Below are 261687 nucleotides of genomic sequence, written 5' to 3' on the forward strand. Positions count from 1 at the left end.
TGAGGTCTAAGAAGGCAGACAAAGTCATTAATGATCAGGAAGATCAGGAAAACTTCTTGAAGGAGTTTGCACTTAAACTTGAAATGTAAAAAGGCTTTAAAATATGAATAAAAATTCAATAGGCAGAGATGCATGGGGATAATAATATCCAGGTATGTACAGAAGCAAAGGTATAGCATAAAGCTAACTTGTTTGGTTGAAATATAAGATATGTATGAGTTAGTAGAAGGAGGAAAAGCTCAGAAGAGATGTGAGGTGTCAGATTGTGGAATGCCTTGAAAGTTTGGTTGTTACTTTGGGTGTTAGTAGAGAATCACTTATGAATTTTGACCAGAAGAGTAAAATGACTCTATGAACTCACAAGGCAATTATGAACATAGGTTCATAGATGGAAGATCAAGGTCAGTTTCCCATTTTACAGACATGGAAGCTGAAGCCCAGAGAAAGTGACTAGTAGCATAGAATGGTAGACCTTGAATCAGGAAGACCAGAATTCAAATACAGTCTTTGACACTAAGCTGTGTCATTTTAAGCAAGTCATTTAACCTCTGTCTGCCTTATTTTCCCAATTTACAAAATAAGGATAATAATAACATCTACATCCTAGTATGTTGTGAAGATAAAGTGAAAGAATGGTAAAACTCTTTGCAAATCTAAAAGCACCATGTAAATTCTCATTTTTATAATTACTGCCTAAAGATGACACAAGTGATAAGTGTATAAGGCAGAATTTGAACCCAGGTCCCTCTGATTCAAATTCCACTAAACCACACTGCTCTTAATGAATAAATATTTACTAAGAGCTTACTAACTTCAAATGACTTAATTTCTTCAAACCTCAGTTTTCACATCTATAAAATGAGGAAATGGGACCATATATTTTTAAAGTCTTTCATATCTCTCATTCTATATATAAGGAAGATAATTCTGGCAAGGTTATTAAGAATGAGTTGAAGATGTACAAGAGAGAGGAGATGAAAAACCTCTTGAGAGAGTTGGCAATAATGTACTAACTTAGGGTCATGGAACAGTGACATTAATAAACATTGTAATAAGTATTTTGCAGGTTAGGAAACTGAATTTCAGAGATTAAATGACTTAACCAGGTTTAAATAGCTAGTAAGTATCAGAGACAGAGTTTGACAGGTTTTCCCGACTCTGTTCTAGCATACTATTCATTATTCCACAAGCTTCTTGCATTGAACTTACCAGAATACAAATCAACTTACTACTTACTACCTCCCTAAATGACATCAGATAAGTTACTGGCTCTGTCTGGGCTTCAATTTCATTATCAATATAGTGAGGGAAAGCATCAACTAAATTATATTTAAAATCCCAGCTCTAACTGCTATGATATTATGACTAAATGATCTCTGAGGTATCTTTCAGCCCTAGAATTATGAGTCTTAGCAGTCTAATCTCCCCTTTCAGAAATTAATATTTGGGCTTGGATTTGGCACTTCATTGTGACAGATGCCTCAGTGGCAAGCTAGAGTTCCTTAGCAACATGAAGACATTGCCCAGAGATAACATAGCAGTCCTCTGACATTTCCTCTTAATTAGCTTGGCTTTCTGTACACATATACGAGGCCACAGTTTGCATTCTGTGTCAGCCTCTTATACCTATACACACCTCCTTATTTTTCATTTGTCCCTTCCCATTCTTTCTGAATGATCCTCCTACTTAGAATTAGAGTGTCTTTGATAGGCAAGACAGAATTTGAAGAAAACTGATTTCCAGTTAATTCCCTTTATGATGCTGCTGCTGCTGCCCAATTACTAATATTTTATAGTATTTTAAGATTTACATAGCACATAATGTATTATCTCATTTGATTATCACAATAACTGTGAAGGTAGAAGTTATCCTCATTTTATAGATGAGGAAACTGAGGATGAAAGAGCTTGTCTATTGGTGCATAACTAGTGAATATCTGAAAAGGATTTCAACATAGGTCTTTTAACTCCAAGTCAACCACTTTATCCATTACACCGTACTTCTCTATATTTAAGTTTTGTTTTGTTGAGTTTTATTAGGATTTGAGCAAAAAAAATTATTTTTCCTCCCTCCCAACTCTTCCATGTCACCTTTGAAAACAAAAGAAAATATAGAGAATTTACTCAATTTTTAAAGAATATAAGCTGTTTTCCAACTGATAGATGGTCAAAGGATTTGAACAGATAATTTCCAAATGAAGAAAATAAAACCATTTCTAGTCATATGAAAAAATGCTCTAAATAACTATTGATCAGAGAAATGCAAATTAAGATAACTTTGAGGTATAACTATACACCTCTCAGATTGGCTAAGATGACAGGAAAAGATAATGACGAATGTTAGAAGGGATGTGGGAAAACTGGGACATTAATACATTGTTGGTGGAGTTGTGAACTAATTCATCATTCCAGAGAACAATTTGGAACTATGCCCATAGGGTTATTAAACTATGCATATTCTTTGATCCAGTAGTATCTCTACTGGGCCTGTATCCCAAAGAGATCATAAAAAAAGGGGAAAGGACCAAAACGTACAAAAATGTTTGTAGCAGTCCTTTTTGAAGTGGCAACTGGATATTGAGTGGATTCACCATCAGTTGGCAAATAGCTGAATAAATTACGGTATCTGAATGTTATGGAATATTTTTGTTCTATAAGAAACAATAATCAGGCTGATTTCAGAAAGACCTGAAAAAGACTTACATGAACTGATGCTAAGTGAAGTGAGTAGAATCAATAGAACATCATAAACAACAATAACAAGATTATGCAATAACCAATTCTGATGGACATGACTCTTCAACAGTGAAGTGATTTAAACCAATTCCAATAGATTTGTGATGGAGAGAACCATGTGCATCCAGAAAGAGGACTGTGGGAACTGAATGTGGATCACAACATAGTATTTTCACCCTTTTTGTGGTTGTTTGCTTGCTTTTTGTTTTCTTTCTCATTTTTTTACTTTTTTGATCTGATTTTTCTTGTGCAGCATGATAATTGTGGAAATATGTGTAGAAGAACTGCACATGTTTTAACATATATTGAATTACTTGTTGTCTAAGGGATTGGGTAGAAAGGGAGGGAGAAAAAGTTTGGGACACAAGGTTTTGCAAGGGTGAATGTTGGAAACTTATCTTTGCATGCATTTTGAAAATTAAAAAGCTATTATTTCAAAAAAAAGAAAAGAAAAGAAAAGAAAGGCTTTTGTAACAAATATACAGTCAAGCAAAAATAATTTGACCACACCCCTCCCTTCTCAAACTCATTTATCTCAATCTGTCCCTTAGAACATCTCTTTCTGTCTAGAAGTGGATAGATAGCATCTTTCATCACACATCATGAGGAACTGACCAGTGCTCAATAGGCATTTATTAAGTGCTTACAGTGCTAAACAGTGGAGATAGAGAGAAAGGCAGAAGCAAAGAAGCTTGTATTTGAATGGAGAAGATATATGAACAGAGTGGATAGAAGATGATGTGAGAAAGTCCTTGTTCAAAGTCACTCAACTGGCAAATAGTAAAGTTGGATTTGAACCTGGATCATCAGACTTCAGACCCAGTTTTCCTTATACTATATCCACTCTCTCTTGTACTTGAAATCTTTTTAGAATCAGGGTATGTTATATTTGAAAGGGAGATTAGTGAGTATTTAGTTCACTTTCACAAAGTAGGAAGAGGAAGCAAGAATTAGCATTCAAGTCTCCTGTGCCTTAGGGTACCCTTTTCACTTAGCAATAGCAAAGGAAAATATTTCCACTTAGAGTCTTGGCTCAAAGTTACATCTCCTAGTATTAAGTATCTCAGATGACCTCTTCTATAGGGATAAGACTAATCTTGTGATTTCATTAGTTTGAGGTTATGTTTATAAAGAAATTAGCACAGTGGCCAGAACATAGTTGGTAATTAATAAATGATTATTCTCTTCCCCCTTCCCTATGAGAAACTGCTGGATAAGGAAACTCCCTTTTATCAATGAGGGTCAGCACTTACCACCAAATCATAATTTCTGTAGAGGATTATCTAAAATAGGATGGATAAAGTGATTTGCCAGGGTCATGTCACAGACAACAATGAATTCATCAGTCTTTGATGTGGTTGAAGTATTTCTTTTTTTAAAAATATTTTTATTTACTTAAATTATTATTAATTATTTGCCAATTAAATTATTTTCAATTAAATACTTCCCAATTATGTATAAATTTTAACAATTTTTTTTTAAATTTGAGTTCTAAATTCTCTCCCTCCTTCTCACTTCTACCTTCTTGAGAAGGCAAGCAATTTAATATCAATTATACATGTGATGTCATGTAAAATATATTTCCATCTTATACTGATAAAGAAAACAAGAAAAATAAAGGGGTTTTTTTGGTTTCTTTTTTTTAAAATTGGAACTTAAAGAGTTCATCAATTTTCTCCCTGGAAGGAGATAGTATTTTTCATCATGGGTTCCTTGGAATTGTCTTGTATCTTTGATGTCTTGATCAGACTAGCTAAATCTTTCACAGATAGTCATCTTTATACTATTGCTGTTACAATGTAAAATGTTCTTGTGGTCCTACTCATTTCACTTTGCTTCACTTCCTGTAAGTCTTCTCAGGTTTTTTTGAAAGCATCCTGCTTATCATTTCTTATAGCACAGTAGTATTTCATCACACTCATATCCCACAAATTATTTAACCTTTCCCCACTTGCTAACTATCCCCTTGATTTCCAATTTTTTGCCACCATAAAAAGGGCTTTTATAAGTATTTTTGTACAAATAGATCTTTCCCCTTTTCTTTGATCTCTTTGGGATACAGACTTAGTAATGGCATTGCGATGGCATTGTTGAATCAAAGGATATTCAGTAGAGCTTTGGGCATTCTTCCAAATTGTTCTCCAGAATGATTAGAATAGTTTACAATTGCACCAACAGTAAATTTGTGGACCAATTATTCCACTCCACCTTTAGCATTTTTCATTTTCCTCTTCTGTAATTAGCTAATCAGATAGTAAGATGGCATCTCAGAATTATTTTAATTTGCATTTCTCTAATCAATAGTGTTTCAGAGCATTTTTTCATGTGACTATTGAAAAATTTGATTTTTTTCTTCTGAAAACTGTGTTTTCTTTGACCATTTATCAACTGTGGAATGGCTCTTATTTTTTAAAAATTTGGTTTAATTTCTATATATTTGAGAAATGAGGCCCTTGACAGAGAAACTTATTGTAAACCACTTCCAGTTTATTGTTTTCTTTCTAATTTTGGCTGCATTAGTTTTGTTTATGTTTCTTCATTTCTTGCCATGAAAATTAGCTATTTTACTTTCTGTGATCCTTTCTATCTCTTATTTTATCATAAATTCTTTCCTTATCCATAGATCTTATAGGTACATTTTCCCATGCTCTCCTGTTTTACTTATGATATCTGTATCTATATCTATATCTATATCTATATCTATATCTATATCTATATCTATATCTATATCTATATCTATATCTATATCTATATCTATATGTAAAAAGCACTTATCTATTTGACCTTATCTTTGTATACAGAATGAGATATTGGTGTATGCCTAGTTTCTGCCAAATTTCTTTTCCCAGCAATTTTTATCAAATGTTGAGTTTTTTACCAATCTTTGGTTTATCAAACACTAAGTAACTATTGCCATATACTGCTATGTATTGTGTATCTAATCTATTCCACTGACGCACTACTCTATTTCTTAATATCAGATTGTTTTCATGATTACCATGAATTATGATATGATATGATATTATATTATATATGGTAATAGATTATATTATATATATGGAATATAATTTGAAATCTATATTTGCTAGGCCACCTTCTTTCACATTTTTCATTGATTCCTTTGATATTCTTCATCTTTTTTGTACTTTAAAACGAAATGTTATTTTTTTCCAACTTCATGAAATAATTATTTGGTAATTTGATTGGTTTATCACTGAATAAGCAAAATAATTTACACAAAATTGTCATTTTACATTGATTCTCCCATGAACAATTAATAATTTCCCAATAGCTTTGATGTCTTTGTGTTAAAACTATTTTGTAATTTTGTCTATAGGTTGAATCATTTCTTAATTAAATTCCATTTCCATTAAACAAGAATTTATTGTCTGTTGTATATTGGGCATTGAGTAGGAACCAGAAATACAATGACAAAATTCAAAATGTTCCCTCTTCTCAAAGAGCTTACATTGTATCAGAGTTATATCTCTTGCTCTAGCTCTATCTGTATACACACACACACACACACACACACACACACATACTATATATATATATATATATATGTTTGATATAAGCATACATATACAAAATAGTTATAAAACTATTACAAAGTAATTTGAGAAGAGAGAAGGAAACATTAAAACCCTCATGTAGGTGAAATATAAGCTGAGTTTCTAAAAGGCAGAGCTGAGGAGGAAGTACATCAGAAGTGGAAGACAGCCTATTGTTTGACATGTACTAGGCTGTATTTGAAGAAGAGCAAGAAGGGCAACCTGTCTAGGGCACAGAGTACAGAATGATAATAACATTTATACTTCTAACCATCTAAATATATTATAAAGCTCAAATGAGATCAAGCCTGTAAATACTTTGTAAAAATATAAAGTACTAGGTAGATATAAGTTTAAAAGAATGATTATTTTCAGAGGGCCAGGAGTTTAACCATTTAATTTGTTTCATTTTTGAGACATTGGAATCATAACTTACATAATTTTTCATTGCTGTCTAATGAGTGGGATGCCAAAGCAAAGAAAAACAAAATAAAACAAAACAAAAACAAAAACAAAACAAAACAAAACAAAAAACCAGGAATCCTTTCCTTCTTGGTCACAAGATAACAAAGATTAATCCCCATATTGTGATGAAAGACATTATTTTGATACTTCTGTAATCCCATCCATGTAGGTGCTCCCTCCAGTGGCCGAATGACAATTCATTTTTTCTTCTCATGTCCCTGTTAGATCCTTCCAGGAGTCTTGTCTAATTTCAACGATGGCATCCATAGCACTGCCATCTCACATGTGATACACCTAGGGAAAACTACCTCAGTTTCCAGGTATTTTATGGGTTCATACCAACTCAAAATCATAGTTAATCATTAGTTTTCATTAATGTGTTAATTTTTCCTTATTAGGCCCAAGACACAATTAGTTCAAAGCTATTTATTGGTTTTACTAATCAGTGAGTGGGAAGAAACAAGAACATAATTTTTCCATTGTTCATATGTGACTATCTTGTCTCAAGTCAAGAAAGGCCACACAACTGGTAAATGGTAGAGTTACAAATAGAGATCAGCTGTCCCAATTCCCAGTCCAATACTCTAATTTTCATTTTGATTTGGTTACCAACTGGAAATTCATTGCAAAATAAGTTTCTTGAGGGCAGGGTTTATTCTTGGAATCCTCAGAACTTTGTTTAGTTTCAGGCACATAGCAGATGCTTAATAAATGCCTGTTGATTGATTGGAAAACTAAATATACAGTTGCCAATTCATTACTAAAATGGAAATTTAATTTAGAATCCTCATTATCTAAATGCTTCCTTAAAGTATTATAATTGATCCAATAAAAGAGAAATTCAGTTGCTTTTGCTTCTTTCTGTTCAATTAATTACGTGGGTCTGACAACTAAAAATTTCAAATAATTCACAAATATTTGTTGAAATAATTGTTTAAAAATCATAGAAATAGAAAATAGAAACAAAGGAAGTTGTGAATGTAGCAAAAGACTAACCAACTTAACACTAAAAGAGGATCAGGCCTTTTCTTCTTGTCTTCCAAAGAGTCAATGTCAAATCACCCAAAGGAGACATATTAGTATTGCAGATTGTATAGTTATGAGATTTCCATTTATATCCTAGGAGGAACTTGCTGGAGAAGCAAAGAGGTTCTTTTGAGAAGTTAGCACATGAAGATAATGTGATAGAAAGGACTGTGTTGTGAGGTTGGACAAGGGTAATCTCATTTTGTGGCAATGAAGAAAAGGCATTTGATTTCTTCCCACAGCCTTAGATAGCTTGTTGAGAGCTGAGAGGCCTCCTTCTTATGCTGGGTCCTGTGCAAGTCAGCTCCTGCTCCAATTTTTTGTTTTTGTTTTTGGTGCTGCTGCTAACACTGCTGGCCCTTTTACTGCCTCTCTTCACTCCCAACAACTGGCAGTCAAGACCTCAAGAGAACAGGAGGAGAGCCTTCTGTCTAGTGCTCCTATTCCACAGCAGAATGTTTCTCAAGTTCAGAAAGTATATTTTATATATAGTTTTGTAACTCCACAGAGCTAGTGGAGGACTACACATGTAACAGGTTTAATAAATATTTGTTGATTGAATGAGCAAATAAAAGGAAATCTGTATGCAGAGCTAGAGTTCTTAACTTTATTTCTACTGTTAATGGATCCCTGGGGCAGTCTGGAATCTGTGAATTTCTCAGAAAAAATGTCTTTAAATGCACTAAGCACACAAGATTACAAAGGAAATCAATTGTATTGAAATAGATCTTATCAAAATATTTTCCCCATTGAAAGTCACAGACTTCCTGAGTCCCTTTTTATCTAGTTTTAAAATTTACAAAACATTTTACATTCAGCATCTCACTTGATGCAACAACTTCGTAATGTAGGCATAGAAGCATTATTATCTCTATTTTACTAGTAAGGGAATTGAGACTCAGAAAGGATAGTTTATTTGTTCATGATCACACTGATATTATCAATGTATGATATACAATTATTTCTCCTGATTCTAAATATAAGTTATATCATATCTTCTGCAACCATTCTAGAGAATAATTTGGAATTCTGCAGGAAAGGGTAAACAAACTCTAAACTCTTTGATCCAGCAATACCACTCCTAGAGCAGTATCCCAAAGCGATCACTAAAAATAGAAAAAGGACTTACAAGTGCAAAAAATATCTATAACTGCCCTTTTTTGTGATGGCAAAATATTGAAAATTGAGGAGATGTCCATCAATTGGAGAACGGTTTAATAAGCTTGGTATATGAATATAATGAAATACTATTGTGCAATAAGAACTGATTAACAGGCAGCTTTCAGAAAAACCTGGAAACACTTGCCTGAACTGAAACAGAGTAAAATGAGCAGAATCTGGAAAACAACATATAAACTATCAGCAACATTATGTGATGATCTGCTATGATTGACCCAGCTCCTTTCAGGAACACAGTGACTTAAGACAAATACAAAGTACTCACAAAGGAAAAATCTATCTTTAATCAAATAAAGAACTGATGGACCCAGAATGCAGATGGAAGCATATTTAGCTCACTTCAATCTTGTGTTTTTCCCCCTTTTTATCTGCTGCTTCTTTCACAACTGTGACTAATTTGGAAATATGTTTAACATTATATATAATCATTGATATATAATAATCGATATGTATATGCATATATATATATATATATATATATATATATATATATATATATATATATATATATATATATTTGCTTTCACCTAAATAAATGTTCCTTCCCTTCTTTGCCGCCAGATATTACTAAACTTTACAAAAGAAAAGTTTAAATGCCATTTGCTCCAAAGTTCTTTCACTGACTATATCCTCAATAAACCATAAGTTCCATCTGACATGGAAAGAACATTGCACCAGAAGGTAGAAAACCTGGATTCCACTTTGCACTCTACCACTTAAATGACAAATCAAATCACCTAATTTCTCTAGATCTCCTTTTGCCTTTTTGGAAGCAACTGAGACCCCAGATAGGTCTTGAAAACTAGTGTTATCATATATTGTACCTAGGATATACTATAACATATTTAACATGTATGGGACAGCCTGCCATCTAGGGGAGGGGGTGGAGGGAAGGAGGGGGAAATTCGGAACAGAAGGGAGTACAAGGGATAATGTTGTAAAAAATTAACCATGCATATGTACTGTCAAAAAAAAGTTATAAAAAATGAATAAATTAAATTAAAAAAGAAAACTAGTGTTATAATTGGAGTTGAAAGGAATCTCCACACCTAACTTGAAAGAAGACTGAATTTAAAGAGTAGCAGCTGAAGCATAAGAAAATGTGTTCTAAGAGCAGTTTTAGTCCCTAATTGCTTTACTAGAAGACTAGTCTGAATCATAAAAGAGATGAAATAGTTCCTAGAGCTAAAAGTGAAAAAAGCTGAGAGATCTCTCTGGGCAAAAGACTGACAGGAGCTACAATTCTGTGGAGAAATAGCAGGTGGCAAACATAGAAACCCAAAAAAAGAGAAACTGCAGATACCCCAATAGATGGCAGCACAGTAGAAAGAGGATCAGAATATCCACTTCCCCTACTCCATAATTGTACAGCCTGGATAAAAGCTCAATGATATGAGAACAGAAGAAAGACCTCAGCATCCAAGGGAGAGCGGTTACCCAAGTCATTGAATGAATATACATGTTGCTGGATCATAAACATCCTCTCTGCCTATGTTGTTTCTTAGGTATCACTCTGACTCTGTCTTTTCTCTACAAGTGTGCCTTTTGTATACATGCTCATATACTCCACATCTGTGCCATCTAAATACAAGTTCCTTGGCCAGATATTTTTCTTACCTGTGTTCCCTCTCCCATGAATGACATGAGTATATGGGATTGTGCATTCTTGTGGGTACAATATAGAATTTTCCTTATCCTATATTCTGTTACATTATTTAATTAAATGTTTTAAATTTGAAGTAGTGTGTCTTTTTTCTATCTGATGAAGAAATAAATTGTCAGGAAAACTTGTGAATTGTGGTTTTTGAATAGATGTTGATCCAAAGCATTCTTTGAACTGTGGATAATTTTCCAGGAGTTCACAGCTGAGAAGGGGAAAGATACAAGTAAAATGAGAAAGCTGGTGAAGACAATCTCCAAGAGTGTTTAAAATTCTATGAGTTAAACAGAAAGAAAAAATTAAGCCAATATGTGGCTAAGACCCCCAGGGAGAAGTTTGCAAAGTAAGAAATGCCATTTTGGTCAGTGTTTAGAAATAAAAACAAATGAAAATACATGGGAATGGGACTGAGTGATTATACTAAAATGAATGCTGATATTTAATCCCATAGGGGAAGCCAAAAATCTTGGAGATGGCTCAAGAGGAGAGCAGGGTAGAATATTAAAATAACCCAATGTTGGGCTGTTCTAATGAAACATAAAAGCTAACCTACATACCAGAGCAGAAAGTCTGGCAATACAGGAAAAGAGGTATTTTAGCCTAACCAATTCACAGAATCATACAATATCAAAGTTACAAGGTGCCTTAGAGGTCATCTAGGTAGCACAATGGAAAGAGTGCTGGCCATGGTGTCAGGAAGATTTGAATTCAAATTTGACCTCAGATACTTCCTAGCTGGTGGTCTGTTTTGAAGATTGTTTTGGTGGGGCTAGAACTCATTCATATAGCACTTAACATATGTAAAATAATTCTATGTATTTATATTTAATTCCATTTTATGGATATTTAGTAAGCATCCACTTTGTTCAAGGCTTTGGGTTACATAGAACTTTGTTTCCAACATAATTTCATTTGGTCCTCAAAATAACCTTGTGGAACAGATAGAACCGAAATTATTTTGTACATGTTATTTTTCCTTTAAAAAATTCTTTTGTTGATTTTTGCTTTTCCTGGTTTGTTTTTGTTTTTTGAAGTTTCCCTTTTCACACCCCCCCCCATCTATCACTGAACTCTTCTTTGTAAAAAAGACTTTTAAATAAAAGCCAACTGACAAAACCTCCAAGTTTAACAATTTCTACTGATTCTCAAATCTGTAGCTTCCATCTTTCTATCAGAAAAGGAGGTATGTTTTTTTTTCAGTTCTCTATGACAAATATTTTCATTGTAATTAATCAATTTCCTTTTAAATGCTATCATTTATATCACTGTAATCATTGTGATAGTGTTCTCTCAGTTCTCTTTTGTTCACTTACTCTGTATCACTTTGTCCAATCCTTCCCATACTTTTCTTAATTTCTATTACTTGTCTTTTCTCATAATGAAATGTTCCATTACAAATGAATGATATAACTTATTAAAATAAATATGTATTTTTCCTCAATTTTTGCTATCAGAAAGAATACTGATAATATTTGAGTATTTTATTACATTAGAATATTTTTATTATTTATGTATTATATTATTAGTATATGCTGTTACATATGTCTTTTACCCCCTTTTTAATTTGAAGATGAGGTTGATATAGTGGAAGATGAGTTCCAGTCCTTTCTCTGACATTACTGGCAAATCAATTAACTTCTCAGGGCTAGGTCAGTGGGGTCAAGTTGAAATAGAAACAGGCCACATATTAAATTAGAAAACCATAAATTAATATTATTTATGCTGTTTTGTACTTTTGTACTTTTATTTATTTTTTAAAACATTTCCCAATTATGTTTTAATCTCGTTTGAGAGTTTTATGGGATACTGAGACAAGCTGGAGTCAGGATATCAAACTCAAACAAAAAAAAGTACCCATAATCCACATGTAGGGATCCACATATTGACAATTTTAAAATGTAATGTTATCTATGATTTATTGTATTTTTGTTTTGTTTATTTTGACAAATATTCTCCAAGTACATCTTAATTTGGTTCTGACTTTGCTGTTAGACACCTCTGTTCTAGGTGTCAGATTTTTAAGAATTTTAATTTCAGAGATAGTTCTGACCTGCTCTAGTAAAGGGAGGTTCCTCAAAAGGCAGTCATCATAGGTTCAGCGTCTATCCTTTATCTCTTGTTTTAAAATTACTTTCCTGGACAATATGTCCCCCAAATGGGGTTTCTGGGCCAACAAATCAACAAAAAGATATGAATGGTTTGGTAAAATTTTCTTGTATAATTCTCAAATAATAAAAATTATTTTTCAGAATGATTGAACTAAATCATACTATCATAGGGAGATCTTTCCCTCAAACCCTCTGATATTTGCTCTTTGTTTAGCAGGTGGGTAAGTTCTAGGCAAGTGGAGTGCAATCTCATAGTTGATTTAATTTATTTTTCTTTTATTTGTGATTCTTTATAATTTTTCTTCATTCACTTGCAATTCTTCAAAAAACTGTTCATATGCTTTGGTTATTTAGTGAGGAATGACTCTTTGTATCATATAATGATATTGTCAATTTACTATCATTTTGCAAAGCAGACTTTTTCAGAGATTTTTATGAAATATTCTCTCCCCTTTTTATTCTAGCTATATTGATTCTGTTCATGAAAAATATTTTAAATTTATGCAATTGAAATTATTTATCTTTTATGAGAACCTCTTACTTTTCTCCCACTAGCCAGAATTATGCAAGATAACTATTATTTCATTATATGACTTTCTATACTTAGATATACTTAGATGGTATGTGAAACAAATGCTGATCTAAATTTTATTTCTGCTCTATTGTCTTCTGATTTAATTTTAGCAATTCCCACCTAGCACCTCCCCATATCCTATTCCCTTACCCCAACCCCTAGTTGGTTTCTGCCTTGGTTTTGTGGAATACTGAATTTGTATTTGTTTGGTTTATCTTGCATATTCAAAATCAGTCAATGAATATATATATTAAACATCTATTGTGTATCTTTCTATAACATCTGCTTTGTAACACTAGTGTGTTAAATGTTGGGATACATAGAAAAACATAATAGTTTCTGCCCTCAAGGAGCCCACCATCTAATGGGGGAAGACAACACATAGAAAGAAGCTATGGGAGGTGAGAGGAGGAGGCTAGCTATAGGGAAGGGAGGTGAAATCCTATAGTCAGGTTGAGAAAATATCTGAGGTGGTATGAAATTCAGATTTTATTTAATCTTACAGAATGATGAGTTTCTAAGATCATAAAACCCAGGAGGTCAGCCAGGTAGAAAATGATAAAGTGAATTGGTTGCTCCCCTTAAATAGTTGAGAATTAGGTGGAGTTGTCCAATATCAAATCATAACCTTTTCTAATAAAAAAGAGGAAAGGACCCCAAGATAGGGGAGTACTGAGGAGGTAGTTTTCAGCTTTTCATCAGAATTGTTTGATGTCCTTTTATTTTTATGTAAAGTTCATTTTAACCCCTGTAAGATTATACCCAGTCTTGCTGGATAATTTATTCTTAGTTATAAACCTATACCTATTCTTTGCTTCTGTAATATATTAAAGCTCTAGGAAATAGTGAAAACAGAAAAAATTCACCCATCACCTAAGGGCCATCTCCAGTCATCTTGATCTATATCTGGCCACTGGACCCATATGGTTCTTAAGGGGAAAGTGAAGCAGTGACCTTGCACAGCCCTTGCTCACTTAAATCCAATTCACTTCCATGTCATGCATCATCTTTCTTATGTCATAACCCTCTGCAAGAATGAAGGACAAACAACAACAACAACAATTGAGGAAGTATGAGTTGCTTAGTGGAGTCTTTTTTTAGAATGAGTAACTAGAGATCCAGAACTAAAGTCCTTTTTCATTTCTTCATTAGTTCATTTATCAAATATTTATTGAGTACCTAATAAATGCACAAAACTATGCTGGTTATTAAGGAAGTTATGAAGATAATTAAAATAAAGCCTCATCCTCATTCTACTGATGTTCTCTTCAATTTACCAACCAGTATCATATAGATTTATGGTTTACTGCTTTATAAAAAATATATTTTGATGTTTTATAATGTTATGTCACTTTTGTTAAACTGATTTTTAAAAATTATTTCCTTTAGATTTTAGACATATTGCTTCTCCAAATGAATTTTTTGGTCAAATTCTACAAAGTAACATCTTGTTAATTTGGTTGGTATAGCTCTAACTATATAAATAACTTTAGATAATGTAATATTTTTATTATATTGGTATGGTCCTACAATGAAAAAGAAGCCTTTCCCCACTTGTCTTCCTTTATTTCTGTCAAGAGTATTTCATAGTTGTGTTGATATGTGTCCTGACTGTGTCTTGCTAGGTAAATTAAGAGATACTTTATGCTTTATAAAATATGTGTGTGTGTATATATATATATATATATATATATATATATATATATATATACATATATACATATATATGTATATATACATATGTATGTATGTATATATAATGGAATTTCTCTATCACTTTCACTTTGCTTAAGTTAATACTATAAACAAAAGATAATGATTTTGTATTAATATTCATTAATGAGTTTCATTTTCTCTGCTTTATCCCTCTCTGATTTGAGGATCAGGGTAATATGAGCTCCATGAAAAACAAAACTCTTTTCTCAATTATTTTCTCAATTATTTCAATCAAATATATAGATTTTTTTATTATAGGCATCATTTGTTCTTTTTTAAAAATACAATTGAATTCCACTGACTACTTCCTCCTCATAAAAAGAAGTTATGTCTACTCGTCATTGGATACCTCATTAGGAAGAAGGAATACATTTAGGATTATAGCTTTAGAAATGTAAGAAGCCTTTGTAAAGTCATTTAGTTCAACCTCAGCATTTTGTAGCTAAGTAATTGAGACTCAAAGATGTTAAGTAATTTGCCCAAAATTACAAAGACAATTTTTCAAAGTTGTTTTTTGGACTTAGGACCTTTATTCCCACATCCCGGATGAATTCTGCCACATTAAACTACCTTATATTAATGTAGTTGTCAGAGAAATGGCACACAAGGTACTCACTTAGGTCCATAGTTACAGTATTAATAACTTATTTCTCCATACCAACTATTAGCTCAAGAATTGGAGCAAAGAGATCAGTCAGTACAAAAGAATCAGTACTATCAAGCTTGTCATTAGACTAATTCATGATAGTACAAATATAAACTTGAAAACATAGTGATATGTATAACTAGCTGATAATACTAATCCTGTTATGGTCATTTTACTGTTTTGTGTTATATTGATATCACAATAACATTTATTGTTTTGTGTTTTTCTAATGCTTGTTATTATACTGTATTTTATGTATAGGTGTATTAATAGTGTTGTTACAGCTAGCTAGCTTTGCTTTGTTAGTTAGCCATACTTGCTGCTTTTGATTAATTACTGTGTACTATGGATAATTTGATATTTTTGAAATGTGCTTCTTTTATGTATGAGGTAGTTAGGCAAATTATCATTTTAGTAATCTCTCAAATGAAGCTCTGTATAGTACCATTCCTATTACATATACTGTTACTGTCCATTTTTTTTTTTTTTGAGTTTCAGCAACTTGGTTGCTTACCTAGGACACCATGAAAATCATGTATATTTTTTAAGCACTGATGTTTGTGTTTCTAATGTATAGTTAAAAGTTTAGAATGTGTCCTAGTTGGTCTTTATAAAGGATTGTAGAGTTTTTGTTCAGCAAAGAATTGTGACCTTTAATTCAAAGCACTATTTGTATAGGATTATCTCATTGATAGAGATCAGTTATTGGGTGCCCTACCCAGTGGGTGAGTGGTGGAGTTGGTAAGAACTTGAAAGAAAGATTCTGGTCTTTTGGCTTCCTCCTCTGAGAGACAAAGAGTACATGTAGTTCCAGACTCTCTTCAGGTACCTAAAGAGAGTGAAAACCTCTGGGAAAAGCTCAGATGTAGAGGAGCTGGTACTTTGATCATGTCACTATTTTGAGCTTCCTATAGTTGAGTGTTTGCAAAATTTCTCATAGGTTAGGTATGAGACTCTCTTATAGTGAGTTATTTTATTTCCAATGAGAGATTTCATTTATTGTGTGTATTGTTTTATATATATATATATATGCATATATATATATATATAAATTTCCCTTTCATTTGATTTTAACTTTTCAAAATACTTTTCCCTTCCATTAGATAATATCAGTTATATTTTACACTCTTTGTTAGACTCTGGTATTATTCAGGATTCTTTTCTGGTCTCAAAGAATGAATAGGCAGGAATATGCTGAGAAATTGGTGTCAACTCCTTGAGGATAGTGATTGTATTTTATATTCTCTGTTGCTGATGGTATAGATGCTCAATTAACACTTGCTGAATGAAGCTAGAGAGTTGGATCTGATTGCTGTGTCAACATCTGCCTTTTCTTCAAGTTGGGGATTAAAAAGAGACAATGGGATTATTCATGGGATCATAGTTTGGAGCTGGAATCAATGTAATTTTAAAGACGGTCTAAGCTTTTGCTTCATTCTGTAAATGAAGAAGCTGTCCACGTGAAGTGACAGAGTCAGGATTTGAATCCATTTCATCTGACCATAAATCCAATGTTCTACTTGGGCTCACCTAAAGGGTACACAAGAAACCACTGAATCTCACTCTTTTGTTCCAGTTACCGCTGCTTCCATGTCGGTATACTATCATGTAGCTCATCTTTTCCCATCTTTCCAACAAATGTCATTACAGAAGAATTTCTGTTTTGCTAAAATCTAGATAAACTAAATTGATAGCATCATCCCCCAATCTCCTGGTCTAGTAAACTCATCAAACAAAAGGAAATGAAATTAGTCTGGCATAAACTGTTCCTAATGAAATCATACTGGCTCATGGAAAGCCTGCTTCTTTTTCTAAATGTTTCATATCCATCCCTTTGATAAGATATTGAATAACTTTGTTAGGAATAGAATTTTACCACTCATTGGTTTCAAATTCCCTTTTCTTTCTGATTTTAAACATGATGACATTTGCCCATTCCTAGTCACACCAGTTTTCTGATGACCTTTCAAAGATCATTAATGTTGGCTTGGCTATCACACACATCTAGCTATTTCTTTCATTGCCCTGGGCTGCATATAGCTCATCCAGACTTGGTGACTGGAATTCTTCATGAACAACTGAGAGATCTCTTACTATTTTCTTACTTATATGTGGTAAACAATGAACTAGAGCAGTGGTATCAAAATTTAATAGAAACCATAGAGACTTCTGTGGGGCCCATATTTACTTAGAAAACCACATATTCACATTATCTAAATTTATTGTATTTTTATTTATTTTATTAAAATTACATTTTACAGATTATAATTAATTGCAATTAATATTACACAATATAATTACATTTTAATTTGGTTCAGCTGCATTTTGCAAGATGTGTGTTAGAGACTTCTAAACTAGAACCCAATATTTGCATAAAGGCATCTTTCCACAAATGGAAGTTGTGAAATCATATAAATACAAGCTGCTAATAGTGTAAAATATTTATTTATTCATTTCTCCAAAACAATACTAATCCTAGAATAAACAGAATTCCAAACCTATAATTATACCAAACATAAAAATTCATAGTTGTACTTATTTGTCATTAACTCTTAATTAAGGAAAGACCAAGTACTTTATTAATTTTAACAAAGTAGCAGCAATAATGTCCACTAAGGATTTATTGCATGCTTACATGGCACTGTGCTAAATCCTGGGGCTACAAAGATATTAAAAAAAATAGTGCCTTGTCCTCAAGGAGTTTACATTATGTTGGAGGATAAAACATTTTCACAAAGAAGTATATCCACAATATGTATGTGAAATAAACAAATCCAAATGGTAACTAAGGAGAAGAAAAGGCAGTAAAGAAGTTATTGGGAGCATGTCTCACTGTCTTATCTTTATCCCTCAATCAAGCTGGACAAAAGTTTGCCCTGTGAAAAATTTTGGTCCTAGAGGTCTGAGTGTGATCTTGATATCTGGGCAAAGATAATGTTCAAGTTCAGAACAAAGGACATTTTATAGTGAGCAGGGAGAATCTGCATAATGTATCTATGCATTCAGAAACCAATTGGCTGTAAAATGCTTATTTCTTTCTAGATGAAGAATTGGTTGCTTGGGGTGCCAAGTTCCTGATCCCTGTTTTTCTAGGTGCTGGAGAAAATCAGTGGTGTTTCACAGGTCATCAGAAAGGCACCTTCTTCCCCTGGAACAACTCCCTGAGGTAATCTACCCATATGAGATTCTTATGCATTGGTAAGTTCATCTTGTAAATTTTATAAAACAGGCCTTGGAGAATCATCTTAGTATGAATTATCTTCATTAGACAGCTTTCTTAATAGTTGATGAAGCCACAGAGAAAGAAGGGGAATTTTAACTGGTAATGGAAAGAAGAAAATGTGACTTTGAGAGGTGGATAATTTCCGGGGAAGACTGATATGGATGGGATGATGCAGTGGAGAGGCTTTGGATCTCTCCAAAATAGCATGTTGGCATTGAGGGCAGGGGTGGGAAGAGACTACCAAAAAATAGAAAGGTACCATTCTGTGTTGGGCTCCGGTGGTGGCAAATGCTCAGCAGGCCTCTGAGGGCCAATTACATTCCTGCCATTCATGGGTAGTGAAGCATGATTCTTTGACAAACATACTGAAGGTACACCTATAAATACAAAGTGAAAGAGATGGATGTATGTACAATTATAGACTAATCTAAATGTGTGTGTTCTTCTATATGTACTTTAAAATCTATCTTGACTCAAGTATTTGACAATAATGGAACACAGGAATCCACCTTTAGAGTTGGGAGGGGCCTTATTATTGTTCAGTCATTTCAGTCGAGTCCATATCTTTGTGACCCCATTTGGGCTTGCTGTTTTCTTGGTAAAGATACTAGACTGGTTTGTGATTTCTTTCTCCAGCTCATTTTTATAGATGAGAAAACTGAGGCAGAGAGCAGTTAAGTGACTTGCCCACGATCACTCAGTTCTTCCTGACTCCAGACTATGGTGTTCTATTCTGTACACTATCCAGATGCTCCTTGTTATTGATTTATCTCAGTTGTGTCCAACTCCTCAGAAAGGGATCTGAAGAGATTGTCCTGTCCATTCCATTTCTTTTACAGAGAAGGACACATCCAGACAAGTAAAGCTGGTCTGGTTGGTCTGTTCTTACCTTAGATTATCAAGATAGAACTGAATAACCACTTTATTTCTCAAGCACAAACAAAATCTAAAAGTCAGTCTGACTTTAGGTAGTTAAGAAGTAGTGAATAACTTGGCTTTGAATTCTGGCTCTGTAACTTGGTAGCTGTGTGACACTGGGCAAGTCAATTTTCTTGTTACTTTTTATACCCCATCAGTGGGAGCCTCGCTTAATTTCTCAGTAAAAACAAGAGAGGTTGATGAGAGATCATCCTTTAACGTTGTTTTCAGCTCTAAATTTGTAGGATGTTTATGCTTATTTGCTTCAAAATTGGTTGCCAACTGTGAAATCATATACTGTATCATCCCAATAAAGATTAATTGCCATCATTAAAAGGGGAATGATAAAATGTGGTAAACATAATATGTGAGTAATTTCAAATATCTTATAGCCCCTATGTTCAGGACTGACAAATTAATAACATCAATATCATTAAATACTTTTAAATCACTTTTCAATTTCCACAGGAATCTTTGCTCTTTTGCCACTTTTTACAAGGGGAATACAGATTTGGGAGTGTGAAGAAGAGATGCAGATCATGGTGATGTTTGTTCATATCCAAGATTGGTAACAGCTGTCAGGTGATTGAATTGCTGTATTTGGGAAATATGTGTCAATCAAAGCATATGTTAGCGTTACTATCTATTTGGTGTGAATGGCTATAAAAGCAGTTATTATGAGAGGAGGAAATGAGATTTTATGACAAAATCAGGCAAACATAAAGGTATGTAGCATCTGCCCTTAAGCTATGGCGCCAATAGCAATAATGGTCACCAGCTGGTGTTCACATTCCACAAGTCATGGAGCCATTTGAAAAAACTGTTTATATATGTAGCGGTAACTGGTTATAATAATATCAATTGATGTTTAAAATCTGCAAGGTACTTTACCCAAATTATTTCACCTGATTTTCTCTAGTCTATTACACAGACCTTATATTACTTATTATCCTTATGCTTAGAGAGAGATAGGTGGGACACAGTGGATAAAATCTTGGGTATGGAGTCAGGAAAGCATGATTTTAAATCCAGGCTCTGACACTTGGTAGCTATGGATCCTGGGAAAAATCACTTATCTTTTGTTTACCTCAGTTTCCTCATCTCTAAAATGGGGATAATAACAGCAACTCTTGCAGATTGTTGTGAGGATAAAATGAGATATTTATAAAGCACAAAGCACAATGCCTGGCACATAGTTAAGTGCTTAATAAATACTTGCTTTCTATTCCACATATGAAGAAACAAGCATAAAGACATCAAATTACTTCCCCAAAATGACAGAGACAAGATATTTAGGAGGTTAGATTTCAAGCCTGGTTTCTCCTGATTCCACGTTTAGCATTCTTCCTGCTTTACTCAATTATCCTCAGAGAAATCTACAATTCAGGCATTGTGATTATATTGGTTTCTGTATAAAATCTGCAGGGAATTCTGTGACTTCTAGATGACTAGCTCTCTCAAGAAAGAGAGCACTGAAAAGAACTTTTTAAAAAAATTATTTCTTTTTCTCTTTTTTATTAATTTTTATAATTATAACATTTTCTTTGACAGTACATATACATAGGTAATTTTTTTTAACAACATTATCCCTTGTACTCCCTTCTGTTCCGAGTTTTTCCCCTCCTTCCCTCCACCCCCTCCCCTAGATGGCAGGCATTCCCATACATATTAAATATCTTATAGTATATCCTAGGTACAATATATATGTGCAGAACCGAATTTTGTTGTTGTTGTTGTTGCAAAGGAAGAATTGGATTCAGAGAAAAGAACTTTTGATGTTATGGTCAGTGCTCAGAATCTGGGAAAATCTAACAGTCAAATAATGTCAACATTACTTAGAAGTGGGGGTAGGAAGAGTTTTTGTGGATATTTAGTTAAATACATACATACACACACACACACAGTGCAACTATTAACACATTCATGAAGGCAAGACCAGTGACATTGAGCAGATAGTCAATCCAAAAAAAAAGCACCAGCAATGTGATTCTAGACAGTCTGGTTATTTGGGGGAGGATTCTCTTCTGTGTTTCTCAAGCAGCAGACTGAATTATAAGATTGATAAGGACGAGGCAGTGAGGATGTCTTGTGAAGTCAGTGATAATTTCATTCTTTTTTTCCCCTCAATTCCAATTACATGTAAAGATAGTTTTCAACATTCATTTTTGTAAGGCTTTGAGTTCTATTTTATTCTCCTTCCCAAGATAGATAGCAAGCAATCTGATATAGGTTATATGTGTATAATAATTTTGAACATATTTCCATAGTAGTTATGTTGTGAAAGAAAAATCAAAACAAAAGGGAAAAATGAGAAAGAAAATGCAAAAAAAAATATTGGAAAATAATATGCTTCAATCCACATTCAGTCTCCATAGTGCCCTCTGTGGATGTGGATGGCATTTTCCATCCCAAGCCTATTGGGATTATCTTGGATCACTACATTAATAGCTTCTTCTTTTTCTTCTTCAGGCAACTGGAGTTAAGTGACTTGCCCAGGGTGACAAAACTAGTAAGTATCTGAGACTGTATTTTTCAGGGCCGGCACTCTATCCATTGCACCAGCAGCTTCATTCTTGATAATACTTTCAAACTCTTCCCTATTCTTTTGGGTGTATCTTACCTGGATTTTGAGAGACATTAATAGCAACAGTGCTATAAATATTAAAGCTCACAATTCTGTGAAAAACCACTTATCCTTTGTTTACCTCAGTTTCCTCAACTCTAAAATGAGGATAATAAAGTTCACAATCACCTTTTATGAAGAACAGAAATTTAACACCAGTGCCATAGTAAACATCTTTGGATACCTAGTCTCCTTACCTCTATTCCAATCCTAGTTCCACCAACTGGCTGGCTGATCCCGGATTTTTCTTAAGAGTAACATGAGAAAGTTGAATTAGTATCTAAGGTCCAAATCTAAAATTTAGCAATCACAGAATTTATTTTGTCTTTTCATGGCAGGAAACTGTTTGCCTATGGTATTTGTAGTACCAGTGGGATACAAATTGTTTCTTTTTCAAGACACTATCAATGGCCCTAAGAGTCTCTCTCAGTAGAACTGGGCAAACTCAACAATTAAAGCACAGTTGGGGGCAAAACAGAACTGGTTTGTTTCCCTATAGATGGTGGATGGTTTCATTTTGAAAACTGTTTGGTAGGAAAGAAAAATACCAAAAAATTTGATTTAGTTAAAATTTCTTGTCAAGATTCCATTTTTAAATATACAAGTGATTACAACCACCAGGTCAAGATAGGATTTGTAACACGAAACACCTTAGAACTCATCCGATCTTATTTTATAGCTGCGATAACTGAGTACCAAAGAAGAGATAAGTCTGAGGTTCATATAAAATAAAGAGCTTGGGGCTCACACCTATGTCTTTAGATTCCAAATCCAAACCTCTTGTCACTGCTATGTCTTTATAGGTTTAGTAATCACATAAGACTTTGTTTTCTTTCCCATTTTCTCCAGTTATTATCATTTTTTGCTAGTCTTCATAATTTTTCTGTAATATACCATATCATTGGAAAACACAAGCAAAAAATAGTTACATAAATGGCTGTCACAACCTACCAAGAGGCCAATGACTAGACGACTGAATTCAGTTTGAAGGCTGGGGTTTAATTTTGATTCAGTTACTAATACCCTATGTGACTATAGACAAGATATTTAACTGCCCAGTACCTCACTTGTACTACCTGAAAAATGGAGACAAAGATTGACGTCCATACTCTGATGGATGCTTTGAGGACTAAGATGCCATATGGTATGTCGGTTATGGCATTTGTGAATATGAATCTCTAGAACATGGAGTGAGTTTCTTCAAGAATCACCATTCAATTGAGTTGCATTTAAAAAGGTACCAGAGGAAATTGCTTCAAGCTTATGTCTGCCTCCTCTAATCTCTCCCTAGGCTAGCAAAGGTTACTGCCATATCCTCTCTACTGCTTCTTTTCAGTAGAGCTCCAGGTATTCTGACAGCAATTTATTCTCTCCATTCTGCTGACAAACACCATAAATTGCAAAGCTGGTGGATTTGGATTGTTTAATGCACATCAGCAGATCCTCCTGAATGGTCACACATTTTTCATTTGACTTTAGGGATATCTTAAGGACACTTGAAGGCCAAATTTACAAAACTCCAATGAAATGGAGAAAATAGACAGTCTCTGGTGAATTGCATTATATGAACAGCAAAAATAGGAAACTTCTGAATGGAAAAAAAAATCCACTCTGTGTTCTAACCTTTATCATTTACTAACATAGTTCTCATTAGGAAAGGTCTGGCCACATTCCAACTTAATTAGTATTTATTTAGCAGTGGTGAGCTAACAAGGTGCTGTGCCAGTTATAGGACTACACAGCCAAGATTGAAAAAGTGCCTGCCTTCAAGGAGCTGACCCTTTCTAGGAGTACAATATAAATTTATACAGATAAATAAAAAGAAGGTAATTTATGGAGGGAGAGAGCAGCAACATTGGGGAGAGAAGGCCAGAAAAGCCTTCCTAGAGTGGATGGCATCTAAACTGAGCCATGATGGAAATTAAAGATTTTAAAAGATCAAGTTAAGAAGGATGTACATTCTGGACAGGAAAATGTGCAAAGTCCCTCCTAGACCCAACACCTGCTTCCAGAAGATACCTTTAGGGAAGACCAAGATTAGTCAAAAGAAAAACAGAAAGAAAGGGGAAAAGAGAATGTGGAAGAGGTAAATAGATGGGATAGCAATAATAATAGTGGAGCAAGTAAGAACATCTTCATAAGGTACAATTATCACTTTTCATAGTGGAAAAAAATGGATCTTAAGAGTATCACTGCAGAGCCCAGATTGCTGAAATCAATGACCTACCTGTCCAAGGTCATAGAGACAGAAGTAGAGCAGGGACTAGATAGATCTCAGGTCTCTTGATTTCAAGTTCTGTGTTTCTTTTATTTACCATTCTATGCTCCCTATATGGCAGAGTAGCTGCATTCTCATTCAAGATACTAAAAATTGTAGCTCTTCCATATATGAGCAAGATGCCCATAATAATCATACTTCTTTACCACATCATAAATTAAGTTCTTTTTTAGCTCATGGTTTCTTGCTACTTTCCTTTGGAGAAAGAAAGGAAGAGGGAGAGAAAGGGGGAAAGGAGAGAAGGGGAGGAAAAAGGAGAAGAAAAAGGAAGAGGGAGAAGAGGTGAAGAAAAGTAGGGGAAGAAAATAGACTTTAATGTGAAGGACCAGACTTACAAACAATATTTTTCTTTTTAACAGTTAACAGGAGGAATCTAATACTTAACGTGCAACAAGAAAATGGTATTTACACACATATATTATATCTAGGTTATATTGTAACATATGTAAAATGTATGGGATTGCCTGTCATCAAGAGGAGGGAGTAGAGGGAGGGAGGGGATAATTTGGAAAAATGAATACAAGGGATAATATTATAAAAAAATTACTCATGCATATATACTGTTAAAAAAATTATAAGTAAATAAAATAAAAAAAAACAGGTAACAGGATAAAAATTTTCCACTTTAAATGTCTTCCCTAGAAATGTCCTCTCACACATACCTGAGTCTAGGAACCCCACAGTGATAGTGAATGACAACTGAAGGTGAATCAGTTAAGGCCAGTATCTCTGTCAACATTCACATTAATACTTTAATGTTTGCTAGGTGCTTTACAGACACCATCTGTGGATGACTAAAATCCATGTTTACTAAACACATTTCTTGTTATAGGAATAGGCTTTAAAAAGCAGCATAGCTAGGAAGTCACACAATTTCCTACCAGCTTCTCTTTATTATTTTGAAAGTCTTTACTGGCCTATGTGCTAGACCATTAATTCTGTACTAGATAGTGGGAGTATAATACATTTATAGACACATTAATTTATTTCTCATTTGAGTACATCATTATAAGAAGTACCATTATCTCCATTTTGCAGAGAAAGAAACTGAGGCTGAGAGAAATTAAATGATTTACCCATGGTCATCTACTAGTAAGTGACAGAGATGAGATTCAATCCTAGTTTTCTCTTGAATACTCTTAAATCCAATGCTCTTTCTGCCTTAACTAGTGCAAGGCTCTCTACTATGGTGCTGAGAGGACAGACTCTCCAAATAGAGTATATTGCTTCCCCTATGGAACTCATAATATAGCAAGGTGAAATAAGACATATATACAATATACACACACACAAATTGAAATTTGATAATTGTTTTAAAGAAAGTGAAAAAGACCAATACTCATCTTGCTAAACATGGCTCAGGATTATGTGAGACTAGAATAAAGGAAAAGGAAAATAATTTTTGACTGAGATATACCTTCAGAAATGGGGAGGAATTAATAGTGAAGCTCTTGCTTCAAATTGGTATAGTCTCCAACAGGCAGAGAAGGGATAGAGAGAAAGAGAAGGAGAGAAGGGAGAGTGAGAGGGGAGGAAGGGAGAGAAGAAGGGTTTTGAGGAATGGAGTAAGGTGGAATTTTAAGAATAAAAAAGGGGATGAGTATGAGTAATGAGTTAGAAGAGAAAAATGACTATTACAGTTTAGATCAACAAATATTTAGGTAATTATTTGTGAGCACAAGGATAAAAAACAAACTAATTCTGCCTTCAAGAAGGTTATAGAATACTATTTAAACACTTGATGTGGAAATCATCTGTATATGTTTAAAATCTATATTTTAAATGTTTATTAAACATGCTCTTGCTATAGGAATGGCCTTTAAAAGGTAGGATAGCTAGCAAGTCATACAATTTTTTACCAGCTTCCCTTTATTATTTTTTTACGTCTTCATTGTCTTATGTGCTAGACCATTAATTTTCATACTAAATAGTAGGACTGGAATATATTGCATGTCTCCATGATCTTTTTTGGCCAGTATTTCTTTTGCATTCTTTTTTAATCAACTATTATTAAAATAGGCATCCATAAAGGAAGATTCCTCTTTCAATTATTTCTTTAGCACTCTCCAAATTGACTTCAGTATCATTTCCTTCATTCGAATTTTTACACCCTCATTTGAATAAAGAAGAGGTTATGAGTCTGTCCTTCCAAACCAGCCTTCTCTGTGGAGATAATGATAAAATGATAGCCACTATAAAACTAAGAATCAGGATGATTTCTGCTTCCAAGGGGGAGCACTCATACCCCACAGTTTAATAAATGGTAAAGAGATAGTTTTCCCTTAATTATACATTGAACTTACAAAGGTTTCCTGCTGGATGTAAAATCTGGAGTCTTAAATTATTCAGGCAGGCTGAAACAGGGTGTAGAAGTCTATAAAGCATGAGATTGTCTAATAAAAATGAATGCTTCCTAGATGTAAATGTTGCTGCAATTTCAGTGTGTTCGCTAAATATAAATACCTAATCTTACACAAACTATTAACCTATGTAATACTGACTTGCTAGTGTACTCCTAAAGGGAATTGGTACAACATATAATAAGTTATCCTTTCAACACATGAGCTGATTCTCTTAGAGGAAGAAGAAACAGTATGAAAGTAAAGTGATTGATACAAATTGGAATATAGTTTCCTCTTGGAAATGACATAATAAAAACTGAAATACTTGTATTTTTTTTGGGGGGGGCAATATTTTTGCCAAAGTTGCAATTGTACTATGCAAGAGATGCATCTTTGAACCAGAGTTTCATATGAATTTGTAATAGATATACACATGCATTTTATATATACACATGAACACGGAACACATATATGCTCACGTTTATGTAAAAATGTATGCTGTCTACAGGTATATATAATTCATTTGCATATGTGTGTATGTGTGCAATACACAGAAGTGATAGTGTGGTGGGAGTATGGAGGGAGAAGAAAGAATAAGCATTTAGTAAATGTATACTGTGTGTGCTAGCCACTGTGCTAAGCACTTGACAAATATAATCTCATTTGATAAAGGCCTAGTTCAGGACTTTGGAAGACTCCAAATCACTGAACCTCTCAGTGCCTCATGCAATACTCTGAGACTAGAAATTATAGACCAATTGCTGATCTACTCCAATGGAGGGAGCTTCCACACTGGAAAGTTTCCATACCAATGAAATGATAGGTTGAGGACAAAAATCTCTATTTGGGCCTTGTACATATAATTGCAAACATTATATATACAAATATATGTCTAAACATGAATATATATTATGTTTTTGATGCTTATCTTATGTGTATATAATTATAATAATAATAACTACCATTTAAATAACATCTATAATCTCATTTGGTCCTTCTAACAAACCTAGGTATATTATTATATACCTCCATTTTATAGCTGAAGAATCTGAAACAAACAGAAGTTGTAACTTCTCCAGGATTACGTGGCCAGTAGGTGTTTGAGACTGGAGTTGAATTCAAGTATTCCTGATTCGTGGTCTAGCATGCTAACCACTATACTAACTAGCTGCCTATACCTAGCTAAGTCAGGGATTCTTTGTAAAGCCTAGTGGCTATTCAGAATAATGTTTTTAAATGCACAAAATGAAATATATGGAGTTACAAATTATATTATAATTTTAAAGTATTTTTTTTAAATCTCAGAGATCCGAGGCAGCTAGATAGATGATGCAGTAGATAGAGCAAGCACCAGCCCTGAAGTCAAAAAGACCTGAGCTCAAATCTAGCCTCAGATACTTAACATTTCCTAGCTGTGAGACCCTGGGCAAGTCACTTAACCCCAATTGCCTCAGCAAAAAAAAAAAAAAAAAAAAAATCTCAGAGATCCCTAGAATTCCTGATCTAATGAATGTATATGCATGCATGTATGCACACATATATTACATATATATACACACATATACAATGTCTATACATATATAAATGAACATAGACATTTATATACACATTTGCATGGTTATATTTATAAATTTAATGAATATGTGCACATATATACATATATGCAACACACACATATATACACATGCACACATATACATAGTTGCATACACATATATAATAGCTATTTTTATGCTAAATACAACGTATATAATGAATTACAATTGAATATAATTAAATGGACCAAAAAGTTCTACCAGCCATTTTAACTATGTGTGCATTTGTATAGGAGAAAGACTACATGAATTGAAGTGTTTATAAATAATCAGTTAATAAATCAGTTAAGTTTCATTGTGTTAGGCACTGTGCTGTGTGCTGAGGTTTCAAAAGAAAGAAAAGACAGTTTCTGGCCTTAAGGAGCTCACAGTCTAATGGAAGAGAAAACAAGCTAACAAATATATACATGGCTATATATAAGATAGATATATAACTATATATAAGATAAATAATTACTAATTAGCAAAGGGAAAGCACTAAAATTAAAAGGAGCTGGGAAAGGTTTCTTGTAAAAGATAGGATTTTAGGTAGAACTTAAATGGAACCAGGGAAGGCAGAGGTGAGGAGGGAGAACACTCCAGGCATGGGCCTGGAAAAGGGAAAAATGCCTGGAGCATCTTGGTTGCAAGATAGCCAGGAGGCTAGTGTCACTAGATTGAAGAATATGTGGCTGGGAGTAAGGTATAAAAAGACAAGAAAAGTAGGGGGGGACCAGGTTATAAAAGGTCTTGAATGACAAAAAAGATTTTGTATTTGATCCTGGAAGCAATAGGGAGCCACTGGGGTTTACTGAATGGAACTCAGATCTGTGCTTTTGATTACTTTAGACGCTACAGGAAGGATGGTCTGCAGTAGGGAGAGACTTGAGGCAGGAAGAGCCACCAACAGTTACTGCAATAATGTAGGCAAGACATAATAAGGACCTGCACTAAAGTGATGGCAGTAATAAAGAAGGGATGGATTCCTAGTTTCACACCACTTTCACATACATATTTTCAGATCTTGCCTTTCTCTTAAGGTTATTGTAATTTCCTGATTTATAACTAAAGGAGCAGAGTACTAGGACAGGAATTAAAATCCCAATCCCAACTTCCAGTCCAGGATCTTCTAGCACACTAAAATAAAAAAACTTTTTGCTTTAGCTGCCTCCTATTTGGATATTTAGAGGGAAGAACAAAGCTAGCTCAGCTGTGAAAGGGCATTCCATATCAGGAGTTCTAATGCTGAGTGAGTTCTCTCTTTTAGAAAGACATCAGCATGAAGAAGAAAAAAAATGTTAACTTGAATTTCAGGTCAGAAAACATTTCCTTGATGAGTGTTTGTTTGAATGACTGATAAGGTAAATTCTATGACTACTAAACTGTGTTAGCTTAGAGCATACTTAAAAGGGGCAGGGGAAAGGTTTCACCCTTAAGACATGGCACAAAATTTCCCTTTTCAATATTAGCTACCCAGTGTATTATTTTCCCCCTTATAGTTAACAATTTTGAACCATTTGTCGTGCCTGTTCTTTCAAGAATTCCATAGTGGAGGTCTTATATATTCTCATTCATTAGAGGACAGTATGATATAGGCTCCCCCTGCCAAAAAAAGAAGTCAGTAACTTGCGACCAAAAAAATCATAAATTTAAATCCTGGTTCTCAGAAATACTTGTCATGTGACCCTGAACTAAAAGTCAGAACAGTACAGCAGAATCAATGGAGTTGGTTCATATTTCAATCTGACAATACTACCTAATAGTAGTGAATACTGGAAACTACAAAGGTAACTGATTTTCTATGGTTACACAGATAATATACGTCAAAGGTAGGACTTGACCCAGTGAAAATCATTTAATCCTTCTGGTCTTTTGTTTCCTCATCTGTTAAATGAGAAAAAATGTACTAGATGTCTTTCTAGATCCCTTCCAAATCCAAATCCAGGATCCAATGAAAGATTACTTCTATGTGTTTCAGTTTTCTCCTTTGTAACAATAGCTATGATATCTATCAAAAATGGTTGATGTGTGAGAAACAAGTGAGATAAAGGGTGTAACAATCTTAAAATGCCACAAAAATCTATTTCTAAGTCTTCTAAAGATGAGAATATTGAGGCCTAGATACTGGAAGTATTTTGCTTTGCTTCTTAGAGGTTCACAATTATCTCTTATTTATTATTATTATTATTATAGCTTTTTATTGATAAAACATATGCATGGGTAATTTTTCAACACTGATCCTTGCAAACGTTTCTATTCCAACTTTTCCTCTCCTTTCCTCCACCCTCTCTCCTAGATGGCAGGCAGTCCCATACATGTTGAACATTTTAAAGTACATGTCAAATACAATATATGTATACATATTTATATAGTTCTTTTGTTGCACAAGAAAAATAGGATTTAGAAAGAAGGTAAAAATAACCTGGGAAGAAAAACAAAAATGCAAACAAAGAACAACAGAAAGTGTGCAAATGCTATGTTGTAGTCCACACTTATTTCCCAGTGTTCTTTAGTTGGGTGTAGCTAGTTCTGTTCATCACTGATTAATTGGAGCTGAATTGGATCCTCTCATTGCCAAAAATAGCCACTTCCATCAGCATTTATCCTCTTATAGTATTGTTGTTGAAGTGTATAATGATCTCCTGGTTCTGCTCTCTTTACTTAGCATAAGTTCATGTAATTCTCTTCAAACTTCTCTGTATTCATCCTGCTGATCATTTAAATAATTATAATTATTTTTAATTTTTTATTACAGCTTTTTATTTAAAAGATATGTGCATAGATATGGATCCACACTTAACACCATATACCAAGATAAGATCAAAATGGGTCCATGATTTAGGCATAAAGAGTGAGATAATAAATAGATTAGAGGAACAGAAAATAGTCTACCTCTCAGACTTGTGGAGGAGGAAGGAATTTATGACCAGAGGAGAACTAGAGATCATTATTGATCACAAAAGAGAAGATTTTAATTAAATCAAACTAAAAAGTTTCTGTACATAATACTAATGCAAACAAGATTAGAAGGGAAGTAACAAATTGGGAAAATATTTTTAAAAGCAAAGGTTCTGACAAAGGTCTCATTTCCAAAATATATAGAGAACTGACCCTAATTTATAAGAAACCGAACCATTCTCCAATTGATAAATGGTCAAAGGATATGAACAGACAATTCTCAGATGAAGAAATTGAAACTATATCCACTCATATGAAAGAGTGTTCCAAATCACTGTTGATCAGAGAAATGCAAATTAAGACCACTCTGAGATACCACTACACACCTGTCAGATTGGCTAAGATGACAGGAACAAATAATGATGAATGTTGGAGGGGATGTGGGAAAAATGGGACACTGATGCATTGTTGGTGGAGTTGTGAAAGAATCCAGCCATTCTGGAGAGCAATCTGGAATTATGCCCAAAAAGTTATCAAACTGTGCATATTCTTTGACCCAGCAGCGCTACTACTGGGCTTATATCCCAAAGAAATACTAAAGAGCGGAAAGAGACATATATGTGCCAAAATGTTTGTGGCAGCTCTTTTTGTTGTAGCTAGAAACTGGAAGATGAATGGATGTCCATCAATTGGAGAATGGTTGGGTAAATTGTGGTATATGAAGGTTATGGAATATTATTGCTCTGTAAGAAATGACCAGCAGGAGGAATACAGAGAGGCCTGGAGAGACTTAAATCAACTGTTGCTGAGTGAAATGAGCAGAACCAGAAGATCGCTATACACTTCAACAACAATACTGTATGAGGATATATTCTGATGGAAGTGGAAATCTTCAACATAAAGAAGAGCCAACTCACTTCCAGTTGATCAATGATGGACAGAAACAACTACACCCAGAGAAGGTACACTGGGAAGTGAATGTAAATTGTTAGCACTACTGTCTATCTGCCCAGGTTACATGTACCTTCGGAATCTAATGCTTATTGTGCAACAAGAAAATGGTATTTACACACATGTATTGTATCTAGGTTATATTGTAACACATGTAAAATGTATGGGATTACCTGTCATCGGGGGGAGGGAGTAGAGGGAGGGGGACATAATTTAGAAAAATGAATACAAGGGATAATATTATAAAAATATATATAATAAATAAAAAATGTTATTTATAAAAAAATAAAATAAAAGATATGTGCATAATTTTTTAGCATTGACAATTGCAAACTGTCTGTTCCAACTTTTTCCCTCTTTACCCCCACTCCCTCCCCTGGATGGCAGGTAGACCAATATATGTTATGTCAAAATATATGTTAAACACTATACACACACACACACACACACACCTATCCATAGTTATTTTGCTGCACAAGAAAAATCGGACTTAGAAATAAGGTAAAAATAACCTGAGAAGGAAATCAAAAATCCAAGCGGATAAAAACAGGAATGGAAATGCTATATTGTGGTTCACACTCATTTCCCAGAGTTCTTTCACTGGGTGTAGCTGGTTCTTTTCATTATTGAACAAATAGAACTGATTTGATTCATCTCAGCATCAGTTCATGTAAGTCTCTCCAGGTCTTTCTGAAATCATCCTATCGGTCATTTCTTACAGAACAATAATATTCCATAACATTCATTCAGCCATTCTCCAATTGAGGGGCATATATTAATTTTCCAGTTTCTTGCCACTACGAAAACAGCTGCCACAAACATTTTTTCCACATGTGGGTCTCTTTCCCTTCTTTAATATCTCTTTGGGATATAGGCCCTGTAGTTCAGGGGTCAAACTATTGGATCAAAGGGTATGCACAGTTTGATAACTTTTTGGGCATAGTTCCAAATTGCTCTCCAGAAGGGTTGGATCCATTCACAACTCCACTAACAATGTATCAGTGTCCCAGTTTTCCCACATCCCCTCTAACATTCGTCATTATTTTTTCCTGTCATCTTAGCCAATCTGACAGGTGGGTTCACAATTATCTCTTAGAATGTCTATCTAGAATGAGAAGATTGTCTACGGCTATCTATATCAAGTCCTGAAGTTTTGTAAAATTATTTTAACTTATCTTGAGTTATTCCTTTCTACAAATTACAAGAGCACTGGAACCTACTATTCATTGCAGATTTAGAGCTAGAAGGAATCAGAGATCATCTACTTTATTATGCTCATTTAATAGATGAGTAAACGGAGGCATTTTTATAATTAACATTTCATTCTCATCTTTTTTAAACAGAGTTCAAATATAAACCATCCTAGAACAAAATGTTATTGTGTTATGCATCTTTTAAATATAATGTTCTGGGGACTATTAAACAGGTAGATAAAATTTTTGTAATTCAATAAAAGTATTAGAATACAAGCTCATTTTATGTAGCTTATTAAAAATGTCTTTATATCATCTCCAGTAATAGATAAGATGAGAAATATAATTGATATTTTTTTCTGCTTAGTGTTTGTATTTTGAAAGTTTTTCATTCCACTTTGCTTAGAGATTATGAGTACTAAGTTCAGAAATATCAATGAAAAATGTTTTTCTTATAAGACATATTAATATTTCTAGGACAAATACACTGACAGAAAAGATGATCGATTGGATATGCAACTTAAATTAGGAAATCAATAACTGAACTCAGTGACTATAATAGAGGAAAATTTAAGAACTAGAGAAAATATATATTAGGAAACAAAAATACTACTTAACTAATGATCAAAACTAAAAGCTGGTTCTTTGAAAAGATCAAAAAACTTTTAACTAACCTGATTTTTAAAAGGAAGAAAATAAAAATTAATTATACAAAATCACAACACTAATCACAACAATAAATAATTGTCAGAACCTACCATACAGTTAAATGCCAACAAAATAGATACATTAAAATAAACAGATTACCTTCAGAAATCCAAAATAACCAGATTCTCAGAAAAAGAAGAGAGATCTTTAACAATCCAATTTTTGAAAAGGAAACTGAACTATCTGTGAAGGAACTACCAAAGAGTGTAAGAAAAAAATTATAATCCAAATGGATTTACAGAATTCTGTTAACTTTTAAAGAAAGTTAATATTTACACTATAGTTATTTTCAAAATTTTCAAAAATTGAGAACAGAAACACTGTACCAAGCTCCTGTTATGACATATCCTGATGCCAAACCAAAAAGTGAATGATAAAGAGAAAAATTGACCTATATCATTAATGAATAGTAATTCAAATTTTTAAGTAAATCCTATCAGCAGACTGCAGAAATGTTTCCAAAAATTATTGTGATCAAAATGGGCTTATTCCAGGGATTCAAGAATGGTTTAATATTGGGAAAACAATTCAGATAATAAATAGTAAAGCAGAAACATCTAAAATCATGTGACTATTATCAATAGATGAGAAAAATTCTTTGACAAAGTACATTTATTAATGCTAAAACCAAACCAAACCAAAACAAAGCAACAACAACAATTCAAATGCTGTAGGTATAGAAGGTCATTGTTTTTAATATGGTTTTTAAAAAGTATATATCTAAGGGGCAGCTAGGTGATGTAGTAGATAGAGCATCAGCCTTGAACTCAGGAGAACCTGAGTTCAAAATCTGACCTCAGACACACTTCCTAGCTGTGTGACTTTGGGCAATTCACTTAACCCCAATTGCCTCAGGGGAAAAAAGTATATATCTAAAATACAAAATTAAGATTATAAACAATAAGGATATAGTGAAAGCTGTCCCAATAAATATGAGTCAAGCAAGGATGCTTTTTTTCCAATTGTTATTTAGCAATTCTAGAAAAGCTACCAATAGCAATAGGGAATGAGAAATAAATTAAAAATAGAAAGGTAAAGTCCAGACAAAATGATAACTATTTTTGATGAAATGATGGCTTATGTAGGGAAATCTTAGAGAATTAGAAGAGAAAATAATTCTGATATTAATGTCTCTAAAGGAGTAGGACACAAAAATCCTCAAAAATCAATAGCAATTACAAAATCTAGAAGACAATGAAAAAGAAAAGTGACACTGAAAACAGCTTAAAAATAAAATAAAAAAATCTGGGAATCAATCTGCAAATTCATACTCAAGATCTTTATAAATAAAAATATAAAATGCTAGTTATAAAGCACTTAAATAATTGGAACTCATTTAATGCTCACAGCTGGATTTCACTAATATAAATAAAATGCTACCAAAATTCAATTACAGATTTAGTATTAATGAGGGAAAGGAAAGGGGAAACCCCATTTCTCAGCACATAGATAGTAAAATAATCCCATGAGGCACAGTGTCCCCTGTAAATGAATTTACAGGTCCAAAAACCTAGATTGATAAATAAAAGGTTTATTGTAGAAATTTGGAAGTAAAGTTCAGTTAGAAAGACGCCAGGGCCAAAGGTGGCTGCTGGGTGGGCAGGAACCCTTACATGGCTGGAAGGATACCATGTGTTGGCTGGGAGGGCTCCTGCAAAGAGAGCTCTCTGGCTCATTTCTTTTATACCTAGAAAATGATGGGCAGTACCCCCCAAGTTCTTGGCGGGCTTTTCAGTTAGCTCAGATCAGGTGAGGGCTGGGGGAAGCTGAGCTGATAGTGGGGCTGGGCCCAGATATTCAAAGGGTGCCTTTGACCAGGATTTGTGAATCAAGGTTAGCCATGGGGGTTGGGCAGTCAGAGAGGAATCTTAAAGGGACCTCAACCCCCATCAGTTCCCCCCTTAAACAGTTGAGACTTAAATTCATTTAAGAAAAAAGAAAATTTGGGGCAGTGCCCTTTATTTAAGGCAAGGTTGAAGATTTTCTCCAAAGATCTTCAGAGTAGCGGGGTCCCCTCTCTTGTTCCCCCCTCAAACCATCACCTCCAGATGCATGTGGGAAAAGGCGCATTTATCTCCTCTTAACTGCTTCAAGATGACAAGGGTCATAGAGATTTGGGGTTTTAGGCCAGGAGGTGAAGCGTGAGGTATGGGGGATGGCAGCAGGGCATCAAGGGGGTGTCCTGGTCAGTTGTCCCCAGTCAATGTTCTCCAAGCTGAAGGGCAGCTGAGAATCCAAAGTGTGAAGCCTAGAGAAAACAGATCTCGGGAACAGATTAAAGGTGGGGTGTCATCCAGGGTGGAGATGGTGACATTCAGGAGAATGGGGCCTTTAGCAAGAAATGCATCAGGTCCCTTCTGTGGGCTGCTTGTCTGATGGCCCATCTAATTATCAAAGAGAAATAGGAGAAAATGCTGAGAAAAGATTATTTGTAGCCTAGCTCTTTCACCCTTAATTTCCAGGAAAGCTAATTTCTCCTGGGATTGGGATTAAAGGGTGTGGATTTAGAAGTCCACAAGGCAAGAGGCCTTGATATCTAGTAGATTTAATGAACCACTGCTCTTTTGTAAGGCAGGGTCTAGAGAGGGGTATGTATCCCCAGTTGTCAGAGCTGCAGATCAAGATAAGAATGCGATTTAAGCTCTTGGAAATGTTGGAAAAACTGTGCTGTTTTTCTTGAAGAGAGTTGGTTATTCAATAAGCAAAGATCCTGAATTTTTTTCCTTCCTAGTTTCCCCACTCTTTATGGGAGAGGGGTGAAAGGAGTCAAGGTGCACAGTATCAGCATAGCCTACCCAGCTTACCTGGCCCCTGAGGTGTTCAGGCTGTCCTGAGATAAAAGGGAAACAGGGCCAGACCTCAAATTCCTACCAGGGAGCAGGACACTGGGGGCCAGGTGAACACTTGTAGTGTTTGCTGTGGTGGTGAGAAGGCAGTTCCTCCTGCTTGAATTCAGGGCAGAGACTGGGGTCTTCTAAGACTTAAGTCTAGAAGAGATTTTCATTAAAAGAGCATCTCTGCTTCTGAATGTCTGGAGACAGGAGTTGCCCTGAGAAGAGAACTGAGAGTCTTAGATTAGCGAGATAAAGGGAAACCAACAGGTGTTAGAAATCAGTTTTGGTCTTACAGATCTCTATTAGTTGTCCAGTAGCAGACAGATGACCAGGCTAAATACTTATTTGCCCAAGCATTTAGGACAATGATTACATATAATCAGGCTAGAAACAACAAGGTATGACATAATTGAATTGCATTAACAATTTCTATTGACTATTGCTCTGATCTTAAAATCAGTTACATGAGGAAAAAAATTCAAGAACATTAACAAATATTTATCATAACCTTATATTGATAACAGTAAGGAATTTGTCCCCATAGGTTCATATCCAAGTAGATGATATTCATACAAATTATTCATATAAATCAGTTTGTTTTTAAAATACCCAATGCAAATACAATCATATACAGAATGTCTAATTCCACATAAGAGAATTCAAGAAGTTAGCAGTTAAACTTTTAGAAATAAATCCTACTGAAGTATGGATGGCATTCACAGAAGCCCAGACTAAGTTTGAATATTGCTCTTTCCCAACCTTTTGGCTTCAAAGGACTCAGAAGCTTTGCTGGGTGTGTCCTAACAGCAGGGAGGCCCCTGTCAAGGTGGGTGGAGATAGTTAATCTGTTAAGTGGAATTTATTGAGAGGCAGTAACGGGACCCCAACTCTACAGCCTTCATTCCCTTTAGGCGTCCCTAAGAGAGAGAGAGAGACAACAAAAACTTTTAATTTTGCCAGAGCTGTGCTATGATGTCTCAATGAGCAATGCTTGGCTTGAGCATAGAGCTCCAGACAGCGTCAATCAAGTCCTGGGAAATTGAGCTGTCCCACCTCGATGATAGAGTGGGGGTGGTGGGGTGTTACCTCACGAACTGGAAGACTGAAATAGAGGCAAGAGCAATATTGGAGTAGGTCTCTAGAGAGATGACATAGTCAGTGGAGACAGCATCTTGATAAGGCATTCCCATAGCTTGGGATGGGAGAGGCATTCTGCTATTCTGAAACATAAGATCATATCAAGTATTCTGATAAAGAGGCAGGGGGAGGTTTTGCAAAACTAAGAGGCAGGGAAACTGAGGCAGGACTGAGTCAGGATAATTAGGGAAATTGAGTCAGGACAATAAAACAAATAAACCAGACCAAAACTAGAAAATGCAAGGACTTGTGGCAAGGACCAGTTTCTCCCCGATAATCCCAGAATTATTAGCATAGAACAGCACTCCTTATTCAGAGACACATGCCTCCCTGTTTGAATCTCTGCAGTTGGGGGCATTTCAGCCAGAGATGGACAGTCTTTAGGTCTGTGGTCATTCGTGCATTTAACTCAACCTCTGCTGTGTAGCAGTGCTCAAGGTGGTCCTGCTGCCCTGATAAGGCACCCCAAGTCAGGGGCTCCAAGAGAGAGACAAAAATTGGAGTTTGAGAACTTCTCTCTCTCTCTCTCTCTCTCTCTCTCTCTCTCTCTCTCTCGTCTCTCTTCTCTTCTTTCTATTGGGAGAGGACAGATTTTTGAGTAAATTATGCAATTAGACCAAGACAGGCCACCCCCAAACCATTATAGTTCTGATATAGAAATGCTGAAATAATTAAAGAACTGGGGTAACAGGGGTGGAGAAACAGATCAGAGACACTGCCAGTCCTTGGACAGATGTCTGATTTTTGGTTGTTTCTAAAGAATAATCCCAAAAGACTGAAAAGGGATTAAAAAGTTAAAACATAACTCGAGCAAATCATAGTCTAGTAAATTTTAGGCAAAGAGTAAAATAGTTTCCAATTCGGGCCCGAACTGAAATAAAGACATCAGTTTTTCCCAATTTCCTGACCCAGTTGAAATGTTTCCTTCTGCCCCGGTTTACAGAAATTATCAGATCTATACATAACAGACTAGTAAATTTCCTGAAATAGCAATAGTCAAACAGTTTTATACAGCAATAAAAGTTTTTCTCATACAGAACAATAGTCAAACAGTTTAGCAAGTCCCCCAGTTTTAAAGAGCGGGGCCCATCTCAAAACCTTCTCTGTGGAAGAAAAATCCCACATGACCCCCTTCCTACTCTCTTAGAAGAGGCAGAGGGAGGGGAAGGCAGCTAGCATTTACCTCAGGCTACAAGTACTTAATGCAGAGAATAGTGATTCAAGTCCTACCCCCACCCATCTTCTAGTGATTAGGGTGTGGGGGCGTTTGGAGCATTTAGAAAAGTCAGACCCTAATTGGAGATATGCTACTCCTGAAAAGAAAGTTGGAGGTTGGGCGAGTAGAGAGAGATTGGAACTCTACATAGAATTCAGGTGTTAATTTAGCCATTCTCTAAAAGGCAGCTTGAGGGAGAGTCTATTCTTATTCTATATCCCTGGCTTCCTGGACTGAAGCCAGAGAGGTTGAGTCAAGAAAGACAGTTTAAGGAAACTGAGGCAGTAAAAGAGAACTGTCAGAACAGAGAAAGATTCTAGAGGTGCCAAATTAAAAGTAGTTAAGGAGTGCTTTTTTAAATAGTTTCAATTTCTTAATTCTCCTCCTGTTGCAGTCAGGATGAGGGAAAGATAAAAGAAATTATTTTCACTCAACTTAACAATTAATTTGCCTGGATTCGTAATTTGTTCCCCGGCCAAAATTACAAAGATCTCCTTTCTGAAATGACAGTGTGGTCAAAGATGCACTTCAGAAAAGAAGTCCTTAATTATTGGCATATGGGGCAAAGGATGCTGATAGAAATAGAGAGTGTGCTAGGAGCTCCTGAGACAGAGAAAGCTTGAGCATTTTAAATTCTCTGTCTAGGCTTTAGAAAGCAGGTAAGTATGACCTGAGTCTTAGAAAAGCCTATATCCCGCCTAGAGACATGTTCTAATGCAGGATGACTAAATCAGGAAACCGAGTCCCGTTTTAAAAGGTATGGGACAAGCTAGTTCTCTAAGAGCGCTGGAAGCCTTTAAGAGCCAGGTAAAAGCTATGGGAAGGGCGTTCAGAGTTGCAGCAAAGTACCTTTTAAAAGTGAATAGGAGACTTTTCTTGAGATCTTGAAAAGAGTCCCCAAATCTCCCCACTGTACCCCAAGAAGGGGACAGGATGGGAGCATTTAAATAGCAGGTTAAGCCACATGGGAGAGGTTGGAAAAGAGAGGATGGGGGAAGGGAGAGATGTTATCTTATCCAGTGCTTCTCCAGTGTCGAAGGTGAAGGCTCACGCAGTTGGGTAGAGACACATCTCCAAGTTTGCCCTGATCCATTGACCGTCTCCTCGTGGCTACAGCTTGACCACTACGGTGGAGTGCGAGAGGGGCTCAAACACAGATATCTCCCCCAGAAGAGATCAAGGAGACTGATGGCCTGGGACCAGAAAGAGTTGGTCACATGGTGGGGAGAAGGGGTGAAGAGACACTCTCCCTTCGGAGTTGTGGCCTGAGAGCAGGCTTTTCTGTTGAGATAAAGGGATTAGAAATGCCTTGGAAAAGAAGGTTTTTTGTCTCTAGAGACAGAGTTAGACAAAAGGAGGGCTTTTTTCCTGAAAAGCAAGTAATCTCCACAGGAGACTTTGCTCACACCCCAAACCTGGTCTGGGTGCCCTATGTTTTAGAGATAGAGTGAGACGAGAGTAGGAACACAGATATTCTTCCCAGAAGCTGCTCGAACTGCTAAGGACGAAAATTAGTTCTGAGAGACCTGAAAAGGTTAAGGTTAGTTTTTGGGGTAACAATTTTTGGGATCCCCATGAGGGCCACCAACTAATGAGGGAAAGTAAAGGGGGAACCCCATTTCTCAGCGCATAGATAGTAAGATAATGCCATGAGGCACAGTGTCCCCTGTAAATGAATTTACAGCCTGAAAACCTAGATTGATAAATAAAAGGTTTATTGTAGAAATTTGGAAGTAAAGCTCAGTTAGAAAGAGGCCAGGGCCAAAGGTGGCTGCTGGGCGGGCAGGGACTCTTACATGGCTGGAAGGACACCATGTGTTGGCTGGGAGGGCTCCTGCAAAGAGAGGGCTCCGGCTCATTTCTTTTATACCTAAAAGGAGATGGGCAGTACCCCCCAAGTTCTTGGCGGGCTTTTCAGTTAGCTCAGATCAGGTGAGGGCTGGGGGAAGCTGAGCAGATAGTGGGGCTGGGCCCAGATATTCAAAGGGTGCCTTTGACCAGGATTTGTGAATCAAGGTCAGCCATGGGGGTTGGGCAATCAGAGAGGAATCTTAAAGGGACCTCAACCCCCATCAGTATTATACCAATCAAACTATTTTGAGGGATTGTTGGTAGACCTAGACAAAATAATAACAAAATTCATTTAGAGCAATAATCTCAAGGGAAATAATGGGGGGAGAGGGAAGGTAGAAATGTAAGGGCAAAAGCACTTCTAGGCATCAAATTATATGATAAAAGAGTAATCATCAAATTATTTGGCACTAGTTAAAAATTAGAAAAGTAGATCAATGGAACAGATTAGATAAGGAAGAATTAGAAACAACTAAATGCAATAATCCAGTGTTCAATAAAGCCAGACATAAAAATAACTAGGGTAAAAATTCTCTAAATGTCAGGAATTATTGGGGAAATTGTAAAGTAGATTGGAAGAAATTAGATTCAGACCAACATTTTATGACATATACATCTTAAGTCAAAATAGCTATGGGGCCCTAAATATTAAAGGTCATGACTTTTAAAAAAAATTAGATGAGAACCAGTTTAAGTGCTTTTCACAGTTATAGCTAGGAAGAGAATTTTTAATCAAAGAAAGGTTAGAGGCATTCACAAACAAAAAAAATTGATAATTGTGACTACGTGAAGATGAAAAGACCAAAGATCATTTTTGTATGCATGTGGTCAAAAGATATGAACAGTTATTCAAAAAATTGTTAAGAACCATATTAAAGACTTCTAAATCATTAATAAGAGAAATGGAAATCAAAATAATTCTGAGGTTTTATTTCACTCTTAGAAATTTGGCAGAAATGAGAAAAGATAAGAATAGTTAAGAGTGGAGAGCTTTTGGAAAGCTAGGGACACTAGTGTTAGTGGAATTACTGGTCCAACTGTTGAGGGTGGGAAGAGGACTCCAAAAGTTTGAGGTCGTAGACTGGTGTCCTGAGGTGTCTCAAAAGAATTTGCAGGCTTGAATCCATCTCCTTAGCCTAGGGGAAAAGTTTATTGTAATTGTAATGCTACTATAAGTGGACTGATAGAAGCAAGGAGACACATTTTATCTAGTTTTCTATCATTGACATCCTAATTCTATGGCTCTGAAGTGGCTCAGGAATTAGGTTTTCACTGAAAAGATTATCACTATTGTCTCAGGAGTTTGGTTATAATGATAGCTAGCATTTATATAGAACTTAATATTTATATTTTACTTTAAGATTGTCAAAGTGCTTTACAAATGTTAACTCACTTTATCCTTATAACAACTGTGGGAGCTAGATGGTATTATTCTCATTTTACAGATAAGAAAACTGAGGCAGATAGAAGAAAACTAAAGCAGGTTCACACAGCTAATAAGAGTCTGAAGCCAAATTCCTTATTCTAGGTCCAGAAATTTATTCATTATACCATATACCAGATTTCCACAGTTAATTTATAAAAATTGGCAAGCTTTTAGCCACTGAATCACTCTTGCTAATTATTAAATAGGTGCTAAATCACTAAATTTTTGCAACTTTTAAATGATGTATACAATAGTTTCTACCATTTATTTACAGTGCAAATTTTGTTTGTAAAATTGGGATGTTTGAAGATTGTTGTTTAGTCACTTTCCAATCATCTTCAACTATTCATGACCCTCTCTGGCAGTTTTCTTGGCAAAAATACTAGAATGGTTATTCCTTTCCTTCTCTGGCTCATTTTACAGATGAAGAAACTGAGCCATAGAGGGTTAAAGTGACTTGCCCAGAGTCACACAGCTACTAAGTATCTGAGTCTGGATTTTAAACCCAGGTCTTCTTGAATCCAGATCTAGCATTCTATCCAATGCATCACCTAGCTACCTCTTGTTCAAGGGATAGCACATGTATATCAGTTGACAATTATTGGTCCTGAATTTCCATCATAAACTCTTTTTCCATAAATAAATTTGCATGGCTCAATTATTTGTTCTACTATTTTTGGTTGAGTTCATATAGAGGTTGCCCTCAGAATGCCTTCTGATTTCTGCTCGGTATTTTAGTCCTTTCATAAGTGCTGCACAAAATTAAATTTCTTTTGATTATAGCAAACAAATTTAGGGGTACCACTTTTGCTTGGTGAGTGATTTTTGCTAGTTTCAAAAGCATTTCTAGATTTTTTAATGTGTTTGCAGTGTGTGTCAGAAATATCAATCTTCATCCTGTTCAATGAGAATGTGTCCATCTTTCCCTAGGTGCTTTAGAATAATGGGCTCTGTATTTCATTAACGCTATGGCTTGGGATTTTTGTTTTTGTTAGGATACTGTCTTTTGTCTTTTTCTTTATTTTCACAATACTTCATAGTTTTCAAATCATGTTCACCTATATTATAACATTTGATTGTAACACTAGCCCTTCAAGATCAGTATGGCTATCAGTGTGAGAAGAATTTTTTTTGTCTTGAAATGCAATAACATAATTTTTTAAGAAAAACAACAAAATTACCTCATGTTATGAAGTTAGAAATTATTTAGCTCAGAAATGGTAATTTGATTTTTTAAAATTTGTATGTACTAGAAAACATGTATATTATATAAAAGGAAAGCCAAAGGAATGTCCTCTTTCTTTCTATTAGAATATTTCCCAAATGTACCATAATCCATTTTATAATATATGGTAAGACAGGTGCTGTTTAGGTACTAATCTCTTTAAATACATTCTTTCATTGAGTTTTGATTTCAAGATTCCAGGAAAGTCTCTTCATGCATTTGCATGTCATCCTTGTGCAGGGGCCCTGCTAATCATCTCTGTATTGTTTCCATTTTAGTATATGTGCTGCTGAAGCCAACCCTCAGGAAAGTCTCATGACACAAACAGCTACAGTTTTTCTCCTTGACAGCTTTATGTGTGAGGTGTTTTGCTTGAAAAGCTGTGTGTATCACCTTTATCCACTGGTTCAATTTGACCTCCAGATTCAATCTTGGAGCCTTCGTTCTCTATCTTTCCTTGGAGTACATTAAACATTTTACAAATATCATAGGATCATAGTTATAGTTCTGGAAGTGATCTCAGAGGACAATTAGCTCATTTTACAGATGAGGAAAACAGAGGCCCAATTGGAATTGGCCTCCTAGTAATGCAGGTAGTATCAAAGGCAGAATTTAACTACAAGTCTTCTGACTCCAGTTTCATTGTTCTTTTCACTGTACTTTATCAAGTCCAATTGACATGATCATATCAGTGCAGAAGGATTTTTTGAGATGGAAAAGCTTTGTAGTACAGCTTGAAATGGGGCCATGTTTTTGTTCAAATTTTTTCAGTCCTACCTGACTCTTCATGACCTTTGGGGTTTTCTTGGAAAAGATACTGGAGTGGTTTGCCATTTTCTTCTCTAGTTCATTTTACAGTTGAAGAAACTGAGGCAAAGTTAAGTGTCAAGTAACTTACCCAGGGTTACACAGGGTTATAAGTGTCTGAGACAGGATTTGAATTCGGGAAGGTGAGCCTCCCTGACTCCAGCCCAGGGTTTTGTGCACTATGGCGTCAATTAGCTGTTGATATAACTTCTTGATAGCTACATCAAGTGAACAAAAAGAGGTTACCTTTGAAATCATATTCAATTTTATTACTGAAAGAGGAAAAATAAGTTTTTAAGATTAAGGTTTAATTCAAAATTAGGAAATTTTGTGAGCATTTTAGTTTTAGTCTAGAATGGGCTAATTCTGAATGGGATTAATTTTTTTTTAATAGTTATTCTAGTTGTAAAAGATTGGGAATTGATAGTGGAGTTATTGTTTTTTATTTTGTTTTGACTCTGAGATTTTATTGGTACAATGAACTTTTAAGAGTGGAAATGCCTTTCACCAATGCAGATAAGTAATTTATCTATACGTGGTAATCTTGGCCTCCTGAGGAACTCAAAGGTTAAGTGAATTACCCATGATTGCACAGATATTAAAGGTCAGACTCATGATACCTCACTGCTGATTTTTTATTCTTTATATCAGTCTCCTCAGCCAAATCAACCAGATTAAGGAGGTGAATTAAGAAACAGTCAATTTCAGATTAAAACTGGGGCACATAGAGAATTCCATAAACTTGAATTCTAAGTCGAAAGCTTTTGTTAGAAGTCAATGTGATGGGGGTTGAGGTCCCTTTATTAAGATTCCTCTCTGACTGCCCAACCCCCATGGCTGACCTTGATTCACAAATCCTGGTCAAAAGCACCCTTTTGAATATCTGGGCCCAGCTCCCACCATCAGCTCAGCTTCCCCCAGCCCCCACTGGATCTGAGCTATCTGAAAAGCCCGCCAAGAACTTGGGGGTACCACCCATCTCCTTTTAGGTATAAAAGGGCCAAACCAGAGCCCTCTCTTTGCAGGAGCCCTCCCTGCCAACACATGGTATCCTTCCAGCCATGTAAAGGTTCCTGCCTGCCCAGTGGCCACCTTTGGCCCTGACGTCTTTCTAATTGAACTTTACTTCCAAATTCCTACAATAAACCTTTTATTTATCAATCTAGGTTTTCGGGCCTGTAAATTCATTTATAGGGGACACTGTGCTTCATGGGATTATTTTACTATCTATGCGCCGGCAAACAGTGTTCCCCCTTTCCTTTCCCTCATTAAATGCAGAGATTAAAAACAAAATAAGACCAACTCAAGTCTTCACCTGCATGATAAGTAAAAATGAAAACAAAGTAAATAAATTGTAATATTCAAGAGATTTTTTGAAGCCTATAGTCTACTTCTCGTAATGATTTTTAAAATTATTAATATTTTCTTTTATTTTTCCCAGTTGCATATATTTTTAAAAAAAACTTTTAACCTTCAATTTTAAAAATTTTGATTTCCAAATTTTCTTCTTTCCTTCACTTCCCCTAAAATGTTAAGCAATTTGATATAGGTTATGTGTCATATAAAACATACATCCACAATGCAAGTTTTAAATGCATAAAGCAAAAATACATAGGACTACAAAGGAAATCAATTATATTGAAATAGTTATCAAAGTGGTTTGTTTGTTTTTTTAAAGTTAAGAGATGCCAGGATAAGATTCCCACTTCTACAACTACATTTTAAAGATGAAGAGACTAAGGCTCCAAGAGGTTGTCACAAAGATAGTTAATAGCTGAGTCAGGATTCAAGCCCAGGTTATCTGAGAAAATCCAATTCTCCGACACCATTATCTTTAATCTACATATCAATCTTTTTTTCTTTCTTTCTTTTTTTTTTTTTTCCCTGAGACTGGGGTTAAGTGACTTGCCCAGGGTCACACAGCTAGGAAGTGTTAAGTGTCTGAGACCACATTTGAACTCGGGTCCTTCTGAATTCAGGGCTGGTGCTCTATCCACTGTGCTACCTAGCTGCCCCCTGTAAAATTTTTTCAATAAAAATGATTTATAAAATTTGAAGAAAAAATAATCAAACAGATTCACAAAATTTAAGAATATTATTTTAATGGGGTAGTTAGGTGGTACAGTGTATAGAACACAAGCCCTGAAGTCAGGAAGACCTGAGTTCAAATCTAGTTTCAGACACTTAACACTTCCTAGTTATATATATATATAATTTTAATACACGTTACCTTACCAAATTCATAATTTCCAAATTACACACACACATACACACAAAGTTTTCCTGATCAGCAGGTTGATTTCAGAAAGGCCTGGAAAGACTTACATGAACTGATTTTTAAGTTAAATGAGTAGAACCAAAAAAACACTGTACACAGCAACAAATTTATTTGATGATCAATTGTGATGGACTTGGCTCTTTTTGACAATGAGGTGATTCAGGCCAATTCCAATAGTTTTGTGGAGAGAGTCATCTGCATTCAGAGAGAGGACTATGGGGATTGAATGTGGATTACAACATAGTAATTTCACCTTCTTTTTGTTATTGTTGCTTACATGTTTTTTTTTTTTCTTTCTCATTCTCCCCCCCTCCCTTTTGATCTTATTTTTCTTGTGCAGCATGATAAATATGGAAATGTGTTTAGAAGAATTAACCTATATTGGATTAGTTGCTATCTAGGACAGGGGGAAAGTGGAAAGGGAGTGAGAAAATTTTGGAACACAAGGTTTTGCAAAGGTGAATGGCATGTTATTTTGAAAAATTAAAGGCTATTATGGTTCTTTAAATAAAAAAAAAAATTGGGAAAAAATAAAATTGACAACGTGCCCTGGAGGAGAAAAAAGTTTTCCAAACATAGAGACTTAGTGGAAGAAATCAAAACCATATGGGAAACAGAATAAGATCTTCTATCATTCCTGTTCTGCCTACTACTAGAATTGTACTAGTACAATGTAAATTTTTTTCTTATTTCCAGTTCCAAACTCTCTTTCTGTACTTTTCTTTCACCTGTTGGGAAGCTAATAAGTATGATACTTATGAGTCATGCAAAATAAATTTAGCATGTTATAAGTTAAAACATATTAGCCATGTTATAAAATAAAAAGCAAGGAAAATAAAGTAAAAATACTTCAGTCTTCATGCTGAGTCCATTGATTTTACTTCTGGAAGTAGAAAGCATTTTTTCATCATGAGTCCTTTGGAATTGTGGGTAATTGTATTGATCACAGTAACTAAATCTTTCACAGTTGATCATATTATAATATTTGGTTATACTGTGTACAATGTTTTCCTACTTTTGATCACTTCATTTTGCATCAATTCATATAAGTCTTTCCAAGACTTTCTAAAACTATTCCCTTGGTCATTTTTAGCACAATAGAATTCTATCAAAATCATATTCAGTCATTCTCTAATTGATGGTCATTGAGGAGGCTCTCAGTGAACCCACAGAAAATGCACTTATATTAAATTTTTAAAAAGGAGATGAGAATAAGAACAAATATGAGGAAGAGAGTGATGATGGTAATAAGAGCAACTGGCAGTTTTAATTTATATGCATTATTTAACTTGATCCTTTTAATCACCCTATAGTAGGTAATATAACCCACTTATTACAGATAAGGAAATTGAGGCATAGAGAACTTGAAGTTTTATTAATTTGTGTTCATAAGACCACTAAATGCCAGAGGCAAGATTTATCCTCAGGTAAGTTTACTCAGTGATCTTTCCATTGGATTTTTTTGATTCCTCCAGTTTGAATGTACTGGGCTATACTATTTGACCCCCCAAAAAACTCACTATAGCTATTTGTATGTATGTCTCATACTGCTACTAAACTATGAGCTCCTGACTGCAGAGATCATGAATTTTTTCACTGTCTTATTCCTAGAAGTTAGAGAGATTATCTAACACAAAGTAGGTATTTAATAATTATTTATTGACTTGCCTTGCATATAGTAAGCACAGAATAAATGTGTTGAATTAAACTGAATTTATTTCATTTAAGCAACTCTAGAAACTGCTCAGTAGAAAAAAAAAGCACTAGGTTTGAATCTTGGCTCTGCTGCTTACCACCCAAACCTTGATATCCAAATTAAGAGTGTGTTTGGACAGGCTTTCCAATTCTTCTTACCACCCCATCACTACTCTTTTAAGCAGGATGTTGAGGGACTGGGCAGTGACAAGCTACTTTTAACTCAAACTTATGACTAGGGCTTGAAATGAAAGGAAAGTGGCTAGCAGGACTGGGCTGATCCCCTTTCTCATTTTTTGCTTCTGCCCAGCCCTGCTGTCCTTACCCCCTAGCCCATAATCTCTTAGAAATGGGGAAGAAGAATGATAACAAGGTCATTAGAGACTGGGGAAAGTGTATATGAGTCTTTTTGTCCATGAAGTTAGCAATAGGATAAAATGAAAGCCTTTTAAATGAGAAATTCAGCATTGTTCCACCTCCATCTTCCACAGCCCAAGTCCTGGTTTCAAATATAATAATGATGCCAAAAATTCATCAATCATCCACCTAAATTTCTGCTTAGTAGCATTGATTTAGGTGCTTAGCTTCTCAGTAACTTTTAAACAGAAATTTTGAAGTCAGTATCATCTTATGCTCTGGGATCCCTAAAATGTTAAGGAAACTGTTGGGCTCAAGGTCCTACATACCACAACTGATCCTTCTCTTCTAATAATAGGATAAGTTGGAGACTACAACAGAGGAAATGTATTAGCATTAAGGGAAATAAGGAAAGTAGCAGGTGGAACTTCAGCTGTGATTTGTAGGAAACCAAAAAGGCCAGGAGTCAAGAGATGAGGAGAGAATTCCAGGCATAGTTAATAGCCAATGAAAAAGTAAAGAGGCCCTTGGTAAAAAGGTGGAGCTGGGGGTGGAATAAAGTGTAAAAAAGAATGGAAAGGTAGGAAAGGCGTAAATTATGAAGGGCTTTGAGTATCAAAAAGGGAACTTTTATAATTGATCCTGGAGGTAATAGGAAACCATTTGAATTTATTGAGTTAGTGAAATGACATGATCAGATCTGTGCATTAGGAACATCTATTTAATATCCTTCATTGAATATAGAATATGTAGAATGTAGAAGCTGGGGTTCAATTAGATCTGAAAATCATCAGGCAAGAGATAAATCTATGTGAGCTGATCACCAAGTCAAATAGTGTCAAGGAAAAAGAGAAGAAATCCAAGAAGAACACTAAGTAGAAAGGCATTCATGTTTAAGGAACATGATCTGGATTAAGATCTAGTAAAGGATACTAAAAAGGAGCAGTCTGACAAGTAAGAGGAGTACCAAGAGAGAGTAGAGTCACAAAAATCTAGAGAAAGCAAAGTATCAAGGAAAAGAGAAGATTTGACAGTGTGAAAAGCTACAGAGAGAAAAAAAAAAGATAAGAACTGGGAAAAAGCCATTATTTTGTAATTCAAAGATTATTGGCAAATTTGGAGAGAGAAGTGTCAGTTAAATGTATATGATGTACATGAGTCTTCTCCCCCTCCCATATAGTTAGCTATGGACTAAAATGAAAGCCTTTCAAATGAGAAATGCAGTCCTGTTCATCTCCCTCTTTTATATTCCCAAGTCCTGATTTCAACTATAACACTAATGTCAAAAATTCATCAATTATACATCTAGGGGAAAGTAGCATTGATTTAGATGCAAGCTTAGTTTATTGGAAAGCCAAACTCCAGAGAATTAAGAATAGAGTGAGAAGAAAAGAAATGAAAACCTCAAGATGATCTTCTCAAGGAATTGAGCCACAAAAGTGAGGATTGGAACAGGTAGTAGGGATGGGTAGATAAAGTGAGGGTTTGTGGAGGATTTTTTGAGGATGGAGAAGACTTGGATATCTTTGAGGGAAGTAGGGAAGTAACCAATAGACAGGAAGAGATGAATTCTTATTGAGAAAGTAGAGATGATACAGGGGTAATCTGCAAGAGAAAATAGAATGGCCAGATTCTCTTGTGCGTGTAGAAGGGTTGGCCTTGGTAAAGAGGAAGGCTACCTCTTCACCTGATAGTGTTGAAGGAGATTATAGTAATGGAAGATAGCTGAATGATGTGAAATAAGGTCCAGGGGATTTGGAAGAAATGTATATTCTAAAAAGGTGCTGAGCATTTCTGATAAAAACAAAACAGTGAAATAGAACAAGACAATCTGAGAGCCAGAAGGGCGCTTTGAGGTTACAGAGGATGTCATAGATGTGATTTTGGCAATACCTTCTTTTTCTTTTTCCCTTAATTTCCATTTCTACCACTCTTGTTCAGGCTCTTCTATTGGAACATTTTTTCACACAACCCAAATATTTTTCTTTATGTACAGATCTAACCATGTCATTCCACTAATCAAAAATTTTGAGAAACTCATTTCCTACAGGATAAAATATAAATTCTTTAGCCGAGCACTGAAGACCTGACATAATTTGGTTCCAATTTACCTTTCTAGCCTTCTTTCAATCTATTCCTCTTCATGGTGTCCCAGAAAAATGAGACTACTTTTGACTCCTTTATATCTCTGTTCATTTATATCCATGAATTTCTATGAGTCTCCCTACCCCCATACCTGAAACATTTTCTTTGTATCTCTGCCAGTAGAAATATTGTTTTCTTGTAGCTCAGCTCCTAGAGGTCAAGGACTTTGTTTTTTACCTTTGAACCACCAGTGCCTTGCATTGTAGATGCTTCTTGCTAAACATTATGGTTAAATTTAATTGAGTCTATTCTAATTTCTTTTACAAATAAAGATACAGAGGCCCAGGATAAGATGACCTGTCCATGGAGCCAAGTCTTTATAGCATCAGAATTTGAACTAGTTAGCTGACTGTATTTAGCAGTACAGTGAGGCTGATCATTCAGTCCGAAGATCTGACTTTAAACACTGGCACTGCCATTTATTCACTACATAACTTTGGGCAAGTTTTCTTCCATTGAGCCTGTTTCCACCTGTAAAATGGGTATAATTCTGTTTATATCACCTATATCATAGGATCATTAAAGGCTGAAGTGGGATAATGCATTTAAAGTGTCTTTAAAAAAATAACTTTAAGCACAATATATAAGCAATTATTTTACAAATAAGGAATCTGAAGCCAGAAGAAACTAACTTTACCTACATGTAGTGGAAGAACAAATTACTGGAACCCAGGTTATTTTGGCCTTAAAGCTCTTCTTCTTATTTCTTGACTAGGGGTTGAATATTCTTTTACCATTCTAACACCCTTTACAAACCCTTTTTGATCATTCATAATCCTAATCTCTAACTCTAGGAGCCTATGACCTATTTAATGTTCACTAAGCTATTACTATGTCCTCTAAGACTAGGAGTATTTGTTTTAATTGGGGGATTAAAGTCTTAGAGACCCAAATCAATGAATTGATGAAGCCCCAAATCAATGGCAACAGACAATAGAGAAGATGTTTCATATACAAAGGCCTTCATCCATTACTGGATAAATTACTCTCTATGGCAGTGGTCCTCAAACTTTTAAAATAGGGGGCCAGTTCACTGTCCCTCAGACTGTGGGAAGGCCGGACTACAGTAAAAACAAAAGCTCACACTGTCTCCGCCCCTCAGCCCATTTGCCATAAGGTGGGCCTCATAAAAGTCTTCAGTGGTAGCATCTGGCCCTCGGGCCATAGTTTGAGAACCCTTGCTCTATGGTGTACCTTGCCTGGTCTGCCTTGTAGATGGTTGGTAACATAACAGAGTAACACATTGACATATGATAAGGTGAAGTCTGCAATCAGGCTTTGGAGGGAAAGGTTGGAAAATTTTTGTGCCAAAAAATTGAATTTCGTTAGGAATTGTGGGTTTCCTCCCCCAACTCTAATAGTTGCAATCTCTCCAACTGATTGAGGGCTGTTGAACCGCGTTTTGTTCATTAGTTCTTCCCCTTCTATCCTGAGTAGGGATGTGGCTGGTTGGCTCTACTTCAGAAGAACTGGAAAGGTTTGTTAGAAGTGGGAGTCAGCAGTAAGTGCAGAAACTGATGTGCTGCTTTTGTAGCACTCCACAGAACTGACCCTGATAAAATACTTAGAAGGAAAAAATGTGAGTTATATGTGGGAATTAAAAGGTATTCAATAGCTCCTAACAGCCAGGCTAATTGGTTGATGAATCAAGTAGCACCTATCTGTGAGATTTGGAGGACAGATGTTCTCAGTTTATGGAATAATATACTACTAAAGAAAAGGTACAGAGGGTAAGTTCCATGTGCAAAGTTGCATGTCTCAACTTTGATGGAAAACAAAACAAAACAAAACAAAACAAAACAAAAAAAACTTGGAGGTAGTTTGTACTGGGGTTTCTAGGCGGGAGAGTCATTTTCAGGAGGAGACTGTCTAACAGGATGAAAGCCACACTTTGTTTCCATCCTACCCACACCACAAGGGGCCCTCTATGAATGCACGTGAAAACACTCTAGTACTCAGGAAAGAACTCTGCTATTTTTCACTTTCCAATATTCATCTCCAAGAGCCCAGACCGTGGGTGCTGCCCTGATGGAGAGGTGTCTGAGAAATCGCCAGCGAGAACCACAGGGCCGCCCTTAGTGAGCCGCTCAGTTCTCCACTTCATGAATGTTAAGAGCCCGTGTTATAGTAACAGAACGTGAGCCCACCGTCTTATCCACAGTCACCCAATTCCCCAAGGGCCTTGGAATCTCTCTCCCTACGAAGACGGCGCTTAGGTAAAGCATTTTCTTATTTAGCCTAAACTGGCTGGGCCACCCTTGCCACCGAAAAGCAATGGAAGGGCAGGGTGGGTCACCAGTTTATGGTCCCAGGTCCCAAGGGCAGCTGGAATTCCAGAAAGGTGCCAGGTCCAGAGCTGCTTATCCTAAAGCTTGGCCACTGGCTTTCCTCATCGGACACAATTAATTAACTACCGCCTATTTCTCTACCCCCCATTAATACTAGTGCCCCACAAAGAAGGGGGCACTTATGTTTTTCCATATGGGGACATCGCAGCCAGGATTTCAGTTCCTACCTGTCTATTATCTCCCCGGTTGTCCCAGTCTCCTCCCCCTTTCCCACCCAAGCACAGACTTTAAATTTTCTCAGCTCTCTCCCGGGCGAGGTGGGCCTGCAGCAGCTTCCCCGTCAGCTCCCGGGGGGGGGGGGTGTCCCCCGAGAGTCCCAGAGGTACAGCCGAAGCCCGCGCTCCCTCCCCCACGGAGTCCCTGAGCACCCTCCGGTATAGCTGCTCCAGCGCGTGGCTCAGCGCCCCATTAGGCTGTTCTAGCCCTAGCGTCCGCAGGTGGCGCCTGAGCCCGGGACGAGGAGGAAGGGGGGCGAACAGTCTGTGGCTCTGGATATTGTAGCGAACAACTCCCCCTCCTCCTGCAACTTTGTATCGCTTGGGACTTCCTCCCCGTTTCCCGCGATTTCCAGTTCGCACAAACAAGGCCGGCCGGGCCTGCGACTTGCGGTGGGCCGCCCGCGCAGCCTCGGTCGCTTAGCCGGGGTCGGCCAGCCCGGACCCGGCTCCGCCTGCCTACCGGGGAAAATCCCGCGCCCGGGCCCCCTCCCCGCCCACCCCACCCCGCCCCAGCCTAGCCCAACGGCTCAGGAAGTTGCATTCAGATCTGGAGGGATGTCCCACGCCCCTCCCCCTCCACGCCTTATCACCTGCTGCCGGGGCCGCGGCAGCGCGGTCCTCCTGCTAGCTAGACTGCCGGGCGCTTTGGGGCGGGGTAGGAGGGAGCCAGCCAGCCCGCGGGAGTCCGAGAGCGAGGTGGCGAGGGAGCAAGCCCGGCACCGGCTGGGGAGCACAGGAGGGAGGATGGCAACTCGGGCCCGGGGGCCGCTCGGGAGCTGGCAGCTATCGCCGCGGCGGCTGCTGCTGCTGCTGCCGCTGCTGGCGGCGCTGGCCGGGGACGGCGCGACCGCCTCCAAGCTCAACATACCCAAAGTGCTGCTACCCTTCACCCGGGGCACCCGCATCAACTTCACCCTGGAGGCCTCGGAGGGCTGCTACCGCTGGTGAGTGAGCCAGTAAGAGCCGCCCTCCCCCCGCGGCCACCTTCTACCCTCCCCTGGGCCCAGGCGGAGGAGGGAGGCGGGAGCGAGAGCGAGCGCGCGGGCTGAAGCCGGAGACCGGGGCCGTGGGGGGGGCCGCAGCCTGACCTGCAGCCGGGAGGGGCCGAGGGCTTGCGCGAGCCCACTGAGCCCGGTCGGGTCAGGGTCAGCCCGGGCCGGCCCGTAGCAGAGGCCGGCGCGTGCTATCCCCTGCAGCTCCGGGCAGGTGCGTTTCCGCCGGCCTGCATTAAGGCCACGATTCCCTCAGGGTCAGGCAGGGAAGGCCAGGCCGGAGGGGGAGGGAGGTGAACCCTCTTGGGACCGGCGCTACCCAGCCGGCTGCACATGGCGTCGCGAGGACCGGAGAGCGGCTGCCAGACTCTGCCTGGGTCCTGGTGGGCCCCGCCCACTGGGATGCTCCCGCTCGCTCCAGCCCCCCTCCCCCATACGGGCGAGGTGGGGGCCTGGCGCTGTGTCTGGGCTCCTGGCTGCGGCGGCGGCTGTTGACTACGGGCGCGGGAGAGGGAGAAGGGGCAGAGGCAGCCCGATCTTGCTCGCCTTTCACGGCGGCTGCGTAGGTGATCTGGCCTCCTCGTGGGGCTTCTTAGCAGCCATGCGCCAGAGCCTTTCACCTCGCCATGGCCGTGGTAAAGAGGCGTGGGCCGCGCGGGTCTCAGCTGGTCCACCGAGCTGCTTTAGAGGCCAGATCTTGGTCCTGGTCAGCGAGACCTGGCATACTGAGGGCGCCCGGGGCTCCGGCCGAGGGCACGGATCTGGCCTTGTGACCTAGGCCTGCGCTGAGACAATATTCCTTCTCCTAGGGACCAGACCCTGAGTCACTGACCACTGAGGTGAATCTGACCTATGACCTGAAAGGGTCAAACACTAAAAGGTCAGCTGCTTGACCCTTTTTCTCTTGAAAGTGTCTTGAGGCAACATATTAATACCTTGGAAAAGAATAAGCATTTATTAATCACCTAGCATGTTCATGGTACTGTGCTAAGCACTTCACAAATACTTTTTTTGAAAGAGGTCCCACTTTACAACTTGGGAAACGTATTCATCCTGGGCAGGTATTCTCTTGTCAAATTAGTAATAGAGCTGGAAAAATCCAGACCTGATTCTCAAGAAAACACTCTTCTCATCACTTACCCTCTCCTTTCCTCTCTTCTCTCTCTTCTCTTTTCTCTTCTCTTCCCTCCCTCCCCCCCAAGCCAGAATGCTTTCTGTCCAAATCCTTCCTATTGGACACCATTACTCAGGTCCCAGAGACTTTGCCATTAAACTACTATTTTGTTTTGACCAATAGTCCTAGTCACTCAGCTTCCAGGGAAGTTGGAAAACTTTTAGCCAGGAGTGATTACAATGTGGTAGAAATATTAAAAAGAAAAACTGGCTCAGCCTTCAGACTTCAAATATCATGCAGACTAATCTCTTTTACTTCACAAAAGAGGAAACTGATTGAGAGGTTTCATGATTTGTTCAAGGATGTAATGAGGGAGCTGTTATTTTTAACCTATATCTTCTGACTTCCAAATCTTTCCAAATGTTCTCTTCAATAACAAAGCTGTAGAAGTGGTTCTATGTATGATTAAGGCTAAATAATTTTCAAATTCTGTTTAATTTCAAATTTAAAAGGAGATGAGAATAAGCTATTCCATCTTGGTCTTTTCCTTGTATTTTGGATCATTGTTCAACATTCCACTATGCTTTGCCAGAGTTTGTGTTAGCTTTCATTATCGATGTTTTAAGAAAAGAAATGAGAACTTGATTTGACAAAAGTTAAGACAATGGATGGCCTTGAATTCAGGTCCCTTGGTTCAGAAAGAATGGCAGATTTGATATCTGAGACCCTCCTTTCAAATCTTAGTTCTGTTTCTTAGTTGTATGTGTGACTTCTCTGGATCTCAGTTTTTTCATTTCTAGAACGATGGGCTTATATTAGAGGACTTTAAAAAATCTTTTTAGCTCTAAATTTTAGTTTCTAGCTATTTTATTTTTTTTTTATTTGCTTAAGGTCTTTGTAGCAAAATTCCCCATGAAAAGGACTTGCCTATTCTGAACCATTACCACATTGTGTAAGCAAACAGAATTATTAGTGTTTCCATTCACTTGAATGACTTGAAATCCCAAACTGAGAGTTGGAAGGGACTTTATAAAAGCTCATTTGGTCAGATGAAATACTTAGTCCAAGTAAGGGGAAATGGTTTTTAATTCAAGACCAAGTAGCAGCATTTGGGTTTTCAGGATTAGTGCCCATGAGTTACTTTTTTGGGGGGTTACTGGTGGATGTGAGCATGTGTGATGAACAGCCATTCATTATTTGCAGTATTTTAAATTTATGCATTCACATCCTCTTATGTCTAAGTTGTCAGTATTTTTGTTGGACAGAAAAAAGGAAACAGTTATTAGAAACATCTGGCTCTAGATAAATGCCCTGTAATACATTAGAATGTTGTTTTCTTTGAAGTTATTTTTCCACACTTTTTCTAAAATGATAGCATCCACATTTTCTTACCATATTCTCTTTTCCAAAAGTAGATGAAATCTGGAAAATTCGTTTTTACTTAAATTTGTTGAAAAGTAAATGGGCTGGGGAAGAGGGAACCCTCCCTTGTGATATATCTGAAATGAGCTTTTGCCTGATGCCATAGAAGAATCTTACAGTTAATGTGTGACTGCCTGTTCTAAGTGTATTCTGAGAGGAGTTTAGTGATTGTGATTCCCCCAATTTGACTTTGCAGAGAGACGTTATTAGTCATGCATTCAAATGTTTTCTTTAATTTTAGTGATACTGTTCTTAGCATAGTTATTTATCTCTTCAGTTCTGTAAAATTGCTTCTCTTGAGATTTTTGAGCAGCACAGCATGAAGCTATTTATTTTCAGTTATTGAAGCTTGGAGGAGATTCCTTTCTACCTTAAGAGTTGGTAGAAATCTCTGAATTAAATCATATTTTGATATGTGCTTGTGTGTGTAACATACAGCAAACATACATTTAGAATCAGTAAACATTTATTTCATACCTACTTTGTGCATAGCACCATGCAGTGGGGAAGAAAAGCAAAAAAATAAAAACAAACAAAAACCAACCAACCAACCAACCAAAAAATAAATGCTCTAAAGGAAACAGCCCTTGCCCTCAAGGAAGGAATATTATACTGGGCAAATACCCAGAGGAAATATAAATAAATGCATGATCATCTGAGGAGGTAGAAAACACTAAAACCTTTGGAATAATCTGAAGAAGGAGAAAATGCTATCATTTGGAATAAGGAAAAGCTTCTGAATTTAGTTTTGAAGAAGGAGGATTCTGAACCACTGCTATGAGGAGAGGATTCATTCTAGTCCTAGGGAACAACTAATGCAAATACATGGAAGTAAGATTTGGCATATGGTAGTGGTGGAAGAATAAGCATTTAGTAAGCACCTCCTGTGTGTCAGTGATTATGTTAAACATATAATTAGTCAGTTTATAATTATTAGGATGATATGAATTAGGATGAATGACAAGAGTTAGAAGTCCTGGACGACAAGTGAATTCTCTGCTGTTTATGATTATGAACTAGTTATCTAATCTCTAAGTCCTGGTGCTTCATCTGCAAAATAAGGATGGGTATTTACACTATCTCCCTCACAAGTTGTTATAGGGAAAGTCCATAATGTATTACATAAACCATGAGCTATCATTTTTTTCTGTTGTTGTTGTTGTTCCCTACTTGTAATTATTCATAGGCTTAGGAGAAACCTTAAAGATCATCTAGTCTAATACCTTTATTTTACAGACAAGGATGCTAGACCCTATGAGGGAACATAAGTTATTCAAGACCACAAAGAAAGTTGCTTTCAGAGCCAAGACTATAATCCAGCTCTTTAGTGTCATTAGATCTGTCTTCTTTTAAAAAATCAGTTAAAAATATTTAGTAAGCACTTACTTATGAAAAATTTGCACTTAGGCATTGTGCTAAGTTTTGGGGATATAAATAGCATAGCTTCTAGAACTGATTCTCCCAACCTCACTTGTACTCGCAGGTTGAACCCTTGGGGTGTAGTTAGCTACTTCTTCTCTCAAGATTCTAGAGTTAATCCTGAGAAGTTTGGGGAGCTGGAATTTGGTACTTTTGTTTTTAAACCCTCATCCAGTGTGTTTTCCCCACAATCGACTAATTAACACAGAGTAGCCTTTACTAAGAAGAGAGAACTAGAATAGAAGGCCCAAGGACCTCCTTTCCCCCAACCAAGTGTGTGTACACTTGCACAGTACCTATTCAGTCCCTAATTGGAGTGGGCTAAAATCAAAAGTGATTGCAATAAAACACTCTCTCCCCACCCCCCAAGAATATTTCCTCCCCTTAGGAGCCTTTTCCTCTTTTTGAGGAGTTTTTCTACCAAATCTACTTTTGGATATGGCATAATCATTGTAAAAATTGCTCCTTTTCTTGCTCAATGGTATCTTGGCTTCTGGGCTATTATCAAGCAGTTCACTTCTCAGGGCTGGCTGCTTATTAGACTAGGCTAATGCTGCAACTGACTCCACTTGCTGATGGGATTGTTCTTCAGCTCTGTCAACGCCCACAAGGTTTAAACAGGTTCTATACATCTCTAATACTCATTCTCCTAAAATCAGGAAAGAATAAACACAAAGAGATTTGAGAGTAGGGAGGGGAGGAGGAGGAGAGAGAGAAAAAGAAAGAGAGGGGGAGGGAGAGCACCAACTTCAGAGTGTTGGTAGCCCTGAGAGAAGTTATCTCCTTATATAAGGAAGATAAGACAGCTGTCACTGCCTGGGCTATAGCTATTACCTCTCTCCACCATCCCTAATGGCCCACTGCATTCTGGGGGAAAGGGAAGGAATGAATGGACAAAGACAGAGATAGAGAAACAAAGACAGAGAGAAAGAAAGGAGAGGGAGAAGGAAGTGTGTGTTTGTAACATGTATACAGACATGTATATACCATATGTGCATGTTTATATATGTGTATGTTTTGTGTGTGTGTGTATATATATATGATCCTAGCTCTGCCATTCAGTCACTTCCCTCTGTATAAAGTTTCTTCATTTATGAGATGAAGAGATCAGACTAAATGACCTCTAAGATCTCTTTCAGGTCTAATACTTTATGCTTTTGAGGCTTTGAAGGGTTAACTATGTATATGTGTTTCACAAATTTCAACCCCAGTAACTCAGTCATATTAACTACAGTACAGGTACAGATTTTGGGTGTGTAGCATGAAACTAGAGTGTGCCCTCCCTTGTCTATATGGTTTGCAAGAGGCCTAGTGCAGGATGTAGGTGGAACAGATTATTTTATAGATGTGGTCAGGGGAAGGATGGTGGTGGGGTGAGACAGGATGATTTCCTTGGTACTTTCAATTTGTCCTGAACCACCTTGTCCCCCATCTTTGTTTTTTCTTTTTTTTTTCTTTTTTTTTTTTTTTTTTTTTGCTTCATGTAAGCAGGTTCTCTACCATGATTTTTCATTCAGGCTCTTCAAGATAAGTCTCTCATATCCTATATTTGAAATCTTTTGCTCTCCTCTTCAGAGTTTCAGAGGATAAACTGATGATCTCTTTTAAAGAGTTCTATCTCCTGCCTAGCAGGAGATGGTAATCTCAACCAGTCAATTAACAATCATGTATATGTAACTACTATGTGCTAGACTCTCAGTACACAAAGACGAAAATAACAATAACAAACAACAGCAACAGAAAACAGTATATCAAGACGTTTAAATTCTGTTGAGGAAGATAGCATGTGCAGCAATAAGATAATAAAGAATAAATAGAACATAAATAGTAACTAGTTTAAATATGAGGAAGTTAGAGAAGGAAGGCACCAGCAATTGAGGTGACCAGAAAAGATTTTGTATTAAATATGGTGCTTCAGTTGCATTTTAAAGGAAGAGCAGAATTGTATTCACATTCATGGAGCATTTTATGATTACACATCATTTCATCATCTCAGTGGTCCTCAAAATACATAATAACTCTGTCAAAGTGGCAGGTCCAGCATTATTATCCACATGTTAGAGCTAAGGACACTCTAGTTCGGATGTATTAAATTAGATTTACACACAACTCATACATGCCCAGAATTTGGACAACTCATCTAAGTCTTCAGTTTATTGGTTCAAAACTATTTCTGATGTATCATATCAATTCTTCCTCCTCTAATAAAAAATGAGCTGTTTGCCCTGGCAGACCTCTAATGTTCCCTGCAGTTCTGATAATTTATAAGTAGAAAACCTGTAACAGGTTGCTACTCCCAACTGAAGCTAACTTTTATTTATCACCCCCCCAAAACACACACACACACACACACACACACACACACACACACACACACACACACACAGAGTTCATGTGTAATTCTCACTTCTCCTTTCATTTCCTATGGCTTTTGACCTAATCCCTGCTCCACCCCCACAACGGAAGCTAAGGGCTTGAAATTCCATCCCCCCTCCCCAATTTCTGTAATAATTGTAGTGTAATGTAGTTTGAGGCTACTTGATTGCCATAGAGGTCCATGGTAAAACCTTGACAATGGTTCTACCTCCAAGCTACAGAACTGCAAGCCTTCAGGTAGATCAGAACTACTTACACAAAGGTGGATTTGTGAAAATTGAAATCCCCAAATGAACAATTAGCAGATAGTACCCATGTGGCCACTTCTGTTCTCAAAACTGCCCTCTTTGGGGACTGTTAGCCAATCAAAAAGCATTTAAAAGAAAAAAATAAATTAGCCTTGAGAATTGGAGAATAAATAATGCCATCACTATATAAGCTCCACAAACTTCATTTTGATGTGTAAAATGCTTCTGTTAAAGAGAGCAAGTGATATTTAAATCCTTTAAGAGCAAACCACTCTCTTTTTGAAAAGTTCATAGAAATTTAGACCAGAAACAACCTGACTGTACAAGAGAGTACACTGGAAGCACTGACTTGGGGAAATTTATTGGATGAATCTCAGTGTACTTATCCAGTGTTTGCTTAAATTTTCATTGAAATGGAGATCTTAACGTTTCAATTAAGTTTTGCTGATTACCTGTGACATTTCCAATGTTATGTGGGATGCTGTGGGACCATTGAAAAAGAATAGAACAGGGGCAGCTAGGTGGCGCAGTGGATAGAGCACCAGCCTTAAATTGAGGAGGTCCAGAGTTCAAATCTGGTCTCCGACACTTAACACTTCCTAGCTGTGTGACCCTGGGCAAGTCACTTAACCCCGGCCTGGGGGGGGAGGGGGGAAGAAAACAAAAAGAATAGAACATTATTCCTTTTCCTTGAGAAAATTTCTTATTTCTGACAATTAGAAAATAAAGACAGTATAGGTTATATGCTAGACGGGGAAGTAACTATAAGGGTGATTTAAGGATACTATTTTGGAGTAGGAAAGGATCTGAGACGGTATTATTCAGATATACATAAATGTGTGATTGGAACTATTATGTATATATTTGCTGTGTCCAAAAATGTATGTCGCGTTCTCTACCTTGGATTCATCCCCTCTCTGTCAGATGTTGGGCAGCATGCTTCATTTATTCCTCTGCAATTGTGAGTAAGTTAGTGCTTCATGTTTCTTGAGTGCAATCATGTTTCTTAAGTGGAATAGTTAATAGTTGTTTTTAGGTAAAATGCTGTTACTGTATGAACTATTCTCTTGATTCTGTTCGTTTCATTCTGAATTACATAAATCTCAGCTTTTCTGAAACTGTTCCTTTCATCACTTCTTACAGTGTTATGATATCCCATTTCACTCATATAGCATAATTGTTCAACTCATTTCAGATTGATTCTTTGCTAAAAAAAACAGCAAAAAAAATTCTATAGATATTTTTATAAAAGTGAGTTTTTTTCTTTTTCCTTTGATAGCTTTATAGAGTAAAGAACTAGTTGTCATATTGCTATTTGCCCTTAATTTTCAAGGGTAATATCTGAACTACAGCTTTACTTCTTGGCCATATGTGTTCCTCTAAGCTTGAGTTCACATTCCCCATGGACTCTATATATGATTATGAGAGTGTACCCCTTTGGGGGGATTTTTTTTTTTTACAATGGTTACTATATTTCTGAGTTAAAATTTTTTTCTGAAAGCTAACTGTCCAACTGATAATACAGAGCATACTGTTTGGGAGTTTATGAGTAAGGACAATTCTAGCCCTTAAAGATTTACCTGTAAAATTCTGGGTTTTTGTTTGTTTGTTTTTTGCTGAGGCAATTGGGCCAAGTGACTTGCCCAGGGTCACACAGCTTGATAGCTGTGTTAAGTGTCTGCGATCAGATTTGAACTCAGGCCTACCAGACTTCAGGGCTCTTGCTCTATCCACTGTGCCACCTAGCTGCCCCACCTTTAAAATTCTGAATGGAGAAAGCATCAGTGCTGTTCCAGGGATCTGACCGTCGGGGAGTAGCTTTAGTAGAGGATATTACACAATGAAATGAACCAGAAAAATATAATGCAGGGCCTCAGAAAGATTTGAGTTCAAATTCAGCCTCAAATATTTCTTAACTGTGGGAAGCTAGACAAGTTATTTAACTTTTTTCAGTTTTCTCATCATAAAATGGGGATTTCAATAATAATTGAACCTAATTCTCTAAGTTGTTATGAAGGTCAAATGAGGTAATATTTGTAAAGTGCTTTACTAGCCTTAAATGATAGCTATTACTATCTATGTATATTCCTATGTACATCTATCTATATATACATATGCATATAAATGTGCATGTATACAGTGTAAGTGCATTGTAATTTTAGGGGGCACTAACAGCTTGGGGTATCAGAAAAGGTTTCATACAGGAAGTACTTGAACAGAAGTGAATTGGAAGCTGGGGGTTTCATGCAGGAAGTACTTGAACAGAAGTGAATTGGAAGCTGGTGATTCTAAAGTTTAAGTGAGGGGGGACATATATATTGCAGGCACAAGAAAATACCTGTGCAAAGGTATGGAGCTGGAAGGTGGACCCTTGTATAAAAGGTACAGGAAGAACTCTTCCTCATGTCACTTCCAGTGTGACTTTGTGCAAATCTTCAAGTACTACTGTTCTATCACTTCTAGTGTGAAAGGGAGTAATAATATACTATAAGTCTAGAAGGGCAGGCTGGAGACACAGTGCCTTGAGTATAGTAGGTGTTTAGCAAATCTTTATTGATTGTGAAGGCTTCTATTTTTAAAAATAGAATTTTTCCTATTTTTTTCTATTAAAAAGAAGAATTTTAAAGTTATTTAAATGCCCAACATTTTCCCCTAGAGGTGATAGAGAGCCCCAGGAGGTTTTTGAGCAGGGGAATGACAGGAGTCATACTTCAGGAATGTCACTGAGGCTGCTCTGATTTTTCGATTTCTTTTCTTCTTACATTCTGGGCTCCAGCCAAACTGTTCTGATAGTTGTTCTGTGACTTTGATACATTACATCCTGACTCCTTACAATCCTAGAGGATCATAGGATCATGGATCTAACTGAAACTGGTTGGGATCTTGGAGTCATCTAGTTCAATCTTTTATTTTTCAGAAAAGGCTTCCAGAACTTTACTCAGAGTTTTTGATGCTAAGTAGGAAATAGGAGCCTATGAGTGAAGCAAACAGCACTCTTTTTAGAAACTTCTAAATGCAGTAGGACAGTGGCTACAGATGGGATTCTTGGGAAGAGTGGATGAGAGGACCGCTTCATTTAAATAAACACACACACACACAGAACCACTTGTTGTTCCAGCTGCTTCCTGACTGGGGGAATTAGAGGGAATTTTTTCAAAATAACTAAACTCCTTGACCTCTGCTGTTCCTGGATATACTCCAAGAAAAGGGCTGGGGAACCAGAGATTCCTGGTGCACACAAAGTCTGGAAGAAGGTACTGCAGGCAGTTTCAGCTTCTTGCCTTGGATTAATTGTTGCACATTTCTTCAGTAGAACCCAGAGTCTAAAAAGGTAGGTGGTGATCTGGAATGAAATTAGGTGAAAAGCCTAATTAGTATATGGAGTGTTCAGCAGTTGAGCCCTTTTCCAGGCTGCTCATCTACCTTTGCTATTTACCTGGCACCCAACTCTCACCTGTGGCTTTAAGGAGCTATAACATATATAGTGGCCACACCCTGAATGAGAGGAATCTTAGGTTATTCAATTGTCATACTGGAGAATGAATATACATACCCACAAAAGCCAAGTGTGTAAGTTCAGTGTGAGTCAACAAGGTGATGCAAGAGCTAAAACAAAAACCAACAACACTCCTGTGAATTTGGGAGAATCACACTTTCCAAGAAGAATAAAGAGGTGATGCTCCTTCTGTCCTTTGCTTTAGTCAGACCATCCCTCCTATACTTTGTTCGGTTCTGTGCACCACAGTTTAGGAAAGGAATGGTACACTGAGGAGTAACTGAGAACAAATGGTAAAGGGCACTGAGGCAATATCATGAGGGTATAGGAGAAAACCAGGGATGTTTAGCTTGAAGAGAAGAAAGCAGAGGAGGATGGAGGGGACAGAAATTAGGAGAGCTCTGCTAAGCTATTGGAAAGCCTGTCATGTGGGGCTGTTTGGCCCCAAAGCGCTGAACTGGGACCTGTGAGTAGAAGTTGTAAAGGAGACAGTTCAGGCTCAATGTTGGGGAAAGCTTCCTAACAAAGAAACCATCGCCAAATAGAATGGAGCTGCACTGGAGATAGTGGGTTCTCTGGCATTAAGTACCTCAAGGTAGATGCGGGTTGATCACTTGTCAGGTAAGTTATAAGAGGGAATTTTTTTGGGGGGAAACATAGGATGGACTTGGTGGCCCCTAAGGTCCTTTTCAACACTTGGATTCTATGAAATTCTTATTAGCCTATTGGAAAAGTTATAGGAACAACATTTATCTGGGAGTTTGTCTAAACTTGTTTCTCTGGGAGAGCTGGGTAGCCAGGTTAAGTCAAGCCTGGGAATGTTTTATGTCGGGCCAGCCATAAATAATCATTTTTCCTGAGGCTTGTATTTAGTACTATTCTCTCCTCTGAGGAGCTCAAAGCTCCTCAAAGCTGAATTCCCCTCCATATCCCTCTGAGGTGGAGGTAGACAAGCCTCTGGATGTGTATATAATTATGTATATGTGTGTGTGTATGTATGTATACACATATATATATATATATGTATATACAAGTACACACATATAGACACAGATGTATATACACATAAACACTTGTTTGACTATTGGGAGAAACAAACAGACTTAAGATGTCAGAAGTCATACACTGAGTCATCAGTGCAATCCAAGTCTCCTGATTCCCTCTTTACTCTTCTTGTCCTGCTTTTATATATTTATAATGATGATAATAGTGACAACAATTAAATGCTTTAATGGCTATGTTTTCTCCCAGTGGCCCTATGAGGATGATAGTATAAATATCATTACCTTCCTTTTATGGAGTAAGAGACAGAGGCTTTAAGAGCTGAAGGGGTTTACTCAAGGCCATATGGATAGCAAATATCTCTGTTGGGATTTCATCCCAAATCTTCTGTCTTCAAGGCCAATCAAGTTAAGCCAAGTCAACAAACATTTATTAAGTGCCTTCTATGTTCCAGGCACTGGGAATATAAAGAAAGGCAAAAACAGAGTTCTTGCTACTATATCATATTGCTTTTTTTTTTTAAATTTTATAATTATAACATTTTTTTTGACAGTACATATCATAGGTAATTTTTTTTTACATTATCCCTTGTACTCCCTTCTGTTCTAAATCTTTCCCCTCCTTCCCTCCACCTCCTCCCCTAGATGGCGGGCATTCCCATACATATTAAATATCTTATAGTATATTTTAGGTACAATATATATGTGCAGAACCGAATTTTGTTGTTGTTGTTGCAAAGGAAGAATTGTATTTGGAAGGTAAAAATAATCTGGGAAGAAAAACAAAAAAAGCTCACAGTTTACACTCATTTCCCAGTGTTCCTTTTCTGGATGTAGCTGATTCTGCTTATCATTGATCAATTGGAATTGGATTAGCTCTTCTCTATGTTGAAGATATCCACTTCTATCAGAATACATCCTCATAATATTATTGCTCGGTAAGAAATGACCAGCAGGATAAATACAGAGAGGCTTGGAGAGACTTACATCAACTGATGCTGAGTGAAACGAGCAGAACCAGAAGATCATTATACACTTCAACAACAATACTGTATGAGGATGTATTCTGATGGAAGTGGAAATCTTCAACATAAAGAAGATCCAACTCACTTCCAGTTGATCAATGATGGACAGAAATAACTATACCCAGAGAAGGAACACTGGGAAGTGAATGTAAATTGTTAGCACTACAGTCTATCTACCCAGGTTATTTATACCTTCGGAATCTAATACTTAATGTGCAACAAGAAAATGGTATTTACACACATATATTGTATCTAGGTTATATTGTAACACATGTAAAATGTATGGGATTGCCTGTCATCGGGGGGAGGGAGTGGAGGGAGGGGGACATAATTTGGAAAAATGAATACAAGGGATAATATTATAAAAAAAATTACTCATGCATATATATTGTGGGAAAAAAAATTCTAAAAAAAAAAAAAAAAAAAAGAATACATCCTCATACAGTATCATTGTTGAAGTGTATAATGATCCCCTAGTTCTGTTCATTTCACTCAGCATCAGTTGATGTCTCTCCAAGCCTCTCTGTATTCCTCCTGTTGGTCATTTCTTGCAGAACAATAATATTCCATAACCTTCATATACCATAATTTACTCAACCATTCTCCAGTTGATGGACATCCATTCATTTCCCACACATTCCTTTTTGTGCTAGGGAAAAGTGGGTGGAGGAGGTTTTTTTTTTTTTTTTTTTTTTTTCACTGTTAAAAGATGTCAGGAATCTTGGAGTTCATCTCTTCCAAACTCCCTCTCTTTATAGATGGGGAAATTTTGAGGTCTAGGGAAAGGAAATATCCATAGGTAAGCCACACACTGAGTTAGTTGGCAGAGCCATCCAAAGGGGAGGAAACCTGGAAGAGCTTCTGTGAATACAGGCAAGGAAAATGGACGAGCCTCAAGACACTAGGCAAACCCACATAAGGCTTTCCTGGATGCTCCAGTCTCCAGGGTAGATGGCCTCTAAGCAGCTGGCTACATATATGCACTGTTGTTAATAGTCAATGATACATTCTTTCTTCTGAAGAGTTTTCTCTGGTCCTTTTGTCACCTGCCCAAAGATGCAGTTAGAGAGAATGATTTCAATAGAATCTTGGCCACACAGCTAGTGAGTCCCAACAAAATTTAGCTACCATTTATATAGCACATAAAGCAGAAGATTAATTTCCATTATTAACATTTTCTCTTTCATTTTCTTAAGTCTAGACAACCAACAAAACAATATATCAAGCTCTTATTTGTAGTTTGCCAATTTCTTAAGTGTAAATGCTCACACTGAAAATTTAATACATACATATATAATAAAGATTCTGTGCATTTATATGTATAGAATTATATAAACCCGTATATATGTATAAGTAAAAACATACATACATCTACATTTACTTACATACACAGATTTGTAATCTGCACTGGCAGAGAGACTTCCCAAATGGAACTCATGTATCCTTGAAGCATTGATATTTTCTATATATCCTCTTCCTAAAACATATCTCTATATTCTGTATATAGAATCTTCCTTTATTACAATAACAACAAATCAAAACAAAAAATCCAAACAAAAATTATGACTTATTTGACACAAATATATGACTTCTCTACCAAAAAGTGACATATTCCCTGTCTTCAAAAGATTAAACCCACACTCAGAAACTTCCCTCCCCACCCACAGAGAGGGGAGAGAGAGAGAGAGAGAGAGAGAGAAGGGAAGTGATAGAAGTAGGAAGAGAGGGAGCAGGAGATAGGAAAGAAGAGGGAGAGAGAGAGAGAAAGAAACTAAATGTTTCTAGATTCTGAGTAGCAACCTTTCCTCTCCCATCATAATCTTCTTCTCTAGCAGGAATGCTTAATTTTTTTGTGTCATAGACATCTCTGGAAGTTTGGTAAAGCCTATCTACCTCAGAATAATATTAAATTTTTAAAGGAAATGTTAACATGCATTTAGAGATTAGTGAAAATAAATATGTAATTTTTCCCCATCCAAGTTTGTGGAGCCCATGAAATCTTTCTAGGAATTCCTAAGAACTTCTACTCTATACTCTATATTTAACATCTTCCTTCTCTGGAAAAGTGTCTCGGGTCTAATCATAAACTCTAGTCTCCCTAATAAAGATCTTTGAAACTTCATTGACAAAATTGAGACTCTCTACTTGGAAATTCTCCTCATCTCATCTCACTCAGCCATTTTCCCTTGCTTCATTCCTAATCTACATGAAGAGCTAGTATTTTTCCTCACAAAGGCAAACCCATGGGTATGACTCTCTTCTTTTTTTTTTTTTTTTTTTTTTTTTTTTAGCAGATTGTCTCTATTTCCTCTCTCTCTTCTTAATCCTCTGATCTTGTCATTCAACTGAAACAGTTGATTCTAAAGTTACTAATGATCTCAATTATCAAATCAAATTTGTCTTCTCTCAAGTCTCCTTCTTGAACTTTCTGCAGCATTTAACAACACTGATCACCATCATGTTATTGTTTAGTCATTATCAGTTATGTCCAACTTTTTGTGAACAATTTGTGGTTTTCTTGGCAAAGGTACTGGAGGGGTTTGCATTTCCTTCTCCAGCTCATTTTACAGATGAGGAAAATGAGGCAAACATAGGGTTAAATAATTTGCCCAGGATCACACAGATACTAAGTGTATGAGACCAGATTTGCACTCAGATGTTTCTGACTCCAGGTCTGGTGCTCTATTCACTGTGCCACCTAATTGTCCTCATCCTGAATAGTCTTTGCTTTTTGAGTTTTTGTGACAGTGCTATCTCCCGCTTCTCCTCCTATCTGCCTGATGAATTCTCCACATGGAACTTTTGGATTTTTTAAATATTTAGTCCTGTTTGCTTGTCTTCATCTTTCACTCAGTTGTCAAGCCATTTTTTTTCCCCCTGAAGCATATGTCTTACTCAGTGAGTTGCAGTGGTTCCCAATTGTTTTCTAGATTCAAATATTAATTTCTCAGTTGGCATGACTTCTCTACCAAAAACTGACATATTCTCTGTCTTCAAAAGATTAGACCCACATTCAGAAACTTCCCACCATACACACATTCTTTGTAACTGGTTCCTATTGACCTTGCTAGAATTCTTAAAATATTCTCTATATTCTAATAATACCAGTTTATTTGCAATTCCTTTGCACCACTCCATCTCTTACCAATATGCTTGTGTCCTTCTGCCCCCCCTTCTTGGAACACTCATTCTTCTCTGCTACCTCTTAGTTTTTCTATTTTTCTTGAAGTGTGAGATTGAATCCCACCTTCAGGAAGCTTTTTGTGGTCCCCCAACTACTAATGGTTTCTTCTCTTAAACTGAATTTCCTCTACCTATACAGATTTTGCATGTCTCTTGTTATTTACATATTGCCTCCCCCAGTAGAATATAAGGGCAAGGCCTATTTTCGCATTTTTTTTGTATTCCTGTGCTTGACACTGTCTATCACATAGGAAGCTCAAAGTTATATTTCTTATTGACTGACTTCCATACTTCTGGAAACACTGGTGTGACTGGAGCTTTCCTACCAGTAGCAATAGCTTACATTAGGGCAGGACACATCTCTTAGCTGTATTTCCTTTTATTATTTTCAATGAGTTAGGAAAAATTGGCAAACTTCTGCCCTATTAATCCTGTTAATCCACAATCTAAAAGAGTCTCTGAAAATCAACAGCTTTACCTTTCAGCAAGTACCTAATATCATGAAGAATATAGTGAGATCAGCTTCCTTAAATGTTTTGTGATAGGATAGGATATTCATATGTATTTCCAATAAGTAATTAAAATTAAACTCTCAGAGTCATCTAATTATGCTTAATAGTAGTAGTTCCTAAGCATTGCTTGTTAATTAGCAAAATTTAGTGATTTAAGACTGTTATTCAGGTCTTTTGCATTGCAGATTTAGAATGACCTTAGAGATTAATTTTAAGGCTTCCTTAATCTACAATCTGTTAAATTTGTATTAAAAAAATGAGAGTTGGCTTCCTGTGTAATCAATCCCATTTTATTTCGTGCATTTAAAAACATTGTTGTGGGAAGCGATCATTGAATTTCATAGGCTATGAAAGGTGTCTGTGACACATAGAAATGCTAAGAGGTCCTTCTTGTTCTGGCCCAATCCTCATTTTTTACAGATGGCAAATTTAGGGCATAGAGATTAAATGAATTACCAGAGGTCACACAGGCAGAAGATAGTAGGTTGGGGTTTGAACCAAGGTTCTACACTCCATCATTTTAGTGGAAGCTGTTTGGGAGATATGCAGTTTATAAAGTAGGGAAAGAAGAAATAAGGAAATAGTTTCCCACTTCTTTTGGAAATGTTGAAAATTAGGCCTTAAAAAATCTCGTTTCCAGTTGTAAAATATGTTGTATTTAATCTCTTTACCTTTAATCCTTAACTACTCCTGCCTCTCCATTGCTGTATTTTTTAAAAATCAAATTTGTCCAATGAAAGCATCAATACTTACTATAAATTAGGTTTTGGCTGATTATTTGTAACTTACTTTCTTATCTCTTTTGCTTTCTTTCTGACTGTGTACCCAGTTCAATAAGATTAACCACTGTATCTGGGAAGAATTAACAACCAGCCCCTTTACTGGGAAGTGATTCTCCTATTGGTCCCTGAGAATACCAATTTTCTAGACTAGAACTGATATGATTAACTATACAACTGATGGCTTTGGCACATAGAAGGCTGGTAAATCACTGAATAAGAATTGGGGGATTTTCTCTAAACCAACTATGAGTAATTGGAAAGTAAAACTTGATTTTATAGCAACAACACTTTGTAAAGGGGTCCTTTGCACTTGTCTTTTTAAGTTGTCATATCTTTTAGAAAACTGGGTCCAGAGCATATAGGAGACTCTACATGTGTCAAGGATGAAGCTCCCACCATCTGGCATAATTCGTTGAATGCACCCCAAGCTAGGTTCCCTGTGTGTCCTTGGTAAGGCAAGACAGGCATGCCAATTTGTGCCAACTTGAAAAAATGCTTGTGGAGCTGGGGTCCTTTGCAAATAAGTGGACCCTCCTATCTTCACAATCAGTTGGTTCCTAAGGGGAAAGAAAATGGCTTTGGCCATTGCCTTGCTCCCCCTTTCTCCTCTTATGCCATGCCTCTTCCTGTTTTCCCCTGTTCTTTTTGTCTTACTGTCATAAATATGCAATCTTCAATAAGGGCTGTGAACTCTTTGGGTTCCGCATGCATGCTCATTTCTCTTGGAATAAAACTGGTTTTCACATAAGTTTCATAATGCTGTGGTTGCCTGTTGACAAATGTATGTTTGAATCATTTTTTAAAAATGATTCTCAGGGGGCTTCAACATTCATTTCTTCATTTGATTCTCAGGAGCCTTCTGAAATAATCAGGTTAAGGATTTTTTTTTTAACTTATGAGTAACTGAGATTCATGGAGGTAGTGATCTGCAAGTGGTCATGTAGGGAATGATTTATCCTAGTAGCTGAGGCAGGGTTACAACCCAGACAGCTTGTTTCTAGCCAAGGACTTTTGTTCCTCTACTAGACTGTAGTCTACAGCCCATAATGTTATGGATATATACATATTGGAGTAGGACTCTGAATGTCCAAAAAATTCTACATTCGTAGACTGAGACTGAACCATCTTATAGCAAGCGTATATCTTATTTTTAATCCAATATTTATAATACAAGTAAACATTACAGAATCATGGCATGTTCAGCTTTGTAAAATCCCACAGAGCTCTTCAAGTGATGGTGAGAGTGTTAGCATATCAAAGTTTAACTTCCACACCAAAGGCTACCACCAATGCCCCCTAATTATAATTCAGAACATCATTGGATCTTAGCGGTCCAGTGCCTGACACAGTGTTAGACATTTACTAAATGTTCACTGATTGGCTGACCCCATTAATGTAGGTTCTCCTTTAGTAGTAGGGTGGATACAGAAGTAGACCGGGAGTTAAAACAAATTGGAGTTTGAATCTTGTCCAGAAACTTTCTATCCATTGTTTGGGTCCTGATTGACTTAGAGTGGTTGCAAATAGCAGTAAGTTCTGTTTTGGCCAGAAACCCTGGTCTTCCCTTCCCAGAATCACGATTTATTTATTAAGTTAGGTGTTTTGTTTTTTTGGACAAGGTGAAAGAAACCATACTTTGCCTCATTAATCAATAAATTTGGTATGGCTTCAGTCAAAGTAAAATCTATTGACGACCTTAGATTAAGAAAGCCAAGGTCTCCCATTTTATCCAGGGCCATCTCCAGTCGTCCTGATCTATTTCTGACCATTGGATGCATATGGCTCTGGAGGGGAATGTAAGACCAGTGATCTTGCCCAGCTCTCCCTTACTATGACAGGCAAGTGAATTGTATGTTAAGTATCACCTCCCTGATGTCCTGGTCCTCTTCAAGAATGAAGGACAATCTCTGTAATCCTGGGCAGGTCATTTAAACTTTCCTTCCCTTCCTCCCTCCCTCCCCCCCTCCCTCCCTCCCCCCCCCTCCCTCCCTCCCTCCCTCCCTCCCCCCCTCCCTCCCTCCCTCCCTCCCTCCCTCCCTCCCCTCCCTCCCCTTCCTCCCTCCCTCCCCCCCTCCCTCCCTTCCTCCGTCCTTTCCTCCCTCCCTCCCTTCCTTCCTCTCCAACTTTAAAATTATGATGCTATGACTTTTGTACACACCCTCTTTCTAAATATACAGAGGAGCTGCCACAACATGGTTAATCATAGGCATTTGCCATCAAGTTTCCTTCTGGATGTCCCCTAACCTGCACATGCTTCTTTATGTTTAGATATGGTAATCAATTTTAATATTTGACCATGGAAACTGTAATCAGGAAGGACAATCTACATTTTAAAAATCATTTATTATATTCTAAAGATTAGCTTACATTTATATAGTGCTTTAAAATTAAATATAAGTGATTATCTGGTTGTGGAGTATATAAATACTACCTTATATAGTCCTGAATAGTACAGTTTCCCAGGAGTATGCATGTATGTATGCAGGGATGTTTATGTGCATATATATTCACACACATGTCTATTCAGATATAACAATGGCATGTGCATGTTTACATTTAGCTGTAGCTATTCATACAGATATGCAAATAACACAGGGTCATATTTGCATGTACACTCATGTTAATGTACAACCATGAGCAATCTTGTTATGTCAAGTCTCTAAAAATAATAAGTTACATATGAGTTGCTAATCTGTATTAGTTGAGGAAGTTCCAATTCTAGAAGTATCCCATATCAATGAGAGTACAGGCTAATCCCACCTTTGTCCTTAATGTATCCATCAACTGAATAAACAAATTTTTGGATAATTATTAAAGGAAGCAAGCAGGTAACATCTCCTTCAAGGACATGTGCCTGTCCTTTTTTTTTTTTTTTTTTTTTTAATCTCAACATTTTCTTTCTTTCGTCTTTGAAATGTTTTCTTAAGGGGGAATAAAAACCTTCTGCTTGAATGTTTTCCCTCTGATGGCGTGTAACTTTCAGATGTTGGCTGAGCATAATTTGTTTTCAGTGAGTTTTCAAATATAGATGTTTGATCAATTTTTAAACTTCCCATCAACAGCTCTGGGTGGGTTCACCCTTGTTTGTCTGTCTGCGTGATCAGAGGGATTTGCTTGCAGCTTTTGGGTGCCCCCACCTTCTTTTGAAATGTTTGGCTGCAGTCTTGAACGTTCTCAGGCACATCTATTTTGGTGTGTTTCACACCATAGATTTTAACACCAAGTAATCTTTACAAGTTTTCTTCTTAAGAGCTTAGAGAATTAATGTTTTATATGAATTTAGAGAACTCAATTTGTCTTCTGCTTGTTACATAGCTGAAGTGAGCTATGCAAATCCAACATGGCACTAAATCTCTTGCAATATATAAGTGTCTAGATGAAAGGTTCTCAAACTTTTTTGGTTTCTGGGCCCCTCTGTACTCTTAACAATTTTTGATAACCTTAAAGAGTTTTTGTTTATATGAGTTATATTCTTATATGTTTACATGCTTAGAAATTAAACATCTTGTGGTCTAATCATTTTCAGTTGCATCTGATTTTGTGACCCATTTGGGATTTTCTTGGCAGAGTCACTAGAGTGGATCACTGTTTTCCTTCTCCAGCTCATTTTACAGATTAGGAAACTGAGGAAAGCAGTGCTAAGTCGCTTGCCCAGCTAGGAAGTGTCTGAAGTAAAATTAGAATTCAGGAAGACTCATCTTCCTGACCTTACACTTGGCACTCTATCCATTATACCACTTAGCTGCCCCACTAAAACATCTTAGTATTGTGAAAATAATTTTGACCTTACTGACCTCCGTGAAAAGATTTTGGGGACCCCTTAGAGGATCCTTAAGACTACACTTTGAAAACCATTTGCCTGGATAATAACTTCATTTCATTTAACTTGAGAGGCAACCTTGGGTAGTGGATGGAGAGTTAAACAACATTTAAATAATTTCTCAGACTACAAGGTGTTTCCAAAGTTTTAGAGCAATTTTAAGCTTTTATATCTTAAAACTGCCCAAAGACATGAGGTCCACCCTACATATTGCTTGTATAATCCCAGAAAAGTCACTTAGGCAAGTGGCAGAACAATGATTGCTCTGTATTGGAAGAAGGACTTTTCTCACCCAGTGTTACTTATATCAATAAAATAATAATAACAAGCATTTACATGCAAAATTTGCAAAGCATTGGAGCTAAGATAGCAGAATAATGAAAGCTCTCGGTGCGTTTTCCCAATATTCCCCTCCAAACTACTTTGAAATAACACTTCCAATCAAATTCTGGAGGGGCAGAGCTAACAGAAGGTCAGACTGAGACATTCTTCCAGCCCAAGACAACTTAGGAGAGATTTGTGAAGCGAGAATAGAGGCTGGTCCAGAGTCGATGTGGCAGGACCAGGAGATGGTGACAAAAGCAGCAGCAGCTTCAGGAGCTTTCGTGCCAGAGACTGTAAAGGGACCATTCATCAGAAAGTAATTATAGGAGACTCTGTGCTAGTAGTAGAAATGGGATCTGATGTTGTTTGGCGACTGCATTGCCTATGGCACTTCTAGATCATAGTTCTAGGGTAGAGAGGTCAAGAGGGAGCAGTAGCCCTAAGGGGCAGTATTGCTTTTTGATCCCTAGGGGTTAAGGAGTCTGAGGAATAGAATAATTTCTGTTTTCAAGGGAGCAGCATAACTGAGGAGTAATATCCATTGCCATCCCAAGGGATCAGGGAGCTTTCCTGGATAAGGAAAGGACCAGAATACAGACCAGGAGAGCAGTAATCACACCTCTTCCCAGATCACACCATTTCGGAAACTCCAAAAATTTCCAGATACTTGAAAAAACCTGAAGCTTAACACAGTTTGCTTCTCATCCCCCACAAAACAAAACAAAACACAAAACCCCCAAATGTTGGGAATAGAGCCCAACTTTAACATAAAATTCCAAATCAAGAAATAGAGTAGTGGAAATGAGCTAGGGAAAATGAGCAAACAACAAAAAAGAACTTGACCATAAAAGTCTACTATGACAATAGAGAAGACCAAAACAGAAACTCAGAAGAAGACAGTGGAGTCAGAATAGCCACAAACAAACGTCAAAGAATGTTTAATGAAATAGAAGACAATTTTATTTTCAAATACAAGAATTCAAGGGAGGCCTAAAAAGGTAAACATAAAAGAGAAATCATAAAGGGCTCAATAAGATTAAATTATTTACCTTTTGCATAGGAATTTAATACATATAATTTCTAAGAACTGTAATCTTTAGGGCAGTTTAGAAAGATTATACAAAGAAAGAAGGTGTGAAAGTAAGTTGATTACATTGAGATGATGATAATATAAAAAAATATGAATAGGAAACAGGAATGATTTGGGAGAAGCAGGAAGGGGAGAGAAAGAATGCTGGAAAGTATCTGTCATAAAAGAGATGTTTAAAGAAAAGCTTTCACAGTGGAAGGAAAAATGGGGGGTTAGTGGGCAATATTTGAACTTACTCAAATCCCAATTGGTTTAAAGAGAAAAAAAATATGTGTATATGTATCTATGTATACTCATACATACTTGCTCAATTCATAATAGAATCCTAAAGGGAAATAGGAGGTGTAACATGCCCTCCTGGCAGTTACTATTACTAGTCTGTCCTAGGCCCAACAGAGTACCTTTGACCACTGACCTTTGCAGTGTCAACTCTACCCAGCTATATTTATTCTAGTGATTAAAACAGCAATTTTCCAAACCATTCTAAACATAAACACTGCTTTATAAGTACTCAAGGAGAAAAAAGGGAGCCAGATAAAAGGAGGCACTGGTCACAAACAAAACAGACTTTAGAAGAACAGGATAAAAAGAGAGAAGAAACAAAAGAAAATAGGATAGATGAGAATACACAGTAATTATAACTATGAGTGTAAAGGGGATGAATACTCACATAAAATAAAATTTTGTAGCAAAATGATGGGCAGGATCATTTCAGAAAAACCTAGGAAGTTTTGTATGAATATGCAACGTTAAGTGAGCAGAACTACATGAATATTACATACTGTAACAGCAATAAGGATGACCAACTGTGAAAGACTTAATTACTCTGATTAAGACAATAATCTAAAATAATTTCAGAGGACTTGTAATGAAAAAGAATGCTATCACCTCCAAAGAACTGAAGATCTCTGAATTTAGAGTGGCACTATTTTAAAAACTTTATTTTCTTGTTTTATATTTTGTCTGGTTTTTTTTTTATTTTTATTTATTTATTTTTTTTACAACAGAGCTAACATGGAAATATATTTTGCATGATTTTGCATGTTTGATTGATATTAAATTGCTTGCCTTCCCAGAGATGAAGGAGGAAAAATTAGAACTCAATTTAAAAAATGATTAATATCCATGCAATTGAGAAATATTTAGCAAAACAAGTAAAAGTATGTTTTTTTTTTAAAATGTTTTATTTTATTTTATTTTATTTTTTTGAGGCTGGGGTTAAGTGACTTGCCCAGGGTCACACAGCTAGGAAGTGATAAGTGTCTGAGACCAGGTTTGAACTCGGGTCCTCCTGAATTCAGGGTTGGTGCTCTATCCACTGCACCACCTAAGCTGCCCCAAAGTATGTTTTTAAAAAGGAAAAAAAGATTTGTAAAGTACTTCACTTTTTGTATTATTGTCTTCTCAATGCCTTCCCTATCCTCCCATCCCAAACTCAAAACAAAACCCAAACCAAACATTTAGCAGGATTCTAGTTATTGGTTTATTGGCAGGTGAATTCAATTTTATTAAAGCTCATTTAAATAAAACCAGAATGTAGCAGTAATTGAGAAATGAGTCCATTTCCATCTTATGAAAAGTACATTCTTTTGTTCTGATATAACAATAGGTATTCTTCACAGCTCAGAAGATGATGTATATGCCTTCTTGAGATTTTGTACTTCAAGTGAAGATGGGTGTTCAATGTGTGTATGCAAATTGGTATAGAGACAATAAGAGCTAGTCAGGTTTATTTTATATCCTTTCCACATATGCCAAGTTTGGTAATACAAATCCATAGTTTGGAAGAAGTTAAGCATCTCTTTGATTCTTAATGGGATCCACTAAATTGATCACTAGTTCCCCTTGGTAAGAGCAGTTTCTTTTATCTTCTGAAACTCAAAGTGCTGGGCCTAATATTGGTGTCTTTTTGGTTACTGTGAGTATGTTGTATAATAAGAAGTTACTATGATTCCCCATTTTTGATGATGTCTTTGAGATGGAACAGAGTTTAAATTAAAATTCCATCTTTCTATTTGCAAAAATCTTTTAGGGGTTTAATGAATATTAGATTGCAAACTTCATAAGGGCAGACTCATTTTTTATCATTATACAGAGTGCCCCCAAAGTATTAGTGCAATTTTAGGCATTAGTAGAAAGGAAAAGCTTCTCATAAAACTATGACCATAATTAACCAAATCAATAAAGACAAAAGTCATATAATTATTTCAAGATATGCGTACCTATTAATACACAATGCTAAATAGTACCTATCTAAAATTCAGTTCAACAATCACACTGAATACATGTCTATTAAATACCTATATACAAGACATTGAGCTTTTTCAATTTCTAAGCCAAAATTCTTTTTATTGCATCATGCATCATATTACATATAAATAGCTTTTTTTTTTTTTTTTTTTTTTTTTTTTTTTTAGAAAATCAAATCAGCATTTAAAAAAAAGAACATACATACATACAGTAAATGAGGTCATTGTTCAAAGGAATCTCTTAAAAAGAAAAATCTCTTTGAAATGTGAATATTTACAACACTAATTTACTGGATTTGATTTTTTTTCCTCTACAGATTTGCAAAATTCCCAACCTAATTTTCAGTTGAGCAAAAGGCATTAATGATCACATGACCAGAAACATATATCTCATAAGTGAAGACAATCCCAGTGAGCTAATGAGGCCTCCAAGCTGATATCTCAATCTGTAGCACATTAGATATCACTGAGGTACATAATCTCATTTCCACTGCTACTCTCATTGTCCTTTGTTTTTTTCACAGAGGCAACTAACTCCTTAAATAAGGATTCCTATACTTTGTTGTTGTTGTTGTTCTCATGGCCCTCTTTGGCAATATGATAAAGCCCTTGTATTCCTTTTCAGAATGTTTTAAAATGCACAAAATTAAATACATAACATTATAAATGCAATTACCAAAATATCTATGAGTTTTTGGTTTCCAGGTTAAAAAGTACTGCCTTTTCTCTTCTGGATGAATAAAATCATAAAATGAGGTCTTTTTTCCATCTTTGGCCAGCCTCATGGCGGCTGTCCTGCCTTTATCACTTCTGCACTAAGACAAGGACTCGGGGTGATCCCGAGGTCCTCCAGAAAGCTAGCCAAAACATTACATGTTGGCGCCCAAGGTGGGGCCCTAGACCTTCCAATTTGACATTCTATGAACTTTTCAGAGTGTACCAATGGTATAAATCCAATCAGCAAAAAATGAAAGGGTGCTCACTGTACCTTCTTTCTCCATTGTCCTAATCTTTCTTTGTTACAAGGAAAATTCTGGAGAGAAGGGATTATTTCATTCTTCTCACTTTAATCCCAATCAATAGGTGTTTAATCAGTACTTGCTGACTGATTGATTTGTATCCTGCTAATGTGTCAGATTAATAACACAGAAGATAGTTGCATATAGTGATCTAATGATTGAAACTTTATAAGTGAGACTGGTTTTAGGAGAGCTTCTTGCTTGTTATGGATGGTTGCTGGTATAGGAATCTCTCTGGGTACTGTTACAAGTGAGAACCTTCTTGATAACTTAAAGCCATTTGTTTCCAGGTCATCTACCAGACCAGAAGTAGCCAGTATTGAACCTGTGGATCTGGACGAACGTCAATGCTCTCAAAAAGCAGTCGTACAGGCCCGCCTATCACAGCCAACCCGCCTCACTAGCATCATCTTTGCAGAAGATATCAGTAAGCACTTTGCTTATTTCTTTCAGGGGGCATTGCCCTTTGGAAACGAATATATTGGTGTGTCTTTTTTATTTATATCATAATTATTTCTGGTGTGGGGAAAATACTTCTTTTCATATTAAATCTTCCATCTTTTCAATGAGAAAAAAAAAGAATTAGATAAATACAATTCTGACAAAATAGAAAATATTTTGGCACAAATATTTTTACTGATCAACTGATGTGTATCTAGCCCAATGTTAGACTCTGGGGAATATAAAAGGAGAAAACCTAGTCTTAACTGTAGGGTTAAACTGTCCACCCTACTAGAGACCATTGGCCAGGACACAATTTCCGCTAATGTTTTAATTGCACACAGTCAATTCAGTAAACATTTGTTAGTCTCTTGCAGTACTCTATGTCTGTATTAAGTGATGGAGCATGATGCTTTGTTCCAAAGACACTCTCCTTTCCCCTCTCTCCCCACATTCAGTTCCTATCACACTATATAGATACTTCATGGACATAATAATTTATAGGCCATCCCAGTATCAAGTCTTGCACAAAGGAATGTCTATGAGAATATTTCTGCTGAACTATTGTCAAGCTTTGAGTTTTTCCCACATGCAAAATTTATTTCCATACATTTGATAATTAAGTTCAGACCCTATCTGCATTCTTTCACTTTATCTCCCTCATTGCACAGGACCTTTATTTCTAAGATACTTACTTGGCCCTAAAAGTATAGCACAGACCACTTTAGCTCAGAATTATTTCCCAGCATGATGTTATTTCCAGGAAGCATCTGCGTATACACACAATAATCTTTACTCTGAGATTCTTATATTGGATGAGTTGAAAATCTGTGGTGATCCATTATATACTTTTAAGATCATCAAACACTCCCTTCATGAATATGGACAATTTCCTCTGTTTACTTTAGCTGATGACAAACATTGAAAACAAGCTCATTCTTGGACATTTAACTTTCAAGTACATTTTATTTGAAAAATTTATACCAATTCAATTTTGAATGAAGAGACTCAGGCATTTTCCCTGTAGAAGAAATTGCTTTTCAGAGACTGGAGTTAGAAAGTTGGCCTTAGTAATGCTAAATTCTGACCCAAAGAATTTATTGCTGCAGCACTCAAGCATCATTTTTAAGGATTGGTTTTATAGTTTGGGTCTGATTTCTAGTTTTTAGTGTCATTTAAAAAAATTATGACTGGATAGCCTGGTGTCTAGATAGAGTTCTGGCTTTGGAGACAGGAAAACCTTCGACCTCTAGTACATAACCCCAGATAAGCTACTTAGTTCCTCAGTTCCTTCAGACAATTCTCTTATATTTTAAGTTGCAGAACATTTGCTGATATGTTAGGTGGAAGGAATTTTCATACTGGCAGTCCCCTATGTCAATTAAATCAAAGATGTGAACTCCTCCCAAGGGCTGGTCCTAAAGCTTATGGGGAGAAAAACACTACTCTGTGTTGAAGGTTTTGTGAGGGTATGGGCAGAGGGTACCTCTCAGTGGAGCTAAGTTAGTCTGAATATCTTAAAGAGGAATAAGGTGTTTTGTTATAAGTTAGATCGTAAAAGAACAGACGTTGATACCATCTCCTGGAGGAGGCATGGTGTCTACACTCAGAAAGGAGGTTTAAATGTCAGAATCCATTTCTTGGCCAGAGCCATTCTAAATCATGTGAATGAGCTCACTAGACACTTTCCACGCTGGTTTAAGTTGTGTTTCCAGGCTTTTCCTTTAACATATTTCCTGTCCCCCAAATTTTCTGTGAACTCATCCCTAACCCAGGTGAGGTCTTTGACCTACCAGCCAAATAGAGAGGAGAAAGGAAAGAAGAAACAGCAAGCATTTCAAACTAAGGGGCTGATTGTGTCTGGGCCATCTCTTTCAGTGACCGGCCAGGTTCTGCGCTGTGATGCTATTGTGGACATCATCCATGGCATTCAGATTGTTTCTACCACCCGAGAACTCTATCTTGAAGACTCTCCCTTGGAACTGAAAATTCAGGCTCTGGATTCTGAAGGTGAGTAACTTTTTGCATATAATTTGTGTAAAACCTTTTTTTTTTTTTTTTCCTGAAGCAATCAGGATTGAGTGACTTGCCCAGGGTCACACAGCTAGAAAATGTTAAGTATCTGAGACCAGATTTGAACTCAGGTCCTCCTGACTTCAGGGCTGATGCACTGTGCTACTAGCTCCCCTCAAAACCTTTTTTTTAATAGTCTTTGAATTGTTAGAATAACTGCTTTCTTTTACCTACATTTCTCTTTACTATTGCAAGAATTTCCTAAATTGTTTTTCTCTCATTTACTCTGAGGGAGTGTTAGGATTTCCAGAGAAAAGTGCTATTTTCTCTGGCCTCCATTTTCTTAGATGGGATGAGAATGTCCTTCTAAAGTGTAAGTGTCTCATGGCACCATCCTTTCTTTTAAGACTTGATGGCACTGGGAGCAGGACACTAAGAAGAGTTTGGTACTCTCTGCCTGACCCCACATGGGCCTGCCTCTTATCCCTGTTTGCACATTGGTGGTCAGTGGGCACATGCAAAGGAAGTTAGAAAGTCTTGCAGAGAAAAAAGCAGAAACATTTTCTGATTCAGATCAAGTGACTCACTGTGGCTTTTAAGCCACTGTCCTCCTCTTGACTTTGGGTTGGTATGGCTCTTAGCCAAGACCCAGTTTGTTTGTGGCATCCTGTCAGGGTTGTGGAGTCAAAAGCTGTTCTCTTAAGGCTGTCATTATACTAAAGAAAGATAAAGAAAGAAACCTGTCACCTGAATGTAACACTTTTCCACGTTGCCATGATAGAGTGACAGACATGATATTGGATGAGTTCCAGTTAATAAACCAAATTGTCAACATTGAGGCAAGTTTTGCCTCCTAATGTTGTAATAGCACTCTTACTTCCTTAACCAAATTCTATACATGTTTGCATGGTATCATTTCAATCCCCACAGAATTGGCACACTTTGCTCCATGAAAAATGAAATTGTTCTTGCCCTGTGGTTGAAATCCTGCTTAAACAAGGACTGAGATTAGCAGGTATATTTCCTTTACCCTTCCTGAGGACTGTGAACATATGCTCTTTTGATGCATATATTTTATATATGTGTATATATATATATGTATATATACACAATATACAAATATGTGCATCCATATATTTTTCCATCTGTATCATATATGTACATATATATATATAGAAAATACAGATAACTGTATTTCGATATAATTGTTTCCTTTGTAATCCTATACATTTTGCTTTATGTATTTAAAACATTATTTTTGTGAAGAGCCTCCTAGACTTCAACAGATTGCTCAAAGCTTCCACACTCAAAAAAAGGTAAAAAACTCAGGAAGCATGGAGAAATAGCTTAGTGTAGATAGAGAATCAATCTTGAAGTCGTGAAACCTTGGATTCTAATCCTGATTCTGACAGATAGTTTCCATAAAACCCTGTAACCTCACTAGGCCCCCATTGGCTCTATAATAAGTTATAATGAAGTTGCTGATCTGCATTGGTGAAGGAAGTTTCCCTACTGGAAGCTTTCCCCCATCAATGAATTTGTAGTTTTGAAATCATCCTATCCCCCCAAAAAGTTAGAATCAAACATCAAGTCAGAAATTTAAGAAAATTATAAGAAATATTTGATCTTGAAAGAGAGTAATATAGTACATTATTATTGTAATGTATAGTTTTACATATTTCAGCTTCTGAACTTTCAGATACTTCAGTATTCATCTCAGGTTTCTTTCAGCCCCCCACACTGCCTTCTCATTTTTTGAAACAATCACTTCCACCATGCTTTAGATCACATAGTTCTGCATTGTCCCCTAATTGTTGTTTTACTTCCCTAGCCATTAATTTATTTATTCACCAGACATTTGTTAATCATCTGCTAGATGTAATGAATAGTCTATGCTAGGTACTGGAAGCAATACAGGCTGTCTCCAAACTCTTAGTGCAGTTTTGAATCATTAAAATTATAGACCTAAAATGCCTCCAGTCGTTGGACTAGTTCACAGTTTTGCCAATAGCATATTAATGTACTTATTTTCCCACATCCCCTCCAAGATTTGTCATTTTCCTTTTCTAGTGTCTTAGTCAATCTGATGTCAATCTTAGAGTTTTCATTTGTATTTTTTAATTTCTAGTTATTTAGAGCATTTTTATGTGACAATTGATAGCTTTCAATTCTTTTTTTTTTTTTTTTTTTCTGAAAACTGATTGTTTATGTCCATTACTAATTTATCTCCTGGGGAATGGCTCTTATTTTGATCAATTTGGTTCAGTTCCCTCTATAGCTGAGAAATGAAACTTGGTAAAAGAAATTGCTGCCAAGATTTTTTCCCAATTTCCTGCCTTTTAATTTTAGCTGCACTGATTTTTTTTTGTACAAAAACTTTAAAGTATTAAGTAATCAAAGTTATCTATTTTATCCCCTGCAAACTTTTCTATATCTTGTTTGATTATGAATTCTTCCCCATCCATAAATTTGATATGTAATTTCTTCCGGGTCCACTTATTTGCTTATGATTTCATCCTTTTTATCTAAATCATATACTCATTTTGAGCTTATCTTAATATATTATGTGAAATATTGGTCTGTGCCTAGTTTTGATCAGACTATTTTCTGTTTTTCCCAGCAGTTTTAATCAAACAGTCAATTCTTGCCCAATAGCTGGGACCTTTGTGTTTATCAGGCACTGGGTTGCTCTGTTTTGTTTCTTATTGTGTTCCATTGATCAAGCACTGTGATTCTTATTCAGAACCAAAATATTTTGATGATTCCCAATTAGTATAGTTTGAGAACTTGTTAGGTTCTTACTAAGTGCTAAGGTGGTACTTAACAATTCTCTAGTTCACACCTTTGGTTCCTGCCTTTAAGGGGAGTTTACCCCTTTGAACTTCTGAGGAGGAGTTTACATATGAAAAGGAGTTTACACAACCTTTAAAAGGAGCAAGTTCATTGGTTGAAGTAATTTTCCCATATGCCCTTGAGTTCTCACACGCCCCTTCTCTGGGAGGATAAAAGAGACAACTTTGGGCCTGGAGAAGTGAGTCTACTCAGGGCCAGAGTTGGGGCAGCACTCTGGAGGAAGAAGGATCGAGTCTGGGATTGAGTTGAGACAGCAGGTCTCCTCCCAGATAGTGATTGGCAGTTTCTGGAGACAACAGAACATTACAAGAACTGATGCTGCTAGCCTTCCATCATTTTTTATTGATTCCCTTGATATTTTTGACCTTTTCTTCCTCCAGATCAATTTTATTATTTTTTTCTAACTATAAAATAATTCCTTCATAATTTGACTGGCAAGGCACTGAATAAGTAAATTAATTTAGTATAATCATTTTAATTATATTCTTCATCTACTCAAAAGCAATTAATATTGCTCTAATTATTTAGATCTATTTTTATTTGTGAAAAGTTTTGTAATGGTATTCATATAGTTTTTGTGTGTGTGTTGTCAGGTAGACTCACAGGTATTTTATACTGGTTGTTGTTATTTTAAATTGAACTTTTCTTTCTATCTCTCGCTGAATTTTGTTTGTAACATATAGAAATGTTGATGATTTATGTGGATTTATTTTATATCCTGTAACTTTCCTGAACCTGCTAATTATTTCAGTTCCTTTTTTAGTTGACTCTCTTGATTATTCTAAATAAACCATCATATCTGGAAAGGATGATAGTTTTGTTTCTTCATTACTTATGTATATTCCTTCAATTTCTTTTTCTTGTCTTATTACTATTGTTAGCATTTCTGGTGCATTTCTGGGTACAGTTTGTCCCCATTACATATAATCTTAAGGTACTACTTAGCATTGTGTTTTAATAGGTACGAATATCTTGAAATAATCATATGACTTTTGTCTTTGATATTGATTTTGGTTAATTATTCTCATAGCTTTATGAGAAGCTAATCCTTTCTACTAACGCTTAAAAATGCACTAATACTTTAGGGGCACTCTGTATAATGATAAATAAGAGCCTGCCCTGATGAAGTTTGCAATCTAACATTCATTAAACCCCTAAAAGAAAGATCTCTTTCATGCTATCAGCTGTGCTAGGACTAGGACACACTGATTTTTATAGAGTTGATTTGTCCTAGAAAGGTATGGGACTTCAAAGGTCCAATAATAGGGATTAATTGTTAGTTTGTTTAAATTCTACTTTGGTCAGGTCCTTAACAAAATTTGACACCCACCCCCCCCAAGAAATACAAGAATGTAAGATCCCAATTGCAAATAGTTCCATTCATTAATAACCTAAGGACCTGTAATCCAGGGGCAACTTTTTTATTCTTAAGCAGTCAGCTTGTTTATATAAACAAAAGATAATTGCAGCTTTATTCTTGGTCTTTCCTGCTAGAAGGGCTTATTACTGTCAGTAGATAAAGGACAGAGGCCTCTTGTCTGAATCTTGGCTAGGATTTTATCTGTGTTTTAGCTCAATTAAAGCTAGAGTTTCCTTCCTAAGGACAGAACTGACCCTCTGTCCTCTTGGAGGGGTTATTATCTGAATTTTGATATTTCTAGATAACTGCTACCATGTGAAGGCTTTTAAGAAAAACAGACCTGTGATTTCATCATTGTGGGGAGCTCTCAGTAGAAGAGCAACACTGTCTCTGAAACTTTGTCAGACAATTGCCAGAGGCATCCAGGCTCCCATAGTTTGTTATTATCTGAGGCAGGATATACATTTGAAACTTAGTAATGCAGAGGTCAGTTCTCTATCCACTGCACAATATTGCCTCCTGAACAAGATAGTTCCAAAAGACGAAGTAAAGTTTTCCTGTGCAGAATTTTGAATTAGTCCCTTTGCTGAACCAAGAGGCTTCTCCATGCCTCATTGACTTCTCAAAGATTGTACCAAAGATCTTGCTAAAATGGAATCACTTTGTGTTATAGTGATGCAGGATTCACAGGTTATCCAAAGGTCAGCCTAGATGAGTTTTGAGAGGCTCATTACCAGAAAGCTGGCTACCAGGGGATGATTTGATTTTGTGTTTTAGCTATAGCAAACCATGAAAACTCTCTGCTAAGGCAAGATAATTGGGTTTCATATTAGTGGAGACAGTAGTCATGTTAATGAAGCACAGTACATTGATTCTGAAGCCAGAGGACTTGAGTTCATATCCTGACTTTGATACTTCCTTCAAGACATTGAGCAGGTCATTTAACTTTCATGAGTCTCAATTTATTTATCTGTAACGTGATATTATATTAGATGGTCTCTGAGTTCTCCTCCAGCTGTTGATTGATGATCCCATGACTGATCTTTTGAAGTTGCTCTGTTATATTGTAAGATTATAAATTAATTTAGGGTGCTGCTCAAGATATCACGAACTGTGTTTTGTGAATCAGTCTACCAATACCGATTTTCAACTGGAAAAAGCTTCCATAGTTTTTGATGGATTTTAGTGAGATTTGGAATGTAGACAGAGGTTACAAAAATAAATGTGTTTTACAAATTTATGGCTTATTTCCATCACACAATTTTTATTACACAATTTTAATTGCATTTATGAACTATAATGATGCCTTTTAATTTTTCAGTGGCTGCACTAAATGTTTTATAAAAACCATGTGACTAAAAATCCCTGGACCAGCATGCCTAAACACAGTGGCTGCTGCTGGTCATATTATCTGTCTGCTATTTTTCTCTCTGTTCACAAGCGTCAAGGATTATTTGAAGTTGTCTTTGATAATATCTTTAAAAAATTATATGGGAGACTTTTATTACTTTGGTTTTTATTCTCAGACTGCTTATAACAAAATGAAGGGCCTTCTATTCTCCTTTTGCCCTTTTAACTCAGTAAACTCCCAAAGGAAAGTTTTCTCATCTGGATTTCTGCCAATACTCCTTTGGTTAATTTTCCATTGCCACTACCTGAGACAAAAAGGGGGAAATTTTTCTTTTGGAGACTGTACCTCCAATTTTATGGCCTTTGCCTTGTTTCTATATTCCCAGAGGTATCCTTAGCCCACTTGGTCTTTCTTGGAAGCCCCTCCTTCCCCACCAGCTTCAAAGTCACATTTCAGTCTGAGACTATTACATAGTGTCTTAAATATACATTCTTAGTACATTAAAGCCAGCCACTAATCCCAACCTAGGAATATTGAAGTATAATAATCCCTTCATATTATTTCCTACGTATAAGACTACACAATTACATTCTATCGCTTCTGCCTTCTCCCTTATATGGGGTCAGCCATCACTCAGCAGTCACTATTTGAGTGGAATCTATGGTTAGCACAACAGGGTCAGAGACCCACAGATTTAGAGCTGCAAGGGACCTTGGAGATTACCTAGTATAACCCCTTCATTTTACAGATAAGGACACTGAGGCGCAAAGAGATTAAATGATTTGTTTGAGGTCATATAGCTAGTATGTGACAGGGCTTGAGTTTGAACCTATTACCTCTCACTCCAAATCCATCACTCTTTATGGTATACCAGATATACTATAGTAAGGTGATAAATTTAGTTATCTTTGTAGATGGCTAAGAGTGAATTTTCTTTTACTTTCCATTTTATAGTTTTCTTAATGTCCTGGAATCTTGAATTTAGTTCCATAGTAAAATCTCTGAATTTAGGAATTAAAAAGGATCTTTAAATTAGTGGATCTAGTCCAATCCAAATAATGGCTTTTACAAGATTCCCAATCAGTAGTTGTCTAGTCTAATTATCTCAAGAAAATCTTCTTGACTTGTTGTTGAGTCATTTCAGTTGTATCTTACTCCTTGTGATACCATTTGGAATTTTCTTGGTAAAGATACTGGAATGGTTTGCCATTTCTTTTCCAGATTATTTTTACAGATGAGGAAACTAAGGCAAATAGGGTTTAGTGATTCACCCAGGATCACAGAGTTAGCACCTGAGGTCAGTTTTGGAATGTCTTCCTGACTACATGTCCAACACTCTTATGCAGTGCTACTGCACTAGATCAAATCAGGGGAACTGGGCTCCTATAATATGCAAAGGTACCTTCCTGGTTACAGAAAGGAATATGACTTTCTGCCTCTCTGATTCTTGCCAAATCCTGAGACTTCTAGATGAACTAAGAGGTTTTCTTGGTTTAACTAGGAGCAGCTCAATAGGAAAATTACTGGTTGGAATTTTGGAATTTTAAGATAAAAAGTGATGTTATCCCAGGAGGCATCTAGATGCATGGTAGATAGAACCCTGGTTGGAATCAGGGAAACCAACGTTTGAATCCTGCCTTAGACCCTTACTGGCTCTATCTGTAAGCTCTGATGCTCTTTGCATATATGAGGTGACTGTTATATTTTCCTCCCCACCTTTTTGTTTTGTCTTTTGGGAAGTAAGTTATTGTAAGGGCCCTTTAAATGGGCGGACACAGTGCATCGGGAGATTGAGGCCCAGAAGTAATTTCTGTGGATATTAGGACTGCCCTTGGGCGGGATCCTGGCCATATTGAGATAGTTTTGTAATGGGTGACTCTCTCGCTGATTGGCTGTGTGTGTGACCTCACAGGCCCTATGTAAGCCCACTGCAGGCAGCAACCGCCCTTTTTAACCTCGTGCTGTTCACCCTGGCTCCTAGCCTGGGTGGCCAAGCCAAGATGGGTAGCCGAAAGAGGTAAGGATTTTGGTAGTGAACACGTGGGTCTTCTGACCAGGTGTTCACTTGGGAACCAACAAGTCAGGGCATCAGCTAGGGCATTATGTGAGTAGGTATAATAAAGGCTTTTAAGATTACATGTGGTTGTTCTTGAGTGCGCTACCGGTTACTAAGCTATAGATTCAAGAGATTGTGGCCAGAGACCTTAGAAGGCCTCAGAGGAGGCGAGCCGGGTAGAGCTCACACTGCAAAGGACAGTGGTCAAAGGTACTCTGGTGGGTCTAGGACAGATTAGTAATTGTAACTGCCAGGAGAGCACGTTACAAGTTATACTGTTCTGTTATTGTCAATTTGTGCAAATCAGTGTGGTCTGTTTAAAATTGAAAGTACTTTTTATCTGTGGAATGGTTATCTAAAGTTCTATTGACAGCATTCTCCTACCAAATTAGAAACTATCTATGCTTTTGATAGAGAATTTGGCCAAAGGAATCTTTTAAGAAGGTATAGAAACTGTAAGATGTCATTGTGCTTATTTTTTTTTTTTCATCTATAGTATAATGAGAAGTCATTTCCTGTCACCATTTCCCGCTTCTAAAGCTTCTCTTGCTATTTGATAAGGAAACATATGATAAGAGCTAGCCACAAATAATGAGATTTCTTTTATTGAGCCATTGGTGATTATTTTATTATCTAATCACATGATTAGAAAATCCATTCTTATCAGAAAGAACACACAAATGAAGAAATATGGCTTTGGCTCTTCTTTCAGAGAAACAGAAGCAAGTTTAGGTTGGGATCTTAATTCCCTCAAAAAATAAGATGACATTTCAAACTCTTGTGCCAGCAGGATTTTTCTATGGTTGATCAGGCACAGTCAGTGAGGAGTAATGCAGCTCCAGTGGGTATTTGTCCTACCAGAATCCCACATTTCTAGGTGTGGAATGTACTGTGTTTTAAAGAAAGATTAGCCTTGCTTGACTTAGAGCAGGAGGGCAGAATTAGGAATAATGGGAAAGTTGCAAAGAGGCATTTTTTTTTTTTTTAAAACAGAAAAGTTTACACTTGATATGTATAAATATTTCCTAACAGTTTGTTCATTATTGTTGTTGTTGAGTTGTTTTTCAGTCACATCCTACTCTTTATGACCCCGATTTGGAGTTTTCTTAGTAGTCTAGGTCAGCAACATTTTTGTTCTTCCAGCCATTGGTTGGAATAGTGTGGTTTATCTAGTAAACAGAATGCTTGCCTAGGAGTTGTTACCATGGGGTATGAAATGCCAGCGTTGTAAGGGGTATCAGAGCACTTTGGAGCTGGAAAGGATGTTAGGGAGCATTCAGTCAGGGATTCTTATTCACTTTTTGTTTCATGAACTCTGTTAGCAGACTGATGAAGACTGTGGGTCCCTTCTCAGAATAATGTTTTTAGGTACAGAGCATAATTTTGGATTATAAGAGAAGCCAATTATGTTGAAATTTAGTTATCAAAAATTTTTTTTTAAGTTTATGAACTCTGAATTGAGAATCTCTGATCTGAAGCCAAATAACCCTGTTATTTCACAAAAACAGGAACCAAGAGGAATGCTATTTCTTGTGATGTTATCTCAATGCACAAGCAGGTAAAGAAGGATAGTGCAAAGAAAATTAAATGATTCCTTGGGGATTTTCCAGAAATACATGCATGATAGCATTTTGTATGATCTTCAAATCATTAAACTGGTTAAAATATCCTTATTTTCTCAATCTTTAAAATGGGAGGGTGAGGGCTGAAATCCACCCACCATTTTCTACCTGCCCATGGATTGGGAATTGTTTGATTTGAGAAGGATGGATAATAGAAAGAAAGTAGGGACGAGATGACTACTGTTGTCCTTCTTTCTCCCCGTTTCTTCTTCTCTCCCTCTTCTTTTTCCTCCTCTTCCTCCTTCTTCCTTTCTTTCCCTCTCCCATTTCTCTCTGCCTTTCTCTCTCCCATTTCTCTCCATCTTTCTCTCTTCTCATTCCTCTCTCTTCCTCTTCTCTTTCTTCTCTCTCTCTCTATTCTTTCTGCTCTCTCCTCTCTGTCCCGCTTATGTCATTCAGCTTAAAACATGAACCAGAAAAAGAACTTAATTAGTTTTCCAGCCTGGAAAGGTCCTCTGGGTTTTGCATTAGACATCTGAAATTGTAAATATGCCTCCCACTGATACATTTCTCAGATTTAAGTAAAGACATTTCAGGATGGAACCTCTCAAAGTTAAGAGCTTTATAATAAAGACTAGAGGAAAAGGAAAGGTGAGTCAAAATTTTCTTTTGGCAACCATACTGACCACTTGTTCATAATGTTCTCTGACTCTCCAGCTGCCAATATTATATTAACTACCAAATTTAGTGGCCTTTTTCTCACTCTTTATCCTTTTTGATTTCTCTGTAGTATTTAGCAGTAGTGATCAGAATTTTCTTCTGGATACCTTCTGTTCTCTGGGTTTTTATGCTGCTGATCTCTCCTGGTTTTCATTTTCCCTGTCTGCCTGTTCTTTCTTTGTCTCCTTTGCTGACTCATCACATCATACTCCCTAACTGTGGATATTTCCCAATGATCTGCCACCTTCTTTCTCTTCTCTCTCGCTATTCTTTCAGTGACCTCATCAGCTCTATACAGGTGACTCCTTTATTTAGTCATCTAACCCCAGTTTCCCCTTATGTTTCAGTCCTTTATCACCAATTGTGTAATAAATACTCTTTCTATTCTATTATTACTACCCAACAAACTCCAGTGGCTCTCTATTGCTTCTAGAATAAAATATAACCTACTCTGTTTGGTTTTTAAATGGTTTTATGGACTGTCCCTAACATCTCTTTCCAGCATTGTTATACACTATTTATCTTTCCACATTCTATCTGGCTGCCACATTTTCCATCCCTGTGTCTTTACTCTGATTGTTCATCTCTAATGCTCAGATTACACTTTTTTCTATTTTCTTCCTCAGAAAATCCCTCTTTCTTTAAAATATGATTGAAGTACTACAAAGCCTCTCCTAATCCCCCAACTGCCATTGGCCTTCTTCTGTATCTACAATGTATTATGTGTGTGTGTGTGTGTGTGTGTGTGTGTGTGTGTAATATATATATATATATATTATTGTATGTATAATATATGCACATATTGTCACTCTATATAAAAGAGAGACATTGTTTTATTCATTATATTTCGATTCCTAGTGTGTAATATAGTACCTGAAATATAGGAGATGTTTAATAAATGATTATTGATTAATGGATCTGTTGAGTTACATGCCTCTTAGAAGAGGCTAGAGAAGAGAGAACAATCTATAACCAGAGGAACAATATGAATAAGTCATGATGGAAGGAGCAAATGGGGACCTGGCTTGGCAAGAACCAAAGATGTATATTGAGGAGAAAAAGGAGGTAGTAAAGTTTCAGATCCATTTTGGGAGCCTTGAATGCCAGACCAAGAAGCTGGAATTTTATTCTCTAGGGAATAAGTTCTAGAAAAGTAGACTCGCATGATCAGAGCTGTTCCTAAGATAAATCTGGCAAACTGAGTAGGTTAGATTTGAAATGTGGAAAGACCGGTGGTAGAAAGAGTTGAGAAATGATTGTATCTAGTGAATTTTCAGCAGAGATATGCAATCTGTGTATGTGGTAGAGTAGAAAGATTGTTGCATTTGTAGTCAGAAGTCCTGAGTTTAAATTCAAAATAAGCCATCTCTCTGATCTTCTCTGAGCATCAGCTTCTTCATCAGTAAAATTTGAGAGTTGAATTTGATATGCTCTAAGGTTCTTCCAAACTTAGACTTATGATCTCATGGATGCTTTGGGCAAAACTCCAAACATTTCTTCTCTCCATCTCTGAATTCCCTCGGCATCAATTATCCCAGTGGGATAATATAATTTCTTCCACTACTACTGGATAGCACTTAAGTGCCTTCCCTTGAATCCACTTCTGATTCTTAGTTTCTCAAACAACAGTCAAAAAAAAAAAAACTCCAGAAAAATCTCATAATTTTCTTCCTATTTATCCCAATTATGACTTTAATAGAGATTCCACAAACCCCTTTCGGATAAGACTGTTTCTTCTTTCATTGCTAAGGCTGATTTCCTTTGGAGAAAACCACCAGATTTGCTGGACATATCCTGTGATAAATTCCTTTCTTGCTGCCTCCAAACACAACCGAGTCTTCCCATTCTCTTTTTTTTTCTATGTTCCAACCAAAATTTATTTATGAATGCTGAAATTTGAACTTCACATAATTTTCATATCATGAAATTTTTTTATCTATTAAAATGATTCTTAGCTCACAGATATATTAGATTTGGCCTATTGACTGTAGTTTGCTGATCACTGGCTTTGACTGTCCCCCTTCCCTAGAATGTACTACTTCTTCACCTTTGCCTTTTCTCCTTTCAAAGCAGTTTATATGCTATCTTTAATAGGAAGCTACATATATCCCCATTCTTGAAAAATAATTTTTCACTTGCTCTGCTGCCTATGCTAACTGTCATCTAATATCTCTCTTCTTTTCAACTAACTTCTTTTTAGAAATTTCATTAATTCTTTTATTTTTTTCTGGTTATACATGTATATTAACTTTTAACATACACATTTCTTTACGAATCATGTTGGGAGAGAAAAATCAGAACAAAAGGGAAAAATTACAAGAGAAAAAACAAATGGAAAAAAGTGGACAAAGCATTTGTTGACACATTCAAATTCCATAGTTCTCATTTGCAGATGCTATTTTCTATCCAAAGTTTATTGGGATTTTAGCTAACTTCTTTGAGAAATCTGTCTACATGAGGGTGACTATATTTTCTCTATTCACTTGCTTTTAAGCCTTTTTTTTTTTAAGTTTTGTTTTCCGAATTCATAATTGAACTGAAACTGTCTTTTCCAAGTTACCTATGATCCCTTGTTTTCCAAATCTAATGACCTTTTATAAGTACTCATTCTTCTGACCTCTCTGCAAAGTTGATACTGTTAATCACTTTCTTCTCTTGGATAACCTCTCCCCTTTAGTTTTTTGTGACACAAGTCTTTCCCAGTTTCTTTTTTTCTATCAGACCATTCTTTCCTGAATCTTCATCTAAGCCATGCGCCCTTATTGTGAGTCTTTCTACAGGTTCTGTCCTGGGTCTTTTCTTTTTCATGCTATCTCTCTTGATCTTTTTAGCTTCTATAGGTCCAGTTATCATATCTATACACAATTATCAGATCTATAATCCAGCTCCAGTTTCTCTACTGAGCTTCACTGTCATGTATCACCAACCACTTTTTGAACATGGTGAACCACTCAGTCTGTTTTCTCTCTAGCCTTTTTCTCTTCTAGATTTCCCTCTTAAACCATTTGGGAACATCCTAATGTAGTTCCATATTCTGTTGGAAATCCAAAAGATACTCGATCTTATCAGTTATCAATTCATTTTTCTTTGCCTTATCTATATATTCATTTAGCTGATCTGAGGATCATATTTCCTTTTGTTATTAATATCTTTCCTATTAATTAACTGCTTGTATTCAAGGTCTTTAACTGAGTTTATTTCTTATTTTCTCCTCCTTCCCCCCACCACTTCCCCCAGGTGGCAGTTAGACCAATACATGTTAAATGTTAAATACAATATATGAATACATATCCATACAGTTATTTTGCTGCACAAGAAGAATTGGACTTTGAAATAAGATAAAATTAACCTGAGAAGGAAATAAAAAAGCAAGCCGATAAAAACAGAGAGATTGGAAATGCTATGTGGTTACACTCATCTCCCAGAGTTTTTTCTCTGGGTGTAGCTTGTTCTATTCATTATTGAACAAATGGAACTGATTTGGTGCATCTCATTGTTGAAGAGAGCACGTCCATCAGAATTGATCATCATATAGTATTGTTGTTGAAGTATATAATGATCTTCTGGTCCTACTTATTTCACTCAGCATCAGTTCATGTACAGCTTGTATATCCTTGCCAGATTGTGGTAGCCTATGGGGAAAGATCTGCTGAATTAGGGATTATTAGCCTTTTGTGGTGTTAGTTCATTGAGTTTTCTCATTTAGTTTCTAAGCATCTTAGAGTGACAACTGAAATAGCTTTAATTTTTGCCGAAAAGTCCTGTTTTGAAGAGGATTATAGAAAGTGTCCAGTCCTTCTTGATCATGGGATTCAAAAGTAATTCCCAATTACTAACAAGGGCACCACCATACTCTTAATCATCCAGGTTTACAAGCTCATGCTCATCCTAAATTCCTATACATATTTAACCTATTGTAAAATCTTGGGGCTTTTTTACCCTTTATAGGAACATCTCTCATTAACATATCTTTCTCTCCACTCACACAAGATCCTCATTACCTCTCATCAAGACTATTGTGTCAGCCTCCTAAGTTGTCTTTTTGTCTCAACTCTTTCTTTGTTTTAATCCATCCTTCACTCGGTTGCCAATGTGAATTTCCCAAAACTATGAGACCAGGATTTCACCCCACTACTTTCAATTCAATAAACTTCTCTGGCTATCTGCTAGCTCCAAGATCAAATATTGTTGTTTTTTCAGTCGTGTTCAACTCTTTTAACTCATTTGGGGTTTTCTTGACAAAGATACTAAAGTGATTTACCAATTCCTTGTCCATCTTGTCCATATGAGAAAACCAAGGAAAAGTGGACAAAGTGACTTGTCCATTGTCACACACCTATGAAGTATCTGAGATCAGATTTGAACTCAGGAAAATGAGTCTTTGTGACTCCAGGCTCAGCACTGTAGCACTTCTTCTGCAAGAGACCTTTTCTTTTTTCCTTCTCCCCCTTCAGCTGCTAGTACCTTTCCTTGGAGATTCTCTTTCATCCACTTTGTATTTATTGGTATGCAAATAGTTATTTACACATTTTTTTCCTCATTAGAATATAAGCTCCTTGGAGTCAGGAACAATGTTTTTTGCTTTATATCTAGTCATAGTAAGCATTTCTTGAATGTTTGTTTACCAATTTATCAAGAGTGGAAAGAATGAATTTGTGTTTGGAAGTCCCTAAGAATTTAAGGAGATTTAACAAGAATGTCAGAGAATGCATGATCCTTAACCATGTATATCCTCTGAAATACAGGAACTACTTGTTTTTATTTGTTAGTTTGTTTTATTAAATTTTGTGGGTATTTTTTTCAAGTAATGGCAATTAATTTTCTTTCCCTCTAGCATGGGGGGAGGAATAAACTAAAAATATTCATACTCGAACAAAATAAATTCCTACAATTGACTATATCCAAAACATAAATTTCTTTTTTTTTTAATTTATTAAAGCTTTTTATTTTTCAGAAAATATGTGCAGACAATTCTTCAACATTAGCCCTTACAAAACCTTGTGTTCCAATTTTCTCCCCTTCTCCCATGCCCTCCTCTAGGTGGCAAGTAGTCCAATATATGTTAAATATGATAGAAATATATGTTAAATCCAATATATACATACATATTTATACAATTATTGTGCCGCACAAGAAAAATCAAATCAAACCAGTAAAAAAGAAGCAAAATAAAATTCAAGCAAACAACAAAAAGGATGAAAACGCTGTGTTGTGAACCACACTCAGTTTCCACGGTTCTCTCTCTGGGTGTAGATGGCTCTCTTCATCACTAAACAATTGGAATTGGTTCGAATCATCTCATTGTTGAAGAGAGCCACGTCCATCAGAATTAATCATCATATAGTCTTGTTGTTTCCCTGTACAATGATCTCCTGGTTCTGTTCATTTCACTCAGCATCAGTTCATGTAAGTCTCTCCAGGCCTTTCTGAAATCATCCTGCTGCTCATTTCTTACAGAACAATAATATTCCATAACATTCATATACCACAATTTACCCAACCATTCTCCAATTGATGGGCATCATTCAATTTCCAGTTTCTAGCCACTACAAAAAGGACTGCCACAAACATTTTTGCACATGTGAGTCCCTTTCCCTTCTCTAATATCTCTTTGGGATACAGGCCCAGTAGAAACACTGCTGGATCAAAGGGTATGAACAGCAAAATGTAAATTTTTAAATCTACATCTTGGACGCATTGCCAATCTGTCATAAGGTTGGTACCAATGAAATTATTACTTAAATGATCAATATCTCTATGGATAAAGGGAAATGACACATTTTCCCCAAGTGAACCAGAATGACATATCTAATTAACACTCACAAGTTAAAGAAGGGGATATTATACATTTAGAAGACTGGTTGTCTTTATTGTGGCACATTTGAGGTCCAGCCTGAGGCTTACCTCTTCAATGGATTTTTTACTGACTTCTTTAGATGCTCTTCTTTGAAGTCCACAGCTCCATAGCATATGTAGTCTGACTGTCTCAGATGGTCAGGCACGTTCTCAGGGATCAGAACTAAGGCAAGGAATATACTGCCAAATTCTGTGTTTGACAAGTTATCTCAAGCTGTGATGCTCAATAATGGGCAAAGGAAGCACGTAGGAACATTGGCAACTTCTGCTACACAATTACTTCCAAATCCCAGTATCCCCTGAGTTACACAGTAGCAAAGGTGTCCTCTGAGTATTCACGATCAAGGAGATGCAGAAGTATACAGTTGGGGTCCAGCTGCCCTGTTTTGAGGAGACCTGAGCATGAAATCTCAGACTAAGCTTTTTATACAAAGGAACATAAATCAGAACAAAGCTATCAATCAGCTCCCAGCATTGATGAATGAGCCAGGAGGGATGAAGGGATCAAAGCTGTACAAATCACCACAAAGGAATCAAGTGCAGTAACACCTGGATGATTTAAACACAGGAATAAAGGGCAAGGCAAGCAATAATTCAAAACATCCCAAGAGTGATATTCTGGCACAAACAGATTGCCAGGACCCATCCCTCCCCCCACCAAGGTCTGTGCAGGGTGAAGTCTCTGGCTCTGTGGGCACACAATGTAGCACTTAATTATAACCTGGCTGTAACTGTTTCATATGTATCAGCCTTGGATTCTCTCAGTCAGAAACCACTGCCACCTCTTTTCCTTTTATCCTTTCTAATATTAAGTACATGAGGCAGCTAGGGGGCACCGTAGTTGCACAGAGTGCTGAGACTGGAGTCAGGAAGACTATTTTCCTAAATTTAATCTAGCTGTGTGACCCTGGGCAAGTCACTGAATCCTGCCTGCCTCAGTTTCCTCATCTGTAAAATGAGCTGGAGAAAGAAATGGCAAATGCTCCAGTATCTTTGCCAAGAAAACCCCAGATTGATTCTTAAAGAGACTTAAATAACTAAACAACAATAATACTAAGCACAAGCTATATAGCCTGACATAGGTACTCATAAATTTCACTAATAATGATGGCTAATACGTCTGTATTCTTCTTTACCCATCCACATGTTTTGGGGTTTTTTATTTTGTTTTTTATAGGCAATACATTCAGCACTTTGGCGGGCCTGGTTTTTGATTGGACAATAGTAAAGGACACGGAAGCTGATGGTTTCTCCGACTCTCATAATGCTCTCAGGTAAACATTCTTTGCATGTTTTCCTTTTTTTTAAAGAGAGAAAGTAAATCTTATTTTATCACAGTTAAACATTAAACTAATGTTGCCAAATTGATCTCCAGCAATAAGGATATTATTGGATGAATTTATTTTATTCTCTTCTTGAGAGTATTTTGACACAATTTGCTTTGCTGAGAATCCACTGAGATCAATTTTCAGAAAAATGTTGTCTTTACTTAGTTGACTTTTATATATGAAATTTAAAAAAATCTTTCTTATTGCTGATGTCTTCTCTCTGAGCATGTGCTCTAATTTATCTTCTTTTTATCTTGTTAATGCAATTGTTTGTATGTTGTCTTCCCTCATTAGACTGTAAGCTCTTTGAGGAAGGGACTGTACTGATTTTTTTGTGCGTAGTGCTTAGCACAGTACCTGGCACATGGTGAGCAAATCATTACAGATCACTGATGGGCACTTGTATAATGCTTTAAAATTGCAAACACTGAAACATGGTGTCTCCTTCAAAAATAATTTTGTTGATTTTACATCATGATAGGATTACTATTTAAATTTTGAGGGTGCCTTAAAAGTACAAGTTTGGTCCTTAACATAGTCCAGAAATTTATTTGCTTATTTTTATTGTTTATTTGTTTATTTTTAGGGTTAAAATAGTGTTAATTTATCCAAAATATGGTTTACTGGATAACTGTCTTTAGAAAAAGCCTCATAGAAAACTCTCCCTTTTCCACATCTGGTTGGTAAAATTTCCCAGGTGCTGATGCCCAATCTTGGGCCATTGGTGAATTCTCTTTCTCTTCTGGCATCAGAGACTTCTGTAGCCAAGGATGTTGGTCTGTCTTGAGCTCAGTGCCCAGCCTTCTGTTACCTAGAGACATGAAGTCTAGAGGGAAGAGAGAGCCAAGCAAGAGAAACTTGAGCTTGAATCCCACTTCTTGATACTCATTGTACAATCTAATGATATCTGTTTTTACCCTTACAAGCTTTTCATGAGACTTAAATGAAATAATGTGTATAAAATGCTGCACAAATGTCAAAGTGCTAGGTAAATGCCAGTTATTAAGTGATATTATTTCCATATTATATGAGTAAATGCCACCAAGCAGATACTCAAAGCACCATTATCCACTCTCTCTCTATTCCCTTCATACACATTCAAAAGTTCAAATGTGCTTTGTAGAGATTTGTATTTGTTTTTCTTGTTGAGTTGTTCCAATCATGTCCAACTCTTCCTTTGGAGTTTTCTTGGCAAAGATATTGGGATAACCAGGACATAAAGTTTGCCGAGATTGCACAAATAATAAAGGGCCTTGCCAGATTGAAATTGTGCTTATTTTCTCTTCATCACCCTCTCATTTATTTAAACAGCATGAGGAAGGATGCTCCATGCATCCTTTGTCCTTACTCTTTACTGCTGAGACTTTCCCTCCCCAAAGAAGTTCATTTTCATTGTGTCTATATTTTGCATATAATTAAATTTGTAAATGTTGTCTCTCCCTTTAAAATGTGAGTTTATTTTTCTCTTTGCATTCCATGCTCCATTGTTTTAACATGTAATTGGAGGGAAATAAAATATTATGAATATAAATATGTATATGTATACATACATATATATATATAAAATTAAAGAGAAAAATAAATTACAAAAAACTTATTTTAAAAAACTGTATATTGAGTGATAGATTTCAATTGGAAAGGAGCTGCTAGGGATAAGATTGTGACTTTGGTCCCATTAGGGAATCATGGGAATGGAGGTTTAGAGCTGGAAAACATCCTGAAGGCCAACCTCTTAATTTTATAGATGAGCAAACTGAGGCTCAAAGAAATTATGACTTCCCCACAGTTACACGCCAATAAATATTTGTCTCAGGTAGTAGTTGGAGTTTTCCTGATTCCAAGCACATAATTCTCTCCAGCGTGCATTCAGTTGCCTGGTCAATTTTTATAAATGAATGAGTAAATGAGTGAAAAAAAGAATGAATGTTTATTATGTTCCATTCACTATCCCAAGTGTTATATACACAGATATATTTTTGTATTTGAAGGCTTTGATGGAAGACTTAGAATGCATGATCATCAGATTTGTGGGTGTCCCAAAGCCATTAGGAAAGGAATGCTGAATTTGGATTCAAAGAAATTAAGTTTGTGTCTCAGCTCTGTTACTTTCTACCCATGAAATTTTGGGACAATTACTTTACCTTTTAGGTCCTCTGTTTTTTTCATCAGAGAGATTTCTAAGGTCCCTTCTGGCTTTAAATTCTGTGATCTGAGCTACCACACCAGATGATAAAATTAGGATCTCAAACTATATAAATTGGCACTGTTTTTTAAAATTAATGTTTGCACAGAACATTAGGGATAGAATAGCTCCCTCCAGCTTATAATCAAAAATAAAATGCAGAAGTAACAGGATGACCTGGTCATGGCAGTGATGATAGTCAGGGATAAATGTGTTGTGCTTTTGAGATTTAAAAAGAAAAATAAGTATAGGGTGGGAAAGGTAAGAGTATAGTTGGTTAAAGGATACTAACTACTTGTAAATTTTTGTTGTCCATTCAAAGGAAGTAAAATAAGTGATTCATGGGTTCATTAGTGTGCTGCTGATAATCCTTATGTTCAGTGGCTGATTTCTCAGACATTTATTTGGATGGCCAAATTTAATTTTCAGCCATTGAAGTCTGCTGGTCAGTGACAAAAATAGGAATTCTCTTAACTTAGTTGACATTATTGGTGGTATTTCAGTAAGCTCTATTTCATTAAATGAAACTTCTTGTATTGTTTCTTTAATTACCCTTTACAAGCCTAACACATCACCCTCACAATTGGCTGGTACTCAAGGATGGTTTTTGTAGCCATGACTTTTGATTTGCCTAGACCCTTTTCTAGCATCTGTGATGTCTTTTGTGTCGACACATGTCTCGCATATGTCTCTTGGGGATGCTTTCTCCAATCTATATGTCTTTCCATTGTTCAAAGAGAGAGTTGTTTTACAACTCCCTCTGTTTATCTGAACAATTTTGGTGGGACAGCACTTTTTCCATATGCCTTGGGCTCTTGTCCCAACTTGATGGGCTTTCTAAGTTGAAAAGCACTTAAACCCTGGATCTAGAAGATAACTAACTTCAAGATATGAGAAATATGAGAACATTCTAAAATACATTTTTTGCTGTTTGAAGAGAATGAAACATATTTTTAGAGAAAGCATTTTGATTTTTAGTAAAACCAAGTAAGAAAGCAAATGATATCAAAAAACTAAACAACCTTCATGAGAATAAAAATGTGTTTAAGTGAATGCTCTTGTTGTATGGGTAAAATCTTCAAATTGAATGTTAATCTTTTACCATAAGTGATGTACTGCATGTATAAATTTAGACACACCTTGGAATTTATAAATGTCTTTATGTACTTTAAAGAATGTTGACTGAATATTGCATTACCTTTTCTTATGTTCTAGTCTCCTGAGTCTATAAAATGTCATTTCCGTTCCAGGATCCTCAAGTTTTTAGAATCTACTTATATACCTCCTTCCTATATATCAGAGATGGAGAAAGTGGCCAAGCAAGGAGACACAATTTTAGTGTCTGGAATGAAGACAGGGAGTTCCAAGCTGAAAGCACGGATTCAAGAAGTGGTGTATAAGGTAGTATTAGATGGTGATTCTTAATAACCCCCAAGATAAAGAGAAAAAATGTTTAGATGAGTGTGTTACAGGCATCTGAGGATATTTTCAAAACAAAATTCCTCGAACTATATAGTAACACTTTCCACTTCAATATTTCATAACAAAAAAACTTCAGAAGATGGTTTAAAGTTTTTCTTGATACTTAAAAAAAGTCAGTATCATTGTTCAATAGCCGCACATCCCCAGTGAAATTTCTTTTGTTAAAAGCAATCATGAAGCAACACACACTGACAAATTGATTGTCTAATGGCATATGTCTCATTGTGCACCTCTAGTGCAGTGCCTTTCCACCAAAAGGCAGGCAAGGGGTTATGTTTCTTCACCAGTCCTTTAAAGATAAGATTAGACATTGTAGTCATTGTAGTTCATTTGAGATTTGGTGAGTTTTTTTCATATTGTTTCCTTTGTAGTCATTTTGTACTTTTTTGCTTTGCTTATTTCACTCTTCATCAGTTCATACAAGTCTTCCCAAGTTTCTCAATTTCCTTAATATTATTTCTTATGGTGAAGTAATTTAACATAACTTTCATGTCCTACAAATGGTTCAGCCACTCAGTGGACAGCATTTTGGTTTATATAGGACCTTTTCTTCTTTTTTGACCACTCTGGGCTCAATGCCCAGTAATGGGTTCACTGGGTAAAGGGATATGAATAGTTTAATCCTTTTTCAAGTTTAGTTGTGAATTATTTTACATAATGATTGGATAATGTCATAGCTCCATTAACTATATGCTGTTTTTCCATGGCCCCTCCAATATAAACTATTTCAATCTTCTATCTTCTTTACCAATTTTCTGAGTGTGAATTAAAACTTTAGGGTTGGTTTAGTTGGCATTTCTTTTGTCATTTATAGTTTAGAATATTGTTTTCTTGTGGTTGTTAACCACAAGAATTTTCCTTCTGAAAACTATTTCTTTGTTCAAAGCTTTTGACCATGTATCAATGAAGTCTTTTGACCACTTACCAATCAATTCTTCATCCTTTCTATTAGTATCCATTTCATCTTTATCTTGGATATCAGACCTCTATCAGAGAGATTTAATGCAGTTATTTTCTCAAGAGGTAAAGTTCTGAAGCTATGACATGGAAGTTGATGGAAGGTAAAGAATTACATATCTGAGCCCTCTCTTCACCATAAAATGCCATTCATTCACATTCTTGTTTCATTGAGAATAGCTGAGAGGAACTGTGCCAACAGCTTGTCAAGAGGTTGGGATTTTTTGCCTCAAAATTGTTTCTCTGAGACATAGTCAAATGATTTAGGGTTCCTAGTTATTTATATTCCAGGATTCCCCTGCCTGACACCTACTACCCAGATTGTGGAGACCACTCTTTCTCTTTCTTTTTTGGTTCCTGACCTACAACTTTTCCAATGAAAAATCAGCTCACTTCTGAGTTGATTTCATAGGGCTATTGAATGGAGGGCTGATCACCTGCTTGATCACCCCCTCCTGCCCCAATCAACCTTACTTAGAAATACATTTCATCTCATTAGCTTCTCATCTCTAAAGGTGTGTGATCAAAGAGCCAATAGCAAAGTGTGCTTAACTGCTAGGCTGGCACCCTTCCCAGTTCTTATGTGAATTTATGCTGTTTTATTTCTTTGTAATCTAAAGTAACTGTATTTCCATTTTCACCACAGTAATGAAATTGCCCTTTCTGGTTAGCACAATCTATTTGCCAGGTTCTTTGGGCATATCTTTTTAACAGGAAGATTTTTGCATTTCATTTGCGTTCCTTAATTTTGTAACTTAACCAACCAAGAAAGTGATACCCATTTACATTTAGCTCATCTGATTCACTTTATGTACCAGTTAAGTAGATTATTAGAAGCATTGAAAGTTTTGTGGGAAATAAATGTGCTAACTTAGATTGGCATAGTTTTAATAATAATGATCATGCACATAGTATACGCCTCATACTCTGAGTGTAGATGATTTTAACTATTACCATCCCCACTTGACAGAGAAGGAAAAAGAAGAACAGAGAGGTTTTGTGATTTGTCAATGGTTACATAGCACAAAAGTGTCTCGAATCTTTGCTACTTTTTATTCAGCAAAAATTGAGAATTTATGCATCCAACACTTGCATGGTCTTAATCTGTCCAGAGGGATGAGAAAAGAAAGTATAAAGCAGAATGTGGTGCAGATAAACAACCAAGTACTAAAATAAATTGACCAAGTCTGTCCACTAAGTGTTTCATTTTCTCTAGTCAAATAAAGAAGCATTTATTAAGTGTTTGCTATATGCTACGCAGTGTGCAGGGGACTAGAGATACAAAGATAACAGTCCTTGCCTACATGGAGCTTATAGTCTAAAAAGGAAGACTGCATTCAAGCAACTATTTATAAAGAAGATCTGGTCCAACCATTCTGGGACACAATTTGAAATCATGCTAAGAAACTGACTAAAATGTTCATGCTATTTGTCCTAATGATTTATCTCTGTGTTTAGACCTTCAAGGACATCACATCTAGATCCCATACATACCAAGATATGGATACCAGAATTTTCTGAAATAGGAAAGGACCAAAAAGAAAGCAAATGCCCATTAGTTGGGGAATGGCTAAAAAACCATTAGATTGTGAATTCCTTCAGGGCAGCACTTTCTTTTGCCAGCATTTAGCACAGTGCCTGGCATATAATAGGGTGCTCAATAAATATTTAATGATTGATTTAAATTGTGATATATGGACATAATGGAATTTTACTGTACTATAAGAATTGATGGAGGCTGTCTTTGCAGGCTTCTCACTAGTCTTGATGTTCTTTTTCATAGAGTCATACACAGATTTAGAGCTGATAATGGCCTTAGAGGAAATGGAGTACAATCCCTTCATTTTACAAATGAAGGAACTGAGGCTGAGAAAGGATGAGTTAACCGGGAACTAATGTCTGTGATAGAATTTGAACACAGGTTTCCCTAACTTCAGGCAGCTGGGTGTTGCAATGGTTTACTATGCAGACATTTATTAGCTGTGTGACTCAGACAAGTCACTTTACTCCATCTCAGGTTCCTTATCTATAAGATGAGCTAGAGAAGGAAATGGCAAACCACTCTTGTATTTTTGTCAAAATAACCCAAATGGGGTCAGACTGAAATCACTAAATTCCCTGTCTCCAAGTACTACACTATGCAGTCTATCATCTTATGAGGTTATTTATCCTTTGTTTAGCACAGTTCCTGGCACATGGTAAGCATTTAATAAATGCTTATCTATTTGACTTGGCTTTTGTGTTCTTAATTTCTGGACATGTATTTAGTTAATACATGTTAAAAACAAAGTGATGAAAACATCCCTTTATTTAAAATCATCTATTAAAACAATTTCATACATACAGTGAATAAAGCATTTAGTCTCAAATCTCCTGTCTTTGCAGTGGACCATTCCCTTATGATAGATGGAATTGGCCAAGAGAATATGTGTTGGTAAGGCTTTCATGCAAAAAGTTGTACTTACCATTTATGCTTCAGGTGCTGGGAATTTCATGATAGAACTAATTGGAAGATGCCAGGCCATTGGAAAAAAGTTGCAAGAAATTTTCTCAATTTGTTGCTTGGTTGGATTTCATCTTGCTAGAGCAGGAGTAGAAAACCTCTCAATTTAATTTCAACCATCTAAAGGAGCAAGTAGCAGGAAGTGCTCTTCTCAGTGAATCAAAGTATCGTCACTCTACAGAAGTCTGATTTATTCTATCTATGTGTTTATCCTTCATTTTCTCTAGTGCTTTTGCCTTCTCTTTATCTTGGGCAGAGTTTGACTATCTCTATCCATTCCCTCAAATTGTTTCCTTTCTTTTTCTCTCCTTATTTCCTTCTCTCTTTCTTCCTTGACCTTCTGTCTCTTTTCCTTGATTGTATAAAATAGAAAATTGAAGTCTACCTGTCTGTCTTTTGGCTTTGTCTCTCTCTTGTTATTTGTAATCTATCTTTTGAATGAAGAGAAAACAAGAACACCCCCTCCCCCAAATGACTTAGAAACCTCATTAGTAGAGTTTCTACTCTAGAAATATGGTCAAATCCTATTTCTGATCCATTCAAAGGGACAGTCTGTTATGTTTTGTTATATTCAGTAGGGATTAGAAGTCTATTTGTTATGTGGAAATTGTTGCAGTGACATCTGCTGCAATAGACTTTGACACAGTTCCTTTGGGGGTTCTGTACCAGCTGTTTGAGAGTTGGGGTTTTTACAGCAAGAATTACAATTATTGTGTATTAACCCTGTTTTTTATTTTCCCTTAACTTCCCCATCCTGATAGCAAGATTTAAATATGCCTTACACCCATAAATTCTCTCTTTTCCTTTCTTCATTTGAAGAATGTCCATCCTGCAGAAGTCAGGCTGCTAATTTTGGAGAACATCCTTCTGAACCCAGCTTATGATATTTATCTGCTGGTGGGGACCTCTATTCACTACAAAGTCCAGAAAATCAGGCAAGGAAAAATTACAGGTGAGTTTTGCTTAACTCTATTCTCTTTTCAAAAATTTCAATGAACAAAAATAAATTTTCTCTGCTTCCTATTCTTACCCCATGAGAAAGAGGGGAAGATTTTGTAGGGAATAGGGAAAGATAATGAGTTTTCTTTTGGACATGTTGAATTTAAATGTCCAAGAGGCAGTTGATGATGTGGAACTGTAACTCAGGAGAGAGGTGAGAGCTGGATATATGCACCTAGGTATTACTTGTATAAAAGTAAGACTTGAACCTGTGAGGACTGAGAAGATCATCAAGTGAAATAATATAGTGGGAAAAGATAGAGGAATCAGGACAGAGCCTTAAGGGATACCCACAGTTAGTGAATGTGGTCTATGATGAATAGCTAGCAAAGGAGATTAATAAGGAGCAGTCAGACAGGTAGGACAGACATCAGAAGAATACAATGTCACAAAGATTCAGAAAGAAAAGAGTATATAGAAGAACCAGGAGAAAAGAGAATCCCAAAAATCTAGAGAAGAAAGAATATATAGGGAAAACTAGTGGTCAACAGTGTCAAAGGTTGTAGAGAGGCCAAAAAGGATTAAGATTGAAATGAAGGAGTCAAGATAAATTGGAGATAACCCTAAGGAAGTCATTGGCAGAGAGAGTATCAGTGAATCAATAATCAATAGTATCAGTTCTCTACAGGGGTTTCCAAAAGGAGTTAAATAAGCAGTTGGATTCGGAAATTAATAGGTTATTTGTTACCTCAAATAGAGGAATTTTGATAGAGTGAGGGGAATGGACAGATGGGGAGATATCAGTGACACACATGAAAGAGTTAGCTTTGGCAAGAAGCACTATCATTTTCTAAGCCAAAGGGGAAGGAAGAAGCAATGGGAAGATCTAGAGAACCTTTAACATATGCAGTAGAAGAGCTGATTGAATTAGACCTTGAGCTCATCCTTTGGGAGTGAAGGTAGATGGGGTATGAAGTTTGGGGACTTACTGCAGATCATGTTGGATGATAAGGAGTTGGCAAAAGATTAATCATAGTATTACTTTGCAGAAATCAGGGAGCAAATGAAGTTCAAGGAAACTGATTTTGGGAAAGCCCTTATACCTAGATTACCTCTCTTTAAATTTGATGTTTCAAGATATGTAAGAAGAAGGAGGAATTAAAATATTTACAAAATTTGTTTTTGCCATAGGCTTTACACTTATGAAAACAAGTTTGTTTTAAGGAAGTTGAAAAAAGCTAGAGCTATATACTGGTTTTAAATTATTTTGCTTTTTTGAATAGAAGGAGCAGCTGTTCTCCTCTAGTAAAGTTGGTATTTGATCTCACTATATTATGGGGTCCTATTGGGATGGTTTATGTGTGTTCGTACACATACAGATGGTGGAAATTGCCTGTTAGCCTTTGTCCATTACCTTTGCTTGTTTGGTGCTCCCTGGGAATCTTTGTTATTAAAATTTTAAAGACCATAAAGTAATTAGAAGTCTGGAATGAAATTTTAAAGAAACCTATGGTTTCTTTAAACCTGTGGTCAGACTTTGGATATGCAAGAGTATTTATACAGCCATGGGTTCTGTTTTAATTTCTTTTTCTTGCTATACCAAGTAATATTTAAGAAATTATATTCCATTTTAAAATTCTATATTGAAGCTGATGGAATGTAGTTAAATTTATTGAGCTGGAGCCTTTCAGTGCCCAGGTTTTCCTCAGTTTGTTTTAATTTTGTACTCTAGGTAATGAGGTAAAGAAATAATGGTAAGAGAACTGAGTGAGAGTTTCATTGATTCAGTATAGTTTTATTCTCACAAGTAGAAAAAAGCTCAAAGCAAGTACCTTATAGATAATGTATTGTTAATGTTGTCCATGATTTTTGTTTATGGAGGACAGCATACTTTATTTAGGGAGTTGTTGTTTTAGTGACCATATCTCTATAAAGTTGTACATAGGTTATAAAACTAAAGACTGAGCCACATGGTTCTCATTGTCATTATGGTAGGGCAGGGAGTAAAGAACAGCAGGACAAAAGGCAGGGTATGCAGACTACTTCAGGTGGCTCCCATTGAGCTGTGTCTTGTGAGCTCCCCTACCACAAGTCCTTAGTATATCTCTATACATTGGTCAGCTTCTTCAAAGAAGGCTGCCATGTTTGTTTTGGAGTTAACAGGTTCTGATTTATGTAAGTTTGGAGAAAGGGTGTGAAAGTAAAGTGGGCTAGGAGCTTCTTGTTGGTGTGGGATTGGCCAGGTATCAGTAACCCAGAATGGTCCGTGACATTTTATATTATCTCCTGGTTGGTCCTCTTTAGGGAATTGTAAACAGGGAATTGGATTTGTATCCCTAAATTGCTGTGGGTGTGTTTCTGGTCATGCTTCTAGGAAGCCAATATATATCTGAATCCAGGATGCCTTCCCTTGTAATGATAAATTTGTTAGGATCAGCATGAGCTCTGTCTAGTCATATTCCCTTGCTCTAGTGATTTGCCCTTCAAATTATATCAAGAATACCTGGCTTTCACAAATAAATGCTTCCTATAGATCCACTTCCTTATCTGTAAAATGAAAAAAATGGGCTAGATAGATCCTTCTAAATCTAAAATTCTGTAATAATTATTTTTGTGATGGCTTATGAAAACCAGCATTTAAATATACTGTAAGAAAATATTATTTAAAGGGATTTTTACTGAATTCTTTTGTTGAGTAAAGGAACCTTTTGTGAAGAAATTTATCATTGGCTGAATGAATGTAGTAAACTCAAACTTTCATAAAATTGGTCTTTCATCCAACTGAGGACACAGGTGAAGTGCACAGTCCCCAGCCTCCCATACACAAGAGTTGCAGCTAGCTTCTGTGATCAGTCATCGAGCATCTTAAGATCACAAATTCAGAGCTGGAAAGGACCTTAGATGTCACTTAGTCCCATCACTTCATCTTACAGAAGAGGAAACATTTCCTAAGAAGGTGACCTAAGGTTCATACAGGAAGTTGTCATACAGGTAGTAAAGAGAAGAGCTCTAATTCAAACCCAGGTCTTTAAAATCTTAATTCACTGCTCTTTCCATTATACAGCCTGTCATATCATAAATTTATCACAAATATCTCTGCTTTCTGACTTGGGTCAGAATTTAAAGTGTAGTTCCTGGGAACTGAAAAATCTCCATCACTGTAATGTCCTCAGCACCTGTGCTCATGTCACTCAAAGTGAACTCTCAGAGCAGGTGCCTTGTCTGATTGATCTTAATATCTCTTCTCCTCTGTGTTGATGTGTGTGTTGTACATGTCAATCAATCACTTTTTTAAAAGCACCTATTAGGTACCCAGCATTGTGTGAGATGTGTGAATAGAGATAAAAGTGAATGGTCCCTGTTCCCAAGAAAGTTACTACCTTCTTTCACGAGGTCAGAATGCATTTGTGCAGTATTGAAGTTGCTTATATTTTGGAAGTATTTTTAGGTGTTGGGAGGAGCTGGCTCATTGAAGGTGTTTTTAGAATATTGAAATGATACTTGCTTGAGTTGACAATTGGATTTTTTTATGATTTTCAACACTTAGCAGCTCATGTATTCTGAGTATATGGTAAAAAATTTATAAGGAACAGAGCTTTGCTTTTCCATGTTGTTAACAAATGAAAAGGCAGAAAAAAGGAACAGCCACTTTGGGCTCATAATTTGGGGCATGGTTGTTGGGAATTGTGAAAAACGCTTTTAAATGTCCCTGACTTCCTGTATCATGACTGTCCTCTCTCATGTCACTTGAATAAGTCACATTGGAAGAAATCTAAACATTTGATGGACCACTTTCCTTCCCTGCCAAATAAAAAAAGAGGACTAAAACTGTGGTCTCTACTTACCTTATAAGAGAGACAAATGAATATCACAGATGCTACAGCAAAACTCACAATTTCCTGAAGAAATCAACTGTTTCTCACCCTGCTATTTTATTTGCTCCAAAATGTTCCTGATAGGAGAACAACAAAAGTAATACAAAACAAAACAAAATCTCTAAGTTGGTGGGTTATCAAGTGGTATTTTTTGAGGATTAGAGTAAGATCCCTACCAATTACAGACCCCAGTTCTCTCAAACTAGCAAGACCATTGTTCAGAGGCTTTTTAGAAACCATGGCTGATGTGGCTCATTCAGCTTGCTCTCCTCCTGCTCTCAAGATGGCATAGCAACAGACTCAACTGATACCCTAAAAATCCCCGCTGTGGTGAACAGAAATGACTTTAATGTCATTATTCCTTAAGCAGCTGGGAAATTTCCTCAAAGGCTGTAGTTCATTTAAAGGGGGAGGTGGGGTCTCAGGTTGCTTATGGCTGTGCTTTTCTACAGATTTTTAAAGAAACTGTCAGCTTTCTCCATAAGGCATGACAGTTTAATTTTTGCTTAATTTTCCATTTTTCAAGTCTATCTGCTGTCATTAAAGGGATTCATACATCTTGGCAAGAGAGCTGCACCATTGTTCTGCATTTTTTTCTCATTCTTGTTTTGTCTTTCCCATGTACAGAATTAATGATGCCTTCTGATCAGTATGAGCTGCAGCTCCAGAATAACGTACTTGGCCCCGAGGGAGATCCAACACGGCCTGTCGCCAAGTTGATTCAGGCGACATCAACAGTCACTGCATTGCAGCAGGGACAGACTAACCTGGTGTTGGGGCACAAAAATATCCTTTAAGTATATGTGTGTGTATTTCTGTGTGTGTGTGTTCATGAGTGTGTGAGTGCTCACACTCAGAATGTACTTCAGTTCCCCAAATACTTTTTGATGTGGAGATGTTTTTCTCCTCAAAACCCATGGCCAGGCTAAAAATATCTCTGCTTTCTCCCAGTGATCTGAAAATCAGAAGAAGTTGAAATAGCAACACTGAATTACACACCTTTCTGGATGACTCACTAGTTAAAATCCTAGAAATGAGAAGTAGCAAATACAGAGACCACATTATTCCCTCCCTTCAGAATCTTCTTAAGGGCTTCAGACCCTTTCACAATGGTGTATGGCATAGATTATTGGAAAAACCATCAGGGTATAAGGTAGCTTCCACTCAGACACATGGGATTCTCTGAAATTTTGTGGTTGTTTTTAGTAAAGAAATTATTCTGTTGGTGTAAAAAGCATTCATTGTGTTGTCTGGAGTTCTGGGAAATAACTATTACAGATTGCCAAAGTGGAAAACAGCCAGAGGCAATTATATATTTTTAAAATCATCTTTTTATCTCTTTAGAGATCTGGCCTGTAACACAAGTACCAGTTAATCAGTTGGACAAAAATAAGCTTAGTCCCCATCCAATAAGTTTATTTTCCCCAAAATATTTTGTTCCTTAATTAAGACTTCAGGCATTCGTATGCAGGGTGCTTCCAGATTACCCAACAGCACGATTTATGTTGTGGAACCTGGATACTTGGGTGAGTATCAGTTTACTGACTATTGAACAGTGAATTAAAAAAAAAATCAGAATATATTGAAATACTTCTTAAAATGTCTAGTCTTACACATATGTACACACACATATATATTTATATACATTTGTCTGTTTATCTACTAGATAAACATACAAAATATGCATATAGGCAATACATCTTATATATTATGTGTTTGTAATACATACGTATGTGTACCTGTGTATACTTGTGTAACTATATATGTGTGTGTTTATACATATAAGTGTGATAATGTGATAATATGTTTATATACATTATGTGTGATAATAATCACATAGAAGATGATTTAGTCAATTCTGGCCTTTGCAGACCCTGTGGAGCTTGTTAGTAGTTAAATTAAAGCTCTTTAGTTCACTTATGGGTCTCTCCCTGCTAGCTACCTTTTGGGCTATTTTCTTCTTACCAGCCTTTCCTCTAGGGTAGTGTGCAGATGTATAGGGAAAAAAGCAGAATACAAGCCTGGTATAAAAGTTTGATCCTGGGTGATTGAAAGGAAGAGGAGGAGAGTAGAACAAATCAGAGGAAGGCTTTTAGGATGTCAAGAAAAGTCTGATGGTCACCAGGACTATTTTTGTCGATTTCATAAAGTATCTTGATCTTATTGGAAAACTTAAACTAAGGTACCCAGAAAGCCTCTCTTTCATTCTCCCTCTCGGGAAACTAGGTATGGTGGTGAATTCAAAGGCAATTTATCGCATGAAACAATATTTAGGAAGGAGAGCTAAAGATAGAGTACAGGAGGAGGGAGTATGAAGCTGACGAAACAGTAGAAATAGAGCCTCTCTAATTATATTAGACATTTGAAAGAAGTTTAGAACACATATCACGTAGCATTTCACAAATGTACCACTTTCATCTTTCTGTTTGAAACCAGTTACATGTTAAATGTATCGTGATACTTCGATGATGTCAGCCTCTGACACCTTGTGTGGTGATAAACACCATTTTGTTTTTGCTGCCAAAAATTTAGAATTTTGACATGCACTAGAATTAAGATTTTTTGGAAAACATGATTGTCAGATTATTATTCTGATTTGCTTGAGGCAGCTCAGCTTGAGTTTTGAATCATGTTTATGGTATTTTTAGGTATAATTGTTTTCATTATTGATCATTAAATTGGACCATTATATCTGCTAGTTAGATCATCTGCTTCGAGCACAAGGCTCATACAGAAAAAGCTGTCAGTTTGAATCTCATACATCTCATACCAGTATTAGTTTCAATCTTTTTCATGACCATAGATTAACTCCCACAGTTCTGGCTTTGGGCTCATCCCTCTAGCTCTGCTTAGACATTTTTTAAATACATGATAATGGGTATCAGTAATAAGAGTAGGAATGATTCAGCATAGTGCTTCCCCTCCCCCCTTTTATTAGTGGGGTTAAAAAAAATAAAATCAGTTGGTTGTTATATTCTAATGGTGAACTAGTAGCTCTCTCTCCATATAAAAGGGACAACTCTTGAGTAAGAACATTTAATGATAGACAGCCTTCTGCTCCGTGACGTAAATGGGCAAGTTGCTCTGTTTCTGTGTTTTATAGGCTTCACAATTCATCCTGGGGACAGGTGGGTCCTTGAAACTGGCCGATTTTATGAAATCACCATTGAGGTGTATGATAAATCAAGTAACAAGGTGTACTTATCGGATGTAAGTATATACCAAGAAATGATTCCCTGCAATGGCCCTGGATCTAATTTGGAGTCATACCAGAATACAGAAACCATCTAAGTATCCCCCTGCAACATTTGCATTTTGAAGGGTTTCCAAGGGGCCAATTTAGTGGTTAATGTCAAAATCCTCTACCTACTGATTAGTTTGTCAGATTCTTAAGGAAAACTTACAATTACTTCATACTGCTCAGGTTCATAGAGATTTTAGTTTATACATAGTACCGTAATTCCAATGCCTTTAAATTTGAAAGAGTTACACATTGCTTAAAGTTAAATATAGCAGTTATTGGAGTTTAATCTATATATGTAGATGAAGAGGGGGAAATGCTAAAGACCTTGGGAAATGAGTAATATTTAAAAGTAAAAGAGATGTTTCTTGCTAACTGCCATGTTTTCTTCTCTTCTTGAGTGTAATTATTGTTCCTGCACCTCAGAATGCTTGAAAAATTGTGTTTTGTTTCATTTGTTGTTTTCTCAGTAAATGATTCAGGTGTAAACTCTTGGGCTATCAACTTCTATGTAGCCAGTGCCAAGTTTAATTAACTTTCTGACTTTGGTAACTTGTGCTGGTGTGTGTGTGTGTGTGTGTGCGTGTGTGTGCATGTGTGTGTGTATTTAAATTAGAATCTCGATAGAATAAGATACTAGACGATGAGGTCCAAGCATTCAGACTTTGCTGCACAGAGCACATCTCCATTGGACTGGTCACATTGTTAGAATGCCAAATGTACTCTTACCAAAATGACTATTTTATGGAGAACTCAACAGGACAAGTGCTCACAAGGCACTCAGAAAAGCGATACAAGGACACTTTTAAATGTTTCTTAATAACTTTAGAATTGATTCTATGACATGGGAGACATTGGAAGAGGACTGCCCAGCATGGCGTGCCCTATCAGAGAAAGTGCTGTGCTCTGTGAATTGAATTAACTCAGAAGAAATGTGAGATGTGCAAAGTTAGAGAATCCAACCCAAATGTTCATAGGGATTATCTGTGGCAGAGCATTCCAACCTCATGTTGGTCTGATCCTCCACAGTTGGACACACTAACCTGAGTCTAACATAGTGATGTTATTTGGATCCTCTTTGAGAGTGAAAGACAGCAACCAACTAACCAACTAACTGTTCCTATGAACATCTCTGTATAGGAAGGGCAGATGGATTAGAGAATTTCCCCACATGATTTCTGCTGTATATTTCTTTAAAAATTAGAATCTTGATAATAACCAGTTTTTTAGGTTCAAGGTAATATAATCTGTTTGATAGCTTTACTTCCTTTCTCTGGCATTAATATCAGTGAAAAGAAATGTGTCTTTGATTTGTTCAGAGAAGTTGCTCTTTTCTATGTATTCATTCAATTGAATCAAAAAGACCAATTTTTTCTTCTTTAAAGTTAGATTTCCTGAGGCCTTGATTTAAGTTTCTTTTTATGGAAGTATTTTAGCCATTCTTTTATAGGTCAATCATGGAGAATTATTAACCTTGTCTATTTTGATTTCCAGAATATCAGAATTGATACAGCATTGCCTCGGGAATATTTTGAGGTACTTAAATCCTCCCAGAATGGTTCATACCATCAAGTCAAGGCCATAAAAAAGGGACAGACTGTGATAGATGCAGCCCTCACTTCGGTGGTAGATCAGGTAAGCCTGTCCTAATGAACCCTTCATTTTGCCTTTATTTCCTTTCATCTTCATCCTCAATAGGAAAGAAAAGTACGGGTGTCCAGAGAAAATCATGAAAGTTAGTATTCTTTTCCTTCTTTTCCCTAAGAGTAAGCCTTGTTAGGTTTAGGGGCAGACAGGGAGACATTGGAAAACTTTGTTTTTTGCTGTTCAACCCTTGGCCTATTATGGGACTTTTTTTCATAATAAGGAATAATGGAAAAAACCTCTTTCCCAGAATTGAATTCTTGGTGTTTTTCCTTGTATTCATTCATGTAAATTAATTATCGAGTCTGTAACATTTTCCACCAAACTATACAATTGTCATGGATTTTGCACAGATTGACCACTTTTCTCCTTTTTTTCTTCTTTCCTGTAAGTTTCCCCAAACCTGCATTTTACAGGATTCCATTTGATTCCATAATAATTTATTAATTGCTTACTATATATAAGGTACTATTCTAAGTGCCAGGAATTGACAAGAAAAATGAAATTGTCCCTTTCCTTCAAGGAGATAGAGAAGTTGGTATGCTCTCCATATATGCTTATAGTAAACTTTAAAGCGCAGATACATCACTACAGCATATAAAAAAGGAAGAGAGAGAAAGAGAAAGACACAGAGAGAGACAACAAAGAGACGCACAGAGAGAGACAGAGACACAGAGAGAGAGAAAACATTGAACTACCGGAGAGAACACTATAGGTCAGGTATAAGAAGTGACAACCAAAATGTGCTTTGAAGGAATCTTGTATGAACCAGACATGAAAAAGAGAATTCCATCATTGGGAACTCTACCCAATAGTTCCCCTTCTCCTCATAGACCCAGTATCACTTTAAAACGTGTCCTTGGGGAAATGAAGATGATAGGATCAGAGTTTATTGCATTGTGTGCTTTTCATCCATAGTTATGTGTCATGTGCTAGTTTGTAGGACTCTTTCTCCCTTAGTTTTTCTGGGTCTCTGATTTCTGGGGATTGGGGGAGAGAAGATAGGTGAGAAGGAGATGATTAATTTGAAAGACAGTACAGATGAAATAGTTGCCATGGTGACCGCTGCTTTCCCATTGTAGGATGGAGGTGTCCATTCTTTACCAGTGCCTGTCCGGAATCAACAGGAAGTTGAAATTTATGTGCCCATCACTCTTTCACCGAGCATCCTGACTTTTCCATGGCAGCCAAAAACAGGAGCCTATCAATACACAATAAAGGTAAAAAGATCAACCACAGAGAATGATTAATGTTGAATCATAGTGAGGAAGTGTCACTAAAATTCCTATAGATATGTTTGTCATGGATATTTTTGAAGGGAAATTATATTATCATCCCACCTTGTCTTCAACCTATCCTCGTGAACTTGAAATGAACTTTTGAAATTGCCTGAGGAAAAATTTAGTGCTGGCTTAAACTGTTTTTTTCCAGTAAATCTTCTTCTGGTCATTGCTCTCTAAACAAATGATTTTCTTACCCTCCTTTACTCATTTTACGAAAGGTGTGTTTTCTCTACCTGAGTAAGACAGAGATGGCAAGGCAAGGCAATATGTAACTCTCTACTCCTAAAGACAACTTCATCTCTTTCTTAGACAAGGTCCGGCTTTGTTTTTCTTTTCCGGAGGAATAAAGAAGTTCCAATGCAGGAGGAAGGCTGAATTAGAATCCTCAAGATATAAAACCTGGGTTGGGATTAAGTTCTCTCACATGATTTTTCAGACTTTTTGATCTCAGTGTTTCCATTCCTAATGGCCTTGGACATTGTTTGTCCTTCACTGTCCCAACTTCTAAGCTGGCACATGAAACAGAATAGTTACTGAACTGGGTGAACATGGGGTGTGATTGTTAGAGAATCTGATGACTCTTGCTCACTTCCAGCCCTTGTCTCTCTGGGGACTCCAGCCATTGGGTCAGTTTCCTTCCTGCCTGAAATCACAATTATCAATTCTTTCCCTCCCCGCCCCCAATCATTCAGTTTTTAATTAAATAAATGGCAAAAGGAAATGGAGACTGATCTGCTGAGCAGGTCCAAAAGTTGTTCCATCTCTTTTAGGGGACTTGACAGGCAAGAGAAGGGACATGTATCATTGGGTCCAACACAAACGTCTTGTGCTTTCTTTATGAGGAAAAGGGAGAAAGTGGGACAACTGCACCTCTTTCCATGGTCAAATAAAGTTTTAGCAGAGCAGGAAATCAAAGGCAGCAGTTCCTTCTTCTATCCAGTGTGTTCTTTTGCCTGCCTGACAAGGACGGATGGCTGTTTTCTACTTTGCTGTGTCACAGTGCAACAAATGGCTTCCCTACTTCAGAGCATTCCAAAAAAAGTGGAATCAGGCATTGGAGGGGAAGAATCATAGGATTGTGACTTCTGATGAATTTGCTTCTTAACTTGTCCTCTTTGGTCCTTATACAAAAACAGAACAGAACAAAACAAATAGTTGTGGTTCATATCCAAGGGGTGAGGGCCACCATGTCCCAGATCTGACAATTCATTCATTTATTTTTTTAACTGGGTGTATTCCTCCTCAGAACACTTCACTGCTCATCCTTGAAGGAGATGCAAGGGCAAATTTCCTGCCCTTACAGAGCTCACATATAGTAATTTCCTTCCATTAAAGGGGTTAAGAGGTGGGTAGCATGGTAGAGACTGGTCTTTGAGTCTGGAAGATAAGGGTTAAAGGTTTTCCTGTGACTATATGATCCCATACAGGGTAAGTGCCCTTGCCAATTCTCTAGGACTAGAAGTTACAGACAGATTATATGTCTGCATCCATGGAGGGAGTTCCTTTCTGATTTTCACCTTCCCTATATATACTTCCCCCAAAAGATAACTATCATTTACCATACATTCTTTACATCCCAGATGCAGGGGAACTTACTTTTCTATTTGGGGGCAAAACATAAAAGGGTCATTTTCACTGACCCTTTCTGCCTCTTCCCCAGCCTCCTTATCCGGCAGTCTCAGGACCCTCCACTGTCCGAGGGTCTGGTCCAGCAGCCCGAGTTTGGAGGAGCGAGAGGTAGTTCATGTGGGACAGACCTCTGCAGTCCTGATCACAGGAGCCATGGCATAAGTAATCGCAGGTGTCTAGGTAGGCCATATCTCAGAGTGGGGCACTTACGTCTCTTTCTGGGAAAGGCAGGACCAGCCCACAGCTGAAATAATGACAGATGACCAGCCAAGGGTCTGCCAATTTCTGCCCTGAGAGAAAGAGTTTCTTTCAGTAGGGACTCTTGATATGTAGGGCTTGGGCTCTGTTTCCAAATTACATTTCCCCCACTCTGGCAGCTTCCTCTGATGCACCTGCCTCAGGTCGTGAGCCACAAGATGCTTTAGGAAAGAGAGGTCACAGCACGTCTCACCGATGTTCTCTCCCTTCCCAGGCCCACGGTGGGAGTGGAAATTTCACCTGGTCCTCATCGAGCCACATAGTAGCCACGGTCACAGTCAAGGGCGTGATGACCACCAGCAGTGACATTGGGGTCAGTGTGATCCAGGCGCATGACGTGCAGAATCCCTTACATTACGGAGACATGAAGGTGAGATCACGGGGACTCAGAACTCCAGATTACATGGGGAGAGCCTGGCTCACCGATGGGTATGATTGAGAAGGGCTGTTCCTACTTTCCATCATCCAGTCACGCATTTACTAAGGACCTCTCTGTGCCAGCTCTGGGGATGTTGGGACCGGCTCAAAGGCATTTTAGGGAGTTTTGTTTAAATGAAAGGGTAGAAGGGCTTGTGTTAGAGAGAGGCTACAGATGCAGGCGATCTTTTGAGATGTGGCAGATCTGTTGCAATTCAGAGGCAGAAGAAAGTGTCATGGTTTTTTCAGCTACATAGAGGCAACAGAATGCTAGTTTTAAACAATGGCTGAAGAGATATCAGCAAGAGGCCATAGTTTGATTCATTCATTCAATAATGGTGAATGGACAAAGCATTCATCGACTCTTTAGTCAGAGAACCTAGATCCATAGTTTGTTTCTGATGTGGAGGGAACTCAGGCTCCAGGCCTTATCTGTAAAATGAAGAAGTCACGTGATGGTCACAGAGGTCCATTTCAGATCTCAGTCTCTATGATCTAAGATTCTATCAACTACTGTGTACAAGGTACTGTGGCATTGTGGGAAGGAACTAAAGATTAGTATAGGCTTAATCCTTGTCTTCTTTTCTCATGTCTGGGATTCTTGTTTCCATTTAAAGACTCCGTTCCATATGAACATTTTTTTGACTATACAACAAATCCCAGAGGATTCTTCCCTGACTGGCTAGTCAAATCAGTTTAGCTTTACATACGCTAGCATTTTGGGGGATGCTGAATAACAGTTCACATGTGCAGCAGCATTTGCTCTGTTTGGACTAAGTTTTGAAGTCTGATCTGCTGACCTCAATTTTCAATTCACACATTTATGAAACACCTACTATGTGGCAAACCCCTATCCATGTGGATAAATAAGGAAGAAATACAAGCAGTCATGACCTGATAGTAGAAATTTTTCAACACAGAACCATAAAGAAACAGTGTGGTATAATGGAGAGAACCTACATATGAGAGGTAGAAGACTTGGCTTCAGGCCTGGATCTGCCGTGAGTGAGATCCGGGATGACCTATTGAGTCATTTAACTTCCTTGCAATTCAATTATGTCATCTCTAAAATAGAATCATAATGTCTGCCCTAGATGCTTTACTGAGTTATGAGCAGGAAAGTGCTATATAAATGTGATGTTATTATTATCTAATGACCTAATTACCAAATGTTTAAGAAAGTCAAAAATAGGATGTAAATTTATTTTATTGTTTGGCTTTATCATTTGGCTCATCAGTTTCTTGAACCCACTGGATAGATGATTTTTCAAAATATAGATACTCGAAGTAAACCTCTCAGAGCAGATGCAATGTCATGTAGAGTTACAACCACCCTGTGACTAAGAATTGGTGTCAAAGCTCTTGATTTTAGAATTAGGTTCTTAGATGAGACCATGAAGATCATCTTGTCCCAGATTCTCATTTTACAGATGAAGAAACTAAGACCAGACAAATAAAATGACTTACGTAACCTTTTGTTCTTCACAGATCACATTTCTTATAGCAAGAGTATATGGGTAGGTAGTAATAGAATGTCAGAAGTCAAAGTAATAACATTAATAATAATGAAGTAATAATTATTAAGATAATAACCAGCATTCATATGGTGCTTTAAGATTTACAAAATGCTTTACAAATATTGTCTCATCTTATCCTCATGATGACCCCGGAAGGCAGCTTCTATTATTTATCCCCATTTTTACAAATGTATTAAGTATAGATTTTAATTCTATTCTTCTTGACATCAAATCCCTCATTCCAACAACTGCACTACTCACCCTTGGAACGCAACTTGGAACCAAGTCCTTCATTTTACAACCAAAGAAAATGTAACCCTGACAAGTTTAAGTGATTAGACCAAAGTCACAAACTTTGTTTTTGAAAGACTGAAACTGGAACCCTAGTCTTTCTTCACACTTCTTTATGGCAATATTAATTTCTTGAACACTTGTTTTGTTAAAGGTGACTTCTAGATTGGATATTCATGGAAGATTGGATATTCATGATTTCAAACAATACTACGAAAGACTTACACATTTTGTGTCAGAATTATTGTCTTAATCACACTTGAGATCTTGGTGTCCCTATAGAGAGGAGGTAGAAATATTTAACTCTAACAGAGGACTGGTGGGAAGCGAACCTGTTCATGGAGTCACCCTGAATGTCACAATAAGGACAATGGGCACAAGGGTTTGGGATTGCAGAAAGGGAAAAGAGAAGTGTAGGAAATTGCAGAGAAGGGAATTCATGGCAGATTTCATGCTCTTGAAATAGTAGTCCTCATGCTACTCCTGACTCAGGTCATAGTTCTGCCCTTTGTGTCTCCTTCTCAGGTTTATGTAATAGAACCCAGCAGCATGGAGTTTATACCCTGCCAGGTAGAAGCTCGAGTGGGCCAAACCCTGGAGCTTCCCCTGAGGATCAATGGTCTCATGCCAGGGGAGGTTAATGAGGTGGTCACTCTGAGTGACTGTTCACACTTTGATCTGATGGTGGATGTGGAGAATCATGGGGTGTTCCAGCCACTCCCAGGTAAGCCAAGGGGTTCTTGGGATTGGAAGGACTAAGCAAGAATATTCATTCAGTGTCATTTTCCTGATAATAAAGTATTCATTGTGTGGGGTTGGGGAAAGGATGGTAGAGAACTATACTTTTCCAAATATCCAACAGGATCTGTGATCTAATCCACATGACTGTGTCCATCAACATCAACCCACCCTTACGCTAAATGATTCTCAACTACTTCCTCCCATAGATTCACCAGAGGGTCCATCCTGTCTGCTTTGAGGCTTAGTTATTTTCTCTTGACATTGTGAGGATACCAGAGAAGAAGATAGTCTATCCATCCATTATTCTTTGCTCTCACCATGTAACCAACCTATTTCTTTTCAATCATATATTTCACTGATGACGTTCTTTATTCTGGGTCAGCAAACCACAGAACTAGAACTCAAATCTGGGTTCCCTGACTCAAAATCCAGAGTTCTTGCTGAAGGAGACCTTGAGAACACAGGCTTCATCTCTTCTTTCTCAATTTCACTTACATTTTAGACATTGTTAGGGATGTGCTAGACCAAACTCCAAGCCCTTGTGAGAGCTATTATTAAATCAGTAATTACTACTTTTGTTGATTTCTGGACTTAAAAGCATAAAATTATGCAGATTAAATTTAAAAGTATGCTGGACAGGGAGGTGATTTAGGCCAGTTCCAATGGTCTTGTGATAGAGAGAGCCATCTGCACTCAGAGAGAGAACTGCGGGGACTGAGATCGATCATAATATAGTATTTTCATGTTTTTGTTATTGTTTGCTTGCATTTTGTTTTCTTTCTCATTTTTTTCCTCTTTTTGATCTGATTTTTCTTGTGCAGCATGATAAATGTAGAAATATGTGTAGAAGAATTACACATATTTAGCATATATTGGGTTACTTGAAATCTAGGGGGGGGAGGGGAAGGAAGGGAGAAAAAAATTTGGAACAACATTTTGCAAGAGTGAGTGTTGAAAATTATGCGTACATTTTGAAAATGAAAAGCTTTAATTTTAAAAAAGTGTGTTTGGGATACAATTTTTTTCCTTTGCAAGCACAGATGTTTAACATTTGCCCAGATCCCCCTGTATTTTGGTCCTGGCAAATGAGCTAAATGTATATAACCGGTACAGGTTCTTATTCTTTGTCTGACTTCCTCCTGACATATACATGGCTCAACACTATTGGAAAGCCAGTGCTGCTTAATTCATGTTTACTGACTGGTACAGTGATCAAATCTGAGACAGTTTTCTCTAAAAATTGCCAGAGTACTTGGGGCTAGTCATTTCTAATCCAAATGGAGCCCCAATTTCTGATGTGCTTTTTTCTAGTCCTTCCTTGTTTTCCTGGAAAAAGGGAGAAAATTCTGTTTTCATTATCAGAGAAGCCACCTTCTCTGTTTAAGGATAGGATACCATCTGTCTAATGGTGACTGCTTATCAGCATTTTTCCTCCTACACCCCTTCTCCAGCTGTTGCTATCACTGTCACATTAGCTGTTGGCACCCGAAATGTCCCACCTGCCTTTGGGGGTACAGTTAATGCGCCTGCAATCAGAGAAGACCAATTTTGTTGCCAGGACTAGGACACTAAGTATTTGCAGTAGCTGGGAAGCAGATGTACCCATCCCTGGAGTACCTTTCCTAGAAGGTCACTGTGTGTGTGCATGTTTGTACCAGTCATCAGGGATATTTGCAGGCAATGTGAGAATTACAGAGAGCCTTTATTCTCAATCAGAAAATTAATTATATAAAGTAGAATGCACGCTTATTGTGACTAAATTTCTACAACTGGCTAATGTCCATCAGCAGTCAGCAAATGAGTTGGCTGTATCATTGTTGTCCTTATAGTATTCTGCTCAGGAGTCTGGTTATTTAATGGTTGCAGATGCTATGAACTCAGCACATCAAAATGGGGTATATTGAATTTAGTGAAGTAACAAAATGTGCTTATGTTTGCTCCTTTTTTTCCCCAAGATTGCCTTTTTAAAAAATCTCTTTGATGTAGTAATAGCCCCTAATGAAGAAAGCCTCTTTTGGTGGAGTTTTTCTCTCTCAAGTCTCTCTACATCTATTTAGTCCATTCTGAAAATACTACTAGAGTAATCTTTGCACCATTTTTCACATCAATCTGCTGATCAAAATCTTTCAATGGCTCCTTGTCTATTCCCATCTGAGACTTATTGACAGACATGTCTCAGTGGAAGGGGAAGACCCAATATATTAAACTCCAGCTTTCTAAAAGCATCCTTGTGGTTTCATCTCCATAGAGCCCACCTGATTCCCACTGAATTTCTGTGTTTCTTAAGGTACATCCTAGGTTGTTCCCTGCTTGCCATTTCCCATCCTTATTCCTTCCATTCCCCAAGATTCAATATATAAACCTACTGTCAACTGGATGTTGTCAATATGAAAAACCATGAATATTTCAATAGACAAAGGAGAGAAAATTGTATATGGAAACTGGGCTTCTATTGAATAATATAGTTTTAAGAGAATGAGCACATATTTAACCCATTTGAAGCACTACTGCTATTTTTGTCTGTGTGCCTTTCTGGATTTCCTTTTCTAATATTCTTTTTAAAAATGCGATTTTATTGATGCTCTTATATTTTTGCATTACTACCCATCCCAACTAAAAAAAAATAATAATAACACAAGCAAAATGGCAGCATCTTCTCCAGTAAGCTTTCCAGGATCTCCTTAGCAGGAAGTAATCTCTGAATCGCCCGGATTTTTACAATTTCTTGTTCATTCCTATTATGCATTTAGCATATTCTGATAATATAATATTTTTCTGTATACCTGTCCCTCTCCTATTTCTCCCCTTCTTAAACACTAAGCTAAGCTATTACAAGGAAGATATATATGTTATTTTATCCTTATTTTCCTTAAGAATGCTTAATATGAGATCTTTTATCTAATAGGAACTTAATAAATATTTGAGTTTGTTGAAAAAAGTAAGCAATTAGGTTGAAAGTGGAACACTGAAAGTGCTCTGTCATAGGGTTTGCAGCCTGGGAACATGGAGATTAGCTGGCCGGTTCCTCAGAACACAGAACTGGCCATTAAAGTCCTTCTGCATAGCATTTTTCTCCCAGGAAAGGGCAGAATCATTTTGAGGGTGGTTCTGCATCACTTGCCTGCAATAAACTCTACATTTACAGATAGTTGATAAATATGAGCTGACTCAGAGACTTATGGGCTTGGGGCATACTGTAGCCAGAATGATAGTGTGTTTAGTTTCCCTCAAGTTTTCACTAGCATAATTTCTTTTTTTTTTTTTTTTTTATTTTTTATTATATATATATATATATATATATATATATATATATATATATATATATTTTATAATATTATCCCTTGTATTCATTTTTCCAATTTACCCCCCCTCCCTCTATTCCCTCCCCCCGACGACAGGCAATACCATACATTTTTACATGTGTTACAATATAGTCTAGGTACAATACATGTGTGCGAATATCATTTTCTTGTTGCACAATAAACATTAGAATCCGAAGGTACATGCAACCTGGGCAGACAGATATTAGTGCTAACAATTTTCATTCCCCTCCCAGTGTTTCTTCTCTGGGTGCAGCTACCTCTGTCCATCATTGATCAACTGGAAGTGAGTTGGATCTTCTTTATGTTGAAGATTTCCACTTCCATCAGAATACATCCTCATACAGTATTGTTGTTGAAGTGTACAGTGATCTTCTGGTTCTGCTCATTTCACTCAGCATCAGTTGATTTAAGTCTCTCCAGGCCTCTCTGTATTCCTCCTGCTGGTCATTTCTTACCGAGCAATAATATTCCATAACCTTCATATACCACAATTTACCCAACCATTCTCCAACTGATGGACATCCATTCATCCTCCAGTTTCTAGCTACAACAAAAAGAGCTGCCACAAACATTTTGGCACATATATGTCTCTTTCCGCTCTTTAGTATTTCTTTGGGATATAATCCCAGTAGTAGCGCTGCTGGGTCAAAGGGTATGCACAGTTTGATAACTTTTTGGGCATAATTCCAGATTGACTAGCATAATTTCTATTGTTTTTCATAATATAGTTTGACAGTAGATAATGCATTTGGTCTTCCCTTCAAATAAGAGTCATAGAATTTGAGAGTTGATGATCTAGTGCAATCCTTTTATTATATTGAGAAGACCCAGGGAGATCAAATGATTTGTTCTGGGGTGGAATTTGAATACTGATGCTCTGACTTAAGGGCTAATTGTGTTCTGCTTTGTTTTTGTTTTTCCCTTGCTATACCATTCTTCTTCCTGCTGATACCCAGAGACAGGAAGAAATGACAGAGTCAAGACCTAGAGGCATTTAGGTAGTACAATGGTTAGAGCTCTGGACTTAGAGTCAGAAGGACCAGAGTTCAAGTCTCAGACATTTGCTAACTGTGTGACCTTGGGCACATCACTTAATCTTTCTCTGTCTCTTCCTGTCTCTCCTTGTCTCTCTCTCTTTGTCTCTGTCTGTCTCTCTGCCTTACTTTCCACATCTGTAAAATGGAGATAATAACAGGGTTGTTGTGAAGTTCATATGAGATAACATTTTAAGTGCTTAGCACAGTGCCTGACACTTAATAAATGCTTATTTCTTTCCTTTGTAATCCCAGAGCTCTTTATTCATAGTCCCACATCCTTCCAAAATTCAACCTTAAAGGAACCAGGTAATCCAGATAATGATATTTTAATTTAACAAATACTTAGAATCATAAGATCATAACTGTAGAGCTCAAAGGGTCTTCAGAGGTTGTCTTGTCCAACCCCTGAATTTAATGGATGAGGAAACTGGGGCTAAAAAGGTGGTTAGGTACCTGCCAAAGTCACATAAGTAGTTCCTGTCCGTGAAAGGGCAAAAAAAACTAAGTCACTGGTTCCAGAGCCATTGTGCCTCCTCCATTGTACTAGAAACTATGCAAAGTGATTCTTTCTTTTCTTGGAAGATGCTGGATCTGCAGAAGAACTCTGAGCCCACCTTTTCCTGTCTCCTATCTTAAAGCCACAGACCATATACCTTCCTCCTGCCTTCAGCAAAGAAAGGATTGAGCATTCTGTTTTGTGTTTCCAATTGCTTGTAGAGCTGTTTTAATTTAGAATGACATGGAAAAACAACACCGTGTTTCTGAGGAACACAAGCAAACTATATTACTGTCTCTCCCTGGAGGATGGCTTTGTGTGCTTTCTGAGCTGCCTAGGAGAAATCGAAATTTATTAAATTTAAATATCTCCAGGAAGATAACCATTTTAGAACTGGAGACAGTACATTATTGGGCAGAAGAGAGAATACTGTCATAATACTAGCTTGAAACTGGTCTCAAAGGGAGTTTGCCTTTAATAGTTTAGGGAGAAGAGACTCTACATGCTAAGAGTATGTGTCTGGATTAAGGGCAGTGCAAAGTTACAAGGTTTCTAGAAAGAGGAGTTGTGGCTAGATTACTCTGGCAGGTTCCTGTCTCAAAGAGGAAATCATTCAGCTTGCTCAGGTCAAGGTTTCTGCTCAGGTGGAAGATTTCAGCCGCATATAGCACCAACATTCCTTTTTATGTAGCTGTTAATATCCCAGAGCCACCATGAACACTTAATTGAAAAAAATAGAATTAAATTTTTAAAAATACTGTATCACTGGGAACTGTCATCATTGCTGTTGTCATTGATGGAAGAAGTACTGATATCAATAAAATGCTCTGGAAATGCCAAAGCAAAATGGGGGCAATGATAATTAGATTGTAAAATATGGGGAATGTTTTGTAATCATAAATCAGATTACTTAGGAATGCCTGTGTGCTAGACCTCAAATGAAGACAGGCAGAGCAGTTTAAGTTCCATATCTAATGAAAGCTGAGTTTTAGGGGCTCTCTTGGTGATTTCAAGCCTTGAAATTGAACACCCACCCAAATGAGAATTATTCAACCTGGGGCCTGGAGCAGGATTTAATTTCTCTAAATAGGCTACTCTCTCCCTCTCTGTCTCTATCTCTGTCTGTCTGTCTCCCTTTCTTTGTTTCTATCTTTCTTTGTCTCTGTATGTCTTTCTTCATCTCTCCATGTATCTGTCTCTGTCTCTGTCTCTGTCTCTGTCTCTCTCTCTCTCTCTCTCTGTCTCTGTCTCTCTCTCTCTCTCTCTCTCTCTCTTTCTCTCTCTCTCTCTCTCTCTCTCTCTCTCTCTCTCTCTCTCTCTGTCTCTCTCTCTCTCTCTCTGTCTCTGTCTCTCTCTCTCTCTCTCTCTCTCTCTCTCTCTCTCTCTCTCTCTCTCTCTCTCTCTTTGTGTGTGTGTGTGTGTGTGTGTGTGTGTGTGTGTGTGTGTGTCTTTGTCTCAATATCTCTCTCTGGTTTTGTCTCTCTCTGCCTCTGTCTCTTTTTCTTGCTCTCTTTCTCTTTCTGATTCTCTGTGTGTGTATGTGTATGTCTCTTTGTCTCAATGTCTCTCTCTCTCTGTTTTTGTCTCTTTCTGGCTCTGTCTCTGACTTTCTATCTCCGTGTGTCTCTATTTCTGACCTTATTCTTTTCTATCCTCTTCCATCTCTACCCCCCCCATCCTCTTCTGTCCCCTTCCTTTTCTTCTTCTCTTCCTCTCCCTGTCTTCCTGTTCCTCTCTGAACCTTGCCAAGTACACTATTTGCATGGAACCCTAGGCTTGGAGACATCAGAGCTGAAATCTCTCAGTGCCAGACCTAGCTTGAGCACACGCTTTTCCCATTACACCTGCCTCCAGAATTATGGAAATGAGCACGTGGATTTTGCTGGCCCATTTTCTTCCCAGTTATAACAGCATTTTCTTTGTGTTTTCCTTTGATAAGTAAGCATCACCAGCCATTTTCTCATCCGCGCCCTGCTCTATATCGTCCTCCCATCCCCTGGCATTAGGGAATTTTTGTTTTCATTCTTCACTATATTAATTTCTGTAGCCACAGGGTGAAACTGTAATAGAAACAAAGTCTTTCTAAAGGAAATCTGATTGTGTGCAAGCATGGCGTGCTTGAGAGTCCTTCTTCCCTCCACAAAACCCACAACATTTTCCTTTGCCCCTGCCCGACAGAAAAGTATATCCTTAACTTTGTATTTGTTCTTTCTGGCAGGGAGGCTTAAGCCAGGGTCAAATTACTGCAGCGGTGTCCGGGTCAGAGCTGAAATCCAGGGGTACACCACACTCCTTGTGAGTTATAAGCATGGTCACATTCACCTGAGTGCCAAGATCACCATCGCCGCCTACCTCCCGCTGAAGGTGAGCCCAACTTAACAATTAAAATGAATTCTTCTAGGTGCTGAGAGAGAAGTAAATAATATACACTTGTTCTCCTCCATGAGCTTCTAGTCTAGTGGCGGTGCTGTGACATAGATAAATATGTAACAACTCAAATTTATGTAATGCTATAAGATTTACAAGGCACTCCTTATACCACCCATCCTGTGAACAGGTACTTGTTCTACTCCCATTTCACAGATGAAAAAACTGACACCCAGGGAATTTATAATTCGTACAGTCACATAGTAATTATCTAGGTCTTCCTCAGTCCAGTGTTCTACTTGCCTTTATTCTCTGCTGCTCCGTAACGCATGACAAGGGCCTAAGAGAAATACAATCAGGTGAAATCTGTGAAAGCAAAGATCATTTCCAACTACAGGGATCAAGGAAGACTTCATGGAGAATGGTAGCTAGACCTGAGGCAAAAGGTCCTCATCCTGGAATAAATCAATTCAGGCTTAAAGTAATAATATAGTAAGGACTTATCATATTTATACAATTATAATATTATATATATATTTTTTATTGATATAAGATATCATATTAATCATTTCAGAGCACCACTACTATGAGAAAGGTCCAATATTATTGTCTCTCTTTAACTTTAATTTAAAGAAATTGAGGCACAGAGAGAATAAGTAGTTTGCCCAGGATCACTACATAGCTGGCTGTGATTAGTGTCTTAATCACTGACTGCATTGGATATGTGTGTGTGTGTATATGTATATATGTGTGTGTGTATACACACACACACACACACACACACACACACACACACACACAGACACCCTTATGCTATGCCTTCTGTTTAAGGTAAAATCTTAATTTGTCCAAAACAAACTTTCCAGTGGAACGAGTTCCTTCTCAACTAATATCAGGGATTGGTATTTATTCATTCATTTTATATGCCTCATATTCCTTGTCTCTCTCCCTTACATTCTAGTCTGTATCCAACACCAGAATGACAAACAGGTTAGAGACTGTGACTCGTTGGATTTTAGTAGTCCAGGAACCTTCCTGTTATTGAAAACAGGAGAGTGGAATCCCTTCATCCCATTCCAGTATCCTCCCAAGTCTACACACTCTTTAAGAAGGAAGCTCACTCTTGGAGTTCTCATATGTTCTTCCTCCAAATGCCTCCCTTTTAACTTGTGTTTTAAACCCCCTAATGGGCCAATACTCCTCAATAACTAAGTCTCTTTTAATTATTTTTTCATCTCTTTCTGCTGGATAGATGTGTAATCCCTTGAGTTCTCTGCAGATATTTCATAATCTTGGAGTTAATGTTGCTCCCAACTGTTTTATTTTAAAAATATGGAAACTGAGGCCTAGGAAGGTGATGTGACGTCCTTAAAATTAAACAGGTAGCAGCAGTGCCCAGACCATAAATCTCGTGTTCCCTCCACCATGCTGTCCTCTATAATTATGTTAATTTGTCTCAGCCTCAAAATATCTGCTTCTGAGAAATTCTGTCTAGCGTCCTAATCCCAGGTGAATTAATGGGAGCTGCCCACAGTAATTCTGTGATGTTTCCAGTTATCTGCATTAGGCGTGACAGCCCAGGTGTACTTGGGTGTCTTGACCCTGTACTGTGTAAGAAGCTACACAAATCATCCTCCGCCCAATGACTGGGTGACAGACAACAAACAGCCCGAGGTCTCAGGGACAAGTTTCTCTTTTCTGGGCCCAAACATGCATTCCATGCTCTTTGCTTAAGAAGAAGTGCCAAAGTCAGCCTGATCGGGATTTAAACTGACCATATTAACTTTCACCCATTAAACTCAGCTGATGAAATCAAAGACAGCAAGAGGAGCACACTTCCTTTACTTCTTCTCAGAGCAATCCTTTCACCTGACTTCTAAATGGGAGCAGCACCCAGCTGCCCCATCACCTAATTAAGCCTGACTGTTGCTGAAGACTAGAGAAGATTGAAAAGTTTACAAAATCTTATAAATTCAGTATACCTGGAGGGAATGCCAGTCTAAAGTCATAAAAAGTCTGGATTAGTGAATTTTTAAAGAAGGAAATGAGCTTTATTACATTCAAAGTATATTCAGTGACTTTAGCCAAAAGACTAATGAATAGTTTACAATGAATAATTTGAGGTTTAACTTAATATAATAAAGTATAATGACTTTTTAAAATAAAGAGACCAACATTTCAACATCCAAATAAATATTATTCCCTTTCAGAATAGTCCCCCATATCTACTTATTCCAGTAAGCCTTCCTGTGGCTCAGAATATTTCTCTTTTGGAATTACTTTCTGATCTTCTTTTCAAATGTCTTTAAGTCTTCATTCTTTGATGTAGGAGATAAGATTTTGGGAATCAGTCTAAACTTATTGAGAGTCAAGTCCTATGAATAAGATGGATGATCCCATGGAGAGATAGGGATTTGGCAGTACTGAAATAAGAGTGAGACAAATGAAAAACTTTCTTCAGATGAGTAAAGCTGAGTAAATGCAACAGAGAAATATATAAGATATATGTCTAGTCTTCCAAGGATGCCATGGTTGCCTTGGCTTGAGTGCAAAATCAACTAGTTATAGGACAGGGAGTTTGCTTTTTTAAAATGAATTGTGATTAAAGTGTATTAAAACTGATTTTTTGTGATACTTGAGAACTTGAGTTTGAAAACAATTCCCACTGAAGATGCTTTGAATAGCAACAGTCATTGATTAAATATATAGCTTCCCAAGATGATGTATACACAATTTATGTGTATAAATTCAGGTATTGCTTTTTAAAAGCTTTATTACTTTACAATCACACTCCCATTAATTATCTGCAGTTGGATGCTACTAAATTGGTTGTAAGAGTGTTAAAATTGAAATTCTTTTCAATGTTGAAACTGAAAAAAGTTTTTTTTCTTAGGAAACTTAAATATTCTCCCTATGGTCTTGTTTATACTAATAATTTAATCAATAGACTTTAGTTTTCATTGAGTATACAAAAGCTAACTTCAACACAACTCATTTTTTTAATATGGGATCTGCTGTAGTTCAATAAAATGAGCGTCATTTATCTTTAAGCACTTACTGTTCGACTAGCATTATGCTAAGGCAAAAACCACATGGTCTCTGCCCCTCAGGGGACTCCCATTCTAAAGGGAGAGACTACATGCTGATAGCTATATATATACAAGATACATACTGTGTAAGTGAAGGTAGTTTCACAGTTAAGGTGGAGGTGTGGGGGCCAGGAGGGAGAATACAGGAAAAACTCTTGGGGAGGATAAGACTTAATTTGAATCTTGAAGAAAGCCAGGGAATCCTTGAGAGCAAGATTAAAGTTAATGGATGAAAATTATATAGAGATTTAGGCTGGACAGCTAATTAACAGAGCTGTCCAAAAGTGAGCTGGGCCACCCCAGAAGTTTTGGGATCTCCATCACAGGTATTCGTTCAGAAACTCACTACTTATGTTGCAGAATCCATACTTTGTGAAAGGCTGGCTAAGAGTAAGATGGCCTCTGGAACATCCCTTTCCACTAGGATTTTTGTTATCACTTATCAGATGGGACACAATTATGTAATTATGTTAGAGACTCGTGACTTAAGAGTCACTATAATGAGTGTGACATCTGTCCAGCACACACCTAGCTGGAGTAGGGGAAAGAACAAACCAAACTTTAAAATGACTATGCTGATAGGCAACTATCCTTTAGGCCCTAAAGTTTAGGGGATTATACTCTTTCTTTCTAAGTAGCTTTCCCAGTACCCAGCACTCACAGCACCACCCACACAAATCCTAGCTTTTTAGGTGTTTGTTCTGAGGCTGAAGATTACACTATTTCAGAAAACAATGAAGTAAACAGAGAAAGGAAAAGATACAGAAGGAGCAGCAAACAAGCTGTTATGGACATATTGTATGGAGAAATTCATTTTTAGGTGCAAATAGTTGTAAATGTGTGTTTATTTGACTTTGCTGAAAATTAAGCGCATAATGCATTATTTAAAGATTAAAAAATAATGATGTGGCTGGTCTGTTGGAAGCTCTCAGAGTATTCAGTAGTCAGGAAATTTAGATTGTTTCCTAGTTTTTTTACTCAATCCCTGGGTGTCCTAGGACAAATGGATGGCCTCTATGCCTCCCCCAACTCTAAGTCTATGATCCTACAAGACTTGATCCCCATTACTTAGTATTATAATTTGTAATATTGTATTTTTTTGAAACATACAGAATTGCAGATCTTAGAGTGACCTTGCAGATCATTTAATTCAAATGTTGCAGGAAAGAAAACTGAGGCAAAGAAAAAAGTGAATTAGTGAAAGAAATGGGAATTGGAACCCAGTTCATTTAACTTCCAAGTGTATCATCCTATTACATCAGAGGCGACGTTTCTAACCTTTAAGCTATTTGACAGAGTTGTGGTGAAGGTCAGATGAAAAAATTTATTGAAAGTACTCTGTGAATTGCAGAGCACCCTATCAACACAAGGAATTATTATTTTTTAGCTCTATCTTTCTTTGCCCTCTTGGGCTCACAGCCAGGTAGCTAATGATGTGTAAGCAAACACTCGGATGAAGGAAAGGAACTCATTATTTATAGGAGCCCTTTGGTGTAGGCTTGGCTAAAGTCACTGCAGTGAGAATCAGGAGACCTGAGCTCTCAACCGGCCTCCTTGTGTAACTTTGGCCAAGAACCTCCATGAGTCTTGGAGTCTACATGTGTGTATGGAAATGGTGTCAGCTGCTGCTGTAATAATAACAACAACACAATTAGTACAGTTATCATTTATATAATGCTTTAAGGTTTGCGCTTTACAGATATCTCATTTCACCTGTACAAGACCCCTGGGAGAGTACATGGTCTTAACCTTTCTCACCGGGTTATTGAAAGGGAGTAGCTCTTAAGTGAGAATCTTGGGACAAAGAGAGCCTGCACTGATTGTCTTTACCTACAACAACCAGAACCCAGAACTACTTAGGAAAAGATTTGTTCCAGACAGTGTGATGCTTTCCCTTTGCAAGCATTCTGGCTGCACAACACCAAAAGGCAGCCTTTGTGGGATTTTCCTTGCCCCACTTTGAGAACCTCTTGCCCATCACCCATCCTCATTGCTGCCCACCACGTAGTAGCTTCTCCCTGTTGACTGGCAGGGAAGTGTGTATCTTTGCTATCTGTGATGATGTGAATCACATGGAGGTTTCTAATACTTGCTCTGTCTCAATGTGTAATCTGCAACACCTGAAGCTCTTTGCTGTTGGAGCCATTTATCCCGGAGCTCAGTCCCTTCTCTACATTATTTATGGTTATTAGAATTGTGATAACAAAAATATGTCTATATCAGTCAACAAGCATTCATTAAGGCCTCAGTGGCACGATAGGCCCTGGTACTTATATTCTACTGGAGGAGATAACACATACACATCGAAGTATGTCTGAGACCTTTTACATTTTGTGGGTGAGGAACTCCTTCTATCCACACAGATTGCCATTAACCCATCAGATACAGTTTTAGAAAGTTGCCTGAAGACAAGAGGTATTCAGGGACTTGGGGGTATATAACATAAGTGCTAGAGGTGGGGTGAGATTAATTTCTTCTTCACTCAAAAGACCCACATTATCCATTAAGCCTTACTGCATCTGTAGTAATGTATCTATAAATCACTCAAGTCAGCAAATATTTATTAAGCATCTGGGTGCCAAGTACTGTGCTAAGCTCTGGAAGAACAAAAAATTTGGCAAAAAACAAGTCCTGCCTTAAAGGGACTCTTGGTCCTGTGGAAGAAATAATCATAAAACAATTATGTACAAGCAAGCCATATATACAAGATATACAGGATAATTTGCAGATAATCAAACAGATGGCATTAGCATTAAGAGAAAGGAAGGGGAGACAGGAAGTAAGTTATTAGAAGTCTGGAAGAGAAAGGGGGGCTAGGTTTTAAAGGGTTTTTAAATGCCAAACCTAAGATTTTATATTTGATTCTAGAAATGAGAGAGATGGTAAAATCCATGTTTTAGGACAATTGGTTTGACAGCTGAGTAGAGTAATTTCAATAATTTAGGGGAGGGATAATGAAGGTCGTGGCAATGTCACAGGAGGGAGGAGGCCTATACAAGGGATACTGCAAAAATAAAACTAACAGGACTTGACAACAGTTTGAATATGGGGGTTGAGAGAGAATGGAGAGTTGAGTTTTGATTCCAGGACTGGGAGAAGGATGGTGCCTTCAACAATAGCAGGGAATTTAGGAAGAAGAAAGAGTTTGGGAATAAGGATAACGAGTTCAGTTTTGGACATGTTTGGGTCAGTGCAGCAGCTTGTAATTTTCCGGTGCCTTCAAATCATTATAATAGGAGGATAGACTAGAAGGAAGATTGGATTTAAAGTCAAAGGTCCTGCTTTGAATCCTCATTCTGTCACTTTCTACCTGTGTTACCACACATTTTCTAGCTTCAGGCTTTAGTTTCTTCAGCTGTAAAATGGGGGGTTCCATTATGGTCCCTGCTGTTCTAGATCCTGTGGCTTTGTAGGAATTCCAGGCGATAAGTAGAATAGCTGCGTTACCCTATTTTGAAGCTGAAGAAATTGAGACCCAGCAAGTTGCAACTGGTCCAAGGTCCTCTAGCTTGTGAGTAGACGAGCTAGGATTTTCACCCAGGTTACCCAGCTCTTAGTCATTCATTCTTGCCTTCTCATAGAAAACTAGTTTTTATCATTTGTTTCCTTTTCAGACGATTGATCCTTCTTCTGTTGCTTTGGTGACTCTGGGTTCTTCCAAAGAGATGTTATTTGAAGGGGGCCCTAAGCCCTGGGTTCTAGAGCCTTCCAAATTCTTCCGGAACATTACCTCAGAAGACGCTGAAAGCATTGGTCTGTCCCTATTTGGACCCCCTGCATCCCGGAACTATCTGCAGCATTGGATCCGAGTGACCTGCAAATCCTTGGGAGAACAGGTAAGCAACAGGGATATGGTCAGGAGTGGGCTGCAGAGGAAGCCCAAAAAAGGCTGGTACGCTACCCAGGAGTCTCCAGGAAGGTACCAATCACTTGGGGATTGATTGCTTGGCAAAACTGGACATTTTTTAGCATTGGTCTGGGATCCCTACTCCTCCCTTAGAGATGCTCTGTAGGCTCTTCCTAGCCTTCCCTCCCTGGGTAGCGTTTTGTTCCTCTGCATTTTTTCACTGCCTCTATCCCCTCCTTCAAATCCCCCAGAAAAATTTATACAGCTGTTCAGTTGAGAGGGATCTAATGAATAAATTCAGACTGAGTGACAATCAGTAGAAACAACCACCACAAGATTAATAGAACATAGAATGTCAGCATTGGAAAGGGCTTCAGAATATAGAATGTCTGAGTTAGAATGGTCCTTAGGACATAGAATGTCAGAGCTGGAAGGAAGCAATTAGATCCTCCCCTTGAAATTGTTTTCTCCTGCAAGAAGGAATTAAGCCATGGATTAGGTAGCAGAAACCCACCATCTTTCATTTTGTAGTGTTGTTTATTGGATTCTTTTCTTTTCTTTTCTTCTTCTTCTTTTTTTTTTTTTTTTTTTTTTTAAGATGGGGAGGATTCTTGACTTGAATTCTGATATATGAAACTTCCAATGAGGAAACTCCCCCTACTCGTGCAAATCAGTTAGCAATGACTTTGAAGTTAGGACCTATTTTTAAGTCCCGCTCTCTCTGGTTCTTACTGTACCTTGAACAAAGCACTTATAGCCTTCCTGGGCTTCAGTTTCCTTATCTGGGAGGTTGGACAAGGTAGGCTCTGGAGTTACTTCCAGCCCTAGGTCTGTTTCCCATGTGTAACCCTGCTCTGAAACTTGTAGTTTTTGAGACTTGCTGGAACTCAGAGCAGTAGGTAGGTCTGTGTCAGAGATTTTTCTGCCACGGACACTAACTCTCTTTCTTCTAAAGTCATGATGTTTCTAATCAGGAGATATTTTTATTTTTTGAAACATTTTTGATCGTGGCTCAGAGTATGTACACACACAAACACACACACACACACACACACACACACACACACACACACACACACACAGATTTTCTGAGAAGCAGCATGGCGCAATAGTAGATGAATTGGACTTTGGAATCAAGACTTGCATTGGAGTCCCAGGCCTGTCTGTGCCCTATGATTGTAATTGTAGACAGCGAGCTACCTAACTTTTCTTCCTCATCTGTAAAATGAAGTTGGACTAAATAATTTCTAATGTTCCTTATATCTCTAATAGAATATAATTTATGACCTCTGGTCTATGACTCCCAGGTCATCATTATGTCTTTCTGAATTTCCTTTGTTCGGTGCTAAATAATCCCAGTCCTAAGTACTTCCCCATAGATCCTGCATCCTAGCCTTTTCTAATGCCCTCCCAGGGATTCTCTTTAGTCTACCTTTATTCATGCTATAGCTTATATCTATACTTCATTTTTTATGTCTGTCTTTTCAAATCTATTTAAATTCTCATTAAAAACCTGTGAACTTGTGAATATGGTAATACAACCTTGAATTTTTATAGTGACTTTTTTTTTTGTCTGAGAAGCTCAAAATGTTTCACCCATATTAATTTATCTGTCTTCTCAGCATCCCTCAGGGGTAAGTAGCAGACAGAGAATCATCATTCCCATTTTATAGGTGGGGAAACAGAGACACAGAATAGGCTGCTTAATTGATGTGACAGGGTTATGGAATAAGGTCGAAACGGAAAGGGAAAGGAATTCAGCTATCCTGCTGCTGGTCTGCTGCTTTCCCTGATTGATGATATTCTTTTTATGTGGTTCACACAGGTCATTGCTCTCACAGTTGGAAACAAGCCCAGTGTCACAAACCCCTTCCCCGCCACAGAGCCAGCCGTAGTGAAGTTTATCTGTGCCCCACCTTCAAGACTCACTCTCACACCTGTCTATGCTAGTCCTCAGCTGGATTTGTCCTGCCCTTTGATGCAACAAAATAAACAAGTGGTAAGTGGGAGCCTAAGTCAAAGGGATGATGGGAAGGCAGATATACATGTGTAGAACCATTTCAGAAGGAATATTTGTTTTTGTTTTTTGCTTTAAATATTTTATTTTTTCCAATTACATGTAAAATTTTTTAGTATTCATTTTTTAAAATTTTGAGGCCCAACTTTTCTCCCTCCTTAAGGGAGAAATTTGAATTTGGTTATGTATGTGAAGCCATGGAAAATATATTAGTCATGTTATGAAAGAAAATACAGACCAAAAAATAAAAAATCCAAGAAAAATAAAGTTTTTAAAAGTATGTTTTGATTTGCATTCAGATTCTATCACTTCTTTTTCTGGAGGTGGATAGTTCTTTTCATCTTGAGTCCTTTGGAATTGTCTTAGATCATTGTATTCTGAGAATAGCTAAGTAGGTCATGGTTGATCATCATTATAATGATGCTATTATTATGTATGATATTCTCCTAGTTCTGCTAACTTCAACTTGCATCAGTTCTTGTAAGTCTTTTCAGGTTTCTCCGAAATCGTTTTACTCCTCATTTCTTATAGCACAATAATATTCCATCACAATCATATAATACAATTTGTTCAGTCATTCCCCAACTGATGGACATCCCCCAAATTTCTAATTCTTTGCCACCACAGAAAGGGCTGTTATAACATTTTTGTATGTATAGGCCCTTTTCCTTTATTTTAAATTTCTTTGGCATATAGACCTACTACTACTATTGCTGGATCAAAGAATTCCATAGCCTTTGGGGCAAAATTCCAAATTTCTCTCAAATAGTTGGCTTAGTTCACAACTTCAACAGTACATTAATGTCATAATTTTCCTGTGTTCCTTCCAATATGTCATTTTCCTTTTTTTTTTTTGGTCATTTTAGACATTCTGATAGATATGAGTACGGTACCTCAGAGTTATTTTAATTTGCATTTCTCTAATCAATAGTGATGTAGAACATTTTTATATGACTGTAAATAGTTTTGATTTCTTTATCTGAAAACTGCCTTTTCATGTTATTTGTCAATTTATCAATTGAGGAATGATTTGTATTCTTACAAATTTGATTCAGTTCTCAATATTTTTGAGAAATGAAGCCTTTATCAGAAACATTTTTTCCAATTTTCTGTTTTTCTTCTAATCTGCACTGCATTAGTTTTGTTTGTGTAAAACCTTTTTAATTTTAATATAATCACTATATCTTTTATATTTTATATTCAACAATGTTCTCTACTTCTTGTTTTGTTATAAATTCTTCTTTTATTCATGTAATTGAAAAGCAAACTATTCCACACTTTCCTTATTTGCTTATTTCATCCTTTATGTCTAGAGCATATATACATTTTGACTTTTTCATAGTATATAGTATGAGATACTGGTCTAACGTATTTTCTGCCAAACTGCTTTCCAATTTCCCAAACTGGAATTTTGTTAATATCCCAAAAGTTTGGATCTTTGGACTTATCGAACAGTAGATTATTATGATCATGTACTACTGTGAATCATGTACCTAATCAATTCCACTGATCCATCACTATTTTATAATACATTCTGAAATCTGATATGGCCAAGCTATCTTCTTTCACAATTTTTTTTTCATTGAATCCTTAATATTCTTGATCTTTTCTTCTTCCAGATGAATTTTGTCATAATTTTTTTCTAGCTCTATAAAATTATTTTGGTAGTTTGATAACTTTGGTACTAAATAAGTAAATTAGTTTAAGCAGAATTGTCATTTTTATTATATTGGCTCAGCTTACCCATGAGCAATTAATATTTTTCCAATTATTTATGTGACTTTATTTGTGCAAAAAGTGTTTTGCAATTGTGTTTGTAGAGTTTCTGGGTTTGTCTTGGCGGGTTGACTCCCCAAGTATTTTATATTGCCTTCATTTATTTTAAGTGGAATTTCTCTTTCTATTTCTTGCTACTTGACTTTCTGGGTAATATGTAGAAATTCTGGTGACTTATATGAGTCTGTGAACTATTGCTGCCTACCTACAAACAAATAATTTCCCTTGAATTAAGGCCTCTGGAAGCTCACTTTTGAGCATCAACAAATAGTGTTATAAATGTATGTAAGCTATCTGTCAGCTAAGCTTCAGAAGCTAGACATGGACAAAAAGGGGGAAATCAGTAAGGTGAGGAAGCCAGCTATTGTATTCATGGAAGGTCAGAGCTAGAAAGGAAAAAAAAAAAAGAAATAGGAGATTGGAGGCTGACTAAGGTTTTCAATTTCCTAAGGGGGAAACTGAGGCCAAGAGAATGGGTATTGCTTTGTTCTTAGAAAGCAGAAATATGAGAGCTCTGATTCAGCCAGCAATTATGACTGTAGCCACTTCCTTGGAACACTTGACCCCCAACCTAACATGGGAGAGAAAGAAGGAAAGAATGATGTAGAAAACAAAGATGAAAGAAGGAAGGAAGGAAGGAAAAGAAGGTGGAAGAAGTCAGGGAAGGAGGAAGGGAAAGCGTCAGAAGCAGAAGAAGGGCTGTCCCCAGAGATGTGCACAAGCATATTCAGAAACACACACACACACACACACACACACACACACACACACACACACACACACACACACACACACCAGTATTTTCACTACTGTCTAGTTGTTTTCAAGTCTGACTCACTCTAGTCATCTTCATCCTGTCATCTTTAGTCAGCCTCATGTTTCATTCAGGATACAATTCTATCCCTAATCAAAGTCCTATGGAAAAAGGAAAGGCCGCTTCTAAATAAAAATGGTGGATGACACTGTTTGCTTCAGGAGGAGGTGAGGGGCCCTTGAGATTAAAGTCTGAGGTGCCTTCTGCATTGGCTTTGGAAATAAGTGGCTGAGGTCAAGGCAGCAAGTTCTGGGAGAAAAAGCCAAAGATAAAGAGTAAGTTCCTGTCATCATAGTGGTCCATCTAGTTCAGGATATTCATATGTTCAGATCAGGTCCTTAGAGGAGATCTGCTTTTTCTACTTTCCCATCAAGAATTCCGAAAGTGAGATTCTAAGAGCATAGGGATAGGGAGTGGAGTGGGGAGGGGGAAGGAGTCAAGAAAGATAGGAAGGGGTTGGGTTAAAAAAGGATTTAAATGCCAAACCCAAGATTTTATATTTGGTGATAGAGATGGTAAACTCAGTGTTTTAAGACAATCAATTTGGTTCCTGAGTAGAGGATAAACTGTATGGGGGAGAGAGGTTCTAAAGATAATGTCTATTCAGAAACAAATTTAATCCAGTCAATATACCAGATACAAGAGCAATTGTGGTCACTGGGCACTATACATGCATACATACATGCACAAGTATATGTTTGTAATGGCCATGTTAGCTTGGGTGTCAAATGTTCCCCCAAAAGTGCTTACAGCTCTTTTGGATGCTTTCATCTTGACAAAACCGTCATTCATAGGAAATGTGGCTTCTGTAAGAACAAGACTGGCAAGTTTCACACAGTGTTCAGCAAGGTCCCTGGGCATTGGGGATCAGTTCTGATCTACATGTCTGATTCCTGCCCCTAAAGATACTGGGATTGTCTCAGCTTCTATGCCTCAGAAGCTACTGATAATGGTTGGAACGGATGGATGCTATGCTTTCCTAGGGCTGTACCATCGCCCTGGGAAACTTTTCTAAAGCAATTTTTGATGTCCTCTCCAGAAGCTCTAGCTGCCTAATTCCAGATCAATGGAAGGGACTGTCCCCACTAACTGTCAAATATTAGGAATTCATCAATCATCTTGTAAAGACTCATCATATTTGATTATCTAACCAGAGAGTCTAGGCAGCAGCTGTGATTATTACAGAAATATTTTGTATGAACAAAGAACAAAACAAATTGTTACAGGAAAGAGGGAAAGAAGGAAGGAAATATGGAGGGAAAGGAAAGGAGAGAGGAGGAAATCAGGGAAGGAGGAAGGGGAAAGGGGACCGCGGGAGAGAAAGGGCTGTCCCCCAGGATTAGAGATTAGGATTATCTATCCCTATTTCGTCTTGCTAATTTATGTAACTGCTATTCATCTATACTTGTTTTGAAGATGCTAGTATCAAAGGAGATAATATCTGGTAATGTCTTTGTAATTATTGCATTATAGAAAGATTAGTTTATTGATGCTATGATTATTGCTATTGTTTTTCTACATACCATATACTATTTCTTGAAACAACTAGTGCCATCACTTTACTCCCTACTGGGTAAAGTAGAACAGCCTTTTATTTTATCTAAATTCACCTTTCTCGGACTCCAAGGGGGCTCCCACAGTTTTAGCATCTGGGATTTGGTGAAGTCACATTTCACTCTCTCCATCCCCTTCGTGATTTATTGACCATAATCACACCTGCTGGGATTTAGCTGTTTTATCCCCTATAGTCCTAGGGATTGATTGTTTAGAGTCTGCCTCCCTTAGGAATTAATAGCTCAGTGAGATATAAGTCAAGGTAAAATACAGATGGTTTAGTGTTTTCAGCTCCACTGTTTACCCAGACTTTCAGAAGGGGGTGTGTCCCAAAGACTTCTTGTTGTTTGTCCTTCATTCTTCAAGAGGACCATAGCATTGGGGAAATGACGCCATGATGTGCAAGTGAATTGCATTTAAGTGAGGGAGATCTGTGCAAAGTCACCGACTTCACTTTCACTTCCAGAGCCATCTAGATCCAGTGGCCAGATACAGATCAGGATGACTGGCATCCCAAAGTCCCATCCAAATAGAGTAATGGTAGATATATGTGTTCAGGAGCCATACAGAGCTGCTTCAGAGGAGATCCTTTGTGATAAATATTCCCTTTACACACCAGTCTTGAACTGGCCACAGTGCTGTGTCCTCCTGTTCTTATGTTTATACAACTCTCTCATTGAGGGGAAAGAGTCTGACTTAAGTGCCCAATCTTTGATGGGCTAGTGCTGATGTGTCATGGATATCTCCAGGCAATAATGTACCAACAAGGAAGATTTGTCATGTGATGAATCAATCTAAAGTCACTAGCCCCAACACTCTGACGTTAGTTACTCTTGCAATTTATAATCTCATTAGATGTCCTTGGGGAGAAAAAGAGATAAACCTCTCTCTTTAGTCCTGGATGCAACATTAATTTTATAAATCCTTGAATCCAGAGGTCACCAAGGAAATTATTTTCTAAATAAATAATTGGTGAGGTGAGATGCTAGAATGGAAAAGACTGATCATATTAGACAGTTGAGTTTCTAAGTAGAAATTGGCTCTGATTAGCCTTGTGTAGTCTTAAGCATGGGACAAAATGAGAATATGGAATTGAGCAGATATAGACATGACCTGCCTGGGAAGTAGCTACTCTTCTCTTTCAAGGAGAGTGAATATGTATGTCTGGTGAATAGTAAAGGAAGTCATTGCCATTGAGTTTTCTTTTTCCATGGTCTGATGTGCAACAAGGACTTGTGATGATATTTCCCATAACATTAGGAATATAGTCGAGCACAGATGATGCTACTGACCAACCATTAGTCAGACATATATTTTGAATTGTTTTTCCACTGCTCATCAATGAAGCAGAATGTCTTTATGGAACACTTCTATGCAATCCACACTGTCCTAGGCACTATGGGGGGAAAGGTGAGAAGAGATCATTCCCCTGTTCTCAAAAGGCTTGTAGTCTTGTTGGCAAAGAATAAGCAATCCATGCATGAAATCATTAGAGAACAATCTATGGGGTAGTGTGTGATTAAGTGATATGGAACAAGCAAAGAGGACAGAAGTAGTTCAGAGGGAGAAGAAATCATTGTTGGCAGGATCTTTTAGGGAAGACATTGAAAAAATAGAAGAGTATCTAGAAGACGACATCCATGATGGCAAAGACCCTGCTATGAGGATTGTTTGAAGGAATTTAGCTAGGTAAGCCTGAAGAAGAAAAAATGTGACAATAGTCTCCACATATTTATGGGACCCTCCTGAAAAAGGAAGATGAGCCTTTATTCTTCTTGGCTCCCAAAGGATATAATTAGAATATGATCTACTAATTGCAAAGAGTTAGATTAAGGCTCAACATAGTAAGAACTTTATGACAATTTTGCATATTTTTAAGTAGAATCTTCCACAGAAGCAGGGAGTTTGCCATTCCTGGAGGTCTGCAAATGAAATCTTAGTGACTCTTTGTCAGGACTGCTATAGAAAGGACCATTGTTTAAGTATGGATTGGACAGGTGGTCCAATGGATTCCTTCCAACTCTATGATTCTGTGATAAAAAATTGGACTAATTTTAGAAGACATAAAAGAAACAGGATTTTAGTTGGATCCTGAATTTGGATGGGGATAGAAACCAAACTGACTGACAGTAAAGATAAAGAGTTGGATATGTAGAGGAACAGTTCAAATTGTTGGGAAGTTCTTGTTTCCTTTCATATTACATCTCTATTTGCCTCTTTTTTTGCCTGCAACTCAAGCCCTTTGCTATTTGTTCTGCCCTGTGGAGCTAAACAGATCAGGTACAGCTGAACCTCTGATGCAGGTGTATTAGCAGTGGTCGCTGTTCGCAGGGATGAGAGCATGTCTATCCAGGACGCAGAATGTGGCCAACAATTTAATACTTTTCTCATAGGTCCCTGTTTCAAATTATCGAAACCCTGATCTAGACTTGGCTGCTTATGATCAACAAGGCCGTCGATTTGACAACTTTAGTTCTTTGAACATCAAATGGGAGTCCACTAAACCCTCTCTGGCCAGCATTGAACCCAGTCTGCCAATGCAGCTGATCCTGAAGGATGATGGGAGTGGCCAAAAGAAGCTTCATGGTAAGGATCCACTCCGGGTTGTGAGTTGCTTAGTGGGGGCATGGGTCAGTGTCATGGTCTAGAATCCAACTTCTTAAACTGTGGGTCACAACCTCACATGGGATCTTGTAACTGACAGTGGAGCTGTGAAATTATGATTCATCATCTATAAATGTTTGATGTGTATATCTATTTTATATACCTCTATACTTGGGGTCATGTAAAAAAAATTTAGGTGAAAAGAGGTCACAAGTGGGAAAAGTTTAAGAAAGCCTCATCTAGAGAATTCTTTCTATTATTTAGGGTAGTACTAGAAAAAATATGAAAAGGACTTTATCACTTTTATTTGGATATAAATATCTAGAATGTTGAACTGATTTCATTTTTAAGATGAAGTTGAGGGTTGTAATCCTGGGGGCTTGTTCTTTAATATTTTTTCTTCTTTCTTTTGTCAGGCTTACAGACTGTCTCAGTTTACCATGAATCAGGAACCACTGCAATTTCTGCTACAGCTGCTGGCTACCATCATTCTCATCTCAGCGCAGCCAAAATACAACTACCGGTACTTTCCAAGGGGGAGAAGTCTGGCGTGGTGGGAAGAAGGAAGGAAGAAGCAAGGATCATATGTTTCTTTTTTTGTCCTTTATCTGGGTCTTAACCAATATCCTTGTTTTCTTAGCTTCAGAGTGTTTGGGAAGTAGGGAATACTTTCTCTCTAAATTATTTCTCAAATAGTTATTTAAAAGTACTCTGTGTGCCTGGTGCCATGAGGGAAACCAAAATGGTGAGGTTGTAGATTCTCAGATTAGAAGCTGAAAGGGAGAGCGGCTGATCTGCCCACATGCACATTCACCAACTTTTACAAAAGAGGAAACAAACCCAGAAAGGACTCAGGTAAGGGCTCAAGATCCAGGAGGTTGTAAGCCCAGGTCCTCTAAGTATAAAGGTCATCTTTTAGGGACAATGAGGGGTGTGTGTGTGTGTGTGTGTGTGTGTGTGTGTGTGTGTGTGTGTGTGTGTGTTTGAGTCAGATACATTATAAATAACATTATAAATGTTAACATTATAAATCAGGATGTGGTTAAACATTTGAGGAAAGGAGATTGTGAGAAGCAGCTGCCGCTCTCTTTGTACTACAATGGCCTCTGCCCTGACCAGAGTGAGTCAGAGAAGTCTTTGTGGAAATAGCGAGTCTTGAGTTTGTCCCTGAAGGATGCTTAGGACTGAGATGGACCGAGAGATTGGGGATGGGAATTCTAAGAATGGAACAACAATGTGAGGAACGACACTAAGGAATGAAGGCGCCCTACATGGAGGAGAGCCAAAAGTTTGGCTGGAACGAGGGTGACATGGGGAGTAGTTGGAAATAAAGTTAGCTTGGATCATGGAGGGCCAAACAGAAGAGTCAGGACTTGATCCTGTGGATAATGGGGAGCCACTATTAGCTCTTGAGCTAAGAAGTGATGTCATGAAAGTGAGCTAAGCCCGTGATGGAGCATTTGCTGGAGGGGCCACTCGTCAGCAGAGGTCATTCCTCTGCTTCCATCCCCGTGTCTGGAGGGTGTTTGCTGCTGGGACCCCGAGGGGACAGATTTGTATCTTGTCTATTTAGGCTGCATCTGGCGTATTAGTTTGTTCTCTTTCTGGGACTGGAGTCCTGCCAACCATTGTGCCCAGAGGAAGCCGCCATGTGCTTGGCACGACCATCCTGGGCCAGAGGCAACGTACTGGCGGCTGTCACCAGACAGAACAGTGCTGTCCAGCCCAGAGCTTCCTAGTAACGCACCTGTCCCAGATCTGCTATCCATTCCACAGCGTTCCAGAACAGGCCTTGTTAGAGACGTGGCCATTTCTAGCCTGTTCCCACAGTGCTCAAATGAAGGAGCCTTCCACTATTGAGCCTTTCCTCAGCCTAAACAGTCGGGCTCCAGAATAGCAATCAATAAACCAATAAACATTTATTAAGCATCTACGATATGCCAGGCAGATGATGAGGGAACAAAGGCAAAAAACAGGCTGACAGCCTGTGGTTATAATGAGAAAGAGAATGAGAGAGAAAGAAAAAGAGAACTAGAGGGAGAAAGGGAGGGGAAAGAGAGAGAAGGAGAGAAAAAAAGTGGGAGAGGGAAAGAAAGAGAGAAGGAGAGAAGAGAAAGAAAGTGGGAGAGGGAAAGAGAGAATGAGAGAGAAAGAAAAAGAGAACTAGAGAAAGTGAGGGGAAAGAGAGAAGGAGAGAGAAAGTGGCAGAGGGAAAGAGAAGGAGAGAGAAAGGGGAGAGAGAGAAAGAAAAAGAAAACTAGAGAAAGTGAGGGGAAAGAGAGGAGAGAAAGAAAGTCGGAGAGGGAAAGAGAGAATGAGAAAGGGGAGAGAGAGAAAAAGAACAAGAGAGAGGAGAGAAAAAGTGGGAAAGGGAAAGGAAAAGAGAATGAGAGAGAAAGGGGGGAGAGAGAGAAAAAGAACTAGAGAAAGAGAGTGAGGGGAAAGAGAGAAGGAGAGAGAAAGTGGGAGAGGGAAAGAGAGGAGAGAAGAGAAAGTGGGAGAGGGAAAGGAAAAGAGAATGAGAGAGAAAGGGGGGAGAGAGAGAGAAAGAAAAAGAGAACTAGAGAGAAAGTGAGGGGAAAGAGAAGGAGAGAAAGAAAGTGGGAGAGGGAAAGAAGGAGAGAGTGAGAGAGAGAGAATACATACTCCACAATGTACAAGGTAATTTTGGGAAAGAAGACCAGAGGAGCTGGCTCTTCCTTCCCATTGGAAGAGGATAGTTGGGGGCCATGTTCTTTTTCACATTCACACAGCCATTTATTAAATAGGCACGATCCCTGTCCACTGTCCCTGTGAGGAGAGACTTTGGCAGGGAAGCAGCAATGGCACTGAAGAAGAAAAAGACTAACTCAAACCCAAGAACTGAGGCTGGCTGTAGAGGCTTTATCAAACTTGAGACCCAAGGCAGAACATTTTATTACTAATATTCAAAACACTTGTACAAGCATATGCTTTAAGAATTCAAAGCAGGAGACTAATAGTAACTAGCACTTATGTAATACTTTAAGGTTGGCAAAGTACTCTGTGTGTGTATGTGAATATGTGTGTGTGTGTGTATACATGTATATATACACACACATACATATACATATATCTATATATAATTTTATCCTTTAGGTAGGTACTATTATTATCCCCATTTTGTAGAGGGGGAAACTGAGGCAGATAGAATTGAAGGATTTGCCCAGGATCCTGCAGCCAGGAAGTGTTGGTTTGGATTTGTCTTTGGGATACCAAGTTCTATCCCTGTGCCCCCTAGTGGCCACACAAAGAGGACCATTAGAGGAACTGGCATTCTCAGAAAAATAGAAATGGGACCATCAGGGGATGAGATTTTATGATTAATTTCAATTCAGTTCGTCAAGCCCTCTGATAATTATTGGGGATATAAAGGCAAAAATAAAAAAGAGTTGAAATTCCCCTAGATGAAGGCAATGTGAATGCAACTAGTGAGATGGAAGACATGGCGGGAGAGGGACTGGAGCCATGGTCCCTTTGGGGAAGGATCCTCCAGGAAGCTCCCTCTGCCAGTACGAGCCGGTACCTTCTCTGTGACTTCGAGTGTTGATTAGAACATTGGGAGGGGGAAATAGGATTTTGCCAGAGTAAATATAGAGGGGAGGGGGCCTGTGAGCGCTGCTTTGGGGGAAGAGCTCTGGAAAGGCTGATTGTCGGTGATTCTCAGAGGCCATCTTGAATGCCAGGATGCGGGAATGTATCTTTGGGCTAATGGATTATTTGAGAAAGAGGATGACCCGGTGAAAGTGTATTATGGGATATTCATTTGGTGGGGATCGTAAGGATGAGAGAGATTATGGGTAATAGGACAGGTTTGGAGGCTGATATTGCCTGGTCAGAGGCGTGTGGGATGAGAGCCTGGGTCAGGAGAGGACGGATGAGCTGACAGAATGTTCACAGGAACGGGACTCTCACAGACTGACTTATTCGGAAGGCAGCGGTCCCGTCTGTCTTCCTCTCTCTGCAGCCCTTCCTTCCTAGGCCTAATGCGGATTTGTTCCAGTGCCCCACTAAGCGCCACTTCCCAGCACCAGGAGAAGCTGAGCGGAGCGGCGCTTGCTTTTGGTTCCCCGCCCGGTCAGCAGTAGCCCTGGAGCCGGGCCTCGCTAGCAGCCCTCTGATTTCTAGACGTGCGGCCGGCTTAGCCTGTCCTTCCATTTTCCTTTTGTTAATCCAACCGGAGTGAAACTGTAGTCCAAGAAGAGGGACAGGCAGACTGAATGACAGTCAGACTTCCCGCCTGGCCAGGGCGGTTTCAGTTCTGTTGTGGCCTGTGTCTGGTCCCCTGCACGGCAGGGCTAATCCTGGAAGTGCATCATGGCGGCAAGAGCCTCCGCTGTGGGGACGGGAAGTGGCCGGACCCGAGCCTTCCCTTTTCTGTTCTCCCTCCCCACCCCAGCCCTGCCAGGAGTACTGTATTCTCTTCCCTTCCCCTGGCCTCCGCTATCCCAGAACCCCCCTGGCTGGCCAGGTACCTCTGCCCCTTTGCCTTCTCACTTGCTTGGGCCGCTTGACTGCTCACAGAATAGAAATGAGATCGAGTTCAACAATTCCATTCCTTCTGATGATATGGAGGACTCCCGGGCATTTTCATCCGCCCTACCACTGCTCCTTAAGAGCCTTCAGACTTTCCTCCCCATCTGCCCTGTTCCTTTTACTACTAGAGTAACGCAAAGGCCTCTTAACTTTGCCCCCTGCCTCACGCCAGCAACTTCGCTATTTCCAGGGTTTCCATCATATATTGTCTACTTCGGTCACAACTTGGTTTTCTTCAGAGTTCCATTCGGCTCCGATTAGAGCAAGAACTGTTTACTTTCCCTATTTGTATCTTCAGCACTTTGCTCAGAGTTCTGAATATGGTAAACATTTAATAAGTGCTTTCTTCTTCATTCAGCTCAGGTGTATTAGGATGCATCTTTAGGATGTAACGGGTTACCCACAAAGTAGGAAGACCACTGCAGAAGATGCTGCAGAAGGTTGGACGTGAGACCCAGAAAGCACTGAGTTTCACTCCCAGCCCAATGCTGGCTAGCTGGACTGAGTCATTTTGCTGCTCTAGGATTCGGTTTCCTCCTTTATAATATGGAGAGAATAACATTTGCACTACTTCACTATAACTTCATAAGAATATAATAAGGAAAGCAGTTTATAAACCCCAAAGTGCTATATAATGTGAATTGCTTTTACTAGATCATTAATAGTATATAAAAGAGAAAATAAAAGGAATGAGGCAGAAATCCAATTTCTGGAGTTTGAAGGAACCTCAGAGTCCCTCATTTTACAGAAAGGATAACAAAGGACCAAGGACAATAAACGAGTGACCCAATGTAGTCGAGCCCCTGAGCTTAGAGTCTATAGCCCATGCTCTTTCCACTGCATTTGGACCCCTTCAGCAACTCCCCAGGGAATAATATCTGTAGTCCTGGGAGTCAGGTTGATGGAACTGTCTTGTGGCGCACCGAGTGTGCTTTGCCATCCTGGTTATCATTCCTGGTTTTATGCCCCATTAAAACTTAGAAGCTTTCTTTCTGGGCTCTGCAGTTCATGAGTCATTTTCCCCCTTTCAGTATGACTCTCTCGTGCCCGTCTCTGCCACCATCGAGCTGATTCTTGTGGAAGATGTGAAAGTGACCCCCCATGACATAACCATCTACAACCATCCTGGTGTTCAGGTAAAGCAGCGTGTTCTTCGGTCCACTTGTAACCTTGAGCGTCCCACTTATACCCAAGAGCTTCCGAAAAGTGAGGCCATCTGACTGCATTTTCTGATTCTCTCATGTCTCCTCGTCCTATAGGCCGAACTCCTCATTAAAGAAGGATCTGGGTACTTTTTCATCAACACCAGCATCACAAACGTTGTCAAAGTGTCTTACCAAGAAGCTCGTGGCCTTGCGATGGTAAGTGGGAGTTTCTAAAATAAATTCATTTTAATTCTTACGTAGGGACAGTTGCACTGTTTTGTAGGTGAATTTAGAGAAGAATATTAGTCATACAAAGCTAAAACTGGAAGGGAACTTAGGGATCTTACAATGCTATCCCTCCATTTTACAAATGAAGATACGGAAGACCATAGTGGGGAAATGATTCATCCGGTATCACGCAGTGCCAGATCTAGGACTGTCTCCCAGCTCCTGGTCCAATGTGCTTTTTTCTGTCATACAGGCTTTTTACTCTATAGATGAGGAATTTGAAGGTCCGGAGAGGTTTTGACTAGTCTAAAAGTATATACCTAGACTTCTTTCATTTTATTTGTTGATTTGTTTGTTTTAAAGAGTACTTAGTAGAAGAGCTGGGAACCTGTTCCCCTGGTTCAGAGTTCTATAATCTTATCTTACCACTTGCTACTTAAATCAATTTTGTGATTTCTGCATTTATATGGAAAATCCCTCATTTAAGGAAATTAAAGAAAATACAAGAGAAATTGTGCTCTGCTCTTCAGTTCCCTCTGTTGATTTTTACTCTCTCTACTATAGGTTATTTTGGGCTCTGTCCACAATCATGTCCTATGGATGGTGCTAAAGTCACAGTTTTCCTCTTCTCTATGGGGAAACATTGGCCCAAATCCTGATTGTTAATGGCTCCTCCTGGGACTGTCACCCATAAATCATAGAAAAGAAAAACATTCATTCTGCTCTTTGGAACAAATGGTCATTGTTGAAAAGAAAATGCTGGGGCTTTGGATTGCCTGAGGCTTGGGGAACAAGTCTGTTGTCTTCCTGTTTTAAAAACACATTTCATTGCTCTTCCTACTGAGCAAAAGAACTCTTTTGCTAAACTTTTCTCATCAAAAGAATAAGCCAAAAAAAACCCTAAATAATCCTGAAAGCTAAAAATATGCCTTATTTTTTCTTTCTTCTTAAGGTAAAAAAAAAAAAAAAGAAATCTACATAGTTAGCAAGAAGGTAAAGTTTCATAGTTATGAGCAATAGTAATAATAAGTAGATAATAGACGGGCAATAGTTATTTGTTGGTTGGTTGATTTTTTTAGTTGCTTTGTCATCCTGTGGGTGGCTTAGCATAATTCTTGGCTCTTAGCTCTGGAGAGGGAACCTAGAATCCTGAGGAATTTGGCAATAAATGGAGATGGAGCAGTCCTAGAGGAACACACTGATCAACTTCTCTAAACAAGTGAAACTTGCTGCATAGGCTAGTAGCTGTTTGTTGAGTAATGCTAGCTGGTGTCCTTGCTCTGGATTCTTGGAAACTAGTTGAAACAAAGATTTGTGTTGATTCATCGAGGCTATTGTTATAAGATGATAATCTCACTAGAATAAACTTCCTATATTTAGAATGCTGGTCTTTTATAAGGAGAGAAGGATTGTGAAATCCCATTTTCTTCCAGAATGACCATGAAATGATTGATCATGTATTTGCAGAAAAAAAAAATGTTGCTTCATTAATTCCTGGAGAGAATTAGCAGAGACTTGACCTGCCCAAGCAGCCTTTCTTGGCAGAGGAATTAGGGTGAGAAGAGAAAGCTGGAAGAATATTTATTAGAGAGTTGCTTCATATTGCCACTAATAGAAACTCAAAAGAATAAGGAAGCTGATAGAGTACCAGCCCAGCCCTCGAGTCAGGAGTTTTTGAATTCAAATCCAGCTTCAGATATTTGACATTTACTAGCTATATGATGCTGGACAAATCTCTTAATCCTGATTGCCTCCCTTTTACCACTCCACCAACCAAAGAGTCAGGAGACTTGTCCTTAAATCTTGATCTGGATACTCCAGATTTAAATAAATTCCACTGATAACTACCAGTTAGTTCTTCTAATGGGGGGATAAATAGTATAGTTAATAAAGTACTTTACTTCGGTGAAGATCTGAATTCTAATCCTACAACAGATATAATTCTGGACAAATTACTTGAACTCTTTGTGCCTCAGTTTCCTCATCTGTAAAGTATACATAATAATAACAAGAAGTGTCTTTCAGGGTTATTGTGGAAACCAAATGAGATTTATATTTGTAAACCTTAAAGTACTCTGTAAACCTATTATTATTATTATTAATTATATAAGATTTATTATATATAAAATAAAGTTTCATCTACCAAGCTGGTAATATTTTAGAACTATATTTCTCATCAAAATAAAAAGAAATCTTAAATAATTCTGAAAGCTACACAAATAATACTGTATTTTAAAAATAATAATCCCTTATATGTGTATATATATATATGTCTTTTATACTTATATATAAATATATATATATATTTATATGTATATATGTCTTTTATATTTATATATAAATATATAAAAGTCTTATATATATATATAAAAGACTTTTAGCTTTTCAAATTACTCTGACATATTATTTTATATGTCATTTGATGCACAAAGCAATCCTCTTACTAGCCTTGGAAAGTTTTATTATCCCCATTTTACAGATAGTGAAATATAAGCTGTAAGAAGTTCAGTGACTTGCCAGAGATGACAGAACTTGGAATAGAATTGAGGTCTCCTCATTCCTATCGTGTCACTCTTCTTCCAGTTGTTCAGTCATCATCAATTGTGTTCAACTCTTCGGGATTCCTTCTGGAGTTTTCTTGGCAAAATATTGGAATGGTTTGCCGTTTCCTTCTCCCGCTCATTTTATAGATGAGGAAATGGAAGCAGGCAGGATTAAATGACTTGGCCAGAGTCACACAAGTACTAAGTGTCTGAGACCAGATTTGAACTCTGTCCACTGACCCACCTAGCTACCTCTTTTTATATCATTAAAGATATGATTCTTCTCTTTTTTTTTTAATCAATAGGAGAGGTGTGTGTTATTTATGTGTGTATTTGTGTGTGTGTGTGTGTGTGTGTGTGTGTGTGTGTGTGTGTGTGTGTGTGTGTGTGTGTGTTGCTTGTGATATAAGCCTACAGAAGTTTCCTCTGGTGAGAAAACTTCAGTTATCACTGTTAAGGAGGACTTTTGCTGGCAGAAAGACTGACCCTTGAAGTTGGTTGAGGGGCTCCAATTTTGAAGTAGAATATTAATTGAGGAGTTGGGTCCCAAGTATGGCTGGGCAGGTATACCTGTGTCTTTCTCCTGAATCTTCCTAATGAATCTGTCTACATAGAAGTTGGGCCAGATGCTAGTCACGTGGGAATGAGACTAATTAGCACCAGAAGCTCTGAAAACCCGTTTGGGCAGATTCATGGTGGGCATCTATGCTTAGAGTTAGGTTAGGACAGATAGGAATGAGGAAAACGTAAAAGGGACTTTCTCCTGCACATTTGGGGCTAGTTAGGCAAGTTTAGCAAAGTGTCAAAGCACGAGTATCCTCAGCTAAATCCAGAACCTTCCTGGGTTCCTTTTCCCTTGAGGATCCTAGTTTCTTCAAACATCATGTTTCTATCTCATACATATGAATATTCTCTGACTCACAAAGAACAAGTTTACCACTATCCTGCCACCTGCCCCCAGAAAAGATTTGATGCTTTTGACAATGAGATCCCACTCTTCTGTTTCCCTCCCAATGATACTTTGACAGGTAACACCTAATACAATACATTGGCAGAATAGTGTGTTACACATCACTCCAGTCCCTGACCTCTGTGTCCCTGATATCTCCATGTTTAATTTTTGATCCGTTGCCTTTGGCTAGTGGCTCTGGCTGTATCCCATATACCCATAAGACCCCGTTAGAAGAAAGATGGTCTTTACTCCAGGTAGCAATACAATTGAACGTGAAAATTCTGTGAGATGGTTTTTGCCACTTCCACGAAGTATTTTTTTTCCCACATGGTGTTGATAATCTGTCACAAGTCCTAACAGCTTCTTTCCTTGGTTGTTTTTGAAGGTAGCTTACACATTTTCTTGGCATTTCAGGAGCTAATTAGCAGTGTTCTCATTTCCCTTAATCACAGAGACAAGAATGCCTACAACAACTCTTCAATTAGTTTGAAGAAAATGTCCCTCTTACTTCCTACCAGCATATACTCAAACGCCATGAATGGCTTAAGACTTCTTAATGACTTATGAAGCAATGTACTGGGGTATAAAGTCTGGAGACCCCTAAATTTCACCTTTGCCATGTATAATTAGCATGCGTCTCTTGTCTAAGAGCTTTTCTCTAGGGCTCAGTTTCCTTATCTCAAAGAAAGAAAATTAGTCTAAGCTCTATCTGCCTTTAAGAACTTATGAACCTTGAAAAATTACCCATGCATATGTTTTGTCAATAAAAAGCTATAATAAAAAAAATTTTAAATAGAGAAAAAGAAGAACTTATGAACCTTTGGAAAGAAGCTATATAAACATTGTTAGAGATATTTTTTGCATGTATGGGAAGTGGTCACTCAGTGTTCTTTACTGATATAATAGAAATTCCCAATTAGTGAAAATAGCAAAACTCTTTTGGGAGACAATAAAGATTAGAAGAATTCTATATCATCAAAACCAGAAAGAAAAAGATATTAGAACATAGGATGGTACAGGGAAAAGACCATTCGGTACAGAATGTTAGAGCTGGGAGGAACCTCAGAATATCAGAATGGGAAAGGGACCCTAAAACACAGAATATCAGAAGTGAAAGAAACCTTGGAATATAGAATAGCAGTATTAAAAGAAACAGCAACCCCCTCCAAAAAAACCAAAAACAAAACACCTTATAAGACTGGAATGACAGAGAGCTAAAGTATCTTATATTTATAGTGGTGTCAACTCAAATCCATATGGATTTCTGCAGATTGCATTAGAAAACCAAAATTAATATTTATTAATTTTGATAAACGTTTCCCAATTACATTTTAATCTGATTTGGCATAATGTGAGTTTGACACTTCTGCCTTAGAATACAGAATGTCAGATTTAGAAAGGAAACCTAGAAGATACAATATCATAGCTGGACAAGAATCTTAGACTACAGAATATTTAAACTGGAAGAGGACCCATTGGGAAAACAAGAAACAAAAGCCTAAGGCCTAGTGAGGCAAAATTCAAGCTCACAAACAAGGTGTAGTTGGTGGCGGAGATGGAATTTGGATGTGGGTTTTCAGATTCTCATTCCAGTGCTTTACCCAGGGTGCCATGCTTAGCTTATGGGGTCACCTTCCTTTGTCGTCACTGCCGTCTTCATCATCAGTGGTGACTCTTCAGTCAGAAGCAGCATGGGATTTTTGATAGAGGGCTGACCTCACATTTAGGGAGACCTGCCTCTGACCCATATTGACTTTGTGAGTCTGGGAAAGCACTTAACCACTTATCAATTTTTAAAAACCTATATTTGGCTGAGCAGGCGCTAACCAACACTGGTGGCGAGTTTCCTATGAAATCACTGATTCGGTCCTGGTCCTATTGTTGGTTTGCTGAAGAAAATTTGTAGCTGATTCAAACCTAAGGTTTCTTTCTAAAATGGAGTTCTTTCCAGTGGTGTTGTTTTTTAATTAAGAAAAAAGCCTTGGAAGCTGAAAATTGTGTAATTATTGAGTAATTATGTATAATAACTTCACTTTAATCTCAGTACCCACCCAGAGAAACCTTCTCAGCATTTCTAAGGGTGCTGGATGAGCTATTGTTCCTGCCACTGCCAAGACCTTTCTGACTCCGGGTTATTTTCATATAAACACAGCGCTGTGAGCTCCAGGCAGTAGATTGCCCACCGGACTAGAAAATGCAGAAGCCGTGCCTGGTATTATCCCCCACAGACTTCTGAAGACTACTAAGTAGTGACGTCAGAGCTAGACTTTTATCTGCACTGAAGCTCTGGTGCTATCATGCAAGATTTATAAGAACACCGAAGGAGTTCAGCGAGAATATAGAAAATGCAAGCTGATTGCTTCAATGACATTTAAAATTTTTTATAGGTGAAGAAACTGGAACTTCACAATTTGTCTACAAATGCTTAATAGCAAGGGGCAAATAGCAGGTGCACTTCCTGATAGAGAAAGGGAAGCTGAGATAATTGGTAGAACCCTAATAGTGGGGCAAACGCTTTGGGTTTAGAGCAGGAATGATTGACTCTCTGTCTCCATTTTAACCGGCATCTCCGAGTATCTCCTCAACTCCACACTTCACTTTGCCTATAGGATGCAGTATTATTAAATAGCAATAATACATGCATCTTCCATGAAGAGATGACAGGATTTTCCCTTAGGCTCAGTCTTCACAGACATTCTCAGGTGGCACTTTCAACACTTAGAAATTAGAATTCATTCGGAATGATGACTTTTTCCCCCAGATTAAAATTCCACTGTAAATTAGAAAAAAAATGAATGAGCATAAAACACCCATCTTCTTGCCACCGCTTGCAGATAGATGGTTTGAAATCCTTTCTGCGAGGGAACTACCTTAGAAGGAGTAGTTCATTTTGTGTTCCCATTTAAAGTTTACATAGCTGCTTCCCTGAAAATGAACACCTCCGATCCTTCTTTAACATGGGCTTGTCAGCACTTTAACTCACTTGTGTATCTTGTATAATTTCGGCATATTCCAGTGAACATCCCTGCTTCTGACTGAATTAGTGATGTGGTGGCTTTTGCAGTGTCTCAGGAATTAGGTTTTCAAATTATATTTTCAGAGAAAGCACTTGGTCCTTTTTTTAAGACATTGCAAATATAATAGGCTCTGGTGAATTTCCTTTGGACAATTCAGAAACCTAATGGTAGTTGGACCTGACTTCTTAGTCTATGTTTAATATTGGGTTCCTGGAGTGAGGGCTCACATTACAGGGATCTCATTATTTCTTGTGATATGCACTAGGGGACCTTACCTCATATATCTTAAACCATTATGTGAAATGATTCAAGCACCATCCACCCAGCTACATTATTGAGTCAACTGCACTTACTTTCATCTTGTCAGATGGCCTTGCTAATACCTTAGATTGACTGTTGACACAGGATCTTTCCATTATTGGCACATTTTTTAAAAGTACTTCATGCTGTTCTCTCAGTGAACTGACCTTCCAGTGAGGATCTCTTCTCCAGAGTGACAATGAGCTGTCTGCTTACAGGAGGCAGCTATTTAAGTCAGGACCTTAAGGTGAAAAGGAGGGCTTCAGAGCATAATGTGCAGCTGTCTCTAAAGAAGTCATACATGACACCGAGAGCGCTGGGATTTGGCTGTCAAGAAATTTCAACTTATAAAGTCACAGATCTAGGGGTCAGCTGGTCCATTTTTTGTACATCTGGAATGACTTCTTTTAAGCTCCCCCAAACAAAGGACTACTTGAGTGAGAGAACTTGGGAATGAAAAACTGGTGGGATAGGAATCGGAAGACTGTGTTATAGGATTGGCTTTGTCACTTACTTAGTAGTCATGCAATTTTTGGAAGAAAGATGGTTTGATGCCAGAGAGGAGAGTCAGAACTGATGTTAGTAGTGATAAGAAGGTAGAGTTTGGGTTGTTATTTTTAAAAAAAGTACTTCCCAACAATGAGAGTGTCCAAAAATGGAAAGGATTGTCCATCACCAGAAGTAACTGAAGGGAAGCTGGACAACTACTGTGTAGAAATCTCATAGAAGACATTCATCCTTCAAATTCTTTAACTTTGGACAAGGCACATTAGCTTTTAAATCTTTAAAAATTGATTGGATGATATATACCAAACTGGGTCTTAAAGAAGAAATATGAAAATACTCTTCCTTCTATTTGCAGAGGTGAGGTACCACAATATGGAACAGTCAGTGTTTATGGAATAGATTTGGTTCATGTACTGATTAACAGCTGAAATGAGTTTTTTCCCCTTTTTGTGATTGTTTCATGTGATTTTTTTGGTGATTATTTGTGTGATTTGTGATTATTATATATGCTGCCTCTGAGCAAGGAAAGGGACTGAAATGAGTTTTTTTTCCCTTTTTGTGATTGTTTCATGTGGTTTTTTTGTGATTATTTGTGTGATTTGTGATTATTATATATGCTGCCTCTGAGCAAGGAAAGGGAAAGAAACATTACATAAGGAAGGTGATATAAAAACAATATCTTTATAAAATAAGATGTTCAATGAGTTGGAGGAGATTATAGCCAAGATCCCTTCTAACTCTAAAATGATTGTCGTTTTAGACTATTAACATTTCACAATAGGAAAGTTAAATACAATTGGCACAACATATGTTAGTTGATTTTTCTAGGGTCACACAACCAGTAAGTGTCTGAGGCTAGACTTGAACTTAGGTTTTCCTGATTCCAGACCTAATGTTCTGAGTACTGTGGCACTACCTAGCTTCTAGATAAATGTTAGTTGTTGATCTATGATCTATGATGATGTCTAAGGCTTAACCCTGCTAAAAATCAGTTTTTTTACATAGAGTTTATTTGGCGTGGAGTCTCTTATGATGGGTAAGTTCAGGGAAGAGAGCAGATATGGTGATGTCTGGGTTAACTTTTGCCTCCTCCATGATTGCAGAATCAATTTCAAAAGTTGCCTGAATGGTCTGAGCTGGGATGAGATAGCCTTGCTCAATGAAGTATCACTAGTCCTTGCTAAAAAAGGGGAGTACTTAATTGGAGAAGGTGGAAGGTGCAGGGTTTTTAAAATAAAATTTCAAGACAATTTTTAACATTCGTTTTTGTAGAAATTTTGAGCTGCAGGTTTTCTCCCTGCTTCCTCAACTCTGCGTTCCTTGAGATGGCAAGAATTTACCATGTGCAATCATGCAAAACATAAAATAAGATTTTCTTCTGGCATTTCAGGTGTATCCATTATTCCCAGGAATGTTAACAGTCATGATTCATGACTTGTGTTTGGCATTCCCAGCGCCTGCAAAGGCTGAAATCCACGTATCAGATATTCAGGAATTATATGTCCGCGTGGTTGACAAGGTTAGTAGTTTTATGTTTACAATATTGTATCCTTTTTTTTTTTTTTTTTAGAGATTTTAGTAAAGACACTTAGGAAAATATGCCTTTCTCTCTTAAAAAAAAAAGTTTTTTATTTAAATAGCTTGATAAATACAAACATTTCAGTACATAAATAAGAACCCAGGGAAAGAAAGTCAGAAAATTAATAAAATGAAAAAAGGAGAGCAATTATAATGACTCTATATGTTTCCATAAATCTCTTTTATTTACTGGTTGATAAACATGAACAAGAACTATATATATATATATATATATATATACATATATATATATTGTCTTCAATGCTATAGGAAACATATCATCCAACATGGTTTTGTGATCTTTTTTGACCCTTTTTTCTGAGTATTTGACATAGACTTATGACTGTTATTATTGCCTTTAATTACATAGTTGTAGTCTGTGTTATTGCTTTAGTTCTGATTTATTCCTGATGACTCACTGTATATAAGTGATTCCATGTTTCTTTGAAATCTTTATATTCTTTGCTGCCTATGATAGTGATATGCCTTAACATACATATGCCATAGTTTAATTCCCAATTATTGGACACCTAGTTTATTTCCGTTTTGTTTGCTATTTCTAAGTATTTTTGAATTGATGGGACTTTTTTCTGCTAGGAATCTCTTCTGGGTATAGTTCCAGTAGTGGAACCACTGATCTGTGGCTATGAATAGCTTTGGAATTTGCAGGGAGGGGAATAAAATTTCCCTCTTGCAAAAGATCGATCCGATTCACAACTCCACCAGCATTGTAATATTAGCAAGCCCGTTTCGCCATAACTGTGCCAACACTTAATTTTATTGTATTTTGTTCTTTTTTTTTTATTTTAATTCATGGCTCTTTAATTTCAGTTTAGTAAGGCTTTTATTAAGATTTAATTTCTTCTATTACTGTTTGGAAGAGGGATTTTAATTATTCTTTGCAAGAATTTTCTTACTAGGAGAACTTCTCTTTTCTATTTCTTCAAAACCCATCTACTCTATGAAAATGTTGCTCTTCTTCTTATCAAGACTAACCCCTCTCTGAATAGTTGAATTCTTACAAAAGTCAAAATAATCTCCTTAACTTTCATAGTTTGACATCATCCTGATCCTCTCTTCCTTTCTCTGATGATGAAGTATCCTTTCTCTTTGCCAAGGCCCTTCCTTCTAAATGTTCCCTTACTTATATTCCCTCCCATCATCTTCAACAAATCACCCAGTTAATTATCTCCCACACTCTTTAATTTCCAGTCCCTTAGTTGTTTATTCTGTTACTTTTATTTTTAAAAAAATTACCTATCTCTGCCATCCTTTAAAAAAAACCCTTTACTAGACTCTACTAGATCCTCAAATTATTATCCTGTATCTTTCCTTTTTTCATAGGCAGTGCTTAGAAAATGCTGTTCACTCTTATTGCCTTTATTCTTTTTCTCATTTTTCAACCCTTTGCACAATGGCTTCTGACTTCATCACTCAAGAGAAATGCTTTTTTCCAAGTTACCAATAATCTTTTTATTGCCAAATCTAATAGTTTTTTCTCAGCTCTTCCTCCTTGACCTTTCTATTCTATTTGACATTGTTAAGTAACACTGTAATTCTAGACACTCTCGTCATTCTCAGTTTTGTGACAAAGATCCCTTTTGGTCTCCTTTTATGTGCCTGGCTGGTTCTTGGTTGTTTTTGCCAGATCACCATCTATATTACATCCCTAATGATAGTTGTACCTAGACTTTGCTCTGGATCTTTTTCTCTATTAATTTTATACTCTATTTCAGTATCCTTATCAGCTCCTGAGGGTTTTATTATTGTCTCAGTATAGATGAATCCCAGATCTGTTTACCAGGCTTCATCTTTTTTGACTTACAGTTGAACATCTCCAGCTGCCTACTAGATATTTCAAATGGAATGTGCTGTAAGGTTCTCAAACTGAAGATTTCCAAAGCTACAATTATGATCCTTCCCCCTAAACCCACATCACTTTCTAACTTATCTGTTTCTGCCCAAGGTACCACTATCTAGCTAGTCACCCAAATCCTCCAAGTTGGAATCATCGGTGACTCCCATCCTTGTGACTCATTGTCCTTGACTCCATAGATCTGCTCAGTTGTCAAATCTTATTTATTTCACTTTTGTAGCATTTCTAGTTCTATCCCCTTTTCTCTAATCTCAGGGCTGCCACCCTAATCTCCTCTCGTCTGGATTCCACTCTCATTGCCAGGCGATTAAACAATCTGTCAAATAATTAACAAGCATTTGTTAAGTGTCCACTGTGTGCTCTGGTGGGTGCTGGGAATACAAAGACAAAACCCAAACAGTCCTTTCCTTCAAAGTGCCCCACATGATCATTTGCTATCACAACAGGCCACCAGTTAGTCTCAAGTTTCTCTACTCTCCAATCTATCCTTCACATATCTTCCACTGGTATTTTTCCTAAAGTGCATGTCTGGTCATATTATTCCCCCACTCAGTAAAGTCCGATAGCTCCTATAGTTTACAGTAAAAGACAAACCTTTTTGATGGCCATTTAATGCCTTTTGTGCCATGATTTCTACCTATTTTTCTGACATTATTATGGAAATAATATTACTCTCCTTCATACAACCAACAGTCAAACCAAATTGGTTTTCTTGCTGTTCCCAATGTCCTATGTCCTATCTCATTCTCACTTCTTACAATTTCTGGTATTCTTTAAGAATCAACTTAAGGACTACTTAAGGACTATCTTCTAACTGAGATCTTTCCTTGATCCATTCATCCCGCCCCCCAGGAACAGGTATTAGTGTCTTCCACTCCCACATTACCTTGTATTTATTTTGTGTTTATCTTGTATAGAGACATATTCTCTCTGCCACTAGAATATGAGGCACTTTGAAGGAAAGGACTGTTTGGGTTTTATCTTTGTATTCCCTGCACCCACCAGAGCACACAGTAGGCACTTAATAAATGCTTGTTAATTATTTGACAGATGGTTAATTGCCTGGTTAATTGCTAGGTATTCTTTTTAGCTTCACCATTTTGACTGATGCAAATAAATAGTATTATGTCAGATTTATTCATATCTGTTGACATTAAATTTTGCTATGAATTCTGCAGTTCTCCCTCCTATTAGCCTTGAGTGAGAATTTATGTCCAGTAGCTTATTTAAATTGTAAGCCAGCTGGTCAGGGAACTTGGCTGGTGATTCTCCCCTGGGCTCACTGCATTGTTGGTTCTCAGTGAAATTTTAATGGTGATAGCATAAACCATAATAATGTGGACTGAATTAGCACAAACCCTGAACTATGGAATATTTTTAGAGGAGTGAAATTTTGTCGCTGCAAGTATATACAGTGACTGGAATTAAGCCAACAAAGAATTGCCCAGTAGAATTATTTAGGGTGATTGCTTTAATGAATATAGAAAAGCAGTTTATTGTTTATAATTGAATGGGCACTTTTCAAGAACTCTAGGTTGTTCAGAAAGTTTGTTTTCTTGCATAGACTGAAACATTTTCCTTTCTGGCTTCATTTGCTGCTTTGCTGTGACACCTTCTCTGCCCACATGATCTAAAAGTTTTCTCTCTCTCATTCAGTCATGGAATCCTGATGCTGCCTCGGCTTGCCCCTCATTTATTTTGAGTTTTGGTTCTCATCAGCCATTTTTGTTTCTTTCTTCCCCTTCTGGAAATCCTTCTTATGGGTAGAAAAACAAAAAGAAGGTTTTCATTTAATTAGTTCTTACTTCTTGAAAGATAGCATGGCGTTGTGGAGAAAGCACTGGTCTGGGTTCAAATCTTGCTTCTGACACATTAATTGTATCAGAGTGGACAAGCCATTTAACCTCTTATGCCCTATTTCCTCACCTGTACAATGTAAACGTTAGACTTGATGACCCTGAGATCCTTTCTAGCCCTACATTTGTGATCTTATGGTCCTTTCTTAATAAGCAGCTAGACAAGCAGGAGTCAAAACCTGCCTTAAACTTAAACTTATCTTATCCTTATCTCTTATATCTCTTAGACTCCAGTTCCTCATTATATGAAATGAAATGGTTGGATTCAGTGGTCTCTGATTTTTCTTAGAGTTCTGAATTAAGGCTTCTACAATTCATATCTATTATCATCCCACTGTTCATCCCAAATGGTAGTCTTAGTCCTCCTCCTTTGTTCTTTCTCTTTCACCCAATGTGGATTGAATAGCCCTTTTGTTGAATATCCTTAGCATTTCTCACAAGGCTCAGTTCCTTCTGGTCTTTAACTGTTGTGGTCTTTATTCTTATAGAACCCTATAAGTATCAGTCTTGTGTGTGTCCTCAGTTACCTGACATAGCTTCTATTTTTTTATGTGTGTCCTTTGAAAATCTGAGCTTGTCTGTGAGCACATTGTATAGCACAATGGATTCTCTAGACACTTCGCCTATTTCTTGTTCAGCAGAATCATTTGTGGTTATAGCATGATAAATCCTAGGATTTGACTGTTCCTCCACCATCTTCTTTCCTTTTAAAGTCTTAGGGCACAGTATTTCACTTATCCTTGACTTGAATTTCATAAAATACATTCCCATGAACTTTAAGGGATACATGCAACTGTGCCCATTATTCCTCCTTAATTTCAAACCTTTAGATGATACTTCTTTCTCAAGATTCTCACCTGCCTAATCCTCATTTGGCCTGTGTCACTCATATCCTAATCTGTTATCTTTTCATATAAGAAGTGCTCATCCAATCCTTACTTTAAAACCTCCAGGGATAGGGATCTCACTGCAACTGAGATAGCCCATTTTGGGGAAGATCTAAATGTTACAAATTTCTTCCTTATCACTATCTTCTTCCCTATGGCTTCCCCCCATCTGCCCTAGTTCTTTTCTGTGAGACTACAGTCTGTATCTTCTATTCTTCATCCTTGTCCTCCTCCTCTTCCTTTTTCTTTTTTCCACCAGATTTTTTAAATGATTGAGCTATTCTTCCATCCTCTATCCCCAAGTCTTTATTTTCCCAATTTAAACATTTCCAGTTCTTTCCATTTATCTTTCTATAATTTAGTTTAAAATTCCTGCACCATCTTAGGTACTTTGTTCAGAATTTATTTAGCATATCAACAATCTTGCTAAAATGCAAAACCTAGAATTAATTGGATGTATCTTCAGAATGTTATTTGGTAAGGGCAGAGGAAATTAGAACACTTACTGGTTCTGAACACTCTGTTCCTCTTGTTTTTAATCTGCTTCTCATCCTCTTGACTCCTGTTGAGCCCGCGGGCCCTAAATGACGACAGAAGTTTGTGAGAAAACTTAAAAATCTCAAACTGATATAATCTTTTGTTTTAGTTTATACTTTTTGAAATATTGACCTTAACAAAAACTTCAAAAATGAATATTTCCATACACAAACTAAAATGTAAACATAATTATATAAAATTATTACATATAGCTTTAAAAATATGATATATCAAACATGTTACTTTCAAGGCTGCCCTGTTTGCCTTTGTTTTTTTCTGAGCTTCTTTCTGTTCTATTTGTAAATTTGTAAGTGCTTATTGATTTTCTTTTCTTTATTTCTTTCTTTTTTATTTATTTATTTATTTTTTGCTACTACTATTACTAGCTTCCTTGTCCCCCCTACCAAGTGAAAAAAATAAAAACACAATCATTTTAACAATTAAACTTAATGATAATTATGGAAATATGTATAGAAGAGTTGCACATGTTTAACATATACTGGATTTCTTGCCATCAAGGGGGAGAGGGTGAGTAGAAGTAAGGGAAAAAATTTTGGAATACAAGGTTTTGCAACAACGAATTTTAAACTATCTATGCATGTGTTTTGAAAATAAAAAGCTTTATAAAATTTTTAAAACTATTTAAGCACGACAATTGCCCATATTGGGTATAAAAAAAATTAAGCATAGCCAAAATAAAATACATTCACATGTTTGTCATATCTAAAAATACATCTCTCCTTCTGTACCTGGAGTTTTTAATGCCTGTGGAAATGGAAACACAGTTCATCCTCTCCAGTCTTGGCTGGTCATCACATTGACTAGAATGATTATTTCAAAGATTAAAAAAAATAATGCTGTCCTTTCTATAGAAATTGATTAAGTTGTCCCATATTAATTAATGAGACTTTATTGCAGAACCTAAGCTTCCATTTGGTGATCTTCACATATTTTCTAGACTTATGATTTCTTTTGGAGGGTCGGGGAGGAAATTCCCTTTTACTGTGAGAGAGTTGTTTTGGCAACTAAGAAGCAAAGTAACTTGTCCAGGATCAGAAACCAGGATATGAGAGAAGGGATGTGAATAAATCTAGATATTCCTGACTTATAGATTGATTTAGATGTATTATGCATGCCATGCGACCTCTCTCTCCTTAGCAAATCTAAGAATGATGTCATGTTTACTTTGATAAATCTGGGTTTTATCAAATTATATACTTTCTTCACGATGTACATTGTAATTCTTTGGTGGGAATCATCAATAATTATCCATTAAATATTGCAGGTGGAGATTGGAAAGACTGTCAAGGCATATGTCCGAGTGCTGGATTTCTCCAAGAAGCCTTTCTTAGCCAAATATTTCTCCTTCATGGACCTGAAACTCCGAGCAGCATCCCAGATTGTTACACTAGAGTGAGTTTGCCTCAAGAGAAGTCCCTCATGCTCCTCCGAAGCATTGGAACCCATTTTTCAGTCAGGACACCAACATCATCTCTAGCACTGGCTCGTGAGAGTGGGATCCAGGCAAACTCAGGAAGATTTAGCTTTAGGGAGCAGGGTACCAATCGAAGCTTAGGATAGCTGACACAACCAACTCCCTGTATCCCCAGGAGAATTCAAGAGTTTTAATGGTCCAAATTCCCTTCTCCATCTCCTCTATCTCAGGGCCCTTGATGAAGCATTTGATGACTATACGGCCACATTTCTTGTCCATGGGGCAGCCATTGGACAGACCAGCCTGACAGCAACCGTGACTGATAAAGTTGGACAAAAAATCAACTCTGCCCCACAGCAAATTGAGGTAAGGAGTAGCACTTGACTTGTCAAATCAGCAAGGCCTTGTTTGGATGGACTTAAGAGAGAAGTCAATTGGATTAAGATTTTTATTATTTCTGGAATATTGAAACTGCTTAGAAAATGACATGAACAGATGATCTTCAATTAATCATTTGTATAGTTCTCTGTACACAGTAATGTCCATTTTGTAAAATGTGGGCTTTTAATAGACCCCAAAGGAAGCTGGAAACAGAAGACATTAAGGCTGATTTAGTAGGAAGAAATTCAACAGAGGGAACATTAGGTTTGAGGGATGCTCTGCTGCTCAGTGTGTGTCTCCATAGTACACTGAGCTCCAGAGAGGGAGGAGTATGTGCAGACGAGTACATTATCATGTATGCCTACATGACACATATATCAAAATCACAGGCACTTAGTAAGTGATTTTAAAAAATAAACCCTGCATCGCACAGGTAAAATGTAGGAGACACATTGTATGCAAATCTAGTAGTTTTTCAGTTCAAGTAAATTAGGCCCAGGAGGAGTAAGAAACATGCTACCTTCTGACTGGCAGGCACTTTTGGGTCTGCCAGATAGAAAAAGGCAGAGCTGATGCAGCCTCCATGAATGTTAGGGGGGGAAACCCTGATTTTGCCCATTTCCTTGAGACTTCTGCAGAATAAAACTAAACCCCTTAAAAACATCTGTAGCCCTTCAAGATTGTCAGGATTGAGTACCCCGATGCAGAGAAGAGATTGTACAAGAATGATTATGTAGCTTCTCACACCCAAGAGCCGCTCCCTGGTGCTCATTCATGCATACCCGGTTATGTTTCAGGCTTAGGCTTTGTTTTCTTTTGTGCCACAATATTCTCCTGACACCGGAGATGCTCTAGGCTATAGTGATATTGGCCAAGAACTTGGCTCTAAGAGTATACTTTAGAAGGAATATGTAACAACATCTTCTGGAGGACTCGGTATCATGCAAAAGCTGACCATGAAATAGTGATAAAATATTAGCAAGGTCCAGAGGACCCATGGAGAGAAACTAGTCCAAAGCTCCTTTTACATCTGAAGGAGACATTCTTAAGGCGAGGCCAGCCTGTGAGTTAGTGGCAGGAAGGGACTAGAGCCTGGGTCCTAGCTCCCCTGCACCAGCTCTCTCTTCAGTGCCTTTGGAGCTAGCAGGATGTATGCCGGGCTTTTCCAACAAGCATTTTAATTTGGTTTGCTCCTCTAGATGAAAGCATTCCTAGTGGAATGAAATGCATTTCTTCTGAAAACTAACACACTCACATAAAGTATTCTGATTTTCTATATGGCAGCTTTTTTCTGTGAGGGGAACAGAGTGCAATGAGAAGAGATCTCAGTTGGGAATCAGGAAATCTGAATTCAGATTCAGAGCTAAGCTACCTAACACTCTGACTTGCCTTTTGTAAAAGAAGAGGTTGAAATTAGAGATGGTTGAAGAAATGGTCGAATCCTCAGGTTCTACAGCGTCCATTCACATTAATGAAGTTCCTACCATCCCTATATCTGACCTCATCACTCCCCTGCTCAAAAACTTTAGGGATTCTCTGTTGCCTTTATGATAAATGCAATGTGGTGTAGTGGTTACAGAGGTTCTGGAAGTTGCTGGATTCAAATCCTTTCTCTGACATATACCGACTGGGATCCTGGGAGTGGCAATGAACAGCTTGGTGCTCTGGGCAGCTCCCTTAGATCAAAGGTTGCAGAGAAGTGCCGGTCTCTGTTGGCAGAGTTGGTTTCCTTATCTGAGAGTTCCTTCTACCAATAACATCACAGTCTAGTTTGTTCCCTTAGCTTGGCATTTAATGTCCTTCCCAATCTCACATAGGTCCACTTTCACAGACTGTTTCTCCTTTTCACAGACTGTGTTCTAGCCTAAGTGACCTCCTTGTTTGCTGGTCACAGAACTCGTAGCTGCCCACTTTTGCACAGACATTCTCTCAGGCCTGGGCTGTAGAACCTCCTTAACTCTGACTTTTAGAATCCAAACCTCAGCTGCTTCCTTCTGCAAGCTTTTCCACAGCTTCTAGTTGTTACCAATATTTTCCTGCTCAAATAATCCTATCTCTGCTTATCTCTTTACAAGTCTGTCATATTCGTGCAGGTAGAATTCAATTTTTGAAAGGACACAGATGGGTTTTTTAATTCTATCTTTGTATCCGGAGCATCTAGCACAGTGCCTTCCACATTAGTAGGTGTCTAGTTAAATCCTTGTTGGATTGAATACAAAGAGAGTTAGGGATCAGAGGGCCATCAAAGGGCTTATGTAGCATAGTTAAGCAAACAGAACCAGCATATGTGATAAAGAATAAATCTATGACATTATATTAGTACAAAACATCTGGAAGAAGAAAGGGAAAATATCAATTTAGGTTGTAGTGAGCCTGGGGAGGCTTTGTAGGGGAGAGGAATCTTCAGTGGGGTCCCCCAAAATGGACCAGGTTTGCACTGGAGAAGATTGGGAGGCTGTGTTCCAGGGAGAGGGGAAGCTGGGAGCAAAGACTTTGGAGATGGGAGAGAGAACAACACACATTGGGAGTGGAAGGTGAGGGTCCAGTATTGGACCTGACTGGCTAAAGTGGAGACCTAATGGAGCGTAGTGCAGTGACAGGCATTCTGCTTGTCCCACATGTCATAGTCCTGCCAGGATCTAAGAAAGCCAGAGAATGGCAATTAACAAAAGTGACTGGGAAATTTGTTCAGATCAATTTAACTTCATTTTTAAGCACCTACAATGTGCCAGACACTGTGCTGGACTCAGAGGATTACAGAAAGGGGAAAAGAAAGAGAAACAGTCCCTGGCTAGGGTGATACATATATACAAGTAAGTAAATACAAATTATAGAAAAAGTAATACAAAATAATATATCAACTGTGCATATGTGAGGGATTGTTATTATTCTCTTTTGAAGCATGAAAGTAATTTGGGAACGTGCAGCTGTTCTGACACGGTGATTTTGCAAAGATTACCTTCTTTTGCTTTGGGGGTATGTGTGAGGAATTGTTAATTATCTATCCCATCCTGCCATCATTTAGTAAGTGTCTATTATGTGCAAGGCACTTCATTAGGCATTGTGGTGTTTTTGTTTTTCATTTTGGTCCAGATCTGTTGATTTCATCAGTGTGTGTGAGGAGGCGAGGGGGTAGAAGAGGCTCCAAGGGAGGAAACTCCTCATGTAATACATGGCGGCATCTTTTCTGTAATTTATAGCCATTAGCTTAGATACCCCGAGAGGTTCCCTAGCATCACACAGCCAATGTGCCAGAGGCTGGACATGAATGCAAGTCCTCTAGAGTTTGAAGCCAGCCTTCTGGCTATTATCCCACACCACTTCTCTAGACTCTTGGGATACCTGAGCAAAATGAAATCCAGCCCTGGCCCTCAAGGAGCTTTCATTCTACTGCAAGGATACAGCATGTAAACGGATCAGTACATACATGCTCATTTGAAGAGAAGGGGCACCGAGGGCTGGGGGCTTCAGGAGAGGCCTGTTGGAGTTGGGGCAGATGAAAGGAAGGATTATATCATGGCCGTGAGTGCCAGGTTGTACAAAGTCACAGAGGCAGATGATACTGAGTCTGGCAAACATCAAGAAGTGGTTTTGGTTTTTGCAATATAGATTGGATGAAGGAGAGTGATATGCATTAAGTCATAGGATCATAATTTAGAGCTGAAAGGAACTTTAAAAGCCATCAAGTCCATCCAAGGCACAGAAAGTTGAAGTTAAATCATTTACTACTCTATTTGACTTGCCCAAGGTCTCAAAGGGTAGTAAATGGCAAAACCAAGACTCCAGCTCCATTGCTTTTTCTTCTGTAAACCTTGTGAAATGGTGCCTGAAAATTGGTTTTAAGAGCTTTCAAGGCAGACTGAGATTTTGACTAACATGTTTCGAGACAAGAACTTAAGGTCACCTGCTTCCATTTCTTTTTTTATTTTTAGGTCTTTCCTCCCTTCAGACTGATACCAAGAAAAGTGACTTTGATCATTGGTGCAATGATGCAGGTAAGAGTCAGTTTAATTTGCCTGCTTTAAGGTGGTCCTACCCCAGTAGTAAACTGACTGCTGTTGTGACACTGGGGCCTGTGATAGGAATTGGATTGTTTCCATGCCCTCTGTGGTGGCCCCTGTTCCCAGATTCTCCAGCCCTCAAACGTGTCCACGCTTGTCCATCTTTCTGTTATAACGTGTTGTCAGAGTGGAGGCTTAAATTGGATACAGTCAACATGCTTTTCAGCAAAATAAGTGTCAGCCGTGAGGATGAGTTGCTGTCTAGAATAAGCCTGTCATATCCACAAAATGGAAATTTATACAAGTATTAACTAGAGCAGAGCAAGACTTGAGGACGTGCTGCTGATAACTGCTGCTGTTTTCCACAACTCCAGATCACTTCAGAGGGAGGTCCTCAACCTCAATCCAACATCATTTTCTCCATCAGTGATGAGAGGATTGCTTCAGTGAATGGCACTGGTCTGGTCAGGGGCCTCACCATTGGCAATGGCACAGTAACCGGACTTGTGCAAGCTGTCGATGCAGAGACTGGAAAAGTTGTCGTAGTGTCTCAGGTAACATCCCCTCTCCCCGGCAATTCTACATTCTTCTAAAAGTTATTGCCAGATTCTATTTCATGTCTTTTTCTTCCTCCTCCTTTCATTAAACTTTGAGTCATCAATACTTCCACAGTGGGATGGGCAGAGGAAGGAAAAAGAGCCAACATTCAGCTGTCTGACTTGCTTACTTTTAATAGTCCTAGTGGAAATTTTGATGAGAAAGTATATAGATTATCTACACAATTTCAATGATTTGTGCTAGATCTGACAACCATTAACATGAATAATTGAGCATTGAGTAGAGTTCATGCCTGGTTTTATGCTACTGAGGGAAAAAAGAATATATTTTATGAATAAATATTTAGTCAATCAAAAGGCATATGACATTTGCAAAAGCTGGAATAGGCAAGTGATTCCAAATTACTTCTGTTCTTTCATATACCTGCTAAGAATGAAAAGTTAATGACTCTTCAATCCCAGCATGCATTATAGGGTCAAGGCTTGGAGACTGGAACATCCCAAAACAATATCCTGAGTTTAGGAAGCTATCTTTTTGCCAGTAGGAGAACTAAGATTTCATATCCATTGAGAAATTTCCTCCCAAATTTTCCATCACTGTCTGCCTAAACTGAAATCCTTTGTCTCTTCTTCTATTTCTGGTTGCCCCAAGTTACCATCCAGTTCCTCTCGAGAGAAGCAGGGGGCAGAGAATTTGGCCAATTTGGGAAGATTCTTAGGAGTTCTCTTTCTTCCCAAATGGTATACTTCTTTAATTACAATGGGTTTTCAACTGGTCAAGGTTGAATTTTTTTGTACTTAGCATTGAGAAGCAGGTTTTAATTAGGGTCACAAAAATGAAGCTCTTCTTTTTTTCTGGCTGCCTCCTAGACAGATTTCATTTCCTCAAGAGGGCAGATGAGAGATTGACTTCTAGAATAAGATGGCATCAGGGCTGAAAATTTCAGGTTGCTGCATTTCTCCCCTCTATTTACTGATTTTTGTCAAACAAAATGAAAGCATTCCCAATAGAAAGATCTCTTCCTTGTGTGCACATTCCAAGAAAGATTAATAATAATATTCCACTGATAATATTTCATTACATTCATATACCACAATTTATTTAGACATTCCCCAATCGATAGTTATGTGCTTGATTTCTAGTTCTTTACTGTCACAAGAAAGTGATGATATGAATATATTGACATACATAGAGGACTTTTCTGTTTTTATTTCCTTGGAGTACATGCCCAACAGAGTTACCTTTGGATCCAAAGGGATATATACGTTTTGTCATTTTTTTCATATAACTGCAAATTATTTTTAATAATATTTTACTTTTTCCCTTTGTGTGTAAAATGATTTGAACATTTTTCAAAAACTTTAAGTTCCAAATTCTCTACTTCTTTCCTTTTCTCTCTCTCTTCTTCCCTCTCTGAAATGGCAAGCAATTGGTTATAGTTTATACACAAATATATACACATACACATATATAATTACAAATTCTTTTCCACAGTGGTTGGACAAATTCATATTTTCATTATCAGTGAATCAATATTCTGGTCTTCCTACAAGTCCTTCAAAATTGATTTTTTTTTCCATCTTTTGTCATCTTTGGCAATATGCTGCGTATGAAGTGAAATCTCAGAGTTGTTTCCCATTTGTTTTCTGTTAGTGATATTCTGTTGGAATAATCTCTCAAATGGCAGTTAATGGTTTGCAGTTCTTTAGAGATTTGTTTGTTTATATATTTTGGGGAATTTTAAAATTTTTTAGGGAATTTTTTATTGTTTTTTAGGGAATGACTTGACATTTAATGTTTGTGTCGTATCTCTATATATCTTTTTTTTAATCAAATCTTTATTAAAGATGTACAAGATTTTCCCCAATCTCTATTTTTATTTCTAATTCTAATTATATTGATTTTATTTGTGCAGAAGCTTTTGTTTCTTGTAAACATAATTGTCTATAGATTCTGTTATCATCTCTTTTATCTCTTGTTTAGTTAAGAATTCCCTCATCCCCATCCTAGACACATTTGTCAGATATTCATCCATTTTTTTTCTACAATTTTTTTATGAATCTTTTTCAGTTGCTTAGCATTTTGAAGTTAATATTAAAATATGATTTAATATATTGGTATAAATTATTCTTTAACTTTTTAAAAAAGATAATGTTTTGGACTTGATTTTTATTTTTATTTTAAGCATGTAATTTATTTTCAAGGCCATGCTCTTGTTTTTTTTTTTTTTTTTTTTTTTAATCACCTGCCTTATTTGGAACTGTTTGAAACTTCCTAAGAAAGAGGATAAATAAAACAGAATGATCTGTGATCCCTTCTAGTTTTTTTTAAACTCTTTTACAATGATATAACTCATTTCCCCTCTCTACAGATCTCTATCTCCGTTAAGAATGAAATAATGGTAGGAAGGAGAAACCCTACAGCCTCATAGCAGAGGAAGGGGAGCTCCTCAGTGTGGCAGTGAGGGGTCTGAACATAGTCAGCTACCAATTTGCTGTGTCACCATGATCCTAGGTCTGTTTTCCTATTTATTGAATGGTTTATTCTCCGGGTCTCCTTTGATGGCAAGTATCACACTCTGATCTGGTCTACACTCTTTCACCAAGCCCTAACCTCAAGCCTGCTTATTGACCAGGGTAGCATTTAGATATGTTAAGCTTTTTTTTTTTTTAAGGATCGGGTCGATGTGGAGGTAGTGTATCTCAAGGCTGTGAGAATTCGAGCTCCCATAACAAGGATGAAGACGGGAACCCAGGTGAGATGAAGTTCCTTCCTTCCTGGTGTTAGTTTATTAGCTTATTCCCCATGTTATGCTGTAAATTAGGGGTCATACAACCATAGAGTATTCGAGATGTAAGGATTCACTTCCACATGCCCAGAGGAGGATGCTGACAGCAGCAGACTCTTAGTAACCGTCTTCTCTGGCTTCAGTAACCTTCTTTTTTATTTAGGGCATAAAAGGACATGAGGATCCTGACACTCCTTTCTGTCCCTATTGAGTTTTTACTGAATTTCTCTGGGGTGAGGTAGATAGTTAAATGCTTTGACTTAGAAATAAACAAGCCAAAGCTTCCCTTCATACTCCCTTGGTTCTCAGGCTAAAAGTGAGAGCAAAAATAAATGAAGAAATGATTAACAAATCACCTGGATTAGGTCCACAGGGCATGCTCACTAGGGTGAGAGACAATGTCCAATGTGAAGCTGCCTCTTTTCCACAAAAACCCTCAGTTCAATTCAGCTAATAAGTATTGATTATGGCAATTTCCCCACCCCTGTATTAGACTCTGGGGGTAGGAAGGGGAAGTAAAAAAAAAAATGAGCAGAATCAGGGTCCCTGTCCTGAACAAGCATGTTCAGAGTTGCATACTAAGCAACAAAGCAATTGAGGACAATACAGGCCAGTTTATTATAGGGGTAAGTACTGAACTTATAATTTCTTTGCTATAGGGAATAACTAAATGTGAAAGCACCTGGCCCACGTTTCTCTCACTGAGAGGTTAAGTGGTCTGTCCAGCCACAAAGCCACTATATCTCAGAGATGACACTTCTGTCTCCGAGGCCACGTTCTGTCCCTTGTTCATGGTGACTTTCCTTTAACTTGACTTGGTGCTATGCTGAAAATGGGAACACTGTGAACACAAGTTCTCTTCTGTCGTATCTTCTCTCATTCCTTGTCTCTCCCCTCAGATGCCAGTCTACGTCACCGGAATCACCAACAGCCAAAGCCCTTTCTCCTTTGGAAATGCCATCCCAGGGCTAACTTTTCACTGGTCCGTCACCAAGAGAGACATCTTGGACATCAGGGCAAGACATAATGAGGTATTTGTCCAAGTCTCACTGGAGTTTCCACATTAGGAGTGGATTAGCCCCAAGGGGCCTCGACTTCCACAGCTTTGGACCGAGTTCCCCGTATAGTGGTAGGATTAGGAGGCATCCTGTCTGTAAATCAGAGACAAAGGCAATAACCTAGACAAGTGAATCAAAAACTGAGATTTCTATATTTTTATAGAAAATTACCAGCTGTCTGGGATGGAAATCCTTGTCTCTATGTGGTTAAGCTCTCATAAACTGAATCTAGAGTGCTATAATTAATATTAATCTAAGTTTTTAATTGTTCTTTAAGGTTTTCATATCCCTTTATTCACAGAAAGCCTGTGAGACAGCTAGCAGAAACATTGTTTTCTATTTTCTAGATGAGGAAAATGAGTTGAAAAGTTGGCTGACTTGGTTACATCACATAGTAAAGAAGAGGGAATCAAGATAGGAACGCTGGCTTCGTGATCCCAAGTCTATCATTATTCTGTTAGTTTAATCTGCCTCTTAAAAGTACCCCCCCCCGAGATAAGGGACAACATGTAGTAGAGAATGGATTTCTTGTTCTGTATTTGCTTTATTGGTGACTGCTATTGTTCATTCTTTTGGAATTGCTGGGGGTGATTTAAGGGCTATCTTGACCAGAAAGGAAGAAGAGAGACAGAAAGAAAAGACCAGACGAGCTCTCTGACACGGGGGCTGGTTGCATCTGGAAAGGCTTTGGAGCTCATGTTGAAGCTGCTCTGCTCCTCTCTGGGCAGAAGCCATATATCATGCTGTATTTGAAAAAAATATTGATGTTCCAGGCTTCTCTCCGGCTCCCGCCCAACTATAACTTTGCGATGAGTGTTTATGGCCGAGTGAAGGGGAGAACTGGTTTGAAAGTTGTGGTCAAAGCCTCGGACCCCTCAGCAGGACAACTCTATGGCTTGGCAAGGGAGCTTTCAGATGAAATCCAAATCCAGGTAAATATGAAGACATGAAGGGGAGACGCCAAGCACGAGAAATCAATCTCGGGGTGTCTGTGAGGCTGGGGAGCAGTAATCTGATCATTGTCCTCATCGGTGGTAAGGGCTGTCTGTGGAAAGAGGGAGCAGCCTCCTTTTGCTGAGGATGATACTCCTTGGAGCCGTGCCCCAGAGTTGTCCTATGGGCATGTGGAGAGACTGCACAAGTTGTGGGGATAAAGGCAATGCAAATGCATATCAAGAGCATGAGATCCTTTACTGTCCTGTTTGCTTCCTGACTGTCAACTCTTGTAGAGAGCGACTTAGGGCAGCTGGATTGCTCGGTAGTTAAAGCACTGGACCTCAGACCCATGCGAGCTGTGTGTCTTTGGGCAAGTCACTTAACTTTATATGTCTCATTTTCTTCATCTGTAAAAGGAGATGGAGAAAGAAATGCAAACCACTATAGTATAAGAAAACCCCAAATGGGGTCATGAAGAGTCAAGACATTGACTGAAAAAACGACTCAATACAACAGAGCTTAGGCTCACAAAATTTCAAGGCTGATCTTATGGGTCATCAAATTCAACCCTAGAACCTGGGTCAGAAGGCAGTGTTTTTTATTATGGATTTTTGCCCCTGACTCTTTCCTCTTGATTCCTCCCTAGTCAATCAACAAGAATTTATTGTGATAATTATACTATGCAATAGACACTAGAGACAAAAGTGAGTTAGTTCACTGCTACCCTCACTGAACTTACATTTTTCCCTAGGTGGGGAGTAGCACAGATTCACAGTTAATGAAGAACAGGATATATGCAAAATTAATAGAGAGAAGTTTGGATAGAGGTACTCAGCTTTGGGGACATCAGCAAGGCCTTTTAAAGGAGGTAGCATTTGATCTGAAACCATTTGAGGAAGGAAGGACAGAGAAGGAAGGAAGCGAGGGAGGGAGGAAGGAAGGAGACAGGGAGTGAAAGAGGAAGGAAGGGAGGAAGGGAGGGAGGAGAGAGAGAGGAAGGAAGGAAAGAGGGAGGGAGGGAGCCTTCTGTCTCCTTGTACAAAGGAACAGAGCCACTCTTTGGAGCCCAGCCCAGCTGGATTTCAGCATTTCTTGGGAAGTATATCAGTATCCCCTAAGCTTCTGCACTGCTCCACTGTTACATACTGAATTCTGCCTGGAATTGCCTTCTTCCTTGGTGCTTCTTGCCTGTGTCTCTTTCCTTGGCCATTTTGGAACAATTATAGACCACCTTGGGAACTCTCACCACTTTATACTGCCCATAAGTAGGCACCCACATCCTTTTCAGCCCTGAGATTTGGCCAGATCTCCTGGCAGAGGGCTTGGGCTCCCCCAAACAGCTCTCTTTCACTTGGCAGGAAGGGTCAGTGGGATAGAGAAATAGAAAAAACTCATCTTGAGGGCTTTAGATCACAGACAGACTGAAGCAGAGAAGGAAGACGGTTTCAAAAGACTTGGTAAGTGAAGTGGTCCTTTTCCAGAGATGACATTGGTTTCTGCTCCAGGTGCAGATTTCCAGGGAAGAATTCATTTTATCTCCCACATATACTAAGACAATTTTAACTAGAAATGATTACCAATTCCTCTATTCCCTGGGAATGAAGGTAATATAAAAATAGATATGTAAATAATGGTTAAAAAAAAAAAAAAGAAGAGGGACTTTATGAAGTCTTGCTTTAGAGATTAAAATAAGGACTAAAAATCAACCGCTGGTCTATGCACCCAAGTCCTAACAAAAATCTGGCTCAGTCTAATGTCAGTCAACAGTGGATCCAGTGGTTGATGAAATATACTTCATCCAAAGGGATGAAGGGAAAATCGCTGCACTTTGAAGTTAGAAATCCCACATTTCAGATCTGGTTCTGCCACTTATGGCAATGAGTCAGCAGGCACTTATTAAGCACTTACTATCTGCTGGTTATGGTCTTAGACATGAAAATATAAAGACAGAAGTAAAATGGTCCGTGCTTTCAAAGAGATTACATTCTATCAGATGTTACTTCTTTGAGCTTAGATAATGCATTTGCCTTCTCTGGTATACGTCTCCTCAGGTATAAAATGAACAAATTGAGGTTGGAACTCAGACCTGCAGACTTTGGGTCTAGAATTCTTCCTATATTTGTATCCAGGGGCATGTTGGTAAATATTAACAACTCTGCTCATCAAGGGGGACAAGTTCACATGGCTTATCTTTAAGTTTAATCTGCATTAACATTTCTCTATCACTTTCTTAAATCTAAGTAATCAACAAAAGACTAAATCAATCCCTGATTTGTAGTATTTACTGCTTTAACAATCTTCTCTCAATAATTGATATGAATAATTGGTTCACCATACATATCTGTCTTTATTCAGTTCTACTCCTATTCTGTTCTTCCTGGTTTATCTTCCTAAGACTCAGAGATGGTACTAGGGCAGAGAGGGTGGGCCTCTGAGAATAGTCCCTGAAAGCAGATGCCTTGGTTTATTCTGACATGTCTTTGTGGTCTGTTGGGGAAAGGATGTGTTGGTGAGGATCTTCAGAAAGGGTGAAGCCTTGGAAAAGGAAGTAAGACAGTTCTGCAAATGCCTTGGGCAGACAGTACCTGAAGGAGACAGAAAGCCTTATATTCTCCCTCCTTCCATACCCAGGATGCTAATAGTGATAGAGTTCTTTATAACTAAAAAGCCGTTTTACATATATTACCTTATTTGATCTTCCTAACAATCCTGTCTAAGCAGCAGCAGTATTTTTTAGACTAAGAATCAGAGAGGAGATTCTGTGACTTGTCCAAGATTATATAGTCATAGACTTTTATGGAATCAGAGATTTAGAATCAAAAGGAACATTAGAAATTATCTAGGTCTACTCCCTCTTTTACTCATGAAGAAATTGAGACCCAGAAATTCTAAGCAGTTTGTCAAAAGGCACAGATGGGAATTGGAAGCACTGGAAACTTCTAGTCCTAGATCTAACATCCTCATTTCTGTACCACATCTCAGTGGTGCTCTTAGTGAGGAAGAGGAGGAAGCCACCAGGGGACCCCAGATAGTCCAGGCAGTCTGTTAGAACGTAGCCAGGTGAAGCTGCTGACATGTAAGGGGAAACATTGGTCTGTGTTTTTAAGATTTACGATTTGCTTGATTGAATTCATCTCGTGGTGGCTTTCTAGGATCTTTGTAGATAATGTCAGAATGTGTCAAGATAGGGAGGGAAAGAGATAAGGCAATGAAGTGATGAAACAGGAAATCAGAGTCTGAGCAGCTGTCGGGAAGGATCAGGATTTAACATGGAGAGAATAAAACTTAGACAGGAAAAAAAGATACACACAGGTCTTGGTGCTGGCTGCATCACATCGGGAACGGCATGAGCGCTCACTATGCCAGAGCTTTCTTGAGCCTCCCATTTGCACACATTTTTAAGTTATATAAAATATTAGGTAGGAATACCAAATGGGCATCCTCATCCGATTTCTTCTTGCTTAAAGGGAACTGTCCCACCTTCGTTTTAATATAAGAACAGATGGAAATGGCTTATCCAGTTATTTTCAGCATGTCTTCTGCCCATCTGAAAGTTTGGTTTACTGTTATAGAGAAGTTCAATAATGACTCAATTGTAAGTAGTTTGAAACAATTGCTGTAGCCTTCTGTTCTCTCACTTTTCTTCGTTCCCACTCCCATGAGGGAATCTAAGCAGATGTGTGTGACTCAGATGTTACTGAAGGTAATAACTAACTAACTTTCTCTCTCCCTCCCTCCTTCCCTTTCCCCCCACTTCTCTCCCTCTCAGGTATTTGAAAAGCTTCTACTTCTTAATCCTGAAATAGAAGCCGAACAAATATTAATGTCACCGAACTCATTTATAAAGCTTCAGACAAACAGGTAAATGCCTCAAATGGAGTTCTTCACAAGGTCACAAATGTTGTGTATGTGTGTCTGTGTGTTTAATCTCCAACTTTCTCAAAAAAAAGTGGAAAAACTTGAAATACTGTATTGAAATAATATATGGCTTTCTGTGACATTTCATTAAAAATTCACACACCCCATCTCATTTCTCTTCCTACTTCTTTACAACTTATTCTCTCTTTTTTCTTCTCCTTAGGCTATAGAAGAGCTTACCTTGTTGAAATTTGGTTTCACAAACACTTTATATACAATGCTTCCTTCATGTGATTTTTATTAATAACTCTTTGAGCCAAATAGGGCATTTATGATTAGCCCCATTTTTAATGAAAACTTCCTCAAGAATCTTTTCCAAAGTCATACAGCTAGTAAGATAAAAAGGGGACTCAAACCTAGTCTTCTGACCCTCTGTCTGGGGTTCTTTGCCATGTATGGCACTGCCTCTTCAAACAGATAGACATTAGAGGTTCTAGTCAAATTTCTTTATATAAAAGGGGGGAAACTTTCTATATTACATTGCAGTATTCCAGCTTCCGTGTTTTCAAAGTAACCGACCTCAAGCTTATTGGCATTCATTTTATGTATTTGTTAAAGGAATAAATCACTTTTATATAATTTTCATTTTAATATGATGTTTTACAATTTACAAAGCACTTTCCTCATCACAATTCTATGCTGTAGGTGGGCTAGGGAAAGGGATTGGGTATGAAATTAGGTATAAAGAACTCTCAGGTTAGACAATTCCCTCTTTTAATATAAGTTGACACCTTTCTCTGCAATTTGTATTCTTTGAGAGTTGCCTGGGCAACCAATAGGTCAACTGCTTTGGGCAGGGTCATATGAATAATATATGTCAAGCTGATTTTCTATACATGGTATTTTGCTGCCTCTCGTGAAGTAGATATATAGTGAAATCATCATTATTGTTATTTCCATTTTGTAGATGAATAAACTGAGCCAGGGAAAAACTTGATGAATTTTTAAAAGTTTCACTAATGTCCTTTGTATTTACATCAGAGTCATTTCTGGATATAGCACTTCACCCTCTTTGAACTCCCCCCACCCCCCGAAATTAAGCAAAACTAATCCCAAAAGGAGCAGTCCTGAAAAAGTATGCAGTATCTTGCACCCTTTCTTTCCCACCTCTTTGAAGAGGAGGGAAATGTTTCATTCTCTTTTCTCTGGGACCAAGATTAATTCTATCAATTATGCAGAATTTGACTTCCTTTTAGTGTTCTTTGCATTTGCATTATTGTAATCATTGGATATATTGTTCTCATAGTTCTGTTCCCTTCACATTGCATGAGTTCATATAAGTCTTTCTATGATCTTCATGATTATATAGCACAATAACATTCTCTGCATCGACATATTACTGTTTATTCAGCTCATCCCCAACTGATTGACACCTGCTTTATTTCAAATATGGCTATTTAGAGGAATTTTAAGGATTGATGCATGTGTGTTCACTTACCTTGAAAAGTACACAGTATTTTTGAAAGTCAATAACTATCAGTCATTTCAGTCCCCAAATGAGCATCAGACTGGCTTCTTCAGACAGGAAGAGAATGGGAAATAAGTTTAAAAGGAACAGGAAGTTTTGCATAATAATAGCTAGCAGAGCTGTCATTGATAGAACACTTTAAAGTTTCCAAAGTACAATACAGATATTATCTGATTTGATCCTTGGAACAATCTTGGAAGATAAGTGCTATTATTATTCCCTTTTTCCCCCCAGAAGAAAATTGAGTCAGAAAGAGATAAAGTGACTGGATAAAGCAGTTGGTAATTAGCTGAATGTAGTTTTGAACTCAGATCTTTCTAACCTTGGGTTTAGTATTCCATCTACTCTGCTACTGCCTGTCTGCTTCCAGGCAAAAGTGATTAGAGAAAGAAGTTTGTACCTAATCCTTCCTTAACTGTCAACTCCCAATTCCAGGGGCATTAGCAGGATTGGGAAGGTTCAGTGCACCCCTAGTGGCAGTGTGGTAGCAGCAACAGACCCAGTTCTGGAGCCTTGGAAACATTCCCCTTTTGGAAGAGAGATGGAAGACATGAAAAGAAGAGTTGCATTTAGCTATGGCTTTCCATGAGGACGTTAAATGCTTTAAAAGTGTTGTGAAGTGCTAAAAAGCTTCAAGTATCTAATGGAAGTTTAACCCTCTGTGCCCTTTTTTTTTTTTTTTCTGATTAATACCCATTAGATACTGTTCACCAAATAACTTCTGAGAAAGTATGTGGTCCCTATAACCATTAGTTTTCCAAATTAAGTTTTCAATCAGTGAATGATGAGGCTGCTGTAGAGCTGACAGCAAGTGGGTCCTGATAACAGGCTGAGGCAAGATAAGGCTTTTTACTTCCCCCTAAGCAGTCTAAGATCAGAATTTGTGAAGTAGATATGTAGATTGTGTATCAGAGCTCTTTGGATTCAGCCTGTTACTGTCCCAACCACTCAGAATTTCCCCTGACTTGACCCTATCAGCCTCTTCAGCTTCCTGTGCCCATAAATGCCTTTCTGTTTTTGCTTCTTTGAGGGATGGCGTTGCATCTTTGAGTTACCGCATTCTGGATGGACCAGAAAAGGTTCCTGTTGTGTACATCGATGAAAAAGGCTTCCTGGTGTCTGGGTCGCTGATTGGGACATCAACAATTGAAGTGATTTCACAAGAGCCATTTGGAGTCAACCAGACAATTATTGTAGCTGTGAAGGTGGGAGAGGATAAATTTTTTCTTCTTCTCTGGAATAATAAAATCTCTAGGGTTTATGTATCTTTTCCCCTTGCAGGTATGAGAAATTTAACCTCTCTATATACCAGATGGCTGCACTTTAAAGGGAAAAACTATTTCATACTTGAATGGTAAAAAAAAAAATCACATGAATAATAATATTTACTCACATTATATAGTATTTTATGATTTAAAAGCACTTTCTTCACAACTGCTGTTTGAGAATAAGTAGTGAATTGATTTTTTTCCTCCAGATCATTCTTTCAACAGGCATTTTGCATTCTGTGTTCAAAAGATTTGGTCAATTTTCTTGCATTGTGGTGTGCTAGTTTTGCACCCTGTTTAAAGATAAGTGTCTTTTGTTTATGTGAAGATCAAATTGTCTTTTAACACTGCTACTTTTTGCTTCTCTTCTTCCAGATTACCCTTCACTTCACTGTACTTGCACTTTGTTTCTTTGGCAAGACTTGTTACTGTAGTTTCAAAATTTTCTATGCTATCACTTATTTTTGCTGTGCAGGACAAAAATTCTGCTTTCACAATTCTTATTTTTCTTTTAAACTATTCAGGAACATCTTGCTGCAATTCCATGCTCTATCCCCCCTACCCCCCACCCTGATAGTATTTTATCTTTCTAAATACATGTAAAGATAATTTTCAACATTCATTTTTGTAAGGCTTTGTGTTTCAAATTTTTTCCCTCACTTCCTTACCTCCTTCCTCCCCAAGATAGCAAGCAATCGGATATAGATTAAACTTGTGAAATCCTTTTAATTACATTTCTACAATTGTCCTGTTGTACAAGAAAAATCAGACCAAAAGTGAAAAAATACAAGAAAGAAAAAGCAACCAACCAAGCAAACAAAAAAAAAGATAAAAATACTATGCTTCAATCCACATTCAGTCTTCATAGGTCTCTCTCTCTCTCTCTCTCTGAATACAGACAGCATTTTCTATCCCTTGTCTATTTCCATGCTCTCTTAAGAATCAGTAGCATCCCCTGCTTCATCAAGCATCGATACCATTTTCATTTGTTTCACTGTTTATAGATATCTGGATTCTTTTACCTGAACTGGAGGCCATATTCTCATCTGCTATCTTCCCCTTTAGTTTATCTACTTATATGCAAGGGCTTTAATTGAGTTTTCTTCCTTATAAAGTCTTTTTTAATTTCAGTCTTTTTTCCTCCTTAACTTTTGTTTCTCACTCTTCATCTTTAATAGCAGTTTCTCTGGAGAATAGAGCTCAAAACTATCTTAACTTTCTCCCAGATATGATCATTCATATTTCACCAGCCTCATTGTTTGTCCCAAATAACTTCTAAGGGACAGAACTGGCCCCAATTGGATGCTGGGTTCTTTACCTCAGGTTTAGTACAGTGCCACACACACATGCACACCCTTTCCCTTTGTGACAGAACAGAATGCTACCATGCTGCTATTCTAGCCTGGGCAAATTTTTGCTTTTTGCTTTTCTACCACTGGGAGGAAGCAGAGTAGAATTGAGTTCTGCTGCAAATCTATAGGTCAGTTCTTACAATCCTACTACCTGAGTGCGGTAGATCTTGGAGGAGAAGATGCTGAGCAAGCTTTGTGGAATTACTCTTCTCTGCTCTTAGTTCATTGAATTGTTACCTCCTTAGCATTCTTTATGTAGTGGTCTAGACCATTGAGACAAAGATACTGTTTTATCTCCTGCACATAATTTCTACTTTGGAGAAATTTGAGACATTGGGAGGATCAGAGAAAAATTTTAATCCTCACATGAGTTACTCTGAGTGCATTGATAATTACTTCCCTTTCAGAAAGGACATTGAGAAAGAAACATATTGAAGAAACATTCTTTCCACTCTGAAAACTGCCTTTCACATTAATAATCAATAATCATCACAACACCTATGAAGAATTTTTCCTCCCATTATAAAGAAGAAGAAACCAAAGTCCAGACAGGTTACATAGCAGACCCACAATCACAAAGCGGGCAAAATTTATGCCCAAACCCATCTTTTGATTCTCACTTTATCATCCTTTTGCCAGGCTCTTCCTCTGTCCCTAATGATGTCACATCCCATGTACTCAGGTTTGGTAGACAGTGATGGACAGGATACAGCTATCAAACTTTGGTGGGGTACACATAGCTTGTCTTAATTCTGCCAGCACTCATGTGTCCTAGTATCTCACAGAATAAAACGCTTCCTATCATCATTTGTCTCCTGTGTCTGTTAAAATATCCATAGACTCCCTGAATCCACTGAGCCAGGATTGCAGAGACCCTAGCAGTGACCTCAGAGGTCACAGAATGACTAGCAACCCAATTTGGCTGGAATATTTTCTTGAAAAGCAATACTATGGAAAGAGATGGGAAAGGTAATATGGACTCAGGCAATGGAAGGCCTGAAGATTAAATTTGATAAATTATTTTTGTGTTCTTACTAATTGCAGTTTGCTGTGCTGAGTGTTACAAATGGTTTCTGGCAAACAAGACGCAGATAGAGAATAAGACGAGAACAGTATATAGTAGGTGTCAGAAGATATGGACAAAGTACTTCAGAGGAGAGAGAATCAAGAGAGAAGACTGGGCTTCCAGGGCCTTGGATAGGAAACAGAGACAACACTCAGAGTCAAAGGAATAGATTTTGATTCCAACTCTTCTATTTCCCAGCAACTTAACAGTGAGCAAATCCCATCCTAAAATGAGAGTCCCAAGATATGAGTGTGAATCTTGCTTCCAACAGTTACTAGCTGTGAGTTACTAGATTACTAGTATACCTGACTAGTTATGGGTTTGAATATTGTCTACAACAGTAAGTAACTATGTGATTACGGACAAACTATCATCTCACTAGGTCTTTTTTATCTTACCTGTAAAATGAAAGATTGCGGGTTCTCCAGCATTAACTTAGAGTTACTATATACTAGTATATATATGACTAGTTATGGGTTTGAATCTTGCCTCCAACAGTTACTAGCTAAGAGTTCCTAGATTACTAGTATGCATGACTAGCTGTGGATTTGAAGTGCTTACAACAGTTAGTAACTATAGAACTGAGCAAGCTATCATCTCACTAGGCCTCTTTTTTCTTACCTGTAAAATGGAAAGATCAGGGGGTTCTTAACTTTTTTGTGTCGTGGGTTGCTTTATCTGACTGTAGAAGCATATGGAACCACTTCTCAAAATGAGGTAATTTTTAAATGCGTAAAATAGAATGTGATACAAAGAAAAACAATTAGAGTAAAAATAAAGATGTAATTCCCATCCAAGGTCACAGATCCCTCCACCCCAAAATCTCTCTGTGGAACCTCCTTCTAAATGACCTCTAAGTTTCTTCTTTCTCTCACAATTGGAAATCCAGAAGGAAAATGTAGGCTAATGGAGGCCCGAGTAGAAAGGCACTTCAAAGCCCTGCCTCCACATGTCAGGAGAAAAAGTTGTCTTTCCTTATTTTTTATTAATTACTTTTCTAGAATTTTGTGCAGTGGGGAAAACACTCTCATTTTATTTTTGAAAAGCCTTCTGTAACATTTTTAGTCTATTTCCTTAATTAACAGATCCCCCTCTCAAGAGAGTTGAGTTAGAAGGGCCTATGTTCCACCCACTCCCAACTCCCATTTCTTTCCAAAGTCTTTCTCTGGGTCCAAACTATTTGAGCATTCATTTGTCTTGAAAGGGCAGTTTGTGCGGTTAAACTTTAATTATAGAGCTAAAATTAGCAGTCGATTTGCTAGTCTAGCCTATTCTTCATTAAAGAAGAAACCAGGTCTCCCCAAACCATAAGAACGCTGCTTGGGACTGTGAGTTGGTGGTGAGCTCTTATACCCGAGATCCTTCTTCAGACCTCATAGAATCAAGGACCCTTCCTTCTTGCCACCGTTAACCTTCTCTTCCTATATAGAGATACACAGATTAAAAAGTTCTGTGTATTAGAGAGTTCTAATTTCTTTCCATCAAAAACCATGTCTATTTAAAGATTCCCTGTAGAGCTCAGGAGTTGAAACCTTTCATAAAGCAGAGAGTCTTTCTGAAATGTGAATGATTACCTTGTATTTAGCCATTTAGTGTATCCTGATTTTTGTCTTAAAAACTGTATAAACTGGGCTCCATATTAGAGTTTTGGCTAGGCTTTTGTGTTCGGAACCTGTAGGAGTCAGTAAACTTACTAAAATAATGTAGGGAGTGTAATAGGGTCTTTAATCTTTTCTCTTTGATTTGGCTTCAAGGGTAAGAAGAACTGCTATTTTATCAAAGGAAAATAAAGGATTCCATCCAAATACATTATCTGTGTAGCAGTCATAGGACCAACTTCTTTTACTATATATAAAGAAATAATGTGAATATGAATAATATATCATTATGTAACATACATTTATATAATATATTTTATTTCATATGAAGCAGAATGTGCTTCAATATAGGATTCCAGTTTGTCTTAAATGTGATCAGGGAAGGCCAGATAAACAACTTTAAAACTGCATTATTTTCCCTCCTGGACAATGCCCTTTAGGTGTCCCCTGTTTCATACCTGAGGATTTCAGTGAGCCCGGTTCTGCATACCCAGAATAAGGAGGTTTTGACAGCTCTACCTTTGGGGATGACCTTGACCTTCACTGTGCATTTTCATGACAATTCCGGGGAGATTTTCCATGCACATAACTCCGTCCTCAACTTTGCAACTAACAGGTAGCCAATGATCACCCAATTTTCATTGCCCAACCAGAAGAGTAAGGGAGCTCTGTTTGGAAAGATCCAAACACTTTTAAATTCCTCAAACTAGAGATATTGATACATGTAAATCCAGTAAGACAGTGAGCATTTATTAAGCACCTGCTTTTTGCTTAATACTGTGCTAAGCACTGGGGTTACAAAAATAAAAGTCAGGTACAGTGCCCTCTATACTTTATCTCATTGTCTGGTCCATGAGAAACAAATGCTTGTAGAATAAGTGACTGAATCATCATAATGTTCTTTTGAGGTCAGTGATGTATCTTATTCCCATTTTTATATGCAGGTAAAGTGATTTTCCCTAGAGCAGGAACTTGAACCCGGGACTTCTGACTCCCTTGCATTATTTCATTCATTCATATATTCAGCAAACATCATGATGATTGTAACTGATGTTTATATACTGTTTACCTGTGTGCCAGATATTGTGCTAAGCACTACTCAATTATTTTTTTCCTCTGATCCTCATAATAATCCTGGGAAGTAGGTGCTACTATTACCCCCTTTTTTCAGATAGGAAACTGAGGCAAATGGAAGTTAAGTGCCCAGGATCATACAGCTAGTGTCTGAGAGCAGATCTGAATTCAGAGTTTTCTGACTCCAAGCCCAGTGCTCTGTGCACAATGGCATTACCTAGAGATTACATGGGACTAGTTATTAAACTGAGGCACAGTCTCTATACCCTGTCCCATCTCTGGTTTTCTGTCTACAAGCAAGACCTGGTGTCTGCTAGCCAAGGAGATGGTGGGGAGATCCATGCCTCAGACAGCATTGGACTAAATGATTTTTGAGCTTTCTTCCAATTCGGCAGTTCTGTGCCTCTAGTATGATTAATGTGGTGAACACAGAAGGGAGAAAAAAGTAAACCCCAATGATGAAGAGAAGAGGGCACAAGCTGTGAACATCTGAAGAAACAGATTGCTCTCAGACATTATTCAGGGTTTCTAACTTGAGCTGCAGACAAACTCAAGAAAGCCAATATTATGTGTCAGCCTTGTTGTTGTGGAATTTATCATGAGGTAGAAATAAGAGAGTATTTCTAGTGGAATTATCTCATTAGATAAATTCAAACTGGAAAACAAGGACTGGATTTCAGGTTTTAACTTGAGATGTTTTCTATACAGTCCCTTATTGTAACAAGAACGACAACAACAACAAAATGGTTTCTTAGTTGTATATCTTATAGTTTTTCTCGAGACATATATTATAGTCTAGTATAGACATATTAATTTATGTTATTTTATTTTATTATTTATATTATGTATAGATATATTATGTCTATATGTATAGATATATTATTTTATATTAATGTATAGACATAGACTATGTATAGACATTAATTTATATACTACATTATACATTTAATATGTAATGTAATATAGTTATATATAATTCTCAGGGTCACTATAGAAGATTAGCCACATTGAGTTATCTAAACCATCTTAGCCTTAATAACTAATTGGGCACCTAGGCCTTTTAGATGCCATATTAATTAAGAGAATCCAGCCTTTTTTTTCAAGCCCATTGCACAGATGGTTAAGGCATAATAGAGAAGAAAAAGTATATGGCTAAGTTAAGTATTACCATTAAGCCCCCTTTGATGCTATATTTGTTCAGAAAATCTAGCTCTTTTATCTATGAAATGGTTAAATCAAGACCTATTAGAGAAGGCAAATTCTAAGCAAAACAATGATGAAAATAAGCTTAGAACCCAGAGGTTCTGATTCCTCGGTTGTACCCTTTTCACTAGAGTCCATAGCTCAGTTAGAAACAGGCCCCCACACACTTTTTTTTAACTAAATAATCCAATTAATACTAATCTTCCCCTACATAAGGGATCAGGCTGGAATCTCTCTTTCTTTGGATGGAGTCTCACATAACAGAGTTTCTTTTAGGTGTTCCTGCTGCTCTTGAAAACACATTTTTTTTTCTCCATTGCCCAGAGATGACTTTGTCCAGATTGGGAAGGGAACTACCAATAACACCTGTGTCATCCGCACTGTGAACGTGGGCCTGACGCTGCTTGCTGTGTGGGACATGGAGCACACTGGTCTCTCCGATTACGTTCCCCTGCCTGTTCAGCAGGTCATCTCTCCAGAACTAACTGGGACTGTGGTAGTAGGCGACGTTCTCTGTTTGAGTACCGTTCTCATAAACCCGGATGGTAAGAGAGCCTCAAGATCCCCACTTCTGACTGCTAAGTAGCTCTGCTGATTGGGAGACAGCATAATATAGAGAAAAGCTTATTGACTCTGGAGTGAGAGAGTCTGTGTTCAAATCTTACCTTACCCTTGTGATCAAATCATCCCCTTAATCTGTGCTTCAGCTACCCCCTTTACAATATGGCGGGGCTGACATGAATTTTATAGTTGAGACATGTCCCAGAGGTTTTAGCTGATTTTCAGGGACCTAGGTGAGAGGAAAGACACCTAAAGCATCTAACAAGGAGAGATCTCCTTTCCAGGTCTCTCAGGAACATGGAGTTCTTCAGCCAACAATATTCTCCAAGTTGACCCCAAGACTGGAGTGGCTGTGGCCAGAGACTCTGGAACTGTAACTCTTTATTATGAGATTCCTGGACTTCTCAAAACATATAAGGAGGTAAGACATCAGGGCAGTGGCTACCAGATCTGGATTTCTACTTCTAAGTATTTCTAATTGTCTCAAGTTAGGTGGATGGAGAGGAGAAAGAACCGGGAATGAACAACTCAAAGCGAAATTCTATAGAAGGTTCTTCCATTTTAAAATGAACTTGCCATCTAAAGCTTTTAGTAACAGAGGTGTTTGATTTCACATCTCTGTTACCAAAAGCCATAAAACAGCCTAGAATCACTGCAGTTGGAAATCTGCTGATGAGACATGAAGGTTAGGAGATGCTCTGGGGTAAGATATTCAAGATTGTTAGGTTTCAACCCCATCCCTTTCCCCCATGCAAAAACTTCCCCCTAGTAAGTCACCTTCTGAATCTTCCAAGAGGTGAAAAAAGTCATTTTCTCTTTCTTTACTATTTATCTGCAAACCAGAGTGAATCAATGGAAAGTGCCTGGTCTGTATCCAAATGCATCTCATTTTTATAGTGAGCGTGTGCTGTATTGAATAAGAAAGTTTAACCTAATAGTTTGCATACTTAGCTTAGCTTCCGTGAGGCAGCAACTTAATTCCCTTTCTGCAGCATAAGAGATTCAGGTGCTGAGCAACTTCTGATTAATAAAGCAGTGATTATGTGAAAGAATTTCCAGTGTTCGCATGGAAGACCTCAAATAATTCAGATGCTTTTTGAAGAAAACTCAGCCCTACCTACTGACCTCTACTCAGTTCAGGCCCCCTTTAACGGAAGCCAAAGGGATGGCACTAAAAATATTTGTGATCCGTCCTTGGCAGTAACAAAGCCCTCTATGTTCTCGGGATATTAAATGCAGCTTTTGCATACTTCATAAGCTGTCTGATTTATTTCAAATTAATGGTAATAAAATGACTTTTTCCTCCATTTGCTGAGAAACCAATTCACCAAACTGAACAAACATCACCTTTATGAAAAATCAGGAAACTCAGGATCTCTGGCAAAAATCAATGCCCACCTTACAGACCGTTGTTCCTGTTTTAATTTCTGCTTGTTCAACATGGCCTCCAGAGGACAAAGTGGATTCTTGCTGCAGTCAGTTGTTTGGTTTGGAGTTAGGAGTCTTTGTTTTCTGGGTTATTTTCCAGATCTGGATTAGCAACCCCCAAAGGATCGTGGCCACCCATGTCAGCGGCATCCCAACCAACTTTCAGGGTATCACTGCCTCCAAAGTGATAGTTGTAACTGGAGAAAGAAGCACCAACCTGAGAGGTAATGATCATACTAATGAATAACATTTTTACCCAATGCCTCTATGTTTATACAACATTTTTCTTGCAATAACCCTGAGAGTTGGATAATGCAAGGTTTGTTATCCCATTTTAGAGAGGAGAAGACTGAGACTTAGGAAGATTACATGTCTTGGATATGGTTACCCAGCTAGTAAAGTGATGGTGCTGGTGTTCTAATCTTAAGGCTCTTGACTCCAGATCTTAGACATTTCTACTGTGCCATTTATACCATATGCCATGACTGGAAGAAACTCCCAGCAATTTGAACCACCACAGTATAAACTCTGAGAAAAGAGAAAAGCTTAGCAAAGGTTCTGCTTCACCATTAAGGAAATCATCTAGATTGTGGTAAAGACAGGAGTAGCATGGTGGAAAGACCACCACTGGATGTGAGATTCAGAGGTCTGGATTCAAGCTCTGCTACAGAGTAGTCTGTGTAACAGGGGACAGACATCTTAAGCTTTGAATCCCAGTTGTGTGAACTCTAAAATATTTACAGCTTCTCCCATACAGGATATTGTGAGCCAAGAGCCCTTTATGCAATAAAGTATTGTGAAGTGACGGGGGCTTGTGCTTTCTATGTATCAGTGCTTTAGTATTACTACTACTAATGAGAATCCCAGTGACTCACACTTGATTGCAGCTCCAAAGGATGTTGAAAGGCATCATTGCATAGTGTTTAAAAGGCAGAACTTTTGGGTTTACATACTAATTCAGACATTTAATAGTTCTTTGACCCTGTGAAGATCAATTAATCTTTGATGTCTAAGTTTTATTAACTGGAAAATGAGGAGGTTGGATTTGATGAACTCTAACCTTAGGTCTCTTCCAGCTCTGAATTTGTGATTTGATCAATGGGGGTATTTTTATCAGTATTTTTCAAGTAAAGGAACTGAGACTCAGGATCCCACACCTGATAAAAGACAGAGCTGAGATGTCTTCTGGTCTTATTAACACAAGAGACAGAGAAAGAGAGACAGAGACAGAGACAGACAGAAAATGGAGAATTCACATAACTTTCTCCTAACTCCTGTTCTTCCTTTTGGAGTAATAGAATTTTATGTTTCATATAGAAACTTGACAGGATAGTATTTGTACACCAATGGGTACATTGGCATTTGTCAGTTTTGAATAAAAGATGCATTTCAGTCTCATGGCTGCTAAAGGAGATCTCTTCCTTGCAATGGATAATTCTGGAAACAAACCATCAGCAAGCTTCTAGCAGGTTTTGATGTTTATACTTATTTTTTAAAATGATTCTACCAACCAATAAACTTCTCTTGTCCATTACCAATCTTGGCAAAAACTGAGAAAAAATGTTGTTTTTAAAACCACTTAACTGGTAAAATTCAATATCATCATTCTTGTTCTGATTAATGAGCCAGACTTTATTACATCACTGTGGCCTTTTTTTCTTCAACATAGTACAAGTGCATGACATTCTGCTGTTATTGAAATATTTAGTGTATTATTTGAGAACTACTGGCCTATTGATGTCCAGAAATAAATTACCCTTCTTTATGGCTGACAGGGAGAGAAAAAGAATGCATTAGTGGGGTTTGTTCAGCCACCTCATAAGGTACAAGATCTAGAACAGATGCTGAAATGAGCTGAAATCATCAGTGATTTAGTATGACCTACACATCTGACAATTTATCCTTTCCTTTCATATCGTTATAGAGCTTTCAGTAATACTTTGGCTCCCTGTGTGCAAGGCCAGAGAGCCTCACGCTTGTTATAATACTTGGTTAGAAGATACGTCAGGATGTGCTCAAATGAGCAGAGCAAGTGATTGGCCTTGGAGCCAGGAAAATCTGTCACATACAAGCTTTGTGACTCTGGTCAAGTCACTTAACCACTTATGGCTCCAGACAGCTTTCTAAGACTAAAACAATCCTTCACAAAGTGTGTGATCTGGTCACCCTTTCAGGAAGTTTGAAAGGTCAAAATTATTTTCATGATAATATTAAAATATTCTAATTCCTAATATAATATCAACTGAGTATAACTTATAAACAAAACCTTAGTCTTCTATAATTTTTTAAGAGTTTAAAGGAGCCACAGTTGCAGCAATACTGTAAAAATAATCAAGTGTGAAAGGCATAATAACTCTAATCAGCACAACGACCTACCATAATTCCAAAGGACACATGATGAAAAATGCTCTCCACCTCCAGAGAAAGGACTGGTGGACTCAGAGTGCAGATTGAAGCATATTTTTATGTCTTTTTCTTTTCTTTTTTTCCAGAATATGGCTAATGTAGAAATTTATTTTTCATGATTCCATATTTGTAATGAACATTGTGTTTCTTGCCTTTTCAATAGGTAGGGGAGGGAAGGGGGGGAAGAAGAGAGTTGGAGACTGAAAAGAAAAGGGGTCCTGTGACCAAAAAGTTGAATTAAGAGGTGGAGAAGTACTGATCTTAACTAGGAGAAAGTGTTTCCTGTGACAGTGAGATCACAAGTCCTATTTTGATAGGGACTACATGTCCCTATCTAGAAAACAGTAAGAGAAGGTCATGGAAGAGAAATGTAGACAAAGAAATGAATAAATGTATATGGACAAAGGAAGAATGGACAAATGCATATAGACAAAGAAATAGCCAAAAGGGTATAGACAGAGAAATGGACAAAAGTATATGGACAAAGAAATGAGTTTGCCCAAATAGCTGGGAAGGCACGGTGGCTCCCTGTGTCACAGAGCTGTTCTTGTCTCTTCTCATCACATTCCTACCTGTTGTCTCTAGGGGAATGCTCACCAGCCCAGGTAGAAACCATTGTTGAACTTCACCCTGAAACCCTCATCAGCTGTCAGCTCCAGTTCAACCAGGAAGTATTCGATTTTCCGGCATATGACATTTTCACTACAGAACCTGGATTTGATGCATCTTTAGGTAAACTTGCCAAACTCTGAGCATTGACATGATCCCAGGAAGTAGCTATAACTCGAGAAAATATCAAGACACAGAGCCTTTTGTTCACAGGAGCCATCTCCCAAGACAGGTCTATGTTTCTGATAATTCAAACTGAGGAGATTAATGTTGGCACTTGGGTTTATGGCTGGGTGCTGCTGCCATGGGGAATTTGTTTTTTCTAAAATGTCTGATCCTCTGTCATCTTTAGTATTGCTATTGCAGTGATTCTCAGGAATAGTCTGAGAACTCTTGCTGTGATTCTCAGAAACGCTTTGGTTTAGAAGGATACCTGGTGGCATTGGATGCATAGATCCTGCCAACTAGCTTAGAGAAGAGCTGCTGCTTGCCCAGGGGCATCTGAACCCCAGCTAAACAGCGAGAGAAAAGTTGCTTCTTGCTGAGTCATGAGCAAGCTCTGAGAACTCAGCAAGGTCAGGGTCCAGCTCCTCGAAAGTTTAGGTGTGGAAATGTACCTGGCAGCTGGTTGGTTCTCTCTTCCATCACTGTGTCTCAGCTGGCAAAAGCTGCAGATCTTTAACAATACTGGCAACTGGACAGAGGCCATTTTGACACAAACTTTTATTTCTCAGTGGTTTCCCTAGTGCCATTTTTCTTCAGGTTCCTGGTTGCCAAGGATTTTATCATATTTACCCAGCAGCTACCACTGAACCTGGCACAATGTTTGATCCTCATCAAATATCATGGCACCAAGTGAATTAATTTTAAAATTATTAAGTGGCTACTTTGTGCTGAGCGCTAAGGATGATACAGATGTCTAATGCATCCTCGATGCCCTCAAGGATATTTAGAATCCAGGGAAGATGCTAAGACAATTATACAAATCATTAATGAATCCAAATACAAGTGCAAAAAATGTGTTCTCAGCATTGAGAAATATCTTCAGAACTGGATAAATTAGAGAGAGGATATCCTAGGCAAAGTTGCATTTGATCTGGGTCTTATAAAATGGGTAGACTTTCAATTAGTAGAGATTGTAAAAATAGTCTACACATTAAAAATAACACTATCAAGGACATGAAGGTAACAAGTAGTCATGTAATGGTGAGTGGCCAGAACGTCGAGTACATGAAGATGACGAATGTAAACTAAAGCTGGACACGTAGTTTATTGTCAGTTTTTGATCAGCCTTGTTGCCAGGCTAAAGCATTTGGACTTTATTCAAGTAGACTGTGAGGAGCCACTTAAGTTTTTTGAGTAGAGGAGTGTCATGGCAACAGTGTGTGTAATATAGTCAAGGAGATAAAAAGACCCAGGAACATTTTCTCATAGTAGAGGACTGATGACCGAAAGGTAAGGCACTCAAGGTGAGATTCAAGCCTTTGTTGGGATGGAGTAGAAATAAGGGACATAAAAGGAGGTAGGAATGTTGGGGTGTGATGATTAATTGGGTATGTTGATGAGGAGGAGGGAGGATCAGAGATCAATTGGTCAATAAACAAGCATTTATTAAGCACCAGCTCTATGACAACTGAAATGTTGTCATAGGAAATGTCTATCATAGCATAGGGAGGATTGGATCTTTACCTCAGTCTAGAGAACCGCCATGTGAGAAAACTCCCATCTCCCAGTGCCATTGGCATCCTCTCAGCACCTTGCCGAGTCAGAAATGATATCATAGATGACAAAACTTACCATTACCTAAGGCACCAGGGATTCAAGCATGGTGGGTCTAACCTTTTAGCATGTGCTGCATCCAAAGTCTGAAACTCTCATTCTTCCAGGCCAGTATACCTGCTCCATCATGATGCACAGGCTAACCGATAAGCAGCTCAAACACCTCAGCATGAGGAAAACAGCCCTCTTGGTAACGGCTTCTCTCCAGAACAGCCACTTCTCTGGAGAGCAGATCAGTGCTGAAGTACCCTTCAACCCTGGGCTCTATGCTGACCAAACAGAAATCGTGTTAAGTAACCATCATATGAGCTCAGAGGTCAAAATATTTGGAGCCATGGAGATTCTTGAGAATCTTGAGGTGAGTGGTTTAGGTTTTATTTGTTTGTTTTTGTGTTTTTTAGAAGTAGATTTCTTACTTTAGGTCCCCTTGAGCAAACCTAGGGAATTTATAAAATTTCATTAAGTAGTGGTCAAAATCATCCCATGCTTTATTTTTATACATGCATTTATTATGAAATTTTTGATTTATAACTTTTAATAAAAGATACCTTCCCATATTTTCCCATAAAAACAGTTAAACAAAAATGCTAATAGAGAAGAATTTGCAATTGGCATGATAATACATGGAATTTTCTGTTTTTCTACTATTTCTTAACGGAGCAGAACTGTCTGTGTTTTCTGATCTGGACAAACATTGCCAATTATGCATAGTTTAAGTTTTGTTTCCACCAGTATTGTCATTTACAATCATAGTGGATTGGGTTTGGCTTTCTTCTCTCTACATCAGTTCATACAAATCTTCCTGTTTTACTGAATTCTCCATATTCATTGTAACTTATAGCATAATAATATGGCATTACATATTTATGTTGTAACTTGCTCAGACATTTTGAATTATGTAGATTCCCTAGACAGGCTGCTCTGGGACCAAATTCAAGAAAATAGGATAAGAAGGACCATTGTTACAGTCTTGACCAATTCACTGAGTCTTTCTTGAATATCCTACTCAGTAAACCACCAAAAGACTCTAGATAGACACAGAAAGACATGTTGTCAATATTGTTATCCTTAATATATGTATGTATGGGTGTACATCACATGAGTATGTATAAAAATATATGTTTATGGATGTGAGTATGTATATATGAATGAAGGAATGGATGTAATGCTTTACTGTTTGGAAAGGACTTTACTCATAACAGCTCCTGAGAGATAGGTAGCATCATCCCTATTTATATTTTTTTTTGTAAAGAAAATTCATGAAGATAAAGAAGCTCACCCATAGCCACACAGGAAAGAGAAGGAAATAAGCATTTATTAAGTGCCTACTATTGCCACCCACTGTGCTAAGTGCTTTATAAATATTATTTTAATTGAGCATCACAGTAACCATGGGAGAGGTAGATGCTCTTGATAGACAAAGATCAAATGACTTGCCAAGAGTCACACCGGTAGGAAGAATTTGCTGCTGAATTGGAACTGAAATCTTCCTGACTCAAGCCTCTGTCCACTGTTCCATCTTCTGTCTAGTTAGGGTGGAACTCTGACTTGGATCTAGATCTTCTAATTGCAAATCCTGTGTTCTTTCCCCAAAGCCACATCACCTTTATTATCAGAGGAAACCGTTTCTTTAAATGGTCCTTAGTAGTTAATTTGTCCCTTTAAGTCTTTTTATTTCCTTTTTTTTTTTTTTTTTTTTTTTTTTTTTTTTGCTCTTGTTCTGTTTTATTGTTTGGAATAGGGTACCAAGGGGGAAAGAGCCAGGTGTATGCTGGATAATTAGCAGTGTCCATTCCCTTAAATACACACACACACACACACACACACACACACACACACACACACACACACACACACACACACACACACACACACACACAATACCACCTCTATCATCACTATCACCGCCAGCACCAGACAGAAAGTGAAGATGAAAGACCGGTCTATTCCCTGACCTCCATAGATAGGCGTGCAGACCATTTCTCTTCTCATTCAGTTTGCATAAGATAAGGGAGGCCTTGATCAAAGAATCTCTTTCTATCTAGGGACCACTAATTAATGCAGACTTTAGACACATTATCTCATTTAATCCCTTTGAGGTATGTGATGCTTAATATTTCCAGCATCCCTGATTTCAGTGATTTGGGCCTTTTACTCACTATATATATTATGGGACTTGATCTATTTGAAAATTTTACCATCTTATTGCAATATGGTGATGAGCCTCTATAAGAAAAGACTGAAAAGTACAATCTATTAAAAGAAACACAGTTTCCAGTGCTGTGCACACAGTAAGTTCTTAATAAATGTTGAATGATAAATTATTTTCTTGGAGGAATTATTCTGGGAGAGTTCATATTAATTTTGTCTTTTGTAAAATGGTTCTTTATTAAACCAGGATGAGATGAATCTGCCCTTACCTGGGGGGAACATATCTGAATACAAATAGTAAAAATTGACATCACTCTACTCCTCCCCAAAACACACATACATGCTACTTGTGTGTCTAATTGTGTCTAATATATTCTGCACATTGAGAAATGTCTTTCTATCAAAATGCTTCTAGAGACATCATAGGGTGGAGGAAGGATCCTTGAAAAAAAGCGTCAGGAGACCCATGTTTTAATAGTGGCTCCATTAATCACTGACTTGATATGGCAAGTCACGTAAGTGCTCTGGACTAGGTTTTCTCAGCTGCAAAATGGTTACAAAAATCCTCTCCCTGCCTATTTTTCCCAGGGTTTTGAGGATCAATGAGATCCTACATGTAAAAGTATTGTAGTTATAACTTGATGGATAATTAGGGTGTGTGTGTGGGGGGTGTTTGTAAGGTGTCTCAAGTTACATAGTGGAAAGAATTTTGAACTTGGAAGTCAAAAAAACTATATCAGAGTTCCAACTCTGCTACCATACTCACTCAGTAACAATAGACAAGTCCCTTCCTCACTGTGGGCCTCAGTTCTCAGCTTTCCCCATCACTCTCGTTGTTTCACTTTCCATCTGGGTGTTTTCCTGCCACCATCCCTAGAAGTATGTTTAGTCCATCTCCCTGTTGGAAGGGACGCTTCCTGAAGGGCAGAGACAGTCTTCCTTTTATATTTGTAACTTCTATACTCGGCAGAAAGCAAACATCTAATAAATACATTACAGTCATTCATATTATCAATTTTGGTAGGAAAATGTTGGTAGAAAAAAGGTTTGCAAGTGGCAAAGAGCTCATTAATGTTATTATTGATATTATTAAGGATATATTTTTTGGTCTGGTCTTTTGATTTCATCAGTGAGAAACTTCTCAGTAGGAAATACTTGTACAAAAGAAGACCAGCAGTTTTAGGCTAAGAGTAGTGTTAAACTGAGTTCAAAACCATCTAAAAATCCCTGCTGGTACATGTTGTCCTAGAAAACCACAGATTAACATTATCTATGTCCTGTTGTGTTTTTCTGTATTGAGTTAGGTACCTCACCAGTTACATGTCGGTCTATTTTGGGCTGCACTCGGGGGTGTTTGAGTGCATTCAGCCTACTGCCTCATGGCTGACACCTCTGTCTCTCTTGGAGAATCACCTGGGGCTCTGAGAGCTTATATAAGTTGACCAGGACCATCTAGCCCACTTTGTGTCAGTTGTGGCTTGAATCCATGTCACTCTGACTCTGAGACTGACTGACTGTGCTTTGTGCCATCGCTGCCTTTCCTACATGTCATTATTAGTTATGATGATGATAAGAAGTATCCTGAGCTTTTCCTTAGATGACAAAACACTAAATAAGTGTAATGTTACAAAACCTCAGCCTGGAGCAGTAGGCCCTTCAAGATGTGCATTTTTCCCCAAGGAAGGCTTTTCTTTCCCTAGGTGAAATCTGGGTCATCAGCAGTGGTTGCCTTTGTGAAGGAGAAGTCCTATGGATTGCCCAGCTTTGTCACCTACACCATCAGCATCTCTGATCCAATGATCCTCAGCCAGAGATCCTCGTCTACCACGCTGACCATTTCCAGCCCCATGACGGACCAGTCCATCACTCTCCCAGTCACCATGGTCTATATGACTGACAGGCGAAGTTCTGGCCAGCGTAAGTTCATTCCTGTGCCCATGTAGCCCTTGAGGAACAGATGGTTTTGCCTAAGGTGGTGGTAGAGAGAAAAGGGGAGGCTTATTGATTTAGTCCTCAGCTGGGTCAGTCTGAAGTAGAAGGGTACCAGTACAGCCTCCTCCTTCCCCTGCTGCAAAATGGAAGGAATTCCCTTGTTTCTTCCCTACTGAAGATTTCTGACCCTTCCCATCCAGCTGGCAGCTGCCTGAAGGTGCCGATTTCTCTTTCCTATGACTTAATTTTTCATGAGTCTAACCTAAGACTTTAGGTTTTCAAAACTGCTTTGCATTTCTGGGCTGTGGTGACAGCCTCGGTGGCAGTTCCATCTATCCTGAGCTATATCACTGACAGGCATATTCAGAGCACACGTGGCTTCCCATTCGTAATCTGAGCAAATCAAGGGATTCAAATGAGGCACGTTTACCAGAAGGAGATAGTGTGTGAGCCCAGGGCAAGGAGAGAAGGCTTGTTTGAGTAGATTAAGGTGCTGGGACACTATTTATAACCTGCACAATGACAGAGATTTCCTTTCCAATTGATTCCACAGAAGGAGCCAGCCTTTTCCAACACTTCCTCGACTCCTATCAAGTCATGTTCTTCACGCTTTTTGCACTGCTGGCAGGGACAGCTATTATGATCATAGGTAAAATATTATATTCGTGTGTTTCCCAACTTGTACATCTTTTCTACTGCCTGATCTAAATAAACTGTTGCATGTTTTTCAGTTTACCATGCAGTTTTCTCACCCAAAGAACACAATGCACACCCTGCCTTCACGCCAAGAACGAGTCCTTCACATAGTCCTAACAGTAAGTAATTATTGAGTAAGTTTAATAAAGGGGAGGGGGGAAGTATGATAGTGTAGACATTGTCACAGGATGGTGTTTCCCCGACAAAATGGCCACAAAGAGACGAGCTCTGCTCTCAGGCAGCCCGAGCACCTTCCCCGTTGCTGTACAGCAATACAGTGTGCACACACATGCACAGGTATGTGTTATTACACACATTACTTGCAGTTCCAAAAGAAAGACAGCACTTTTTTTCCAAATAGATGGCTAAATAAGACTCCTGCATTAAGAACTGGAAGAGACCTCAAGCTTCATTTACCTAAAGGTCACCTTGTTAGCACACAATATTCATTCAGTATCCAGTTAAGGTTTTTTGCTGAACCCATGTGCTGGGTTATATTTAAGTCATTCTTCCTGGAAAAGCTGCTAAAGACATGTGTGCCTCATACTCTGAAGGTACTACTCCATGACACTGGCTGAGTCTCATGAGAAACATTAAATGTTTGCAGAAGAGCCTTTCTCAGAATCTTGCTTAAACGAATTGGCAAAATGCTTGACAGTGCCCAGTAAATATTGAAGCCCCAACATGGCATATCTAGATTCTTTTCCCCTGGGAAGGCCTACTTACTAGCCTGAAACAAAATTAAATTTTGTTTAGCTCTCTGGCATCTTCCCAGCATAGTATAATGCAAAGAAAAGTAGAAGCCAAGAAATTTGGAGTCTTATTCCATTTCTGCCACTAATTCTGTGTGACCTTAAGCAAGTTGTCTCCCTTCTCTCAGCCTCAGTTTCTCCATCTGTAAATAAGCGGCTAAATCTTAACCTTTGTGTCATGGCCCCCTGATATATATGGATCCCTTCTCAGAATAATGTTTTAAATGTAAAATAAAACATGTAGGGCTACAAAAAATATACTGAAAATGTTATCAAAATATATTTTAAGCAAATTTATAGATAACAGGTTAAGAATCCTGGACTAGACAATCTGTAAGATGAGCCCCTGCAGTTCTAATATTCAGGTGATTCTAAATGACAGTGTTCTGAAGTTCAGGGAGAAAGTCTTTCTTTCATTGTTCCTGTGGCCTGGAGAACATGATTCTTAGTAGGTAGTTAATGAATTCAGTCTTCATTGACCAGCCATGAATTAGGTTCATTAGCTCCAGAGCACTGCAGTACTAAACCCCAGCCAATATTCACCATCAGGGAGGTCAAGAGAAGAGAGTCACAAAATTACAAACTGTTAGATCTGTAAGGAACTTCAGAAACCATCTCTTCCAACCTCCTCTACTAGATTTCTTCCACCAGCATTTATTAAGCAGCCACTATGTGCCGACTGTTGTAACGAGTGCTTGCAGCATTGTGCTCGCCACTTTAAAGATAAGGAAGCTGAGGTCCAGAGAGCAAAAGTGACTTGCCTCAAATCACACGCAAGTTAGAAGGATGGGAACCAGATCTGCCTCCTGGGCCAGGCAGTCGAAATGAACTGGCAAAGCTGATGCTGCCTGGAATTAGCAACACTGAAATTAGGGGGAAGCCATCTCAGAATCTGTTCTGTGTATGAAACAACATGAGATAAAATTATCACCAGTCACATTTTATGAATTTAATGAAGTTTAAGGTAATAATATCATATTCTAATGTTATTTACATGAGCTGAATTTCCATGCACATACACTGTCTGGACATTTCTTCATGCTATAAATAAATCATGAGGTTATAGAAGGATATGGGGAAATCATCTAATTTTCCAGGTGAAAAAAAAAAATACTCCACGAAAAGCTCTATTAGTAAAAACAGTTTTTGGCAATTGATTCCTTTCCTCCTCTGAGTTCCTCTTTATAGCAGGTTGCTGTAGCAAGTCACTTCTCCTTCCATCTCTCTTCTAGGTTTTGCTGCTCCTTCTCCGATGTCTTTCAGCACTCTGCCCCACAATCGAAAAACCAGCCCACCCTTCAGACTGTGGAGCCCTGATTACGCTTCCCATTAAAGTCTGCTGAAAGAAGCTCGCCCCAGAGAAAACGACCATTCGGGAAAAACACAGAGAGACTTTAGTGCCTTTAATAATAATCAGATAAATGTATTCACACTGGAGACATCCATCCCAAGAAGATTGGAGTAATTCTCAAGTTGGATCTGATGTGTTGGAATTCGATAGTTCTGTGTTTTAACCCTTGCTCCTATAACTTCTTTTGTAAAATGCATAGTTATTTTCCATATTTCCATCGGTTCTTCAAAGTCCTAGAAACTCTGCATCAGTTTTGATTTTAGAAACAGGTTGCTCAGGGTTCCTGGACGATGCTTTTCCCCCCCTCATGTCACTAAAATTGTGCTATTTCACAAGCCTTGGGCAGTTAGAAGCTTCATTTAAAGTCTGTGGTAGAGAAGGCTAAAAGCTAATCTAATGTAGTAGGGCCATATGCCTTGGGGAAGGGGCTTTTTTGCATTTCATTTTCTCCCTGTGAAAACGAATTCCCCCTTAGCATGGTTGTTAAGTAAGGGAAGTAGTGAAATGGAAAAAAATGTGAATATCCTATATTCTGAAAGCCTCAATTTTTCTTTTTGAGTCTAAATCATAGTGTCAGTAAGACTCAGGAATGCACTGCCTTGCTGGGTGCTCTCAATATTTTAGCCTTACAATGTGACTCAGAATTATCATTTGGAAATGGGCATTTATTTTCCTTTGCAAATGTGAATAGAGTCTGTCTTCTATGTTTTAAAAGGGAAAAATAAGTATTAACATTGTCTTTTGTCTACAGCCATGGCCTCTTACCTTGTAGAGCAGGCATCTCATGCTAGAGATGAGCTTAGTGAGCATCTTCTTAATGCAAGGATGGTGCTTTCATTATTCAGGAAACTCTTCATCAGAAGGATAAGACGTGGTAGGTTTTGTTTTTTTTTTTTGTTTTTTTTTCATTTTTTAAAAAATTTGCTGTTTTGTCCTGTTAAAGGAGAAAATTGCAATTGTGTATTTTTAGTATTTTTTTTTTCACATCCAAGTACCTCAGCAGACATTGAGCCTCTGTCTTTCTCCACTGTAAAAGGATGGCCATCCTTTTTCTGGGAGTCCTTTAGCTAATCTCATACAAGTGACTCTCTGGGAATTGCTGGCCTCTCTACAAAATGCACTGAGCTCTTCTAGACCAAGGGGCAGGAGGCAGGGAGTTAGTGTAGAGGGCAGTTTGCTTCAGCCCTGAGAAGCTCCTTGTAGAGAAGAGGACGACTAAAAAGCCAGAGGAAATGGTGCGAGATAGAGAAAGGGTTAGAGACCTTGGGGGAGTATGGGGAAAGCAGTATAGTGCCCCCACCAACCTCAGCAATAAATTCAGAACACCATTCAGAAGAGTGAAACATTAACTCAACCTGGAAGAAATTTTCTTCTTAGTTATCAACATAAGGCTCTCAGAAATGTAGCTACCAAGCCCTGAGACTGTGACTTAAAACATGGCCTACATTTGTCTTTGTCCATAGAGTGGTGACCACTGGCTGAGTGGGCGATGGTCCTTCTGAATATAGAGCTGATTTTTCTTCAGAATGTGGCCACGCCACGGTCAGAAAATCCACTTCCCTTTTCCGATAGAGAATGTACCAAATATATGAGATAATCTTGTAGGTCTCCTTTAGAACTGTGGATTTGTACGACAGTCTCTGTGACATTCTTTGTTGTTGTTGTTGTTTTTTTTTTTTAATATATTATGTAATTAACCATTGAGAAGGCAATGTGATGTCACCCTCTTCCTTCAAAGTGGGGTTATATAATTTATTTTCCATTGCATAAGGAAGGAAGAATTGTGCCTTGTGTACTATGTGAGCTTGAAACTGACAACTTGGATGTAAATATGAGCATTTTTACTTGCTTTATTTAATAAAGCTGTATGAGATTCTTTAATCAGTGTGGTCATTACTGACTCTTTATTATGGGCTGAGTTAAATAACAAATGCAGAGATCCTATCAATCCATCAGAATGCATTTATTAAGTGGCTGCTATATGCCAGCCCCTGGGCTTTATAAACACCAAGGATACAAATGCAGATTCTACTGTCAGCTGGAAGGAACTCCAGACTGGGAAATTCAACTCTTCTGATCTTTCAGACCACACCTCTGGGGCTCAGAGAAGTCCAAAAAGGATTGATTGTACAAGGTAGCAAACAGTTGCTCTCAGATCCAGACCCCAGGTTGTCTGTCTTCCAAGCTAACATTCTTTCCATGGCATTTTGTTGTCTTCTCTAACTTGCTTTGCTTCACATTCCTGATATTTTGGGAGCATTTGAATACACTAAAAAAGAATTAAACATGACATTTGTTATCAACCAAATGCCCATTTGTTCTCATTGTTGTTCAGTCATTTTCTATAACGTCCAATTCTATGTGAGCCTATTTGGAGTTTTGGGGGGTTTTGTTTGTTTTTTTGCAGAGATAATTGGAGTGGTTTGCCATTTCCTTTGCCAACTCATTTTACAGGTGAGGAAACAGGTAACAGGGTGAAGTGCTCATTTGTGAGCAGGTTTGAATTCAGGAAGTTGGCTTGTCCTGGTACTCTATCCACTGTACCACCTAGCTGCCCCATCCTCATTAAACCTAGAAGAATGGTCAGTAGCAATGTTTTCTGCAGCTTATTCCCTATAGGTGGATCCATCCTTTGAAAGGGTACAGAGAGATCATTCTTCTTGCCTTAGAAATGGACTCAAAAAAATGAAGAATTCCTTAGAGATCCTTAACCAACCTCCTTTTTTTGCAAGGGGTTTTATTTATAATAAACTTGTGACATTTTATGATTTACTGACCACATTGTTCCTATCCACCCTGTGAGGTAGATAGTAAAAATATTCCCATCTTTATTTTACAGTTAAAAAAAAAATTTGGACAGATTTTAAATGTAGCTGAACCAGGAATTCAAGTCAAGTTTTCTACATTTAAAACAGATATTGAGACCTAAGGGAAACTGATTTCATAGAATCACAATTTGGGTGTTGAAAGGGAGCTCCAAGGCCATTGTTCCAACTAAGATTGCCTTCTTTTTATGCTTCTTATATCTTGTATGTTATTTCCATGTTGTCTTCCTCATAGGATATGTAAGTTCCTTGGTGGACAAGGACTATTTTTGCTTTTCATCGAGCGCCCCACACTTAGTACAGTGCCTGACACAAAATGTTGTTGTTTATCCTTTATTTTTGAAGAGGTCCAATGACGTCACAGGTTGATGTCTTGACTTATGTGTAAATTGGATTTAAATGAGGCAGAGCTACACAGAGTTGTCAGCCTCATTCTCTCTTCCAGAGTCACCAAAGTCCAGGGGGCAAGACAAAGATCATGATGCTTTCATGATCTACTGGAGGAAGTTTTCAAGTACTTGTGGTAGATATACCCCTAATTCATTGATTGGTTTGAGGCCTGTAAGTTACCCTTAACCTGATTTGGCCCATCTGCTGAGATGGTTCACTAGAAAGTGGCCACTGAGCATGCTACAGCTTCTTAGAACTACAGATAAGAGATGTTCAATAGACATCAAAGATGGCTGAGAAGGGCTCAGCAAGCTCTCACACCAGAGGTACCAATCTCCCTTGAACACCTCATATATCCCATAGTAAATTCTTGATTAATGATTAATTGGCTCACTGATTGAGCTACAATTGAGAATGAATCTCTTCTGCTACATACCTACCAAGTCATGATCAGCCTTTCTTAAAGATCTCACTGAGCAAAAACCAGATATCTTTCCTCTGCTAGCCACACAATGTTGGGGGGGGGGGGGACAAAGGGAAGGGAAGGGAAGAAAGGAAGAGAAGGGAAGGGGAAAGAGGAAAGGGGAAAAGAAGTAAAAGGAAAAGGAGGGAAGGAAGGAAAGAAGGAAGAAAGGAGCAAGCATTCACCAAGAACTTGTGCAAAGCACAAATTATATCTCATTTGAGATTCACAAGGAATAGTTATTAGAATTATCCCTTTTTATGGTTGAGACAACTGAGGCAAACTGATCACACAACTAATAAGTTTTTAAGGAAGGATTTAAATTCTGGTCTTTTTGATTCCAGACCCAATACTACCTAGTCCCCTCTAAAGATGAAATGAAACTGTGTTGATCAGAACAGATACAGGAAATCAATTTATTAATAAGGGCTTATGTTCCAGGAACTATGCCAAGTGCTGTAGATAAAATGAAAAAGTAAAAACTGTCTCTGCCATGTTGATGGTTTTCAAATGTTCTTTCTCACTTCCCTCTCCCTCACCCCACCAAGTTTTAACCAAGCAGACCCTGTCAGGGATAACTAGGTGGTGGGCCTTTAATCAAGAAGACTCATCTTCCTAAATTCAATCAGACTTCAGACAATTATTACTTGTGTGTGACCCTGAGCAAGTCACTTAAGCTATTTGCCTCAATTTCCTCAATTGTAAAATGAGGATCACAATAGCACCTATTTCAGAGGGTAATAGTGATGATCAAAAGAGATATCTGTAAGATACTTGGCACAGTACCTGGCACATAGTAAGCCCTATTTAAATGCTTATTCCCTCCTTCCCTACCTATTAGGATTAGTCAGCTTTCCTCATTACAGAGCAGTGAGATTGGGTGTCAATAAGCTTCCAAGGAATCTAAGTGAGGTCAAGGACCAGGGAGCCAAAGAAATGCCATCTGCAGCTCTTGTTCTGCTGTTTACCCAGATATGGGAACATCAAACACTCTCCCTGCCACTACTCAAGAGGACACTTTGCCCAGCTTACTTTGGTTTCCATGAAATAGAGGAAGATAACATAGCTGGTTGGGAAAGAATACATAAGAACCCCTTTCCTCTTTCTCCTCTTTCCTTCTCTTCCTTTCATCCCTTTTTTCCTTTCCTTCCCTTTCCTTATGTAATATAATAAAGGAATGACTTTTACCCTTTGGTTACTTGATTTGATAGATTCGTTCCCAGCAAAGTGCTATGGGGGATATTTTTAAAAACTGATTAAGATAAGAGAAATCAATGGAAATAACCTGCCTAGCAGCCTAGGAGAGACATTAGAGTCAAGAATTCAGATCCTGATGTTGCCATTTCCTAGCAGAATGACATTGGGGAAGTCACCAATCTCTGTAATATGAGGCAATTAAGTCCCAATTAGCTTTTAATCCTATGCCCTTTGGAACTGAGTTAGTCTGGTGCTATATCTCAAGAAGCAAAGTAGCACAAATAGTCTCAGACTCCTTAAATCTAGTTTAATCCTTGGAAAATAATATCCTTATAATGGATGGAGATGTAAGCAACAGCATGGAGACGATCCTCTCTGGATAAAGTTCTAGAGATGTCCTTGGGGATCATTTAACCATCAAGCATTTATTAAACACCTACAATGTGTCAAGTATAGGAGAGAGTCAGTGCAAAAATGTGGCAATAAGTAATGAAGCATTATGTTTGAATAACAAGTAGTACTCCAAAGGAAGCCAAAATGTTCTCTGAGCTGGAAGGGGGCAGGCAGGAAGGCATATTCACTGTACAACTCTAAGTCTTGAACAACACACATGAAATAGCATATCATATAGGAAGGATCATGCTTTTTTATGCTTTCCAAATCAATAGAATATTAAGTAAGTTCCTCAAAGGCAGGAGCTATTTCATTTTTGTCTTTATATTCAAAGTGTCTTGCACACAGATGGCACAGTGGATAAAGTAGTGAACCTAAAGTTAAATCTAATCTCCAATACAACATCAGATACTTAACTGGCTTTGCCAATTACTCTTTGCCTCAGTTTCCTCAACTGTAAAATGAGAATAATAACAGAAACTACCTCACAGACTTATGAGGATCAAAGTAAATATAAAGTACTTAGCACAGTGCCTGGCACATAGTAGGTGTTATATAAATATGTATTCTCTTCCTTTTCCTTCAAAATTGTTAAATAATTTATGAACTACCAAAGGTACATAGATGCAATAAAGTGTAAAGAAATTAAGAAGAAACTTTTCCAGAGCTAAAATTCAGCAAGAAAACTTCTGCCCTGTGCTTGGCATAAGGATAATCCTTTGCAATCACCTTCTGACAAAGTTATATGTATTGCTTTGACTAGCACTAGGTATTCTCAAACAAATATCAGACAAGTACTCCTCTCATGAAGCTCTGCTATAAATTAAGTCTATTGAATTGTTGCTATTAACCCCTCATGATCAGGGCTACAGTTCACTGTGTAACCATTGATATAAGTATTGGGATCTTCTTATACTACCTCAGGTTCCCTCACTAGGGGTGGAGCCCTGACACAGGTGTATAGATCCTGTTCTTGCATTTTGTTTTGAAATTAAACTTTTGTTTGATTGCTGACTCGCCTGTTTCTAACCTCCTGTCTCTAGTTTCTTGTCTGCTCTGGTAGATTCCAGCCATCCACAAGTTAGAAGTTGGTTCTCTCTGGTTGATGTTAATTGGTGTCAGAAGTGGGATTACATATAGAATTTGGTCATTGGATTCTCTAATACCAGTGGGAAAAGACTACATGTAACCAGAGATTTATTTCTCTATAGTCTGACTACCCCTCACCAGTGAGTTCTCTGCCTTTGTCTATGCACCAATCCTCCAGGTCCTGTCTTAGTTGAGCACCATTCTTTGTGAGGAAAACTCCAGACTGTCTCTCTGTTCTGGTTCATCTCATGTCATTCTGGTAATTTCTTAAACTGCACACTTCTATTAACTGGCCTCTCTTCATGCCTCTGGTACTTTTTATTTAAACTGCACACCTCTGTAAAATTGTAATTGTCTGCTCTTGTCCCTCTGCATGCCTCTGTTGCCTTTTAAATTGCACACCTCTATGAATGCTTTGATAACCATGCCTTTGTGTAGACTTGTTCTTAAGTATTTCATTAAAACTAATTTTTTTTTTGCTGTTTTGTCTGTTTGTGTCTTTATAAAATGTCAGAAGTCTGTATTATATTTGTGTGGTTAGCTAGATTCTGTTAATTTGAAAGAATTAAAATTCAACCAACCAGTAACACTTCTAAAAGTTGTAGCCAGAAAGTTGAGAACACTGGGAAAGGTTAAGGAACTTTTATAGTTGAAGTAATTGTCCCAATAATCAGGACTATATCCCACTTTAGGCTTTCCATGGAAGATTAGACTATACAAAAAGGGATAAAGAAAAAAATCTACAGGACACTATTTCTGTCATTTTAGCTTTGTCTATGCTGGAATTACAGAAATAAAGTCAGATAATAAAAGTCTATGGAACTATTAAAAACATTTTAAGAGATTAAGAGGTTTACACTACATAAAATTCCCAATCCCTCTAATTTTGTCCGCCTGCATTTTGGATTTCCTTCACAGGCTAATTGTACACTATTTCAAAGTCTGAGTCTTTTTGTATAGCAAAACAACCATTTAGACTTGTATACATATATTGCCTTTAATTTATACTTTAACATATTTAACATGTATTGGTCAACCTGCCATCTGGGGGGGAGGGGAAAAATTAGAACAAAAGGTTTGGCAATTGTCAATGCTGTAAAATTACCCAAGCATCTATCTAGTAAATAAAAACTATTAAAATAAAATAAAAAAATAAGGGTTTTGTACAAGGCAAGGCAATATGTATTTATTAACCACCTACTATGTTCAGAACACTGCCCTAAATTCATCTTTTTTATCATCTTATTTTATGGAAATGCTTGCTTTATTCCATAAATTAAAATAAATGGATATGAACAAAAGAGAGAGAGAGAGAGAGAAAGAGAGAGAGAGAGAGAGAGAGAGAGAGAGAAAGAGAGAGAGAGAGAGAGAGAGAGAGAGAGAGAGAGAGAGAGAGAGAGAGAGATTAAGAGGTTTAAAAGGTAATTATTTTAAGATTTCAGGGGAGAACTTCTAGGACTTTGGGGATAATTCCAGGAGCTCAGTCCCTTCTGAAATATCTTAATAAGTTTGGAGGTATCACTCTGTCGAATTTGTTTTAAGAAAAAATAAGGATTAGATTTTATAGAAGTTTTAAAAGTAAATGGCAAAATTAATTGCTTCATTGTTCTAGAACAATGCATAGTCTTGTGTTTCAGATTTTCCCCCTTTCCCCCAATTCTTCCCCTAGATGGCAAGCAATGCAATATATGTTATATATGTTAAAATATATGTTAAATCCAATATATGTAAACATATTTATACAATTCTCTTGATCAAAAAGGAAAGTAAATGATTAAGAAAACAAAATGCAAGTGAACAATCACAAAAAGAGTGAGAATGGTATGTTATGATCCACATGCAATTCCTACAGTCTTCTCTCTAGGTGTAGGTAGCTCTCTTCATCACAAGATCATTGGAACAGGCATCAATCATCTCATTGTTGGAAAGAGTCACATTCATTAGAATTGATCATTGTATAATATTGATATTGCCATGTAAAATAATTTCCTGGTTCTGCTCATTTCACTTATTATTAATCCATGTAAGTCTCTCCAGGTCTCTCTAAAATCATTTTCCTGATCATTTCTTATAGAACAATAATATTCTATAACATTCATATATCATAACTTATTCAGCCATTCTCCAACTGATGGGTATCTACTCAGTTTCCAGTATCTTGCTACAACAAAAAGGGCTGCCACAAACATTTTTGCACATGTGGGTCCCTTTCCTTCCTTTAAGATTTCTTTGGGATATAGGCTCAATAGAAACATTGTTGGATCAAAGGGAATGCACAGTTTGATAACTTTTTAAAATATAGTTCCCAATTCCCAGAATGGCTGCATTCGTTCACAGTTCCACCAACAATGTATTAGTGCCCCATATTCCCACATCCCCTCCAATATTTGTCATTATCTTTTTTTGTCAATTTGAGAGATGTGTAGTGGTATGTCAGACTTGTCTTAATTTCATTTCTCTGACCAATAGTGATTTAAAGCACCTTTTCATATGATTAGAAATGATTTTAACTTCTTCTTCTGAAAATTGTCTGTTCATATCCTTTGACCATTTATCAATTGGAGAATGCCTTGAATTCTTATAAATTTGAGTCAATTTTCTATATATTTTAGAAAAGAGGCCTTTATCAGAACCCTTAAATGTAAAAATGATTTCCCAGTTTATTGTTTTCCTTCTAATCTTGTCTGCATTAGTTTTGTTTCTACAAAAGCTTTTTAACTTAATATCTATATTATGTATTTATATACTTTGTGAATAATATGTATATAATATATATAATAATATAAAAATTATATATTTGGTGTTCATTTGTGAGTTTTAGTTCTTCTTTGGATACAAATTCCTTCCTTCTCCACAGATCTCAGAGGTAAATTGTCCTAAGTCCTTCTAATTTGCTTATAATAAATTCAACTAGCCCTCTATTCCTGATATAAATTCTACTTGGTCATAGTGAATTATCCTGGGGATGACTTTCTGTAATCTTCTTGCTAATATTTTATTTAAGATTTTTACATCAATATTCATTAGAGAAATTGATCTATAATTTTCTTTCTCTGTTTTCACCTACTGGGTTTAGCTATCACCACCATATCAGTGTTATAAAAGGAATTTGGTAGGACACCTTCCCCTATTTTTTCAAATACTTTATATAGTATTGAAATTAATTGTTCTTTAAATGTTTGCTAGAATTCACATGTAAATCCATCTGACCCTGGAGATTTTTTCCTAAGGAGTTGATTAATAGCTTGTTCTATTTCTTTTTCTAAAATGGGATTATTTAAATAATTTATTTCTTCTTCTGTTCACCTGGGCAATCTATATTTTTGTACATATTCCTCCATTTCATTTAGATTGTCAAATTTGTTGGCATATAGTTGGGCAAAATAACTCCTAATTATTGCTCTAATTTCCTCTTCATTGGTGGAAAGTTCTCCCATTTCATATTTTAGACTCACAAATTGATTTTCTTCTTTCCTTTTTCTAGTCGAATTAACTAAAGGCTTATCTATTTTGTTGGGTTTTTTCATAAAACCAACTCTTAATTTTATTTGTTGATTTAATCATTTTCTTATTTTCAATCTTATTAATCTCTCCTTTTATTTTCAGAATTTCAAGTTTGGTATTTCATTAAGGGTTTTTAATTTGTTCTTTTCTGTAGCTTTTTTAATTGTAAGCCCAATTCATTGATCTTTTCTTTCTCTATTTTATGCAAGTAAGCATTTAGAGATATAAAATTTTTGCTTTCTTTTCCCCTTTCCCCTCCCACTTCTTTATAAGTTAAGACCAGTTTCTTTGTGAAAACAAATATGTCATATTCTCTCTTTGAGCCAAATCCCCATTCCTTCTTTCCCTCAATTATAATAGGTATTCTTTGCCTCTTTGTGAGATGTAATTTCCCTTATTTTACCTCCTTTTTCCTATTTTTGCAGTATGATCCCCTTTAGTTTCTTTTTCATATTATCATAATAAAATTAAATTATACCCACACTCTTTAAGTATACCCATAATAGAAATATAGTTTTCAAGAGTTCTTTCCTTTTTACCTTTTAATGCTTCTCTTGAGTTCTGTGTGATCAAATTTTTTGTTCAGTTCTCTTTTCATTAGAAATAAGTGAAATTCATCTATATCATTGAATGTCCATCTTCTTCCCTGAAAGATAATACTCATTTTAGCTGGATAGCTTATTCTTGGCTTTAATCCAAGTTCCTTTGCCTTTCAGAATATCAGATTCCAGGCCTTTTGATGCTTTAAGGTGGAAACTGCGAAGTCCTGGGTAATCCTAATTGTGGCTCCTCATTATTAAATTGTTTCTTTCTGGCTGCTTGCAATATCTTTTCCTTGGCATGATAGTTCTGAGATTTAGCCACTATATTCCTTAGGGTTTTAATTTTGAGGTCTCTTTCAGGATGTGATTGGTGAATTCTTTCAATGACTATTTTATCTTCTGATTCTAAGACATCAGGGCAAATTTCCTTTCTGATCTCCTGTAAGGTAACGTCTAAGTTCTTTTTTTCACCGTGGCCTTCCAGAAAATCCAATAAACCTTAGATTGTCCCTCCTGCATCTATTTTCCAGTTCAGTTGTTTTTCCTAGGAGGTATTAAATATTTTCTTCGATTTTTTTCATTAGTATTTCTTTGACTGATTCTTGAAGTTTTGTTGAGTCATTCACTTCCATTTATTCAGTTCTAATTTTTAGTGTATTATTTCCTTCAATTACTTTTTTTTAACTCCTTTTGTATTTGGCCAATTGAATTGTTTAGTTCATTTCATTTTTCCATTTCGGAAATTTTGTTTTTCAATGAATTGGAATCTTTTTCATATCTATTTTTAAGGGGTTATGTTATTTTCCATTTCATCAAATCTATTTTGTAGGGAGTTATATGCTTTTCCCATCCCTTCTTGCAAAGATTTCATTTCCTTTCCCCATTTTTTCTTCTCTCTTTTAAGATCTTTTATGCAATCTTCCAAGAAAGCCTTGTGAAATGGGGACCAACTCATATTTTCCTTTGGGGCTTCATCAGGATTTGAGGTCTGTTTTTTTTTTATGTTTCTCTCCATAACCATAGTTTATCTGAAAGAACTAAACATCAAGAATTTTAAGGGAATTAATGAAGAAATGCAAATGAAGGTGGCCTAGCTATACCAGACCTAAAATTATATTATAAAGCAATTGTCATCAAAACTTTAGTTTGGGTAATAGCTAAGAAATATAGTAGTCAATCAGTGAAATAGGCTACATGACAGAATAGTCAATAGTATTTGATAAACCCAAAGACCTCAGCTTCTAGGATAAGAACTCACTATTTGACAAAAATTACTGGCTGGAAAAATTGGAAAATAGTATGTAGACACTAGGCATTGACTAATACCTAACACCCTATACCAAGATAACATTGAAATAGGTTCATGATTTAGACATAAAGAGTGATACTATAAGCAAATTAGAAGAACAAAGGATATTCTGCCTCTCAGATCTGTGGAGGAGAAGGAATATATAGACAAAGAAGAACTGGAGTACATTATGGAATGCAAAATAGATAATTTTGATTATATTAATTTTAAAAGGTTTTATACAAACAAGACCAATGCAGACAGGATTAAAAGGAAAGCAAAAACTGGGGGAAATTTTACATTTAAGGGTTCTGATAAAGACCTCATTTCTAAAATATATAAAAAACTGACTCAAATTTATAAGAATACAAGCCATTTTCCAACTGATAAATTGTCAAAGGATGTGACCAAATTTCAGATGAAGAAATTAAAACTATTTCTATTCATAAGGGAAAATGCTCTAAATCACTCAGAGAAATGCAAATTAAGACAACTCTGAAGTACCACTATACACCTCTCAGATTGGCTAAGATGATAGCAAAAGATAATAATAAATGGTGGAGGGGATGTGAAAAAACTGTGACACTGATACATTGTTGATGGAGTTGTTAACTGGTCCATTCATTCTGGAGAGCAATTTAGAAATATATCCAAAGGACTATCAAACTATGCATACCCTTTGATCCAGCAGTGTCTCTACAGGGTCTGTATCCCAAAGAGATCATAAAAAAGGGAAAATGACCTGCAAAAATGTTTGCAGCAGTCCTTTTTTATAGTAGCAAGGAGCTGGAAACTGAGTGGCTGCCCATCAGTTGGAGAGTGGCTGAATAAGTTATAGTCTAATTGAATATATTGGAATATTATTGTTCTATAAGAAATGATCAGCAGGATAATATCAGAAAGGACAGGAAAGACTTACATAAACTGATGCTAAGTGAAGTCAGTAGAACCAAGAGACTATGGCACATAAGAACAACAAGATTATGTGATGATCAATTGTGATATTCATTGTTCTTTTCAACAATGAAGTGATTCACATCAATTCCAATAGACTTCTGATGGAGAGAATCATCTGCATCCAGAGAGAGGACTGTGAGGATCGACTGTCAATCACATCATATTTTCACCTTTTTGTTGTTGTTTGCTTGTTTTTCATTTTCTTTCTCATTTTTTTTCTTTTTGATCTGATTTTTCTTATGCAGCATGATAATTGTGGAAATATGTATAGAATAATTGCACAAATTTAACACATACTGGATTACTTGCTGTCTAAGGGAGGGTGTGGGGAGAAAGGAAGGGGATAAAAATTTGGAACATAAAGTTTTGCAAGGGTGAACGCTGAAAATTATCTTTGTATATATTTTGAAAACAAAAATCTAAAATGTGATAAAAATAGATAATTGAAAACCATTAAATAATTTGCAAGAAATTTGCAATTTCTTATAAAGCAGATGATAATATATAAATAACAAGTTTTCATTTGAAATTCTTGGCTATTAGGAAAGCATTTTAGGTACTTTAGAGATGTAGCTTCAACATATTAATGATGGTTCATCTATCAGTATTTGCTTTCTGTTTTAATGGGTCAACTATTTTCTGTCTTAATTCCCAGAATATGGGAATTTTAATTTATAAGTAAAAGATAAATAAAATATTAACTTTTAGGGAAACTTCAGGAAAGATATTTAAGCCCTAATTTGTGGTTAGTGAAATTTTGCTATATAAAGTAAAAATTTCTGAGATTGTAATTTATTATTGTTTTGAGTTTTGATTACAGCAATAGTTGTCTGAATTTTCATGAAGTCAGTACTAGGAAATGACACATGCTACTGTCTAGGAACTACTAAAGGTAGATGTCTGTGCCTGGGAAAATTTTGAGGAATGACCTTGGCATGGCCTCCAGGTAGAATCCTACTTACTCTATTTCCTCAATGGGCTATTTCCTTGCTCAAAAGGAAAATTCACATCTAGTTTATCCTGAGCTTTGTTTTTAATACCCTGTAGTTTTAACATCCATGTAATCATGATTGGCTGTCAGATATCAATCATTCCTAGAATCAGGGGTAAAGGTGTTTTTCCTTCTGTTATGATACATGACCTTGGTTTAACTGTGTTCCTCTTTTTCCTTTTGTAGCAAATTTCTATAATCAAGAAGTTTTGTAAGTACAATTCTAAATCTATTAAATAATAGATTGATTCTAGAACATCTCTGAGTTACCATAATAGAATATAACTATAAACATCTTACACTTTTAACCTATATTTGTGCTCTAATTTTAATATAGAGATGCTATTCTCCTAAGAGGGAAATGATTAAGCAAAGTAATAAGACAAAGATGTAATGTGAAAGTTTTCTAATTAAATGGAATAGTAAATTTTGAGAAAAGCAATAGGATTAGACTGTTTTCTCTAAGAACTATATAAAATTGTACAATTAGCTTCCAGAATTTATCTATCATGAAAATTCAGGCTTTAAGCATATTTTAGTAATAAATTCTCAAAATTGAACTTTACACATAAATTGTATGGATAATGGTAAAGAAAGTGAAATTATTTTCCCATTATTAAAGTATCTGATCATTTTAAAAGGCAGAAAAGTTCATTTTGCAGTTGGATCCTTATAAATTTTTTAAAGATTCTTATATGGGGAAGATTCTGGGAAGGTGGTAGAGTAGGTTAGTAAATTTCAAGGTCTCCAGATTTCTCCCACAAATAGAATCAATTTGTGCCTCAGGGAGAACATAAACTGATGAAAAATCAAGAAGACATTGGACAGAACAAGGGTCCTCCTGGTGTAACCCAAGAAGATCTGAAGAAATTCCAAGACCAGTGATGAACCCATGTGAAGTTCAAACACCCCTAGACTAGTTCTGCAGAAACACCAAGTGGGGAGCCTTAGGGCAAGCTGGGTTTGGCTGGACCCTCAGCAGGAACCATAGAAACTTGCTTAGATAGCATGAGGAGATGGAGATGTGACTCTGAGGAAATTGAATGAACTTTGGCTGATTAGGAATGCCAAGCCCAGTGGTGCTTGAAAAATGTAACCCTGAGTGAGAAGGAACCAGCACACCTATGAGGGCAGAAGTGGTAGGGTAGGAACACTGTTAGCTATGGTCACTTGGAAGAGGGTGGAGCTCTTAGTTTGGAGTTCCAGCTCAGAGGTGAGGGCTGAAGTGAAGCTAGAAACACCATCCCCTTGCATCCCATGATTAAAGGTGCTCACACTAATACCACTTATTTAAAAAAAAAAATGAACTGACAAAGAAGAAAGAATCCAACCATAGAAACTTATTATGAGAACAGGGAAGACCAGGGTCCATGTTCAGAAGAGGACACCAAAGTAAAAAAAAAAAAATCTGCCCTAAAAAGAATGTGAAATGGTTCCCATATATAAATATGTTATATTTATATAATTTATAGAAGAACTCAAAGAAGAATTTTTAAAATCAAATAAGAGACATTGAGGAAAAACTAAAACAAAATAAAAACCATTCAAGAAAAACAAGAAGATTATGAAAAAATGTTAACCAACTATAAACAGAAATACAGAGTCTCAAAAATGAAAATAACTCTTTAAAAATTAAAATTGAGCAAGGGGAATCCAGTGAAACTATAAGAGACTAACAAATGACAAAATGAATAAAAAATGAAAAAATAAAACAGAATATGAAACATAAGGAAAAAATGGCAGATCTAGAGAAGAGCTCAAGAAAAAAAATATAAGAATAATTGGACTGCCTAAAAGTTGTGACCAGAGAGTTCTGGGGGTGGAGCCAAGACGGTAGAAACAACACACATTTCTCTCTGACTTTCTCTTACAACCCTCAGACTAATTAAGCAAACCCAGCCTCTGAATTAGCTCTGGACTGGCAGAACCCACAGATATTGGGAGTGCAAAAAATTACCAGCAGAAAATTTCAAAGATCACCAGAAAAGATCTGTTTCAATTGGAAATGGGAGGGAGACAGCTAAGAGCAAACAGCTGAGCACAACTGCCAAACATGCAGACAGCACAGAGTCCCAGAGCAGTGCAGACTCTGCTTGGGGGAGCATCTGTGGGGAAGAAAGAGACCAGAAAAGGTCTGTTTTAATCGGAAACAGGAGGGAAGCAGTCAATCACAAGAATCCAAGAACAAATGCCAGTACAGACAGCACAGAGTCCCCGGGTGGTGCGGATTCTGGGGGCAGTGCGGACTTCCATGACAGAGAAAATATGAGGAGAAATCTACAGCAGTGTTTGCTACTCTGCCCTTGCTGCAAGCCAATAGATCAGCAAAGAAGTTTACAACAAATCCAACTCAAATAAAAAGGTTAATAGTGAACCCCGAAATGCCAAAATCTCATGGGACTTGTCCATACCCACCCAGCACCAAGAATAAGTCAGCACTGAACCAGCGCAGCCACAGCAGCTTAGAAGAGGCTTAGAAAACCTCTCCTTCCCTAAAAGCAGACCTTAATTAAAAAAAAAAAACTGAATAAAAAAGTAACAAGAACTCTGATGATATACAGCTTCTATGGACACAGCTTCTATGGTTGAAAGAGAAAAACAGAAATCAAACCCTGAGGAGACTAAAGGCAGATTGTCTCCATATGAAGCCCCAAAAGGTGCTATAACCTGGTTCTCATCACACAAGGTTCCCCTAGAAGAAATTTAAAAGGATCTTAAAAGAGCACTAGAAGAAAAATAGGTTTGGAAGGAAAGGAAAATGAAAGGAATGAAATGAAGGAAATGAAAACGTTGCAAGAAGGTTTGGAAAAGGCATATAACTCATTAAAAAATACATTTGATAAAATGAAAAAAGAAAAGAACTCCCAGAAAAACAGAATTTGTTAAACAGAAAAAGAAAATAACTCCTTAAAAAACGGAATTTGTGGAAAAAAAAATTCCATAGAATACAACTCCTTTAAAAATTCAAATGGACAATTACAAAAAGAAGTTAAAATAGTAAATGAAAGAAATAATTCACTAAAATTCAGAACTGAACAAATGGAAATGAATGACTCAATAAGATAAGAAGAATGAGTCAAACAAAACAAAAAAAGAAAAGAAAAAATATATTTTTTTAAAAAAGGTAAAATATTTAACTGGGAATATAACTTACCGGAAAATAGATCTAGGAGAGACAATCTAACAATTATTAGATTCCCTGAAATCCATAATGAAAAAAAGAACCTAGACACAATTTTTCAAGAAATTATCAACAAGAACTGCCCAGATGTCATAGAATCAGAAGGTAAAATGATCATTGAAAGAATTCACTACACCCTCTGAGACCCCAAAATTAAAACCCCAAGGAATATCATGGCTAAATGTCAGAACTATTGGACCAAGGAAAAAATATTACAAGCAGCCAGAAAGAAACAATTCAAATCCTGAGAAGCCATAATAAGGATTACTCAAGACCTACCACCTTCCACTTTAAAGGATCAAAGAACCTGGAATCTGATATTCTGAAAGACAAAGGAACTTGGAATGCAGCCAAAAGTAAATTACCCTGCTAAACTGAGCATTTTCTTTCAGGGTAGAAAGATGGACATTCAATGAAACTGGAGAATTCCATTTATTTTTTATGAAAAGACCAGAACTAAACAAAAAACAATTTCCAAAGATAGAACTCAAGAGAAGCATGAAAAGGTAAAAAGGAAAAAAAAAAACTCTTGAGAACTATTTATGTTATGGGCATACATGTATAATCTCATTTTACTATTATACTATAAAAAAGAAACTAGAGGTGGAAAGAGGATTGTAACAAAAAAGGGGAGAAGTGGAGGGAAAATGAGGGAAATTACATCTCAGCAAGAGCAAAGAAAACCTATCATAATTGAAGGAAAAAAGGGAGGGTGATGGATATTGTGTGAATCTTACTCTCATCAGATTTGGTTGGAAAAAAGAATATTAGATATATTTGGTTTCACTGAGAAAATTTTCTTACCTTATAGAAAAGTGGGAGGGGAAAGGCAAAAAAGGAAGAAGTAGAATAAATAGAAGAGAACACAGAAGTATTAGGGGAAAGGTGTAAAAAAGGGGAAGGAACTCTAGGGGGGGACTGTTTGATGCAAGTGGTGCTAATAAGTAAAATACTGAGGATGAAGGAAAGGGGAAAAGGAAAGAGAAAAGTATAATTTGGGGTTAATAATATGTCAGGAAATACAGAATTAGTAGTTTTAACTGTAAATGTGAATGGGGTGAACTCTCCCATAAAATGTAAGTGGATAGCAGACTGGATTAAAAGACAGAATTCTACAATATGTTGTTTACAAGAAACACATTTAATGCAGAGTGATACATACAGAGTAAAGGTAAAAGGCTGGAGCAGAATCTATTATGCTTCAGGTGAAGTAAAAAAAACCGGGGTAGTCATCCTGATCTCAGATCAAGCAAAAGCAAAAATTGATCTAATTAAAAGAGATAAGGAAGGAAACTGTATCTTGTTAAAGGGTACCCTAGATAATGAAGCAATATAATTATTAAACATATATGCCCCAAGTGGTATAGTATCTAAATTTCTAAAGGAGAAGTTGAGAGAATTGAAAGAACAAATAGCAAAACTATAATAGTGGGAAATCTCAACCTTCCTCTCTCAGAAGTAGATAAATCAAAACACAAGGTAAATAAGAAAGAAGTTAAAGAGGTAAATAGAATACTAAAAAAGCTAAATATGATAAATCCTTAGAGAAAATTGAATGGAGTACACTTTCTTCTTTGTAGTTCATAGAACCTATACAAAAATTGACCATGTATTAGGTCATAAAGACCTCAAAATCAAATACAGAAAGGCATAAATGGTAAATGCATTTTTTCAGATCATGATGCAATAAAAATTACATTCAATAAAAGGCCAGGGGAAAATATACCAAAAAGTAATTGGAACTAACTAATCTCATTCTAAAGAATAAATGGGTGAAACAGCAAATCATAGACGCAATAACTTCATCCAAGAGAATGACAATAATGAGACAACATACCAAAATTTGTGGAATGCAGCCAAGACAGTAATAAGGGGAAATTTTATATCTCTATATAATTACTTGCAAAAAACAGAGAAAGAGAAGATCAATGAATTGGCCTTGTAACTAAAAATGCTAGAAAAAGAACAAATTAAAACCCCCTAATCAAATACCAAATTTAAAATTCTAAAAACAAAAGGAGAGATCAATAAAACTGAAACTAAAAAAAACCTATTGAATGAATAAATAAAACTAAGAGTTGGTTTTATGAAAAAACCAACAAAATAAATAAACTTTTAGTAAATTTGATTAAAAAAAGGAAAGAGGAAAATCAAATTGTTAGTCTCAAAAATTAAAAGGGAGAACTATCCACCAATGAAGAGGAAATTAGATGAATTATTAGGAATTACTTTGCCCAACTTTATGCCAATGAATTTGCCAACCTAAGTGGAATACCTACAAAGGAGGAATACCTACAAAAATATAGATTAACATTAACATTTACATTAACAGAAGAAGAAATAAGTTACTTAAATAGTCCCATTGTAGAAAAAGAAATAGAACAAGCTATTAATCAACTCCCTAAAAAAAATTCCCAGGACCAGATGGATTTATATGTGAATTCTACCAAACACTTAAAGAACAATTAACTCCAATACTATATAAATTATATGAAAAAAAAAAAAAGGAATCAAGGACTCCTACCATATTCCTTTTATGACACAGACATGGTATTGATTCCTAAACTAGGTAGGACAAAAACAGAGAAAGAAAATTAAAGACCAATCTCCCTAATGAATAATGCTACAAAAATCTTAAATAAAATATTAGCAAAGAAGCCACAGAAAATCATCCCCAGGATAAAACACCATGACCAAGTAGAATTTATACCAGGAATGCAGGGCTGGTTCAATATTAGGAAAAATATTATCATAATTGATTATATTAATAACCAAATTAACAAAAACCATATAATTATCTCAATAGATGCAGAAAAAAGCATTTAATAAAATCCAAAAAAGTTCAGAGAAATTCATCACTAAAAGGCTGACTACAAAGTAATTATTTCTTCAGTCTTGAAACCATTTAAAAGATTTAAAGTAAAGGTTCTTAAACTGGGGGTCCATTGGTTCCATGCATAAATTTTGGAAGTCCTGTGAATTTGGATGCAAGGGAAAATTTCATCTTATAATTTTATTCAATTTTAAAATTGTTTTATTTATTTTTAATTTATGGAATAAAACAAATTTTCCATTACATAATTTAGCATTCCTTTAAATATTTTTTAAAAAGCAAACTTTATTTTGAAAAGGTGTCACCAGCTGCCAAAGTCCATACCAGAAAAAAAGGTCAAGAACTCCTGATTTTTAAGAATTTTAGGCTCTACCTGTGGAAAAATGGCTCACATGTTTCAAATTAGAATGCAACCTATTGATGAGCACAGTCCAATCCTATTGTGACAAGAGGGACACCTGTTTTATGTTGACTAAGATGATTTCTCTTTAAGAAGGCAGGAAAGCCTACGTTAAAATATAGTTGGCCTAGAGAACCAGGACTTGATTTATTGGCTTGACCTCCTTGCCCCATTGACACATAAACACCCCACTAGCATCAAAGAATTGGTTTTGAAGCTTTTAGCAGAATGCCCAATACCTTTCAGAAAATCTGGTGAGTACAGATGCCCAGCATTTTATTTTAATTTAATTCAAAACTGTATCCTTTTTAATCCTAGAACAAATGGAATTGTATCTATTTCATTTCTGGTGCACAAATACTTCATTGTATTCGAATCCTGAACCTGAATCACTGGACTAGTTCAAGCTGGTCCAGAATACTCTCCATTTTATAGACGAGGAAACAGACCAGGAGAAACTGAGTCACACAGATAGTAGCAGAACAGAAATGTGAACTCATGTTTTCTGACTTCAAACCCTGCTATTTTCCCACTGTCCCAAATTCCCAGACTACTCGAATTGTGGACCCTTAAAATAATCCTTTTATTTTAGGACACTAGGAAGGAAATATTTAGGGAAATCATTTTCTGATTTAATGATAGGTTAGGGAATCATTGTAAATGTCTATAAAGAAACTTCTTATAATAATAAAACCCTAGAGCTGAAAATGCTTTGAATAGTTAAAAAGTACTATGCAAATGCAAGGTATTATTCTTCATGATCAAGCAAATTGCTAGTCTGGCTTCCAGAAGGGGAAAAAAAAAAGAAATATTTTCTTGTCAAGTAGCAGGCAGAAAACCAGCAAAACTAATGCTCAACAAGTCACATTTCTGTGGTCCTCTCAGTTTTACAAAAGCTTTTTCTCCTAAAAACCCTATGCAGTAGAAATTACAAGTATTTGCCCATTTTATTAACAGGCAGCTATATAGCACTTTGAAGTGTACAATGTGCTTTATATACATGAATTCATTTAATCCTCATAGCAACCCTATGAAAAGTAGAGAATAGATGCAGAGATGCAGGGAAGTATGGAGAGAGGGATGCATATAGGGAGGAAGTTAAATGCTATGTGCCCAGCAATAGGCTAAGCTCTGGAAAATATAAATACCTATAAACAAACAAGAAAAGTCCTAACTTCCAAGTGCTTACTATGTAATAGGATAGGAGACATTTTGAAGAGAAATGGTAAGGAATGTTTTTTGGACAAAGAAGTCAGCAGAAATGGTGATTGGACCCATAGGGCAATTGATTGGTGTGCAAAAGAATGAATAAATCCAAATAGGGAAGGGTAGTGATCTTGTGCAGAGAATGAAAATGGGATCAAAAACAAAGAGACATATGCCCATGATCACACAACTATTAAGTGGCAGAGATAGGATTTAACCTCAGGTATGATGAATGACAATTGCATTGTAAAATTTAGTAGGAAACAATATTGCACTGAATACAGTACAATAATAAGCTCCTTGAGAATAGAGATTATTTCATTCTTTGTATTTATATCTGCAGTGCCTGGAATATGGTAGGTACTTAACAAATAAATGATTGTTGGTTAGTCGGTACTAGGAAGTTGTAACTTAATTTTTGTTTGTTTTTTGGTTGGGTGGAGGCGAGTTGTCTGTGAAGAATATGATATTGGATAGATAAAAAAGTGAACGTTCCCCCCCAAAAAAAACAAAACAAAACAAAACAAACAAACAAAAAACTGGTAAATGGCCAAAGGATATGAATAGGCAGTTTTCAAAGAAGAAACCAAAGCTACTTATAGCCAAAAAAATTAAATCATTATTTAGAGAAATGCAAATTAAAACAACTCCAAGGTACCACCTCACATCGATAAGATTGCCTTGTTTGATAGAAAAGAAAAATGACAAATGACGAAGGGGATATGGAAAAACTGGAACTCTGATACACCATTGGTAGAGTTGAAGACTAGTCCAACCATTCTGGAGTATAATTTTGACTTGTACTCAAAGATCTGTAAAACCGTGTGTGTCCTTTGACCCATCTATACTTTTCTCAATGAGATCAAAGCAAAAGGAAAAGGACCCATATGTACAAAAGTATTTAAAGCAGCTCTTTTTGTGGGGACAAAGAATGGGAAATTGATGGGATGACTATCAATTGGGGTTTGGTTAACAAATTATGCTATATGATTGTAATGGTATAGGGTATAGGAAATGGCAGGTAAAATGGATTCTAAAAATCCTGGGAACACTTATATAAATTGATGCAGAGTAATGTCAGCAGAACCAGGAGAACATTATATACAGTAATGGCAATATTATGACAATGATCAACTCTGAATCACTTAATTACTCTGATCAATACAGTGATCCAAGGCAATTCCAAAGGATCAATGTTAAAAAGTGCCCCAGAGAGAGAGAGAGAGAGAGAGAGAGAGAGAGAGAGAGAGAGAGAGAGAGAGAGAGAGAACTGATAAAGTCAGTGAGCAAATTGAAGCATATTTTTTCACTTTTTAAAATATTTTTTGCTTTTTTTTTTCAACATGGCTAATATTTTAATATATTTTATGTGATTTCACACATAATTATTATCACCTTGCTTACCTTTTCAGGGGGTGGCGGACAGGAAAAAGGGAGAAAAACTTGGAACTAAATTTTAAAAAATGAATATTAGGAAAAATTAAATACTAATCTAGAATTTTTTAAAGGTATGAAATTTTTATACCTCTTCTAGGAAGGAAGGAAAGAAGGAAGAAAGGAAAGAAGGAAGGAAGGAAGGAAGGAAGGAAGGAAGGAAGGAAGGAAGGAAGGAAGGAAGGAAGGAAGGAAGGAAGGAAGGAAGGAAGGAAGGAAGGAAGGAAAGAAGGAAGGAAGGCTAAGCTCTGGAAAATATAAATAACTATAAACAAACAAGAAAAGTCCTGACTTCCAAATGCTTACTATGTAATAGGGTAGGAGACATTTTGAAGAGAAATGGTAAGGAATGGAAGGAAGGAAGGAAGGAAGGAAGGAAGGAAGGAAGGAAGGAAGGAAGGAAGGAAGGAAGGAAGGAAGGAAGGAAGGAAGGAAGGAAGGAAGGAAGGAAGGAAGGAAGGAAGGAAGGAAGGAAGGAAGGAAAGAAGGAAGGAAGGAAGAAAGGAAAGAAGGAAGGAGAGAGGGAGGGAGGGAGAGAAGGAAGGAAGGAAAGAAAGAAGGAAGGAGAGAGGGAGGGAGGGAGAGAAGGAAGGAAGGAAGGAAGGAAGGAAGGAGGGAAGGAAGGAAGGAAGGAAGGAAGGAAGGAAGGAAGGAAGGAAGGAAGGAAGGAAGGAAGGAAGGAAGGAAGGAAGGAAGGAAGGAAGGAAGGAAGGAAGGAAGGAAGGAAGGAAGGAAGGAGAACCTCCTATAATACTCTTGCTTAGGGTGATTCAGCATTTGGACAAACTTCTCAGTCCAGAGGAAGTTTTCCATTTTTAACAGGTGAAATAAAGAATATTGTGCAACATTCCCAGAAATATCTGGTTAAATTCAGTCAAGAAGATATATCAAGATGGGAATGATGAAAGCTGGGAAAGAGGGAAGTGATGTTATATATATTCCATTCTAAGTATTGCCATCAAGTCACTGCCAGAATTCAAGAGGTTTCATTAAATCTAGGGGCTCAGATCCACCTGGATAAATTGAGAAAGCTTTAGGGCCTCTCCAAATTACTGGAACTATTAGCTCCCAAATTGAAACAAGCAGGAATTTCCTGTTTTCCAAGTGCCCCTTTCCAACTGAGAGCTACTTTTTTCAGGCCTTTTATTTTATTCTATTATATTTCTATTATATAATCTTCATAAAAACATTTATTATTTGCCCTGGTAGAAACCCATTCTCTAAAGGTAGGTAGTAAATGTTGTAGAATGTTGAATCAATTTCAATTTCTTTGAATTCATATGTTAATGTTTTTTGTGCTTTCTTTACTGTGCTAAACACAAGGACAGATAAGTTCCAGTGATGGCAGTAAAGCTAAAATTCGATTTTCTGTTTATTTTTTTTCCTATTAAGTTAGTCAACAAGCATTTATTAAGTACTTACTATATGTCAGACACTATGCTCAGTAAGGGGGCGGGGGGAGAGAAAAATATGGTCCTTGACCTCAAGAAGCTTATATGCAAAAGGGGAAGATGACATGAAAATAGCTAGGCAACAGTGTAATGCGGCAGTCAAAAAAATTAGTGATTTTAGATTAAAGTAAGACAGGCAGAGTTTACTGGAATAAAGAGGTGGGAGTCCCATTGCATTCTACTCTGGTTGGAGTATGTCTGGATAATTGCATTCAATTCTGATTGCTACAGTTTAGGAAAGTTATTAATAATCTGAAGTGCATTTCAAGAAGTACAGTTTGAAAGAATTGGAAATGTTTAGCCTTGAGAAGAAAAGAATCAGAGGGAGCATGATGGATCTTATTAAGTATAGAAAGTACAAGTAGGATTAGATTTGTTCTGGTGGATCTCATACCATTTACCAAGAAAAGGTCAAAATGTTTACATGATCTAGACATGAAGGGTAGTGTCATGAGCAAATTAAGGGAGTATGGAATAGTTTACCTGAAAGATCTATGGGTAAGTACAGAATTTATTACCTAATAACAGGTAGAGAGCACTATGGGATGAAAAATGGATAATTTTGATAACATTAAATAAAAAAAAAGTTTTGCACAAAAAAAAGAATGTACCCCAAATTAGAAGGAAAACAAAAAACTAAGGGGGGTATTTTTTACTTCAAGTTTCTCTGACAAAGGCCTCATGACTCAAATTTCTAAGAATGTGAGTCATTCTTCAGTTAATAAATAGCCAAAGAATATGAACAGGCAGCTTTCAGATCAAAAAAATCAAGAAATCAGGGGCAGCTAGGTGGCACAGTGGATAGAGCACCATCCCTGAATTCAGGAGGACCTGAGTTCAAATCTGGTCTCAGACACTTAACACTTCCTAGCTGTGTGACCCTGGGCAAGTCACTTAACCCCAGCCTCAAGAAAAAAAAATCAAGAAATCAAATTTATCTATAATCATATAAAATGCTCTAAGTTACTATTAATTAAAGAAATACACTTAAAAACTTCTAAGTACCTCACATCTATCAATTGGCTAATATGACAGAAAAAGAAAATAATAAATGTTGGAAGAAAGGTAAAAAAAATTGAGACACTAATACATTATTGGTGGAATTGTGAACTGATCCAACCATTCTGGAGAATAATTTGGAACTGTACCCAAAAGGTATAAGACTGTGCATAGCCTTTGATTCAGCAATACCAATTCTAGGTCTGTATCCTGAAGAGATCCAAAAAAGGAGGAAAAGACACATATATACAAAAATATTTATAACAGCTCATTTTATAGTGTCAAAGAATTGGAAATTGAGGAAATGCCCGTCAATTGGGGAATAGCTAAACAAATTGTGATGTATAATTGTGCTGGAATACTATTGTGTTATAAGAAATGATGAGTAGGATGATTTCAGAAAAATCAGGAAAGTCTTACATGGGCATAATACAAAGAGAAGTGAGAAGAACCACAAGAATATTGCACATAATAACAGCAATATTTTAATGATGATCAACCATAAGTGACTTAACTGTTCTCAACCTACAGAACCCTGGATTATATTAAATTAAAAAGATTTTGTACAAACAAAACTAATGCAGACAAGATTAGAAGGGAAGCAATAAACTGGGAAAATATTTTTTACATTCAAAGATTCTGATAAAGGCCTCATTTCTAAAATATATAGAGAATTGATGCAAATTTATAATAATTCAAGTTATTCTCCAGTTGGTAAATGGTCAAAGGAAATGAACATATAATTTTCAGAAGAAGAAATTGAAACTATTTGTAATCATATGAAAAGTTGCTCCAAATCACTATTGATCAGAGAAATACAAATTAAGATAACTCTGATTTACCACTATACACTTGTCAGATTGGCTAAGAAATGATAATGACCAATATTGGAGAGGATTGAGAAAACTGAGACACTGATACATTGTTGGCGGAGTTGTGAATGGATCCAACCATTTTGGAGAGCAATTGGAACTATGCTTAAAAAGTTATCAAACTGTGCATACCCTTTGATCCAGCAGTGTTTCTACTCGATTTATATGTCAAAGAAAACTTAAAGGAGGGAAAGTGACCCACATGTGCAAAAATGTTTGTGGCAGCTCTCTTTGTAGTGCCCAGAACCTGGAAACTGAGTGGATGCCCATCAGTTGGAGAATGGCAGAATAAATTGTGGTATATGAATGTTATGGAATGTTATGGAATATTGTTGTTCTATAAGAAATGACCAGAAGGATGATTTTAGAGAAACCTGGAAAGACTTACATGAACTGATGTTGAGTGAAATAAGCAGAACCAGGAGATTATTATACATGGCAATAACAAGACTCAATTCTGACAGATGTGGCTCTCTTCAACAATGAAATGATTTAGACCAGTGTCACTTGTTCAGTGATGAAGAGAGCCATCTACACCCAGAGAGAGAACTGTGGGAACAGAGTGTGGAACACAACATAGAATTCTCACTCTGTTGTTGTTTGCTTGTGTTTTATTTTCTTTCTCAGGTTTTTTTTTATTTCCTTCTTGATCTTATTTTTCTTGTGCAGCAAGATAACTGTATAAATATGTAAACATATATTGTATTTGACATGTATTTCAACATATTTAACTTGTATTGGACTACCTGCCATTTAGAGGAGGGGGGAGAAGAAGGAGAAAATTTGGAACAAATATTTTGCAAGGGTCAGTATTGAAAAATTACCCATGAATATGTTTTGTAAATTAAAAAACTCTAATAAAAAAGAAAGCAGAACCATGAACAATGAAAAAAAAAGTTCAAAGAAGAAATTTTAAGGTTGATTTCAGGGGGGGAAATCCTAAAAACTAGAAGCCTTTAAAAAACATAATAGATTACCTCAGAATATGAGATCCACTCTTATTGTAAGTCTTTAATAGAGGCTAGATATTCACTTTGTCAGGAATGTTTTAATAGGGATTTCTTTTTAGACATAGGTTGATTTGGATGATCTCTGAAGTCCCTTTCAGTTTTGAAATTCTGTGATTCTTCAACTTTCAACTTGGAAAGCTAAATTAAGAATGAGAAATTGAAATCCAAAATTCTCCAGTTATGAAAATAGAGCAATTATCTTATGTTTCTATTTGTATCTCCAGTGCTTTATACACAATAAATGCTTAATAAGTGCTTCATTCATTCATATATTCACAGTCCTCCCTCACTTAAATCTAATTCACTTATATGTCATAGCATCACCTTCCTGATGTCATAGTCCTCTTCAAGAAAGAAGGATAAACAATAACAACATCTTTCTTGCTACTTCCTTTTAGTGAGTTGAATTTATCATGTTAGGACAGACTTTAAGCAGTGCTACTTTTAAAAAAAACTTTATTTATATAGGTGATATGACTTATGGATATGATTATGATATAATCTCTGTGATCTCTGAAGGACCATGGCAAATGAGAAAGCTGTTATAAGATTGGATCCAATTTTCATAAAAAAGGAATGATTCTTCAAACTTTTAGCCACTATATTTTACTTTTTGGGCAAAATCTCAGATACATTATTAAAGGATGGTTTTTGTAAGTCTTTAGAGTATAACTTGATAATCAGAGTCAACATGGGCTAATTAAGAATGCCACTCTAATTTACTTTTTTTTTTTTTTTTGCTTTTTGACAGGGTTATTAGATTGTTATCATGCGACTGCCATTTACTGAATTTCAGTAAGTTATTTGACAAAGTCTCTATACACTTATAGAAAAGATGAAGAGGTGTATATATATATATATATATATATATATGTACATATATGTGTATACATATATGTATGTGTACATATATATAATACAATTAGATGGATTTGAAAGTAACTGAATGATCTACCTCTCCCTGTGTCCCTATCAAAGCCATGATTAATGGCCATTCAAACAAAAGATTCTACTCTGATGCTTCACTGTGATATGGAAGTAGTCCTGTAATCTGTATATAGAATATAGCCTCTAAACTATTTCATTATGCCAGAAAGACAGGGCCTGAATGGTACTCTTTCTGCTTTTGAAGATGTATCCTGGATAAAAATGAAAAGACTCATTACCAATAGTTTGGTAATAAGTGACAAACTAGCTGACTATGACAGCTCATGAAACAACATAGTCTGTACTCTCACATGGTCCTTTTAACTTATGTGGTGATGGCAGCAATGGCCAAAAAGGGGCCATTGGAAAATACATAATTTTTAGACTTCCCATAAACATAAATGTGAAGTCCCTATCCAGTAATGAGAATTAGACACAATACTAGGAAAATATATTACATAAATATTTGCACATTTATTGTAAGGATAAATGGGAGACAAAATGAAGTTGAAGCTAAATGGAAAGATAATTAACAAACATCTATTAAGTAGCTCCTGTGTCAGGCACTATGCTGAGCACTAAATAGTTCATAAGTTCTCTTTGGAGAGATCAATAAAGAAATGGATAAACTTGGTATTATTGTGTATCCAAATACAGTCAGAATTTCATGTCATGGGACATTTGGTCATTTCATAGTGCAGTGCTTATAATGGACATTAGTTTTTTTTTTTTTTTAAAGGCTACCATAAATTAAATACATTTATAACCCAATATCTGTTGCAAAATAAAAAGCGGTGGAGAAATGCTCTAAAGAACTCAATGTTGTTGTTTGGTCATTTCAGTCATATCTAACTCTTCATTACCTATTTGGGGTTTTCTTGGCAAAGATACTAGAGTGAAATTTTCATTTCCTTTTTCAGTTCATTTTACAGAGGAGAAAATTGAAGCAAAGAGGTTAAAAGATTTGCCCAGAGTCACACAGCTAGTAAATATCTGAAGCTATATTTGGATTCAGGAAGATGAGTTTTCCTGAATTCAGGCCCAGTATTCTATTTAAAGGACCACCTAGCTGAATCAAAGAACTCAAAAGGAACTCAATTATATCAATATGCTTCAATGATTTTAGTACAAATTTGGACAGAGAGAAAGATGATCCTCCCAAAAAAGATATTGGTAATGATTCAGAAATAAAAAACAAAAATCGCATCTGTAGATTGTACAATGGTCTAGTGCTTATATATTATGAGAACTTTCTACAAAAAAAAAGAGTAAGGAAATGCTGAACATGTCAAGTACAACATAGTATCACATTGAAATTGATTATGTCTTTGTAGGCAAAAAATAGCAGATTATCAATGAAAGAATTATTAATAAGTTAACTGTGTAACAGTCAGAGCATTGTTTTGTTATAACAAAGGCTAACATCAATATTGGTAGAAGAAATAATTAAAATGAAAATATATGCTATGAGTAATTGAAGCAATTACAAGATATACTTTTTCAACAACATGCTGAAACCAAAAATAGGAATTAGATATAAGAATAGACATTGACTTAGACTCTTACCACTTCCTTAAAAAATCGAGATTAAAAAAAATCAATTGCCAAAAAAAAAAAAAAATGAGTCTCAAAATTTCCTTAGCCAACTAAAGATTTTTCTCACAAAAAATAAAAATAAGGTGCCAAGAACAATGTTGTTTTAGAATATAAGCTTGTTTGTAAAATCTTATGGAAGAATTTAGTGCAATATGATACGTAGTATCATCTCCATAAAACAGCAAGAGGCTGTGGAAGGAGAAATAATTTTACAGACACCTTGGCAGAAGATCTAATTAAGCCACATCATGCCAAGAGCATTTAAGGATAAAACTGAAAGGAGGACAACAGATAAAAATGGAAATGATCTGTCAAGACTACTATAACTATTCTTTTCATCAATGGCAGTAGAACCACAATATTTGGATTCTAAAGAAATTTATTTCCTGATGTGCTTGCTGAATAAGCAAATAAAAATAACACTAAAGAAAACAAAGATGGGCAGAGCAACTGGATAGAACAATTATATACAAAGAAAGTCCAGGCTGGTGACTGAGCTTGCCAAAGAATTTATTCTCCTATTATTACTCCCCAAAATATACTTATACATCAATAACTATCAACTCACTTACTTTTCCACATCTATATAATTTTCTGTGGTAGACCACATATGAAAAGTCACACAACTGACTGAAATATAGAAAACACAAGAATTCAAGCTCCTTCTATGCTTGATATTTGATGGTTATAAGAAAACATTTGATATAACAGAACAAAATTCCACCTTAATTCTGCCTCTTAGAACACAATAACTTTAGTGCAAATATTCAAATCCAAGCTACCTTAAAAGATTCAATAATAGAGAATTAATGACCTTTACATCAAAACAGACATCAGACTAGGAGACATGTTCATCTAATGTGTTTTCCACTGTTATGGCAGATAGTATCCAGTACAGACTTCAAATCGAAGAGAGATTCTTTGTAAATTATGAAATTGTTCAGATACTATTGTTTGCAGATGAAATTATCTTTATGAAATCAAGATCTGAACCACTGCAAAACTTCCATGATCATTCAAAAGATCTTGCCTTAATTATCCACATAAGAAAAACCAGGTAGATTAAGCATATCTCTCATCCAGGCCATGATATGCAATTAGATTAAAAATCCATAGGGCTAGTCCTTCAGAACATGTTGAAAAATGAATAACATGCTCGATCTAAAACTGAATTGAATAAGAGTGAACTTGGTTTCTCTTCATTGGTAATCCTGACTCTCTGGACTTTCTCAGCTTTGTCACAAAAATGTCTTTTCCTTGAAAGCTTACTTTACTATTAGACTTCCCATATCAGAAGTACCTTCTGTTCCTGAAGTCTCTCCCTCTCATTGGCTGGGCTTCTTCCAGAACCTTTATTTTAATGGGGACACAGTGTCTTCATTCTTCTTCATGCCGCACTTTCAATTTCAAATTTTCTCTAACCCTGCCATATGTCTATATCTCCTCCCCCTTTTAATTTGTCTTTTAGTCATTGTCTTCCTCATTAGAATATAAGCTGTTTGAGGTTAGGGATTATTTTCACTTTAGCTGGTATTTGTATTCCTGCTTTTCCCATCACTTAGTACTATATCTGGCCCACAGTAATTGCTTCTTGAATTGACTTGATTTGTATTACATTAAGGAATTATTTATTAACAAAAAGATTCTTCCTTAAACAAAAAGCTGTCTTTAAAAAATCAGTATTCTTCTATTGATGCTAGAGATCTACAAAGTATGGAATATTACATTCTCCAAAGAATTAAAGTTACAGGTTACCAAAGGTCACTGGAGTGACTTAAAGTGGCTGTGAATAGATTGTGGCATATTTCCAATTAAGCATTATGCAAGAAAAGCAGCATAAAATAATTTGATTTTGGTTCAGATTTATGACATCATGGGCTGTTGAAAACAGTCCCTTCGCCAGTGTAGATCAGTAACTGCTTTGTAGCTTAAAATAATAATTGCCTGGAAATAATAAGAAGTTAATTGACTAATCCAAGGTTACACAGCCTATATATTTCAAAGGCAGAACTAGAGTACAATTCTTTCTGGCTCTGAGGTCAGCTTTTTATCTTCTCTGCCTTTCAGTATAAAAGACAACATCAAAGGTATACATAACTAAAACGAGTGCATTTATCATGCAATGGAATCTAGAGATAACTGATCGAGATGATATTTGCGGTCTCTTTTTTTTAATAGAGTATTATTTTTCCAATTACAAGTAAAGATGGTTTTCACCAATCATTTTTGTAAGATTCTGAGTTCCCAATTTTTTTTTCTCTCTCTCTTCTACCTCCTCCCCCAAGACAGCAAGCAATCAGATATAGGTTATACCTATACAATCAATTTTTAACATATTTCTACATGAGTCATGTTGGGAAAAGAAAATTAGAACAAAAGAAAAGAAAACATGAGAAAGAAATAAAACAAATAAAACAAAAAGATGAAAATAGTGTACTGTAATCCTCATTTAGCCTCCATAGTGATAGCATTTTCCATTAGAATTGTCTTGGATCATTGTATTGCTAAGAAGAGCTAAATCTAACATAGTTGATCATCACATAATCTTGCTGTTACTGTATACTGGTTCTGTGTTACTCTTCTGGTTCTGCTCACTTCACTTTCAACATCAGCTCATGTGAGTCTTTCCAAGCTTTTCTGAAATCAGCCTGTTCTTCATTTCTTACAGAACAATTCCAATACATCCATATACCATAATGTATTCAACCATACCCTCAATTTCTAATTCCTTGCTGGACTCAGGATGCAAATGACCATTGCTCATCCAGACTAGGCAAGATAAGGAGAATTATTCTCTCTCACTCTCTCTTTCTTCTCTCTCTCTCTCTCTCTCTCTCTCTCTCTCTCTCTCTCTCTCCTCTCTCTCTCTCTTCTCTCTCTCTCTCTCTCTCTCTCTCTCTCTCTCTCTCTCTCTCTCTCTCTCTCTCTCTCTCTCTCTGTGTGTGTGTGTCTCTCTCTGTCTCTCTCTTTCTCTGTCTCTATATCTGTCTCTGATTCTTTCTCTCTGTCTCTGATTCTCTCTTTCTCTCTCTCTCTCTCTGTGTCTCTCTCTCTATCTCTCTTTCTCTATCTCTCTGACAGTCTGAATTAAATGACTTCTTCAGGGTCACACAACTAGTAAGAGTCTGAGGCGGGATTTGAACTCAAGTCCTTCCAATTACAGGACTGGTACTTTATTTGTTATACAATCCACCTTCCTCAAGGAGACTTACTTTTAAACAAAACAAAACAAACAAAAAATCCAGGAATGGACACGTTGTGGAGACAACGGATGCCTCATGACATTAAAAGTTTTCATGCAGATGGGGACCTCTGAATATGAAGCATCACATAAAATGTCAGCTTTTTTCATTATTGGCTAGTTTCACTGAATTACCCTCCCCTTCACATACACATTTTATTCTTTATTATAAGGAACAATTCTGGGGGAGAGACAGAAAAATATATTCAGTAGTGGTGGTAGTAAACTAAAACATAGAAATAAAATTTTAATTTATTTAATTTAAATTTTAAATATATAGCCTGGATAATATTTTTCCAGGGATGCTATAAAATAGAAGGTTGGATTCAATAATCTCTGAAGCCCTTTCCAACTTGGAGATTCTGTAATTCTAGAACCCTGTTCTATTTATTCTCAGCCTGGCATTCTCTTTCTTCTAGTTAAACTCTCTCCAATCAACCTCTTATTGCTAACAAGGTGCTAAATCAACTGATTTATATGTCTTCCTTTTATACCCTTGCACAGCCTCTTAAACACATGGAGATGGATGAGAGGCAAAAACCAGCAAAGGGGTCTGGGTAATCCACAAACTTGATACTAATCAATCTCATAGTAAATGAAAATTGCCTGTATCCATTCAGAGAGCATTAATCACTATAGCACAGACATACATCACTGAAAGTTCTAAGCTCAAGTGTTCTCTAAGTGTGTGTCTTGCCTCCCTAAAGAGTCTGTAAGCTCTTAGAAGGCAGAAACGCCATCCCCCTTCTATTACCTTTACAATGCCCAGCTCCGTGGAAGCATGAAATAGGGCCTCAGTGAAGATTTGTTGAATTAATCCATGATATCAAAGCCTAAAGCTGTTCTATTCAAAACTTTTGTTAAGTATCTACTATATAGGCCAAGGCCTGACACATAGGAAGCACTTAAATAAATGTTTGGGGATTCAATTAGGTTGACTTAACTTCATCCATATTTTCTTGTCTGAGTATATAAAGAATAGAACATGGTCTCTAGCTTCAAGAAAATTAAAGCTGCAGAAGTTCTATCCAAAACATTTTAAGAACCTATCCTGTGAGCCAGTGCCTATATATAGTAAGTGTTTAATAAATGCTTGTGGATTTAACTATGTTAATTTGATGCTTTGAGTTGTATAAAGAATGAGTTATGGTCTCTGGCTTCAAGAAGATTACTCTATTGAGAGAAACAACAAGTGAGTTCAGTTATTTTGTCATTTGACCCCTCACAACAATTCTGTGAGGAAAGTACTTTTGTTGTACCCATTTTATGGATGAGGAAACTGGCAAACAGAAGTCAAGCGATTTACCTAGAATCTAGTAAATATCTGAGGTCAACTAGTTAGAAGATGTCTAAGGTCAAATTTGAATTCAGAGCTTCCTGACTTGTCTCCAGAACTCTATGTTCCATGATGCCATGGAGTGATCTCTAAGTACACACTAAGTACAAATATTCTGATAAATACAATACAAATCACAGAGTAATCAGTGCCCTTGGTGAGGTGTGACTAAGAGGTCTTATAAAGTAGAATGGTACTTGCCAAGGATGCTGAAGAGAGGATTTCTGTATAGATACAGGTTAGTCTACACTTGTTAAGTCTTTTTCAGTCATGTTTTATGCTCTGTGACTCCATTTGGGTTTCTTGGCAGAGATACTACAATGGCTGGCCATTTCCTTTCTCCAGCTCACTTTACAGATGAAGAAACTGAGGGAAAAAACGTTAATTGACTTGCCTACGTTCACACAGCTTGCAAATGTCTGAGCCTGAATTTGAACTTTGGAAAATGAGTTCCAGACTCAGACAGTTCAATCCATTGCACCACTTAACTTCCCTTAGTCTAGACTAATGGCTCTTAATCTTTCCTGTTTCATGGCTCCCTTAGGCAGTCTGGTGAAACCCACAGACCTCTTCTCAGAATAAAGTTTTTAAGTGCACAAAATTTTTAAATGGGATTATAAAGGAAACCAACTCTCAAAATAAACATGCAGTTTTCCTCATTCAGATAAACAGGCCTCCTAAAATGTTGCTACCTGATAATTGTGGAAATGCTGTGGGAACTTTAAAGAAGATATCAATCACTTTGGGTTAATGGTGAGGAGAATCGAGAAAAGACTGCCTAGAAGTAGCATCTGAGTTGGATGGATAGGATTTTGACAGGTGAAGATTTCAGGAAACAGTGTGGGCTTAAATAAAAGTTTGATGGTCATCAGACAAAATAGTGTGGGAGCAGAGTAGAGGACCTTCAACAGAGTTCTGGGGAATACCTTCCATTAGCAGGCAAGATAGGATAATAATGCAGAAAAGAGGAGATTGTTTCTGCTCTCAAAGAGTTCATCTGTATAACAAGAAAAGATAATGATGAATGTTGGAGGGGATGTGGGAAAACTAGGACACTGATACATTGTTGGTGGAACTGTGAATGAATCCAACCTTCTGGAGAGCAATTTGGAACGATGCTCAAAAAGTTATCAAAATGTGCATACCCTTTGATCCAGCAGTGTTACTACTGGGCTTATATCCCAAAGAAATACTAAAGAGGGGAAAGGGACCTGTATGTACAAGAATGTTTGTGGCAGCCCTTTTTGTAGTGGCCAGAAACTGGAAACTACGTGGATGCCCATCAATTGGAGAATGTCTGAGTAAATTGTGGTATATGAATATTATGAAATACTATTGTTCTGTAAAAAATGACCAGCAGGATGATTTCAGAAAGGCCTGGAGAGACTGACATGAATTGATGCTGAGTGAAATGTGCAGTACCAGGAGATCATTATACATGGCAACAACAAGATTATATGATGATCAATTCTGATGAATTTGACTCTTTCCAACAATGAGATGACTGAGGCCAGTTAAAATGATCTTGTAATGAAGAGAGCCATCTACACCCAGAAAGAGGACTGTGGGAACTGAATGTGTATCACAGCATAACATTCTCACTCTTTTTGTTGTTTTTCACTTGCATTTTGTTTTCTTACTCGTTTACTTTCCTTTTTGATCTGATTTTTCTTGTGCAGCAAGAGAATGCTATAAATATGTTTATACATATTGGATCTAACATCTATTTTAACATGTATAGAATATATTGGATTGCTTGCCATCTAGGGCGGGGTGGGGAGAAAAAGGAAAAATCTGAAACACAAGGCTATGCAAAGGCCAGTGTTGAAAAATTATCCATGCATATGTTTTGAAAATAAAAAGCTTTTAAAAAAAAAGAGTTCATCTTTAGGGAAAGTTGGAAAGGCCTATTACTCAACAGGGTACACTTTAGAAAAGTAAGATCTTGTAGGATCTGAGTAAACAGTGTTTGGGGTGACCTTAGGGACATGCTGTTCAATGATCTATGCCCTCAGGGGCTTCCAGGTTTATGTTTATGTGGGTGATCTCTGGGATAAACTAGTATAACCACAATGGGAAAGGAAAGAAGGTATAAATATTCAGCATACGTATAGCATATGTATACAGACTCATACACATAATATACTTTCATAATGAAACATTTGCTATTACTTAATTGATTAGATTTGCAAGGTATTTGTTCATTCTACAGACTGTTGAGTTTATCTTAGATGGGAGTTTTGAAATCCGTAGTGCTTTTTAGAGCCTTATAATACCATTATTAGACTTCCACCAAAGTATGACTAACTGTCTAATAGAATTTAAAATAGTCTCACACAAATATTCTCTTCTTTTCTATAAAAATGTAGCTTTTTATAATTTGAGAATACAAAATGGTTAACTAAGCATGATATTTTTGCTTAGTAAGGCAGCCAAATGGTACAGTGGATAGAGTACTGAACCATTTATGTGAGTTCAAATATGGCTTCAGACACTTACAAGGTGTGTTATTCTGGGTGAGTCACTTAACCCTTTTTACCTCACTTTCCTCATCTGTAAAATGAGTTGGAGAAGGAAATGGCAAATCACTTCAATATCTTTGCTGAGAAAACACTAAACGAGAGTCAGACACCCTGAAAAAATGACTTAACAACAACAAAAAAAGCAACAAATAGCAAACAACAAAAGGCAAAAAGAAAAGAAAGATGTAAGATAGAGCAAAGTTTGTAACTGTGTCATGGAAAGAAAAGCAACTGTTTATAATTTAGTTTAAAAAAAAAAGTTTTTCATCCATAATTACAAGTTAAGGCAGAGAAAGGCATCAATTAGTGTTAGGATTACCAGGTGAGAAATCAGGTTGTCTGGACAGTGACAAGGTGAGAACTCAGGTTGTCTGGACAGTGACAAGGTGAGAATTCAGGTTGACTTGACAGTTCTCTGACTCAGACCTTTGGTTTGGGCCTTTTAAGGGAGTTTACACCTTAGGAATTCTAGGAGGAGCAAGCTCATTGGTTGAAGTGGTTCTTCCCAGAAGCCTTTGTATGATCCCACGCCCATTCTCTGGGAGGAGGTTTCTTTTCTGTATAATCTTTTCCTCTATAAGCAAGTTTCTTGGGAGGCTTCTGGAGCCTCCAGCCAGCCTCTTCTTCTTCCTGAACCCTGGCTCTGAATCTCCTCCAGCTCTTGTCCTTCCCCAATCCAGACTGCTCTCCAGGCTCAATGTTGCCTCTTTTATCCTCCCAGAGTATGGGCGGGATGAGGATGAGGGGCCCAGGTCCAGAGCCCCAGGCAAAAAAGACTTGGGGCATGAGGGCAGCTGATGTTACACCCAAATAATCTTTAGAGTATGGGCGTGGGATCATACAAAGGCTTCTGGGAAGAACCACTTCAACCAATGAGCTTGCTCCTCCTAGAATTCCTAAGGTGTAAACTCCCTTAAAAGGCCCAAACCAAAGGTCTGAGCCAGAGAACTGTCAAGTCAACCTGAATTCTCATCTTGTCACTGTCCAGACAACCTGAGTTCTCACCTGGTAATCCTAACAAATTAGTCCCTAAAAAGAAGAAGTTTCTATGGGCCAAGTTGGATGCTCATTTACACTGAAATGAAAATATTCAAACAAAAAAACAATTCTATCATTTTCATGTTAGAATATGGAATTGTTAATGTCAAGAAAAGGAAGCTATAAGCTCTTTCTCTCTTGTGCCCCAGACAAATAATACTTAAATGCAATGTTTATTTTGTAAGAATCAATTTTGTAAGTATTAATTACTAACTTTAACGTACTGGCAGACCTGAGTTGCAAACTTTCTATGACTCTCTCCCTTATATCTGAAAACATCCTGTGTTTTTCCAACATCAGGTTTTGAATTTAGCTATCCACTCAACAGGCATCTAAATGTCTACTATGGGGTTAGTTATCACTGGGGATACAAAAAAAGCAAAAACATAATCTCTGTCCTTGAGGAGTTCGTGCAGTAATAAAGGGAGCAACATATAATGTCAGGATATAATGTCAGGACATGTACAATATCTATAAATAGATACATCTGTCTCTCTGCGTATGTATGTGCGTGAACTCACATGCATGCATAAACATACTCATGTGTATGAAAAGTCAAGGTAGATAATGAGGTGGCAAGTCTGAGTGACTGGGAGAATGATATTATCCTTAACAAAGGGAGAGAGAGGGAGAAAAAAGGAAGGAGAGAAAAAGGAAAGAAAAAAGGAGGGAAGAAGGAAAAGAAGGAAGGAAGAAAGAAAAGAAAGAAGGAAGAAAGAAAAGAAGGAAGGAGGAAAGGAAGAAAAGAAGGGAAAGAGGAAGGAAGGGAAAGAAGAAAAAGGGAGGGAGAGAATGAGATAGGGAAGGAGGGGGGGAAGGAAGGAAGGGAGGGAGGGAGGAAAAGAGGGGAAGGAATAAAGGAAGGAGGGAGGGGGAGGATAAAAGGAAGGAAGGAAGGAGGGAGGGAGGAAGGAAAGGAAGATGGGAAGGAGAGAAAGAAGAAAGGAAGGAAGAATAGCATACCAAATCAAATCCTAAATACTTTACAAATATTATCTTATTTGACACTTCCAATGTAGGTACATTTTTATCCTCATTTTATAAGTAAAGAAATGGAGGCACAGAGAGATTAAATGATTTTCCTAGAGTCTGAGGCTATCTTTGAATTCAGGTTTTCCTGGCTCCTGTGCCATCCAGGAGAAAAAGATGATTAGCAGTATCATATGCTGCAGAGACAATGAGGTTGATACAGGGCAGTCAGATTTGGCCATTAAGAGACCATTGGTATTTTGAATTTCAATTAGATGAATGATGATTTTTAAAAGCTACACCACAGTGATTTTAAAAGAGTACAAGGAGAAAGGTACTAAATGTATAGATGACTTTCTCAAGGAGGTGAGAACCCTTAATGGAGATTAGTTACAGAAGGGAGGAGAATTATGTATTAACAGCTAGCAGGGATAGTTAAGATCAAATGAGGATTTTAAAAGGCTGGGAAAGAGCTGGATGTGTTTGTGGGCAATGTTTAGTCAAATCAGTAGAAAGAGACTGACTGCTGATAAGAGAGAGTAGGAAGACTAGTAAAGTCAATGTGCTGAAGAAGACAGGAGGGGTTAGATTTAAGTATGCATGCACAGCAAGAGTTCCTGACTCTTTTTGTGTTCTGCACTCGGTAAACAGTCTGGTGAAGCCAGTGGTTCCCTTCTTAAAATAATTTTTATAAATACATAAATTTCTTTAATTGTATAAACTTAAATCATATCATAAGTTTCATTTGTGATACTATTTATTTTTACATAGGAGTATTTTAGAAACTAAATACTGTATTTTGAATTATAGTTATAAAATATAGTTTAAAAAATTAAGTCCACAATTAAGAACCTTTAATAGATGGATTAGTCTTGGCAAGAGGAAGGGCCACTTCTTCATTTCAGACCTGAATGGAGAAATCTGGGGGTTTCTACAGCTCTTTCTCAAATATTTCTGCAGGTAAAGCTTTAACTACTTATTTCTCCTTATCAGAGCTGAAGAAAGTCTAATAATCCTTGAAGCAAATCTTCCTTGTCATCCATCTGCTCTTTTAATGATTTGAACAGAAAACTCATTGTCCCTTTCCTATTGTGGACAGCTAAAGAAAGGACTTCAAATCACATGATGCTTTAAAATCAGACTTCTCGGACAGACTGTTGCCATGTCACTCACTCCCCTAATTCCTGATTCTTCTTATTCCATATCCTTTCTGATAAATAAGTGATCTCCATTTTAGCACCTCTACCTTATTTCTGGTGGCAGTTCCTCTTCTTTTCTGAAGCCATTGGGGGGGGGGAAATGTAATTTAAAGCATGAATATACTGTGGTCTCTTCTCTTACACACACACACATACACACACATATATGCATGTATATATATATATATATATACACACAAATAAATGCATAATGCACTCATAAAGATGCAGGCACCGAACAGAATGGCTTAGATAGCTACTGGGGGTGTACTAAATCTGTGAGTATTTTACATTGCTATTAATTATAATGGAACTAATTTGGATCTGCTCTGTCAAACTCAAGGAAATTGAATAATCTCAATAAAAAAGAACAGATTAGTGTGTGTTTAGTGATCTTCTATTACTTTGTTCAATTTTATGTTGTACATAATTAGCAAATTAAATTCTGTAGAGGATTTAATTACCAGTTACATCAGACAATCACTTTAATTTGGGGTGTATTTATTGGAAGGGGGAGGGGAAGAAAATTTCCAAGATGCAAGAAGTTATTGCTGAACAAACTCTCATGCCCTAAGTAAATCACCATCATTATTTGGAATGGAAGAAATAAGCTCCTTTTTAGATAAAGGATAAGTAAATTGTGCAAAATTAAAGAACAGCAATAGCAGGAGTGGAATGTTTCCTATTCACCCATATAAACTGGACATTGAACCAAAACTTCATATTTAGGATTTAAATCCCAAAGACTCAGAGATGATGAGATTTGGAAGGAGTTTTAAAGGTTATCAAATCCAGCGCCCTCATTTTACTGCTGAGAAAACTGAATCTCAGAGAAATTACTTACCCAGGATTACTCAATTTGTCCCACTCCATTCCCCATGCCCTATTTAACAAAACTGGCCACTAGGAACACAGAGAAGAGACATGATGCTAGACAGTAAGCCAAGGCAGGGCCAAATCTAGAGTTGGAAACTCGAATCCAATAAATACTCTGAGCTATCTGAGCCTACCCATGTGACTCAAACTTCTGAATATCTGCTTCCCCAAGCTCCTTTATCTGACTCTTCTCTCTGGTTTTTAATAGTATTTATACATAGCTCCTCTCTTTTGAAATTTTCCTTCCACCATTCCCACTCCTACCAATTTGGGATTTATTCAGATCCCAAAGGACCCAATTTATTTGTTGATTTACAACCTCAAGCTAGCCCTCAGCCAATCAGAAACTTTGCTGGTTTCTGCCAGGCCATTTATCGATGCTATATTGATCTACATTCCTATTTAATTACTTGCTAAACTAGAGCTTTTACTTTCCCTTACCTAAAGGGGAAGGATACAAATAAATCCATAAAATATTAGTTATACCTAAATATCTAGAAAAAATGCAAACCAATACTTAATTCAATCCCCAAATTCATAATTGACCTCCCTATTTCCTTATAATATTTACCGTGGGTAAATTTTAAAATAAAAAAATTGCCAATTATGAGAATTCCACTTTTATCTCTCCCATACTACTCTCCAGATATGTACCTAAGGGCTTTGAGGGCTTAGGACTTTGTCCTGGTTTTGAGAGTATAGTTTCAGGGGCAAGAAAAGTGATTAGTTTCTCCTGTTCATTCCCTAACATACTCTCTAGATGGGTGGTGATGTGGTATTACTACCACATAGTTAAAAAATGAGAACAGAACACAATACATAGCTTCAGGGATATTGACCTTGAGAAATTGCCTGAGAAATTTTTACCAGCCCCAGGTATATAGATATATAAAATAAGTATACACCTTTACTGATGATAAACCATAATTGTGATCCTCACATTCAGTTATATGACCCCATATGTGGTCATGACCACAGTTTAAGAAGTTTGGGCTCACATGAATTGAAGAAGTGTGAAGAGTATTTATAATTGCAAAGTATTGAATTAAATATTATCAAGAGAAAGGTTTAACCATCTAATAGACAGGAAGATGCTATAATAAAATCTTAGTTTATCATTTCAATCATGAGCTATTATATGCATGCAAAATAGATGAAAGTAAAAGCATATTCAATGTTTATGGGGAGGGGGAAAATTCACTGCAAACCAAATTATTCTTAATATTTTTAATAGGTATCAAGTAATGGACAAGAAATGTCTCTGAGATATCTGAATGTTAGGATTACCAGGTGAGAACTCAGGTTGTCTGGACAGTGACAAGGTGAGAACTCAGGTTGTCTGGACAGTGACAAGGTGAGAACTCAGGTTGTCTGGACAATGACAAGGTGAGAACTCAGGTTGACTTGACAATTCTCTGGCTCAGACCTGTAAAGGGAGTTTACACCTTAGGAATCCTAGAAGGAGCAAGCTCATTGGTTGGAGTACTTCTTCCCAGAAGCCCTTGCATTATCCCACGCCCATTCTCTGGGAGGATAAAAGAGGACAGCACTCCAGAGAGAGGAGAAGTCTTTGTGCTACATCAGGCGTGCAGGGGCTCTCTGCAGGAAGGGAATCACTTCTCTGGACAAGAGTTAACAGCATCTGTGTGGAGACTACGGTTCTCTACAAGAAGAAGAATCTGTTGGAGAGATTAGAGTTGCCACAGCAGATCTCCTCCCAGAGAGCGATCCGGAGCTTCTGGAGACAACAGCACGTTACAAGGACTTATTCTGAGCCCTTCAGAGAAGCTAGACCAACAGGGACTTCCCTCCTCGCTGCGCCCCCCAGTCTCCGAGCCATGTCGGAGGGAGTGGACCTCATTGATATCTACGCTGACGCTGACGAGGAGTTCAACCAGGACCCAGAGCTCAGCAATGCCGATCAGATGGACCCGAACGATGACGACCTGTACAATGACTTGCTGGCCGCCAGCTCGCAGCCTTCGGAGGACCGAGGTAGCAGTGCCGAGCCACCGCCTCCCACCCGCCAGGAGCAGTCTCCCAAGCCCAACAGCAAGTCGCCGGCGATCCCAAACACGAACAGCGGACTGCGGAATAAGCGGGCCTCGGTCTACGTGGGCAGCTTCTCCTGGTGGACGACAGACCAACAGCTGATCCAAATCATCCATTCTGTGGGCGTCTATGATGTGGTGGACTTAAAATTTGCAGAGAACCGAGCCAATGGCCGGTCCAAAGGGTATGCTGAAGTGGTGGTGGCCTCTGAGAGCTCCGTCCACAAACTGCTGGAGCTTCTGCCAGGCAAGACTCTCAACGGGGAAAAGGTGGACGTGAGGAGGGACACCCGGCAGAACCTGTCGCATTTTGAGGCGCAGGCTCGGAAACGTGAGGGCCTCCGAGTCCCAAGAGGGGGAGCACCGCCGCGGGCCCACTCCCGAGATTCCAGGGATTCTGCTGACGGACGGGCCACACCCACCGAACACCTCGTGCCCCCACCCCCTCGAGTGGACAAGCGCCCCTACTTCAGCCGCCCTCCCTCAGCTCTTCCCCTGATGAGCCTGCCCCCACCGCCCATCCCACCCCCGCCACCTCTCTCCTCCGGCTTCGGGGTCCCTCCTCCGCCTCCTGGTATCCATTACCAGCATCTCATGCCCCCGCCTCCCCCACAGCCTCCCCACCTGGCTGTGCCTCCCCCGGGGGCCATTCCACCTGCCCCGAACCTCAACCCCGCCTTCTTCCCCCCTCCAAATGCTGCGGTGGGGCCTCCGCCAGATGCGTACACCAAGGCTTCTGCACCCTATAACCACCATGGCAGCGGAGAACTGCGCCCCCCGCCCCCAACGGTGTGCGAAGCCGAGTTCGAGGAGATCATGAATCGGAACAGAGCAATCTCTAGCAGTGCCTTTTCCGAAGCTGTCTCTGCGGCCAGCGCAGGGCATTATGGTGACGCTGTTGAGGCGCTCCTCACAGCCATCGCCGTCATCAAACGATCCCGGGTCGCCAACGACGAACGTTGCCGTGTGCTCATCTCCTCCCTAAAGGACTGTCTTCATGGCATCGAAGCCAAGTCCTACAGCGTGGGTGCCAGCCGGAGCTCCTCCAGGAAAAGACCCCGGTCCCGTAAGCGATCACCTAGCCGGTCCCGGGAGAGCAGCCGCAGGCACCGGGGCCTGCTCCACAAGGAGGACAGGCACGAGGATTCTTTTCAAGAAAGGAATCGGAAGAATGAGAGACACCGGGACAGAGAGCGGGACCGGGACAGAGAGCGGGACCGGGACAGAGAGCGGGACCGGGACAGAGAGCGGGACCGGGACAGAGAGCGGGACCGGCACCACTGAGAAAGGAGTCTGGGTGGAAGTAAATGGTTTTTTTAATGGACTTGCATCGTGCTTACGTAATTTATGTAATCATGTGTAATACCTCCCATATTGATGGATTTGTGTTTCAAGGTCATGACTACCCCATATTCTAAATCAAACGAAAGGGGGAGATGTTAGGATTACCAGGTGAGAACTCAGGTTGACTTGACAGTTCTCTGGCTCAGACCTTTGGTTTGGGCCTTTTAAGGGAGTTTTATATAATAATTTTTTATTTTTCAAAATATATGCAAAAATAGTTTTCAACATTCGTCCTTGTGTTCCAAATTTTTCTTTCTTCCTCCTATTCTCCCTTCCCTATAGATAGCAAAGAATCCAATATAGGCTAAACATGTGTAATTCTTCTAAACATATTTGCACACTTATCATGCTGCACAAGAAAAATCAGATCAAAGGGAAAAATGAGAAACAAAAAACAAGCAAGCAAACAACATCAACAATAAAGGTGAAAATACTATGTTGTGATCCACATTCAGTCTCACAGTCCTCTCTCTGGATGCAGAAGGCTCTCTCCAGCACAAGTTTATCAGAAGTGGCTTGAATTGTTGGCAAGAGCCAAGTCTATCACAGTTGATCATCATATAGTCTTGTTGTTACCATGTATAATGACCTCAGTTCATGCAAGTCTCTCCAGGCCTCCCTGAAATCATCCTGCTGGTTATTTCTTATAGAACAATAATATTCCATAACATTCATGTACTACAGCTTATTCAGCCATTCTCTGACTGATGGGCATCCATTCAGTTTCCAGTTTCTAGCCACTATAAAAAGGGCTGTTACAAATATTTTTACACCTGTGGGTTCTTTTCCCATTTTTATGATCTCTTTGGGATACAGGCCCAGAAGAGACACTGCTGGATCAAAGGGTATGCACAGTTTGATAACTCTTTGGGCATAATTCCAGATTGCTCTCCAGAATGGTTAGATCAGTTCACAATTTCACTAACAGTATCTTAGTATCCTAACTTTGCCACATCTCCAACTACATGACAAAGTCTTAATAAAATCTAAAGGTGCAAATTTTCAAATGTTCCAAGTTGTCCCAGCTATTTTTCCCATGTATGCAGCTTAGCAAAAAATAATAACATACAAGATCATTTTTTTCATACCTGCTCCTCTTCCAGGTATTTCAGGACCACCTCTTCTCAAGTCTTAATTTCTAAGACCAGTAGAAATTTAAAAGGCAAGATTGTGCTGCTAATAAATGGACTAATGTTATTGGCCCAAGTCTTGCTGAAGAGATGCACAGAGTACTGCTCTGGTCCCTTTGGTAAGGAGGACATTTCACCAAAGCCTGCCCAATGTAGGTGATAATTATCTTAATGTAGTAGAAGAGGCATACTTCTACTTCCTGGGCATACTTACTAGCTTTTTGTTGAGAGACACAAACTTTATTTTGTGATGACAAAGCAATCTCTTAAGATTTCTATGATTGGGGACTGTTTGGAAGAGGACTGAGAAAGGGAGAATGGATCACTTTGTGGAATAAGGAGAGTTGGATTTCAGGTATCTTTTTTTTTAAATAACTTTTTATTGATAAAACACATGCATGGATAATTTTTTTACAACATTATCCCTTGCACTCGCTTCTGCTCCAACTTTTCCGTTCCCTGTCTCCACTCCCTTCCTTAGATGGCATGCAGGCTTATACATGTTAAATATGTTATACATATACCCTAGATACAATATATGTGTGCAGAACTGTACAGTTCTCTTGTTGTGTAAGAAGAATTAGATTCAGAAGATAAAAATAACCTGGGAAGAAAAAAAATGCAAGTAGTCCATATTCATTTCCCAGTGTTTCAGGTATCTTTTTTGAGGTAGCCTCTTTATTGTAACACAGTCAACACCAGCCCTTCCTTGCAAGGGATTGTGGAAAATATTCCTCTCTGGTAGAAAAAATAAACAAATAAATAAATAGATGAATTAGTGAATAAATGAATGGATGGAGAGATCTTTCTTTACCTCTTTCCCATACCAGACTCCAATTTCCTCCTCTTAATTTGATCGACATATTTTCAATGATCAAACAAAGCTTTGACTGATGGCTATCTAACTTTTATGACAATTTCAAATTGCATGGAGAACAAAATCAAGCAATTAAGGAATAATTTTCCTAAATGCTGAATGCATGGGACCATAGACCATAGAAAGTAGAACTGACTTTTCTTTCTGCCTCTTTCCTCAGTTCTGAGTTCACCATCTGTGGATGAAGATGAAATAGAAAAGTATTAGAGACCAGACATGCACATCTCACTAGCCCTTTTACTGGTTTCACTCATAATCTAATCTGTTCTTTGCATTTTTTATCTATCAGTTTGGAGATGGCCAACAGTTATTATTACTCTGAGAATGTAGAATCAAGTCCCAGCTGGGGCTCTGCCTGGACTCCCATTCTCTTCATCTTGGTCATCACTGTCTTTTCTTGGAAATCTATTCTATGTCAAAAAAGCCATAGGAATTAGAGGAACCTGGGTAATGATTACCTGATATCTCAGTCCACCAAACGTCCAAAGCAATGACTGAGGGATGCATGAGGCAAGAGAACGACCTTGGAAAATGTTATTAATATGGTAGAGTGGAGAGTTCACGCAGGGAAAGCCTGCACAGTAAAGTTTCTCCCATAAGTTACAAAGGGAATAATATATTATAAAGAATAATATAAATTTAACATGAAAGCAGAAAGAATAACACTTTAAATTAATATAAATGTCTCTTCTATTGGAGAAAAGAAACCTCCAAAAATGGGGATCATGCCAAAGGTTTCAGTATTCTATGTGCAATAAAAGGACCCAACCACATAGGGGATTTTTCTCATCACCCAATCATAATTCTACATGTAGAAATTTTAAAATTATCAGCACGTTGAATAATGAAATGAACTGAAATAGTTTTACATAGCACTGATCAAGAGACACATCACATATCTTCCCTCAGTCCAATGAATAATGCGTTACTTAGACTAAAATGCCCAGGTCTCTTTAATTAGTCCTGGATATTACAGGGCTATGTCGATTCTTTATTACTGATGCTATTGCCTTAGCTCTGAAAAATTATGAAAGCATTTGTCAATAAGAGAATGAAAAGTGGGTCCAAGAATGAGAGTGGGAATGGGAATAGGAAGAAGAGCTGGCCAGTGAAAGGAAGAGAGAAGGAATAAGTGTTTATATGTATTATTAAGGACAAGATAATTTAAGAAACAGGAGAACAGTAACAACTTAGAGGATCAAGAAAAGCTTCCTATAGGTGATGACTCCTGATTTTAGGGAGGAAATACATTCCAGACATATGAAACAGCCTGTGCAGAGAAATGGAAGAAGGAGATAGGATACAAAGGAAGAGTAGTTATATGAAAGTGGACCAATTTTGTTAGAACACAACAGTGCTCAAAGGAGATTAAAGTGAAATAAGTCTAGAAAGCTAAGCTAGAGCCAGAAAGAAGAGAATTGTAAACGCCACTAAAGAGTTTATATTTTATTCCAGAGGTTATAAAGAATCATGGATAATTCTTGATCAGGAGAAGAACATGGTCAGCTCTTGCATGAAGGACATTATTTACTAGTTGTGGAAGATGGGTTGCAGAAGGGAATAGCAGGAAGCAGGGAGGTTTGTTAGGAGGCTATTGCCATCAACTTTGGGGTGATGAGGAACTGAGCTAGTTGGCAGTTGTGTGAATAAATAGGATAGATGAAACAAATGTTATTGAGATAGAATTGATGATTTGGCAACTTATTGTATATAAATATCTACATATGTATACATTCATATATATATGTGTGTGTGAGAGAGAAAAAGTGAAAGATGGAAAGTAATAAAGAGAGAAAGAAAAGAGAGAGAGAGAGAAAGAGAAAGAGAGAGAGAGAGAGAGAGAGAGAGAGAGAGAGAGAGAGAGAGAGAGAGAGAGAGAGAGAGAGATGATAATTCTAAGGTTTTAAGCCTGAATGACTTGAAGGATGATGGTACCCTTCATGAAAATAGAAACTCTGGAAGAGGTCCAGATTTAGGAAGGAAAACAATACCTTCCACTTTGAACAAGTTGAGTTTTAGATATCTTTGAGAACTACGCGTGGATGTGTTTAACAGTCTACTAGGGAGGCAGGACTGGAGATCAGAAAAGGTTGTTAGTTTTTTTCCTTTCTCCTTGCAGAGAACTATGACATCAGGGAGGTAATGCCATGACATGCAGGTGAATTGAATTTAAGTGAGTATTTGAGCTGTCCAAAGTTACCAGCCTCACTTTCCCCTCCAGAGCCATCTGGATCCAGTGGTCAGATACAGATCAGAAAATTGAAATATTTGCAAAGCAGATTGCAAACCTTAATATGCTATATAAATGCTAGCTATTATTGTTAACTATATGGTAAATGACTTTATGAAATGTTAGCTGAGATTGCTGAGAGAGGGTAGAGAAAGAAGAGAGAAGATGGCCCAGGTCAGGTTTAGGGGAAAAATCTGTAGTTAGATGTAGAAGTGAAGGATGAAGGGAGAAACTTGAATAAATGATCTAATAAAAGAATTTGTGAAGGGACAGGCAGGCAGAGAGGTAATTGATGACTCAGGAGAGGATTGTTAAGAAAGTCAAGGGAGATAAGGGTCAGCAGTGTTCAAATCTAGACAGAAGTCATAAAGGATAAAGACAGAAAACATCATCAGATTTAGCACTGAAGAGAGCCTTCATTAATCTGAGAGAAAGCAATTTTAGTTAAACCACAGGAAACCATATTGAAAGGGACTGGGAAATTGTAGCTGAGGAAGTCAAGGTAACCTATTTCCAAAAAAAACCCCAAAAACTGTTTTCCTAGTATTTGGTCGTGAGAGGGAAGAGACATGGAGGTCAATACTTGAGGAGGTGTTGGAACTAAATAAAGGATTGGAATATTTTGTATTTGTTTAAGGATGGAGAAACTTACTCATGTCAACAGGCAGCACAGAAGGAGTCAGTGATGGATAAGAGGAAATTGAAGATGATTAAAAGCTGGGGCAAACTCCTAGAGAAGATGGGAGGGGACAAGATCAAGGAGCATAAGTAGAGGGATTAGTCTTGGAAAAGAATAGAACCAAATATTTTTTTAAAGATTGGAGAGAATGGGAAATGACTTTAAAAGACTTTTCAATGTGTTATAGAGAAGAATAGAGAGTTGTCTAAATGTCCTCTGTGTGTGTTTTTTTTTTTTCTTTTCTTTTTTTCAGTAAAGCAGGATCCTCCACCCAGAGAAAGAGGGAAGGGGTGCTGGAAGACTTGATGAGAGGAGAAAAGTTTAAGAACAGCCAGTGTGAAAAATGTGAAAAAGAATGTATCAAAGAAAAAAATAAAAGGATTGCCAGACAGATGGGAGGGGCTAGCCAAGATTATATATACACCTCTGTAATGATTGTTCTCTGTGCTTGGAATTGATAATGGTGGTGGAGGTGTTTTTTTGGTTCTTTGTCCTCAAAGAAAACCCATCAGGGAGGTGATGCTATGAAATGCAAGTGAGTTGGATCTCAGTGAGGGAGGCCTCTGCAAGGTCTCCTGCCTCACTTTCCCCTCCAGAGCCATCTGGGTCCAATGGCCAGATAGAAATCAGGATGACTAGAGATGGCCCTGGAGGCAATGGGAGATCTTGGTCTTTTGAAGCTCAGGCTTGGTAGTAATGTGACTCAATAAATCTCTTATTTAGTCAAAAAAATCTAAATAAATAAATCTGGGAGGGAAAGACTCTCAGGGTTTCTGGACAAAGTAGAAATGATTCTATTTACATTCAATCTGAATCAATTAGGATTCAAATACTGACCAAATGGATCTTGGCCTAGGACTATTTTCCAAGTGAAGCCTTCTCTAAGTGACCTAATTGCTAGTCTCCTCCATACTTGCTTATTTTTAAGTATATTATAGATGGGGGCAGCCAGGTGGATAGAGCACCAGCCTTGAATTCAGGAGAACAGCGATTGCTTCATTGTATGACAAAGACCTTGCTAGGGTTAAGTTGATTACAATCTTATTAACTTCAATGCAACAATAATAGTAGTAGTAGCAGCAGCAGCAGCAGCAGCTGGCATTTATATAGGGCTTCAAGATGTGTGAAGCACTTTATAAATATCATTTCATTTGCCCCTCATGACAGCCTTGGGAGGCGAATACTATTATTATCACCATTTTACAGATGAGGAAACCTAGGGTCACAGAGATAGTTGGTATCTAAGGCAAGATTCAAGTCCTCTAAGTCCTGCACTTTATCCACTCTACCATCAGAAATCACAGTTTTAATGCTTGGAATACAATCCTTCTTTACCTTTACTTCTTAAGAGTTGCTTTTTTCATCCAGGTCTCAGTTCTACCATCATTTCCCATCTACCCCAAGCTAATAGTGTCCTCTCTCTCAAAACTATCACATTTATGATTAATGTAGTGTTCTGCATGTATATATATTATATATATATACACCCATACACATATATATAAATATATGTATATATGTATAATGTAAGTCCATTGGTGATAGGAACTGTTTAATTTTTCTCTTTATATCCCTAGTGTCTTGTGCAGTGAGTCATTCAATCACTATGAATTTATTAAGCACCCACTATGTGCCAGACACTGTACTAAGTGTCAGGAATACAAAGAAAGGCAAATTGGTCCTAGGTCCAAAGGAGCTCACACATGCTTATGGAGAAACATGTAAATAATTAGATACACAATACATAGTTCCAATGAAGGTAATCTGAGGGACGAGGAATAGAGAGGAATATTTCATCTGAGTCTTCAAGGAAGCCAGAGAAGTGGCAAGTGGAGGTGAAGACGAGCATTCTCTGTGTGTGGAATGAAAAAGGAGAGAGAAGAGAAAGAGAAAGGAGACAGAGAATCACATTCAAGGAACGCAAATAGACCCATAGAACTTAATCAATTCCTGTTGATCAAGTAATTGTCTTGTATGTAAGAGGTGTTTAATAAAGGCTTGTTGAATGAACTTTATTTTCACTGTATTGTCTCTCTTGGCTATCCCTGCCATCATTTCTAGATGGAGCTTCGAGTTTTGCTTCTTGGAATTTTCAAGTCATCCCATGAGAAACACCTCATAGATGTTAAAGCTGGGGCTGATACTAAGTATTCCCGACTCCTCGTATTGTGTCTATTTTATTTCACAATTCACTAACAAATATTATTGGGTGCCCTGAACTCTCTTCACCCCTCAGGGCTATGGTCCATTGGGACAGTCCTAGGACACCTCATATCCTGGGCCTATAATCAAAGTAAGAACAAGGCAGGGTCAAGGGTCAATTCCCTCAAGAACAAATTGAGCTATTTTCTCCACAAATGATTCCAGAACCTTGTGTACAAAGGCACCCAATCAATATTCATTAAGTGAAATATGAAGTAAAATGGACCCAATATGGGGAGTCGGAAATACTGAGTTTCAGCCTCAGCTTTGACACCTATAAGCTGTGTGACCTTGAGGTTGTCATCTTACTTCCATAAGACTTAGTTTTCTCATCTATTAATGGGGATAATGGGATTCCATCCTGGAAGGGACTCTAACTCTAGTCCAGTCATTCTCAAATGATGAAAACTAAGGCCTGAAATGAGCAAATGATGTGACCAATGTCACACGGATGTTAAGTAGGAGATGCAGGATTCTATCCAAGTCCTAGTGTTCTTTCCAGTCCCAGACCCTCTAGTAGTGATGACAGCAGGAGCTACCTCACTGGATTATTGGAGAGTCTTCTGTAAATTACAATGTGATTACAGTGCTCTGTACACTTCAAAATGTGGATCATTATTCCTAATAATAACATTAGGCATGATTATTAGCAATTTCAGCTTTATCTTAAAAGGTGAGACTGATTTAATAGCAAAAAATATAATATTATTATCAAGGGTGACTTTTTGGGAGAGTGAGGAAAGAGAGATGGGATGAAAAAAAGATAGAATATAAACTTCTTTTCAGTAGGGATTCTTTCATTCTTTGTATTTTGTACCCCCTAACACCTCACACAGTACCTTTCACAGTGTGGGAACGTAATAATTGTTGTGGATTTAATGATCGATTGATTGATTGATGGCGACAAGATTGACGAGCCATACTTCAAAGGGCCGTACTTTCTTTCAAATGTTCTGGCTTCCTCCCCATCCTGCCAGGCCAAAGTAACTCTCCTTCCTCCTTAGCTAGAAGTTCCATCATGAGGTGACAATTAAAAGTTCAGGACCACTATGGGCTTGGGGTCCTTCAGCCAATTGAGCCTCTTATCCCTCCTTCCCATCCCCCAAAGAGGTTATTTTCTGTAAACCTCTCTGACCTTGTAGGACTGTTTCTTCCTTCATTGTATAAGGAGATTATGACTCATAGCTAAGCTGTGCTCTCACTCCTGAGGTCAGTGGGAGGGAGAGAAGGAGGCAAAGACGCAGACCATCCCCTGAGTACTTTAGCTAGCAGCCTTTCCCATTAGTACAATTCTCATGTTCTCTTCCCCATGAACAGGCAGCTCCCTTTCTTTGGGACCCCTTGGATATTTGAAACCATTCCAGGTCAGGCAGGGGAATAGTGAGGTCAGTGGCTCAGGGTAATAGGTAAAAGGGAACATGTAGGAGGAGGATTTTCCCTGACTCGAATAGCAGTATGATATAATAACATATGATATTTACAGATTGTATTAAGGTTTCTACATGCATTATATAATTTCAGCCTTAAAACAATGGAAAATGCATGTGCTAAAGGCACTTCAGATTATCTCCTTTTTGAGATGTAAAATCTGAGTGATTAAAAGCCTAGACCACCATTCCACAGCTAGTAGGTATCATCAGGATTGGAACCTGAGCCCTGAGATGACAATATCACAATATCTTTAGTATAACAGAAAGAACATTATAATAAGTTGTCCTTTGTTGATTAATCATTTTTCAGATGTTTTGTGATTCCAGTATTTCTTGGCAAAATACTGGAGTGGCTGGCCATTCCTTCTCCACAGATGAGGAAACTGAGGCAAATGGGGTTAAGTGATTTCCTCAAAGTCACACGGTTAATAAGTGTCAGATCAAGTTTGAACTCAGGAAGATGTGTCTTCTTGACTCAAGGCCCAGCACTCTCTCCACTGGGCCACTTATTTGCTCTTAAGGAAGCAGTGAGACAAGATATTTTCCAAGGATTATTCCAGCTCTAAATCTATGATCCTGTGATTTACAACCTCACAGAACCTGAGTTCTGGAAGAGCTTGAGGGAGCTCATTTGGACCATTCCTCTGCTGTTAAGAAGAATCTTAAGATTACTTTTATTGGTGGTACCTGAAGTTTTGCATTATTTATAACATAAAACAAATACTAGGGTTTTTTTTTTTGTATGTGTGTGTATATATATATGTATATTTATATGCATATTTTATATACATAATATGTATTATGATGGATATACATAATAAAAGCAAGAATGTGAGTCAGAAGGTTAAGAACAAATGATCTCACCTCCTTTGCTTAGCTAATGTTTTTCTTGGATTCACCTTTATCACCTTGGGCACCTTTTGTGTCTTAGCTTTCTCATCCTTCACACTGCTCTGGTGGGTTTCTTTGACCAAATGAGCTTCAGAGGGCAGGAGATTCTATAGGGACTATACTAGCATTGCAAAGAAATTTTAAGTCTCAAGTCATATAGTTATCTACGAAAAAAGGTTTTGATTCAACCCTCAAAATAAAGCACAGACAAATACAAATTTCAAAGCACAGACCTAATGTCAAACTGGGAAAATTCCACCTGACTTTTATTTATCAATGTGGGTGTTCTGAACTTCATCTATGACTAAATTGGTCCACCGTTATCAGGTCCACCCTTTACTTCCTACTCACTTCATTTTACCATAAGGAAGTTGATAGCCAATAGGAAGTCCTAAAGAGAAGAAATCCAGAACCAAGTTGCCTAGAGAAAGACATAGACACCAAGACAGGAGGCAGTGTGGTATGGTCTAGAGTCTAGGTTTGAAATTAGAAAGAGATGGATTGCAGTCCTTCCTCTGACACTAACTGTATATCTCTGGACAATTCACTTAACTTTTTAGAGTTTCAGTTTTCTTATCTATAAAAAAAGGGAGTCAGACTTGATGATCTTAAGTCCTAAATTTGATCGTGGGATTCTATTAGATGAACATAAATGTCTAGAAGAAAGAATGGATGCTTGGTGGAAAGTAGAGATAAAATGTCCAGCAAAGAGCATCATGATATCATCAAAAGGCATCTAAAACATTGACGATAAGAGTCACCATGGCCCCAGTTGTTTCCTTTTTATGTGTCTTCCATGAATGTGCCTTGGTCATTCCCTTCCCGTCTATTTCCTAATCACATGCATTCTCTATATGTGCTTTCCCCCTCATTGTTGATGTGGTAATCTGTGTAAGTGTGTAATTCATATATAGAATGGGAAGATGTTTTCTTTTCTTTTTATTTGCTATATTATTTGCCTAAATGTTTTTGGCTTTGAAATAATGTGTCATTTGACTCATGAAAGTAAACACATAAATATGGATTTGTGAATTATAGTTTTAAGTAGCTACTAAAGCCCAGAGGGCCTCAAATTTGGGATGGCTACTCTGGAGTCTGCATGCGAGAGGAAATAAACCAGGGACTACATATTATTGTCAATATTCAACACCTCCATCTTCTTAGTGTCTGCCCCTCTCCCTTAAGGCAGCCATATCGCACTGCTACTTTCCCTTTTGGTACCCAAGTGGTATTTCTTTCTGACTGAGTTTAGTAAGAGATGAAAATAGGAATAATCACTTCATTTTAACTGATACCAACTTATGGAAATTATTTCATTATTGAAAAATTGTAGCTGGAGGGCATTTCAAACATTTTGCATTTTCCTTATTAGAGAGCTAATGGGTTTCCACCATCAATGAAGCCAATAATTTTCTAAGTAAGAAAGACGAATATTAAAATCTACCATGAAAGAATGCATGGTTCTGCCCTTAAAACTTCGTCTTTTCCCAGATGAATGATGTTAAACTAGGTTATGACAGCATCAATAGGATTTTCAGTGGTTATGCCTAAGTGGTTGTGCCCATTCCAACAGGAGCAGGCTATAGATCATTGAGAGACAGAGACAGAGAGCTCCACAGGAAATAGTAATGAAGGAAGGAAGGAAGGAAGGAAGGAAGGAAGGAAGGAAGGAAGGAAGGAAGGAAGGAAGGAAGGAAGAAAGAAAGAAAGAAAGAAAGAAAGAAAGAAAGAAAGAAAGAAAGAAAGAAAGAAAGAAAGAAAGAAAGAAAGAAAGAAAGAAAGAAAGAAAGGAAGGAAGGAAGGAAGGAAGGAAGGAAGGAAGGAAGGAAGGAAGGAAGGAAGGAAGGAAGAAGGAAAGAAAGAAGGAAAGAAAGAAGGAAAGAAAGAAAGAAAGAAAGAAGGAAAGAAAGAAGGAAAGAAGGAAAGAAAGAAAGAAAGGAAGGAAGGAAGGAAGGAAGGAAGGAAGGAAGGAAGGAAGGAAGGAAGGAAGGAAGGAAGGAAGGAAGAAGGAAAGAAAGAAGGAAAGAAAGAAGGAAAGAAAGAAAGAAAGAAAGAAAGAAAGAAAGAAAGAAAGAAAGAAAGAAAGAAAGAAAGAAAGAAAGAAAGAAAGAAAGAAAGAAAGAAAGAAAGAAAGAAAGAAAGAAAGAAAGGAGGGAGGGAGGGAGGGAGGGAGGGAGGGAGGGAAGGAAGGAAGGAAGGAAGGAAGGGACATGGATATATAGCTATATGTATTTATTATTATTGTCATAGAATCTGTATAGCTATGTATATTTATTACTATTATTATTATTATTATTATCTCAGAATCTCAGAGCTGGAATGGATTTTGCTGGCTTTCAAGTCCAACCTGTACCATCACCATTACCTTCAATCTTTTTTCTAAAGAAAATCTAATTTCTAAAATATGGCATCCAGACCTGAACCCATTTCTCCAAGTGTCTTTTCATTAAGCCGGGGTATTAAAAAAATCACTTCCTTATTCCAGAACTCATATCCCTCATAAGAGGCTGAAGTCTCTTCTTTAGCTTCTATTTAAACATCCTTTGGTCTCCATATCTCCATATGAAGCATAGCATCACCAGCATGTGGTAGCTGCTCAGGAGATACTACTGTTGCTTACATTGAATCCTCACCTGTCAGGTAGGTGGGGCAAAGATTATCATCCCCTTTTTGCAGGAGAGAAAGATGAAGCCCAGAGAGTGATTTGCTTCAAGTTCCACAGAGTTAGTGAGTGGCCTGGGACTAGAATTCAGGTTCCTGAAATCCAGCTTAGGTTCTCTTTCAATAAGTCTTTGTGATCTAATGTATGAGAACCCAAAGCCTGGTCAATCCTGGACAGGAAATGAGAAGCTACTCAGAGTAGCCTGAGGAAGCCTACAGACCTGGACCTTTAACCCTGACCTCATAGGTCCCAATGTCTTTTAATTATCTGGAATCTTGGACCAAAATTGTCATAAATCAATCAATCTTTATTAAGCATCTACTACATGTCAGACACCATGGTGAGCCCTGGGGATGCAAAAAAGGCAAAAGTTAGTCCCTCCTTTCAAGGAGCTCACAATCTGTTGGAGCCATGGATGCGTCCTTAGGCTACAAAGAGGGAAAGGGAAGCCACTTTTTGATATCATTATTATATTCTTAGTGCAAGTTCATCCATTAGAGTCCAGTGTGCCATTGTAACCAGCTTTCCACATACTTTCCTCTAGGAGTAGAGAGATAGTGTCTTGTATCAGGCTTTTTTGTTCTTCATTTTGGCTGATTTTGCATCCTCTTTGACTTCCATAACTATGCAGTGTGTAAACCCCCATTTCTTTCTTTTTTTCAAAATTAATTAATTAAATTATTTTTAAAAAAAAATTTATGCATAGGTAATTTTCCAGCATTGCCAATTGCAAAACCTTCTATTTCAAGTTTTCCCCTCCTTCCTCCATCCATTTCCCTCAGATGCAGGTTGACCAATTCATATTAAATATGTTAAAAGTATAAGTTAAATACAATATATGTATATATGTCCAAACAGTTTTGCTGTACAAAAAGAATCAGACTTTGAAACAGTGTACAATTAGCCTGTGAAGGAATCAAAAATGCAGGCGGACAGAAATAGAGGGATTGGGAGTTCTATGTAGTGGTTCGAGGTCATCACCCAGAGTTCTTTCCCTGGGTGTAGCTGGTTCAGTTCATTATTTCTCTATTGGAACTGATTTGTAAACCCCCATTTCTTATATTGAACTTTGTTGACAACTTTATTTTAATATAATTAAATGAAATTGAAGTCAAATCAAGAAGATCTAAGCTCATATACATCTTCAGAACACTAATTAGCTGTGTGACCTTGGGAAAGCCAACAACTTTGATTTGATTCAGTTCCTTCAACTATAAAATGGGCATGATTATAACACCTGCCTCAGGGTTAATGTGAGAAACAAGTAAGATAATATTTGTAAAGTGCTTAACATTGTGCCTGACATATAATAGGGACTATATAAATGTGATTATTATCAATAATAACAAACAGCATTCTTACTAATAGCAATAGCTAATATAAATATTAATAGCAACTAATATTCCTATTAACAATAACTAACAGTAATAATAATAATAATTAATGTTATTCTTATTAACAATAGCTAAGATTTATAAGATTTAATAATAAAATAAATTTATTATGATTTATTATAATATAATATAAAATATAATATGTTAATGCTAACATTATTAATTAGGTATTGATAATATCTAACATTAGTATTAATACTAGCTAATAGTATTGTTAATATTAGTGTTAATAATAACTAACATTTATATAGCATCTACTATATATCAGGCACTGTGCTAAGTACTTTAAAAATGTTATTTCATTTTAAAATATTATTCTAGAAAAGGGTACATAGTCTTCTCCAGATTGCCAAAGGGATCTAACAAAGGCTAATAATCCTTGGTATAGCCTTTCTTAACCTTTTTTGAATGAGGAAGACCATTCTTCCTTATATATGTTCAGATACTGCCTCTGATCAAAATCATTCAACGGTTCCCTATTGTTCAGGAAACTAAGTTCTATGGAACATAGAACACAGATTTAAAGTAGAAAGTGATGTTACTTGTCGTTGTTTTTAAAATGAGGAAACTGAGGTCCAGAGAGGCTGCCTCAGCTCACACTGGGGGTAAATGGGAGAGCCAGGAGATGAACTTGGCTCTTTTAGACTCAGAAGCCAATATTCTTACCACTGTACCCACTCCTTAGCCTGGCACCTGGCACACTCTCCCTTTACAATCCCATCTCATATTTGTCTTCATTTATTTTGTGCTCTAGTCAAACTATTATGTGCACACCACGCTGCTCACCCGCCCCATGTTTTTCCACCTTCACATCTTTGCTCACATTGCTTCTTATGCCTGGAAAGTCGTCTTCTTGTTGAATCTCCACTCATCTTCTGAGCCTTTGCTTAAATGCACCTTCCTCTAGGAAGTCTG

General features: G+C 37.4%; 1 protein-coding gene, 1 long non-coding RNA gene, 1 other non-coding gene and 1 pseudogene across 5 annotated transcripts; 2 read left to right on the top strand and 2 right to left on the bottom strand.

Annotated features, from left to right (window-relative positions):
- Window positions 1-30973: 30973 nt before the first annotated feature.
- On the bottom strand, window positions 30974-55279 carry LOC141551723 (uncharacterized). The gene is made up of 2 exons (XR_012484942.1): window positions 54998-55279; window positions 30974-31329 (listed from the first exon to the last, which is right to left on the bottom strand). It is a non-coding gene; the product is annotated as an uncharacterized LOC141551723 (long non-coding RNA).
- On the bottom strand, window positions 44254-44361 carry LOC141552282 (U6 spliceosomal RNA). The gene has a single exon (XR_012485089.1). It is a non-coding gene; the product is annotated as a U6 spliceosomal RNA (small nuclear RNA).
- On the top strand, window positions 53435-205034 carry NUP210 (nucleoporin 210). 3 transcript variants are annotated; one of them, XM_074283676.1, is made up of 40 exons: window positions 53435-53559; window positions 80272-80408; window positions 82301-82432; window positions 99371-99467; window positions 102954-103104; window positions 107465-107597; window positions 112087-112245; window positions 112917-112985; window positions 114563-114669; window positions 116195-116335; window positions 117427-117564; window positions 119729-119884; window positions 122265-122463; window positions 129555-129700; window positions 136407-136628; window positions 138465-138638; window positions 145194-145386; window positions 145821-145927; window positions 150990-151094; window positions 151218-151319; window positions 160041-160169; window positions 166670-166797; window positions 167050-167185; window positions 171133-171195; window positions 171576-171755; window positions 174434-174514; window positions 175447-175578; window positions 176379-176537; window positions 180311-180402; window positions 182958-183132; window positions 187652-187827; window positions 189813-190033; window positions 190334-190470; window positions 191578-191701; window positions 194469-194615; window positions 196379-196629; window positions 200123-200339; window positions 200908-201003; window positions 201086-201169; window positions 203035-205034. In XM_074283676.1, the coding sequence occupies exons 1-40, from the start codon at window positions 53450-53452 to the stop codon at window positions 203133-203135; spliced, it is 5607 nt and encodes a 1868-aa protein (XP_074139777.1). In that variant the 5' UTR covers window positions 53435-53449; the 3' UTR covers window positions 203136-205034. The 3 variants fall into 3 exon arrangements, with proteins under 3 accessions (XP_074139777.1, XP_074139776.1, XP_074139778.1); XM_074283675.1 differs by lacking the exon at window positions 53435-53559 and adding an exon at window positions 54450-54853; XM_074283677.1 differs by lacking the exon at window positions 53435-53559 and adding an exon at window positions 79315-79433.
- Window positions 205035-245710: 40676 nt separating this feature from the next.
- Window positions 245711-247217, top strand: LOC141551317 (cleavage and polyadenylation specificity factor subunit 7 pseudogene; annotated as a pseudogene).
- The last annotated feature ends 14470 nt before the right edge of the window (window positions 247218-261687 follow it).

The sequence above is a fragment of the Sminthopsis crassicaudata genome, chromosome 1 (genome assembly GCF_048593235.1).
Source record: "Sminthopsis crassicaudata isolate SCR6 chromosome 1, ASM4859323v1, whole genome shotgun sequence".
Taxonomy (NCBI): domain Eukaryota; kingdom Metazoa; phylum Chordata; class Mammalia; order Dasyuromorphia; family Dasyuridae; genus Sminthopsis; species Sminthopsis crassicaudata.

Bases quoted from the DNA above. Each gene is read 5' to 3' on its own strand.
- NUP210 (XM_074283675.1), top strand. From the start codon at position 54,465: ATGTCCCACGCCCCTCCCCCTCCACGCCTTATCACCTGCTGCCGGGGC. The intron at 107,598-112,086 runs GTGAGTTTTGCT...TCCCATGTACAG, and splicing joins CAGGCAAGGAAAAATTACAG to AATTAATGATGCCTTCTGAT. The intron at 174,515-175,446 runs GTGAGATGAAGT...CTCTCCCCTCAG, and splicing joins GGATGAAGACGGGAACCCAG to ATGCCAGTCTACGTCACCGG.